This window comes from Biomphalaria glabrata, chromosome 6, assembly GCF_947242115.1.
Source record: "Biomphalaria glabrata chromosome 6, xgBioGlab47.1, whole genome shotgun sequence".
NCBI lineage: Eukaryota > Metazoa > Mollusca > Gastropoda > Planorbidae > Biomphalaria > Biomphalaria glabrata.
The window spans coordinates 21,976,890-22,265,247 of NC_074716.1; the positions used below are offsets into that span (position 1 = coordinate 21,976,890).

General features: G+C 33.9%; 9 protein-coding genes and 2 long non-coding RNA genes across 36 annotated transcripts in view; 5 read left to right on the top strand and 6 right to left on the bottom strand.

Moving 5' to 3' along the window:
- Positions 1 to 1,631: 1,631 nt before the first annotated feature.
- LOC106078795 (eukaryotic translation initiation factor 1A, X-chromosomal-like) lies at positions 1,632 to 6,720 on the top strand. Its single transcript, XM_013239811.2, has 5 exons — positions 1,632 to 1,791; positions 3,626 to 3,813; positions 5,135 to 5,267; positions 5,382 to 5,476; positions 6,077 to 6,720. The coding sequence occupies exons 1-5, from the start codon at positions 1,776 to 1,778 to the stop codon at positions 6,080 to 6,082; spliced, it is 438 nt and encodes a 145-aa protein (XP_013095265.1). The 5' UTR covers positions 1,632 to 1,775; the 3' UTR covers positions 6,083 to 6,720.
- Positions 6,094 to 25,531, bottom strand: LOC106078793 (guanine nucleotide exchange protein SMCR8-like). Of its 7 annotated transcripts, none has more exons than XM_056033626.1 (27): positions 25,360 to 25,531; positions 22,559 to 22,631; positions 22,200 to 22,411; positions 21,963 to 22,051; positions 21,748 to 21,814; positions 21,563 to 21,645; positions 21,302 to 21,347; positions 20,887 to 20,971; positions 20,559 to 20,728; positions 19,690 to 19,831; positions 19,521 to 19,582; positions 19,277 to 19,393; positions 19,071 to 19,128; positions 18,881 to 18,947; positions 18,636 to 18,717; positions 18,477 to 18,544; positions 16,954 to 18,071; positions 16,811 to 16,844; positions 16,120 to 16,184; positions 15,345 to 15,507; positions 14,847 to 14,976; positions 13,901 to 13,957; positions 12,936 to 13,012; positions 10,789 to 10,866; positions 10,527 to 10,635; positions 9,728 to 9,791; positions 6,094 to 9,243 (listed from the first exon to the last, which is right to left on the bottom strand). In XM_056033626.1, exons 3-27 carry the CDS (start codon positions 22,404 to 22,406, stop codon positions 9,185 to 9,187), a joined length of 3,297 nt encoding a protein of 1,098 aa, XP_055889601.1. In that variant the 5' UTR covers positions 22,407 to 22,411; positions 22,559 to 22,631; positions 25,360 to 25,531; the 3' UTR covers positions 6,094 to 9,184. The 7 variants fall into 7 exon arrangements, with proteins under 7 accessions (XP_055889601.1, XP_055889600.1, XP_055889603.1 ...); XM_056033625.1 differs by lacking the exon at positions 25,360 to 25,531 and adding an exon at positions 24,839 to 24,979; XM_056033628.1 differs by lacking the exon at positions 22,559 to 22,631 and having other exon boundaries at positions 16,954 to 17,486.
- On the top strand, positions 24,999 to 40,225 carry LOC106078800 (uncharacterized). 5 transcript variants are annotated; one of them, XM_056033635.1, is made up of 13 exons: positions 24,999 to 25,131; positions 28,888 to 28,944; positions 31,273 to 31,392; positions 32,564 to 32,632; positions 32,832 to 32,931; positions 34,293 to 34,409; positions 35,423 to 35,517; positions 35,797 to 35,921; positions 37,212 to 37,435; positions 37,662 to 37,769; positions 39,256 to 39,312; positions 39,741 to 39,853; positions 40,035 to 40,225. In XM_056033635.1, exons 3-13 carry the CDS (start codon positions 31,330 to 31,332, stop codon positions 40,185 to 40,187), a joined length of 1,224 nt encoding a protein of 407 aa, XP_055889610.1. In that variant the 5' UTR covers positions 24,999 to 25,131; positions 28,888 to 28,944; positions 31,273 to 31,329; the 3' UTR covers positions 40,188 to 40,225. The 5 variants fall into 5 exon arrangements, with proteins under 5 accessions (XP_055889610.1, XP_055889612.1, XP_055889611.1 ...); XM_056033636.1 differs by lacking the exon at positions 24,999 to 25,131 and adding an exon at positions 28,127 to 28,170; XM_056033637.1 differs by lacking the exon at positions 28,888 to 28,944 and having other exon boundaries at positions 25,000 to 25,131.
- Positions 40,226 to 41,634: 1,409 nt separating this feature from the next.
- On the bottom strand, positions 41,635 to 61,611 carry LOC106078801 (armadillo repeat-containing protein 2-like). 5 transcript variants are annotated; one of them, XM_056033629.1, is made up of 21 exons: positions 61,570 to 61,611; positions 58,159 to 58,394; positions 55,597 to 55,810; positions 54,979 to 55,051; positions 53,666 to 53,834; positions 53,056 to 53,208; positions 52,794 to 52,877; positions 52,388 to 52,563; positions 51,548 to 51,650; positions 50,371 to 50,543; positions 49,684 to 49,734; positions 49,426 to 49,571; positions 49,081 to 49,180; positions 48,778 to 48,918; positions 48,523 to 48,618; positions 48,257 to 48,353; positions 47,892 to 48,014; positions 46,862 to 46,975; positions 46,590 to 46,722; positions 46,263 to 46,423; positions 43,749 to 46,041 (listed from the first exon to the last, which is right to left on the bottom strand). In XM_056033629.1, the coding sequence occupies exons 3-21, from the start codon at positions 55,794 to 55,796 to the stop codon at positions 45,875 to 45,877; spliced, it is 2,460 nt and encodes an 819-aa protein (XP_055889604.1). In that variant the 5' UTR covers positions 55,797 to 55,810; positions 58,159 to 58,394; positions 61,570 to 61,611; the 3' UTR covers positions 43,749 to 45,874. The 5 variants fall into 5 exon arrangements, with proteins under 5 accessions (XP_013095284.2, XP_055889606.1, XP_055889604.1 ...); XM_056033630.1 differs by lacking the exon at positions 61,570 to 61,611 and adding an exon at positions 59,646 to 59,668; XM_013239828.2 differs by lacking the exon at positions 61,570 to 61,611 and adding an exon at positions 59,646 to 59,661 and having other exon boundaries at positions 58,159 to 58,405.
- Positions 61,612 to 78,777: 17,166 nt separating this feature from the next.
- On the top strand, positions 78,778 to 85,752 carry LOC106078799 (5-methylcytosine rRNA methyltransferase NSUN4-like). The gene is made up of 7 exons (XM_013239826.2): positions 78,778 to 78,988; positions 80,280 to 80,859; positions 82,050 to 82,187; positions 83,411 to 83,559; positions 84,028 to 84,152; positions 85,241 to 85,361; positions 85,500 to 85,752. Exons 1-7 carry the CDS (start codon positions 78,848 to 78,850, stop codon positions 85,653 to 85,655), a joined length of 1,410 nt encoding a protein of 469 aa, XP_013095280.2. The 5' UTR covers positions 78,778 to 78,847; the 3' UTR covers positions 85,656 to 85,752.
- Positions 85,753 to 89,088: 3,336 nt separating this feature from the next.
- On the bottom strand, positions 89,089 to 118,569 carry LOC106064400 (protein RRP5 homolog). The gene is made up of 28 exons (XM_056033300.1): positions 118,549 to 118,569; positions 118,273 to 118,396; positions 115,365 to 115,492; positions 114,972 to 115,037; positions 114,710 to 114,811; positions 114,078 to 114,284; positions 113,605 to 113,732; positions 113,128 to 113,188; positions 112,891 to 113,037; positions 111,918 to 112,094; positions 110,835 to 110,969; positions 110,437 to 110,502; positions 109,238 to 109,426; positions 108,162 to 108,236; positions 107,473 to 107,568; positions 106,893 to 107,112; positions 106,473 to 106,607; positions 105,927 to 106,063; positions 105,596 to 105,709; positions 105,347 to 105,411; positions 104,086 to 104,205; positions 97,010 to 97,142; positions 96,648 to 96,761; positions 95,050 to 95,112; positions 94,531 to 94,715; positions 94,099 to 94,267; positions 91,558 to 91,711; positions 89,089 to 90,835 (listed from the first exon to the last, which is right to left on the bottom strand). Exons 1-28 carry the CDS (start codon positions 118,567 to 118,569, stop codon positions 90,666 to 90,668), a joined length of 3,501 nt encoding a protein of 1,166 aa, XP_055889275.1. The 3' UTR covers positions 89,089 to 90,665.
- Positions 118,570 to 119,993: 1,424 nt separating this feature from the next.
- LOC129926801 (uncharacterized) lies at positions 119,994 to 122,094 on the bottom strand. Its single transcript, XR_008778541.1, has 4 exons — positions 121,474 to 122,094; positions 121,216 to 121,349; positions 120,325 to 120,495; positions 119,994 to 120,045 (listed from the first exon to the last, which is right to left on the bottom strand). It is a non-coding gene; the product is annotated as an uncharacterized LOC129926801 (long non-coding RNA).
- A 15,464-nt stretch (positions 122,095 to 137,558) lies between these two features.
- On the top strand, positions 137,559 to 228,716 carry LOC106060634 (dynein axonemal heavy chain 1-like). 7 transcript variants are annotated; one of them, XM_056032385.1, is made up of 81 exons: positions 137,559 to 137,640; positions 138,700 to 138,878; positions 141,207 to 141,285; positions 141,912 to 142,000; positions 142,101 to 142,133; positions 142,328 to 142,416; positions 142,597 to 142,883; positions 143,358 to 143,775; positions 144,136 to 144,293; positions 144,696 to 144,913; positions 145,521 to 145,688; positions 145,866 to 145,996; positions 146,446 to 146,593; positions 148,118 to 148,311; positions 152,240 to 152,465; positions 152,558 to 152,677; positions 152,808 to 152,890; positions 153,515 to 153,656; positions 153,932 to 154,087; positions 154,385 to 154,583; positions 155,282 to 155,394; positions 155,584 to 155,724; positions 157,103 to 157,315; positions 157,953 to 158,117; positions 158,830 to 159,057; positions 159,871 to 160,050; positions 160,429 to 160,607; positions 160,977 to 161,099; positions 162,323 to 162,439; positions 166,410 to 166,500; positions 166,704 to 166,801; positions 167,254 to 167,359; positions 167,791 to 167,904; positions 171,263 to 171,412; positions 171,571 to 171,657; positions 172,087 to 172,193; positions 172,787 to 172,866; positions 173,440 to 173,531; positions 178,769 to 178,923; positions 179,034 to 179,211; positions 179,298 to 179,492; positions 180,041 to 180,157; positions 181,017 to 181,031; positions 183,966 to 184,121; positions 185,992 to 186,093; positions 186,691 to 186,834; positions 188,348 to 188,508; positions 188,861 to 189,018; positions 189,649 to 189,822; positions 192,108 to 192,286; positions 192,848 to 193,081; positions 193,604 to 193,800; positions 193,982 to 194,117; positions 197,174 to 197,382; positions 199,194 to 199,365; positions 199,459 to 199,650; positions 201,159 to 201,278; positions 201,531 to 201,656; positions 202,151 to 202,300; positions 205,117 to 205,290; positions 206,709 to 206,987; positions 207,183 to 207,314; positions 208,672 to 208,917; positions 210,030 to 210,179; positions 210,706 to 210,866; positions 211,050 to 211,275; positions 211,959 to 212,154; positions 214,662 to 214,813; positions 215,389 to 215,588; positions 216,896 to 217,196; positions 218,645 to 218,776; positions 219,207 to 219,380; positions 220,479 to 220,658; positions 220,920 to 221,096; positions 222,085 to 222,255; positions 223,958 to 224,088; positions 224,360 to 224,504; positions 224,786 to 224,881; positions 225,201 to 225,311; positions 226,306 to 226,534; positions 227,758 to 228,716. In XM_056032385.1, the coding sequence occupies exons 2-81, from the start codon at positions 138,717 to 138,719 to the stop codon at positions 227,877 to 227,879; spliced, it is 12,639 nt and encodes a 4,212-aa protein (XP_055888360.1). In that variant the 5' UTR covers positions 137,559 to 137,640; positions 138,700 to 138,716; the 3' UTR covers positions 227,880 to 228,716. The 7 variants fall into 7 exon arrangements, with proteins under 7 accessions (XP_055888360.1, XP_055888361.1, XP_055888365.1 ...); XM_056032386.1 differs by having other exon boundaries at positions 137,583 to 137,618; XM_056032384.1 differs by lacking the exon at positions 137,559 to 137,640 and adding an exon at positions 138,104 to 138,146.
- A 9,165-nt stretch (positions 228,717 to 237,881) lies between these two features.
- On the top strand, positions 237,882 to 277,989 carry LOC106065751 (cyclic AMP-responsive element-binding protein 3-like protein 2). Its single transcript, XM_056031431.1, has 10 exons — positions 237,882 to 238,125; positions 253,219 to 253,399; positions 259,084 to 259,371; positions 259,572 to 259,750; positions 267,591 to 267,734; positions 267,849 to 267,907; positions 268,385 to 268,453; positions 269,016 to 269,112; positions 271,060 to 271,249; positions 273,677 to 277,989. The coding sequence occupies exons 1-10, from the start codon at positions 238,027 to 238,029 to the stop codon at positions 274,018 to 274,020; spliced, it is 1,650 nt and encodes a 549-aa protein (XP_055887406.1). The 5' UTR covers positions 237,882 to 238,026; the 3' UTR covers positions 274,021 to 277,989.
- Positions 277,990 to 278,632: 643 nt separating this feature from the next.
- LOC129926575 (uncharacterized) lies at positions 278,633 to 281,428 on the bottom strand. Its single transcript, XR_008778270.1, has 2 exons — positions 280,619 to 281,428; positions 278,633 to 280,564 (listed from the first exon to the last, which is right to left on the bottom strand). It is a non-coding gene; the product is annotated as an uncharacterized LOC129926575 (long non-coding RNA).
- A 2,757-nt stretch (positions 281,429 to 284,185) lies between these two features.
- LOC106053533 (snake venom 5'-nucleotidase-like) overlaps positions 284,186 to 288,358 on the bottom strand; it is a 42,047-nt gene continuing 37,874 nt past the window's right edge. For all 6 annotated transcript variants that reach the window (XM_056033662.1, XM_056033665.1, XM_056033660.1 and 3 more), the window contains 2 exons: positions 287,749 to 287,952; positions 284,186 to 284,671 (listed from right to left, as the gene is read on the bottom strand). In XM_056033662.1, coding sequence (XP_055889637.1) covers positions 284,424 to 284,671; positions 287,749 to 287,952 — 452 coding nt within the window. In that variant the 3' untranslated portion in view covers positions 284,186 to 284,423. The remainder of the gene's footprint in view (positions 284,672 to 287,748; positions 287,953 to 288,358) is intronic.

Sequence of the window (288,358 nt, forward strand, 5' to 3'; positions counted from 1 at the left end):
AAAATATTTCTTTGCAAACAAGAACAAGTTTTAAAGAACCATTAGACCTAATTAAACATTTGCGCACCATCTTACTGTAGATTGATTTATTATAGAACTATGAAAGAAAAGTAATGAAATTAAATGTGCCGATGTATGATTAGTTATTGTGTTTTAAGTGCTTAATAAATTGTTTACTCTTTAATTGCGTAGAGTGGTGTAGATACCTTTTACATTGTTGTTTATTTTGCTGGTGACCTCCAGCTGTCTCGTCCTAAAGCCGCATGCAACCAGGTGCTCTCTTCTATGTCAGCTAAGGCAAGTTGGCGCCTAAACTGGTCTTTTAAGCGTTACGGTGTTACGTCGACCACTTTTTAGCTCACCAAAAAAGACTGCCTTTGGCATGCGTTCGTCTGAGATTCGTCTCCCATACAGGATACTGCTCTGTCCAGCGTAACTGTCGGACTTAAAGAATTCCATCTATACAAAGGACGCGGATACACATTTGAGACCAAAATAAAATCTGCTGCCGAGGACAGACGCAGACGCTAAAAGAAAGTCTTAATCGATCAACGCGGACAATGGTTATGCTTGCCCTGTATGTGGCAAAATATGTAGGTCACAGCTGCAATCCTCATTAATTTTCGGACTCGAAGACAAGCCTTATTATTATTATTATTTTGCTGGTGAATTATTACCATGTGTTCATGCTTCGGTGTCTACTGTCCTGTACCAAAACAAAGGAAATGGTCATAACACAGCTTCTCTGCGCCTTACTTGCGAACTTCTTATAGTCCCACAGTCAGGCTGGGCAGGGCACGTATCCCGTATGGGGGACGAACATATTTTTCGGCGTAACAGAGGTGCCCCACGGAAACGTTTCTTTAGAAAACTAATGCAATGATTTAAGCCTATTAAGAAAAAATTTGCCATTTTACTTTGTCACAAAGTGCCTATTTTACCCTATAACGTAGAGATTTGCGCCACTTGATGTTTCGTACTAAAGCCATAATGAATGTATACTAATTCCATAATTAAATGTCTGAACGTAACCATCTGAGAAGTAACACTGCAAAGACTTTCTTCCAAGCCAATAATAGTAGGCCTACAATAGTTTTACGCAAAAGATGGATTGTAAAACTATAAGACGGATGTGAGATGTGGTTGGTCTAGACTATAGGAGGACTTAAGAGACTTTATATTTAATCGCCATGTGCAATTACATTTAGAACTAACAGAACACTAAAGCAACTCTTCAGATTAGTAGTCTTTATCTGATCGTTCATTTTCGTAATTACAACAATAGCCCAATAGTTTTACGCGAAAGAAGCAACGTAAAACGTTAAGACGTGAGCTGTGGTTTTCTATAGGCCTACTGTTGGGGGGACTTTCTATTCAAATCGCCATGTACTATTACATTGAGAACTGACAGAACGAAAAAGCTACTCTTCGGATTGAGTCTTTACCCATCGTTCATTTTCGTAATTACAACAATATTCCCAAAATGACTTCGGGTATATATCCTTCCTTCACAAATTATTCATCCGAGCGAGGCTCGGTCACCTGATATTCTAATTTAATTTGTGTTTAGAAAATAATTTTCAATTAATAAAACAACTATATTGGCAAATGCATTATCTGCCCTTGTTTTTTGACTTATGGGAAGGGAATTTTATGCAACTTCCGTTTAACTTAATAACAGCCTGTAACTTACTCCTGTTTATTCACATGTTTTTTGGCGAAATAGATTATAGATCTAGATCTACTTCTATTTGAATATCTTTCTATCGTAAGAAATGCCTAAAAATAAAGGTTTGAAAAGAAACAACGTTTACTCTTTTTTAGATCTAGAATAGATAATCTAGATAAGATTAGTTAGTCTAGGATTTTTCTACATGCGAAGTTCACACAAGACACAGGAGACGAGTGACTTGTGTGTCTGTGTGACTTAGGAGTCTAGATCTAGTACTTAGTCTAGTTACACTTAGTGACGTTAGTCAGAAGTATATGATTTGTTTGGTATATTACTACTAGATCTATATATATAATATTTACTTTTATGCCGCAACGCAATTCCACCGTCAATTTGTGATTTTATTTTTTGTTTATAAAAATGTTACTCATTAATATTAATTAGTCTAGACTTGAAATTTAAAAATAAGATAAACTAGATCTATAAACATTTCTAGAATTTAGATCTAGACTCTAGACATCACATTCACATTCTCACATTGGCTTTTTAGGGGTAGATTTATAATTTAATAAATTTAAGTTTAACTAATTTAAGATTGTCACTACTACTTGAAACAGTACTACACTACAGTCACTAGTCGGGACTAGTCTGTGACACTGACTAGTCTCTAATACTTAATACACTATCATTTTATTATAGAATCTTATACCTGAACACCAACTTTCAGGAACTAGATCTAGGTCAAATTTGTATTTTTTTTTTTTGGGAATTTGGTGAAGGTTTAATTTACAAAAAAACTGAAAGCAGACTCTTCTTCTTCTACTAATAGTAATAGACAATAAAAATAGTCATTTAAGCTTTTAGTTTTGCCCCTAATTATGAAATACAATATTTTTTTGAGAGTTAATAATAAATATTTTTATTTATTACATAAATAGTCGTAAACACAAGTGGTGTTGTATCGACGCGCTAGCGTGTAAATGTACATATTATTATTATAATACCATGCCAATATGTTCTTTAATTATTGAAATCTATTTATCTGAATAAAAAACAAATTATACAAAGATTAAAGTCAAATCAGTTACATAGATATGGTATGTGTGGTCCAGAGGTGTTAGAAGAAGTAGTGTGTAGTGGCGGCTCTACATTTAATGTGGTTGGTCCTCTTGGATTCTCTAGATCTTGTGGTTGTTCGTAGATGTCATTAGGAAAGTCATAATTATTATCCAATCTATTTATTTTCTCTGTAGGCTTTCCTGTTTCTTCTGTAGACCTTATTTCCACTTTTGATATTATAGGATCTTTGTTTAGAATGTTTAAGAACTACTGTTCCTGGTTCCAACTTGAATTAAGTTGCATTCTGACTGTCAATCCATCTTGGTGGAATAAATAGCTGTGCCTGCCTATAAAAATCAATGTGTACCAAGCAGTGGTTCTCTCAACCCTTCTATGTGGATCTGAGACATGGGTATTAGACAGAAAGCAATTAAGACTACTTGAACACTTTCACTGAAGATGCTTGCGTTCCATCATGGACATACAGTGGCAAGACTGCACTAGAAAAAAGCAAAGTCCTTGTGAACACCGGTATGGACAGTATAGAGGGACTTCTTATGGTCCGCGAGTTACGCTGGGCAGGGCATGTATCCTGTAAACCAAAAGCAGTCTTTTTTTTTTTTTTTTGGTGAGCTAAAAGGTGGTTGGTGTAACAGAGATACCCCTAGGAAATGCTTTAAAGAATTGTCTTAGTTGACATAAAAGAGAGCACCTGGGCCGCAGGATACACATTTGAGATCAAAAGAAAATATGCTGTAATTATAAGTTACAATTTATCAAAATCACATGCATTTATGTTAACAGCTATTTTCATTAACTCAAATTTAAAAAATAAAGAATACAAAATATAATATGCATATAATGATATCCATTTTTTGTTTTCAATTAATGCAGGTAAGGGAGGTAAAAACAGAAGAAGAGGTAAGAACGAAAATGAAAATGAAAAAAGAGAATTGATCTTCAAGGAAGAAGGTCAAGAATATGCCCAAGTCACAAAGATGTTGGGTAATGGTAGGTTAGAGGCCATGTGTTTTGATGGAGTCAAAAGATTATGTCACATTAGAGGAAAGCTAAGAAAAAAGGTATTTCTACAATTTGCTGGGTTGATGCAAATTATTATATTTTTGTTATATCACTTTCTTTCAACCTGTTTATCATGACATTAATTTGATTCTAAAATTTTAAAGACACATCTCTTTCTTATCCTCAATTTACCTTATATAGTGATGGGAATTTCTAAAAAATGTTCAGAAGTTTTGCATGTAGATGTGGTATACAGCTCCTGGCAGATATTTTATTTTACTATCTGGCTCCAGCCATATATCAGAAGTTTTATTTGGTGCACCCCTAGAATAGACACACACAAAAAATAACAAAACTATGCAGGCAAACTTATCTAAAATTTGAAAAAGTAGGTTTTAATGTAGTGAAACATGGTTTATCTGCACTCATTGGGGAGCAAGTTTTAAACCTTTGACACATATACTAAGAAGGCCATAAGTTTTGAGGGGAAAGTGCAGCACAACTAGAAGAGATGAGTCCATGGATTGTAGGGCTCTCCAGGGTACATATGGAGTTCCTATAGGTACAAGGGTATTTCATCATTGTTGAGGCACAAGGAGAATACATTTCACATTCTTATTGGTCAGTGTTAGTATTTCAACATTCAAAATTCTTGTTTAATCTGAAAGGAAATTAAACTACATTTGACTCTTGATAGCCTGATAGCTATGTGATAAGGAGGTGGAAGTGTTGGATTACCAAAGCTTAGCTGTAGATCAAAGAATTTAATCATAGTTTTCAAGAAAATTGTACTCATGATGTAATAAGAAACTAGTATTTTTTTTTTTTTTTAGATTTTTAAGGGTATAAAATAAACAATGGACAAAAAAAATATTGATTTAAAAAAAAAAAAAGACATACTATAGCTACATTCTAAAAATATTCATACTTCTACAATATACATTAATTACAGTCTGTTGTGTTATGGAGTCTCAGACACTGAAGAGTCAACTGTAATGTTTATAGCTTTTAATTAATGGGAAGTTATCATTTACTTTGGCCTTTTGGGTTTTGACATGTATATTTCTTAAAAGATTAGAAAATGACTAAAAAACCACAGTGACCATCATTTGTGACAAACATATATGCTTTTTGACCTTAAGACATTTGCCAGTTGGACTATGTTTTGATCCTTTCATCTTCACTGCAAATATTTCACTTACACTGTGAGAATGCATATTTACAACCACTAGCTCATACGTGAAAGTCAATAAGATTCTGAAGATCTTAAATTAATGATCTAAGGCTGCAATTTAGAGTTTAATTTTTTTTATAAATTTTTTTTTACAGCTGCCCTATCAATAACTAAATACTCATTTTCATTCTGTTTCTCCGCTCTAGGTTTGGATCAATGGTGGTGACATCATTTTACTTGGTCTCAGGGACTATCAAGACACAAAAGCTGATGTGATCTTAAAGTACACAGCAGATGAAGCTCGTAACTTGAAAGCTTATGGAGAGCTTCCAGATTCTGGTAATAGATTCAGTATTCAGCTTTATCTCTATTCATTTTATGATCTATATAGATATTTTAACTAAAAACTTATATTGCAATCTAGTGATCATTTTTGTGTTTTTATTTCTACAGCTAAAATCAATGAAAACAACTATGATGATGAGATTGATGAAAACATTACCTTTGATGGTTTTGATGATGATGATGATGAAGATGACATTGATGAAGTATGTATAAATCTATTGTTACATTTTTGTTTGTTGGAATGTTCATGTCTCTTGTTTCTATGACCAACTTGTTTGTGTCTTTGTTAAATTATGCCCTTAAAATACAACAAATACTTGTGATAAGACTGTCATTAGACTAAGATCTATACCATACTAGATCAAATCACAAAGATTTATTATTGTTAGTCTAGATCTGTTCTAGATCTGTTACAAATTTAATTAAATGACTGATCCAAATTAATAGATACACTTAATATAAGCTTTGTTGTTTTTTTTTTTTTTGCTTATTGTCCCAACCAATCAGTTACACTGAATTTACTAATTTGAAAAGAAAAAAATAAATATGACACGAAGTCAATGTCAAATAATACAAATCTAGTTTAAAATTGATAATTTAAATGCTGGTTCTTATATTTATTAGTAAATGTATGCATAATTTGTATTTATCTGCTCCTTGCTCCTGAAATCAAATATTTTCTCCTGAAAAACTAGTCTCAGAATGGTGGGGGAACCCAAGAGAATTATGAAAAATCATTTAGTGTTAATTAAATTATTCAAATGATGAAAATGGTTAATCTTGTGCTTTGTTTTTCATTTCAGATCTAGCAGAAGTGAGGTTTCTTGTAGTATTCTTTTTTTTTTTTTTTCAATCATACAAGCATAAAAAGAAATCACAAACAATTTTGACATCATTTATGCTGTACTTGTTTTGTGTGTGTATGATTTTTTAAAAATATATTTTGTTCTCATAGTTGGTTAAAGCACTTTATTATTATTATTTTTTTTTTTACTACTGCTAGGTTGTTGTTTTTTTTTAATCAGCTTGAAAAATCTTTTACAGTTAAAGTCTTGTTGAACTTGTAGAAATGATGTCAACATTCTTCTCATTGCACATTAAAAACAACTTTTCTGATCAGAATTTTACAAGCTATTTTTACCTCTACTTTGAATCTATTTCTCCATTACTGTCTTTTTAAAACTTTTTCAATAACTAGCAAGTTTATACAATTGAACATGGTGAAAACATCTTGCAATCAACTGCATTTCATTTCTAACTGTAAATAAGTATCAGCTGGAAACTTTAAAGGATGTTATTTGTTCTCATTGTTGGGAGATGGGTAATACTGCATACTAATTGGTTAAAAGGAAACCTAATAAGAAATGTGATTTGTAATTTGCTAGTTACACAATTGGGACTGAACATTGAACACATGTACATACAAATAAAAGTCATTCAACTTGAAGTGTCTACAGAATTTTTGTGTGTGTTTATTCTCCATATTAACTTGTAGTTCTGAAGATTACAGTAATTGCTCTGTACAACTCCAGAGCAGGTGTTGCACAAAAGTTTGATAAATGTTATGTATCTTATTACATCTTTAAAAAAAAACAACACTATAAGATAAGACCTCTAAAATATATTGTTATGACTCTACATTGCGCACTGTCATTGCGCGATATTGTGGACCATGGGACACGATGGAGAAACAGAAGTGATGAAAACAGGGACGCTTGAGATGTGATTAGTTTGGCTCTAGATCTAGTTTCTAATTGATGATTAAACGTTCCATTTTGTAATCCTTTCATTGAGGTTATTTGGCTAAGTTACAACAAGATGTATGCAACAAAATCCAATCTCAGTGATGAATTCAAGCTTGAGTGCTCAATGGGATGATGGGAGTTGTACTATTTTGATTGAAGCTGTTTTGGTATATGGTATCTTTTATTTTTTCTATACAGGTTTGTGTACTGTAGCATAATCATACACACAAAATGTACTCTCTGGCACTTATGAAAGACCAGGATTTGTTTTCAAATAATGACTTGTAAATATGTATCCAGTGTAATACAACAAATGGTATTGAAACACAATGTGTATAAAATGCAAGACTTCTATCACAGACTTGATGTAGAAAACATAGAATACCATCTGTTAGTTGTTTTATATCATAGTGTTCTATTCAAATTGAGAATATCTGAATAAAGTAATGAATACTTGGAACAGCCACAATACTCTACTCAATTCCATATAACAAAGGCTGTCCTGTACTAGGGCTGGTAGAGTACAACTAAATCAGTCAAAACTAGTTTAACATGGCTTAATGGACACCTACAATTATTAGTTTTAAAGATGTACACTTAATTATGAATTATAATTAAGAATGCTTCAAATGTATGTACCTGTATGTTTTTTTTTTTTAAAGAATACAGGTATGTATACTAGTAATTTAAATAGTATACCTATATAAATAAACAGTCCAATTTGGGCTAGCATAATTCTCAAAAAACATCCCATTTGAACCTAAAATAAAAGAAAAAGTCTACTAAAGATATTAATTGATTGAGAAATTACCATTTATATTTGTAAGAAATATTCAAAATAGTTATTCATACCAATTTTGCCACAATACCGGTACAAGTATTTTTTTTTATTTTAAGAACATTGATGCAGCACTATGTCCTAATGGCAGCTTTATTTGTATGATGGCTGATATCAAAATAACAAAGTACATCATTTCATTTTTGTTTTGTAATTTAATAAATACATAAGAGAAGTCAAGAGCTAGATAACTGAAAGGATAACATTGGGGATCTCATTTAGAGAGAGAAAAAAAGCATAAATGAAAAAAGTATTCACACCAATTGCAAACAATATCAATCTCTAACATGTGTGTGAGATAAAAAACAAAATTGTTAGCTACTATCTTGATTATCTGTTCATTACCATTAATGTTGTGCACTAGATAAAACAATACATATTAAGTATACCAGTATTGACAACTGCATGGTTAGAAAAGTACCATGACCTTGGTGGTTATAAAATGAGGCAATGTTTTAAGGTATACCACTAAGGTGTTTATAAAATTTATAAAAAAATTGTGAATGCATTTTTTTCTCCTATTTTGCTAATTAAGCTAGAAAATTGTAAAGCCCTTTTCTTGTGTTTGGCATACAGGGTATTAAAAGCATCTGATATTTCTTTGTTATGAACAAGATATTTTATCACATTTATTTCCTGGAAAAGTCTACAATCATATAAAAACATTTAAATAAAAATAGCATAGAACAATCAATAAAGAATCACATGTTATCAACAACAGACACCTCTGGATTCTTTTCTGTGAGAGCATCTCATAAGGCAAGAAAAAAAAACTATGATACCATCCAAAAAAATTAACTACACTATTCGAACTAGTCCTACATTTTAAAATAATTGCAAAAAGTGGTGATAGAATAAAATAACATTACAATAAGCGTATTTTAACGTCTGCAAAGAATGACTTTAATGCCCAAACCTGTTGCTGAGGGTGATGGCAAGAGGGAGACAACCCCTTACCATAGAGTCTACAATTCAAGTGCACCAGACATACCATAAACAAACAGATCAATCATTTGTCTTTCTTCCTAATGTAAAAGAGGATCTCTCTAAAACCATTCTGTTTCTTCTTAAATCCTTTGATTTTTCAATTTTTTAAAGTCTCATTTTATATTACTGTATTAGTCTCTTCTCTGTCTTTCCTTGCGTCTTATGGGCCCCATTTTTATTGTGGGCAGTTTTTCTTGGAGTGTCATGATTCCAATTCCTCTTTCTTTCCCAAAGATGTAGCTCTAAATTTCTCTGTCCACACATTGCTCAATTTCGATGTTTTCTAATTAAATCTGTTTTGAATGGTTCAAATCTTATCAGAACATGGACATGGTGACATTTTAGCAGCGATATGTTTGACACACCTTGTGTTGAATGTTAAATGGATAAACAATGCTTCCTAAAAAGAAAACACAATTTTTCTTTACTTAGAATTCTAGATGTTAACAATAAATCAACTTTAAAAAGCAAATTTTAAAATGATTTCATGGCATAACAAGAAACAAACAAAAATATAATACTTTTTTTTTTTAAAGAAAATAACTCTTTTATATAACTTATAGAGCAAATATTCCTGAAAATTAATTTATTTAACTCTTGAATGCATATATATTTGTTCAATATAAAGATTTTTCTAGTTCTCTAGCCAAATTTAAATAATTTTCTTTTTATACCTTACTTATAAAAATTATAATGGTTAAACTAGTTTTCCCAGTGTGGCCGAGGAGCTAATAATTATTTTCCCAACAATATAAATCACCTCTCAAATTTCTAGGAAAATTGTTACAGATGTTTTTGATGCGTTCACCCACTCTTTGCCCAGGTTTCACCTAGAAAGTGTGACTTGAATAGAGCTATTGTAAAAAATAAAATTGAAAACATACCTGAATCTGTACCATGGCAAATTTTAGATTCGATTTTTGACAGTTTCACTAATTCTGAAAAATGCTGAAAAAAAAAATTCAGCTGAAGAAGTTAGAAATGTGATTAACTTTAAGTTGATAGGTGTCTTGTTGCAAAGGTATGACAAACATCATTTAAACCTACAACTAGCTTAGACCAAAAAAATGAGTGCCCCCCCCTCCCCACCAAAAAAAAAAGGAAAACCTTTAGGTCTTGTGCTCCTATTTAACCTTAGACAGTGACAGTTCTAGATTTCCCATACTTCCTTTTCTAATGAAAGGAATGATAATTTACCTACCCTCCATCCTTTAATGTTTTTTTAGCTCTCTAATTTTTCAAAGCTATAAGCTCTAATTATGCATTTTGTATTTGGCATGTGATTGAAGTGAGGCTGAGAAGCAGAGTGCAGCCATCCCACTCTTCTTGTAAATCACTTTCAAAATTTATTAGGAAAATATCATTTTACATTTCTGTACCAATTTTAGGAAGACAACCTAACCCATTATAGTAGAGAATAATATTAACAAATTTCTTTTATTGTCAGTAACAAACACCAGCACTGCACTGTATACCAGCACTGCACAGAAAAACACAACTGTTAAAGGCTGAACAAAACTTGTACAAAAACAGTTCATGAATACATAAATAAAGCCACCCTTTTTTAACATAAAAATAAATCAGGACATATAAAGGTGGTCTGTTGCTACATTGTAATGAATGGAAATTTAATAAAACAAAAGTAAATTGTTAGTAACTTAGAACATCAACAGATGGCTGTACCTGTATGATTTCACAATCACAGTCTCTGATGCCAAGTTTTGTCATAATAGTTGATTCTGTTTTTTCTGTTGTAGAGTATGGGTCATGTTGGTCCCTAGGACTCAGAGAGCTACAGAAGATTTTTTTTTTATATCAAAAACTCCAAACTTTTCTAAAGAATACATTATGTTTTCTAAGCAAATTTACATTAAGCCTTTTAAAAAGAAATGACCTAATAAAAATTCTGCTAGATGTTTGGCATAAATTCAAATACAAAACTTACTATAATATGCTGCCAGTAGAACTTAAACAAAATGAATGAAAAAAGAGAAAAGCTTTTGCAGCAAGTTCCATAAGCCACCTGACCGAAAGAAATAAAGAAATTTCAAGGCATTACTCTACCATCAATAAAAAAAGATAATAATGTTTAAAATCACAGTAGTGTTTAAAGTAATCTTTCATAGGAAAAAAAAGGTAGCATATTTAAAATACACAGGTGCACAATTTATAATATACATTGTGAATCTCAAGAGAGCCCATAAAAAGTTCATACTTTTGCATCCTTATTTGCATTATTTCAACAAATCATAATAACTTACATTATATTATGTAATATATTATTATTATTATATAATTATAATTATTATATTATGTAAATCAATTTTTTTTGTTTGAGTGTTCCTAATTAAAATGACTTAGGTGACCAGACATCCTGACTCTGACTTAGGCAAGAAAGACCCACTTTGAGTCGTCTGTCATGCTTTTCATAAAATGTCCATGTGGGACAACCAATGTCCCGCTTTCATTTTTTTAAAAAGTCGATCGATTTCACGCTTTTATATTAAAATCTTTCTTATCTTTTGACTTATTACCAGCTTGTACCAGCTTGCGGCATTTTCTTCGTAATCTTTATTTTATGTTCATTGCTTAGTAGGCTCCTGTGTTAGAGGCATGAGTAGTGCTTTTATTTTGCAGCATCCTGCCTTCTATTCAGCACGTTTTCTGTCAATTCTTAGAGTGTTGTTCTGCATGTTTCTTGCTGATTCGTTAATTCCAGCTATATAGTATTTCTTAAAGGCTTGACTTTTCCCTTTGCTTAAGTCAATGTCAGGGTTAAGAAAGTTCTTAGACAAAACGAACATTGAAGTTCATAGGGACCTACAGACAAAGTTATCGGTTATATAGAGAGCAAGAAAAATCAACAACTACAATGGAGTGTGATGCTAAAAATGTCGATCACAGTTTTTCTGTCACATATGGATAAAACCAAACATTGGAATGCAGATCATAATTTTGTATTGGAAGCTTCTAGTAAGCCTCCATTAAGGTACTTCTACAACATTTAAGTACCGGTACTTCTTTTGTAGATAATTTGCAGAAGCTAAATGTACTAATGTACTTTTGCCTATCATACAGTTTTCCAAAACAACAGTTTTCAATTAATGGACTACACTTTGAAATGACTTCAAAATGAATGACCCAAAATACACATGTGCAGGAACCAAATGTGAAGCAATGGTTACTATTTAATGAACAAAGTAAAGAAGCATGTTAGTGATGCCTAGTTTTTTTTATTGCGTTTACAGATGCTTTGAGCATGAAAACTTGAAAAGGTTCCTCCTCCATGCGACTTTGGATGATGTGAGTTGGTTAGAAAAAGTGATTTAGCACTGACATTCCAGAGAGAGAAGAGGCCTATTCAACAAGTTAACGCCTTCAGATGGATCACACAGAAAGATCTATCTTCGAAAATGTTACTGAAAGCCTGAAATTGTTAAAATTATTGTGTGTGTAGGTCTATATTGTGTGTATGCAAATTTTGTATAGTAGTAAATAATATTGCTAAAAAAATCTAGGCCTGTTCCTTTTAGGTCCCATTATCAACATGATCCCACTTTTTCTCCCCAAATATCTGGTCACCTTAAAAAAAGACTAACTTATAGATCTACTAACCACTTGTCAACTTTAAAATATATACATCATTCAGCAAAGGTGAAACTCCCTATTTCAGAGCTATAGTTTTGTGAAATAGTTATTTTATTGTAATGTTTTACTAAGTTTCATTGTCCAAGTATGAGTTTAGCCTTTCCAAATCTAGAGTTAAGTAGTAAATGTTTGTTTGTAAAAATGTTTTACATGTTTCGGATGTTCCTTCAGAGTTGAAGATAGTTTACTTCCTAATCCAAACATCCCGCAAGACGACGGGGGATGGGAGTGGGCAGCGTTTGAACCCGGGACCATCGATGAATTCAAACAACAGTCAAGCGTGCAAACCACATGACCAGGCAGCCATCCATAATTAATTGATGGAAATTTATTTATAAAAAAATAATAGAGATAAAAATTTAAAGTAAGTTCTAGGCAATCGATATTAATTGATGCCAAATAAAAGCAAAAGAAAAAACACTTATAAAAAAATGAAGTTCTCACCAATGAATGTAAGATAAATATTGCACATCAGTTTTAAACAATTTTCTTTTAGACATCATAGCAGAGATATAAAAGCCCTATAAAATACAAAAAAAAGTTAAGTTCTAAATATAAAAATGTATTTCTTTGTAGGATTAAATACAGATGAAAAGAAGGAAAATGAACAAGAACCTCACTAATTATAACTAAAACTGGAAAAACAAGGCTGTTCCAATTGTTGTGATTTAAATAGGGTAAAAAATATGTTTTTCTTGGAACTTAATTAAATAAGAAGATTAAAGTACACAAATGTTGTCTTTATAAATAAAGAAAATAATGAAAAAGGAAATTTCAGATTACAGGAAATTCTGGGTTTAAACTAAACTTAGGTTATAATTCCAACCAGGTTATTTCAGCATTACACAAGTCAAGTATAATAGATATGTAATGATATACATTTTTTTTTTACAATTGAATAATTTAAGTGTTTCCTTTCAAACCATCCTGATGATTTGCATTGTATGTATGTAATAAACATATTGTTTTTTTTGTCCTCTACTTTAAATTGTAACTCAGAGAACACTTTTAACTCACTTACATACACATCTATAAAAAAGCTAACAAGATCCTCGAAATAAAGAATCACCCTTTGTGTCAGGATTTTGTGATTTTACCATCACAAAAGAGATACAAGACACCGATAGCAAAGACAAACAGACACAAACACTCTTTTGTTCCCCTGGCAATCAAATCATTAAATAAGAACAATCTGGTATAAACTTTGTCACATGTAAATTATGAGTGAGTCTGGTGTGAAAGTACACTTTGGTTTCTTATAGTTATAATGTTTTTTGTTTGGTGTAATGCACAAATTGTAAGACAAATTTCCATACGGACAATAAAGATTATTATTATTATTATTAAAATATGCATTAGCCGGAGTCTATGTTAAAACACAAACAAACAAGAAGTTATTAAGAACTTACCTGATAAGGAGATGCTATAATAACTCTTTTTTCAAGATCAACTATACAGCATGTTTTCTAAAATAAAAATACAATATTATCAGTTGGATATTATCAATAAAAATGAATGAATACAAAATGGAACTAGACCCTATTTCAGCTCAGAGGACATGGACATTCCCATCATGCATGTCATGAGCCATTTTACTGCAAAAAAAACCCGTAAATTATATACTATGTGGAGGATTTTTGAAAGGCCAGATAGTGCTGCATCACTGGAATCATTGCTGTATAAATATTAAACCAGATGTCTAGTTATAGTTTAAAACCAAGTACCTGTAGATAGTCAAGAAAAACAAAATTGAGCTATAAAAACTCTGTTATGAATTTATGGACAACTACTTTTGAAGTCAAACAGAAAGGTCTATCAAATATAGACCAAAGGTTGCCCAAGTTTGCACTAATGTTTGTCGAAACTAGTGTTAATAACTAACTCACTGCAGGTATCCACCACCATCCAAACAATCAAATGTTAACTTTCCTTTAGTTCTGGCCGAAATCTTGATGATCATTAAAGAAGGGAATATAACAGCTTGCGTATATCTTTTAAAGAATAACCAAAACTCTTTGGTCCATTGGCTGGCATAAAATGGATGTTGTGTGGTAGAAAAACATATATGCACCCCTCCCCTTTTTTTTTTTTTACTTCACCAGGGTGTGAGCAAGTTACCTGGACTGACAATCCAAGTGCTGATTTGTTTTTTACTTCACCAGGGTGTGAGCAAGTTACCTGGACTGACAATCCAAGTGCTGATTTGTTTTTTAACTCTTCTGTATTATAGAATTTTAGTAATGTCTTTTATTTGTATTCATATTTAAATATAAAATATGAATGTAAACAAAAAAATGCATACACACACACAAAACGTTAGTTAGATGGTTAAAAAGTGATAAAAACTGTTGTCACCTTAACAGCACAAGGTATAAATGAATCTAGAGATCTTTTATCAGGTCTACAGATGCCAACAAGCTTTAGTTTAGCTAGGTCTACAATACTAAGTGGTTTAGACGTCCATTCTAAAACATTCTGACGTTTCCTAATTATTAGATGAAGACAAAATAATTTTTTTTATTAAAAAGAACATTTATAATCATTTATACATGGTTTTTTTTCTAACTACATGTAAAATATCTAGGCTTTCAACAGTATTAACTGAAGAATATATATGCTTATAACAATCAAACTCAATTCTTAAGCATAAGAAAAATGTAATATTTGTCCAGGGACCAAGTCTTGGTCATATATTTTCTCAGGTTTTGATATTTCCCCTACTGTTATGTCTCCACCTATCACTAATTAATCCTTGTCTTATTCAGAAAATGGAAATTATAGACTTATTAAAAAGTGTAATTTTAATTAAATCCTGTTTTAATTAAATCCTGTTTCTTTTAGAAAAAATTTTACCTTTTTGTCATAGGCACAAATATTGTCAAAGCTCTAACTAGTTTGATGACTTCTTGTTCTAGCCTGACACTTGCAGCGATCAGCACTGGACGTCCGCTAAGCAGACTATAGATGATGTGGTGTAAGTTTTGATAAGATGAAAGTACCTCCAAAATACAACTGCCTATGAAAGACAAATTTTCAATGTCCACAATCTCTCTAAACAGTATAAGCATTATCAATCAATATTTTTGATCAGCATCAATGATTTAAAAATGATTACATCTTCATAATATGGAGTATCTTATCCTTCATACTGATGTCCTCTTTGTTAAATGTGTCAAGTTTTAATATTATAGACCAATGTAATATGATCTGATTAGTTGGTATAGAAATAAATAGACCACTGTAACATGATCCAATTGGTTCCTCTAGAAGTGAATAGGACTTGACCAGGTAATTTCATGCTTCTAAAAATGTAGTTGTGACAACAAAGTAGTTGACAAAGTTTAGTTAAATACTACAGCATTTGTTGACATGACTTGAAGTAGGAGAGTCAAGCCCAACAAGAGTTGTACAAGCAATCACTTAAGTACTGAAACATTTTGCAGTTTGTCAAGATTTATTGAAGATTATTTAAGACACTGTTGCATTCAAAAGGAGAAACTTAAAATGTATAAACTATTCCTTCAAAAGAAAAATTGGTTTGTAAGAAAGTTTGATTAGATGTTTATTGATATTAAATCATCTTCAAAAGACAACAAAAAAAGGAAACAAATTTTATATCTCTGCTAACCTGGTTTCCCTATGCTTGAATTACTTATCCACTCTCCAAGTGTATAGAGTCTACATCGAGGTTTCCTGGACAAACAGAACACAAATAATTTTTTGTATGTTGTTTACAATAGAATTTAAACCCAATAAAAACAATATTCATTTTGGGTTATGCATCAAGAATAAAAATAACTTATCCTTCAAAAGTTACACAGCAAATCAATCAGGGTTTACTTTTCCATTTTGTATACTTCCAACTTGTATGTTCTTGAAATCATTAACAATACAACATTTTCATTGCATTTTAAATTTGTTCAACTGCTTTGTATTTTTTTTTTTATGTTGCTGTGTAACAGAACATGGGAAATTTGATTTGAACATTAGGAAAAGCTGTTCTTAGAGATGATTGATTGATGTTTGTTTTTTTTTCTTTTTAGCATTGAGGTCATTTTATTGGTTTTCCTCATTTTCCAACTGAACTCAATCCAAATGATCTTTTAGAACAAAGTTGATCTTCCAACAAGCACATTGAACATTATTCACTGTAGTCTTCAGATATATAGTGTATAGAGTAGAGAGGTGTTTACAATCTGTGTGGTCATTGAATAGTACAAAATAGACAAATGGCAATGGTCTATCCATTTCTAAATGACAGGGTCATCTACTCAGTACAAGTTAGGAGTAGACCTAAAAATGATCTAAAAATGACTCACCAAACGCTAGCACAAGGAACAGGACTGTCTACATCTGAAACAAAAAAAAACAAAAAAAACAGAACAGCACACACAAAAAATCAATATGACAATTATAGCTACTTATAACTTTCACCTTAATAGCATAACTTTCACAAACTTACCTTCATAAAATTGTTTCCCTTTGCTGATGCCATCAGATATATCTTTTCCAGTCTGTAGCTGATGATTTTTATTGTGATCAGAAGCATTGTCACGATAAGAAAAAAGGTCTCGAAGAGAAATTTCTGTAAAAGCAGATGAGGTATCTGACTCAGCTCTGTATCGGGCAGTGTCATCCTCTTCTACATAGAACTTAGAAACATAATCATTCCTCAATCCATTTAATTCCTGTGCTAACTGGGACATGTTTGCTGGAATACCATTGGGTAACTTTAAGAATGAACACCCATAATCTGAAGGAGTTTGGTAACTATCACTTGATGGAGTAAGTGATACTGATGAGATCTCTTCTACTGATGCTATACTGAATGGGCCAAACTGGAGGCCAGGTTTGACATAATGTTTTGAATTATCCTCTTCATCTAGCAGGGTTGACAATTTACTTTTACCATCTCCCTTGATCTCAGGCACTTCTGACTTACACAAATTTTCTCTGAAAGTGACTAGTTCCTCTGTAAACTGCTTATCACTATAACTTGGAGAAAGAGCAGATTGTGTATTGTTAGACTCCAGTGAGTTCATCTCATTTACAGAAATATCACTAGGTATACTTGAACTGTCATCAATATCTAAAGGTATGGATATACATTTAATATGATTTGTCTTATCTGACATGATGTTTTTAAATGTGATGACTTGATGAGAGTTCACATTAGGGAGACTGTCCAAATGAGTAGAAACATCAGACGTCTCCCTAATGCTAGAGATATCAATGTTTGAACATTGTGAAGCCTTTGGAAATGTGTGGCTTGATAAACTGGCAGTGGAACTCTCCACTTTGGTATTCACCTCAACTAGATTTTTCTCAGAAAATAAATATTCTGAATCATCCTCCACAATTGTCTGACTGTCAGTAAAATCAAGGTCAGATGTCTTACAAATGCTTAACATAGATAAATTACTCTTCAAGCTACTTTTCCCTGACACACGAGGTGATCCTGAAGTGTCTGGCCCATTTTTGTCCACGTTGATGTCATTGAAATTTTCAACATCTGGATAGTATTCTGTTTCTGCTAAAAGGCTAATATCCAAAGCAAGAAATGAATGAATAGATTCAGCACTGGAAGGTACAAATTGGACAATTATATTCATTACACTAAACATTACATTACAAGAATTTTACACAACAGAAATTTAAGGGAGATTCAAAAGATTATAATGTAGAAAAAAGAAATCTATGGAAAATAGGTTATGATTTAGAGAAAAGGAAAAACTATTTTTTTAATTTAATCAGCTGGTAATTTTTATGATAAATTTATAAAAAAATTATTTTATGTATTGTTTCAGTAAATATATAAACATGTTGCGTAAGTAAAACCAAAAACATTCAAAATTTTTAGAACCTAAAAAAAAAGAGTGCAACATTACAAAACAAAGTAAGAAAAGATAAAACACAATAACTCTTTGTTAAAGTCAAAGTAGCGAAAACCACTAATTCAAAAATTGAATTAATACTTTGTCTAACCTGTTGAAAGTATTTAAAGATAAAAGAGATCCATCATCAGCTGATTTAAAACTATCCAAGGATTCCAACTGAAACAAATTATTTTTAATGAAAAATACAAACCATTTTAAACTACATTTAGAATAGAAAAAAAATGTGAATCTAAACACTGGAACATACAGAGGCTGAACTTCCCCATTGGTGTCCAGAATACATTGACCAGCCCTCAAACTCATTAGTAACACAGTTAGGAACATTCTTCCTGTCAAAAAAAATGGATAGAATTTGATCCTCTGTTTTCGAAGAACCTTGCAATCAAAATCTTTATTACTACTTTAAATATTTCTTCATCTTTCCAACTTTAAACATCAACATTTTTGTATCCATACATACACAACTGTAAAACAAATGTGTGAAACACTTACATATAAACATCTGAGAGAAAGTTTCCTGTGACACAATGACCATGGGATAGTGAAGTGCATCTAGGGCCTGACAAGTCAAAAAAAAAAAATTCAAACTTTAAACACCTGATAGATTAGAGAGATATTGTTGCAAGTTCAGTTTTATGGAAAGACTGGATGAAGTTTTTGTTGCCTATTCTTAGCTACTTACGCAACATTCTAGATTCATTTCTTTCTAAATCAAGAACCATTGCTTCCTTCTTAAAATGCTGAAATCAAATCAAACACAGCCCATACTTTATGGGAATTTCTCAGTTACATTCATAGAACCTATCAATAATTATATCTTCGAGTTTATTTTTATATACTGGTATTTTTTTTAATGATGACAAAATATAAAAACCAAATCCTACTTACATCATGTATATTTCTGAATTTTTTTAGACCCTCTTTGGCTCCCCAAGAACACAATTCATGAAGACCTCTCAATGGTGCATTGAATCGTTTAGCTTTCTTGGTTTCAACAAGCAAGGGCTTCCATGGGAACAAAATTCACTTTTTAAGAAAATGTATTTTTAATAATACAATTAAGTGATAAAGTTGATTTTTAATATTTTTCCTTAAGCTGATCAGAATCATATAACAAAAAAAAAAAAATTACTTTGTAATCTCTTGGTTTGAAGAGTGTCAAAGGAGAGACTTTTGATTCATTTAAAGACCCACCTAAAATTGATCAAAAATTAAAAGAAGATAAGATTAATGCAAATAAATTTAAACAATGTAATGCACAAACACTATATCTATATTTGAAAGAAAATAAAAGAACTGACTTCTTAAATCACATTCTTCAATGGATGATAAATCATTGAACCAGTTGTCCTGCAAACTAAGTTTATCTTCTCCTGCCTGTGTAGTTTGTTGAAATGCTTTGTCTTCAAGTTCCCTAAACTTAGCCTCTAATCTTCTATCATTCTAAACATTCAAATAAATACACAAAAAATAATTATTGTATGGCATAAGATAACTAGAAAAACATAAAAAATACTTTTAAAAAAAAAAAGCTAATAATTATACTAAATGTAATTGAATCAATTAGTTTGGTTCAGTCATATAATTAAATTTGTAATAGATCTAGACTAACAATAATAAATTTTTGCGATTAGAAATATTTTTACCAATTGTTTTTGTTAGCCCAATTTCATGCTTTAAGTTTTCTCAATGCCCTATGATCCTATCACTTGACTGGACTAGTTGGGAAAGGGGGTTAGGAGAAGGGGTTATCTGGGTGAATGTTAACATGATCGCTTTAAAAAAAAAAAGTTGTATGACTTAAATTCAAACTCATTGCTCAAGCCTCCTCAAGGGGACTAATTGAGCTTATACCACCAGATCTGTCAGATACTATTTCTTTCCCTTATTAGTTAATTAACTGATTAGTTTTAATTTTTTTTATTCTTATTTTGTCAGGTACCAGTACAAGAAATAATTGTGCGAATTTTCAACTTGATCCGAGATTGAATGTGGGAAAAATAACGTGTACAAACATTTTACCAGACAGACAGAATTGACATAAACGTTGTCAAAATGGATGCAACAATCAATTCTATTGTGAGTATATTTTGATAAAAAATGTTATATATAAAGCAAACAGATAAAAAAATAATTTTAGAGACAAGAACTGAAAAAAGATAGTACAAACCAATAATGGTTTCAAAATGGAAATAATTTCTTTAATTTCAGTACTGGATTGTCTTATTGTCTGTAGAGTTCGGTACATTTCATTCTCAGCATTTTTTCTAGCCTCATTTACTTGGTTCTCATTCAAATCATCTTTCAGTCTCATCTTTGAGACTTGATTTAATAAGTATCCTAAAATCAGAATACAATAACACAAAATCAAAATACAATCAAAGAACTAGCGTAAATGATTTTTGTTCAAGACATTATTAATTGAATGAAGTCAAAATTGACAGAAAACAACTTGTTACATTCATTACAGTTCTACAGTCTAAACACTAAATGAATACCTTTTGTGTGCTCTAAATCTTTCAAATGTCTCTCTAAATCTCCAACAAACACAATTTTGTTGCCATATTTCAAATATCTTGCTGCCTTAAAATATAAAGCATCAAAGTCACACACCAAAAAAAAATCTGTTAGATTACTTAAAATAAGCTTGCAGATTCTATGCTAAAATCACTTGCAAAAGTTTAGCTAGATCAGAGATTTTTGAAAATACAGGAATATATAAAAACCTACTCAGATTACTATACTATGCGTAAATAGGAAATGGATATGAATTGACATAATCTATCATAATAAAATAGTAACAAAAAATAAAAATAAACAATGATCAAATAATCTCAAGACTGATAAACACTAAAAATGGAAAAATAATATTATGATAAATATACATATTTTATTATAAAAAAAAAGTAATACCTTTTTAAACTGTAAGGAAATGTCTTCATAAAAATGTAACAGCTTTCTGTATTACAACCAAAAATACATAAGTGAAAGTAGTAAATACATATTGACTAAATCATAAATACAGCAATAAAAAATTAACTTTTTTTTAATGCTACTTCAACCGCAAAATTGAACTGCATGGTTAATGTTAATTTAGTTAGACTGTTTATTGATTACTTTATCAAAACATGCTATTTCTTTATCTATGTACACTTTGATTGCATGATACATTACCTTTGTTCTGTAGTTATGTAAGTAATACAGTAAGGTCTTACAAATCCTCGGGCTGTGTTATCATATAAAATTAAATGATGTACCTGTTAACAAAAGTTTTTTAAAATAATATATGGAATTCACAAAATGAAAATTAACAGATGCAAAATGATATCCTTTCACAATTAAACAAAGTACTTTCTTACAAATGCATGGATGCCTAGTTCTGTATCTGAAATTAAAACCTGGGCATCCTCTGTTATAGAAAAACCTCTGAAAGTACAAAATGACCTATATTATTTTAGATATATTTCAAAAGAATTCATATATCAGTACTATGGATTAAGTTTTAGACAATTTAAAAAACAACAACCAAAAAACAACTTCTAATCTATAATTTTAATAAAAAAAATTTACATACTCAGATGAGGTCTGAAAATCTACTGCTAATATTTTTACTGCAAATGCATTCTGGTCAATATGAGCTCCGCCTTCTTTAGGAATGGTCATCTGAAGTTAAAAATATAAGACAAATTCATATTTTTATATAGGGGATATATCATTGAGCCTCTAAAGTCATTAAGGCCATGTACCAAACTGAGTTGCTTAACATTTTATGTAATATCACATTCTTGATTAAGTATGCACTTATATTTACCACAGGTTTGGGACCTTCCAATTCAGAAAATTCTGCAATCAATATAAAATCTTCAAAATTATTTTTCTTTTCTCGTCCAATGTTATACAGTTGAGGTGGGCTGTAAGTAGGACACAAATATGGCGGCAAGCATTCTTGAGCTGTTTGTGGAGCACCATCACGAGTTTGTTGTAAGTAAGTTGCAATTTGAGCATATTCTCCAAACATTGTGGCTAGAAAAAAAAAATTTAGCTCACAATAATTTTTACTCTATCATTTCTTAACCTTTATCCTTTTTAAAAAAAAAAAAAAAAAAAAAAAAAAAACAATACTTTAATTTTGTCTTTCAGAAAATACTACATTTTATATTTGATTTTTACCAAAATTTTATCAAATCACTCTTTCTGTCTGGTCTCGGATCAAACTGAAATTTGGCTAAATTATTTTTTTTACCTGACAAAACAAGAATAAAAAAAATTAAACAATTAGTTAATTAACTATGAATAATTAATTATTTTGTTTGGTATCTTAAACAAAGGAAAGAAATAATACTTCAATGAAGTGGTGGTATAATCTGAATTAGTCCCCTTTATAGGTCGTTGTCTGAGGCTTAGTGAACACAAACATGAAATAGAAACAATAGATAAGTATACAATCTTCCATGTTCATAGACATTAACGAACACCCCACAATTTTTGTTAAAATGAGCCTCTATTTTGATAGCCATAATGAAAGTAGTCTATTGTTTTTATTTATACTCCATTTCTTTATAGTTCAGACACATTTAATTTCGTTTACTCTGAAAAACAAGGGTTTTACACAGGTTCAAAGAGCGCTGGTAGGACGATGCCATTTTTTTCTTCTAGGACAGAAGGAGGGTAGGTCTGGGGTGAAGGAGATTTTTTTTAGAAAATTTAGCTAAACAAGACCTATCTAAAATTCTTCTAAATAGGCCCTAAAACACATACAACCTTTTAGTAAATAGGGGGTGTTCACTAATATTCGTTTATTATTATCAATGACACTAACGAACGCTAGATCTACACTTTTTTTTTTGCATTATTTTATTACTATTTAGCCACTCATCACTAATGCTCTACAAATGTAAAAAAAAACAACATAGAGGGAGGGACAATTATTGATTGATCAGGTACCAAATTAGGCCATAGTCAATGAGCAGAGTGAGCGGGCTAGACAAGTTTTGTTTTTATTTGGGTCAACTAGACCTAGGTAGGCTACAGTACACAGTATAGGTAAAACTAGTGTCTAATGACCTTGTTGTGGTATCCGTTATAAACAGAGAAGGAAGCAATCGAGAGTGGGAAAAGTAACACTGACCTGTCTGACTTTGGTTAATGTAAAAAGAAATAGATATAAAAAATGAAAATTAAAGATAATAACATTTCTAAATTACAATAACTTATATAAATGAGGTGTTCATTAGCACACCGAGAGTGTTCACTAAGTTACAAAACGGGGGAAGGTGTTCGTTAATGTCAGAACCAAACCTCATTGACCTGACCCTCTTTGACATAATATTTTATTCTAAATATGCATAGAGTAACAAAATACCATATTTATTTTTATAGACAAATGGATGACGAGTTTATAGATGCTAACAATTTTTTGCTAGGGCTAACCATTACAGAGCTATAAAACTTCAAACGTAAAAATTGCAGCGCAGGGCTTAGCGTGTTTGTTATATGGAAATGACTATAAGAAATTAGAAATAGATTAAAATTACTACTAGTACTATAGTCAGTAGTAGATTCTAATTAACTGAATTACTTAGATCTAGATAATTAGTACTAGATAGTACTTTTTAACTAGATTCTAGATCTACATCATCTACTATCTAAAATTCTAATTTAGGTCTAGATCTAGGTCTAGTGACGTCTAGTCCTGAACTCCTAGTTACTAAGTTAGGCTAGTTACCTAGTAACCTAGATTCTAGATCTAGTAATCTAGTTGAGTAGTTCAGTAGTTGAGTATCAGTATCAGACATTATCAGTATGATCTTACTTATTTTAGTTGTAACTTACTTTACAGTACTTTACTACTTACTACTTAGACTAGACTAGACTAGAGTAGACCAGTAGACGATAGTCCGGATAGTAGAGTTAGAATAGTTAGATCTAGAATCTAGAGTTCTAGACTATAGACAGTATAGACTTAAATATTTTATATTAGAGTCTAACTAGTAGGCCTAATTCCCTAAATTTAGTAATTATAGTAGATCTAGAGATCTAGTCTAGATTCTAGATTGACTAGATAATAGATTATAGTCTATAATAGTATAATATAGATAGAGACAGAGTCTATCTAACTCTAGTCTAAGTACTTTAAACTTACTACTTAAACTTAAAGCTACTTTAGTCTAGATCTAGTACTTATCTTATACTTATATAAAATATAACTTATATTGAATTGTAACTTATCAAGTTAGACTGTTACTACTGTTAGACTAACTTAGACTATTCTATGATTATCCACTTGTGACTTAACTGACTTAATTAATCCACTATTGTGACTATAGACACTATAGTGACTATACTTATACTATTAACTATACTATTGCCACTATAGTGACTATTGGCACTATCCAGGCTAGAAGTTAGAAGTCTAGAGCTAGATAATAATATACTCTAATTAGATCTTACAAAAATAATAGATATAGAATTATAGATCTATCTAGATCTCGATTAGTTTAGGTCTAGGTTCATCGACATATGATTAGGTTAAAGTTGGGTGTGATAAAGTTATTGTTCCTGCTGGACTATTTAAGAATCATACTTTTTACTATTTACGAATCCTACTTTTTGATTAATCTTAAAAACAGTAAACAATGTCCATTTTTTTCCACAACAAACTTTTTAATCTTATCTTTCTGTCGTCAGCTGTACCAATTTCAATTTTGATTCATCTTGCATCTCTCTTGAAGTCTCTTATCTAGGTTATAGATTAGATCTAGACACTAAGACTAGACTATAATGATAATCTATATAATTAAAACAAACTTATAAGTTATATATATAATATATTAAATTTAAATCGCTAAATTAGGTTTCTGTTATATTTTCAGAATATGCAGAAAAAAATGCAGATTACAAATATGTAATTTGATTTCCTCGGAGATAAATATTTTTTAAAATATATATTTTTAAGTTTTATTTCTTATTACCATATATTGTCATTGGAAATACGCCATTTTGGTTTTAAGGCTTAGTACTAGACTATCTCCCTTGAATTACTTGCCAACTTTTTTCTGTTGCTGCTTTGTCTTTCTTTCTAGCAGCTATTAGATCTAATATTAAAATTCATTTAAAATGCAAACAATCTTTTGTACTTTGAAAAATAACTAAAAATTGAAATTAAAATCATGTAGTTAAAGTAATAACAACAGACAAAAAAATTAATAGAAAAATAAAAAAATAACTCTAAGCCTAACAAAATATCTTTTATTGGCAAAATAAAAGTAATTAAATAAATAGATACCGGTACCCTGACTTTAAATACATGAAAATAATAGACATTAAATGTTATTTAAGATATTAAAAGCATGCAAGAAAAAAATCAAATAGCCAAATAGATCTAATCTGAATAGATTGTAAGATGAAATATTAATCAACACTTAAAAATTTAGGCTAAAGCATCATACTCCAAGCAGTGGATTTGGCAAAAAACAGTTACATGTGGCCTCTTGTGGTACAACCACATCAAAGTGATTACCATTTGTATGCAATAGTGTTATGTTGCACTATATATGGTTGTCTGTGTGAGATAGTATGTATGTGTTTGCATCATGAAATAAAGGTTTTAATAATAGCCATGAGTATTTTGTTTTGTTGTGGTTTGGTGAGAATGTATAGATGTCTCTTTGCAGTAGTGTAGCAGCTGCAAGCATTTCTGCAGTTGTGGCCCATGGTGTATCTTTTTTCATCAGCTCCATATGCTGCTGTTAAAAAAAAAATATGGTAGCTTTAAGTACAAGTTCTTTATCCTTCTCTTATTATGTACGGTAACTTATAATCATATTGAATGAAAAACAATGCACAATATAAGAACAAGCAATATCTACAACAAGGTAGAGAAAGTAATGATAGGACTGAAGAGTGGAAGGGAACTCCTTTTATAACAGATTCGGGAAATGTTACAATGGCATCACAGTTAGTAACCTTGTGATGGCTCCAAATAGGGATGGGGCGATGAAAATCTCTTTAATAAGATGAAAGAGCTTCAAGATAAAAATACTATGTCACTACTTCTGTGGACCAAATAGGGGAGGGGGACTAGACTCTATGACAATCAGAGTGTATTTGTCATACGTAACTACTTCTTGATTTAACTACTTATAGACTGCCGGCCAACACGATATGATCCAACCACGGGAGTTTTTGTCGTACATAACTATCTGTAGAAGCTGGCTGACATTATAGGATACAACCAAGAGAGTTTTGATCGTGACATCGTTATGTTGCGTCACGTTTCAGTCTTAGTCTCATCCGACTAGACCTCAGTTGAACTGCATGTCGGTGAAACGAACCGACAAAGAAAGCGAAGAAGGATAAATTTTGACCAAGTAAAACACCGTACCATGCCCTTCTCCCTTTATGAGCATACCAGCGATCCTAGCAGTAGATGACCTAATATGACCACGGCGCCGGCGAAGCTCCGAGCAGGGGAAGGTGATTACATCACACCTAGTTCTGCCGTAAAAACAAAGATCGCGTGTGTCGGCCGGCGCAGCGAAGCTCCGAGCAGGGGAAGGTGATTACATCACACCTAGTTCTGCCGTAAAGACAAAGATCGCGTGTGACGGCCGGCGCAGCGAGGGTTTAAAGGTACGTAAGAATAAACGGAGACAATCGCCACCTGTACGGTACGGCGGGAGAGAAAAACTTGCTTTGGACTCCGTAACGGAATGTAATACATGGGCGCTAGTTGATCCATGTGAAGAGAAGGGTTGGTAGGTGGAGTCGCTACCCCCCCCCCCCCAACTACACATCTTAAACAAATTTAGTGTAATAGGTGAGGAGTTTTTTTTTTTTAATGAACTCCGAAAGTAAAGATGCATAAATTATCTAAATAGTAGGCATATGCTTCTTATCTGTTTCTTTATACATTGGCTTTTGTTCCCCACTCTACGCAAAGTAAATTTCAGATTGTGAAACATGATAGTTTAACATGTGCTACGTAACGTTTAACAAAGACGTTCGTGATCTAGTTACACTCGACCTATCCTCCCTCCAAGAAAGGTGGAGCCAGAGGTAGTGGTAAGAGTTATAAACACAGACATTAGTCCTATCTGATCATAAAACACGCCAAACAATCTCTGGAAGACAGTAGACTCCACTCAGAAGACCTCACGGCGAAAGGAAAGGGACACTGATCTGTGTCAGCTTCATAAAATTCTTTCTCTTCGTGGTGTGATTTTACGAAAATAGAGAGCGCTCAAAATTCGTTAGAAATGTATAGATCTAACTGTAGTCTTAATCATCAACAGATAAACAAAAAAGTATTATTTCTTATAGTAATAAGTTTCCCGTACTAGATCTATATCATTTATTGTCATTGCTCTAAAAAGATCACTAAGTCATAATGCATAATTTTGTTCAAAAAAAAAAATTAAACATAACATGTATATATAGATGCGCGTTTCATTTCATTTAATTCATGCATATTTGTTTTTTTTTATTTTATCATTATTTCGCTTTGCTTGGTGAGTTAATATATTAATTATAGATCTAATTGTTAACATATATTTTTAATTAATAATTTCATAAGTAGAAAAAAAAGAAGAAACAACAAATTCATCAATTTATTAATAACATTTTATTTAGACCTTCATTTCAGTAAATACACTTAAAAAAGCATAAGTTGACAGCATAAGAACAAAAACTCTCTTTAAAAAAAGTTATTGAAAGTTCAATATAGGTAAGGGAGATAAATATGCTTGAAAGACGCCAAAGACACTTTTAGACAGTTACTGACAGTAGACTTAGAGAATAGTGAATAGATCTAGTATTAAATAATAGTATTAATTAGATCTATGATTGTCTAGTCAGTCTAGTAGAAAAGAAGCGTATCTATCTAGACTAATGACTAATCTAGAGTAGACTCTAGAAGTGTAGAAGTCTATCTAGTTACTAGTATAATAATAATACTATAATTAATAATTGTATAATATACTCATACTCAGATACTGTCTTATCTGTGATTATCATGATTATCATTATATAATATAGACTAGTCACTATATTGTCACTATAGTCTAGCTCCTTCTTCGAATTTATACTTAGTTAATTTAGACTTAGTAGTCTAGTAGACAAGACATTAGTCACACGACAGTAGTCAGAAGAGTTATTAGAGTAGTCTATATAGGTATAGGCCATTATAGGCTAGTATAGCCAGTAGTATAGTATAGGTCTAGTCAGTCTAGTCTATACCACATTTTTAGCTGAGACTTAGTTAACTTAGACTTAGTTACTTAGTAGTCTAGTAGACAAGACAGTAGTCAGAAGAGTTATTAGAGTAGTCTATAGGCCATTATAGGCTAGTATAGCCAGTAGTATAGTATAGGTCTAGTCAGTCTAGTCTATACCACATTTTTAGCTGAGATGAGTAGAATCTATATAGATCTAATGATTATAATCTCATTTTGGTAAAACTTCAAACTTTGTTTAAAAACAAAATGAATATTCAACCCAAGAGAGACTTTGGCTCATTTCATGCATCCAACGTGGAAGAGCTACTATCTATTGATGAGGTAATGAGACAATTAGCTCTATAAAATATCTATTTTCAATTTCACAAAAAAAAAAATGTAAAAAAAAAGTCTTTGACTGCCATACCTCTTTAAGATTATAGAAATTAATTTGAGGCTTCTTTAAAAGGATAGAAATCATTTTTATGTCTTTAAAAATTTTAGAAATCAATCCAAGGCCTTGATGCTTTTTAACACTTATCTTATAAAATGCAGACATTACTTTAAAAAAGAAGATGATTATTTTTATGCATGTCCCTAGGTCAATCTAGTCATGCATGTTAACTTATCTTAAAAAATACAGAACACTCAGGTGATTAACATTATCATTTCAAGTCTTCTTATTTGCTTTTCAATTTATGCTACATTTAGAGGTGCAGCATTTTCAGCTGTTTTAACAATTTTGGTAGATAAGTCCCAGCAAGTGAACTTGGTTGCATTTCACCCTCATCTTTTTTAACATTCCAGTGATGGTCACCTTAAGAAAGGAACTAATGACAAATAACCCAAACCCATCAAAGGCCTGTAGTTTTTCAGGTCAAATATTTGGCAGCTGTCTATCCACATGTATGATGACGTACTGATGTGACCTTAACTGTGACCTCCAGAGTTTTCATGTCATCAGAATAACTAGAACTAGATTTATAATGACCTTTTACATGATACTACCGACACCGCTACGCCAGTAGTAACATTGTGACCTGATGACCTTAGCAATAGACAGCGCGGCACTACCATTGTGCAACATTCTTCAAAAGGGGCCTTCGATAGGAATTTTTACTGGTGTTTTTTCGAAAATTTCCTTTATCCTTCAATTATAAACATTGTTCTGTCTTTGTTGAAACATAACTAAGGAAAACCCACTCAAACCAAAAATTACTGCAGACTAGCTGAGTTAGGGATCTTTACACTCTTTATTGTCATGTAGTTATGGTAATATCTCCAATATTTTAGTGGAAAAGGAGGAAGAAAAACTGATACTATAAATCAATCATACTGTACACATTCAAATACTTAGTAAAAATTATTTATGTGTACATGTGATTTTATGAAATATTTAATCAGATATATGGATCATAGGTCCTAGAACTAAGAAATTATTTCCATCAGATGTGTAAAGAAATACAAATAAATCTTTACAAATAAAGAAATAATGCTCCATTTGTGTTTGTTTTCAGGAATGCAGACTTTTAATATTAGAAAAATTAATAAGTCTTATAATAATAATAATAATAATCTTTATTATCCGTAAGGAAATTTGTCTTACAATTTGTGCATTACACCAAACAAAAAACATTATAACTATAAGAAACCAAAGTGTACATTCACACCAGACTCACTCATAATTTACATGTGACAAAGTTTATACCAGATTGTTCTCATTTAATGATTTGAATGTCAGGGGAACAAAAGTGTGTTTGTGTCTGTTAGTCTTTGCTATTGGTGTCTTGTATCTCTTTTGTGATGGTAAAATCACAAAATCCTGACACAAAGGGTGATTCTTTATTTGGAGGATCTTGTTAGCTTTTTTATAGATGTTTGTCTCAAACAACTGCCCAAATGGGGTTTTGTTTTTTTCCAATGATTTTGCCAACAGCATTTAGAATTCTATAAAGTTTATTTTTATTTTTAATGCTCAGATTGCCATACCAGGCAGTGATATTGAAACTTAAAATATTGCAGATGTGAGCGTGATAAAACATAGCCAAGGCCTTTTCGCTAACATTAAACGAGGACAGTTTTCTTAGTAATCGTAATCTTAGCTGCATTTTTTTTGCTGATATAATCAGTATTTGCAGTAAAATTTAGTTTATTGTCTAGGATAGTACCAAGGTATTTAAGGTTTGCTCAATTTCAATAGTCTCTCCAGCTACAGAAACAATATCATTTTCCTTCTTGTCCCTATGAAAATCGATTATCATTTCTTTGTTTTTTTTTTACATTTAATAATAAAAAAATTATCTTTACAGTATTTTTCAATGTGTTCTATTTCTTTGAAATACTCATTTATGTCTGAGCTCTCTGAGAGCAGGGCAAGAAGAGCTGCATCATCAGCGAATTTTGTGAAGGAGCAACAAGAACTATCGGATTGAAAATCATTGGTGTACAAAATGAACCACAATGGCGATGTCACAGCCCCCTGGGGCGCCCCTGTGTTAACTATGCGTTCATTATTGTTAATTAAAAAAAAAAAAGAACAAAAGTGAAACTTTATTAGTCTAATTTTGACTATTTCATTTTAAAAAAAAATGTAATAGCATAACCATTTAAGTTTTGATTCATTGATATATTATTATCTTATTATAATGTACATTTCTTTCACTTTATCAGGAATCTTATAGTCCACCTGAACTGCCATTTAGGCTGCCAACATTTACTAAGTATAAAATGAAAGAAACTGGTCAGATTGCTTTTGGAAAACTTATGAAGCAAACTTTTTTTTTGCTTGAGGTATAATAAGGTGATTTACTGTTCACAAGCTATAGTTACTGAAATATAGGTAATGCATAATGCCTTAAGTATAAGCTGTTTTGATAGATGTAGCATTGGTTCTTTTTGTATAGACCTTATATAGCATTTAAAAATGTTGGATTTGGTATAAAATACATACAAATGTACTGGTTCTTTTTTGTATAATAAATTTGACTTGTAGCCTACATATAATAAATAAAAAACTGTCATGGAATCCCCATATTGATGAAACTATAAAAAAATCAAACAAAGCATTAGGGTTTATTAAAAGAAATTTTTATAAATCAAATAAAAACAAAACTAAAATGTTATTTATATTTAACCTTGGTTAGGCCAATAATAGAATATGCATCCTCTGTTTGGGACCCCTCAACTCAAGAAAACATTAAGAAACAGGAACAGACACAAAATAGAGCAGTGAGATCCATAACAAACAAATAGACTAGACTAGACTAACACCTTTAGTAAAATTAATAAATTTAGAAAGCCTTCAGGATAGAGGATTCAAAAGTAAAGTAGCAATTATACATAAAACACTGAACCATAATTTTCAAATACAAAAACAAAATTTAATAAAATACTCAGAAAGACACAAAGATAAAGGCACATTCCTTGTTCCATATACTAGGACAAATTTGTACAAATGCTCATTCTTACCTAGTGCTATTACAGCATGGAATGGGTTGCCTGAGCTGGCCAGGAAAACCTGTGACTTGGCAGAATTTAAGTCATTGGTTAATATGCATGACTGATTGCATGGCGCATAGGTCGTAATTATCTTCTTTTTTTAAGTAATGTCTGTATTATATAAGATAAGAAGATATAATGCATCTATTTAAAAATCCCACCTAATGAGGATCTTAAAAAAAAAAGATTTTTTTTTGTAAAAAAATTATTAATTATCTCATAAATTACAGATGTTTCTTCAAAGAAGAAGATAATTACATCCTATGCTTATTTATGCATCATGCAACTTAATAAGAGACTTAAGCTTTACTAATTCAATGGATTTCTTGCTGACTGAGGCCCCACCCGTTTCCTACTCTAGTAGTTTTGGTGTATGCCAATAGTGTATTTCTATGGAAAATATTGTTTTAATTTACTATATTTTATTTCTAGGAGAATACTGTATTTATTCCCTTTTTACTAGGAAAATTGTTGTTTTTTAAATCATGGTGCATTCGGAAGTGTTCTGAAACAAGCTCTTGAAGTGTCACAGGTGAGCCATTCATTCAATTATGGTACAATAAATCATATTCAACTTAGTCTTTGACTCTTTTAAGCATTTCATGATAATAAAGCTTATTAATATTTTTTATTATTATCATTAATATTTCCTTGCTTTACATTGCTTTCTTATTCTGGAATTTTAATTATTTTACATATAAAGTTTTTAAAAAATATTTTTTTTTAAAAAGCAATGGCAAAACTATTCAGAAAGTCAACCTTTAAGGTTTTATGATCGGCAACTTCTTCCTTACTTAGTTCATGTGTCTCGGCGGTTAGCATCTTATATTGGTAAGCACTCCATCTTTATTAATGCAGCAAAGCTTTAATATTAATCATTAATCAATAACAGTGAAAAAGACTAATATCAAAATAGATTAATATTGTTATAAACCTGGTGGTGGCACAGATGGGGGTAGTGGTATGTGTGTGTAGTCAGCTGATGCAAATCGCCTCAGGCCAGCGCTAGACGAGCGGTCAACCGTGACGAGTTACGACGATCGGCCGAGACGAGTGTCAACATGATGGTTCGGGAAGGATCGATGTTGTGAACAGAGCTCAGGAGTGTCATGAGGGATGTAGTCATCTGACCACCCAGAATGGTCGAGCAACGTTCTGTCCAGTTCTAGAAGGCCAGCAGGGACCCTATATAAAGAGCGAAGGTATCAGAGACCAGTCAGTCACAACTTCCCAATCTACAGTTCGTTACAACGGCTCAGTACAAGTCCGAGACGAGACAGAGAGACCAGTGCAAGAGTTGATACGGCGGAGAGATATTTGTACAGTCTTGTGTTACGTGCTGCCAATTGTACAGTATTGGCTGTTATTTATTGACATTAAACTATTACGTTATTTTCAAGCCCAGAGTTGTCAAGTTCTTTAAGTTGGTGGTGTCGTTTGGTGCAATTTGCAGAGAGCCTGGATAGGGAGATTCGTAACAATATTGTAACCAGTTTTATTAAAAGATATATAAAATATATATAATTTACTAAAGGATATATATATTAAAAATAAAATATATTTTTAACCCTAAAAGTTTTCTTTCGAACCATTGTAGAATATTTATTGAAATGAAGAAGAAGGAAATGATCTATCCCCCCCCCCCCCCCCCCCCAAACAAATGTCCATTGTTAAGGCAGAGATTTCTACTTTTGTATCCCTAAACTATAGAGTAGGTTTACACAAGCAGACTAAGTTTTTTTTTTTCTTTTGAATAAACTTGTTCATGTTATGAGCTTGTTGTTCAAGTTATGATGTCATCTTCTACTCCAATTGACATTGCCTGTATTGTATTCCTACCAACTGTAAACAAGGGACCCAAACATGAAATGAAGACATAGTGCAAGTTGTCAGATAATGTTAAATAGTTATTAATATTAAGTAATTAACATTTAATATGTTTCACTAAATCTAATCAAAGCTGACTGACATGCTAGAAAGTACTAATTGATATGTCAAACAAATATCAAAAGAAAACTTCAAAGACAAAAACATGAATACATGAATATGGAGGAAAAATTAGTTTTCAGACCTACCATTTGTTGCATTAACAAGTCATATTCTTTGAACACTCTTCAGTTTTTGTCATTTTAATAGTATGAATATATTATATGAATATATGAATATTAATCTTAAAAAATATAATTACATAGGTTGTGCTCCTCAAGATTTGGTTCTTGTCAACAACGCAACATTTGCCACCAATTCTGTTTTAAGCAGTTTTCCACTTGTTGCTGAAGATGTGATTCTCACATTCAATATTACCTATGGTTGGTCATTCTTATTTTGTGAGCAATTTTTTAAATTTAAACAAAGTTTTTAATAAGGAAACTTTTGGATGCTTGCAAACAGTATAAACAAATAGCACTTAGTCTAATGCAGTGTTGCCTTTTTTCTTTGTTGGTCTCCCTAAATATTGACAACCCCCCCCCCCCCCAATTTTTTTTTTAACTACAAGTATTTCATAACATTAGTGAATGTCAAGGCTTATCATAGACAAATGAGAGATGGAGCAAGGGTTAAGGTTAGGAAACACTGAATAACTTCATTCAAAATTAGAAATAAATGTAAGAACTAATTAAGTCAAGTTAACTATGCATCCTGGATTTTCAAATTCTTTTGATTGACATCTTTTTCAAACAAAAATAGTCTCTTTTTATTCATTTCATAAGCAGCTTTCCATTGCTCATCTCCCTGACTACTGTCTGTTATAGTAATGGTCAGATCCAATCTCTTGGCAAATAAAACAAAAATAGTCTTTTTTTATTCATTTCATAAGCAGCTTTCCACTGCTCATCTCCCTGACTACTGTCTGTTATAGTAATGGTCAGATCCAATCTCTTGGCAAATAAAACAAAAATAGTCTCTTTTTATTCATTTCATAAGCAGCTTTCCACTGCTCATCTGCCTGACTACTGTCTGTTATATAGTAATGGTCAGATCGAATCTTTTGGCAAATAAAACAAAAATCCTCAGGGAAAAGACCTTGAAGTCTCTAAAACCCATTTGGTCTCTGCAAAGAAGGTTAGCCTCCAAGGTTGGGAACCCATTTTTAAGATAATTTTCATTGGAAATAGTTATTGTTAAAAAGAAATGGTCTAGAAAGTTGAACTATCACAGTATAAGTGTCCATATTTTGCAATTTGTAGTTTTTGCAACCTTGTATTTGTGAGAGTTATTATTGGCTTTTAAAGAGGTTATTCACCAATCATTGATAAAAATACTATTGCTTTGTTTGCATGATCCAGATTGACACTCATTTTATTTTGAAAACTATTTCAAGGAGCAGTTAAAAAGCATGTGCAATACATATGTTCCAAATCTGGTGCAATCAACAGGGAAGCTGTGATACCTTTCCCACTTGATAGTAAAGAAAAGGTATACTTATATTTACTTGCAAGAATGTAAATACTGTAATACCTATCTGATGTATTGATATTGATATGCCATACTCATTTAAATATCTATATCTATTTATAATTATCTTTTTTTTTTATTATTATAGCTTTTATATAGCGCTACTTTCATGCTTATAGCATGCTCAGAGCACTTTTGGTAGTATTTGCTAACCTTATGACCCTGGTTTGTTTTCAATGTATTTATAAATAGTACTTATTGTAGTTTTTACTTATTTAATACTATACCTTTGCTTTGTAGATTTTAGATATTCTTAGTGATGAATTGTCAAAAGGAGATGTCAAACTGGTTATCCTTGATCACATTCCAAGCAATACACCAATCATAATGCCTGTAGTAGAAATGATCCAACTATGCAGAAGAGTGTATGTGTTGTTTTTTTTCTTTTAAATAACATTTATATTCTAATAGGCTTTTTATAATGTGTAGTTGAGTTGGTGGGAAAGTAGTGGTCAGAAAGTTAATGAACCTTTTGGCATGTCTAATGATAGCAAATCAGGTAACTCTTTCTCTCCAAAGCGATTCTTCCAGAGTTAATTGGACTTGGCTCTTTTGCACAGTATCATCATTGATTTAATATTTAATTTTCCTTTTTTTCTCCTGTATGTTTTTAATTGTTTTGAACTTTATGTTGAATAGTTTCCCTTTGATAAACCTCCAGAATTTCCTTCTTTTAACATCAAGAAGGATGATTTGAAATAGTTGTGACTTCTGTTTTCTGTAAATTGATGTTCTAGCTGGTAGTGATATGGAGTTCAAGACAATCAGTTTGTGTGTTTTATATAAAGTTTTGTACAAATATGAATAAATATTATAAAATAATCATTTGTATTAATTTTGATCACAATACATTTCCTAGATGTAGTCTAGAGGGTATGACATTGGCCTAAATGGTCAGTTGGTCAGTTTTCATTTTTCCAGTGGTATAGACATGGATTATCAGCTCCCTTTTATGTGTTATATATATTCTAATAGAAGGCAGGAGCACTGCTGGTTGCCCACTTTTAAGTTATACTGATTAATGTATGCAAACGTGACATGAAGCTCTTCGATATCAACACTAACAGTGGCACTGGATTGATCCACATGGAGAGCAAGCATAAAGGAAGATGGCATACACAAAGAAGTAGAAAAAAAGGATGAAAGTGCAACAGTGCCTAGTGATTACAGAGTGAAGTTGTGTATCAATTATTGGCTTCTTTAGTCGCATGAGAAGTTGCAAAGGGAAAATATCGTCTCACAGAGTTGTCTTATATGGATAAATGTGCTAAATATAAAATTAAATTTAGATCATAAAATTTAGATTTAACCTAGATCAAGATCAGAGACTTTTCTGCAGTCTGTAAGTTTTAATTTTTAATTCTCATTAATAAATATTAAATTAATATGATGTGATAATGTTTGGTACATTCATTTTCTTTTATAAAACGGACATGCATTCTCCTTTAATTCTGTAATGAATATAGCATTTTCTGATAACAAACAAAAAAGTTTATTTTAATTAAAGCATGGTTTCACACACAAAAAGGGCGAAAAAATTAATTCCATTCAAATTTTGGAAAAAATACAGAGGAGGAAGAGTTAATATTAGTTTCAAAACATTTATAATGTAGGATACAAAATACTTATTGCTTTATCCTTTCACTTTAAAAAAGGAATGCAAGAGTACTGATAGATGGTGCTCATGCTCTGGGTGCTTTGAATCTAAATATAGCGGACATTGACCCAGACTACTATGTTTCAAATTGTCATAAATGGCTGTGCAGTCCTAAAGGTGTTGCTTTCCTGTATGTCAAACAAGAACTTCAAAATGAAGTTAAACCTGCAGTTATTTCTCATGGTTTTGGAAGTGGATTCTGTTCAGAATTCTTTTGGTCAGGTTTGTCCACACAATTAACACAACTTTCATAATGTTTATAGATGTTTTCACTGCTGAATTTAAAAGTTATATTTTTTGGTAATTTTATTGTTATATCTACTTAAAAATTTTTTTTTTTCATCTAGAATTGGGATTTCCACAAAACATTTATATTTGAAGTAAACAAAACACTATTGCTATATAAAAATCTTGTTATGTTCTGACCAAGTAATTTTGTTATTTATAGGTTTACATGATTACAGCCCAATGCTGTCATTACACACTGTCCTTGACTTTTGGCTAGAACTAGGTGAAAGTGCTAGGAACTATATGCACCAGTGTGCTAAAGAAGGAGGTAGAATAGTTCCTTTTTAATTATCCTAACTGTAAATAAAAGTGTATTTCAAAATAAACATGAAATCAAAAAGGTTGATTTCTTTAGACTTTGTGTTGTGAAATTCATTCCATAACTTAAACAAATGCTTTATATAAATGTATCATTTTGTTTGTGGGATAAACTTATTTGTATGTTTGACTAATGCTTTATATAAATATATCATTATGTGTGTGTATTAAGCTTGTTTCATGGACTGTTGCTTCATGTCAAGATTTGAGTCCCTCTGGTATTCACTGTTTACAAACATTAATTTTCCATCTTTTTCTAACTTCCTTCAAGCCACACATCTCTTGTTCATTTCTCTGTTCTCCTTCAAGTCACACATCTTTCTTCATTTCTCTGTTCTCCTTCAAGTCACACATCTTTCTTCATTTCTCTGTTCTCCTTCAAGTCACACATCTTTCTTCATTTCTCTGTTCTCCTTCAAGTCACATCTTTCTTCATTTCTCTGTTCTCCTTTAAGTCACACATCTTTCTTCATTTCTCTGTTCTCCTTTAAGTCACACATCTTTCTTCATTTCTCTGTTCTCCTTTAAGTTACACATCTTTCTTCATTTCTCTGTTCTCCTTTAAGTCACACATCTTTCTTCATTTCTCTGTTCTAGGTGTAATCTTCTCAAACTTTCATGTTCTAGTCCTCCAGGTTTTTCCACCTTTTTTTGAACTGTTTAAATTGTTTTCAAATCTTGGGGTAACTTTTGTGTGGTTGTACTTTGTCATCTTTAGTTCTGTAGACTAGTTGATCATTGACACATTTCTGGACTGAGACTATTTTAAATGGTACAGTTATTATTATTATAGCTTTTATATAGCACTATTTTCATGCTCAGAGAGCTATGGTCCAATCTCATTTGTGGACCAATGGGGGGAAAGGGGTATCTGGGATATGTTTTCCATGCTGCCTTTAGGCGCTCAGTAAACACAACTTTGCTCGAGTCTGGTGTTGAACCTCAAGCCTCTTTCATAGGTAGCCAAACCAAGCCAAGTTCAAGCGTACTTAACCTCTAGACATGCATCCCAGTTGCAGTTTATAAATGAATTACATTTATTTTATATTCTTTGACTTCATTTAAATCAAGATTTATTGTTAAGTTCTGGAATTTTTTTGATTTTACTAATTTATAAATTCTTGTTCCCAAAGGCAGTATATTACTTATTCAGTGATTTATTAAGTAATACTGCTAAAACATTATAAGATTTAGTGTAGTTTGTAGATTAAACTGTTTTTGACTGCAATGTTGCTATTCTGATAGATTTTAGATTCCATTTTGGTAGTTTCCATAGCTTGAAACATATTTTAATAAACAGATTTTTTTCCACCCTGAAAATATTTCCTATATGGGCAATAGTTTTTGTTTAGTGCATTGACAACCTCAAGAATATATTTTAACTATTATTTTTCTATAATGTTTAATAAAAAATTGCTATTTTCTTTGTTCATCAGCTCAAATTTTAACCAAATGCTGGTCTTCAAAGTTGGCAGCACCCATTGAAATGTTTGGTAAGAATAGTAATGAGAATAACAAGTTGAATACATTTCTTTATTTAGCTGTACTAGTGCAACATCCACAAACATGTCATCACTTCACATTATTGAGGAATTCCTCTTTTTTGTAGTTTGGAAAACTCATTTTTTTTTCTTTTCCTGGCAGACAACAATCTTTTCTTTATTTACAAAGGCCCAAATTATTATTTAAGCCTAAGCATTAAAGCATCCCACTTTGGCAGTCATGTAAAAGTATATAAATGACATGATAAGAGTAGGCCTACACATTGTATTTTTAAGTTTCTGTTGCTCCTCCTAATTCTCCATAGTTATGATGGAAGAGACTAAGCTGAGATGATTTTTGTACTTATAGGAATGTACATGTCAGCTTTCTATTATATTTTTGAAAGTCTTAAAGAATCTTTTGTGTTCACATTGGCCAGGTTCTATGGTACTTGTTGGCTTACCTGAAATATTCAACTCAAAATTTGAGACCATCAAATACGATGCTGCTGAAAAAATACAAAATATTGTGTTTCATGAATATAACATTGAGGTAAGTTTAATAAATGGAAGGTACCAACTTGTAAGTTGATTTATCAAACTGATAGCATTTATCAAAACCTTTTAAATTAAAGCAATTTACAAACTTAAATACTGATTGTTAAATTTACAAACACGCCCAAACAATCCTGCATTAGGATTTATTTTTCTAAAACTAAAATCTTTCCCTGTAGGTTCCCTTCAAGAGTGTTCAAGGGCATTTATATGTCCGTATCTCGGCCCACATTTACAATGAACCAAGTGATTACCTGAGACTTGCGGATGCAGTGCTTGAAATATCACAGCGACCAAAAAGTTTTTTTGTTGATTGTTGCAGTAATTCCTAATCTCTGTGGTGATTTCATTAATAAAGTTATTAAACACAGCATTTGTTTTCTTTATAAACATACACCAAAATATACATTGTTTTAATATGAATTTTAATTTGCTAATTGTGATTTTTTTTTTACTTAACTGTAACAAACAAAATTTAAAAATTACATTATTTAACTAATTGGTTAATTTTTTTGACAAAAAAAAAAAGCTTTTTTTTTTTAAATTTCACATATAAATATATTTAAATAAAATAATTATTTATAATAAAAGAATGGGCCTGCCTCTCTCTTTATATCCTGCTAAGAAGGGCTGCTTTTTGGGAAAAGTGAGAGATTTGGTTACATGAACTGTCAAGGGACAGAAGAGAAAATAATGACTGTGAAAATTCAATTTCAATGATGTCCTAAGATTCTGAAAAAATTATTTTCTAAAAAACAAAATCCCTGACTTCTGATTATTCAGCAGTTGTTACTTGTTAGGAAGTGAAGTTTTGGCCTAGTACCAGTATTGGGTTTGGGTGAGAGAAAAAAACTTAATGTATGTTTGTTTGAATTAGTCAATACAAAAAGAATATAAATATCTCTGCTTCAGTTCAGTAAATTAGATTGGTATTTTAACACTTATAGGCTTGGTGGTTGAGTGATAAGAGCTGGAGTTCTAAACTGAGTTTTTGGTTTCAAATCTTGTGTGAATACTGGGATTTTTAGGATGTCCCGAGTCCACCCAACTCTAATAGATACCTGACATTAGTTGGGCTGTTGGTCGTTGAGCAGGCCAAGACACCTTCCTTAACCATCATCTACCCGCAAGGTCTGAAAGTGTAGCCTATTTAACTTTTTTTTACAAAGCTTATATCAACTCACTCTGTCAACAAAAAATTTGTACATGTCATTTCTCCCACACCCACTCTCAGCTAAGTTGAAACTTTACAGTTCTTATACCTAAGAAACCATGAATCAATAAAAAATTGTAACCAATTAGTAAATTTATTTGGTACCAGTATCTAAAATGGAGAATAAATGTGTCTGGAGTTATTTCCCTTATGTTTTGTACAGGGGGAGACAAACATCCTTGTCTTCCACTTCTCATTCTCAGATCAAATAGAAATTTTGATTTTATTATTCATTGTCTAATACAATATATGAATCAATCAAAAAAATAACCAATAAGTTAATCAATTGGTGGTAATTATTTTTGTTTTATATAGAAAAAGCAAGCTTATTCCTGCAGTATTGAGATATGAGGCAGTGAGTTTGTGGGTCTTCCATCAGATAACATATTTTAAAAATATTTTGTTGTTTTACATTTTTGTTGTTTTACATTTATTCCAACACTTTAAAAGAAATTTAACTATTTTACGCTAATAAAATTTTTCATGATCAGTTTCCATAAACTGATGTAATTGGTAAATCAAAATGAAATCAAGCTTCACACTAAACATTAAAATCAAGAAAAAAAAATGTTTGCAAACATTTTATTTTAACAATAAAATGAAGGTAAATGAAAAAAAAAAGGCTATATACTATAAAAGGAACAAGTCAATTCTAACATCAAATAAGAGAACATAGGAATGTATTCAGTTTGATTATTTGTAACATCAAGTGATAGGGACAAGAAGAGATGAATGTTTTAGATTTATTTCATTACCATTAGAGCACACACACACACATTTATAAAATCACAGCTTTATATTGTTGATACATTAAACAACTGGTTTTAATATACAAGTACATTAGATATTAGGACTTAATAAAAAGGAATGAAATGATTCTTGTTGACATTGATAACATTTGAGACTTCTAACTAAATGCTTTCTCCTGTTCTGGCCTAAAAATGCTCTGAACTGTTAAATGTATATAGAAATCAATGAAGTTTGTTTCTATTAGCCTGCCTCATTGTTATGACACTACTTTGACAGAAAAAGGACATAGGTAAATGCTGCCATGCAAAAAAAAAAAAAGGACTTAATTTATCTTGTCTGAAAAGTAATGTGTAAACTTTTGTCCTATGAAAAACTTCATTAAGCCTGTTCTTAAACTGAAGCTTGACTTTTTGGTTATTATTAATCCATATTAATGTTTCTACACTCTGTTTATCATAGTTTATATCAAGCTATTGGTTTTTAAGATACACTATTGAAATACAGCATTTCACTAAGAAGTTACAATTAGCTACTATTTTTTTTAGCATAAGTCAGCCCTGTACCCCTCCCCATTGAGAGGATATGGAAAACCCTGAAAGAATATATTGGGCTATGGATCATTTAAAATAAGGTCCTAGTTACAAAAATAAAAATGCTCAAGATAGAATGTTTCAATAAATAGATATAATTGTGTGCCTTGCATCAATGAAATTATGTTATAACAGGGACGGAAGAAGTAAGTGTATTTATATCACAATGTCAATGATATTCGAAAACATCCAGCCACAAAAATCTGATTTGTTGCAAATGTAAGTGAATTATAAACATTATATACATGTGCATTGCAATAGAAACATGAAGATAAAACGGTTTCAAATAGAGCAGCACAGATCAAATACTTCAGCTCAAAATGCTGCAAACTTTGTATAGTGACCACAACAAAACAGTAATGACCAGAGACCTAGTATAAAAAAAACAAATAAAAACTATAAATCATCATTAAGTCAATATTCTCTGCCATCAAAATAAATGTTTAAAACTATAAATGGACGGAGAGATTGCACAATATGGACCAATATAACACAGCCTCAGATCTATGTTATTGGCAATAAATTAAGTCATCACCACTTTTTTTCCTCTAAATAAAAATGTAAATAGAAAACTAGCTTTGTTTGGGCTCACACAAAACAGAAGAATGTGTTCATGGATAAAATTATATAAACTAGAAACACATTTAGAAAACAATTCAAAGCAGCCCAAGTTCACAATTAATTCAAATTGATATTCAATGGGACTTAATACTTAGTTGCAAGAAATACAAATAATTTAGGATTTCTCAACCAAATTTGTGTACATTAAATTTAAGATGTTTAGTGCAACAGAAGTGTTTAATGGATTCCAATGTAATGAACTATTTAGTTTGTTTCTGATTAATTATAGTTTGCCTCAAGCAAGGCCATGGTAGAAGCACTAAATGAGTATACAATGTTGAGTTAGTCACTGCTGCTACTCAAAGATTTTGTTATGCACTAAGCATCTGATGAGTGACACTTGGATGTCCCAGGTTCAGAATATTTCAAAAATATACCTCAAAAAAAAAACACATAATAATTATATTACAGATCCACCATGCAGTAGAAATTACATATGTAGCTACATAGATCAGATCTCAGAGAAAATGACAAAGTTACAATATTTTTACTTTTGTTTCTTTGTTTCCATGTAGAGCTACATTCAAAGAAATGTACTTCCTAGTAAAATAACATCATAGAAATAAAAGTAAAATGATTTTCTACACAAATATTTGTCCTGAATATTCAATAATATAAAGAGCATAAAAAAAATACAAAATGGTTATGACTGTTAATCACTTAAAGTTATAATTAGCATTCCACACAACAGGAACATAATGTCAAAGAATTAACAATGATACACTTATAAAAATTACAATTAAAAATAAAAAGATGAAAGGCTGGAAGATTATAAAAAGTCTTTTTCTTCACATATATCAAGTAATTACAAGTTGACTTGCATTGAGAAATAATATATATATATTGTCAATACATCTTTTTTTTTTTTTTTAAACAAAAGATATTTAGCAGAAAACACAAAATACTGATATGGTGAAATAAGTTTTCCAATAGTGTTATTACCTGGGTTTTCTCATGAAACATTTTCATTTTTTTAATAGGTGTGATTTAGTAGCTGTGATTTGATACTTAGGTGCTAATAATTGAAGTTATGCTAAGAGATCAAGACATGTTTCATATTAGGGTTAGTCATAGGGAACTAGAGTTTTATGGGTAGCATTGAAGATGATTGAAGGTATAAGTGTTAGTAGTAGAGTTAGTTTTCATCTCTAAATTTCCCAATAGTTTTGCTTTCAAATCAATATTGGGATTCGTTACATGAAATTTAGTGTAGTCAGACTTAGGTTAAAAGCTAAGCTTAAGTGTTAGGGTCAACAGTAAATTATAAACAAAGCACCTAAATAACTTTTTTGTTTTGTTTTTTGTATTTGTAGGTCTTTTAAAAGTAAGGGAGGGGGGGAAGAGACTGGGAAGGACAACTCATTGAAAGTAAACATCAAAAATACTTTAGAAAAAAAAAGACAAAACTCATATTAAGTGTAATTGTATCAATTAGTTTGGATCAGTCATGTGATTAAATTTGTAATAGATCTAAACTAACGATAATAAATCTGTGCTTTTAGCTTTTTCATTACACTATGATCCTATCACTTGACTGGACCAGTTGGGAAAGAGGAGGGGGGATCTGTGTGAATTTTACAGAGATCACTTTTTGAATGCATTAAAGAAAACTAACTTCTTCACTCAGGGCTATAGGCTTCAAAGAGACTAATTCCACTTATACCACCACATCTGTCATGTACGATTTCTTTCCCTTGTTAGATACCAAACAAAATAATTAATTACCAATAGTTATTGAAATTAATTGATTATTTTTAAATTGATTCTCCTTTTGTCAGGTATAAGAAATAATTGTGTGAAATTGATGAGATTGGGTGTGGGAGAAATAACATACACAACTTTTTTACCAGACAGAGAGTTGATATAAGCTTTGTAAAACTATGTCAATAGTTTCAATTTCATTAGAAGATAACCAATAGTGACATAAGATTTATAAAATTAAACAGTCTACAAGATCACAAAAATAACATTGATACAAAAGGTGAACTCATGACACATTTATAAACTGAATGACCTAATTAAAAAATAATAATGATGCAAAGATAATCAACCAGCCCTGAATGGATACTCGAGATTAAGCTCTATAGGAGAAGAAAAGATACTAAATCTACATGAACAGTGCTCCTACCATACCTGGCTACAGACCTGCAACAGACTAATCTCACCAAGTCAAAGAAGTAAAGTCAATTAGTTAATAAATAGAAAAACAGTTTCATTTCTCATATAGGTTTGAATTCCGAGGCTTTAGATAGAATATTATTTCAAAAGACTGCATTAGGAACTAAAAATGATGACATTTGATAGCTAAATAGCACTGTTGTCAAAAATGTCAATTAAAGAGCATTACATTTTATTAATCAAATGTACATGTCATGTTATTAATATCAGAATTAAAAGAATGAAATAACCAATCTAAAGGTATCTAGACTTTTTAAAGCATCTCAAAACTAAAGATCAATAGAAACTTTAGGCAGGAGTTTTCCATTAACAGTTTTTGAGACCTTTCTCAATTTATAGATCATACATTGATAAAACTCATTATTTTGTTTCTATAAATGATGATGTATAATTTTTTTTATATTTATATTTTTTATATTAATGTAAATGTAAAAAAAATGTTTGATATAGCTATGAAGATTTTTGTTCTAATATTATCTTTGGCTGATTATCAAAGTTTTGGCTATTAAATAAATAAATGGATGATTGTAAAGAGCTTTTTGAAACTCCTATTGCTACTACGGCTCTAGACTTAATTACAAAATGGTCTTTATAGTAATTAAAGAATCTTGCATGTTGAAATGAACAGGCAGCGTTTAAAACAGGCTTTGTTCAGCAGTAAGGAAGGTCAAGATGGTGCCTCCAAGGGTTCCAGGGGAGACAAATGGGACACAATCCTCTTGAGAAGTTGTGAGCCAATTGAATAAAACTCTTCATGCCAAACATCTTCAATGTATTCCTTCATCTCATCATCATCAACATTGGCCAGAGATTCACCCAAGGCCATGTCTTTATCTAAAACAAGTGAACAAAAAAAGGTCAAAGTAAACTTGTTACAGATTAGATCAAACTACATTAAATACTAAATAACATTGTTTGAAATAAAGATTACGTTCCCAAGTTAATGCTTTTTTTTTTTTATCCCTTTTAATGTATGCCCCATTATTCAATGATGTCTGCATGTACAACCTCAAGCATAAACCCAGTTATTGTAATGCAAATGTAGATCTCCCTACCAATATACTCTGTAAGCAGCTCAGAAAGTTCAATAGCTTCTTCTTGCCCAAAGCTATTTGTACTGGAATGAATCCTACAACTGTAATTGACCAACACTTTACATACACAGGCACTCAGCTGCCAATCTTCTTTGCCAAAGTCTCTCAGTACTTCTAGTAATCTGAAACACAAGTTTGATATCAGAATCTACATGCTAACAAATACAACTAAGCAAACTAAATAAGATGTCATCTATTCACTATTGATCAGTGTTAAGTGTTTGTGAGATGTTCCAATGATATTAAATTTGTGCTGTTCAAACCCTACCACATGAACCCTAAACTTACTTCTTTATGCCACCCTCTTTCTTTAAAATAGGACGTTTTTCTTCATCCAGCATAAAGTTGATGAGAACCCCGCAGGCTATGTAAACTAGTTCTCTGTTATTTGAGTCCAATAAGGTCACCATTATGGCATCCACTGAAATTCAATCATTAACACATTCAGCAGAATCAATAGAGAGTTTATTGTTGTTTGTTTATTTTTAAGAAGATGATAACATAAAGAGATCAATTCAAACAAACAGAAATGCATGTTGATCTTCACAAGAGCTAGATACCTTTATTCTGTGATAAATAATCTCTAACTTGTTTATGTCTTGTCAGATTACCAAACACTCGGGCAGCTTCCAAGATACCTTCCATATTGTTGATCATTAACAGTTTTAAAAGTGCTAGAAAAAAGTAGATGTCATTTAGATTCTAAAACAGACAAAACAGTACAAATCTACAGGTGAGAACATTACTAAAAAACTATACCCATGTCTTAACACTACCAGTGGACTGCTTTTTGGGTAATTTCCGAAAAGGTCGCTATGTTGGTGGACCTTGCCTATTTGATAAACAGAAATGAGTCAGAATCTAAAAATAACCAACCAATCATAATTAATTACATGTTTAGCTTTGCAAATGGCAATGCCCATGTGTTTATGTTGAATAGGTGTGGTTTTACATGAAAATTAGTAATAAACAAGAATCAAGCACATAATAGGTAGGTCTAGGCTTTTAATAACTCTTAAGGAGTCAGAATTTTGTTAGGAATAATGTTTTTACCTCCATTGAAAGATACTGTGAGAGTGATTCATTCAAAAAATTTTGATTTTCATTAGATCTAGAGCTTGAAAGATGACAAAAAAAAAACGGGCGTGGCCCACAGGACATAGGGTAGTCTGTTTCAGGGCTTAAGGGCTGGTGGGGTTAATCTTCTGACTTTCTTAAATCGAATGTAATTAATAACAGGATGGCTGCCTGGTCAAGTGACATGCACTTCCCACTGTTGTCATGATGGTCCCCAGTTTGAACCCCACCCGCTGTTATACTCTATCATCCTGATGGACGTTTGGGCTAGTACCTAATCATTTTCCTTTCTGAAGGGATGCCCAAAGTATATAAGTCAAGTCAAATCTGGTGACTTAACAGTATTAGCTACTTCATAATTAATTACAATGGATTTAATTTTACACACAAAAACATGGTCTTAATAAGATAGGTTTTAATAATACTTTTTTTTTCAGCTTAAAAAGTCTGTATATTCCTATTAACACCCCAAAAAAAATGTGTACGTAAGTGCCCATTCTACATACAACTTACACTGAGCTATATTTAGCTGCAGTCCAATCTGGCTCTGATTGTTAATGATGTAGTAGGATAAATTGTTGATGGCAACCACAGCATTAATAATGACTTCTTCATGGTGAATAATGTCTTTTTCATCTGAGAGTTACACAAAATATATTGGTGAATAGCATGCATTCTAGGTTTCAAGTGAAAATTTTTTAAAATAAAATACAAAATACATGTTAATCAAACCTATTTCTTCCTAAGATAATAATTACAGTGACATAGTGAGTGTTGAATAATCCTTAAATCAAGTTTTAAAAAAACACAAATAAATTGGTTCTCTGGCATCCAATACAAAATTAGACTTGTGTTATCCTTACAAAAGAATAGCTTACCAATTATTTTCAGCAACAGTTTCATGAATTCACTATTTTTACTAATGGCAGTGCCAACTTCTTCATTTATTGTCAGATTGGCGATCACTCTCATTACCTAGGATGTAATATTATGTAATAATCATTACAATTCTATCTAAATATAAAAACATGTTACAAACATCAAATATTGTGACTACTTCTGGCTAAAATGACATTATTTTTAAATTAAAATATTAACAAAAATAAAATATGAAGTATTGCAAATGAAACAAATAAAAAAAAACCTTAATTAGAACATCTTCCACTTTGCTGACTTGAGTTTCTCCTTTGTCCACACTACCACTTAAATCTTCCTCTGGACCATATGCTCTAGTCCTTCCCTGATGGTAGAGTTACTTAATTAATACTTACAATAATTTAAAAAAAAAATACTTCTTTAAAGGCAAGAAATGCCAAAATATGTTTGTTATTCATTAAGAATAGAACAGAAGCAACAAATAATATCTTCAGACAAACAGCAGAAGACAGTCTTCACTTACTTGTTGGTCCAACTCTAAGTATGTCTTGAGAATCAGCAGTAATGTTTCAATAGAATTACTTTCATGAAACAGTTTGAGCCTGGCTGCATCATTCTTGATGGTAAGGTTACCAATAACAAAACAAAGCCTGACAACTAAATCCTGAGAACATTTCAATAAGCAGTTTATCACCTATAAAGAAATACTAATAACCAATATTACAATTGAATAAGAAGTTACTCTAACAAATACAAAGAAAAGCTGTGAACAATTTTTTACAATTAATTAAGTTCATAACATTTTTTAACATGACATTCAACTTACATCTTTCATTAAATGCCTTTTTAATAAACTGACAAAAGCCTTATAAAACTGAGGCAAGTTTGCTAATACTGAACAGCAGTCTGTATGAAGAGTACTTTTACTGCAAAACAGAAAGTACATTAACAGTTACAACAGTGAAAAGAAATGAGTACAGTACTAATCAAACAAGACTGCTAGATTACATTGAAAAAAAAACTGAGCATTTATCATGTTTTCTCATTTGAAGATTTGATAATTAGTGTTGAACATTTTCAGATAAAACTACAGAATCCCCCTTTTCACAACATGCAAACTTTTTGTAAGAGTAAACTTGTTGTACACATACGATACCAATGAATAGATCACCTTAGTATTCTTGAGATGTACATCATTAGATCACTATCACCAGAGTAAGTTTCCATGACCAGAACAAGTCCATCAATCACATTGTGTGTAAGAAATCTATCTCTCCCAGAGCTGGTGTCTGCTAGATTTCTCAGTGCTGCTGTCAACTATCAAGAAGTGAAATAATGAAGTATAAGAAATAAAAAAGTTGTGGATGTTCATTTGGCTAAGCCTTTCTTTAAATGTGAAAGAATGAGAACAATACAATAATCCTCTTACTTGAACAAGTATGTGTCCAAAGTGTTCTCCAGGTTTCTCACTGTTACCATTCTAGAAAAAGAAAACATTTTTTTTTGTTGTTGATCAATACAAAATATATTGACAGTCCAAAACAAAACTTAAATGTTGGTCTTGAAAGGATTGAAAAGATGTGTGTATCACTATCTTCTGTGAATGTGAAGACTGATAGCTCTTTTCTGTTATCTACTTTGGACAGGATGATTCTTGTAGTAACTTCTTTTTGTGGACCCACTCTTAGGATCATTGTACATCCAGTCTCTGGATACAGCATTATGAACCAACATGGGGTACTCAGCATTAGGATCCCCCAAGTATGTAATGGCATCCAGGAAAAGCTTAAATGGGAAACTAAGTATATATGATATTCTGATGTTTATTCCAATAAAAAAATTACTGCAGCTTACAGTAATTGGCTAACAATATTGTATTAACTTAACACATGGTTTTATGTGTATTACATCATATCTTGTATTGTAGTCAACTGCAATTAATTATCCTTTTGCTATTAACTCACTACTTAACTCAATATTCCAGAGTGCTAAAATCTTTTTTAAAACAGCGTAAATAATGAACATTAAATGTATTTAAAGTAATATAAAATATGATCCTTTTCAGATTAGGAGTTACTGCAATACATAAAATAAGCTTTAAATAACCTATACTTACTACTTTATTTATGGAATGCATTAGTAGAGCCAATGTTTTTATGCAATCCAATTTGGCAAGTCTTTTTAAAATATCTGCGTTTCCAGTAAGAAACTTGACAGCTCCAACCAAATATATCAAAGCTTCCCAGGAATGTGTCACATCTGTAGCTCGAATAGTTTCTAAGAGTAAGTCTACAAAATAGAATTTTACAGTAAATTAGAAAACAAAATTTGAAACACAAGCCATAAAAAAATGTTCAGATTGGTGCATTGATCTATAAAAATGTTGTCTAATTTAATATTAACCTAGTAAATTCTATTATGCTTGAAAAGTATGTGCAACATTTGTGTATACAAATCACTATATGGTAACATAGTAATAAAAAAAAAAAGTAAAGTACCCTAAAGTTCCCCTTTCAGACCTTGCAATCTCTATAGGGCAGATGATGTTAAGGTCATCTATTTCTTTGGCCAACAGTTAATGAGTAGGGTGTCATGCGTCAGCACAACAACCTACTACCTTTACTTCCCCCCCCCCCCCCCCCCCCCAAAAAAAAAAAGTTGGATGTCCTCAGGGGCAACCTAAAAAAAAAACAAAATTTAAAATCCCAGTCTTCACCAAGATTTTAGCCCAGGACCCCAGGTTCGGAAGTCAAGCTCTTAACCACTCAGCCACTGCGTCTGCTATAAATGATTGTGCTGCATCTTTAAACTAAGAAAAACGTGCTTATCTGAGAATCTTAACAAGTCAGATATTGAGTTTGAAATAAAACTTTAATTATGAAAATCAAAGCAGAAGCATAAATCTACATGTAGTTGTGAGCACACATGATTTGACAATTGTTTTGAGCCAAGAGCAAGAGGATTTTGAAAATCGTTGGCAGAGAACATTATAGACTTACACAATAAATGGGATATGGCATTGATTTAAACAAAATAACAAAAAACAATGGGGGAATGTAATATAACAATCATTTCTGGTTACATCACAGATTAAAGTAGTTATCTTTATGGAAAGACTTGGCAGGGAAATGAGAGGGTAAAATTTCTAAGTGAGTTAAAAAAATGTTTAACACTCAACACTCCTATCTATCCACTTAGCATTTCTAGCATAAAAAAATAATAATTTATTAATAAAGAAATTAATAGTGAGGACAGATGCATCAAATTAGAAATATAAAAACATGATTACTTACTTAGTAAATTATCTTCCAAAAAATAAATATCATTTTTATCGCTGCGACCAATTTTAAAAATTAATTTGCAGACATTCAATAAATTGTTCCCAGCCACTTTAAACTGATGAAGAAGAAAATAAAAGTGAAACAAATTGAGGTGAAATCTGTTGCAAAGTAGAGTGCACATAAAAAAGACAAAAACAAAATCTACTCATACAATATTTTCAGTCGTTGTCCACTAAGACTTGAGATAAAAAGGTGTACTTGACCAATACATTTATAGGGCATGCAAGCCAATAGCTCATCACCTAGTACCAAGAATCCCTATTAAACAGAAATAACTAGTAAGTCCTCAGTGCTGAATAAAAAACCTGTTGGACAGTATGATTTCAGCTCTTTAAAATTTGAATAGGTGGATGCTTACTCAACCACTCTAAAACAGCACTATGTCACTCATTGAGTTTCAAATAATGAAAAAAAAAATGTTAAATGAATCCTTGCAATCAACACTGCAAAGAAGATCAACATGTGAAACACATCTTGATCAAGTTTAAGATACAACAATGTTTACGCAAGGGATATGACAAAAAGGGAGTTTATTTCTTCCACTGTTTGATTCTTTTCATGTTTTCTAAACAAATAATATATGTTTCATGTAGTGACTTAAGATTTAGATAAAAAAGGATTTCATGTTCTGTTTATATGAAGAGTTTACAATGAGACCTAACCAGCTTTAATTTTCCTAAAACATGTTGGGTATCCAATGTGCACATCATCTATTCCCAGTATTTCAAATTTGAACAGCCTAGTACTTCACAAGTCCAACGTGAAAATGGCAAGTGATAAAAATATACCTACTGCCAATATAAGTCTCACTAATTTCAACACAACTCGTGGCTCTTCCACATCCAGCAGTTTAAAAATAGTTTTCAGGAGATTAGCTCGATGTTCAAACTGCTTGGTTAGACAGTTATGCTTATCAAGCGCATCATATAACAGTCCTGCCAGTTCATAGATTCGGTTGCAATCTTTCTCTGTCAAAGAAAATGGTATTACTCAGTGAGAGATGTCATTTATTACACATTTTAAAAATGTATACAAATTTAAATTAGTATTCTTCTAACAGTATAAATTATTTTTTGATTATTGAAAATTTTTATTTTGGATAGTATTCACTTAATGATTCTAAGATTTAAAATCTAAAAAAATGTCAATATTTATAAATTTTTTGTAAAGTTAGAATCATTTTAAATAATGATTTTACTCTTGAGTGATGATAGCTCCACAACCAATGGCTCTACATCTCTAGTATACACATCTTCTGGTTCTGATGGAACATCCACATTGCCTAGACATTACCAATCAATATTTAAGAATTAGAAATACAAATTAATATACTAGATAATAAAAGTTTATGAATAATTATTATACTCAATAATTTAAGTATATGAAGATTAAAAGGAATCAAGAAGATAATATATTATACTAAACAATAATTATGATTAAAAAAAAAAATATTTCTATACCATCACAGTGAGATCTCTGGCTCCCAGCACTGCTTTCTCTGCTATCACCAGCATTGCCTGAAGGTAAGGATGTTTTGGCATCAAAAGAATCTTCAGAGAGATCACTGCTGCCAATAGTAGCTTTTTCTCCAGAAGATTCTGAATAAGTTAATTCTTGAATTTTGAAAAAAAAAAAGAAAAGTAAAAATTGAATTACAAGTTTATAGAAACACATTTTAAAACTATTTTATGAAACATCAGGGGATATTTGCATTTCTGTCGGCATTAATGTACAGTATAGACATATTTTGTGAATCCTAATGCTAATGATAAGCCAACAATGTCAAAATTTTAATTGTTAGTTCACATGTTAGAAGTAATAATATATAATATAATAATTTTTTTTCAAAAACATTTTTAAAAAATCAGCCTTAAAATAGACATGCATAGATAATAAATGTAGATATTTTTAATGACAAAATAATGTATAAATGTCTAATCCTTTTTATTTGACCAGTAGTAAGAGAAAGTAAATGCTTGAATTTAAAGTAACTTTTAAAAACATTTTTCTTTTTTTAAACAAATTGTACTATTTGTTTTGCTTTTTTTAGATAAAGGCATACAAACTCACCATCTCCTTGACCAGAGCGAATTAAAGAGCTCTCTGAACCTTCTCCGCTTGAAGGTAACTTTGAACGATTACCAGACCCTCTTCGAGCAGGTGCTTTGGAAAGGTCTATTGGTGGTGGACGTGGTACAAGAATATTCTCACAATCTAAAGGACTAATAGGTTTTGGGTGCTACAGAAAAAAAAAAATCTGTATGTTAAAAAAAAAAAACATGAATCAATCAGTGATCAATCTTTCTATAGATATTCAATATATATAAAGAAAATTTGATTTAGTAAACAATCTGCTTTGGCCAGTGCCCTTAAATTTAGCTTTATGTCTATTGAGTTTTAAAACTAAAAAAAAAAAATAATTTAAAACTAGATTAATAATGTAACCTCATCCACTGCAAAATTTGTAATTCCCTGACACGGCATTAAAATATAATTCATATTAGAAATACCCAAAAGCATTGGTATTAAATTTCAAGTGATTGAATGGAGAATCTGAAAGTCTAAAAAAAAAATATTGTGACATAAAAATAATTGAAACAGGATGCTATATTTCATGCCTAGATCTTTAACTATGCTAATGCATATATCAACATCATCAAAGAATGTTGAAAAATCAATCAAGAACAGATGATAAATGATTAGGTTACTATTTATCTTGGGCTCATTGTAGACTAAATGGAAAGTTATTGCATGTTGCTTCCTTTACAGTAGCCTTTCTTTTTCTCTATTCTTTATTACTATCAGTATATTTTTTATTCCAAAATGCCACAATATTATCTGCAGTGGTTCAGAAATCTTTACAGATTCACAATCCAGTCTTCAAGCATTGACTAGCAAAATATATCATCTAGCTAAATAAGATAATCCATACAATGTCAAAATTTACTATCACAGTCACATTACAATGGATCTCTGGGCACTTGAAGGGAAATGAAAAGGCTAATACTAATATAGACTATCAAAGGCAGGATCCTCCAAGGCAGAAGTAGACAGACCAGTTCACACCCAAGTCAATGCTAGTCAGTAAGAAGAGAGGCTCAACCAATGGGCATTAGGATTCACAGGCAGAGTTATGTTATACAAGTTTTTGAAAAGCTCATGTTTGAATCGCAAGTCAACAATGATACAAGAGCAGTTTATACAGAAAAAAAAAAGGAAAATTAGAATTAGCTTCCTGTTTAACCTAGACAACTTTATAAAAAAAAAAAACTAGTTTAAAATGCCTGAAAGATGCTCCAAGCTCTTGGGAACTGCTAACTGTCTTTTGGATAGACTTTCTGCAGTGGATGAGTTACAAGAGACTAAAAATGTGTGTGACTAACATAATCAAGGGGTGACAGTCGTGTACCAGAGACAGGCCGAGAATCAGGTCCTTCAAAATGACGAGATGTCAAACTGAAAATAAAACAGTAGTTGTATAAAAACTAATATACCACTGCTACATCTTTGCAAGATTGAAATTCTCTAGTGTCATGAATGACTATTAATTAGTTAGTTAAATTTATCTTCCTCAAAGCTTTCCTTCTACTGTTGATAATGAAAACCTTTGAAAATTGTACACTGGCACTTTTGAAATATAAACGTAGAATACTAAAGTATAGGAAAAGTTTTTAAGACACTTTTTGTGCGTCATCTAAAGGCCCTGACTCACTTCAGAGTGAAACGAAAATAGATCTAATGAAAATGTAAAATTAATACAGTATTTTATTTTCTTTATAAGTTTTTAAATTAAAGTTTCAAAACAGAAATTCTGATGTAGCCTAGGAAAAATTTTTCCTAAGAATTATTTTAAATAAAAAACTATAATATTTAAAAATTGGGTTTATTTTATGTGATTACATTAAATCTACTTTTGACTACATTAAAAATATAAATCACTTAAAAAGTTTAAGTTTAAGAGAATTTTGGGACTAAGGTCAAGGATATAATATTTCATTTACCTAAAGGCACTAGGTGGCCTTGTTTCTGGTGCTCGATTTGTTGAAGTGGGAAAAAGGTGTCTCTGTTCTTCCCGAGGTGTGTTGGGACGTTTTGTATCAAATGTTCTAAGAGAAGATCTAGCAGCATTAACAATTTGAGCACTTGTGGGAATATTTTCCGGGAGAGCGTAAAATGGCTTCTTAGGTTTTTTATTATCCATTTCAATAAGATCTACTACCAGAAAAAAGACACATCAATTAAGTTATGATTCACACAGTTGTAACATATATAAATTTAAGTCAAGCAGACGAAGCTATTGTCATTTTTTCCATGTCTGCACCTTTCTTTGTTAAACTTTAGAAGAATATAATCCTAGACCATGGAACATGTATATGAAAGCCTTGAATACAATCGTGACCTCCGTGACGAAGGCGCCGATACAATACTACTGACGAAGAAATGTGCAGACTGGAATAAAGGTCTTTAACTGCTTCAAATGTGGCTAAAGTGTGACAAAATATGTAGGTCACAGCTGGGTCTTCATTGTCATGTGAAATAGTGCACTCCTCTCTAATATCTCAAAACAGTGCTTTTTTAAATACCAAATGCCTTTCTTATATAATGAATGACAGATCTTGAGTACTCTAATATCTATATTATATTCCTTACCACTGAGTGATTGATGACTGACTGACTGATTGATCAAGAGATCTTAAACTAGCAAATGGATCCACATGAAATTTTGTTACAGGTTCCTTGTACTAGTTAATTATGTGCTTGCTAAGACACAAATTTGACAGATTCGAAACATGAACGCTGCTATTTACGAAAAAGCGCAACCTGTCTATTTTGCATTTTATTTTTGGTATTTCCCCAAAAGATCGCATTCTATATATAAAATATAAATAGAAAAAGCACAAAATTAGGACATTCTGTACTTTCTTTTTCTCCAACTTTTAAAAAATTTGAAATGTCACTTCCCTGTCTAAATAAAAGAGTTTTTAAAAATCAGAATAGCTTTGAAAAGATCTAGATCTAGAGTCTATTTCTTTTTTTAATAGAGAGAAAGAGAGAGCAAGGAATGATATTTTGTAGCTTTGTTGTTTCTCAACATTTACAAGGGATCAAATAAATGATACAGTGAATAAAACCAAACTGATATTTCCTTTTATTTAGAGGACATAATACCACATTAAATGTAGTGTGGGAAACGGCAATGTGGCATTCAAATGGGGCCTTTGGAGAATCCTTTTATTCTCTAGGCCTGAAACTGATGGTCTAAAGAAATGTTTGCAGTGTTCTATGAAATATAAAACAAAGTTTTGAATACCAACTACAGTTAACGAACAGTTTCATAGACTTTAAATAATGAGGAGAGCAATGAATCAGACTGCCTTTTGTATTCCATGGCGTGAACAAAACCGAAAGACAGACTTGGACTTAGCAGATGACGTTGCACTACTCAGGTCTACAAATAAACGCATACAAGAAATGACAGAGAGCTTTGATAGAGAGGCACCCAAAATTGGCCTCTGCATAAACTTGGATAAGACTAAAATTGTGCGAGTTGGATACAAAGCAAAGGATTTAGTGAGTCAGAGCTTGAAGAGTTGAACAAGTTCACATACCTTGGCAGCATCATAACAAACAATGATGTAGGGTGCTGAATAGGAAAGGCAGGGAGCATTTTTTAAAGGCTGCAACCTAATTGGACAAGTCAAGCCATTGGACTTGAAACAAAAATACACCTACTTGACACAATTGTCATCCCAACAGCAACATATATGCATACGAGACATGGAAGTCATCTACCAAAAAAAGTGAAAAGACTAAAAGTGACTCAACAAAGATGTTTAAGATGGATTTTAGAAGTCAGTAATAGAGATCGGCTCTCGAACAAGGAAATCCTTGCATTGCATGAGATTTACAGGACATGTTCTCCAACTAAATGAATTATGCATACCAAGAGTTTCGATAACATGGAGCCCAATACAAGGAAAGCGCAAACAAGGACGTCCTCGTATAACTGGGTGTCACACTTTTATGGAGGATCTCAGAGCAGTGAGGAGGCGCGATGAATTAGTGGTAAAGCACTTGGCTACCAAACCGAGGGTCCCGGTTTTGAATCCTGGTAAAGACTAACTAGGATTTTGAATTTCAGGATCTTTGGGCGCCTCTGAATCCACCCAGCTCAAATGGGTACCTGACTAAAGTTGGGGAAAGTAAAGGCGGTTCGTCTTTGTGTTGGCCACATAACACCCTTGTTAACCATGGGCCACAGAAACAGATGACATTTACATCATCTGCCCCATTGATCGCAAGGTCTGAAAGAAGAACTTCACTTTTTTTTTCAGAGCAGTGAACACCAGGTGGAAAGAGGCTTCAGACTTTGCCACCCAAAGATTGATCTAGAATAATTTAAATATGATATAGACTTAACTAGTACTAGAACTAAGAAATAATATATATATACAACTCTAGAAGACATATAATGTGTTAAATTGAAATATTGCTTGATTTTGTAACTGATTATCATTATATTTATTGATAATTATCTATGTCTAGATCTAAATTTAACTTACTATTATGTTAGGATAACTGTGACTGTCCAATTAAGATCAGAAGAATAAAGAGTTGAGACTCAAACTACTCAAAGAAACAGTCACCTCAATGTTGATTTACACTCAATGAATGATTTCCATAGGCCAATGAATGATACACATCATACTCATTGCTTAAATTATTCTTGCTTGGACTCCTAGACCTAGGTAGTCTTAGTCACTTAGTGTAGACTAGTCAAGACTAGTCATAATCAGATCTATAATAAAACTATTTAGTAATAAAAGTCAAGATCTATACAATTCTAATACATAGTCTAGAAATTGATATAGTCAATCAATTCTAGTCATTCTTATCTCTCTACTTCTAGATTTAAGAGTTAGATTATCTACAAGAATTATGACTAGATTTTGTACTCTAGACTAGATCTATAATAATATAATTATGAATTATAAATGTAGAAGATCATTATTACATACTTTACATACTAAATGTAGATCTATTTAAATTAAGTTAAAACTCATACTATCACTGAGGAGAGTATCTGATCTGTCACCATTCTGAATGAATGACATTCATGATTCACTATATGTCTAACACTACTAATACTCAGTCTGATTCTCTATTAGAATCTAAATTTCTAGTACAAGTTATGATATGTATGAGATAATGGGCAATGGGTGACTATACTATAATGATGTCACTATGTTACTCTATATAATTTCTCTAGTAACTCTAGTATTTGTAACTTGAATACAATACTACAAGAAAGAGTCTAGAATGTTTGTTATATTGTTATGAATTTACTTTTTATCTAGATCTAGTATTAGATTCTATATTGATCTATATATATATATATTCTATATCTAGATTATTTATTATTAAAATAATCTAGATTTTGACAATTTTGCAGATTGATTGAGATTCTAAATCTACTCTTATTAAACTTATTAATTATTATTAATAATAATGTCTTATTTATTTATAATTCACAAATAATTGGTCTTATAAATATATATTATATAGATCTACTATAATTAGTATAATATAGTCTTATATCTAGACTAGTTTATGCTAGTTAGTATTTGACTATTAGTATTAAGAATCAATAGAAGTTGACTAGCACTACCAGATCTAGCAGTTAGACTAGAGTAGAGTTAGAGTAAGAGTGTCACTAGAGAAGTAGAGTACAACTACACAGAGTCTCAGACTACTGTCTCTCCCTGAGTGAATAGATCTATTTAGATCTAGATATATATTATCTAGACCTAGTAAATTCTAGTACTCAAGTACTGAACTTGAGTAACTAAATCTAGTAACTAGACTAGAGTTTCAGTGACTCACTGACTGTCACATACTTCACATAGTGACAGTCACAATGACATACCATTTCACTGTGATTTTCATTTTTTGGCATTATCATTCATTATGTTTTTTTTATAGTTATACCATGCATGATTATCATTTATGGTTATCTAAAGTAAATACTAAATTTCATACTAAAGATTACCTAGAAAGTAGATCTACCAATCTACCGTCTCTAGAGTAGGTACTTCGATAAACTGACCTAGATCCATTTTTTTTTTCTCCCAAAAAATGGCTGAAAAGTGTGTCAGCACATTTTACCCTTTTTTTAGGGGTGGTCATTTCCATCAAAGTTTTAGCATATTGTATTTGATTTGAGGACTAATTATGATTACTTTTTGTAAACATAAGATATCAGAGATCATTTTTATTTGCTTTTGAAGCCAATCTGTTAAATTTTTCTTAACAAAAGTTTATGTGAAAGTTGACATTTTTTCCTATAAAAGTTACAACAATGCTGTTTGCTACAATAATTTATCATATTATGAAATGTGTATATTTCAAATTTCATTAAATTCTCTTGGCGCACTTTAAAGATATTTGATATTAAAATTAACAAAGACAAAGAAGGGTAAAATTTTCTTTTTTAAATAAAATAAAAGTGTTTATGGTTACAACAATCTCACTAATTCTATTGAATTTAGCATGTTAATATATATATGTGTGCTAAGTTTGAACTTTGTAGCTTGGCGCACTCTTTAGATATTAATTTTCAAAGTTGATGGTTAAAATCTATTTTTAGTAACAACCAACACTGTGATTTACTGGAAATGGTCAATTTCTGTCTATCACGAGCTATTTTTAGAAGCACACATAGGAATTTTTCATTTAAATTAACTTTTATAGTGTTTGAATGCTAGATTATGGAGAGGGAATGTGTCTTTATTATAATGACTTTGTAATCTGCAAATTTTAAAGTAAAAGTTTAATTACTTTAAAAAATAATATTAACTATTACAATTTTTTTTTTTCATATTTTTAGCTCAGCGAACTAATAATTATTATTTTTTTCTGTGTGTTGTTTTTTTCTATTAATATACATGTAAATTAATAGTTAATAAATGAGTACATTATATTTTTAAAATGATGAGCTATTATTGCACAAAAATTCAAGTAAAAAATCTTTTAATAACTTCTATAAAATTGCAAGGTTTCTTTTTTATTTTATTGTCCGAAGCAAGAAATTTTTCATTTACAATCTAATTTTTAAAGCATTTAAATTAAGGCATTTTAAAATGATTAATTGCCAGTGCTCTACAAAAAGGTTAAAACTGTTTTTTTATGAAGTTTATGAAACTTATAGTCATTAAATTTTAGGAAATATTTTTCTGCGCAGTGCTATTTTCATTTATAATTTATAAGAATTATCTATCTGATGCATATAAATAGCTATTTAAATACAGTAGAATTATAATTAAACAAAATAAAACACAATACAGATCTCTGATTATTTTTATTTGTGATTTTTGGGCTCATATGATGACAAAATCACATATATTTTTATTTTTTGTCGAAGGCTTTTTTATATATTAATTAACTGTTTTTCAAAGATTTTATTGCTTGGTCTTATTTTTTAAATTTATTTTAACAGAATACTGGTTAATGTAAAAGAGTGTGAAGTTTCAACCCCATATCTTTAAGACTTTTTATAATACAGTTAATTTAAGTTCAACTGTCAGTTGTTTCGGTCACAGATTTTTTTTTTATTTACAAAGGCTAAAGAAGGCTAATTTTTGGCCACTAAAAATTTAATAACTTCCCTCACAATTAACTCAGCAATATAAAATTGGTATCATTGGAAAGCATTTCTCAAGCTCTATCTAACTACATAGGTTTCGTTGCATTGTGATCATTTTGAAATTTTTATCGAAGTACCTATCTAGAGTCTATATATAAAATATATTCTATATACTATATCGTATTACGTATATCTAAATGTTAATAATAGGGAACGTGTGGAGTAGATTTAATGCTCTTTTTTTTATTTACATCCATCGATAAAGGGGAATTTCGATCTAGAGTCTAGATCTATTTCAAATAATGTAGATTAGGTCTTAATGTAAACACACAAACTAAAGAAAAAAATAATTATCTAGGACGAAATGCCAGATAGATGTAGATACAAGCGGATGTTTACTTAGCGCATGCGTAGACTTATTTTCCTATTTATTTATTTTTTTATGCGGGCTAGTTCGTGACCTCCGTGACCCCTATGTCGAAGGTGCCGGCTAGTTACCCTGTAGGCCGTACTTTGCAACGATCTTAGTAAACTCCATCCCTCACGCGGTCAATCATAGTTTTAGATAGGTCTAGATGTAAATTCGAGTCTTTATAATAACAAACTGACATGGTAGCTGGATCTGTATAGATCTACATTATATAGATTAAGATGTAAATCTAAATAAGAAAGATTCATTTGGTAAGAAGTCGGGGACGCATATTTTTTTTCTGTTTTATATAGTGCTTTTTTTTTGTAAAAAAAAAAAAAAAAAGTGCCGGTACTCATTGACGGAATGCCTAACTTTAAGCTACAGATAAATTAATAATAACGTTAAAATACAAGAAAAGTAATAATTTATTTCCCCAAATTGAAAAAGGTGCCGGTACGCCGTACCGGAGCGTATATTGAAAATGTAGGCCTACTAAGCTACTGGAGATAGCATTAATTGCAACAATAAGTTGAATAAGATGTGGCAGCAATTGAACTGTGCTCTCCCCCAAAAAGTGAATGTCAACATGCAAGATATATAGCAGACGCAGGGCCGCCCTTATTTGGGTAATTGGAGACCCTATTTAAAGGTGGTTACCTATTATAGTTTTCCTATGCCTATTATATAGCCTAAGGCCGGTCTTGGCAGACGAGGTCCCAATCGGCGCCTTCGACATAGAGGTCACGTTCCAATCCTATGGGATATTGAGAGTAGGCTAATTTACGAAACTGTGTACAGTTAGGATTCATCGTAATTAATATCTGTTCTTTGTGCTCTTCTAGGAACATAGAGCATCAGTATAAAAAAAAATGGCACTACCCTGAGTCTCTTGCTAGTCTTTTAATGGCTTCCCAGATAATCTTGTCCTCTCAGCTTCATTTGGTATTCTAGTAGGCTACACAGCTGTGTCGCGTGGTCTTTTTTCTTGAAGTTATGAGTTGAGTTGAGGTATTTTAAGTAAATATACTTTATTGTCACATTTTTTTCACGAATTTTCAAGATCTTCCATTGTTGCTTTAAAGTGCCAAACAATAGATTAATTTAATGCATAGCCTAAGAGTGACGTTGCAACAATAGAAATGTAATTTCCCACATCATATGCTTGCCTTCCACAGTTCTGCAAACATAAATTCCGATGTTTTTCAAGAATGCTTCCGCGAGACCTAAACCAGGTTTATTATTATTTCATGGTGTCAGAGTAAAACTTAAAATGCTGTCCAGATAAAGGTTTTTCGTTAATCTAATTATGACTTCTTTTTATTTTGAGCAACCAATCTTGAATTTGGAATGCAAAGATCGATCTATATCAAGAGTTTTTAAGATTTCAACAGCAGGTGAGCTTTTGTTTCAAAGGACCGTTAGCTGGTGCATATAGTAAACAAAATGCCGGATGACTGGGAATGCGGATAGGTCAACAGGGGCCGTGAAGTTTACAAAACTATAAATATTAATGATAGTGAAGAGGGAGATCCGCAATTGCTATTAAAGAAAATAGAAGACTACATAACTTAATAAGGCCAAGACAAAATAAAAGAGTGTCTAGATTTAGAGCACATCAGAGAAAGCAGGAAGAAGGAGAAAGTTTTGATAATTTTGTTAAAGACCTAATTTTAAAGCTTCTCATTATGGACTGTGAGTATGAGAAACCAAGTGATAGGCCTATGTTTATTGATTTGATCATTAGCGGAGTCATAAACGAAAATTTATATTAAGGTACAAGTGAGACTACTTGATCAGAGACAGAAGTTGACCCTTAGTAAAGCTATAGAAATTGGACAACAATAAGAGATGTCGCAAAGCCAAGTGAAAATGTTTAGTCTTAAGGGACACAAACATTTCTAGCAATCAAGAGACAGGTCACACAATAGCAGAAGCCTAATGTTAAAGACAACTCAGATAAATTATGTAGTAAATACGGCAGTACCACTAAAAGGAAAAATTTCCAGCAATAGGAACCATATGTAATTTCTGCAAAAAGAGGAAACACTGGTTTTAAATATGCTGAAAAAGACACAACGTCAATCTGGTGGAAGATGACAGCCTTAGTGACGAAAATATTGTACCCATTAGTACTGCAAATAGCCAGTATAAAAAGGGTTAAAATGAGAACGTCAATGTCATTGAAGACAAGTGGAATGTAAAACTAGTCGTGCATGGTAAGGCATTAAATTTCCGCATTGACACTGGTTATAGACTTTAGTCAAGAGAACATTTTGAGTGGTGATACAGCAAAATGCTTAGGACTTCTACAACGGACAAACAGCATAGAATGTTTAGAATCCAAGGCAGAAAACGAGTTACTAAGAGAATTTCCTGAAATGCTGAAAATAACTGGAACACTGCCAGGAGAGTACAAGATTCAGTTAGAGTAAAATGCTAAAGGAGTTATCCATCCATGCATACCAGAAAGTTGAACAAAAAACTTAAAGAAATGCAAGCTGATGGATTTATTACTCCAGTACACGAACCTACTGAATGGGTTAGCTCCATGGTCGTCTCGTTCAGGAATGACAAAGTGAGAATATGTATTGATCCAAAAGATCTCAATAAAGCAATCAGACGGGAACACCACCCGATAAAAACTATTGAAGAACACTAACATTCCAGGTTCGAAAATATTCTCAGTAGGCCTACACGATGCCAAGTCAAGGTTCATACAGATAAAGCTTGTAAGAAGATCCTCTTTTCTCACAACATTAAAAACACCTCTAGGACGATATAGATTGTTACGTTTACCTTTTGGAATAAAATCAGCGCCAGAGATTCACAAGAGTATTATGAATGAAATGCTGCAAGGTATTGATGGAGCATGTCATCATAGACGACATTCTGGTAGAGATATTGAGCATCTTGACCACATTTTGAAACAAGTCATGCAAAGAGCAGCGGAATACACCCTAAAGCTGAATTATGACAAGTGCAAAACAGAGTACCTTATATGGGTCTTAATCTTGTCAGAGAAATGTTTTGAACCAGATCCAGCAAAGATAAATGCAAGACAAAGATGGAATCAGAAGATTTCTAGGTTTAATTCAGTACCTAAGTCAAGCAGATGCTCCAATACGAAAGCTTCTAAAAGATGAAGAAGAATTTCTATGGAATCGTGAACAAAATAAGAGTTGCGAAGAATTGAAAAAACTTTGTACAAACCCTCCAGTTTTGGCATATTATGATGCCCACAAGACCATAGATGTAACATAATAGTATTATATGTACATTTGCACACTAGCGCGTCAGTGCAACACCGCTTGTGTTTACGTAATAAATGGAGTTCCTAATATGTCTTCCCTCTTAAACACTAGTTTGTTATTTGTGTAATACAAATATTCTACATGGTGTCAGAATAAAACTTGAAAAGCTGTCCAGACAAAGGTTTTTATTAATCTAATAATGGCTTCTTTTTATTTTGAGCAACCAATCTTGAATTGGAATGCTAAAGATCTGTATCAAGAGTTTTTAAGGTTTCAACAGCAGGTGAGCTTTTGTTTCAAAGGACCGTTAGCTGGTGCCGATAGTAAACAAAAAGCCGGATGGCTGGGAATGTGGATAGGTCAACAAGGCCGTGAAGTTTACAAAACTCTAAATATTACTGATAGTGAAGAGGGAGATCCGCAATTGCTATTAAAGAAAATAGAAGACTACATAAGGCCAAGACAAAATAAAAGAGTGTCTAGATTTAGAGCACATCAGAGAAAGCAGGTAGAAGGAGAAAGTTTTGATAACTTTGTTAAAGACCTAAAGCTTCTCATTATGGACTGTGAGTATGACAACCCAGATGATATGCTTATTGATTTGATCATTAGTGGAGTCATACACGAAAAGGTACAGTTAAGACTACTTGATCAGGGACAGAAGTTGACCCTTAGCAAGGCTATAGAAATTGGACAACAATATGAGATGTCGCAAAGCCAAGTGAAAATGTTTAGGGGCCAAGAAGTTCTAGCAATTAAGAGACAGTTACACAGTGTACTCAATCAGAAGTCTAAAGACAACTCAGATAAATTATGTAGTAAATGCGGCAAGAACCACGAAAAGGGAAAATGTCCAGCAATAGGAACCACATGCAATTTCTGCAAGAAGAAAAACCACTGGTTTCAAATGTGCAGAAAAAGACGCAACGTCAATCTAGTAGATGACAGTCACAGTGATGAAAATATTATACCTGTTAGCACTGCAAGTAGCCAGTATAGAAAGGGTAATATTGAGAACATCAATGTCGCCGAAGACAAGTGGACTGTAAAACTAGTCGTGCATGGCAAGACATTAATTTTTCGTATCGACACTGGTGCAAGATGTAACATTCTTGTCAAGTCAGAGTTTGAAAAGCTCAAAGACAAAGTAAAACTTGCTTATTCAGCAAAGTCGCTCAAGTCTTACTCTAATCATGTTATTAAGACTGTAGGAGCAGTGGTGCTACCTTTGAGAAATAATATCCAAGAGGTGAAAGCAAGGTTTGAGGTAGTAGACATTAGCCAAGAGAACATTTTGAGTGGTGACACAGCAGAATGTTTAGGACTACTACAACGGATAGACAGCATAGAATCCAAGGCAGAAGACGAGTTACAAAGAGAATTTCCTGAAATGCTGAAAACAACTGGAACACTGCCAGGAGAATACAAGATTCAGTTACAGGAAAATGCTAAAGGAGTTATTCATCCACCACGTCGCTTAGCAGCATCTCTACGCAATAAAGTTGAAGAAAAACTTAAAGAAATGCAAGCTGATGGATTTATTACTGCTGTACATGAACCTACTGAATGGGTTAGCTCCATGGTTGTTTCGTTCAGGAATGACAAAGTTAGAATATGTATTGATCCAAAAGATCTCAATAAAGCAATCAGAAGGGAACATCACCCGATGAAAACTATTGAAGATGTGATCACTAATATTCCAGATTCGAAGATATTCTCAGTTCTCGATGCCAAGTCAGGGTTTATGCAAATAAAGCTTGAAAGAGAATCTTCATTTCTCACAACTTTCAACACACCTCTGGGAAGATATAGATGGTTACGATTACCTTTTGGAATCAAATCAGCGCCAGAAATTTACCAAAGAATTATGGATGAAATGCTTCAAGGTATTGAAGGAGCATATGTCATCATAGACGACATTCTAGTAGCTGGTAGAGATGTTGAGCATCATGATCACATTTTGAAACAAGTCATGCAAAGAGCAACGGAGTACAATCTAAAGCTGAACTATGATAAGTGCAAGATAAGGCAAAACAGAGTACCTTATATGGGCCATATCTTGTCAGAGAAAGGTTTAGAACCAGATCCAGCAAAGATAAAGGCAATTATTGACATGCCAGCTCCTCAAGACAAAGATGGAATCAGAAGATTTCTAGGTTTAATTCAGTACCTAGCAAAATTTATTCCTAATCTAAGTCAAGCAGATGCTCCAATACGAAAGCTTCTAAAAGATGACATAGAATTTCAATGGAATCATGAACAAAACAAGAGTTTTGAAGAATTGAAACGTCTTTGTACAAACCCTCCAGTTTTGGCATATTATGATGTCAACAAGAACGTGGAGATAGAATGTGATGCAAGTAAAGATGGACTGGGAGCAGTATTACTCCAGGAAGGTCGTATAATTGCATACGCATCAAGAGCTCTCACCGATACAGAAACAAGATATGCTCAAATTGAGAAGGAAATGCTCTCAATAGTGTATAGTACAAGCAAATTTCACTGCTACATATTTGGTAAAGAAGTAACAGTTTATAATGATCACAAACCTCTGGAGCAAATCTTCAAGAAACCTCTATTGTCAGCACCAATGAGAATACAGAAGATGTTAATAAGACTACAGTGGTATGATCTGAAAGTCTGTTACAGAAAAGGCAAGGAAATGTTTATCTCCGATACACTTTCTCGTGCACATCTACCAAATACTGATACACAGACATGTGAATTTACAGATGATTCAGTGCATATGATCTCTGTAAGTGATTCGAAATACAGTGAAATTAAAGACTGTACAAGCAAGGAACTTTCAATGCTTCTGGAAGTAATTATGACTGGTTGGCCAGACACAAGAAGCGAGACTCCAATTGAAGTCAGGCCATATTGGGATTCAAGAGACCAGTTATCAACTTCGGATGGTATTATATACAAAGGTCTGAGAATAGTCATGCCACCAAGCTTACGTAAATACATGCTAAATCTGATTCACAAATCTCATTTAGGAATAGTCAAGTGTAAGCAGAGAGCCAGAGAAGTCATGTATTGGCCAGGCATGAATGCAGAAATTGAAGTGACAGTTAGGGATTGTAGCAGGTGTGCTGAACATCAGAATCAAAATGTGTCAGAACCGCTAATACCTACCAAGACACCAGATCTCAAGTTGGTGAAGAAACACGTTCACTCCGAGAAACAGTCTCAGAAACATTATTATGACAAGAGGAAAGGAGTTAAGAGTCATAATCCACTACAAGACGAAACGGCAGTCAGAATGCAACTTAATTCTAAGTGGAAACCAGGAACAGTAGTTTCGAAGCATTCTAAGCCTAGATCATATAATGTCAAAAGTGGAAATAAGGTCTACAGAAGAAACAGAAAACACATCAGAAAGTCTTCTGAGAAAGCAAACAGATTTGACAATGATTATGACTTTCCAGATGACATCTCAGAACAACCAGAACCACTAGATCTAGAGAGTCCAAGATTACAAACTACACTAGATTTTGAGCCGCCACTACACACTGCTTCTTCTAACACCTCTAGACCACATGAACCTTATGTAACACGCTCCGGCAGAATAGTTAACAAACCCAAGAGACTTGATTTGTGATGAACTGATTTGACTTTTTAGTTGACTAGTTTGTTAGTTATTCTGATAAATAGATTTTCTAAATTAAAGAAGAGAGATGTAACATAATAGTATTATATGTACATTTGCACACTAGCGCGTCAGTGCAACACCGCTTGTGTTTACGTAATAAATGGAGTTCCTAATATGTCTTCCCTCTTAAACACTAGTTTGTTATTTGTGTAATACAAATATTCTACAATAGAGATAGAATATGATGCAATTAAATAAAGATGGACTGGGAGCAGTATTACTCCTGCATGGTAATGTAATTGCATACACATCAAGAGCTCTCACAGATACAGAAACAAGATATGCTCAAATTGAGAAGGAAGGAAATGCTCTCAATTGTGTATAGTACAAGCAAATTTCACTGCTACATATTTGGTAAAGAAGTGTTACGGTCGTAGCGCAGCACGGTGTGCATGAATAATGGTGCGAATTTGTGTAATGAATGGAAGTGATGTTAAAAAGGGGAAGCCGGGAGAAATGGACAGGAAGAGAAATGAAATGTTCGTATTGACATAACTTGTTATAATATTAAAGTATTTATAGAGTAATAACCTGAGAGTCTATTATTATTTCAAAGAGTCTTGTGTCGTAACAAGTGGCGCCCAACGGAAAAGGCAAGACCTGCGTTATAACGGTATCTAATTCCTGTCTACTGAGGTATTACTAGTACTACAAAGTGAAACAAAATCTCTAGATCTCTAGATCTATTAAGATTGAGAAAGTTAGCGTCATCTAAATCTCTAAAGCTATGTACTAGACTCACTGGTAAACATAAACCTTTAGTTGAAACTTAACTAAAAACATTATTGCTGAATTAATCAATTGGATTTACATTTAAATCTAGATTTATATCATTATAATTATTATGACGGCCCATTCTCTACATTCACCAATGTGAAAACGTACATCTTCATTGGTCTGGCGGGTCATAGTTCTCAACAATAACCTTTAACATTCAATATTAATGGAAATTTGTACGATTATTAGCACTGCCGTGGGCAACACTAGTGAATTTTGACTACGGTGGAGAACAGTGCCCATTTAGGACCAACGGATATACACTGACCACGGCATATAAACAAACAACGAAAGATTCATATCACCGGCGGAGAATATACACTAGCAGTGGCAGTTATACCAGCAGGAAGAAGAGTATTCCGGGAAGTAGATACATATTTGTATTCGAATAACATTAAACGTTTGGTTCATTACATTACATTTAGATATGAACATTGTTGGGTCCAGGCATTAAGTATATGAGAATCAAATATGTTTAATGGATATGGTCAGATAACTCGATAAAGAAAAATTAAAAATGGCGGATAAAGCTGAAATAGTTGCTTTGAAAGAAGAAGGGAGACTATTGGAATTAGAAGGAGCAGAGCTGAGAAAATATGTACAAGAAAGATTAATAGAAAGAGAGAAACTAGTCAAGGAAAAGGAAATAGAGAAAGAGAAGTTAGCCATGGAAAAGGAAATAGTGAAAGAGAAGTTAGTCATGGAAAAGGAAATAGAGAAAGAGAAGTTGACTATCAGTAAAGAGAAATTAGTTACGGATAAAGAAATTGAGAAAGAGAAGCTAGCTATGGAGAAAGAAAGGTTAGCCATAGAGAAAGAAAAGTTGGAAATAAAAAAAAGAAAAGCTAAAGATGAAGGTACTGGAAAGAAAAATGACGTGTCTGGAAATAAATTGGCAAAATATAAAGGTACAATGTTTGATGAGAATAAAATAGACATAGATATTTTCTTAAAGAAGTTTGAAATTGAAATGAAAGAATTGGCTTTTCCTGAAGATAAATGGACATTTTTGTTATCGAAGTCATTTGCAGCGGAGGTACCGTCAAAGATCTGCATGAATCAGAATAATTACCAAATAGTAAAGGAGCAATTACTACGAACATTTGGAAAAACTGAGGCGTTTTATCGTCAACAATATGTTAATTGCACCATTGAAACCAACGAGGATCCCCAAACATTTTTAGACAAGATGAATAGTTACTTTGACAATTGGACAGAGTCATCAAAAATAGAGAAGACGTTTGATGGACTAAAGGTATTTCTTATGCTGGATAAAGTCATTTATGAGAGTCAGGACGAACTAAAAATATTCCTGCTGGAGAGAAAGCCAAAATCTGTAGATGAGATTGTAAAATTAATAAGGGCTTACAAAGTGGCACATCCTGAAAAAAAGTTAAACAGAGGTAGCGATATTGAAGAAATAGTAGCATTTAATAGAGCTAGAGAAACACAAGACAGTTATAGCAATAATAGAAGATTTAGATATGAAGGACAGAATAGGTTTAGAGGACAAGGAAGGAGCCAAATAGATAGTAGACAAGGCCAGTATAATAGCTACAGATATCAAGGAAGATATCAAGGAAACAGACAGGGAAGATATGACGGCAGAAGAAATGGAAGAGATCAAAGTTTGTCGTTATTGTCGAGTTCGGGAAGTCTAGATTGTTTTCAAACATTTGTAGGAAATAAGGCTGCAAGAACGATAAGGGACACTGGGAGCACTATTGTTGGAATAAACCGAAAATTGGTTGAAGATCATGAATATACTGGAAAAAACAAAGCATGTATTATGTTTGATGGTAAAACAGTTCGATTACCCGTGGCCCGAGTGAACATTAAAACACCGTATTATACCGGGATCGTAGAGGCATGTGTTATAGACCATGATCAAATTGATTTGATTATTGGCAATATACCAAACATAAAGAAGTGCACGGAAAATGAGATAGCAGTTTGGAAAAATTGTTGTGGAATGGCCACTACTCGATCCTGTAGTAAAGATGTGGAGGAATTAGATTTGGCAAAGTTATTCGAGTTATCAACTAAGGAAAAAGAGCAAGATGAAGAACAACATGAAAACACAGAAACAATTGAAATCAAAGACATAGGATTTAACAAAGAAAAATTTATCACAAAACAAAAAAATGATCCAGAGTTACGCCAACTAGCAAAGAAAGGAGGTAGAGGAGGAAGATTCTATGTAGAAAGAGGAACTCTTGTTAGAGAGATTGAATGGCATGGAAAAAAAGTAATCCAGTTTGTGGTACCCAGAGAATTCAGGCAACTTGTAATGGAAAATGGACACGATATAGCACACACAGGACATCTGGGACTACACAAAACGAAACAAAGAATATTTCAGAATTTTTATTGGCCATCAATTAGTAAGGACATAAAAAGTTATGTGACTTCGTGCCAATTATGTTCTAGAAAAGGAGCAAGAAACATAAAAGCACCATTAAAAAGGGTGGATGTACCAGATAGACCATTTAGTAAAATAGCGATTGATTTAATCGGTCCAATGCCAGTGGTATCAAATAGGGGTCACCGTTATATCCTAACTGTGATAGACGTGTGCTCCAGATGGCCGGAAGCTATCCCACTCAAACAAATTGAAGCCAGAGATATAGTACAAGCATTATATACGTTGTTTACAAGATTTGGATTTCCTAGAGAAATATTGTCGGATAGGGGGACTCAATTCAACTGTCAATTGGCTACAACATTCTTGAACGTGTTTGGGATCCAGCAAAGGTTTACAACCTCGTATTATCCACAGAGCACTTGTGAACGTTTTAATGTCAATCTAAAGAAATCATTATATAAAGTAATGGATGATAAACCCAAAGAGTGGGATATGGCAATACCGTCAATACTATTTGCATACAGGGAGAGTCGTAATGAAATAACAGGGTTTTCACCATTTCAAATGATTTATGGAGGAAATCCACGAGGTCCAATGACAATATTGAAAGATTTGATAATCCCACATGGTCATGTAGTAACTAATGACAGTTATGATATTGTGACAGAAACTAGAAATCAGATTATAAAGGCATGTGAAGAAGCGGATAGACAGATGCTAGAGAGAAATGAATTAACACATTCCAGAGTGAATGAACATAGAATAATGACGGAATTAGAGGTAGGACAAGATGTTTTGGTCTTACATAAGGATAACAATAATGCTTCGGGCACAAATTGGCTGGGACCATACAAAGTAGCAAGGAAAATTAGCGATATGGATTATGAAATAGACATTGATTCGATGTTAAAAATATTTCATGTGGATTTGTTAAAAGAATTTACACCAAGACAAAGAAGTGAAGAAAGGAGTAAAGATGAGTCAATGACAATGAGTGCCTGTGTGACGGAAGAAATGGAGACAGAGGAAAGGTTTAGACCAATAGAGACAGTGGCAACAGAAAGTAGGCAAACATGGAAGGATGTCATGGTGGATGGAGTTTCTCTTGATAGAGCTAAAGAAATCAAGGCACTAATTGAGGATTATAAGAATATTTTTACGGATTTACCTGGAAAAACAAGTATTATAGAACATGATATCAAGTTAACCGGCAAAGTACCGAATAAACTACCACAATATACGATCCCATTACACCATAGAGAAACATTACAGAAGGAAATTGATGAGCTACTAACACTTGGAGTGATAGAACCATCTAGTTCACCATGGGCTGCACCAGTCGTGCTTGTTAAAAAAAAGTGTGGCAACCTAAGATTGTGTGTGGATTATCGACAGTTGAATAAAGTCACAGAATTTGACCCATTTCCAATGCCACAAGCAGAAGAAATGTTTACTAAGCTAAAAAATGCAAAGATTTTTAGCACGTTGGATCTGTCAAGAGGATACTGGAAAGTACCTCTAAAACAAGAAGCTAAACCATTATCGGCATTTAAGACACCTTCGGGCATATATCAATGGAATGTGATGAGCTTTGGCTTGGTAAATGCTCCAGCCACGTTTAACAGAATGATGGCCAAATTATTCAGCCATAGAAGAGACACAATTTGTTATTTAGATGATATATGCATTTTTAGTGAGCAATGGGATGAGCATATACAAAGCCTTGGAGAGGTTTTTAAAATTATCAAAGAAAACAATTTAACATTGAAACCAACAAAAATAAAAATTGGCCTAAGTGAAATTTCATTTTTGGGGTATAAGATTAAAAATGAGTACATTACACCATTGGAAGAAACTGTATCAAAAATATTGGACATTAAGGTACCAAAGACAAAGAAGCAAATTAGAAGCCTTTTGGGTCTATGCAACTTTTATAGAAAATTTATTTCAAATTTTTCAGAAATAATTGAACCACTAACAAATCTAACAAAGAAAGGAAAACCTAACAATATAGTGTGGACGGAGGAATGTCAAGAAGCACTGGACATAATTAAAACTTTCTTTTCTGGGGCACCGATTTTGAAATTACCTGACAATACTAAGGAATTTATTTTGGCTACAGATGCATCAGCCATTGCAATAGGAGGCTGTCTAATGCAAAAATGGAATGGTGTCCCACATCCTGTTTTATATGTGAGTAGAAAACTGACAGCATCTGAGTTGAAATATGCCACCATTGAAAAGGAAGGACTAGCCATTGTATGGTGTATAACAAAATTAGGGTTCTATCTAATGGGAGCTAAATTTGAACTATGGACGGATCACGCTCCCTTGGCCTTCATTAATACAAATAAACTAGGGAACAACAGAATAGCCAGGTGGGCATTGCAACTTATGGATTATAGCTTTGAGGTCAGGACAATACCAGGGAAAGACAATGTGATAGCTGACACATTATCACGGTGTACCTAAGGAGGAAAAGAAAGGGAAGTAAGGAAAGAAGCTAGGCCACGTCAATTTTGTTTCTATTGGTTGGTTAAAAGAATAATGTCAGTAAAATCATTTTGGTGAGAACACAATGAATAGCAGTGTAATGAATAGACATCTTTAACAGATTGGAACATTTTGCAAATATACACATATTACATGTATATGTAATCGAAGACTGTATGGACTGACGAAGCTTTGTTACATGTGTGAGGTGTCGAGATATTAATATATGGTGTTATATTGAGAATTTGATGAAACCATTGTTAGAAATGTAAAGTATAGTATTACAGTTACATATTTACTTATAGTTTATAATTGTGAATTATGAGATTTATTCTGATTGGTTCGTTGGGGAAGTCTGGACATTATACATTGGGATGGATGTAAGTAATTTTGAACCTAAAATAATAATGTAAAGAATGGTGATATTTAATATTGCTGTTGGAGGTTGTTTTTTTTTTGTTGTTGTTGGCTTTTACCTGGTTTAAAAGAATGAGAATTAATGAAGATAATATAAGTATATTGAACAGTGATTTATAATTTTATTTGATATTTAAAAGACGTTCGATGTACATCGAACTTGGCAAACAAGGGGGGTGTTACGGTCGTAGCGCAGCACGGTGTGCATGAATAATGGTGCGAATTTGTGTAATGAATGGAAGTGATGTTAAAAAGGGGAAGCCGGGAGAAATGGACAGGAAGAGAAATGAAATGTTCGTATTGACATAACTTGTTGTAATATTAAAGTATTTATAGAGTAATAACCTGAGAGTCTATTATTATTTCAAAGAGTCTTGTGTCGTAACAAGAAGTAACAGTTTATAATGATCACAGACCTCTGGAGCAAATCTTCAAGAAACCTTTATTGTCGCACCAATGAGAATACAGAAGATGCTAATGAGAGTATAATGGCATAATCTGAAAGTCTGTTACAGAAAGGGTAAGGAAATGTCTATCTCCCATACACTTTTTCTCGTGCACATCTACCAGATACTGATATGCAGAAATGTGAATTTACGGATGATTCAGTCAATCAGTGCATATTAATATGTGATTCGAAATACTACTAAATCAAGACTATACAAGCAAAGAGCTTTCAATGCTTGGGGAAGTGATTATGACTGGTTGGCCAGACACAAGAAGCGAGACTCCAATTCAAGTCAGACCATATTGGGACTCAACTTCGCATGGAACTATATAAAAAGGTCTGAGAATAGTCATGCCGCCAAGCTTTCTTTCATACATGCTAAATTTGATACACAAGTCTCACTTAGGAATAGTCAAGTGTAAGCAGAGAGCCAGAGAAGTCATGTTTTGGCCAGGCATGAATGATGACATTGAAGTGACAGGGATTGTAGCAGGTGTGCTGAATATCAGAATCAAAATGTGCCAGAACTACTAATACCTACCTAGACGCCAGACCTTCGACATACAGCATGGTTGGGTGTGATCTGTTTAACTTTGAGGGGGAAAAGTATATGCTTCTAGTTGACTACTTTTCAAAGTTTATTGATGTCAAAGAGTTGTCACAGGAAACAACATAAGATATCACAGAAGCAATATGGAGTATAGTATTCGCATGCCATGGAATACCTAGAAGATTAAGGTCAGATAATTGGTCACAGTTCACTTTAAGAGAATTCCTGAATTTCTGTAAATCTTATGGAATATCCTGTAGTCTGTGAGGTAATGAGGCTATGTTGTCTGCGAATTCCAGGTCCTCCTGCTTTTGTGTAAAAGTCTATTGAATTCCTTTGCCTGATCTAGCGTAAGCTTCTCTTGTGACTCAATCCATTACTAGAAGGAACAAATGTAAGTGTTGAAAGAAGAGATTCTTGTTGAATCCTGATGTGACTGGGACTGACGATTATTTTTCATCCTATTAGAAAAGGCAGGTCAAAAAATAAAGTTAGTTGTGGGCACGAGCCGATATATTGAAGTGTAAGAGACAATCGAGGTACATGTAACGTAAGTATGTCTTTATATGGCATATTCATCGTAAGATAATCATTTTGTTAAAGCGAAACCACTTGCAGTCGGACTGTTTTGGTCAGCAGAACAATGATTCGACGGTGTATGGAAATTCGACCAAGTACATTTTAAATAAATCTGTGCTATTAGAAATATTTTTACCAATTATTTGTCTGTGAATGTTTTGTCGTTTTCCTTTTCCGAAACAGTCGTTCTTTAAATTAATAAATTAATACCTGAAAATATCAATTTTAGAACCTGTTGAACTACATAAAAACTGTCGTCATATTTGACTAGCCTATTTTAAAAGCAGGAGCGGTCTGGCTAGTTGGGTAACTGGGCAAATGCCCGGATGGGCTGCCAAATGGGCCATATTAAATGTCAGTAAGTCCCGTTAACTTGATTGTTCTCGCCTTACCTTTCATTAACTTTCATAAAGATCTTTACATACTTACTGTGTATTAAAGCCACATAATCCGAGATAATGGGTTCGCTTATAGCAGTTTACCATGCTTTTGTAATAATCTTCTTTACACACTAAGAGATTAAAAAACAACATAAGACCTGTGTTTTTTTATAGTCCAATATTAGAAGTCGAATTAGTGTGAACATACTTAAGTGAATCTAAAACGGGACCCTGAACTTAAAATTAGAAAGTATTCCTTCATGTTAAAGCAGTCTGTAGACCCACTGTTAGTAAAATTGACTCAGTGATGCGCATTATTTAAATAAGATCCCAGGATTTCATAGCTACTAAGTCATTGATAAATCACAATTATTATTTAAACAGAGAATTATATTTATAAGCAAATATAAATTGAAAGTAAAAGTAAAGAAAAAAATTGAGAGATAAAAAAGCAAAAAATTGCTAAAATCTTCTACTAAGAGATGCAGTCAAATAACTAATTTCCTCTCCAGTTTGGCACAAACAATTCAGGAACGTTGTTGAATCTCATGATAACTTTCATGAAGCAACATTCACTACTCCATTTACTCCTGAAGATCATGCTCCTAGCAACACTCATATCCACAAAGTTGCAGACTTAAACGCTCTAATTCATAGATATACATATGCGCCCTTCAGATGTTTTTTAATAATGTTGTGTCTCTAAATGCGATCCCCAAACAGTGGCGTAGTGTCTTGAAACAATAATGTTGTTTGACGTTGACTGAACCGAGAAGCATTAGGCTACTAATTAAGGTAACGAATTGATGGCTAGAAATATGACACTTGGAATTTAAGAACGATGTCTATTGTGGAGATGGCTGAGGGTACAATTATTTTGAAATCGTCAACTAGTTTTAATGCTGTAATATAGGCAAGTGACTTGTGAAATAAGTTTTCTACCTTATCTGCATGTCAAGAAAATAGGCTTAAAAGCAGAATTTCATGCTAAAGACATTTCTCTGTTGCAAGAACTTGACTTCTGTTTCAAATTTTGGGTTGTTTTATTTGGACATGATTCAGTTGTTACTTCAAAATAGCCTCTAAACATCACACAGGACAGGGGGAAAGGTGGAGGGGAGAGGAGTGGGCGGCAGGCACAGTTCGAACCTGAGACCATCGAGACGATACTCCAGAGCGTGTAACACGCGAACAGCCACGAACCTTGTACTGCTAAATATTATATTAAACCGGCTCAAACCGATAGAAGATATCAGAGGAACAAGCGGGTTTTAGACAAGATCGCAGCACAACAAATCCTAAACCTCAGAATACTCTGTGAAAAATATCTCCAACACCAAGAGAATCTTTTCCATGTCTTTATTGATTTCAAGAAAGCTTTCGATCGAGTATGGCACGGGCTATGCGTTGGGAAGGTCACCTGGAAAGAATATGTCAGATAACAGAGGAACGAAAATCGTATATAGGCAAAAACCAAAAGGCAGGCGACCCAAAGGCAGACCCCGAATGCGATGGATTGATGACGTGGAAGCAGATCTACAACAGCTTGGGGTAAGGGCTTGGAGACATTACAAGATCTACGGGGCTCGCAAAGACCTTCCTTCATGGAACAGTACCGGGAAAAAAGAAGAAGAGGCAGACAAAGAAAGCGATTAGAGGACAACATAACAGAATGCAATGGACGGGTCTACCATTGAAAGAGGTATTAAACAAGGCAAAAGACAGGGAGGAATGGAGAAAGACGGTCGACAGGTCTTGCTTGGTGCCCCAACGGTCCAACAGACTAAGGGATAGGTAAAGGTTAAAAAAAAATAGCCCCTAAGTCTATTTACATACAGCAAGCTAGAAACCCACATTTGCATACATGCGTTCCGTTTTTTTGCATATCTTATGCAATCAAATTTTGGACCGAATCAGTCCTTTTCCTTCCCCTTCCATTTCCAACAGCTGACTAGTTAGACAACTAAATTTATATAGACCAGTGCTATGGGGAAAAAAATAGGTACTACTCTCATTATTGAGTCAGTATCACTTATTCACTAGTCACTAGATTCTATATTCAGTATACTATAGACTATAGTCAGTATAATATAGTCACTATAGAGTATTAGTCCTCTACATCTTTAGAATCTACATAACAAGATCTACTATTGATCTAGATCGACATCTAGATTCTAGTAGTGTTCTAGTCTAGATATATTCTTGAATTTCTTCTAGTCTAGTTTATTTAGTCTAGATCTATTTGAACATATCTAGTCTAGAATCGTAGTAGAAATAGTAAAATGTCAATTCGAAACTTATCATTTAGCAAATATATTAGATTTAGATCTATTCTTGATCTAGATCTAAGCATAGCTTATTCAAGTGATTGTACTTCGTATTATTGGTGTATTCCACGCAGATATAGGTACAAACCTAAATGGGTAATAAATCTTGATAATATTAAAATGTGATATCATAAATATAAAGATAGATCTATCTAATAATCTAATATTTATTTTACTGTTTCTCTAGTCAGTATAGGATTCTATTTCCAGATCTACATTATTTATAATTTCCAGATCTACATCTACATTATTTATTTTTGTTATAATAATAATTAATTAATTATTATTATAAATATAACTAATAATATCATTAGAGTCTAATGACACCAACTTAAAGAACTTGGCAACTCAGGGATCCCAAGTAACATAACATTTTAATGTCCAATAAATCTCAGCCAATGCTGTACAATCGGCAACATGTAACACAGACTGTACAAATATTTTTCTGTTAAGCACCATACTGCCATATCAACTCTTGCACTGGCCTCTCTGCCTCGTCCCGGACTTGCATTGGGTTCAACTGTTCAGGACTGACTTCACATACTCGGCTCGATTTGTCAGACTCAATTGCAGATCAGGATGTTGTCTCGTACTTGTGAGGTGTCGTGACAGTACTACAGTACTCCACACTGAACCGTCTTAATGTACTATACTGAACCACACTGAATCAAGTCATCTGTAGTGAACCGTTTTGACTGTGACATCTCTGCTCTTTATATAAGGTCCCAGCTGGCCATCCAGAAACAGATGGAATGACCATTCTGGTTGATCACATGACCACATCCAACGTGGCTGGCCTTAATAGTATTCACTTTAGATGTTTCTTGAAACTTCGCCAGTCATCGCGGTGACAGTTGCCATCGTCACAATGATTGCTCATCTAGCACTGGCCTGGGGCGATTTGCATCAGCACCACTACCCCTATCACACCACCACCAGAGTTATAACATTGCCGACTCCTTAAATCTGACTGTTTCTGACGAAATCCACCTGGTGACTTGGGCTGTGAAGTTCATTGCTGAAGGTTGGGCTTGATTGGTATTAAAAATAATGATTTTCTAAAGTGTTTGAATCTCAATTAAAACTTTGTCTTGACTTGTTTCTCTCTTGGTCTGATAGTGATATGTTACTATTTTTGTTCATATTTTATTATTGTTCTAGAGATTCATGTGAAATAAACAGAATTAAGTGAACATTTCTTCAACTGCTGTATGTAGCTTTCATTTAAAAGACAATAGGATTATTATTATATTTTTTTACAATTTAGGTTTTTTAAATATAAGTAATTTGTTTTAAACATTTAAATGTCTTTCTTAGCATTTACTACAGACATTGTAAAATATTGTGCATTCTTTCTGCTAAGAATAGTATTTCTTTTAATTCACAGGCTTTCCATCAGAAAAAAGACACAAATCAACAGTTGGCACTGGGAAATTTTGATGCCTTTTATAAGCCACACTATGGTAACGACTGGCCATCAATAAGAATTTCTCTTCTCTCACTTCCTAAATACTGTGCAGTAATAAATAAATATGGCAAAGAATCACAAACTAAGCTTCTTAAAAAATTCAGTTTAATCAATTTTACTGAAAATGCCAGATTATTGAATGAAATGAAAACTCAAGAAATGCCAGACTCTAAATATGCCAGAAACTTAGCACCAGAACCACTAACTAATTCTGAACCTGTTACTGAGAACTTGACTTTAGAGTCTGAAGTTGTTGATTATGATGAATCAGTCCATAAAGACAATCTAAATATTTTTGTGCCAACACAGCAAGTGTACACAGAAAAAGAGCAAATGCTCAAAGAAGAAATGAAATTAAATAGTTTTCAAGCCTCTGATATTGGTATCAAAGTGCTAGCTCCTGAAGCTGTCAATATATCAGCAGATATTGAGGCCTTAATTTTCCCTTCTGGAAACATATCACTGTTTCCTCACCCAAAATCAAAGTTTGGCATGTATGGTAGGTATTGTGTTTTAAAATTGTTTTCTTATCATTTAAGCTAATTGTGTGTTTACTTAAATTTTACTTTTTCAAAAAAGGTTCCAAGACAAATTGTTCAGACAATGCACTCATGACTATTTGTTCATTGACAACTGGTTTCCTGACAACTGGTTCACAGACAAATGGCTTATATGACAAATCGTTCACTGCCCAATTTTTCACTGGATAGTAATGTATTGTTAATATTTATTTCGCATGTTTAATTGGTTTACATTAAAATTACATACAGGGGATTGATACATTATAACTTTTGTTGCTATCATTTCCAAAATTTTTATTTATTTTTTGAGAAACATAAGTTTTTTTGTTAATTTTTTTAAAGCATGAGGACAAAATACCTAGGTGTTATAATAAATGAAAAACTGTCATGGAATCCCCATATTGATGAAACTATCAAAAAATCAAACAAAGCATTAGGGTTTATTAGAAGAAATTTCCATAAATCAAATAAGAACATAAAACTAAAATGTTATTTAACCTTGTTTAGGCCAATAATAGAATATGCATCCTCCGTTTGGGACCCCTCAACTCAAGAAAACATTAAGAAACTGGAACAGACACAAAATAGAGCAGTGATGAGATTCATAATAAATGAATATTCACACTTGACTAGAGTAACACCTTTAGCTAAATCACTAAATTTAGAAAGCCTTCAGGATAGAAGACTTAAAAGTAAAGTAGCAATTGTACATAAAACATTGAACCATAATCTTCAAATACAAAAACAAAATTTAATAAAATACTCAGATAGACACAAAGATAAAGGCACATTCCTCGTTCCATATGCTAGGACAAATTGGTACAAAAGCTCCTTCTTCCCTAGCGCTATTAGAGCAAGGAATGGGTTGCCTGAGCTAGCCAGGAAAACCAGTGACTTGGCGAGTTTAGGTCATTGGTTAATATGCATGACTAAATGTATGACGTGTAGGACATAATCATCTTCTTTTTTGAAGTAACGTCTTTAACATATAAGAAAGATAAGAATATGTGATTACAAAAATTAGACTTTAAACTTAATATCTTAAAAAAAATGACTTATAAAAAGCTAGCTGAACAATTTAAATGGACCCTAACTTATTTATAGGCAGCCTTTTTATTTTCAATATGAACCTTAACAATCATGTAGTCTTGTTTGTTTTTTAATGTAGGTTTCTATCTAATGGATGCAGCCTCTGTGTTACCAGTAGTTGCATTAGATATACAACCTACGGATCATGTTTTAGATCTGTGTGCTGCACCAGGTGGAAAGACATTTGTAATGCTCCAATCATTGGATCTCTTTCATGGTATTTAAGTTTATGGATGATAGATACATTAAAAAATAAATGGAAATTAATAGATTTTTTTTAGTAAAAAGAAAAAAAAAGACTAAACAAGTTTTTTTTCCTAAATTCTCCAGAAAATATTAAATACTTATTACTTATTTCATGTCTTCTCATCCCATGTCCAATCCCCCTTTGTCATATCCCATCTTTCATATCAAAACCTGATGTTATGTTAAGTTTGTAGAATAGTCATATAAGATGCCTTTCAAATTTATTACATCACCTTTTTTTTTTTAGACATTTCAGAATATTGATTATTATTTGAAAAATGTTTTAAAATCAATATTGTAAGAAGTAAGCATATTTGTTATCCATACCTGTGGCGATACTTTTTTTGTGAATAGTTGGGTTATCAAGGGCTTTGGATGTCTCTATGTCTCTGACCCGTTGAATTAATAATAATAATAATAATAATTTTATTTATATATAGTTCGATGATGACCACTTTGTCAACGAGGGGGCTGCGGGCTTTGCACTGGGGTTTTATGCCTCCTCATGTGGCTGGTGAGACCTATGTGAGCCCGGAATGTTCGGCCGCACACTGGGCAGGTTATTCCAGCTGGAGCTAGTGTAGTTTGTCTTGCTTTTCTTTTCTGGCGTTTTTCTTCTGCCAGCGTTGTTCTTTTTTCCTCAGCAACCTGTGCGCCAGTTTTCACAGCGTGACGCCATGATGCTCTGTCATGTGCCTCTGTCTCTTAGGTGCCTGGGTCTATGCTGAACGCCTTCAGAGAAGCTTTGAGGGTGTCCCTGAAGCGCTTTCTTTACCCACCTTGCGAGCGCTTTCCTTCGCTTAGTTGGCCATACAAGAGTCGTTTAGGGATGCGGTGGTATTCCATTTTATTTATAAAGCGCTGTTAACAAACAAAATGTAGGCTCAAGGCGCTGTAATTACATTACAAACACGACAGCTAAAATGACAGTTAATCTAAAAAAGTTTTAAACAGATAGGTCTTAATGTTCTTCTTAAATGTGGTGTAGCATGTTGTCTGTCTGAGATCAATGGGGAGTGAGTTCCAAACCTTTGGTCCGTGAACTGAAAAAGCCCGCAGTCCGTAGCTTTTGAATTCTTAGTATTTAGCTGCTATTTCACATGATAATTTGGAACAAAAAAAAACAAAATGTATATATTCTTCTTATATATTAACTTGTTTAATAAAACTAAAAAACATGCTTTTTATAAACAGGAGGGAAATTATTGTGTAATGATTCCTCTCAGAGCCGCATCAATCGTTTGAAAGATGTTCTGCGTTCACATTTCCCACCAGATATTGTTGACCAGGTGACAGTGACTAACTTTGATGGACTTCAAACATTTACACCAGTGTATAATAAAGTGAGCCTCTTTATCTGTTAATCTTTTCTGTTAGGAATGTTAGGAATGTATGTTTGTTCTTCTTACAAAAGCAGAGAATGTGCATCAAGGTTGCCAGAGAATTGTAATAGAGGAATTTTTTACACATTGGCTTCTGGCAGCCTCAAGCTTCTACCTAAAATAGTAAATAAATGATGTTAATGAGATTTTTTCATTTCCAGTACTAGAAGATTCAGAAATATTTGATTGTAATACAACAGTAATTTAGCACAAGTGAATTTATTGTTTATATCTTTAGCATTAGGTTGGGGCAGCTCCCACCACCTCCAGTCAGAAATCCTGACCACAAGTATCTACCTAAAATTGGGTGGAAAAGTTAGCTTTAAAATTTGTCTATATTCTATTCTATTGGTACAAACAAACAAAAATATATATGTCAAATGGAGAAAATGTTATAATTCAAATACATTTTATTGTATTGTTTTGCAGGTATTAGTTGATGTACCATGCAATGGAGATCGCTATGTTCTGACTGAAGAAGATAACAATTTGTTTCAAATTTCCAGAACACATGAAAGACTGAAATTAATGAAAACACAAAAGCAGTTGCTAATGTAAGATATAAATTGAAATTGTTTTGATGTTTCATTTATTATTTGTGTTCATGATCAATGTAACGAAATTTAGAAAAACTGTATATTAGTTTTCTTTAAACTGTGCTATACTAAATATCTATTTAGTATAGCACATAACTATAAATAACTAGCTATTTAGTATAGCACATAACTGTAAATCACTAGCTATTTAGTCTAGCACATAACTATAAATCACTAGCTATTTAGTCTAGCACATAACTATAAATCACTAGCTATTTAGTCTAGCACATAACTATAAATCACTAGCTATTTAGTCTAGCACATAACTATAAATCACTAGCTATTTAGTCTAGCACATAACTATAAATCACTAGCTACTAGCTATTTTGTCTATTTGTTGTGTAGAATGTAGGAAGTATTGATTATCTGTGTAATTTAAAAAGTAAATTGACAATTATTTATGATAAATTTTGTGAACTTTTTAGCACTGTAAAATAACTTGAATCTCTCAGGTCCTCAAACATATAGAGTTTGAAGAAGATGATGATGGTCAATGATAAGCTCTTTCCCTTATAGCCCAAACTAATGTTTATTATTTGTCTGGCAATAGTGATCTTTAAGTATAACATCTGTGATATTATTAGTCTGGCAATAGTGATCTTTAAATATAACATCTGTGATATTGTTTGTCTGGCAATAGTGATCTTTAAGTATAACATCCGTGATATTATTTGTCTGGCAATAGTGATCTTTAAGTATAACATCTGTGATATTGTTTGTGATAGGAAATTGATCATAAAATCCCCAATGTTATTTCAAAATTAAAGTTTGTTATTTTTTCAATGTAATCTTTAATAGTAATAGGTATCAGATATATCGTTATGATTAAAACAATCGTTATTCTCTGTTATTATTCATTATATCCACATTTTTACTTTTAAGACTAAGACTGCTTTATTGATCCTTACGGAAATTTGTTGTGATTACTTTTAAAAAGCTTCTGAAATTTTGCATGTTATTAGGTAATTATGTAAACAGGTTCATTGCTCTCATACTGATGCTTTTTATTGTTGCTGAAGAGACAATGTTAACCCTTTCTCTATCAGCTCTGCTATTAAGTCTTGTGCTGTTGGTGGGAATATAGTCTACTCAACTTGCACTTTGTCACCTGCACAGAATGATGGTGTTATACAGGCAGTCATGGAGGAACTTTGGCAGATGTCTCATGTTAGTGGCATCATTTTCTCTTTTTGATCTTAAATGAGTTTTTTAATGATCAGCTTTGACAATGGTTTAAATTACATTTTTATAAGAAGAGGAATAAGTTTTCATATTTCTATGTTATTTTGATTGGTTTGGTTTCAGATTGAAGTAGCTGTGGTTGACCTGACACCTATGACAGAACTCTTCCAGGAAACATTCAAGTTTCATGACAAAACCAGATATGGAAAACAAGTCTTGCCAAATCTTTTAAATAACTTTGGGCCTACATATTTTGCCAAATTGAAACGCATTAAATAACATTTTAATTCACACACAAATAATTGTAGAGCACAGAAAAAAACTGCAATGTAATGGAGCACACAAACAGATAATAAAATTCTATTGTGCAGATAAATTTATTATTAGTAATATATATATATATATATACTAGTCGACCCGCGGTGTAGCATGCTGCTATTTGAAGTATTCATGTAGGCAGCCTAGTGTCGAGCAGAGTGTATGACTGTAAGAACGACGGACAGGGCGTTGCCATAGTTATCCCAATGTTCGCGAACAAAGCTTACAGCCATCTTGAGAAGCTCTAGAACAACAGTTTCATCGCTGACATTTTTCCAGAAATATGCGACTGAGAAAAAAATAGTTACATGATGCAGGAATTTCGACTACATTGAAAGACCTGTTGACTCCAGGAAATATATGTGAAGCGGAGGCCATATTAGGAAACGAAGGGGCAAAATAAAAACTACAGAAAAAACATGCAATTATTTTATTGACACCAAATGTTGACGTGTGTACAAAATACTTAAATGTAATCAAATATATAGAAAGCATACCCCCCCCCCTTTTTTTTTCTGAGCCTCGCTCTCTGTCAACGCAAAAGTTACGTGGGGTAACTAGGCCGACTCGAATAAAAGAGTTATCCCGCATGGTTGGACGATGAAGAGCATTATATATACATCGATAGATAGATAGATTTTGCACTGCCGGCCTTAATCTCCGGAAATTATTTTAATCTTTTGAAAGCTCATAAAAATGTCCTGAAATATATAGACAAATATTCAATATGGAAAACGCCAATCCTACGCGCAATAAAAAAAAAATTTGGGTAATTCTTGCTATTGAGCTTTAACTTTGTAGGAAACAGAATTTTTATGATATAGGCCTACTGTATGACTTCGCTACACGCAAGGCTCGTTAAGCAATTCTGTACGTAGCAAAGAATGAATAAAATGCAAAGACAAAAAAAATTATTTTATAATACATACTCTTAATTTTTCACTTATCCGTATCCCTACCCAAACTGGGCCCTGCAAAATCCGTTTCGCATATGGCACCACAATGGTTAAGTCCGGCCCTGGATCGGGGCACTGTCCACTGTGCATAGTTTGCCCGGTTTCAGTCAAACTTTAACAGTGTAGAGGTCCTTCTAATAACTGCAGTGGGTAGGCACCTGAACAAATTTGTCCCAGCATATGGAACAAGGAATGTAGGCCTTTGTTTTTTTTTCTCTGCGTATTTTATTTTTATATTTGGAGATTATGGTTAAGTGTTTTATGTAGGCCTATTGAGTCTTCTCTCCTGAAGGCTTTCTATATTTAGTGATTTTATTAAAGGTGTTACTCTAATCAAATGTGAATATTCGTTTGTTATAAATCACAGTGGCGTCACTAAGGCCGCGGTGTCACCCGGTGCATTAGCTCAGGGTGTCACCCCCTCCCCCACCATCAACTTTATCCAAAGTTTTGCAAATAGAAACTATCGTTAGGCTAATTGTTTTTGTTGAACCATAGAACTATACTAATGGAACAGCAGCTTCGAGTTTTTTACAAAGCCAAAGAGAGTAGAAGTGCCGTCGCGCATCTTTTTTCGCGCATGGTGCAATGTGGAGAAATCCATGATGATGCCAAAGAAGAAATTAACTCCGTCAGTCACTAGGATCGACCTGCATTGAGTGTAAAACTTTCGCACGCTCTATTTGACAAGATGTGTAAAAACTTCATCCATTTTCTGACTATCTGATATAATAGATAAAATTTTCCCGAGTAAGAGATCGTCACAAAAGTTATTTTTTTCGCTCATCATATAAAATGCCACTTTTTTTCCAAAAAAGTAGAATCTAAATTCCAAAAATAGAATCTTTCAGTGTTTCTGTGTTTGGTTTATTTACACTAAATCTGGATGAAGACCTGTCTACCGTTCCGCTAAATGCGTATTTGTTACGATATACTAAAATGCGTTAATCATTTATTAGATCTATTAAAGCATGTCTATATAAAAGATATTATTATTTAAAAAATATATTATTATATAAAAGATATAGTTATGAATATTTACTAAAAAAAATTAAACAAATGAATTTTTTACTTTTGCCAATTAACGCTCTGGCTGGCAAAAAGGAGGACTCCTCATTACTATGAAAGGACGATAACTGCATGAGTTGGTTTGGAATTGTATTTTGTAAACTTTCAAAAAATATCCTTAAAGAGAGAGAACGAAAAAAGGGTTGTCCGAAGAAAAGCTGGCTGGACTACGGCGTGACTACACAAATAATGGACCAGCCCCTCTCTCTTGATATCTTGTTAAGAACATGTGAAGAACTTTCTTATATAACTGGTGGACTTGTTTTATGTTTATTCTGCTCTTTATCGAGCGCTAACACCGACCGCAACTCCGCAAATACATTTACATACAGATAACCACACTCTTCAATCTTGTTCAAAGAACCTTTCACATACCGGTATATCAGATCGAAAGACAGCTGTATTATATTCTAGGCCTTTACTAAATATAATGATAACTATTAATTAGGTGCTAATGAAAACAAATTGCCATGACTAACGTGCTATAGAATAATGAATTTTTGATAAAGCGAGCATGGCCGGACATGATTAGCGTTTTTTAGTTTATTACAACAATAGCTTATCCGTATTAATTTTTTTTAATTGGAAGCACTACATGCCAAGTGGCTTCCTGGCAGAAGTTGATTTGAAGGTGTAAATACTGGCTAAAATTTGGCTTCACAGAATTCAGAGTACACTATATGCTAAGCCTAGGCTAGTCTACTACAGCTGTATTTCTGTCACCAGTGCCTGATAAGCCTAGGCTAGTCTACTACAGCTGTACCTCAGCCATCAGTGGAAGCACTACTGGTTCAGTTGCTACTTAGATTTTAATTGATCTGATGGTGCAAAAAAAAAAAGGCTAGAATTAGGCTACTCAGAGTCCATAAGGCTACTCCTGGTATTTCTATTTTCTTAAGATTTTATGTATGACCATAGATTTTTATTGTTATCCTCAGATATTACTTTGTTTATGTATTCAATCTGCAGCTCTTTTGGGTTAGGTAGTCTATAATTTTATGCTAAAGGGGAATCAATTTTTTTTTTTTAGGGCAAGCTTTAACTACTTAAAGTAAAAGCATCTGAGGGACAACCCTTCCTGCTTTACAGCTTGCCTGGCACAGAGTATATATAAATCATTGCAGCACAAAATTAAGGCTTCCCAAAGAAACAGTGGAGAAAAATATTTAGCTACATAAAATACTGCACTCTGGTGATGAGGAGATTAATTATAGCCACTTGAGCACTATTGATAGACTGTAGTTTAGCTTACTATTGACTACATTGTATAAGAGTCCATGTGCTTCTCTAACAAAAATGTTTTGCATCTTGTGCACATTAAAATTAGCGCTTGATAAAGAGTTGTTTGTATTGGGTTTTAAAAATGCAAGAGTACTCACTAAAACCAATTAAAAAAACAAAACATAAAATACCGGTAAGCAATACATTAAGAAAATATTTTTTTTTATTCAATAACAAACTAATTCAATACACTAGATGCCAATTCTTTGACTTTTTCCACCTGTTCCTCTGTGCCATGGGTTTCTTCAAATCTCTTAAATTTTTGTAGCAGAAAAGAGAGTTTCTTAGCATTAAACTTCTGTTTAACAGCTCTCTCTAACAAATGGCAGTAGACAAACACAAATAGATTTGTTAAAACTGCAATGAAATTTATAAGACTTTAAATCACATCAGGTTAAAAACTTAATGATTAATTCAGACCATATTTATAAAAGTATAGTCAATTAAAAGAATTAGTTTTTCTTTTAATAATGATAACAATAGTGGGAGAATATCTATTTCCCCTAAAGGAGACAGTGAGATGCTGAAAGATTTGATAAGGAAATAATACTTTTAGAGCTCATACAAATTTTTTGTTCTATTACAAAAAAAAAAATACAAAAAAAATGAAATTGTAATTCTGTGAGAATTTTGACTGTCACATTCTTATCTTCTTGTCATTTTACTTAAATAATACTAATAATTTAATGTATGGAGCTCTCTTAACAAACCTAATGTATGCTCAAGGTAACATTACAAACATAAACATGAGAGCTAAAAAGACTATAATCTAATACATTTTTGAACAGATAGGTCTAAATGTTCTTCTTGAATGTAGTGTAGCATGTTGTCTGAGATCAATGGGGAGTCATGTCAAATTCAGTGTACTGAAAAAGCCCACAAACTTTTGAGAGAGAAACATGGCATAACTAGAAGTATTGAGTCCATGGAGTGCAGAGTTCTCTGAGGGACATATGGAGTGATCAGTTCTCTAAGGGCATTTCTTTATTGTAGATACACTGATGACAAAGTGTGGCCACCTTGTATCATACTTTCAGAAGAAGACAAATGAGTTTGTACTGTTAGACGTAAACAATCTGGCTGGCAAAAATGAGGAACTCCTCAATACTGTGAAAAGGCAAAAGCTGAGCTGGTTATATTGTAAGACAAGACTGTCTAGAGTCGTCCTTCAAAGAAAGGGTCATCGGAAGAAAAGGTGGCTGGACAATGTAAAAGCCTATTACATGGAGTCTTTCCAGAAAACATGCACAATTAATTTCTTCCTTTATGTCAAGCTAATTTCTACACAAGTCAATACACAAAATGCACATGAACATCCATTTATTTGAACTCTTTACTGAATACAAAGAAAGCTTGGGAGTACAAACCCTAAATTAATTTTCAAATTATAACTGACAAATGTTTTCAATGTGTGGCCTAGAAGGAAAATCATTAGAGCTGTTTTCCAAATCTATGTCCAGATTTTGCCCATGAATAGTTTGCAAACTAACAAGAGGAATTGTATAAATCTATATATATATATAATACATCTATCCATATACTACAAGCTTTTTGAAGTCCTTTTTTTCACCACTTCATCAGAAATCCCTTGGAGATTGTGTTTTGGCATGTGCCACACATCATTCAAATTCACCAAGAACATAGTTAACAGCACTAAAATGTCAACTCACCGAGCACCAGCTATATCTCCACTCTTGACCATCATATCTACATACACTGACCATAGGTCAGTTCGACCTAAGTAGCTGGCTATTAAATTTTCAAAGATTGTGCAGCCTCTTTCAATATCACCATGAGAAAATTCAAGAGTTGCAAATTTGATGATCACTTCGACATCTGTGGGGAAAATATGTTTAGTAACAGACTAAGAGGGTTTAGTGCAAAAAAAGTTGAATTTAAACTAACTTACAAAAATTTTTTTTTCAATTTAATACAAAACAAACTCATTCACAACAACAAGGGAAATTTATCTCCAGTAGATAGTTTTCTAAGAATTAAAGTCTGAACAAAAATAAAAGAATCATTATAAAAACCTCAAATGATTTTAAAAGATTCAAATATTTTTTTCCATCACATTTATTTTCTATCACATTTTAGCGCTACCAGACCAGTGTACTGCTTTTTCTGTACTTGCCTATTTCATGAAAATAAAAAAAAATTTTAAACCACATGTTTAGCTTTGCAAAAGGCTGTCCCCATGTGTTTACATTGAACTAGTGTGGTCTTACACCCCTAATTTCTGAAATATTGGAATAAACATAAAACAGGCAGGTAGATCCAGGCTTGTAATCCATATTTTAGCTATTTAAAATTTTATTATAAAGAGTACTTTTTTAATTCAATTGAAAGAGACAGCGAAAGATCAATCAATAAGAAAAAATTTTCATTTTTGATAGATCTAGAGCTAAAAACATAGTAATAAAAGTTGGGCATGGCCCTCGGGAGCTCTGCCATAGGGCATGATAGGGGACAGTTTTTTCAGGGGCTAAAGGCTGGTAGCGGTTAGAATAACTAAAACTATGCAAGTTATCAAAATAATATGGAAAAGTGAAACTTACGATCACGTTTATCTAAATCAAGAAGTGCATGATGCAACACACTTCTTGCAATGTCCACTTGTCCAGACTTAAAAAGAAAGTGAGCATAAGATTTCCATACTAACTTTTCATGTTTTAAGTCATGACATAAAAATGTAAACAACTCCTCAACTTCCTGTAAAATTCAAATAGACATTTTATTTCTATGAACAACCCTTAGATCAAAAGTTGCAAAATTCAAACAAAAACAATTCAATTTCAATAAAATTAAGTAATACAATTCAAACTTGATTACAATATGTAGAATGTGTCAATCAACTGTTTGTCATTAAATAATCTTTTCTATTTGTATTTTGGGTTTTTGGCACAATTTAGGCCATGTCGTGTCCGTAATCCCTCAAGGATTATTCTCCCTTCATATCACGAGCTAAATTTTATACAGTGAAGTCAAAAAACAAGGTCTATTCACAGTTAAGATAGTAAAAATGTATTAATTTAATAAAAATCTGTTGTAATTATTACGGTATATGTTCACAATTTCTTTGCCCTATCACAAATCAAACCTTTGCAGACAACCCCACCTCCCAGACAAAGGCCAGAACCTTCCTAGGGTCCACATTATCGAACAGTGTTTTTAAGTTGTGTGCTCTAAAATATTTCTCCCTAATATCCCAGTATCTTGGGCAATCAATGAGGATATGTTCCATGGTGAGACAAGAGTCACAGTACTCACAAAGTGGGGGTTCCTCTCTCTTTAGCACAAAGGAGTGCGTGATGTAGGTGTGGCCAATCCTAAATCTTGACATGGTCGTGCTTCCATGCCTTGTCAGACCCTTAGATGTTGGTCGCCACCTAACATCCGCCACAATCTGTCTGAGTTTGTTGTGGGTCTCAGCCTCCCACCGATCCTGCCACTCTTGATAGGTGGCAGAGGCAATACTCAGAGCAGGGAATTTGGGTTCCTGACACCGCTTCATTAGGGCTCTCTCTGCCATTTCGTATCCCTCTACGCTCACATAGGAGGGGATCCAGATGAAGGTGACATCCCTATGGTCAGCTGGTCTAAAATCCTTAGGCTTTTATATACCGATAGAATGTCAGTCTTCATCTGCCCCAAAGCTTGCAATGTAGATTTGGAGTCGGAGCAGATGATACATTTTCTTCAGTGTGATGTTTTTAAGGCCACGAGTGCAAGTGAGATTGCATGTAATTTGGCCGTAAAGATGGAGCATTTATCTGGGAGTCTACGGGAGATTGTTTTGTTCTGAAAAGAGCAGGCACACATGACCATTCCATCCATTTTGGATCCGTCAGTGTAAATGGTGCCACAATCTCCGTAGCTCTCCTGAAGTTCCTTAAAGTGGATTTGTAGTGTGCTTGGGTCTGTATTTTCATTTTTAAAATTAAGATTTCTATTTATGAAATTTGGTCAATGGGTGGGGTTAAATTTTGGATAGATTCTCTCATTCGAAGGCCCAATTGCTTTATGATGTTAGGCCTTCGATTGTATAGTTCTACATCTGTAGAGTTAAATATGGAGTTGATAGCAGAGTTGGATTTTAGCTTGACTGTATACTGCATTGCAAGCTTTTTTATTCTTATGTCCAAGGGGAGTTCTCCAGCCTCCATATGGAGACTTGGGATTGGTTTGTACAAAATACGCCAAGACAGAGACGCAGGCAGTACTTTGTATGATCTCCAGTATTTTTAGGTATGATGTCCTAGCTGCTCATATATTATGGATCCATAGTCTAATTTGGATCGGATCAGACTCGGATATAGCAGCAGCAAGGTATCTCTGTCAGCTCCCCAGTCCGTAGCGCTAAATACTCTGAGTATGTTTGATGACTTTTGGCATTTCTTCTTAAGTTCATTAAAATGGGGATCTTCTTTTTGTGTAATAAAGATTCAGAGTCTGGGTGGATTCCCTTTAAATTACAAAAATGCATGCTAACAGTTATAATAGAGTCCAAAATTTTAAAACCATTATCGTTTGCCCAACTTTGAATTTTATTTAAACATAATTGTAATTTTCTTTTCAAAGTATTCATGTTTTTACCATGTGTAAAAATGAAAAAATCATCAATATACAGAGAGCACTCTGTGCCAGGAGACATAGCCTTTATAATGCTGTTTATCTTAATATTTAACAGAGTTACTGAGAGAATGCTGTCCTGGGGTACACCCATTTCCTGGTCATAAGTGTCAGAAGCGGAGTTGCCCACTGGAACCTGAAATTTCCGATCCTTTAGGAATTCCCTCACAAAGCAGGGAAGGTGTCCCTTCAGCCCCAGGTCATGTAGAATGCCATGTTTCCAGGTTGTATCATTGGCCTTTTCTATATCGAAATAATCTTTTGTTGTATAAGTATGTATTATTTTAACAATTCAACATGTTACCAAAAAAAATGGCACTATCAAATATTTTCATAAAAATATTTTGCATTCAACTCACAGAAACAATGGCACTATCAAATATTTTCATAAAAATATTTTGCATTCAACTCACAGAAACAATGGCACTATCAAATATTTTCATAAAAATATTTTGCATTCAACTCACAAACGTTTTCCCATTTGCAACATAGATGTTGCACATCTTCAAATTTATATCCAAAGGATTATTGCATGACACTGCTCGATGTAATAATTTCTTCACATCTGTTGGGTCACCATATATTGTCTCCATGTTCAAATAAGCCATCCAAACATTTATTTTTTCTTGTTCTTCTCTAAACAAAAATTTTGGAATTAAAAAATACATCTAGTATTACATTTGTATAAAAATTTTATCATGATGCTTCTTATTTCATAAATTTGTTATGAAAGTTTCTAAAAGAACTAAAAAAAATTTTGAATGTATGTTTCTATTTATGTATAATCAAATTAAAACAAGTTAAATTAAAACAAGTTAATCAATAAAAAATTTTCAAGAATTGAATTATAAAAAAAAAAGAGTGATTAAGATGTAATAGTTTTGGTTCCAATGACCAACCTAAATGAAATAGTGTTGATAGCTCTCTCTGCTACAAGTCTTGCCTTCTCTAGCTCTCCCAACTCAACGTGGTAAGTCATATAAGCAATCCAAACTACAGAACTATTAGGGGACTGAAGAACTAGCTTTTCAAAGTCTGAAGAACTTTGGACATGAGTAATGTCTTTGAGTTGATCTAATTCATGCTGAGAACAAAATATTCAGATAATGACAAGTAGCAAAAATATGTTTTTGTTTTTTACTTAATGTTAGCTTACTTAACTAAAAAATATCTTTTTTATTTTATTTTGCTGTTTTTTTTCCTCCCATGAAGATGTACAAGTTAAAATGCATAACAAAGACCAATGAAAATGAAGAGTTTTGTGTCAGGACACAAAGGCAGTTGCTTAGATTATGGATGTATGATACTTACATTTCAAAGACTAAAATGACATAGGTAAAAAAAAAAGATGTTTCTGAGAGACTAAGTCAATATTATTGTAGTTGTCACTATTTCTAGCACTGTGCCCTACAACTTACTTCTTGTAGTTTGAGCTCCTCTGCATGCTTTCTGTTTTTCATTTCAAGAGATTCACTTTTTGTCTGGATTCAAGAAATAAAAGGTTCAACCAAAAAAAGATTGTTAAATATTAAAGAAAAAAATTGTTTTCAAGCAAAAACAAAATGAATGGAAACAAAGAATACACATATCAAACTGGCACTAAGAGAAGTATGGGACTCGAAGCCAGGTAAGAGTAGAGCACTTTCAAACAGTCACTGAGAAGCCAGGTAAGAGTAGAGCACTTTCAAACAGTCACTGAGAAGCCTGGTAAGAGTAGAGCACTTTCAAACAGTCACTGAGAAGCCAGGTAAGAGTAGAGCACTTTCAAACAGTCACTGAGAAGCCAGGTAAGAGTAGAGCACTTTCAAACAGTCACTGAGAAGCCAGGTAAGAGTAGAGCACTTTCAAACAGTCACTGAGAAGACAGGTAAGAGTAGAGCACCTTCAAACAGTCACTAAGAAGCCAGGTAAAATAAGAGCACTTTCAAACAATCACTGACAAGCCAGGTAAAATTAGAGCACTTTCAAACAGTCACTGAGAAGCCAGGTAAAATTAGAGCACTTTCAAACAGTCACTGAGAAGCCAGGTAAAATTAGAGCACTTTCAAACAGTCACTAAGAAGCCAGGTAAAATAAGAGCACTTTCAAACAGTCACTGAGAAGCCAGGTAAAATTAGAGCACTTTCAAACAGTCACTAAGAAGCCAGGTAAAATAAGAGCACTTTCAAACAGTCACTGAGAAGCCAGGTAAAATTAGAGCACTTTCAAACAGTCACTGAGAAGCCAGGTAAAATAAGAGCACTTTCAAACAGTCACTGAGAAGCCAGGTAAAATTAGAGCACTTTCAAACAGTCACTAAGAAGCCAGGTAAAATAAGAGCACTTTCAAACAGTCACTGAGAAGCCAGGTAAAATTAGAGCACTTTCAAACAGTCACTAAGAAGCCAGGTAAAATTAGAGCACTTTCAAACAGTCACTGAGAAGCCAGGTAAAATTAGAGCACTTTCAAACAGTCACTAAGAAGCCAGGTAAAATAAGAGCACTTTCAAACAGTCACTGAGAAGCCAGGTAAAATTAGAGCACTTTCAAACAGTCACTAAGAAGCCAGGTAAGAGTAGAGCACTTTGAAACAGTTGCTGAGAAATGAAAAAAAAGAATGAGAGCAGAGATGTCCAAAGTTTGAGCTCAGATGCTATTTATTATGTTTTTTGTGTCATGCTTTTATTTAGATACCAAAACTGAAATGCTGTGTAGTTGGATTGTCCCCCCCCCCCCACTGGTTATTTCCTGTTAAAGTAAATTGTTTATGTCTTAGCAAGAGCTGAGGTGCATAGATATAAAATGTTTTGATATCTGGTCCTTTAATGTCAATATTGGTAAACAGACTGAAATCAAGAAGCTATAAATGTCTTTTATTTTATATAATTTTTTAAAAACTCCGCCAAGTTATGTTTTTTTGCTTCTCCTTGTTTACAAATGCCATGGTATTTGGAATTTTTTAAAGGATTTATTTATCAAGCATTCAGATTCTCTGATTTAATTTACATCAGTAAGTGAAGTACAAATAACTTAATTACTGTTTCCATTTCATCATCACTCTCCTGTCTGTGAGGATATTTTTGATGGGGTATTACTTCCCCTTTCCATGAAAAGACTTCAATTGTCAATCGGGGTACATTACCTTGCAATGACTGTAAAAGAATACAAATGATGTTCACTAAGGTTTTACATGCCTAACTGCTTAAGTACTAACAGATGTGAGTCACTTTGTTTTTAGAGATTAAAATAGTTCAAAATAATCATTCTTTTAAATTCAATTAAACATAATTAATTAGACTAATGTGACATTACTTAGGAGAATACTGACTATTCAAGAATAGTGAATATGCACTAAGTAATTTATGCAACCTCAGAACTTAAGGGTATAAATACAACTCACCTTTAAGCATTCATTGTCTGAAACATTCTCATTGTTTTCAATGGTGTGAATGTTTTCACTTTTTTTTAAAACCTTTTTTGGTTTCTTGACTTCTGTAGTTGTTCTTTTTCTCACTTTTCTTGGTGGCATGACACTAAATATTTGAAAGCAAATTTGTAGGGACCAAATTAATGGTTGAATATCTCACAGACATAAGTTGACATTAACTAATTTCATTTTTCACATGATGCAGATGTACTGAATACTGCCACTAGCCACTTTCTACCTAGGCAGGGCTACCATGTTAGAGTTCGTAAGACTGCTGCTGACAATTAGGATTGTCCTCTCACTTATTGGTCAGTTGATAACACTCTTAGTATTGGTCAGTTTTAGGCACATGCAAATATTATTCTTCATATATTGGTAACACTTTTTTATTTAGAGGTTGTAATAAATGTTGACATAAGCAGTCTTCAATAAGTCTTGATGTATATGGCAGCTTAATGAGAGTAAAACTTATTGCTTCAAACTATAACGAAGAAGTGATTGCTGTCTTCAAAAGCATCAAGTTGGGCCAATGGAAAAACAACAGAAATGAAATTCCACAAGAGATAAGAAATTATTATGGATTTAAAGTAGAGCTTAGTGAAAGCAATGGTAGGCCTATACTTTTAAAATGAGAAAGAATAATAGTACCATAAGATATGCTGCAGAGACTTCAAGGTCACCTTCTGCTGGGACTTCTGGTGTTTATTGCATACTGCACAGCTAGATACCATGCCGATATTTTGTTTTGACATTTCAGGCCAGTTTTAATATTTGAGCTATGAATAGACCTTATTTTTAATAACTTAGCTGTAGAACATTTAGCTCTTGAGCTATAACGGGGAAGTAACCCTTGAGGGATTATGAGATCGACATGGCCTATGTTTAGTTTGCTAGGTGCTAGAGTCATGTTGTGTATATCTAGACAAACTTAAAGAAATATTTAGTGAAAAACTAGAGTTAACTACCCCTGACATTAGCCAAAACTTTATCCTGTACACAGACGCATGTGATACAGGGCATGTGATACAGGGATAGGCGCTTGTCTTTTTCTACAAGTAAACTCATTACTCAAACCTATCACTTACATTAGCAGATCCTTAACTGAAGCAGAAATCAAATAGTCAGTCAAATAGAAAGAATGCCTTGCCATAGTGTGGGCAGTTGTAAGGTTAAAGAGATATCTACTGAGCAAATATTTTATAATCAAAACAGATCACAAACCATTAATAGCTACTAGGTCATAAAGGTCATTTAAATAAAAAAATATATATTAAATATTGCTGATTTCATGATTTTTACAATTACTATTTGTTAGATAAAATGATCAGATGATGAAAATAACAGGGAATGAAATGACCAGGGGATGAAATGACAGAGAGATGAAATGACCAGGGCTGAAATGACCTGGGGATGAAATGACTTGTCACCAATAAACAGATGGATGTTAACTTTGTTAGACTACAAATTCAATATAGAAAGTATAGCAGGACATGAAAATGCAATAGCTGATTATTATTATCTTTGCACACACAAGCACTGTAAAGGATTGTTCAGCCAATCTATTAATATAATTTTCTTCATGGCTCAAGAGTTTGGACGAGAAGAAGTAAAGGAAAGATCACTCTTTTATTTCTGCGGATAGTTACCCGTCACTACGGATGGCTGCCTGGTCGAGCGGTTTGTGTGCTGGACTGTCGTTTGGATTTATCGATAGTCCCGGGTTCAAACCCTGCCCGCTGTCGTGCGCGCGTGAAGTTTTCTTTGCATTTAATATTGGTGTTTTAGCGTATAGGAAGTAGTTTCTTTTAAGTGCGTTTTGTTGTCTAGAATATTGTGTGTGTGAGTGTGTTTACGTCATCCTTAGTTCCTGCAAGAGAGAGAGAGAGAGAGCTTCTTTTGTGAGCTGGGTAGCTGGTTTTGTTGGTTCCCCGTTGTAAGGGTACGTAAGTACATAGTTGTATAAGGTAGGCTGATCGTTCGGGACAGGTGTCGCTATTGAAAAGTCTTTGGTGTAGCGGCATCGCTAGATCTAGGTTTTCTTTCCGTTTCAGGGTGTTAGGCTTGGGCTATGGGAAAGATTGTCCCCTTTCCGCCTGTTATGAACCTAAAGATAAGAGAGTCGAGAACCATGTCTGTATAGAATGGCTTTAATACACTGAATGGCTACACAACACACATTTCGTGAACACATTCTCACGGACGAGTTACAAGCACATGTAAACATAAGAACGATAACCGATACAGAATACAATTTTCATAACATTCACCCCCGGTTCAAATTATGCTAACTAGTATTATAAACAATGAAAGAATTAATTAAGTACAGAGTAATAATAGAGATTCAAGTAAACAAACAATGTAGAATAGCATGACATAATGTAACATGTTGATATAACATGGTAAATAAAATAGCTTATTAAAATATATCATGATAGATCAAATATCACATTAAAGTCAAGTCAACAAAACCAAATGAAAGTAGTAAAATAAACAAATGTCATTTTGGAGACAAAACTGAATGTCAAAGTAAGAGCTCTAGTAAGCTGATGAGCTTTTACACTTTGTAGTTGGGCCTAGTTCTCCTTTCTCTAAGATTGTATGTATGTGTAGTTTCATCTGCTTGAGTTTCGGACGGTCTGGCTACGTCTTCGGTGGTGCTGGTGGTTTCTTCAGGCATGATAGAATCAGTAGGTTGATTCCTGGGAGGTGAGCTTTGGACGGGGCAGCCAATATCAAGCTCTGTTCTACTCTTATTTTCATTTTCTATAACTTTTTGTTCCTCCCTAGGGGCTAACATTCGTAATGAGACAGTTTCCTCTCGACCGTTTGGTGTTCGGATTATAGCGTACTGAGGGTTGCATGTTACCAAATCAACTTCCTCTGTTATGGGATCATATTTAGATGATCTAACGTTCTTCTTCAGCAGGACGGGACCAGGACTGGTCAACCATGTTGGCAAGGATGTCCCGGAACCACTTCTTCGGTTGAACCCAAGAAGTCGTTCATGTGGTGTCCTGTTAGTTGCAGTGCATAGTAATGACCGGATGGATTGCTGAGCATCATTTAGTACTAGTTCCCATTTAGCTACGTCCAATTCCATAGAATGTAGAGCCAAGGTGATGGCTTTCCATAAAGTCCCGTTAAGTTTCTCTATTTGTTCTGCACAAGCTTGACATTGTTCTATTACAGTTCTGACGTCATCACAGGAAAATGGAAGATTTTTAGTCCTTACGTAGTGCAATAGCCTAGTCGAGTAACGCCCGGGTGGCAAAGACTAGTGTGCAGCAATTTAAGGTCATTGCGAGTGATGGCAGATAGATATTTTCTGGTAAATGTATCAGCTACAGTGTTCTGCTTGCCAGGGCGATAGATGACGTCATAGTGGAAACACGAGAGTTCAAGTTTCCACCTTTGGATTTTTTCATTTTTAATTTTTCCTTTGTTTGACCTGTTATAGGCCTACATGAAAGAGACAGATCGCTGATCCTTAACAAGTGTGAACGCTTTACCAACTAAGAAATGTTTCCATTTCCTCAGCGACTCAACAATGGCATATCCTTCTTTCTCAACTGAAGAATGTTTTCTTTCACTTTTTGTTGATGAGCGAGAGAAGAAAGCAACGGGTCGGCCATCTTGGTTGAGGGTAGCTGCAATGGCTATATCAGAAGCATCCGTCTCAACGGTTAAAGGGCGATTCGGATCAATGGTATATACGGCGGCTTTATCAAGCTCATTTTTCAAACTTTCAAATGTTCTTTTGACTTCTTCGGAGACAGGAAATTGTTGATTTCTTGTTAACAGGTTTATTTTTGTTGAGAAGTTAGGTATCCACTGTGAGTAGTAAGCCAGAAGACCCACTACTCGTTTCTGTTCACGTATGTTCACTGGCACGGGTAATTCCCTTAGAGCGCGAAATCTCTCAGGATCCGGCTTAAGTTGTCCTTTGGAAATCTCGTATCCTAACAGTCTCACTTTAGCAGTGCTAATTTCACTTTTTGTTTCATTAAGAGTGATTCCATACTTTTGAGCACTATCAAAAAATCGCTGTAGGTTTCGGTCGTGTGATTCAGAGTCCATACCGCAGATGGTCACATTGTCCACATAAGCAAAAGTGTCAGTGAGTCGTTCGTCTTCGATGATTTTGTCAATCGTACGCTGAAAACAGGCGACTCCATTCGTAACGCCAAACGGAATCCGACGGAATTGATACAGTTTCCCACATGCTTCGAAGGCTGTGAACGGCCTTTCCTCTTCTTTTATAGGAATCTGATGGTATGCACTTTTCAGGTCTAAAGTGCTATATACAGAGTATTGCGAAATCTTCTCTGCCAGTTCGTCAATTCTGGGCATAGGGTAGGCATCTAGTAGAGTGAACCGGTTTATGGTTTGGCTGTAGTCCACAACCATTCTTTTCTTATGTCTGTCATTTGTTGTGACTAGGACTTGTGCACGCCAGGGAGATTTAGATGGTTCAATAATTTCATCCTTTAGTAGTTGTTGAATTTCCTTCTCTATGAACTTTCTATCTGGAATTGAGTATCTGCGAGACCTTGTAGCCACTGGGGTACAGTTTGGTGACAGATTACTAAATAGGCTAGGAGCCTCTACCTTCGCTGGCTGGAGAGTACTCAGGCATAATGATGGTTTCTGACCATCGAAAGGAATAAACAAGTTTTGGTGCAAACTTATAAAGTCAAGTCCAAGAATTACGTCAGAGCATAAATTGTCTAGTAGAGAAAGTCTAACTCCCTCGTATCGTTCATTTTTGAGACGTATGTTAGCGTAGATATGTCCTTGAGTGTATTAAATTGTTATGAACCTAAAGATAAGAGAGTCGAGAACCATGTCTGTATAGAATGGCTTTAATACACTGAATGACTACACAACACACATTTCGTGAACACATTCTCACGGACGAGTTACAAGCACATGTAAACATAAGAACGATAACCGATACATAATACAATTTTCATAACACCGCCCTTGGAGCCGATCTTAGATATCGTTGATGAGATGGAGGAAGTTGTTGGTCTGTAGGGCGTTGCGAACCCTGTTTGACTGGGGCACCGTATTTTAACGTGTGCTGTAGCTATTGTAAATAGTTTTATTATGTGTACTTACTGTTGTAACTACCATTAAGACTTCATCATTTTATCATAATATGTTACCTGTTCATTAAATTGTTAACTTTCTGCTTGGGTTGTTAACTAGTGTAAGTTCACTTATCGATAACATTAACAGTGTTCTTGTTGAACAATTGCCTTTTAGTTACTACCTTTGAGTTGATTAACATTTATTTGGAGCTTGTAGTCCTGTATGGTATTACCTGTTGGTGCTTGTATTACACTGTTCAGGGTGGGGTTCCGGGACAGTGATATCATACCCTATCTAAGCGACTAAACCCACCTGACACCCGCTCCCATCCCCCTTCGTCCTGCGGGAGGTTTGGACTAGGAAGTAAACTATCTTCAACTCTGAAGGAACATTCGAAACATGTAAAACATTTTACGAACACTAAATAGCAGGGCCGGACTTAACCATTGTGGGGCCCTATGCAAAATGGATTTTGTGGGGCCAAGTTTGGGTAAGGAAGCGGATAATAAGTGAAATTTAAGAGTTTGTATTAGAAAATAAATTCGTCTATGCATTTTATTCATTCTTTACTACGTACAGAATTACTTTACGAGCCTTGCATGTAGCAAAGTCATACAATATAAACTAATAATTCTGTTTCCTACACAGATCACACTCAAAAGCAAGAATTACCAAAGGTTTCAATCTATTTTTGAGAATTGTTGACCTCAACTAATTCTTCATTAGTTTGAGGTGCAAAAAGCTTCTTTCACCAGATTACACAATTACGGCTAATGCATAATGCTGTTTTTATTTATTGCACGTAGGATTGGCATTTTCCATATTGAATGACACCCCAAAATGACAATTTTTGTCTCTATATTTCCATATATTTTAAGGACTTTTTCATATATTTTTTTTATTTATTGTACGTAGGATGTGCGTTTTCCATATTGAATGACTCCCAAAAATGACAATTTTTGTCTATATATTTCCGTATATTTTAAGGAATTTTTCGCATATTTTGCAATTTAGGGAGATTTCTAGGAGCTCCTGGTAAATCGACAGGAGGGCGCGGGAAATCTGTTTTTTTAAGCTATAAAATGGTATAATTTAATAATTTATACACCTTGAATTAGCGCGGATCCTATGAAAGTGCGTGGCCCACTGCCCACATAGGTTGCAGTGGCCTAAGGCCGGCCCTGCAAAATAGCAGCGTATGCTACGCCACCGGTCGACTAGTACAAATATAATCTACTCATATAAACTGATTAGAATCTATTGATGTCATACTCTATGCATAACTTTGATTGTATTAAAACACATGACAAGTCATGTGTTCATTTTTTTGCATTTAGTCATATAGGAACTTGAGTTAATGAACTTGAACTTGAGCACATTATTTTATTGACATGAATTTTTCATTTTTTAAATGCAAATAAACTCTGTAAATTGTATAATATTATTTTGATATATTGATATTGATCTTCATTGATGATTTTTTTTTCTCATATATCATTTGTGAAAACTATTAGAGCTTTTATTATGGCTTGAAACAATATATTTGATGATATGTAATGTTAACACTTATTTGTTTTTGAAAAGATTGTATCTTATACATGTATTTAAGCAACTTGAGCTCACATTAAGACATATGAGTAAAAAAAGACTCATAGATGATTATGATTGTGATGATTTATGATTAATAGATTCCTTGACTTTTATGGTTTTACTTGTAAGTGGCTTTGTCAAAATATTGTCTTTACAAAATTTTTTTTCATGCACTAAGTTAGTATGTAACCCATTGAGACAACCTTAATATTTATGATTGATATATTTTACTTCCATCGATTTATTTGTCAATATTTTTCATTTCACTATGTAACCTGTTAGGATAAATTGTGAACATACTATAGAAGTATTCTGTTGATAAATTCAGCACACACTATATATCTATATACAACTGTATATCTTACTTGGCTTCCTCAACAATGTCCATTAGATTGCTTTGATTGGTCTCAGCTTGGTGATATTTGTCTGGAGTTACTTTCAAGTCATGCATTTTAAAAACTGCCAACTGCAATCCTTCAATGTAGCTTAAAAAATGGTAAAATAATTTTTAAATACAGGTAATTTTTTTTAGTGGAGGATAGTATGAAAAGTCATTAATTATTTTCTTGTTGTATAATGTACTCCTTACACAAACATTAGATGTGTCAAAAGTCAAGGACCCTAAGATATGGAATTAACTAGCTCAGAGAGGATCAGTGAAGTCTTCCATAAATGAATACAGTCATCTTACTGACAAGTCTCTTATTAAAGTCAACATAGAATAATGTTAGGTTGACTTATTTGTGATGGTGTGATGTTGCTGGAATATTGTCATATAAAACACCAAGAAGGTAGGCTGCCAGACTTTGGCTATTCCGTAAGTGAAAGATATGTTTAGGATTCAGTGTTGGAACCATGACTGCCATCCTGCAACATAACGTTAAACTGCATTCCTCTTTGCTTAGCACTTTTGGACCTCAAAAGTGCCCTACTTCTTTTCCCTCATGTGTCCACCTCCTCTTTTCCTCAATCTGCCTTCATTACCAATCACTCTGTCTGGCTGCACAGCCCAGATCAAATGCCCAAACTGTCATGCTGGCCTTTCAAGACTGCACTGTGATGAAACAGGAGGTTGTTGTGCAGGAGTACAAGGCAAGAAATGAATGTATCTTCAGCCAGGCGAAGTCATCTGTATTGGCCCTACCCAAAGACCTACGCTCAGGTTGTGGTTAAGATAGGAAAGTCCATAGCCACACAGACCCCCATCACCCCCCCCCCCTTCCATCTCAGAAGAAAACACTGCCATGAAGCACACCTACAAAGCGAAATGAAAGCTCTGTTGTGAAAGTTGTGTCTACCAGGCAGTGGTTATTACCATACTTTTGTATGTTTCTTAGACTTGGCTTTCTAAAAAAGGCATCTAAGGCTTATGGAACGCTTCTATTAAAGGTGCTTGCTTTATAAAGGAATACGCTGGCAGGACTACATTACAAATAACCATTTTCTGCTGGAGAGGCATTATATAGCAGATGATTGGATAACACTCATGAAGGCAGCGGGACAAACATTGAGGCCCAGAGGAAAGCCCTTGTAGAGGACAGGCGCAAAGAAAAAATAGACCCCTCCCCATTATAAGTCCATATAAACATCAGTTAAATTAGTAAATCTCACCACAATAATACTCACTCTTTAATAACAACCTCAGTATAAGATCCTATCTTGAAAGGTTTCAAGTTGACATCATTCAGATTCTGAAAAGAAAAACACACACAATTTTATTTTTTTTGACTGTTAACAGATTATTAGAAAATTATAACATTAATACATTTATTAGAAATTAGTTGTAATTCATAAGCTGCACATAACAGAACATTATTGCTACAATTATTTCTTTAAACTGTGACTAGAACAAGCCTTGACGTATGAAGCACTCACTTGTTTGACTGGTACATAGACAAACTTTCCACTACCATGACCTTTTAATCCCATCAACATGAACTCTGGCTTCATCAACAAAATGTTAGCCTTCAAGATTTGATTGGTCTTCAGCTGAAAAACAACCATGGCTAAAAGAGAACATTTCTAAACCAAGGACTTTTCAATTCATTTTAGGACATTTGTCCTTTTTAACAGATGTGTTCACAAATGGATTATTAAAGATTCATGCTACAATGGCTTATAACAGATATTATATTTCAAATGTATATGATATATAAAGACCAAAGATTAAACATATTTTTATATCATCAATCTAACCATTTTATACCTTGGTTTTATCAGTTTCTTTGAATGATTTGACAGCTTGAACAACTTTGGAGTCTAAAGTTACTTCGATGCAAGGTGTAAGGAGGTCAATAAAGAGAATAACTCCTTGGTAACATTTGCCCACTTTAGGTTGTAAATCTAGGTTTGAAATAAATATTTTTTACTCTTTCTCCTCACAAATTTGCACATAGAATAAATCTATAAATATATTTTTTTCTTACAATGAAATCTTTTAATAGCAGAGACTTTAGACCAGAATATATATATTTATTCAAGATCATCTTAAAAGAAAAAAGTGAACTAGTAAATGAAAAAAATGAGAGAGTATAATGAAGGCCTCATCTTTGATTCGATATTTAATTTATTATCTTAAAATATGGGTAAGAAAAATTTTTTTAAAAGTGACATAATATGCAAAATATTTCATTCATAAAACATTTAAAAAAAACAATTGAACCTAACTTTTTTTTATTAAACCAACGTATAAACGGATTTTAAAATGAAATAATTTGTGCAATCTATGCAGACCAGCAAATTTAAAAATTACCTCCAAAATGATCTTTTGTAACAAGTCCTTTAGCCCCAGTTATTGTGTCACAAAGAATACCTTTTTTAAGCACGGAATTAACCACCACTTCAACAAAGTCACCAACTTTCAGATCATTATATACAGCTAGTTCATCTTTAAAAAAAAGTTACGTTTGTTGTACAATAAATTAATAATAAAGCAGTACATACAATTTTTCATTAATGTTAATAAGATGATAAGAGTGAACAATTAGTTGGCGTTTATAATGTAAAGAATGAATAATTTGTTGGTGTTTATAAGATAGTGTACAATTTGTTGGTGTTTATAATGTAAACAGTGAACAATTTGTTGAACTTTTATAAGATGTAGAGTGTACAACTTGTATTTTTATAAAGAGTGTACAAAATTGGTTGGTGTTTATAAGAATGAGAGACAAACCCTGTTCATTAAACAGCTGAAGGTGAGCCTTTGTCCTAGAGAGAAGATAACTCCTGAGTGTACTTAGAGATGAATCAACTCCACTTTCACAGCACTCCTTAATATTTACACTGCCTAGGAATGTCTGTTTTTCAGTATCAATCTTAACAAGTCTTGTCATCACAGATTGACCAGGTTTGAAAAGTTCTTGTAAGTTTGATGGCTGAATGTAGCTAAGAGTCTGAAACAAATAGAAGCAGATATCAGATTTTAGATAAAATAAAATTGTACAAATGATTCTATGCACAATTGAAAATGGTGAGTTTCAATGAGCTCAACAAAGTTTTCAAAAAATTGAGTCAAACCAAAAATAAAATAGCAGACCAAATATGCCTACAGATAATAATTACACACACAATTTGTCAAGTAACTCTAATTGCATAGAAAGAGCTCAAAGTTTTCCATATAAATACATACTACAATAATCACAGCATTACAATTTTAAAAATTTAAATATAACAAAAATCCTCATTAAAGATTCATTTTTAAAAATGATGTGAATGTGCTCAAATCTATTAGATCTAAACTTGCACAGAATTACCTTAAATGGACATAGCCCAGTGTAGCCATTGACTATTTCCAAAAACATTCCATAATCTTGATGGTTTTTAATGACAGCTGGCAGGAACATTCCATTCTAGTAACAAATTGGACATTAATTAATTAATTAAGCCACACATAAAGCAGAATAAATTCAGCACAGAAATTTTGAATTTAGAAAGATACAAGTATTAAAAGAATATTTTTTGCAATCTAGACTCTCAGATAAATACAAAAAAGTACTAAAAATAGTATTACAAAAGAAAACTGATCTATATAAATAATAATGGTATTTGCAGTTAAATTAAATATAGTTCCATCCATATGAATAATAATAATAAATCCATGAGGAAATGTGTCTTACAATTTGTGCATTAAGCCTAAAAGGTAAATGAAACCAAACTTAGCTCTACAGTGCCCAATTCTAAATCTCAAGCATTCTTAAAACAATGAAATAGATCACTTGCTACCATGGTTTGAATTATTTTTTTATTAACACATTTACTTTGAAAACTCTTAATTAAAGGCATGTTATGTTGAGACCAAGACACCATTTCAACCACTTGATCGATTTAAAAGTTGTTTATTTATTTATTGAATGCTATTGAAAAAGTAAGACACCAATCTACAGTCACTAAGAAACAAGTTGTTCATCTCCCCATCCCCAAGAAAGAATATGACAAACAACACCTTCAAGTCTTCAAATGTTTCTAACAAATTATTGGTGTCAGCTGCTGAGACAAAAGATTCCTTCATTGTCAATATCTGTAGAGAATGTTAAGGAAGGCCTATGCAAAAGAATTAGTAACATGTTCAAGTTAACAAACTAGTCCGCATTGTAAGACACAAAACATTTGGTTTCAGACAAAAATAATACATACAACGCATTTATTTATTATTTGAAATGTGCAGACATGCTAACATAATGATCTATTAATTTGAAGTTTTAAAAGATAATTAAAAAATGTGATACATTGTGTTTTATGAAGACTTAAGAAAACTTTTAAATATATTAATTTTTAAGCAACATGAATACAAGTGACTATTTTCTGGTTCAGCTACATCCTCAGCTGAATAGATAAATACAAGTGACTATTTTCTAGTTCAGCTACATCCTCAGCTGAATAGATAAATACAAGTGACTATTTTCTGGTTCAGCTACATCCTCAGCTGAATAGATAAATACAAGTGACTATTTTCTGGTTCAGCTACATCCTCAGCTGAATAGATAAATAGCTGTAAGACACATCATGACTGGATGACTTTAAGAAGTACATACTAAGTACTTGAAGGTCTACCTTCAAATCTAAATTCTTCATAATAAATATCTAGTAATTTAAATTAAAATTTTGATTAAACATGCATTATTTTGGGGTTTTGGCACATCTGCACTACTAAGGCCATGTCATGCCCATAATCCCTCTATGGTTATTCTCCCTTTATATCCCAAGAGTTAAATTTTACAGTCACTAAAAACAAGGTCTAGTCACAATTAAGATAGTAAAAATAGAAAAAAAAATAGGACAGAGATATTGTGAATATCTATTATCTACAATTCAATAAAAATCTTTTGTAAATAATAGATATTCACCATCTCTTTGTCCTATCACTAATCAAATCATGGCATTATTTTGTTAAGACTCAATAATGTAAAAAAAATAAAAATGGATGCAGTATGGTATGAACTATATAGAGACAGAAAGTAAATGCATCCAGTTATCTAAAGCTACTCATCGCAAAACCTTTTTTTCTTTCTAAAAGGATACAAGTTTCTCTTTCTGTTTGAAGAATGTCAGTCCCTGAAGTTTGTGACCAGGCTTAAATGACATTTTTCTGAGTTCTTGTACTTCATGGAAATCAGACAAGTGATAGAATGGTAGGAATGCTTTTCTCTTGTTTTGAATACCAAGAGTATAACCAATACTATCTACAGATAAAATGACAGCTTCATTGATCTGAAAAGAAAATGTCTCTGTTGTTTTGTGGCAAACTAATTACTTTTTAGAAAATAATTATTAGAAAAGAAAAGTAATTTTTAAAGAATTAACTTTAAAAAAAAATATTTTAAAGTTCTGTGTAATTTTGTCAATATGGAGAGATTTTTACAAATCTATATACAATTGTAGGATTATGTGGTCATCTGTCTGTTACAGCATATGCTTAGCACAGACTACGATTTTTTTTTTCAACTAGTAGCTCTTGAAACAATATCTTATCTTATATAATACAGACGTTACTTCAAAAAAGAATATGATTACGTCCTACGCGTCATGCATTTAGTCATGCATATTAACCAATGACTTAAATTCAGCCAAGTCACTGGTTTTCCTGGCTAGCTCAGGCAACCCATTCCATGCTCTAATAGCACTAGGGAAGAAGGAGTGTTTGTACAAATTTGTCCTAGCATATGGGTCAAGGAATGTGCCTTTATCTTTGTGTCTTTCAGAGTATTTTATTAAATTCTGTTTTTGTATTTGAAGATTATGGTTCAGTGTTTTATGTATGATTGCTACTTTTTTTGAGCCTTCTGTCCTGAAGGCTTTCTAAATTTAGTGATTTTACTAAAGGTGTTACTCTAGTCAAATGTGAATATTCGTTTGTTATGAATCTCACTGCTCTATTTTGTGTCTGTTCCAGTTTCTTAATGTTTTCTTGAGTTGAGGGGTCCCAAACGTAGGTCAAGAAAATAAATATATCTGAGACTACACTAGAAAATTAGGGTAAAAAACTTGTCTAGATGTAAACAAATCAAACTGACCAGAATGAAAAATGTTATAAGGAAAATGTGAAAGTCACCCTGTCTATTTAAGGGCTATAAAAGGAAAAGGGATTATGGTCAGTCAATCAGTTTGATTCTGCCAGTCGCTTAAGTGTAACAACATTTTACTAATTTAATGCTCATTCAGTTCAGAATGTAGTGTGACTATTTCAAGGAGTTTCTATTTTGTATAGACTAAGTAATTACCTTTCTGATAGAAATATCCAAAGGTTCTAAACATTTTCTAGGACTAGTCACAGGTTCATCCCCAAACTGAAATAGATCAATGATGTAAACTTTGAAAGCAATTTGGTTTTCATTGTTTTCATGAACATTAAACCTTTACAGTTCTAAGCTGAATAAAAAAGAACTAGAAATATGCTACAGAAAAATTGAATTGTTCTAACAAAAGAAGTTTATTCTACATTACCTTTGATTTGTTACAAGTAATTCTTTCAGAAAAACTACTTTGATATTGGAATTGAACAATGCATAACTTTAAATAATATTAACACTGAGAAGGAAATACTAAGAGCAGCATTGTACTAAAGATGTCTACAATATATTTCTTTGTAGAAAGTAACAAATAACAAGAAAGGACTTGCATTAAAAGAGAGTTTCAACTTCTTTTCTACAGCATTGAAGAAGACAACACGACATCTAATGACTTGTCCAACATAAAAGAGACTGTCAGGACTCTCCACCTTCTCTTTGCTCATATCCTTTAAAGTAACATAACCCTAGGAAGGAGAAAGAACATATAATTTTTAATGAATGCTCCCTACAAATATTTTCAATATTACTGAGAATGAAACTAAATCTACTTAAGATACACTCAGTTACACTAAAGAAATATCCAAAAAGAGAAAGTGAAAAGTTTTGATACAGATTTTTAAAAAATAAATAATTAGCAATCAAAATATCATGTTCTATTTAACAATAGTATTAACAAGAGTTAATTTTGTACTATAAATGCTATTGATTTGCAGTTTGTTATTCATTTTTTTAATAATCAGACAAACAATATTTGATATCATTAGCATTGTGTAAATGACTTTTTTGCTTTGTAGACGTGGTGGCTGAGCAGTAAAGTGCTTGGCTTCCAAGCCAGAGGTCCCGGGTTCAAATCCTGGTGAAGATTGGGATTTTTAATTTTGGAATCTTTGGGCGCCTCTGAATTCACCCAGCTCTTATGGGTACCTGACGTTAGTTGGGGAAAAGTAAAGGTGGTTTGTTGTGCTGGCCACATGACACCCTTATAAACCATAGGCCACAGAAACAGATGACCTTTACATCATCTGCCCTATAGACCACAAGATCTGAAATGGGAACTTTACTTTTTTTTATATAGGTTTTTTTAGTTTTTTTCTGCTTTTCAAACAATTAACTCAGTCAAAACCAGAATAAGTTAAGTGACAAGATGGTACTGGCTGGCAAAAAGCTGGGACTAACTGCATTATGGGAATAACTGCTTGATATGGTGCAATTAGCTGTTTTTCTGTTCTCCATTGTCCTAAGAGCTCTCCTATTGCTATCCTGTTAGCCTACATAAACACTGCATTAACCCTTAAAACGCGTGTGGTAGTTTAGCCTCTAAATATCAGAATTGTAATTCCATTTTGTATACGCTCAGTGAAAATCAGCTCAGCACTTTAAGGGTTAATACTAAAGACAGAAATTTGGCTTACTTTAACATTATTAAAGAATGTCACAATTAATACTCTTTCTTTAATAGCACTGATATAACCTTCCAATTCCATCTGAGGTCTCAACTGGCTATACTCTGTAACAGGGTCCTTCAACTTCACTAAGGACTGTTTGTGAGTTAAAAATACTTTATTCTTTTCAACATCAACACCAAGGACCTGTACACAAATCATATTACATTCATATATTGCATTACATTTATCCAATTATTTCATTTTAACTAATGTTCAATTTGAGAAAATATTTTTAAAAATAATAAACCCTGAAAATTTTAAGACTCAAATTAAATTAAATACAATGCTACATTTTAGACATCCATTCTATACAATGAAAGACTTTCCCTCTCAATTAGGAAAAAAAAAATTAAAAAATAATTTAATTCCAACCAGTCAATAAGCCTGTTCTTTCAAGTGACAGAAAAAGTTTTGTAAATGTTTCCTATCTGCATTCAGTTTTATCCTAATGTAACAATGTTACAAAATCAGAATTTAATTCTAGAAAGCAGAAATGTCTTTTAAAATGTCCATAACTTGCTTTTGTAATATACTTTTTTTTACATTTTATTCTTGTCATATTGGATACACTATTGCAGAGTCCCTTACCACCAGGATGGTATCTCACCATCACAGCTGATTAGTAGTTTTAATCAATAACTGGAAAAGTGGTTAGAGTGCTGAGACTAATCCTAAAAGTCACAGTCTTGAAGCAAATGAGTCACCACAATGCTTTAATAATCCAGGGACCACATTGAGGGTAAAATTGTCACAGTTGCATTACTTGATATGAAATGGCATTATCTTTTAGTTCAATCTTTAAATAAATTTTACCAAAGAAAATATACTAAAAATACTTCCACAAAATGTGGAATTTAAAATCACAGATTTAGCATAATTATAAAACAAGCTAGTTTGTAAACAAAACAATATTTCTCTCCTTCCCAATGTTTTGACTTACTCTACATTTTAATTTCATTCCTGGGGTAAATTTCTTTTCAGGTTTTTTTATGGGCACATCAGCCAAATGTAGACAAGTGATGAAAGAGAAGATAGACTTGGCCAGTTTGACAAGGATTCCATTAGCAGTCACATCTTTCACAATGACCTGTGGGACACATGCATAGGTGTGAGTGTATGCAAATGTTAAAAAAATAAATTAAGAATAGAAAATATAAAAGCTGAAAAATTAACTCACTTCTAATAGTTCACCAACAGAAATTTCATTTATTTGAATAAATTTCATCTGTAGAATACGTCTGAATAAAACAATCAGTGGTAAATGTTAAAACTTTGTAAGACATGTTTTACTAAATTTGTCAATAAAATTACATTTTTACTAATTAAATTTGAAAACTATGAAAGTTACTGTTCTTACTGATAGGATGGAAGGTGAAAGTTATAATGACATGATTCTGTCAAAAAGTAAATAAACATCTCAAACCATTTAACCACTCTATACCAACTAGAATATTAAAACAGAGCTCATATGAATATTTTTTTTACACAAACACACACAAAGCTATAAAAAAAAATCTTTCTTTCATCACAAAAAAATTTTGAAAATTTTATTTGCCTTAAGAACTTTTCAAATGTTTAGTAGGGAGTTAATTCATCGAACTACTTAACACAATTAAAACTACTGTCTAAATAAAGACCAGATGAAAAAAATTACTTTTTCAGAGTGATAAGAGCCAGTCCATCCATGAAATTAAATCCAAGAATTCGACACTTGTGTGTTGAGTTAGGAGTATATTTCTGAAGCTTAGCAGACTCTTTATTGACATCACTCAACTGGCTCATCTATAAGCAAAAGAAAGTGTGTCATAACAGGAACTGTTTTTAAATGCACATTCAGGTATTACATCAATTCAATTCAATGTCAGATGTGTCAGTTTGAAATTCATCAAATGTGTCGATTCAAAATTCATCAAATGTGTCAGTTTAAAATTCCTTGAGTATGTCAATTCAAAATGTGCATAATTTACATAATAGTTACATACATACAGCAGATTAGAAGTTAAACACAAGACCAAAACAAAGTAGCAGAGTAACATTATCCAAAGTAGTTTATAGAGTTTATAAAACTAAATCATTTTTAGGAGCAATTTGTATCATGCTAGATTTCTTTCTTCAGCTAATACTTACAGCAGCAAAGCCTGTAATGTTGTTAGGTAAATGAAACATAACACCTTTTTTTTTCTGAGTCCAAGCAACTTTAGCTTCACAGATAGTACTGATTTGCAAATCTCCAAAAACCTTAACAGGTCTACCATCAAACTGAACATGTTTAGGGAGTGCTGTCAAATGTAGTGTTTTAGTGTTTACATCTATGTACAAAAGCTTCAGGCTGACCTGGAAAAGATTTGGTTCAAGGGAAACACACCAAATTGAAACTTTGTGCAACAGTGAATCTTTGAGGCCACATAACACAATGATTTAGGACAAAGAATGAGCTTGATTTTAAAAGACATCATCATAATTGACAAAAATATTTTGCGCTTTTTTAAAATAAAGATTTATTTATCAACAGATTTTTAAAAAAAAATTCATTTTATCATGGAGAGAGCAAAGTATTTTTCTATTGAATAGAAAATGAGTTTGATATTTTGTCATTTAATTTGTTATCATTTCAATTTACTATTTAGATGCTAAATACAAAAGGTAAAGTCATTTAGACTGCTTTGATGAACAAAGAAAACTTTTAAACAAATGATTTAGATTACAATCAAAGGATTTCTTTCCATGTTAATTTAATATGATATATTGTTTAATTTTACCTGCTGGCCAACAGAGAAAAGTTTTGGATGTTTCCACAAATGAGTGATATGAACATGGCCTGGAAATGTTAAAACATTCACAACCAGCCCTCCATCAAAAACCTAACGAAATACAGACATAAAATTAATTGTATCATAAACTCAGTTCACTTCATTGTTTCTTATAATACAAAAAGAAAAGGACTTTTTTTTTATATGGGAACATAATAATGATCACTAAATATAGATCATTTAGCTGCAAATATTAGCATTGAAAACATACACTTTGGATTAATCCTTTGAAATTCATTCCAGGCAAAAAACAGTTCAAATTACTGGTATCTGTCAGCTAAAAAAAAAGTCAAATTGAAAAATATAATATGGAAGCATCAATTATTTCCTAATTATTGAGAAGTTTGCTTTGATGTAAACAGAATCTGAGCTACAAGCATGTTCCACTATTTGTAATGCTCATATTCTAGGCTCTTATCGTTATTAACATTTAATCCTCTCATTAAAAAAAAGTAATTTTCTGTTTAACACTTACTCAGTTTAAAATAAATTAAAATGTCACTATGTCAGTGCTATAGCAACACATCTTGACAATGGTATAGATCAAATTTATGTATTAAACACTATGCAGCTGATGACTAATTGAATATCTGGTTATACTTACTGCTGAAGATTGTACTGCTAACGGATCTATGGTTACAGTCAGAACATGATTTTCTCCTTCTGTACATTTGAATTTATCTTTAAATTGCGTTACACACCACAATGGCTGACCAACACTCAAAGGAGATCCTATACCAATCATGTTAAAAACAATAATAATAAAAAAAAATGTATGCAAGAAAAGTTCTCTTTGAGACTAAAAAATTCATAGGGCAAGTTCACCTGTTCTTAAGTTAACAAAAACAAGCAAAATACAAAAAAAAAACACACAAAAAAAGACACAATATATTCAGTGTATCAACTTGTTTGGATTATTCATGTAATTAAATTTGTAATAAGCCTCAGACAACAATGTTTAAGGGGGACTAATTCAGCACCACTTCAGCCAAGAACAATTTCTTTCCCTTCCCAAACAAAGTAATTTATTACCAATAGTTAATTAATTAATTAATTATTTTTAAATTGATTCTTGTGTTGTCAGGTAAAAGAAATAATTGTACAAAATTTCAGCTTGATCCAACATTGAGTGTCCGAGAAATAATGTGTACAAACTTTTGGCCAGACAGACAGAGATAGTTGATATAAACTTGTAAAAAAAAAAAAAAGTATCACTATCAGTATAGCAACCAGTTGCTTTTACTCCATCCAATAAATACCAAGTATCACTTTTCCATGACAAAATTTTAGGAGTTTTTTGATGAAATGTATGTATATGTATATATGTGTGTGTGTGTGTCCCATCCATTTGTGTGATGCATTGTAAAAAAAAATACACAAAACTCTGCATTTATCAAATCAATTATTGTTTCTACATTTTGGAAATAAATATCTTGCCCAACATCCCACCCAGAACAGAAACAACGTCATTAGCTGTGTTATGTCCACAGAAAATGTAATGAAAGTTATCTTTTAATCAAGTAACAACTGTCATACCAAAAGCTCAAACAACCATTTTTTTCTACAAAGATTTATTAAGGAACATTACACATGGTTGCTATTTCATTTTTTTTTATAAACATTCTTAGAGATGCCTTCATTAGGTATATTCTCTGTGTTAGTTCCTATGTGTATGTTATGAAAATCGTATTCTGTATCTGTTATCGTTCTTTTTTTTACATGTGCTTGTAACTCGTCCGTGAGAATGTGTTCACGAAACGTGTGTTGTGTAGCCATTCAGTGTATTAAAGCCATACTATACAGACATGGTTTTTGACTCTCTTATCTTTATGTTCATAACAATATAATATACTAAATCCAAAACTGTGAAGTTGTTAGAATTTCGAAATGGATAGGATATTTCGGCCAGAGAAATTTGACATCGAGCCCACAGCACCTCAAGCAGCAGAGCATTGGCAGCACTGGTATGAAACTTTATATCAGCAGTATCAGTAGATAATCTTGATTACTAAGAAACTACTGATAAACTATATCTCTCCTGCTGTATATCAAATGATACTTGATAAAGAGACATTTGATGAAGCAATCCAGACTCTAAATGATATCTACATTCAACCAAAGAATGAGGTGTTTGCTAGGCACAGGCTAGCTACTTGCAAACAAGAGCAAAGTCAAACTATAGACGCCTACATGCAGAAATTAAGAATTCTATCCAAAGATTGCAACTTCAAAGCGGTGACTGCTGAACAACACTGAGAAGAGGCTAGTAGAGATTCGTTTATCAATGAACTAGTGTCCAAAAGCATTCGAAAACATCTACTTGAAAAGACTGTTTTAAGTTTAAAGGACGCCTTCGAGGAGGCTCGCTTACTAGAACATGCTTATCAGCACTCATTACAGTATGAATCATCACAGCCGGAAACGAATTGCGCGGCAACTACTCCCACCAATTCTTCGGCCTCACCGTTGCCAAATGTAACGATTCCTCAAAATGCATTAGCTAGCAAGTGCTACTTTTGCGGCAGGGTTAAACATCCCCGATCTCAATGCCCTGCAAGGGAAGCCACATGCAACCAGTGCTCCAAAAAGGGCCATTTTCAGAAAGTTTGCAAATATATGGCTTCAACAGTTTCGGCTATCGCTACTGTACAGCCTATGAATCTAAACAAATCTACAATACCTATTTGCATCAACAATGTGCTATTGAAGGCCCTAGTAGACACTGGGAGCTGTGAAAGCTATATTTCGAAGTACATCGCTAAGAAGCACAAATGGACATATCTACGCTAACATACGTCTCAAAAATGAACGATACGAGGGAGTTAGACTTTCTCTACTAGACAATTTATGCTCTGACGTAATTCTTGGACTTGACTTTATAAGTTTGCACCAAAACTTGTTTATTCCTTTCGATGGTCAGAAACCATCATTATGCCTGAGTACTCTCCAGCCAGCGAAGGTAGAGGCTCCTAGCCTATTTAGTAATCTGTCACCAAACTGTACCCCAGTGGCTTCAAGGTCTCGCAGATACTCAATTCCAGATAGAAAGTTTATAGAGAAGGAAATTCAACAACTAATAAAGGATGAAATTATTGAACCATCTAAATCTCCCTGGCGTGCACAAGTCCTAGTCACAACAAATGAAGTCTTAAATCTTTTTCTCCTAACAGATGATTCCAACAGAATGTGGTAAATAATTACGGAGAGAAAGAGTTAAGCAAGCTGCGATGTTTACGTCTTATATTTAGGCATTTTAATACAAACTGTCAAACTAAATTATAGGGCCTAATATATAAATCTAGTATTTAGTATTTGTATTATATAGTATTTGTTAGATCCAATAATCTAACAATCAAGTTTTACTAGGAAATAAAATTTAATTACTTTAATTAGTAAAATGTAATTAATTACATCAACCAAAATGTGTCTTTCAGTATGTTCAACTATTTTCCTAGCTATGTTACTTTCATGTATATACTATTCTATCTTGCATGAATTTGAAAAGTACTTACCACAATTACAAGTCTTTATAAAAGCTTCAGCATTTTTACTTGGAAGAAATGCCTTTAATCCCTTGATTCCCAACTCTACACTGTAGCCATGATCTTCAACACTAGAGACACTACCAAACAGCAACTAGAACATAAATGTTGAACAACAATTATATGCTTTACAGGATGTGGTTCCTGATATCAAGATGTATATATTGAATTGGGAGCAAAAGAAGCCCTATATCTCTTATAAGGTAGCTTGGAACAAAAGAAGTGGATGACATACAATTAATGTGCAATTAAAGAAATAGCTGACATACAATCAGAATGAAGTGAAAAAAGTTGCCAACTTGTGCTCTGATCCTGTGCACCTTTCCTAGATTTACTTTGATAGCATGGGCGTAGCCAGGGGGGGGGGGTTGGGGTTCAAACCCCCCCCCCCCGAAATGAACCCCCCCCCCCGCGGAATTAAGTGACTGATTTTTTATTCATTTTGTCTATTTTAGGTGAGATTTTAATACTAAATCATCACTTACCACAGCACAGCCGAGGGGGTTTTGAGTTAAAAACCCTCTACCAGGGGGTATTGAGATTTAAAAAAACCCTATCAGGGGGTTTTGGGATACAAATCCCTCTACCAGGGGGTTTTGAGTTTAAAACCCCCTACCAGGGGGTTTTGAGATTTAAAAAACCCCTATCAGGGGGTTTTGAGATACAAATCCCTCTACCAGGGGGTTTTGAATTTAAATCCCCCTCTATTAAACCCCCTACCACAGGTTTTGCAGTTAAATCCCCCTCTTCTATAAAACAAAACAAAAAAATGCAAACAACAATCCCCAAATTCCATCAGCACAGTTAAGGAAGATTTTGATTTTAAAACCCCCTCCAAAATTTACGATAAACCCCCTCTCCAATATAAAAAAAGCAAATTACACACTCAAAATTCCCCCCCCCCTCTCCAGTTGGGGTTTGAAGCTAAAAAGTACATATTCAATATAAAAAAAAGCAAATTACACACTATAAAATCTATGAGCGTAGCCAAAGGGGTTTTGAGTTTAAAACCCCCTGCCTGCGGGGTTTCAAGCTGAAAACTACCTCTTCAATATTAAAAAAAAAGCAAATTACGCACTCAAAATGCTATGAGGGTGGTTTTGAGTTTAAATCCGCCTCCTCTAGATGGCTTTTTCTTTAAAGTTTAAAACCCCTCCAGATGGTTTTGAGTTTAAAATTTCCCTACAGAGCGTTTAGAGTTGAAAACCTCTCTCTTAAATATTATTTTAAAGCAAACTACAGTCACCATATTCTATGATCGTAGCTAAATGGGGTTTTGAATTTAAAAAAAAACAACTCCAGAGATTTTTTAGTTTAAAACCCCTCAGATGAAACAGATGATTTTGACGAAAAAACTTTCCTTTTCGATATAAAATCTAAAGCGAAATACAGGCATGTAATTCCAAGAGCGTAGTCAAGAAAGGTTACAAATTTCTACCAGTGGCTTGGGCTCCATTAATAAAGTGTGAATAGTGTTCTGCCAAAATTGAAAAAAACACTAAATGTGACTCAACAAAGATGGCTAAGACATATTTTAGGAGTCAGTTATAGAGATCGGGTCTAAATCAAAGAAATCATATGCCGAACTGTGAGTCGAACCCTTAGTAAGGTTGTGATAGAGCGTCGCATGAGGTTATGCGGGACATGTTCTCCAAAAAAATGAATAACGCAAAATAAGAGTTGCGGAAACAGCACAGGAACCAACATGCCTGGTTTAAAAAGTTCATCAGGTGATCTGATGTCCTAAAAAATTTCAAATGTAAATGTAATAAAAGTACTGGTAAAAATAGACAAAATAATATGTAACAAAAAAAAACAAACAACAACTTTAAAGTAAAATATAAATAAGAATTTAATAAAAAAAAATAAAAAGAGCATAATGCTTCAATGAATGCATAACAAGCTAGTTCTATTTTGTTTTTTCAATTCTAAAGACTAAATCAAGCCATGATTTCATCCTACCACTCTAAAAAAGCCATTGAAAGTATTAAAAATGTACAGCACTAAATGATGGTTTCCTACCTCTGATAGATACTTCTCCTCACAGTCAACAAGTTTATTCAGATGTGTGTAACATTCAGACAGTTCTGTAATGGGCAAAGTGCCCACAACATTGCCAGGTAATGACACATATATTGAATGATCAAAGACTTGCCTAACACAGCCCATAACACGAAGGCCTGTACTAATATCCTATAGATGATAAAAAAAAATGTTACGTCACAATATTTTAATATTTATTGACAACTTAGAATATATGGCTCCTTTTTGTCTCGGAAGGCAATGGATGTGCCCAGATGAGTCACTGGTTTTGGAGATTAGCCACTTTGCAGCAGCACCAGAGTTTCCTCTCCGGGGCGCAATCCTGGGCCTTAGATAAAGGGGTCATGGGTAGCCCATGCGTCATGGTCCCTCTCTCAACCTTGCAGATGAGATCCAAAGGAACACTTTGCATTACATTTGGCACCAGCTCAGTTGCAGAAGCTGCCGAAGGGAATGTCATAGTTGCTATTCCCAACACCTATGGGGCTTCACTCCTGATTTTTCCTCCAGGTTGTCTCTTGAATCCTCATTACCACAAGGCAGCAGGGGATTGAAGTCAGAGCACCCCTCTCCTAGATGAATTGCCTTACTAGGCTGATGAGCTCCATCTGCCCGAAGCTCCCAGTTTTGTGGCGCATGTATCCGCCTTCACTCGTTTGTAAGAGCAGTTTTGCCTGGCTTAATATCTTAACCAAACGAGCAGGCCAGGTGCTGGACTTAGTTGTCAGGGGCTATTTGAGATGCATGCCATTAAGAGTATTTTACAGACAATGGGAGCTTATCCCAATTGACACCCCTGGCCATGACAACATTTGAAGCCACTTAGAATATATCCATATATGTAATTGAATTGTAAAATTAGTTACTTACATCCTGTAAAGGTGTTTTGAACACTTTTTGGTTTCCACTTATTCTGCGTTTTTTTTTGTTGGTTGAGTTGAAATATGTAAACTCTTTCTCTTTTGTGACTTTTTAATTTCACCAACTGATTCCTTGGGAGATTTCTGACAAAAAAACAACAGAAAACTAACGAACTGACAAAACTGAGACTTTGACTTCTATACTAAATTTGTGAGAAAAGTACTACATTAATTTCTGTGCTATGTGCAAAAAGTATTATTGAAGTACCTCAAACTTTGGCTCTTTAGACTTAGATTCAATTAATCCTTGAACATTTTTCTTGATTGGAGTCTTGCCACGGGGAAAATCTTCAGTTTTCCACATTTTCCTCCTTGAAATGAAAAGACTGATGTACATTTTTTATCATGATTGCTTAAGGAAGCATAAAATTAGCTAATTAGAACAACCAGACTTTCACTACATTTTTGGACATTTAAAAAATTAATATTACCATTACTATTTGCAGTGGTTGAAAATCTTTTTTAAGTTCTTTTCGACAATCTAGGTTTTATTAGAATCACTTTAAAGTTTCATCAAATTGCCTAACTAATGCATTGTTGTTGGCGGAGCAGTGGCTGAGCAGTAAAGCGCTACGCTTCTGAACTGGAGGTCCTAGTCTAATCCTGGGATTTTTAATTTTGAGATCTTTGGGCACCTCTGAGTCAGCCAGCTATAATGGATATCTGATATTAGTTGGGAAAACCTAAAGGTGGTTGGTCATCGTGCTGGCCACATGACACCCTCATTAACTGTGGGCAAAAGAGACAGATGACCTTTACATCATCTGCCCTACAGATCGCAAGGTCTTAGCTATAAAGAGTAGCCTGGTCTATAGCCTTATAGATAATAAAGAAGTAATAAATGTAAATATCATATATATATATATATATATATATATATATATATATATATATAATCAAAATTATAAATCATCTTGTCTAGCTGGTTGCATGATATGTGTTCAGGAATGTCGTCTTGATGATCTTAGATTGAAACTCTGCCCACTGCCATCCCCATTAACTCACAAGAGCTTTAGGCAAGGATGTATATAATTAATTTGATAAATGCATAGTTTTTTTGTATGTTTTACAATGCATCATTCAAAAAGACAGCAAAAAAATCACCCACACCCGCCTTACCAAAAAAAAAAAAAAAAACATAAATAGACTTTGTGTTCGACTGATTGTAACAACCTGGTCAGATAGACGTAGTGACCCAACACATGTAGTCATAGTGTAGTGTGTATAGATGATTGTGTTGACCTTCACGCGTTTTTTCCCCTTGGGCATAAGCAATAGTGTTTAGTGTGCAGGTAAAAAAAAACACATTGGCATGGTCAATCAAGCATATAGATAAATTATATCTGTACCTTGGTTACAAAGGTCAAATGTTTCTTAACATTCCAGCATATTTTTTCTTTGTTTGCTAGATCTAATTGTGGTGCTTTCGATCAATTTATTTTCTGCGATGTTAAATTCTACTGTACGGTTTTCCTTTATATATTAAGTCAATAGATTAAAACAATGAAATTAGTTTTCTTTCTAAAGGGGAAAAAATACATAAACGCACACATGCACATATTTGTTTTATTTTATTGTGCAACGAACGTGTGTTCAGCGCTCTAAATGACATTTTTCTCCAAGTAAACAAACTTAGTGTCATCATCTAGTGACCTCTAGACACTGTCAATATTTCTAAACAATCTGCGTTAATCCATTCTGGCTTAAGAATGGTCAATGTCTATCAATACATTGTCATGGATTAAACAAATAAGAAGTTGGGGGTGTTGAGTCTCTTGAGCCCTCCCTTTAAAGATACCCCTGGTCAGTGTCTGTTTGGCTTGTAGTCCAGCCTCCTAATTGAGACTTAAAGTAAACAAACTTATTGTCCCGGCCAATAGTATAAAAGGTGTGGCGTGTGGTCCAGACCCTTGATTGACAACGTATCTCATAATAAACAAACTCATACCAGATTAACCTTATAGAGATTTAGCTTGTTGTACCGCCCCTAATAAAAATTCTTCTCCAAGTAAACAAACTCAGTTCCCTCATAAGATGTGACCTCTAGACAGTGTCAACACGTAAACATCTGGCTTAATGTGGTCAGCTGCCTATCTGTGAACTCGATGTTATGGACTAAATTAATAAACAAAAGGAGGTGGGGGTTGCTCATCTCTACCTCTGGAGAATAACTCGCACATCTAGACAGATTATCAGCGTGACGTAGTTAATGAATATTACATGTTTACTAGACCACTCAAAGATCAAGACAAGCTTTTAAAATGTGCCAGACATCGCTGCTACGTATGTAATGCGAATTTATAATGTAAAGTCTTATTGCTATTTAGATTAACACACCTTGTCTTTGTACTAAAAAATATTAATGTATTTCAGAACTGACATTATTGAATCATGTCCATTTTATGAGTATTGGTATATTTTTATTAACATGGAGATTTAGTTTAAACTTCTTGTTGGACATCGTTTATCAGCGTCGACTACCTTTATATTGTTTGCCTTTCGCCTATATTGTTTCGATATTTAAGTGTTACCTCCGTTTGGCGTATCTAGAAAAGACTTAGCGCGGAGGCGCATAACAATATTAATAGAAATACATGTGTAGCTTTTACTATCCAAAAGAAAAATCTTACTCTGGAATAAATGTAACCCAACACAACTACACCAAGCTGTATTAAACTTTCAACAAACATTCTTATTAGAAAAAGACATTAACCAACCAGTCGATGACCTCTGGATGTCATTAAAAACCATCTTAAAAGAATTATAGAAAATCATATACCAACTAAATACATATCAAACAAAATAAATAAATGCTGGTTTAATAATAGACCAAAGAAGCTTTGTAAACAGTAGGAAAACCTATATAGAAAATTTAAAGAAACTAAGGCAGAAAGAGTTTACAAAAAGTATATAAAAATTAAAACTTAACCCAAAAAGTAAGCAGACAGCTGCAGAGTTAATACATAAACAATGTAATATCTAAAGATAACAACAAAAACCTATGGTCATACATTAAGTTTAAGAAAATGGAAACAACAGGCATAGCGCCATTAAAAGATGAACATAACTTAATACATAATGATAATGAAACTAAAGCAAACATCCTAAACAAATACTTTGCATCAGCATTCTCAGCCCCAGGAGACAAAGACATATTACTTAATTAGAACTAAGTAGACAACATAGAAGATATAGAAGTACAAGAAAATGGAATTCAAAAACTATTAGCCAACACCAAACCAAATAAAGCGTCTGGACCTGATGGTATTCCAGCTAGATTACTCAAAGAACTAAGCAATGAGCTAGCCCCAGTGTTCAAAATACTCTTTCAGGCATCGCTTAACCAGGGCAGAGTACCAAAGGACTGGAAAGGAGCTAATGTCACCCCCCTATTTAAAAAAGGAGAAAAATCTGACACAGGAATCTACAGACCAGTATCACTTACCAGCATCACATGTAAAATCCTAGAACACATAATATGTAGCAACATCATAAACCACTTAGACAAACATAATGTCCTCACCCCATACCAACATGGCTTTAGGAAATATAGATCATGTGAAACACAACTAATAGGACTAATTGATGATTTTTCAAAAGGTTTAGATAATAGTGAACAAATAGATGCTATCTTACTAGATTTTCCAAGGCTTTTGACAAAGTTCACCACCATAGTTTGCTTAAAAAATTAAAATATTTCGGCATTAATGGTCCACTGCATCAGTGGATTAAAGATTTTCTGATAGGGAGAGAACAAACTGTAATAATAAATTGCTCTAAATCATCACCGATAACAGTAAACTCAGGTGTACCTCAAGGAACAGTCTTGGGTCCACTACTATTTTTAATTTACAAAAATGATTTACCAAATTGCATTACTTCAGGAACAAAAGTCAGATTATTTGCAGACGATTGCATAATATATAGAACAATAAAAACAACACAAGACACAGATATTTTACAAAGAGAATTAGATGAATTACAGAAATGGGAATCAAATTGGAGCATGTCTTTCCACCCAGAAAAATGTCAGTTGTTAAGAGTAACAAAAAAACTAAAACAAATTAATTCCACTTATCTTATTCATGGCAAACCAGTAACACAGACTAAAAACGCAAAATACCTAGGTGTTATAATAAATGAAAAACTGTCATGGAATCCACATATTGATGAAACTATAAAAAAAAATCAAACAAAGCATTAGGGTTTATTAAAAGAAATTTCTACAAATCAAATATGAACATAAAACTAAAATGTTATTTAACCTTGGTTAGGCCAATAGTAGAATATGCATCCTCCGTTTGGGACCCCTCAACTCAAGAAAACATTAAGAAACTGGAACAAACACAAAATAGAGCAGTGCGATTCATAACAAACGAATATTCACATTTGACTAGAGTAACACCTTTAGTAAAATCACTAAATTTAGAAAGCCTTCAGGACAGAAGACTCAAAAGTAAAGTAGCAATTATACATAAAACACTGAAGCATAATCTTCAAATACAAAAACAAAATTTAATAAAATACTCTGAAAGACACAAAGATAAAGGCACATTTCTCGTCCCATATGCTAGGACAAATTTGTACAAATACTCCTTCTTCCTTGGTGCTATTAGAGCATGGAATGGGTTGCCTGAGCTAGCCAGGAAAACCAGTGACTTGGCAGCATTTAAGTCATTGGTTAAATATGCATGACTAAATGCATGACGCGTATGACGTAATCATCTCCTTTTTTGAAGTAACGTCTGTATTATATAAGATCCGGTAGTGATATCCGACCGGAGCCGGATAGTGTCAGACAGTGAAAAAGTGCCGAATATTCAGCAGAAGCCGGAGCCGGAGGGACTATCCGGTGCACCCGCAAGCTCACACACACACATATATATATATATATATATATATATATATATATATGTGTGTGTGAGCTTGCGCTCCCAGAGCTATATTTTTATATATTTTATTTTTATAGGCTAGTGCCAAACTTATTATTTGTACTTCCGCTTTTTGTGTATAAAAAGTGATGCCACGCTGTTTAAAAACAGTTCAGTGTACAGTTGACCAGTGGTCAGTACCATATCTGTCTGTGTGACTGAATATCTTTGTGGTCCTAGTCTAATTATATTTTTATTCCTGTACCTGGGACGGCCTGCTATTATAACTGCTGCTTTTAACTGCTGCTTTTAGCTGCTGCTGTTGAATATTACTGCTAATAGCTGCTGTTTATAACTGCTGTTGTTAGATCTAGGGAATCTAGAATCTAGTGTTATTTTGTTTCTGCTATTGATAGTTTTGTTATTGTTTCTGTAGATCTATTCTAGATCTAGATCTAATTCTAGGGAAGCTAGTGTTACTTTGTTTCTGCTATTGATAGTTTTGTTATTGTTTCTGTAGATCTATTCTAGATCTAATTCTAGGGAAGCCTAAGCTAGGCTAGTGTTATTTTGTTTCTTTATTATCGCCTTAGTAAACTTAGTTATATTTATAGTCTGTTTCTCAGTTCTGTTCTTAGTGAATAGTAAGGTACTGAGCCTAAGGATAAGATATTCTTGTTTTAGTGTTAGTGTTATGAGTGTAACAGTAGGATATTATAGATCTAGACTAGTTTATTGTAGTTTGTTTATTGTAGATCTAGGTCTAGGGTAGTAGTTGTAGTGATTTAGTTAGATAGTAACATAGTTGGTTTGGTTAGTTTGTTAGTGTTTGTAGTGGTGTAGATTTAGAGGGTTTTAGTTAGTTGCTGAGTTCAGTTGTGGATTGTAGTGTTAGTGTATATATTATTTTTTATTATTGATTTATTTTTGTATGTAAATAAAGTTTCTTTTTGTTTTATTTATCGTAAACTAAAGTTTGTTATCTTGTTTTCATTTAGTTGAGTTAGTATAGTTAGTTGTCTGGTTACTTAGGCTACTCTAGCCCCTTGGTCACCATACCGAGGTGCACAGATTGAGCCCACCCAGTAGCGCAAACATCTGCCTACTGTTGGTAAATTTTAATGTTGAGCAGCAGAGAATAGGTCATCTCTATCCACTCGCGCCTGCCTGACCTGCTCACATATATATATATATATATATATATACACATATACATACGTACATAATAATAAGTCCGAAGATCAGTGAGGAATGCAGTATTTCCCGTGGCTGCGCAGTCCCAGCTGTGACCTACATATTTTGCCACATCCAGGGCAAGCATAACCATTGTCCGCAGGCGGTCGATTTAGATTTTCTTTTTGTCGTCTGCGATTGTCCTCGGTAGCAGATTTTCTTTTGGTCTCAAATGTGTATCCCGCGGCCTTCGTGAGTGATCTCCAGCTGTGTTACGTCGACCACCTTTTAGATCACCAAAAAAAAGACCATACGGGATACGTGCCCTTCCCAGCGCAACTGTCGGACCGAAAGAAGTCTCTCTATACTGTCCATACCGGCGTTCGCAAGGACATTCGCTGTTTGTAGTGCGGTCTTGCCATCGTATGTCCATACATACGTACATAGGCTACATACATACATATATACATACATATATATATATATCATTTCATCCTTAAAAACCTTCTAAAATCTCCTAAAATTTTGTCATGGGAAAGTGCTACTAACCCTGAATTACACATATACTCAGATAACCAATATCAAAGTCAATATTAAAAATATAAACATGTAAGCAATGTAATAATTGATACTTGATTTTGGCAATAATAAATATCTTGCCAACTTACCACAGAAATGTATGTCCACAGAAAATGTAATGAAAGTTATCTTTTAATCAAGTACTTGACTGTCATCACAAAACCTCAAACAACCATTTTTTTTAAAGATTTAGTAAAGAACATTACAAATGGTTGCTTTTCCATTTTTTTTTTTAATAAGAAACATTCTTAGAGATGCCTTCATAATGAATAGCTTAATTTTGTCTACATGTAACTAATGTTTAACAAAAAGAAATGTAGATTATACAGCGTTGATTTTTTAAAGTTGGGCTTCATTCCTTCCTTGTCAAACGAGCGGTTGTTTAAGAGCCTTTTTTATGACCATATGAAACCAATTACGCTGTAGGATCATTTGAGACGATGCCACCCTGAGATAAAAAGATGAAGGTTGGAAAAACTTTCGATCACTCATAAATAAAGTTTAGAATAGACCCACTAAATCGGCCTTCAACATCATATAGAGAAAATGTTGGTTTATGATAGTCTTACAAGATCTCTTATAGCCAAATATGGAAACCATTATAGAGACCAGCCGCTGAAGTAGTTTAAGCAATAATACAGTTCAAGGGTTGTATGCCATAAGTTATAACATTTAAAGAGTCTTAAGTAATTCTTTGCAAACGATATATACAGTTTAGGATCAGCTGCGTTGCAGGGTCTAACAGGGTGTAGCGCTGTGTGCTGCAGGCTCCTTATTTTTCCTTAGGGTTGACGCTCGAAGCCTTTCCCATGTTTGGGTTTAGCTGCAAGGCAACAGAGGTTTGAATTCAGTTTTCCTTCTGCTAGGTGGGTAGCAAGCCAAGATTAATGAGTCCCTGCTTGACAAAGTTTACTGGATTAGTTGCCAGTTACTCACCTTCGCCCCTTCTGTTAGTGAAAACAGTTTCCCCTGACCCAATATTTGAGCTACACGTGAAAAGAAATACACGTGAGACTGCTCTTTGTGAAAACGTTTACAATGAATCTTAAGGTAAATTAATGCATTAATTATTATTTTATGTTTGAAGGACAACTTCATGTAATATCAAATTTCTATATGAAACATAGTATCCGTAGCAACGGATGAAAAAAAAAATTCTAGTCTGTTTGGTGATTTCAGTAATACATATTAATTGATTTTGTAATTGGTTTAAATTTAATAAATAAAAAAGATAAATCTCTCTAAATTGAAATGAAGCTTTAAATTACTTTTTCACCCTTCGATTCATTACAGTTAGAAATTACTTTTTTTTTAAAAAGTAGTTGATGAATTAGCAAAAAAAAAAAAAGAAATATAGGTTAGGCAGGGGGTCTACCGAAAATAACAAAACAAGGCAAGGGGTCTACGGGACAAAAAAGTTTGGGAACCACTATCTAGACCCTAACGCTAATTCCCTAAAATTCGCAGACTTAAAACACTTGTCACTAAATTTCGAGGACTTTTCAAGGCTCTGTGCGAATTTATTCACTGAATCTACCGTAAATCTAGACTCTAGATCTAAGCCCTTAAAATTCGCGGACTTCACGGCTATGTGAGAATTATCTTCACTAGATTCTAGTGATTTAGCGTAAATCTAGAGTCCAGATCTAATTTAAGTATCTAAATTCGCAGACTTTTCTTGTCTGTGTGCGAATTAACTTGACTGAATGTACAGTAGATCTAGACTCTAACGCAAATTGACGAAAATTCGCGGACTGAGAATTATCTTCAATGAATCTATCGTAGATCTCTAGACTCTATAGTGACTATAGATTCTAACTCTCTCTAAGTCACTAAAATTTGCGGACTTTTCACGACTGTTGTCAAAATATTTTCGTTAAATCTACCATAAATCTAGAGTCTAGATCTAATTAAATTCACTAAAATTCGCAGACTTTTCACGGCTGTGTGCGAATTATCTTCACTAGATTCTATTACTAGCTAGATGATTTTCGGACTTTCCACTTTCCACGCAAAGTCACTCTTATTGTTACAAGAAGAGTTTTAGGTGACGGATGGCCCGGAGGAGTGTAGCCAGAGGCGGCCTTAGCAGTGCGCGGAGCCCTGGGCGAGTGTCATATGCGGGGCCCTATATAGGCCTATATCGTACCGCAATACTCTAACAGGCTCCTGCGCCTCGAAAGCTGTTGGCGATTAAGTTGAGTAGTCTTTCCTCTCTTAATCGAATTGTTTTTTATTTCTTGCGTCTGCAAGAAAACGCTTTTAGCGTTGGGGCTTCGCCCCGAACCTCACTGATGAATAGTGAGCTGTAGATGTCAGGAGAAGGCGTTTCTGCAGTGAAAAATGCAGGAAAACGCTTTTGGCATCGGGGAAAAGCCCCGAACTCCCATGATGAATAATAAGCTGTAGATGTCAAGAGAATGCGTTTCTGCAGAGAAGAATGCAAGAAAACGCTTTTGGCGTCGGGGCTTCCACTCGGAAGGCTTATATATACAGCGCTCCCCCAAACTTGCAAGAAAAAGGCCTCAACATGACTGTTTTTTTGTTTGTTTTTTCCCCGAAGGTTGAGAAACACTGCTTTTTTTTTATTCTCATATATATACATATATATATTGTATAACTTAAGGGAGGCAACTCAACGAGACAAAGACGTTTATTTACAAGAGGACATGACAAACACAAAGGGGCATCTGCCTTGAGTACAGCATCTCCATCTTGGCTGTCTCGACTTGGGCGGAAATCGTTAGTCCTAATGTCAACATCCGACTTGTTTAGTCACAGATAGTGCGCACCTTCTTTCTGCACTATCTTGGATGGCGGTGCGCATGGCAAAGTCATAACATTGCCCCCGTCTTAGCACTTTTCGTCCCGAAAAGAAACAGTGCAGCTGAGGCTTGACAGTTCAGGTGGAGGTCGATCAGTGGGAGCCACAGGCGGCAGGGAGCGTGTTCCCCACGAAGCCATCCGCATTGTTTTCCTCCAGTGCCGCTTTCTCTTTCTCCAGTTGACCAGGCTGTTGTTGCGACGATGACGTGGCCGTTTGACACACAAAGAGATAGTGTCGAGCACTGTTTTCTTCAGCACAGCCGTTGATCGGACACGCTGTCTCAGCAGACCTTCCCGACAGACGCCTCTCAAGGGAGCTGCAGGATCACATGCAGCCACGTTGCAAACAAAGTCCAATGCACCGCAGTCATCCTCAGACAACAGTTTCACGTCCAGAATACAGGTCTCTTCAGTTTCAAGTGGAAAATGTCTTCCTCTTGACGGCTCAGATTTAGAGTAGTCCGATTGACATTCGTCTATGCCAATGTCGATGATGATGGTAGAAGTACATATGCCCTGTTGGTGGTTTTCTTGGCATCTTAATTCTATGTGTGATGCGCCGCACGTACAATTCATGCTAAAATTCTGGATGCAGTTGTCGAGCTTCGAATTTCCTTCGTAGGCACCGGAAGATAGGCAGAGGTCTTTAAAGTTCACAGCAACAGGCTCGAACACAGACCCAACGTTGTCTTGATCTGTCCGGCTCATTGAGGTACTGGTAACAGGTACAACAGGAACAAACGCTTCAGGCACATAACAGACTTCAGTTAAGGTACTGGTAACAGGTACAACAGGAACAAACGCTTCAGGCACATAACAGACTTCAGTTAAGGTACTGGTAACAGGTACAACAGGAACAAACGCTTCAGGCACGTAACAGTCTCCAGTTTCTTCATTTGTCTCTTTCCGTTCGACTCGGTACATCCCGTTAAGATCATCACAGCAATCGCCATCACGTTTCTCGTCTTGAAAGTCACAACCACAAGACTTGCCCACAACACAAACACAGACGGCGCTCAAATCCCCAGCGTCTCCGTCACCACTGTTTGTGCAACCACAGTCTTGACCACGCAACTTCTTTACCAACGAGTCTACAGGCAACTGCTCCTTTACCAACGAGTCTACTTGAGACACCATTTTATCTACCTTTTTCCCCATACTGTTAATTTGTTCACACATTTCATCAATACCTTCATTTATCTTGCCAATAAGCTCATAAATCTCCGATTCAATTTCAAATAGGTAGGTCTCCGGATCTTCGTCTTCATCAACCAAGGCTTGCCGGAGACGAGCTGTAAGCACCTCCTTGGTACCACCAATTATCTCATATCGGTTACGAAGTTCCTTCCTAAGCTCTCTAACCGAGAGTTGGTCTAATTGTTTCAAAGCTGCCATTGTAAATCCTACCTCCTCTCGTTGAGTTGCCTATAATCCCACTTCTGACACCAATTGTAATAACTTAAGGGAGGCAACTCAACGAGACAAAGACGTTTATTTACAAGAGGACATGACAAACACAAAGGGGCATCTGCCTTGAGTACAGCATCTCCATCTTGGCTGTCTCGACTTGGGCGGAAATCGTTAGTCCTAATGTCAACATCCGACTTGTTTAGTCACAGATAGTGCGCACCTTCTTTCTGCACTATCTTGGATGGCGGTGCGCATGGCAAAGTCATAACAATATATATATATATATATATATATATAATAATCTTTATTATCCGTAAGGAAATTTGTCTTACAATTTGTGCATTACACCAAACAAAAAACATTATAACTATAAGAAACCAAAGTGTACATTCACACCAGACTCACTCATAATTTACATGTGACAAAGTTTATACCAGATTGTTCTTATTTAATGATTTGATTGTCAGGGGAACAAAAGAGTGTTTGTGTCTGTTTGTCTTTGCTATCGGTGTCTTGTATCTCTTTTGTGATGGTAAAATCACGAAATCCTGACACAAGGGGTGATTCTTTATATAGGCTTCCTATTTTATTTATAATTATATAGAATCTACCTTAGGTCTCGATACGTCTAGGTGTTCCTGGTTCAGTTCTAGTTAACGAAATAAAACAATTAAACCACTAGATCGAACACATAAACTTTCATCATCTTTACTGCATATCACACACGCTGGTCTCTCTCTAACAAACAACACACTTCCGGTCATTCGCGCAGATTGTAAAAATAGATTATATATACATACACACCATGGGCGTAGCCGGGGGGGGGGGTTGGGGTTCAAACCCCCCCCCCCCGAAATGAAATCCCCCCCCTTGGGGGGGGGGGATCGGAATTTAGTGAATGATTTTTTGCTTTGATTTTGTTTATTTTAGGTGAGATTTTAATACTAAACCATCAATTGCCCCAGCACAACCAATGGGGTTTTGAATTTAAAACCCCGTACCATGGGGGGTTCGAGTTTAAAAACCCCTACCAGGGGTTTTGAGTTTAAGACCCCCTACTAGGGGTTTTGAGTTTTAAACCCCCTACTTGGGGGTTTTGCAGTTAACCCCCCCCCCTCTTCTATAAAACAAAACAAATAAAAATGCAAACGAAAATCCCCTAATTCCAAGAGCACAATTAAGGGAGATTTTGATTTTAAACCCCCCTCCAAAATTTACGATAACCCCCCTCTTCAATATAAAAAAAAAGTTAATTACGCACTCAAAATGTTATGAGCGTAGCTAAATGGGTTTTGACTTAGTTTTTAGTTTAAACCCCACTTCAGCGGGGTTTGAAGGTAAAAAATACCTCTTTAATAATAAAAACAAAGCAAATTATACACTCAAAATGTTTTGTGTGTAGTCAAAGAGGTTTTGAGATTAAACTCCCCTCCAGTGGAGTTCGAAGCTAAAAAGTACCTCTTCAATATAAATAAAAGCAAATTACTCACACTAAAATCTATGAACGCAGCCAAAGGGGTTTTGAGTTTAAACCCCCCGCCAGGGGAGTTTGAGGCTAAAAAATACATCTTCAGTGTATGAAAAAAAGCAAATTACGCACTCAAAATGCTATGAGCGTTGCCAAAAGGGGTTTTGAGTTTAAACCCCCATTCAGAGGGGTTTAATGCTAAAAATACCTCTTCAAAATAAAAAAAAAGCAAATTACACACTAAAATTATTTGAGCGTAGCCAATCCAATCGGGGGTTTTGAGTTTAAACCCCTCTTCTACAGATGGCGTTTGTTTAAAGTTTAAAACCCCTGCAGATGGTTTTGAGTTTAAGATCCCCCTACAGAGCATTTTGAGGTGGAAAACCCCCAACAGATGATTTTGACGATAAAACTTCTCTTTTGGATATAAAATCTAAAGCAAACTACAGTCACTTAATTCCAAGAGCGTATTCAAGAGTGGTTACACATTTTTATCAGTGGCAGGGCTCCCTTAATAAACTGCAGTGAATAGTCATCTGCCGAAATTGAATAATACTAAATGTACAGTGGCTCAACAAAGATGGCTAAGACAGATTTTAGAAGTCCGTTATAGAGATCGGGTTTAAATCAAGGAAATCCTATGCCGAACTGGGAGTCAACCCTTTAGTAAGATTGTGAGAGAGCGACGCATGAGGTTTGCGGGACATGTTCTCCGACAAAATGGATTACGCATAAGAAGATTTGCAATGATATCCTAGTACAACTTGACTCCACTCATTCATTGAGGTCCTCATGGCAGGTGGGAAGAGGCTTCAGACATTACCAGTGACAGATTTTTATGGAAACAGCTTGACGTCAAATGCTCCGAACGGCGCGGTAGGGTCTAAGTCAGTAAGAATAGCACATTAGGTTTTTGAAATAAAACTTTTTAATAGCAGGAAAATGCACTGTAGATACCTCAGAATATGCATTTTGTTGGCTTTCATTACCAGAAATAGTGCTTGGCGGCGGGGCTTCGCCCCGCGCTTGCGCTCCCCAGACCCCATTGCTAGTAATGGCAGGGAATCTACAATTTTATGGAAACAGCTTGACAGCAAATGCGCCAAACGGCGCGGGAGGGTCTAAGTCAGTAAGAATAGCACATTAGGTTTTTGAAATAAAACTTTTTAATAGCAGGAAAATGCACTGTAGATACCTCAGAATATGCATTTTGTTGGCTTTCAAATTCAGAAATAGTGCTTGGCGGCGGGGCTTCGCCCCGCGCTGGGGGAGCTCCTAGCACTCCCCCAGACCCCCTTATTAGTATTTGCGGGGAATCTACAATTTTTCCACTAACTCATGGAAGAACCTATTCTAGGACACAATAAACGTCCTCCGAAAGAATGAAGAGTCAGAATGCAATAAAGATTATGTACACACACACACACACATAAATACATATAAAAAGAAAATTTCGCGCTGGGGGAGGGGTCGCGGGGGGGGGGGTGGAGAAGAAATCCCCCCCCCCCAAAACCCCCTCGAAAAAAAATCCTGGCTACGCCCATGATACACACATTCATCCATGACAAAATTCAAGCGTCGATAATCATAAACAACTCAAGCCTATTACGCACAAGGAAAAACACATGGCAGTCTTTTCATCTTTTTTAACAACTAGTCGTCATATCGACTACACACTAGACTAGGTCTAGAGCTATCTGACCGATTCAATACACACTGGTCTGCTGTCCAAATGTTAGTGTTGTTAGGCCTACTCAAGTTCAAGCTTGTTTACTTTTGGGCAGGGAGGAAGGGGGGATGAAAGTGTTACTTTTTCTTTTCTAGGATTGGTTACCCGAATGCTATGAACTGAGTGTATGTATAGTATAGTCATTGTAGATCAAGAAATCTAGATATCAGTATGAGTATGGCAGATTATAGGCCAAAGCTTATCAAGATCAAAGGTTTAACTATTTATTTTAGTTGCAACTATTAAAAAATGTATCCTAGATTCGCCTGTTATTAACAAATTATAGTTTAGCGCTAATGACTAAATTGAAACCACTAAATATTGACTTAAATGCGTCAGATTCGCACTATAAACTAACTGAAACTTATTAGTATTTGCGGGGAATCTACAATTTTTCCACTAACTCATGGAAGAACCTATTCTAGGACACAATAAACGTCCTCCGAAAGAATGAAGAGTCAGAATGCAATAAAGATTATGTACACACACACACAAACATAAATACATATAAAAAGAAAATTTCGCGCTGGGGGAGGGGTCGCGGGGGGGGGGGAGAAGAAATCCCCCCCCCCCAAAACCCTCCCCCGAAAAAAAATCCTGGCTACGCCCATGATGACCCATCACCTGCATAATACATCTAATTTTCGGATTATAAATGGATGTGGAAAAAACGTAATTTCATAGGAATCTATGAAGAATTCAATTTAAAAACAATTGGGAGGTGTAAACCCAGTTTTTACCTTTTAAAGATAGTCACAATTGTGGAACACTATAGATGTTATTTATTTGACCTGCGCATTTAGCTTAGTATTTACATTGTGATTTAGATTATCGGAATTTAAATGTGAGTTTGCATTATTATACATAAATTTAAAAACATTTAGAGAATAATATTACATATAATATAGAAATTATGATTACCTGACGTCCAGAAAAAAAGTAGACAAATCATATCAAATATATATATAGGCCTAATACGAATATAACAAAAAGAATTCAAGAATAGTGGAAAATAAAACCTTGTAAGGAAAATCAGGGTAGTTTGACGTCAATTACTATTAAAGAAGATGCAAAGAATCCAAAAGTGATAATGTGTGTATTTAGCTTTAATAAAAAAAAATCTTGTAAAGAATAAGGAGATTAAGTATTATATAAGACTTTATATAGGCTTTGTTACACCATTCCTCTGGTCCGCTACCTATATGGATCCAAGTTTTTCTAATAATTTGCCAGACAGTAATGTATTCAGCCTTCGGCGCCTACTGTCCCACACTAAAACAAAGGAGATTGTCACAGAGCTTCTCTATGCCGATGATTGCGCCCTGCTAGCCTTGCTCACACCGAACATGAGCTTCAGCTCGTTGTTAAAGAATTTGCGTACGCTGCGCTTAGTTTAGTTTAACAATAAACCCTGGAAAAACATGTCTTGAAAGCTTTCAACAAAGATATCTGGGCTCCATCATCGGCTTATGATGACAAGACCGCATTACAAAAAAACGATGTTCTTGCGAATGGCTGGATAGACAGTGTAGATGTGTAAATTCTATTTCGACAGCTACGATGGGCAGGGCACACATTTCGTGAAAGGAACGACCGTAGGCCAAAGGCAATCCTTTTTGGTGAGCTGAAAGGTGGTCGGCGTAAAAGAGGTGACCCCTGAAAACGCTTTATAAAACAACTTAGGCGCCAACTTGCTTTAACAGACACAGAAGAGAGCCTATGGCAGCAAGCGGCTTCCAAACGATACAGGTGGAGATTTCTTACACAGGTCGCGGGATACACGTTTGAGACCAAACGGACATCTACTGTCGATGATAGACGGCGGAAAGAGAACATAAATCTACCACTGGCAGAAAACGTTTATGTCTGCACTGGATGTGGCCAAATATGTAGATCACAGCTAGAACTGCGTAGCCACGTGAAATGTTGCACTGCTTCTTAATCTTCGGACTCGAAGACAAGCCTTATATAAATCATTAAATTTTCTAAATCAACATTTATAATTAAACCATGAAATCATAAATATCTTCAAAACTACTAATTTCACTTTACAAAACGATTACACTATCATTGGATTGTAAACTCTTCTGTTCCTAAACACAACTGCAGTGTTAGTTTACAAATGGCCTACAAAAATATCGCACATACAATAATAACGTATAATGAACAGTTCAATTAATCATTTTTTTTTCGCAAACAGATTACGATTTTTAACATTTGTTACCATTGACGTCAAACGTTGCTACAACAATGAACACAATGTTCAAATCTTATAAATGTAATCTTGCCAATTTCGTGTACGATTTTGTTATATAAAAGGTTGGTTAGAAGGCTTTCATTGTCACGGTTTAGCCTACATCTATGCAACCAGAAAAGGACCATTGAAAATGTATATATAAGGCATAGTCTTCGATAGCTAAGATTAAGGATGAGTGCAGTATATGAGTATTTCACGTGAGCACGCAAATCCAGTTTCGAAATGTTTAGTTTTTCACACTTTATGCAGATAAAGCCGTAGTCCGACTAGGGTCTATTTAAATTTTCTTTTCGTCCTGTGCACCTGTCTTCGGCAAGGGCTTTTCTTAAGTTTTAAATGTGTGTCCCGCAATCATCGAGAGAGATCTTCCACTCTCTTTCGTAGGCCAACAGCTTTCCTCTATAATAGTAAGGGGAAAATAGCGTCTGATTTGATCTTTATAGCGCATCCGCGTGGGGTAGGGGGGTCAACGGTGATACGCCATCCTTCTTTAAGCTTGCCAAAAAAAAAAAAAAACTTTAAAAATCGCTTAATTAAGTAATCTCCAATGCAGGATAGCTGTCGAATGGTAAGTAGTGTTTCTATACTGTTCACAGTTCACACCGACCTCCAGCAGAAAATGGTTATTCCTAACCTTGTCAGCGTACGCCCATAAGGCACCAAGCACAAATAAAATCCTCCAAAAGCCATAGTGACTAATCGCCTCAAAGGCTTTGGTAAGATCGATGAAAATGGCGTACAAGTAGAGTCTACAGGTTCTCTTCCCTGCATTTTTTGCATAACAACAATCCGTAGAAAGACTGACCGCCTAAGGATATCATATCGGTAAAGACACAAGGTCAAGTAGCAGAAATCAACACCAGTCACTCAGGAACTGTAGGCCTACACAAGGCCAAATAGATTAGGCATATACTATGTGTATTGTTGATATGATAAGCCGTCTTGAAAATTCCCCCTCCCGATGTTAGATTTACGTAGATCTATATCATTTATCTTATGTCCGCTAAAAAAAAAGTTTCTGACATTTTAAAGCATGAGGTTATGGGAGTTCAGATAGAAGAGTCTAGAACATGGATGCACACAAAATGGAAAGGGCATGATTATCTTGTTCTTTCGTTTAGAAATCATACAACAGAAAATGGCCTTTACAAGTGGAAGAGCTCGCCTTTTTGCCGCGGAAAAGAAAAGAGCACCTTTAGTAAACAAGCTGAAGTATTCCGACTCCAAGTATCCTCAAGTTAAAGCCAGAGGTTACTACTCAGATTTAATAACACAAGAAGCAGATTTAGGAGAAATAACCGTGAGTGATTATTTCATATAATATAACAATATAAGTATAAGATTTAGAATTAGATTCTAGATCTAATCTATATTCTATATATATTATATATAGATTATAATTATATAGATCTTGTAGGCCTATCTAGTCTAATATTTAATATAATAATCATTGATATTTCCCGTAATTTTTACCTTTACCGAGAGGCTAGACTAGATTAGTAGATACTAGATCAGATATATCTAGTTAATGATTAATCTAGATTCCATTCTAGTACTTCTACTAAGTTGTTTGTTCTACTAATTCTAGATATCTTTTAGACTATATTACATATTTATATTATTAATGTATTATTATATATTACGATTTATTGATTATCATAGTAGTAGTAGTAGTAGTAGATCCAGAGACTATTCTGAATATCCCACTTAGTAGACTCTTACTCTAGTCTTAGTCTCTAGATCAAGATCTAGTCAATCTAGTCTCTAGACTCTAGTACTTACTAAAACTCTTCAAACTAAACTCTAGTGAAGTGACACTAGTGTCTCTAGTCTAGGGATTACCGCATATTACCTGCGGGTTATAAACTACAAGTTTTCATTACACACGAATGGCAGCTGTGCAGAAAGGAATCCAATGGACTTTTAAACAAAAGCTGGAAGTGAGAAGATCTGGAATTTGCTGATGACATTTATAACCTTATAATCTCACAGACCACAGGATATGCAAGAAAAGGTCACAGCTTTAAGTGAAATAGGAAAAAAGTAGGCCTCAAAATAAACCACCAAAAAACAAAAGTACTTAAAGTTAACAACAAACAAATCGGAGACATAGAACTGGATTCTCAGACCATAGACTATAGTTCCATGCATAGACCAAGTAGTTAAAAGTGTAGTCAGTGTATCAAATGGAACAGATGAAGACATTAAACATTGTGTAAATCTAGCGCATCAGACATTAACACAGCTAAAACCAACCTGGAAATCTCCTCACATCTCAAACAAGACTAATATAAGAATCTTTAAATCTAATGTCAAGGCGGTCCTACTGTATGATTCTGAAACATGGAGAACAACTGAAGCAACAACAAAAAAAGTACAGACCTTCATCAACACATGTCTGAATACACTGGTATGACAAAATAGAAAACACCAAATTGTGGGAGATGAGTTGGCAGAAAATATAGAGGTGCAGATCTTAGAGAGGAAGTGGAGATGGATTGGTCACACCCTTAGAAAAGATACCAACAACAGAGCTAGACAGGCCTTAGAGTGGAAACCCCGGGAACCAGACGTAGAGGAAGACCAAAAAGAACATGGCGACGCAGTGTACTAGATGAAGCAGAGAGGACAGGAAAGAGCTGGAAAGCCATTAAAAAACTTAACAAGACACCATGGAGCGTGGATGTTTTTACTGAGGGCATGTTTTTACTGAGGCCCTATGTTCCATGAGGAGCGTAAAGGAAAAATGCCTTGCCTTTAGCTTAGCTGCCTTATTATTGCAGCACATTATGATAAGTGTGACAGATGACATCATGGAAGAACCTGAGTGTTGCCACTGATTCATAACTGTATTAGCCCCTGTCATTCCTATGGACACATCAGCTGCATGGAAAAAAAAAAGGGGGGGGGGAGACTGCTGTGTGGGCCATATCGTTCTGACCATAGATAATACCAGGCTTACATCTCATTTCTATGAGGTGGTTATCCATAGTCGCTTTGTGACTGAATAAAGCTATAGTGGTCTAGTGTTATATAATGTCTCTATATCATAATCAAATAAATATGATTTGCAGTGTGCAGCTTAAGCTTAGTATGTCTATTATTAACACAGAAACTATCTCACAGATACCGCATATACTTTCCCCAACTACTGTCAGGTACCCATCACAGTTGGGTGGTAAAAATCCTGAAATTCAAAATCCCAGTCTACTCAGAGATTTGAACTGGAGCATCATAGTTTTGGTAGCCAGGCACTTTATTACTTAGCACCACGACCCTTGTTGATATATTTTGTGTTATATATATATATTTTAGCTCTCTATTTGGTTCAGATTTTCCCCCTTTTTTTTTCTTAAAAAGCAACATCTTTATTTTAAGTGAAAAATACTGAAAATCAATTGTACCGTATGTCTTTTTAACTTTTTCTTTTAAAATCATAGCTATCTTATCTCATTAAAAGAATATCTGCTTTTGAAAAAAATAATTAATACATATTTAAGGATTTACCTGTGTGAATGAGGTTTACATTGAATAATATCCCCATTAACTTTTCGTTATAATTATGCCATCTAGTTTGTAATGGTGTTGTATTTTCTCAAGCATAATTGTATTAAATTCTTTATTCTAGGATATAACACTTTCTGGTGCCAAGACATATAGCAGTGACACATTATGGAGAATAAACACAGAGAAGCATACTCCTCTTGGTGTGTACTTGTGAGACTATTAGTCTCATATAAAGAATCAATAGAAATTTTTTTTTTTTTCATTTTGAAATAGTAGAGAAAAAAAAAGTAAGATTTAACTACTTATTTTTAGTTTAGGTTTTGTGGTATTGTAATTTGCCATAGGTTATAGAGAGATGGTGCTACGCGGCAGAAACACATTACGACATTTCTATGCCTGTATTTACCACAGTCTGATGTGATTTGCAGTTAATTTTAATTCTCGACAAATCATCAGAGCTAAACTTGGATGAGACATTGGATTGGGAAAAAAAAGCTCCTACTCTCAGAAAAAGAAAGACTGTATTATGAACAGCTTAAATTTTCCTTGTAGAGTTGTCTGAAATATATCCCGCTAGTAAGGTGAAGTGTGGATGAATGCTGAATTATAGAAGTACATTAATGGAAACAATACACTGCACAGCAATGAACATTCTTGGACCATTAAAAACTGATGTATTGATATATGTGTTCATATCAAAACAACAGTTGGATGAAAAACACAGGCTTAAGTTGTATTTAATAATCATAATTATGTTTGGCTTGTCAATAATTTGAGATACAAATTTGGGAATATTGTAAATACTTAATGCTAATTTTTTTTCCAGCTACAAATTTCGAAGTTACTAAAGAGCAAGTAGACAAAGATTTAGAGCGCCAAGTTTTTGGACCACACACTGGAATATTTACTAAAAAGGTCTCTTTGGGCTTTTATTTAAAAAATTTAAAAAAAAAAATATTTCAAATTTGTTAACAGTTCATAGCAAGCTTAGCTAAATTTTTTTTTTTTTTTTCAGGCTAAACCTGGAGAGAGTTGTGCTAGTGGATGTGTAAGTAGTTTTCAATGTTTTTGATCAGTAGATGATGATCCGTTTAGTACTAATACTATTTTCTCAGCAAATTGTTTTTTGACTTACAATGTTTAACTTAAAATGATGTTGACAAATGTAAAAAAAATTTTTTTTTTAATAAAAAAAAATCCTAATGATCAAATAACTTATGATGTAATGAATGTTTGTTACAGGATTTTAATGCCTTAGCTTTTGAGCCTAAAGTTCAGTTACCAGTTCTTCATGTTCCAGGTGAAAAACCAAGAAAAGTTGAAGTAGAAAGGTAAGCTTATCTTTCACTATATGTTGTTATAGCATAGTAATAAAATTATAATACAGTTGAACACAGGTTAAAAAATGTCTTCTGACCTATTTGTTTGTTATCTCAGAACTCACATTGTTTTATGTAAAGAAATAAATTGTCTTCATGTGCTGCCATACATCCATCTAATATTATTTTCAGACTTCGTCGTCTCTATGCAAGGCTAGATTTACCGACATTATTGAAAGAGCGAGGAGTTGTCACAAAGCTTTTGATGCCCAAACAGCATACTAATTTGAATATAATACTCATGATGAATCCCAATGATCCTGCACCATTTCCACCCTATTTACCATTGGGCTACTTTGATAATACTGAGTTTGATAACCGCACTCCAAAAGAATGGATGAAACTTGGAATAATGACCATGGGTCAGGCTCCAATACCCAGTGTTTGTCTCTTGCCCACAAAAGATGAAGACGGAGACAGTAAGATTTTGTTTTAAAACATTTTTGGCATTTTTTTTTTTACAAGATTATAACTTTAAAAAACTCAATGATTATTTAATTAGAACTTGTTTCAAGCGATTAAAAAATATTAATATTGGCTGATGACATATACACAGTATATATGTGAAAGAGAGTAAATAAAAATTCCTAAAATATGCACTGGAAATAAAAAAAAAATGATTTCGTGGTGATTCTTTATATCTAGTAGAAAGAGCATTTTTCAACATTCCTTAGGCTGGTAATGAAAGTTTCTAAAAGTATTCACTAGAACAGAAGAGATTTAAATTTTATTTTATTTCTAAACTATTCTTAAAGGTTGAAACAAATAATTGGGCATATTTTTGGCATGTTTAAAAAAAAATTGTAGATTTAGTAATTTTGCTAAAGACACTTTTATGTTGAACTAACTTTAAGATATTTTTAAAATTAAAGTATCCTATTCTTGTTGAGCAGAAGACCCAACAGACCCAAGTATTGAATATGACTGGTTTGATGCAGGCGTTTTAGACTATGACCCCGAAACAAAAATGTACTTTGTTCAGAGAGTGGATGAAAACTGTAGAATTGTTGATCCTAATGGAGACATGGTGATCAATGGTTCCATTGATCCTGTCACGGGGAAGAGAAATATTTATCCTAACCAGTTCTGGATAGAACGCTGGCGGCTAATGTTTAGAGCAGAAGATCCCAGGATATTTGCGGACAGAGTGGCTTTTGCTTACCAGGCCCGTAAACAATGCGAAGCAGAGCTACGCTACACATTGTATGTTGATTGCATGCCTATGGATGGACTCGGCAATTTGACTCCAAAGAACTTTGAAGAGATTGAGAAGAGAGCCCATTCTACACCAGGACTCAGTAAATTTAAAATGTAAATATGTCTGAGAATGAAAGATGTTCTTTGTTCTTTTAGCTCGATAAATAAATAAGTAACTTAAATTAACCCTATTCTTCTAGTTTGATAAATAAATAACTTAAATTAACCCTATTCTTCTTCTTCCATTTCTCTAATGTAAAATTAAGCAATGTGATTGCTACTAATTCTAAATAGGTGTCATTGTCACTAGTTAATAAACAAATTGTTTTTCAACTTGATGGAGATGTAAAAGATAGTCCACAGTCCACTGAAAAAAATATATTGAATAAAATTCCATTATAAACTTTAGTGAACATAAACTTACTTTGAAACACTAAAAAATTTTTTTTTTTTTTTTTTTTTTTCTGTTCAAAGGCTGAAAGAAGCTACTGCTAAATTAGAGCATGAGATTACGCTGGATTATTGCAGAGTAATGAATCAGTTTATCCTGGAAAAGGCTGTCAGGGATGACCCTTCAACCTTTGCTTTTGTTACTCTGCCATTACGCTATGAAAAGCCGGCTCCCATGTATTGTGAGTGTTTTATTTATCAAAGATTATTTTATTTTATTCTAGGGTTATTACAGAGCTTTTTGTTGGTTTGTTTTGGGGGGTGTCCTTGATAGAGAAAGCAGTTAAAAAATAATGAGGATTCATAATTTTTTTTTTCTTAAGTGTATTATAAAACTCATTTTTCAATATAAGCTGAAAAAAAAAGAATTTGTATTCAAATTTTATTTGAGCATGGAAGGGTTAGTTGAATAAACCAATGATTTACTTGGATAGTGAAGGTTGCATTAATCTTCTATAATTTAGAATATACCTTCACTAATCTGTTGAGCACTCTTAAGAAGTATGCATACAATACCATATCATGTTTCATTGAAAATATATATAAAAAGTAACTTGACAATTGGAATCAATTTTTTTTGATAGCCAAGTGCCCAGATGTTCCTCCTTATCCTTATGCTAAGCAAAGTGACAGTTTTGCTTATAGCTCTATCTACACCATCACAGAGAGTATTGAAGCCATGTGTCTGGTCAGAGCTGAATGTAATAATTTGCTGAACAATATGAGCTTCTTCAACTTTAAAATAACAAAGCTGTTCAAATTACATGAATTTGAAAGTTTGCAAGACCAGGCAACAACTATTGTAAGTAATACTTCACATTTGTTCTTTTTTTTTATGGCTTCACAAAAATACCAATTATAAACATTACTTACATTATATTAGGGCCTACATTCTTTTTAGCTGTGAGTTCAAGAACCATTTATAGCCATTCTTAGCTTTTTTTATTACTGTTATTACTATTATTATTAATATTAATATTGCTTTCATGCTACAATGGCTTGCTCAGTTCCCTATTGATCAAACTCTTAAATGGATTTGGGGGGGGGGGGGGGGTTCTGCCTAAAGCTTTGAGGTGCCTAACAAACACAACTCTTCTGGAGTCAAATCCCAAGTTAAAAATTCCAAGTCATCACAAATTTAGGGGCCAATTTGCATTATTTATTAATTCTTTGCTATCATACAATCCACTTACAAAATATAGATTTAAAAAACAAAATTTAAGTGGTACTACTTTATAAGTTTTTTTCTCTAAATTTTGATCTAAATACTTTACGTGTAGAATAGTTTGGTTGATCAGATAAGTATTTGTAGCTACTGTTTTAATCTTCATTTTTATAATATGAATTTTTTTTTACCACAATAGTTAAGCAATATTGATCACCAACATTCTTTTTATTTCTTTTCTTAGATGAGCAATTACTTAAAAGAACAATGGCTAACTTTACTGAGAACACATATTCGTAAATCCTTTATGAGTGTCAGAAAAGGATGGTTCAACATTTATGAAGACAACTGGGCCATTTATCAAATTTCTAAGATGAAAAAATTTAATGAAACTGTAAAATTCATAATGCAGGTAAGGATTTAAAACAAAGACTGTTGGAAATAGAATTTGACAGATTGCTTACATAGAAAAATGTAATTCTTCTTAAGAAAAAATGAAGAAAGTAATACATAATTTAGCTTAAGCTTCTTGCAATTTAAAAATTGATTTTAATCTTGAATTATAATTTCAGTATGATTCTCATTTTAGGACTCAGTTAGAACACTTTTAACAGATTCTATTAAGAATTTCACCAGCATGATATTAGATGCATGCTACACTACAATGGATGTAAGACCTTTCTTTCGATGGGGAAATAACTTATTACATAGTCCTTTCCCGTAAGTAGGAAGGAAATCAGCTAAGAATCAGCCAATATCTCATTGCTAAATTTTGATAAATCAAACTGAATTACGCAGTATTGTATATAATTTGAAATACACTGTAGTTGTTAAGTTTTGAACTTGTAGGAATGTATTCTACAGCAGGTATAAAGCTTTTAGCATGTAAAAACTAACAATTTTAATTAAGGCATAGATATTTTGATTAACCAAAACATGACAGGTGAAGATGATTCAAAGTATACAATGGCTAGCATAATTTCAGATCAGCTTTTAGAAAGCAAATTTAATAAGAGTCTGGGTGCAATTAGGTCAGATTGGTGCATTGTTTATGTTTGTACAAAATTATCTTAATATTTAAAAAAAAAAAAAAAAAAAGATTATTTGATTTTTTTAATTCGAATAATAATCTGAAATATCTTGATGCTTATTATTTTCAATGCATTCAGACCCAGAAAATCTCCAATTTTCCAACTCGACCTTATTCTGGATGATAAAGTTCACTTCAGTGCTGACCCTGAATCCTTCGCAGACATTATGGAGAATCTTTTTAACAATGCTGTGTATGGAACATGGAATATCCCAGTGCTGGAAAAAGTGAGTACCATATTTGTTAAATTTTATAGTAAAATTAAAGTATTAGACCTACACATACTAAAGTTAATAAATGTAAAAACATATGTAGCCAAAAATATGATGGCCCCACAAGACGATATTAATGTTAAAAAAAATAAAATTGGAACATGCAAATTCAGATAATTCTAACTAAGCATTAATAAAAGTTGTGCTAAATTCATATTCGTTTCAATATTTTTTATTCTTTGTCCTTACTGAAAAAAAATGGTTGTTACGGAAGGTTCGGATATTACATAACGACTAAGAGGGATGGAGGGGGGGGGTAAAATTTGTTTCAAGGGATGGCCAAGATTTGTTACATAACAAAACAAATATTCAAATGAAATAACAGTTGACTTTCGTGGGTCTGACTTTAACAGGTTTAAAAATAAAATGAAAAAAAATACCCCACATTATTTTTAACATCAAGGGTGTCAAATGGGTTTTCCGGTGGCTGCTCAATATATATGTTCAGTTCAACTGAATATGTTCTGGAAGCACTAAAACAAGTCATTTTCTTGTTATGTTACTCTTTGGGAGGGGTAAATTAGTTTTGTTACAAGGGTGGGGGGTTTAAAAAAGGTGATTTTAGCATTGCGTAATAACCAAAGTTCCCTTTTTTGAAGTCAGGTATGCCCTTTTCCTGATTATTGGAATAAAACATTGCAACTTTTCCTTGTGTGTTCTTTTCACCCACTCATAACAAGTCAGCAGTTGATTCTTCATCATGCAGTTATTGATTGATTTCTAGCATCATATGATATGTGTCTGAAGCACTTCTTTTTTGTGATTCAACTTGTACACTGAACAACTGAACAGACTTAATCAGATCACTAAAGGCACTCCTCTGTTTAGTTTGGGACAGTGCCTAATCTAACCATGACTTAATCACTATTTTCTTAAGTTCTAAATAGAATGACATCATCAAGCTCTTAATTCCAAATGCTTTGAAAAGAACAAAATCTCTTAACATAAAATACATTCCCTTGTGAAGACTGCACTATGAATAGAGGTAACTTTGTAGCATATCCATATTGTTCAGTTATTTCCCTTGTAAAATTGTAAAACAAACACTTAAATTAAGAATCCCTGTCTGCTCCTTTCCACTCCAAATTTAGCAGTTTCCACAGTGATCCTTTAGTTGTGCTCTTCAAACTTAGTTTTTGTAGACTTGATCAAAACTTCAAGATGTTTGATATAGTCTTATTTAGGAAATCCTTGCTATTGTGCAAAAACATTTCAGAAAACAAAAAGCTTCAGACCTACTGCTGCAGATGTTTCAGGACAAGCTACTTTTATTACTTATATCCTACTAAAAAACTCACAAAATAAAACACATTTTTTACTTTTTCTATATGTAGTTGAAGAATAATTCACCTGGCCAAATGTACCACAGCAAAGCAAACTCACAGTAACAACACTATTATATTTAAAGCAGGCTTTTGCCTCTGTTAAGTTGGAACCTAGTTAAGGTAAAATGGTTGAAAGATTATATTTCTTGTTCAGTTTATCATGCAAGACATCTCCTGGTCAGAGACACCTCTATTAGAAGCAGTAGACAAAAATGAGACAGAGATCAAAGAGCTGAGATCAACGCTCCGCGATGCTATCATTTCATCAATGATTCCCTTGCAAGCATACGCTAAGAAGTTTGAACAGTTTATACCCATAGTTCTCATGGATATCAAACAATTTATTATGTAAGTATCTGTCTGGTTATAACCTGTTATTATGATACATTTTATGTTAAGCTAGGCCATTTTTTTTTTGTGAGTTACTTAATGACAATTTTTATGTTATAAACTTTTGTTTGTCCTTGAATGTTTTTACTTAATTACTTAGAGAATATACCTGGTCAATTGTAACCTTTAATTTGATTACAATGATTTATGTATATGTTGTTAATTGTACACTATTGTACACTGATGGTAGGTGACATTAGATACTATAATAGTGAAAGAAATAAAAAATAGTTTTCAGTATGCACCATGAAACAGAAAGCCATTCAATGTGACACCTGCGATGAATGGTACCATGCATCATGTCTCCATATGAATACACCTGTGTATTATGCCTTAGGCAACAAAGATGCATCATGGCACTGTGTACCGTGTGGGTTACCTCAGTTTACATCAGGACTGTTTGATTCCTTTGATGCAGACACTTCTAACCCATACAACATCCTAAACACCATCCCAAACCAAACTCACCAACCACTAGCCAGATCCACTCCTGTTAAACCTAAATCTACTAAAATTAATACAACAGCCTCACTAAACAAACCTACTAAAGAAGTAACACCAAAATACCTTAAAACCTTAGTAATAAATTTTCAAAGCATTAGGAACAAAACAGCAGACTTAGAAATTTTATTAGAATGTGAGAAACCAGACATAATTGCAGGCACAGAAACTTGGCTACATCCTGAAATTTATAATGCAGAAATTTTCAATAGTAATTATGAAATTTTTAGAAAAGATAGGGCTGATAATCATGGAGGAGTTCTTTTAGCAATAAAAAACACTCTTATAGCAGAAGAAATTACCTTACCTAACTCAAAAAATATAGAATCAACATTTTGTAAAATTAATACCACCTCAACATCCCTAATAATAGGCAGCATTTACAGACCACCAAATTCTAGTTTAGAATACATGCAGGAACTATGTAATCAGATTACGACACTTAAAGAGACAAATAAAAATGCAGTTTTTTGGATTATGGGTGATTTCAACCTACCTGATATAAATTGGAAAACACTAACCATAGATAAACACCAAAACCTTAAGGACATAAATGAGCTTTTCATAGAAACTTTACACAACCTAAGTTTAGATCAAATCATTAAAAAGCCAACTAGATTAAACAACACATTAGATCTCTTCTTAACCAACAGACCTGGATTAGTAGTTGATTATGATATTATCCCTGGTCTATCAGACCATGAGATCATAAAAATACACAGTCAGATAAAAGCAGTAGCCAATACAAAACCCAAAAGAAAAATCTTACTCTGGAATAAATGTAACCTAACACAACTACACCAAGCTGCATTAAACTTTCAACAAACATTCTTATTAGAAAAAGACATTAACCAACCAGTCGATGACCTCTGGAATTTCATTAAAAACCATCTTAAAAGCATTATAGAAAATCAAATACCAACTAAATACACATCAAACAAAATAAATAAATGCTGGTTTAATAATAGACTAAAGAAGCTTTGTAAACAGAAGGAAAACCTATATAGAAAATTTAAAGAAACTAATGCAGAAAGAGTTTACAAAAAGTATATAAAAATTAAACACTTAACCCAAAAAGTAAGCAGACAGCTGCAGAGTGAATACATAAACAATGTAATATCTAAAGACAACAACAAAAACCTATGGTCATACATTAAGTCTAAGAAAATGGAAACAACAGGCGTAGCACCATTAAAAGATGAACATAACATAATACATAATGATAATGAAACTAAAGCAAACATTCTAAACAAATACTTTGCATCAGCATTCTCAGCCCCAGGAAACAAAGACATATTACTGAATTTGAACCAAGTAGACAACATAGAAGATATAGTAGTACAAGAAAATGGAATTCAAAAACTATTAGCCAACACCAAACCAAATAAAGCTTCTGGACCTGATGGTATTCCAGCTAGATTACTCAAAGAACTAAGTAATGAGCTAGCCCCAGTGTTCAAAATACTCTTTCAGGCTTCACTTAACCAGGGCAGAGTACCAAAGGACTGGAAAGAAGCTAATGTCACCCCCCTATTTAAAAAAGGAGAAAAATCTGACCCAGGAAACTACAGACCAGTATCACTTACCAGCATCACATGTAAAATCCTAGAACACATAATATGTAGCAACATCATAAACCACTTAGACAAACATAATGTCCTCACACCATACCAACATGGCTTTAGGAAATATAGATCATGTGAAACACAACTAATAGGACTAATTGATGATTTTTCAAAAGGTTTAGATAATAGTGAACAAATAGATGCTATCTTACTAGATTTTTCTAAGGCTTTTGACAAAGTTCACCACCATAGTTTGCTTAAAAAATTAAAATATTTCGGCATTAATGGTCCACTGCATCAGTGGATTAAAGACTTTCTGATAGGGAGAGAACAAACTGTAATAATAAATGGCTCTAAATCAACACCGATAACAGTAAACTCAGGTGTACCTCAAGGAACAGTCTTGGGTCCACTACTATTTTTAATTTATATAAATGATTTACCAAATTGCATTAGTTCAGGAACAAAAGTCAGATTATTTGCAGACGATTGCATAATATATAGAACAATAAAAACAACACAAGACACAGATATTTTACAAAGAGAATTAGATGAATTACAGAAATGGGAATCAAATTGGAGCATGTCTTTCCACCCAGAAAAATGTCAGTTGTTAAGAGTAACAAAAAAACTAAAACAAATTAATTCCACTTATCTTATTCATGGCAAACCAGTAACACAGACTAAAAACGCAAAATACCTAGGTGTTATAATAAATGAAAAACTGTCATGGAATCCACATATTGATGAAACTACAAAAAAATCAAACAAAGCATTAGGATTTATTAAAAGAAATTTCTATAAATCAAATAAGAACATAAAACTAAAATGTTATTTAACCTTGGTTAGGCCAATAATAGAATATGCATCCTCTGTTTGGGACCCCTCAACTCAAGAAAACATTAAGAAACTAGAACAGACACAAAATAGAGCAGTGCGATTCATAACAAACGAATATTCACATTTGACTAGAGTAACACCTTTAGTAAAATCACTAAATTTAGAAAGCCTTCAGGACAGAAGGCTCAAAAGTAAAGTAGCAATCATACATAAAACACTGAACCATAATCTTCAAATACAAAAACAAAATTTAATAAAATACTCTGAAAGACACAAAGATAAAGGCACATTCCTCGTCCCATATGCTAGGACAAATTTGTACAAATACTCCTTCTTCCCTAGTGCTATTAGAGCATGGAATGGGTTGCCTGAGCTAGCCAGGAAAACCAGTGACTTGGCAGAATTTAAGTCATTGGTTAATATGCATGACTAAATGCATGACGCGTAGGACGTAATCATCTTCTTTTTTGAAGTAACGTCTGTATTATATAAGAAGAAGATAGTTTTAAAAGAGTAATGTAAACAATTGCTTTCATCACTTTGTGTTCTTTTAACTTTTTAGCATGAATAAAAAAATGAACACGCCGTGAACACTTTTGAGTCACTTTCATTTTAAAACTATCCTGTTCTACATATCCAAGATCAGTGATCAAAAACTGTTGTTTTAAACAAACACCAAAAAGAGACCACAATAACATTTATGCTATGATTCAGTTGCTTATATACCAAAAAAAAATCAAGTGACATTGAATTTGCTTTAACCCACACTAATCATGCTATTCACATTTGTTATTAGGCTTTAACATTAAGGCTATAAATTATATGTGTTAAATGTACAATATTTACGTTTAATATCTCATTTATAGGCTTGGCCCACACTTTGTTCCTGTTTTATTTCATTTTGTTCATTTGTATGGATGGTTTTTGCTGACTTGTAACTGGGTGATTCATCAATCAACATTTTCTGATATTATTTTCAGAGCATATGAGGAAGAAAATCATACAAATAAAGAAATGGATAAAGAAGCCCAGAAGCATCTGAGGGAAAAAGAAACAATATTGAGAATTTTACCCTACAATATTGTCATAGGACCTTATCTTCTGAATGTAGAAGGTGTCAGAGACCTACTGAGTTCTAAAAGATTAGAATTGGCCTCCTCCATACTGGCCATCATTGCCAAAAGATTAAGAAAAATGGCAGATGATGTAAGTAATGTATAGGATGTAAATATCATCATACTTCATTCAATCTCTGCAGGTTACTTTTTGAAAAAAAAAGGTACCATATCTGTTTTCAGCTAATCACAGAGTTTAAGGACATGTTGTCTAGGATTACAGATGTCCCTGCATGCATTGAAGACCTGTTTAGTCTCCGTGAATGGATCAGTGAAGTGCCTGCCAAGCTTGACAAGCTTCGTGTAAGATAAATCAGTGTCTTTTAATGTCTTTATTCTTTTTGTCTGCATCATAATGTGTCCTTTTTATTATTAGGCCAACATAACAATTCAACTGCTGTTGTGAACATCTTTTTATATTTGTTTTGGGCAGGAAAATATGTCCATTGTAATGTCCCAGTATGAGATCCTTGATGACTACAATTATAACCCAACTGATGAAGATTTCCAAACAAAGTATGTAACTATGTTTGTTGTAAACTGATCCTCAAAAGTTGCTCAAATACTTCTAATGATGATTTCATACTTGATTATTTTAAATTGCTCTTTTTAAAATCAGGTTTGGGAGTTCAGCAACATATGTTGTAATAATTGAGCTAAATGAAGATGTAAGCAACATATACTGTTAAAGAGGATGCAACAAAAAAGTAAAGTACTTCTTATAGATGTTGCCACCTATGAGCAGATGATGTTTCTTTGGTCTTTGGTTAATGATGATGTCATTTGGCCAGCACAATGACAAATTGCCCTTTTTTCTCCCCAACTAATGTCAGGTACCCATTAGATTTGGGTGGACTCTGAGCTTAAAAATCTGGTTATTCAGAATCCCAGTTTTCAGTGTTATTCAAACCTGAGAAACCTTATTAGGAAGCCAAGTGCTTTACCAGTTGTAAATAATTTTTATACGTACAACATATAATTATTAGTATAATAAATCATCTTGTTTTATAATATCTACTAAACAAACAAATCTTAATAGTCCATAAAGATATATAGATTTGTGATAGGTCACAGTATTGGGAAAAACATTGAAATAGCATATAATATTATATACATCTTTACTCATCTTCAAATCTCTAGAATATTAATGATTGGCTGGCCACTAAGAATTGAGCAGATGTGTGAAAAAAAGATGGAAGCACTAGAAGAAGATGAAGATAAATATTTCAGACAGTTAGAATCGGATACTATTACACTCAATGAGCGTTTAGATACAAACCAGGTTAGCACACTTTGGGCAGAAGTTTCTTCTTTACAAATTTAATAAATATTTTGCTGTAGTAGCCACATAATGAAATGAAAACAACTTAAATTATGTTAAACATTATCTAGCATTTTCTAACCTCATGAGTTACGTAACAGATCAGTTATGATTAAATAAATCAAATGTTGGTCTTTCTTGTACAATATATCTTCAAATATGAACAATGTGTAAATCCTACTAGCTATAGTCATTTCAGAAATGGGACATTTGTCATAGTTATTATTTTCAAACAGATCATTGTGGCAGCTATGGCTGAGCACTCTGAGATCGACAAAGCTCATGAGTATGCTAATGAGATGAGAAGAATGTACAAGAACCTAAGAGATTGTCAGGACCTGGCCCAGCTTTATAACAGTAGAGAGAAACTGTTTAAACTCAAACCAACGAATGTAAATAGCTCTTGTATCTTTGGCAAACTTTTACTTTAGAGCTGTCAGCTTAAGAATGATTCATGTTTTGTAAACTTCTAAAAAACTTTTTTTTCCCAGCTGTATTATGAACACATTATAATCTGTATGGTACATAAAGATCAAACATATCTTAATAGTTAGACAAAAACTAAATATAAGCATAACGTTACATTTGCTTTCCTTAAATTTAATCTGTTCTAAAATGCTACATTTATCTTCATTAAACTAATCTGTTGAATTGTTAGTTGAAGTAAAAATAGTTTCTTTTACTTCCAGTACAGCCGGATAGGTAAAATAATGAAAGAGTTTGAACCGTTTAGAAAACTCTGGATCACAACATCTGAATGGGTTCGATGGCATGAGAGTTGGCTAACTGATCCCATGAGCTCTATCAATGCTGAAGAACTGGAAAGAACAGTAACTGAGTCATGGAAAACCATGCAGAAGTCTGTCAGATATTTCAGCAACATTCCAGGCTAGTAGAGTAGCAACAATACAATCTAGTTCAAGTCAATTTGACTTAAAAGTTCAATAATCTTATTCTAAAGCTGTAGCTTTTATTAACCATTCAGATTTGTCATTGTTTTCTTGATCAAAAAGGCTCAAAAGCTAAAAAATTCACAATTTTATGACTGCTGGGTCATTTACAATATACACATCAATAAACTATTGGAAGCTTTAAAATATGTAATTTATTATTATTAGACCTATGAGAAATGCCTTAAGTATTACAATAGGATCACTTATAGGCCTACATTATGTAGATTTAGCTAACATGATAGGATCTTTGCTGTATTTTAAGTAGTTTGATCAGACCAGAGATAGTTAATTTACCCAGCATGATAGGATTTAATTTTATGGCACATCTGCACAATTTAGGCCATGTTGTACTACTGATATGTAATTTATGTAACATGGTAGGACTTTAGATTATCTTTTGTCATAAAATGGGGAATCTTTATTTAAAATATTTATTTTTTCATGGTTTCATTTTAATTTACTTCCATGGACCAACCAATTAATATAATAAATTTCTCATGGAGATATCAAAAGAATAAAGAAATATTTTTAAACATTATATTGGTTGACAGATAATTTTGTTAAATGCAGGGAAAGTACAAAAAAACAAACAAAAAAAAACATTTGACTGAAAAAAAAAAATTTTTTTTTTAGCTGTCCAAGAAGTGGCCAACAATATCAAAAGTAACATTGAAGATTTCAAGCCCTATGTGCCTCTGATTCAAGGGTTGACAAATCCTGGACTTAGACAGCGACATTGGGACATAGTAAGATATACACTGTAATTGTAGACTGTTGACTTTTCACTAAGTCATGTTTTCAACTATTTTGCAACGCTAATGCAATCATTCGACACAATTTAAATCTTTAGAATTTTTTTTTTTCATTTTATAATTTACATTTTAGCATGTGTTGTCAAATATTTCAATGGTGCACTTTTTTTCTGTTGTATCCAGCTCTCGGAAGAAATCGGTATGAAACTAAAACCAAGTCCGAACTTGACTTTTACTAAAGTCCTTGACCTGAAACTAGATGATCACATTGATGTCATCTCCAGAGTTTCTGAAATAGCTGCCAAAGAATATGGCATTGAACTGGTAAGATACAGACATTTTAACAAGTACAAACTGGGAGTAATGTTACATATAAATAATCTATAAAGCTTTATAAATTACTTTCTTAACATAAGCGGTCAGTCTTGCTGGAATGATTAAGTATTCTAATAATTAAGGTGATTAAAAAGAGAATCTGCCAAAACCATTGTGCTAAAAGGGAAAAAAAATTGATACCTAGCTGGACACAAGTGTTGCATATAAATTTTTATTGCATGGTTTACAAGTGCTCAAAAATACCACTGGCGGCATGAACAATATCAAATATGAAAAATCTCCCAAACACACTTCAGGATGTCCTCGTCCACTGTGTTGATAGCAGCTGTTATTCGATCTTTCATGTCTATAATATTTACTGGCAACGGTGGAACAAAACATTTGTCATTAACATACCTTCACAGTGAGGTCGATTTTCCTACAAAGTCAAAATTGAAATGGAACGTTATAATTGACACCCAGTTAAACAAGGATAATTCCTATATGAAATGACCACTAATACAGTCCATTGCAATGCTTTTGAAATGAATAAATGCGTGATAATTTTGGCACATTCCTTTTTAATTACTCTGTATATATGTGACATCAACTCAGTTGCTGTTTGGTGGAATTTTATTTTATGTTATTCTAACACTCTGTAAAATGTTTGTTTGTTTGTAAAATGTTTTACAAGTTTCGGATGTTCCTTCAGAGTTGAAGATAGTTTACTTCCTAGTCCAAACCTCCCGCAGGACGACGGGGGATGGGAGCGGGCAGGATTTGAACCCTCAACCATCGATAAATCCGAACGACAGTCCAGCGCGCAAACCTCACGACCAGGCAGCCATCCAAGGATCTTTTCTGATTATTCCTCATATTTTACTTTTGAAGCATTAGCACCTTAAAGCTTATCCATCAAGTAAGTTGTATACAATAATACAAAACAGTGGTGCCATTTTCTAATAATATTTGACATACTATACAGCCTAGAGATCCAGATTAAATGTATTCATGCCTAAAAGGAGATATGAGCCATTTACTAAGCTAAGGTGATTGATAAAGTCATTGATAAGGTGATTGATAAAGTCATTGAGACATAGGAAGTGTATTTTACTCTCATCCTTTATTTAGTCACAATCTCTCTGATGGCATTACAGCAATTAGCAGTCATCTTTCCATCTGGGTGAGTCTCTCCAACTGTCCCCATGTCTTCCCCATCTGCATGGCAGCTGCTTCCAAGTCACGTTGCCATAACAGTGCTTCACTTCTATTACTTTTGCACTACAGAAAACTGACAAGTGAATACTTATATCAAAATAAATCCATGGAGAAAGGTTCTTTACAAATCAAGCTGTAGTAATACTGCTGTCACTGAATCTCTACACAGGCATTAAATAAAATGGAAGCTGACTGGGAGAATGTTGAGTTTGATGTCCAGCCCTATAAAAACAGTGGGACATTCATGCTCAAGGCATCAGATGAGATATCTCAGCAGTTGGATGACCACATTGTCATGACTCAGGCAATGGCTTTCTCACCCTACAAGAAGGAGTTTGAGGAGCGTATAAACTTGTGGGAACAAAAACTGAAGCTTACTCAGGTCTGTCCACCATTAGAATATTTATTAGAAGCTTACTCAGGTCTGTCCACCATTAGCATATTTATTAGAAGCTTACTTAGATCTGTCCACCATTAGAATATTTATTAGAAGCTTACTCAGGTCTGTCCACCATTGGAGTATTAATTAGAAATTTACTTAGGTCTGTCCACCATTAGCATATTTATTAGAAGCTTACTCAGGTCTGTCCACCATTAGAATATTTATTAGAAGCTTACTCAGGTCTGTCCACCATTAGCATATTTATTAGAAGCTTACTTAGATCTGTCCACCATTAGAATATTTATTAGAAGCTTACTCAGGTCTGTCCACCATTGGAGTATTAATTATAAATTTACTTACATCTGTCCAGCCTTTATTCTTTCTCTTAAAGCTTAACTTGTTGCTTGGTGAAATGTCTGTATACTTCTTGCTTCAGCTGTGATCTCTGCTTGAGATGTTTAAAATGCTTAGCTGTTTGTAGTTGTAGTTTGTTTCGGTACGGTCATTGTACTAGATGTCATAGATAGATGTAGTGCTATCTCTATCTTTTATCTATGATGTCATAGATAGTTGTAGTGCTATCTCTATCTCTTGCCTGGTATTTCTTGATGCTTAGTTACGTCTTGTCTTTATTTAGGATGTTCTTGATGCCTGGATGAATGTTCAGAGATCTTGGCTTTACCTGGAGCCAATTTTCAGTTCTGATGACATTACTAAGCAACTGCCAACTGAAAGCAAAAGATACAACACAATGGAAAGAGTCTGGAGAAAACTGATGCGTATGGTGAAAGCTGAATCTCACGTGAGATGTCTTATTAATACTTTTTCTTCATCTCATAAATAATTCATGTTAATCATTATTAAAATAATGTTTTACATGGCAATATGTTCAATATTCTAATATGACCACCTTAAATTGCCAAGCCAATATGGATCAGCTCGTAGAAATGAGATGAAAGCCTGGGCATCAGTTATTGTTACCCACAGTAGTTTTCCTCTCCCCACACAGCTGGTGTGTCCAAAGGAATGGCAGGTGCTGATACAGTTCTGGCAGATTATGCCAGGATGTAGTACTGTAATATGCCTATGAGTCACTGGTTCCTGATATTTTTTTTGTGCCCTTTCTCAGGTTTGGGTTTAGCTCCAATGCAGCAGAGGTCTTGATTCAGAGTTCACCATTTCTTAGGTGGGTAGCCAGCTGAGGCTAAAGAGCCCTTCGTGCATGAAGCTTACTGGTTTAAGTACCGGTTGTTTGTCTTTGCCCTCTCTCCTGTCAATGATAACAGTTCTGCCAGACCCAATATCTGAGCTACTTCTAAAGGCTAGGAGTTGGACTGGTTGTCTGAAGCCATTTAAGATCCATGCCATTGAAAGCTTCAATACACTTAAGGTCTGTCCTGATGAAAATATGCATGATAATTCATGCACACTTAGCAATATGTACTCATTCATGTTCTTCAGGTTATTATAATCTGTCCAGATGATAGCAATACTTACTCATTCATTTTCTTCAGGTTATTATAATCTGTCCAGATGAAAATATGCTGACAGATCTTAAGAAATGCAGTGAACTCCTAGATCATGTTTCTAAAGGCTTGAGTGATTACCTGGAAACTAAAAGAGGTCATTTCCCACGCTTTTATTTCTTGTCTGATGATGAACTTTTGGAGATTTTGTCTCAGACCAAAGATCCTAGAGCAGTTCAGCCTCATTTGCGTAAATGCTTTGAGAATATAGCCTCTGTAAGTACGTAATTAACTCTAAAAAACAACAATGACTCAAACAACTAAAAAAGTTTGCATTGAAATCTTTCTAAAAAATTTAAATGTGAATAAAAAAGAAAAATTTTGGTTAATCAAAATAATATTAATTTATTTTATTGTCAATTATGTTGCAACTTTTGTGTTTTAATTTAGGAATGTTAACATTTGGGGACAGAATATTTAAAAAAGGAAAATAATTGTAATGCCTAGTTCAGTGTTTTTAACGATCCAAACTTCAGTTAGGTTCTATAGGAATAGATTTCAGTTAGGTTCTATAGGAATATATTTCAGTTAGGTGTGACTATATGAATATATATAATATAGAATAATATAGAAAAAAACATGTAACTATGGAATGGATAGTTTAAGGTAACTAAGTGATACATGATTTATCTAATAGTCCCAAATAACTTGGTTCTAAACCTTTTTTTTATTAAATCTCAGTATCTATGGGAATTTTCTGATTCTGACATAACAGAATGGCAGATTGAGTTCAGAGGAATTACTATTTAATAAAGCTATGTAATAAGGTCAATTCTCATAACACTTAAGCTATTTCATCTCCTCACCAAAACATTTATACAAAGTCACTCTCTCAGTATTCACAAGTTTACTTCAAACTGGTTCTTATATTATATCTTCTACAAACATTAAATTCAACATGTTTCTACTAACAGTTACATTAGCATATTGGCAATAAAATAATGTATTATATGTATGTGTTTTAGTACTGTAAGTGGAGCCAACTATAAAGGGACTTTGTTGTTTTTATTGTTGTTTTGCTGCTGACAGCTCAAGTTTGAAGAAGATATGAAGATCTCCAAGATGTTCTCTGGGGAAGGAGAATGTGTGGAGCTTTGTGAAGAACTTTACCCCATCGGCAATGTGGAGGACTGGATGGTGGAGATAGAGAGAATCATGAAGGCAACTGTCAGACAAGTCATCAGAAATGCTATTCCAGATTATCAAGAAGTGAGTCACATTCAACAAAAAATAATTTTGTATTGTTTATTTTTAGTCTTACTCAAAATACTGAAGCAGTGAATGAGCTCTGGATGTAAGGGGAGGCTGTTTTAGTTTTTGATCTCTACAATAGATCAACATGGTTTGCATAGTTCTGAGAAAGACACAAGACAAACACAATTTTATTTCAGTGATTAATTGTTTTTGTTTCCTTTTCTATTTGTAGCACTTTGGTCATACTCCTTTACTAATGTATACTATAAAGGTTGTACTACCCTCAAGAGTGTGTGTTATGCTGGTAATCAGTCACCTTATTATAACCAAATTTCTACATTTGATGTTGTATTCCATGTTTCATGTTTCTTTCAATATTTTGATTGTCCTTAGACACAAAGAACAAAGTTTGTTTTACAATGGCCAGGCCAGGTAGTTATAGCTATTTGCCAGACCTATTGGAGTTCAGAAGTACAGAAGTATCTAGAAGAGAAAGCTTTGGCTTCATATTATCAGCAAATGTTGCAGCAACTTGAAGGTTTGAGAAAACTAGTTCGCATGGATATATCTAAGTGAGGTTTTGGTACATTGAGTCAAATTATCTTTATGTTGTTTTTATGTGCTTTAAATGCAATCATCATAAACTTTTAAAACATATACAAATTGAAAAGGTGGTTTTAAATAGCTAAATCTTATAAACATGTGCTCTCCCTCCATTTTTTAAAAATTCTATCCTCAAGAAGCTAATTGGTCTGTGTTTTCTAAATCTCAATGAATTTGTGCACTCCATATTGTTCTAAAAGCACTTGCAAAATCTACTAAAAATCTTCAATTATTTGAAACTTTAAGTTGAATAATTATATTCAAATTTTTTTTCTTTAGTATAAGAAAACCTTGTAAAATGTACATGTATTTGTAGAATAAAATTTTTTATTTGCCAGTATTGGTCGTATGACTCTCTCTGCTTTGATCGTCATTGAAGTTCATTCTCGTGATGTCATAGACAAGATGGTTCAGGAAAATGTTAATGATCCAAATGCCTTTGAATGGATTAGTCAATTAAGGTGAACACTTGGCTGAAAGCTAACATTTTATCTACTGTTGAGCAAAAGTTTAGCTTATTAACCCAACAGCTCCCATTTTTAGGTTTAAAAATCCTTGAGCAATGAAGAACTCTGAATAAAAAAATTCTTAAAAAAATAAAAATTTTGAAAATTTAAGATCTAATACTAATTAATGAATAAACAACTTTAAGAAATAGAAAGATACATCTAGTTTAAAAAAATATATACTTTTAATACCTATAAAATATTAAAAACCCTAAAAAATACAAATTTTCCCGGTTGGGGGTTATCCACTGGTGCTATGGGCCTGTTTGTTTGAAAAATAAAAAAAACTATAATAAAGTGATACACATTTAGTTTTCATTAAAAAATAATTAATAATAATAATAAATAAAAATAGATAATACCCCCCCAGTATGCTAAGTCGTTAAAATGTATGACTCCCTAAATTTTTAAAATTTAGTTTACACTTTTATTAAGTTATTAATAAGAAACACTCAAGTCTAATTGAAGTTTGTTGATATCCTGATATTGTCATATTCAATTACTTTTTATTCATGACAGAATTAAGTTTGTAAGTTAGCATTAGGTGCTTGCATCCTTTGAGCTCAGCCTTTTAGGTAATAACTTGTTGTTGCTGGTAGGGATATTGGATTACCTTTTAGTGAAGTCATGAATTAGGTTGAGAGAGTTAGGGATAAATATATGGAAGTCTTCACATCTACAACTGATAGGACTAAGGCATGGAGGTTGACAGTTCAAATCTTTATGCCTAAACAATCCCTTTTCACTATATTATAAAAAAGAAAATGAAGTCATAGTGAATATCAGTGCTCTATAAACATTTTTTTCTGGAGTATTTTCTGCTATTCAGCTAGCTCTCTGAAAAGAACTGATGGACTTAATTTAGGGATAGCATAAGCCTTGGGTATCTTCAGTAAAATTTCACATTTACCATACTGCACTCCGTAGTTTGTAAAACCTATGTGTCAGTTTGGACAGAGTAAGGTAGACCTGTTTAGAATAGTACAATGTAAATCTCTAGCAAAGGTACATGTGGAAAGATGTTATCCATTAGTTCGCTTTTATGAAAAGTAATTGAGAGAGGATTATTCTAACACTTGATAGAACATCTGCTTACATTTGATACTTCCATTGTGATAGAACATCTGCTTACATTGGATAATTACATTGTGATTGAACATCTGCTTACATTGCACTAGATACTACTGGATGGAAGATGAGAACTTGTATCAGAGAGCAGTCAATGCCCAGTTTCCTTATGGTTATGAATATTTGGGTAACACTCCACGACTTGTCATCACTCCACTGACAGACAGGTAAGATGTGCACCTCATAAATACAGTTTTGTAGGCCTATAGAGGAATTAGGGTTAGGGTCATTTTGATCTCAAATGGTTTCTCTATTCATTTTCATGTCTAACAAAACTGTTTCTTTTTGTTGTTCTTCTTTATTTGTCTGCCTAAGTTTCAATCTGTTTCTGTTTTCTTTCTTTTTGGTGTAACTTTCTTATTGGTGTGACTTTCTTTCTTATTGGTGTGACTTTCTTATTGGTGTAACTTTCTTATTGGTGTGACTTTCTTTCTTATTGGTGTGACTTTCTTATTGGTGTAACTTTCTTATTGGTGTGACTTTCTTTCTTATTGGTGTGACTTTCTTATTGGTGTGACTTTCTTTCTTATTGGTGTGACTTTCTTATTGGTGTAACTTTCTTATTGGTGTGACTTTCTTTCTTATTGGTGTGACTTTCTTATTGGTGTAACTTTCTTATTGGTGTGACTTTCTTTCTTATTGGTGTGACTTTCTTATTGGTGTAACTTTCTTATTGGTGTGACTTTCTTATTGGTGTAACTTTCTTATTGGTGTGACTTTCTTATTGGTGTGACTTTCTTTCTTATTGGTGTGACTTGCTTTCTTATTGGTGTGACTTTCTTATTGGTGTGACTTTCTTTCTTATTGGTGTGACTTTCTTATTGGTGTGACTTTCTTATTGGTGTGACTTTCTTTCTTATTGGTGTGACTTTCTTTCTTATTGGTGTGACTTTCTTTCTTATTGGTGTGACTTTCTTTCTTATTGGTGTGACTTTCTTTCTTATTGGTGTGACTTTCTTATTGGTGTGACTTTCTTATTGGTGTGACTTTCTTTCTTATTGGTGTGAATTTCTTTCTTATTGGTGTGACTTTCTTTCTTATTGGTGTGACTTTCTTTCTTATTGGTGTGACTTTCTTATTGGTGTGACTTTCTTTCTTATTGGTGTGACTTTCTTATTGGTGTAACTTTCTTATTGGTGTGACTTTCTTATTGGTGTAACTTTCTTATTTCTTTCTTATTGGTGTGACTTTCTTATTGGTGTGACTTTCTTTCTTATTGGTGTGACTTTCTTATTGGTGTAACTTTCTTATTGGTGTGACTTTCTTATTGGTGTAACTTTCTTATTGGTGTGACTTTCTTATTGGTGTGACTTTCTTTCTTATTGGTGTGACTTTCTTATTGGTGTAACTTTCTTATTGGTGTGACTTTCTTATTGGTGTGACTTTCTTTCTTATTGGTGTGACTTTCTTATTGGTGTAACTTTCTTATTGGTGTGACTTTCTTATTGGTGTAACTTTCTTATTGGTGTGACTTTCTTTCTTATTGGTGTGACTTTCTTATTGGTATGACTTTCTTATTGGTGTAACTTTCTTATTGGTGTGACTTTCTTATTGGTGTAACTTTCTTATTGGTGTAACTTTCTTTCTTATTGGTGTGACTTTCTTTCTTATTGGTGTGACTTTCTTATTGGTGTAACTTTCTTATTGGTGTAACTTTCTTATTGGTGTAACTTTCTTATTGGTGTGACTTTCTTTCTTATTTGTGTGGCTTTTTTTCTTATTGGTGTGACTTTCTTTCTTATTGGTGTGACTTTCTTTCTTATTGGTGTAACTTTCTTTCTTATTGGTGTGACTTTCTTTCTTATTGGTGTGGCTTTCTTTCTTATTGGTGTGGCTTTCTTTCTTATTGGTGTGATTTTCTTTCTTATTGGTGTGACTTTCTTTCTTATTGGTGTGACTTTCTTATTGGTGTGACTTTCTTATTGTTGTGACTTTCTTTCTTATTGGTGTGACTTTCTTTCTTATTGGTGTGACTTTCTTTCTTATTGGTGTAACTTTCTTTCTTATTGGTGTAACTTTCTTTCTTATTGGTGTGACTTTCTTTCTTATTGGTGTGACTTTCTTTCTTATTGGTGTGACTTTTTTTCTTATTGGTGTGACTTTCTTATTGGTGTGACTTTCTTATTGGTGTGACTTTCTTATTGGTGTAACTTTCTTTCTTATTGGTGTGAATTTCTTATTGGTGTGAATTTCTTATTGGTGTAACTTTCTTATTGGTGTGACTTTCTTTCTTATTGGTGTGGCTTTCTTTCTTATTGGTGTGACTTTCTCTCTTATTGGTGTGACTTTCTTTCTTATTGGTGTGACTTTCTCTCTTATTGGTGTAACTTTCTTTCTTATTGGTGTGATTTTCTTTCTTATTGGTATGGCTTTCTTTCTTATTGGTGTGACTTTCTTTCTTATTGGTGTGACTTTCTTTCATTTTGTGTGACTTTCTTTCTTATTGGTGTGACTTTCTTATTGGTGTAACTTTCTTTCTTATTGGTGCGGCTTTCTTTCTTATTGGTGTAACTTTCTTTCTTATTGGTCTGACTTTCTTATTGGTCTGACTTTCTTTCTTATTGGTTTGACTTTCTTTCTTATTGGTGTGACTTTCTTTCTCATTGGTGTGACTTTCTTTCTTATTGGTGTGACTTTCTTTCTTATTGGTGTGACTTTCTTTCTTATTGGTGTAACTTTCTTTCTTATTGGTGTGAATTTCTTATTGGTGTAACTTTCTTTCTTATTGGGGTAACTTTCTTTCTTAATGGTGTGACTTTCTTATTGGTGTAACTTTCTTTCTAATTGGTGTGAATTTCTTATTGGTGTAACTTTCTTTCTTATTGGGGTAACTTTCTTTCTTAATGGTGTGACTTTTTTCTTATTGGTGTGACTTTCTTTCTTAATGGTGTGACTTTCTTATTGGTGTGACTTTCTTTCTTATTGGTGTGACTTTCTTATTGGGGTAACTTTCTTTCTTAATGGTGTGACTTTCTTATTGGTGTAACTTTCTTATTGGTGTAACTTTCTTAGTGGTGTAACTTTCTTTCTTATTGGTGTGACTTTCTTATTGGTGTGACTTTCTTTCTTATTGGTGTGACTTTCTTATTGGTGTAACTTTCTTATTGGTGTGACTTTCTTATTGGTGTAACTTTCTTATTGGTGTGACTTTCTTTCTTATTGGTGTGACTTTCTTTCGTTTTGTGTGACTTTCTTTCTTATTGGTGTAACTTTCTTATTGGTGTGACTTTCTTTCTTATTGGTGTGACTTTCTTATTGGTGTAACTTTCTTATTGGTGTGACTTTCTTTCGTTTTGTGTGACTTTCTTTCTTATTGGTGTGACTTTCTTTCTTATTGGTGTAACTTTCTTTCTTATTGGTGTGACTTTCTTATTGGTGTAACTATCTCATTGTTATTGGTGTAACTTTCTTTCTTATTGGTGTGACTTTCTTTCTTATTGGTGTGACTTTTTTTTTCTTATTGGTGTGACTTTCTTTCTTATTGGTGTGACTTTCTTTCTTATTGGTGTGACTTTCTTTCTTATTGGTGTGACTTTCTTATTGGTGTGACTTTCTTTCTTATTGGTGTAACTTTCTTTCTTATTGGTGTGACTTTCTTTCTTATTGGTGTGACTTTCTTTCTTATTGGTGTGACTTTCTTATTGGTGTGACTTTCTTTCTTATTGGTGTAACTTTCTTTCTTAATGGTGTGACTTTCTTTCTTATTGGTGTAACTTTCTTAATGGTGTGACTTTCTTTCTTATTGGTGTGACTTTCTTAATGGTGTGACTTTCTTTCTTATTGGTGTGACTTTCTTATTGGGGTAACTTTCTTTCTTAATGGTGTGACTTTCTTATTGGTGTAACTTTCTTATAGGTGTAACTTTCTTAATGGTGTGACTTTCTTTCTTATTGGTGTGACTTTCTTTCTTATTGGTGTAACTTTCTTAATGGTGTGACTTTCTTAATGGTGTGACTTTCTTTCTTATTGGTGTGACTTTCTTTCTTATTGGTGTGACTTTCTTTCTTATTGGTGTGACTTTCTTTCTTATTGGTGTGACTTTCTTTCTTATTGGTTTGACTTTCTTTCTTATTGGTGTGACATGGCCATCTAGTGCTGAAGGGCTAAAACTAAACCTGAATATTTTTTTTTATGCAGATGCTATCTGACATTAACTGGAGCCCTTCATTTAAATTTTGGAGGTGCCCCTGCAGGCCCTGCTGGAACTGGCAAAACTGAAACTACAAAGGTAATTCACACAGATTATTAGTTTGAAGGTGAAATTCTTATAAACATGAAAAATTAGTGTTTTTTTTTCCAACTCCCAAGGAATGTATCAGATAAAATAAATCGTCATGTTTTCCATGCTCTTTGGTTCTATTTTTTTTTTTCTGTTTCCAATTCCTTTCAATTTTTTTTTACTATTGAATATTTTTGTTTATTCTTCTTTAGGATTTAGGTAAAGCCTTTGCAATCCAATGTGTTGTATTCAACTGCTCAGATCAGCTAGACTATTTGGCCATGGGGAAATTTTTTAAAGGTTTAGCAAGGTATTTGATAAATCTAATTTATTTTCAAATTATTGTAATGAATTATTACAAATCTTATTACAAAAGCATGTCAATTTTATGACTTTGAATAAAGGCAACCACACCTGATACCATAGTCTTTTGGAGAAATCAGCAGAAGGGTAGTAAATATAGTTTTCTGTTCCCCCTTTCAGAATTTGTGATCTATGGGGCGGATGATGTAAATTTCATCTGATCTGTGGCTCATGGTTAATGAGGGTGTCATATGGCCAGCTGGCCTTTACTTTTCCCAAACTAATGTAAGGTGCCCATTAGAGTTGGGTGGACTCAGAGGCGCCTTAAAATTCCCAAAAGTAAAAATCCCAGTCATCAGCAGAATTAGAAGCTAGGACCCTCCATTTATGAAGCTAAGCGCTTTACCATTCAGCCACCGCACCTTTGGTAAATATAGTACAAGCAACTTTTTGTTTCAGCTGTGGAGCCTGGGCTTGTTTTGATGAGTTTAATCGTATTGATATTGAAGTGTTGTCTGTAGTTGCCCAACAAATACAAACTATCCAGACTGCTCAGAAATTGAGGGTAATCTCTTGATTTTAATTTATAACTATTTCTGACATGCTTCAATTTTTTAAACATCTGTTGCATAAACTGTCAATCTTGTTACATATTTATTTAAGAGAGTTTGGAAATCTTTTTATTATTTTTTGATATGTCAAAATGTCTCTGGTATTGAACTCCAAACTTGTTCATTCTTTCATGCTTTTCTTTTTTTTACATTTTTTATTCTTACATTTTTTTTTGTTCTTTTGGTGTTTTTTTTTCTTTTTTTTTTATTGGAGGACATTATTAAATATTAAAATGCCCTTTTTAATACCTACTCTATTTTGATTTTAATCTAATTCATATGTCTGCATGGATTACTTTTGTTATATTAAATTATCATTGCTTAGAATGATAGAAAGAGTGGTAACAGATTTGTTCTTCAAACATCTCACTTTGTGCTGTTACAGCTGGATACATTTTTATTTGAGGGTGTTGAGCTGGTGTTGAAAATGTCCTGTGCTGTTTTTATAACTATGAATCCAGGCTATGCTGGTCGAACAGAGCTCCCAGATAACTTAAAGGTATTACAGCCATCTTCCATTTGTTCTAGTACTTAACCTTTTCCTTCACCTTCAACAAACACAGGTTTGTTAGTTGTTAAGTCTAGAAGGCTTGTGTAGTCTGTATTCTGCTTTATGACCAATGACAGTGAAAGTTGGTCATCCACCAATAGCATATATTGAATGGCTTTCGTATGTGTAGTCTGCTTGTCATTGTGGGTTTTTCATGGAAAGTTTCAAAGGAAGACGTTTTTGGAGCCAATCTACTTAGTTGGTACACACTACTAGCACACAGAAATCTATGGCTTTAGACCTGAGAGATGAACTCCAATTGGTGACAAGGCAGGGAGACCTAGGTCTCCCGTAGTGCCCTGGTAAGGAACTCTGCTGTTTGGCGTAGTGCCTCATAGCTTCCATACAAACATAGTGAACCACTGGATACGTCTTCCCGCAGCTCGCGGAGCTGCGGACACTCTTGCAAGACGTGCGCCACCGTCTCTTCTGATTCCCCACAGTGTCGGCAACGGGCATCAAAATTTGGCCGGAACAGGGCGAAGTACGCACCTATGGGGCAGTGTCCCGTACGCCACTGCGCTATTGTTGTTTGTTCCGACCTTTTTAGACTCTACCCAGGTCCGATTCGCAAACTCAAGGAGCTTGTCTTTCGCAATACCCCCAAGGTGTTTTACCATCTCAGGAGTAACCTTGTCTGGCCCCGGAGCCTTTCTGTTTTTGAACTTAGCTATCGCTCTGTCCAGCTCAGCACGGCAGAAGGGCGCGTTGAAAGTGTCCAGGTCTTCCGACCCATCCGACTCCCTCTCGAGTCTTTTACGCTCCTTGTTGAGGGCTATAGACGTGGCTGACTTATTTTCGGACTTGCTTATCGAAGTGAAATAGTTATTAAGCAAGTCGGCCATTTTTTAATCTTTTGCCACTCGATCCCCACTGGGTGACAATAATGGGGTTGCTGTACTCGCCGAATCTTTGGCCTTAAGATTACGAAGAAGACGCCAGGCCGGCACAGGCATCCCTCCAGTGGTCTGCTCGTACACGTTGGGCCACCTTGCTGGCCTTCCGACATAATGCGTTGAACTCCCTGCGGCATTCAGGAGTCCCCTTTTTTTGTGCTCTGCGCCTCGCCCGTTTCCTGGCCCTGACTATTCGATCTAATTCTCGGGACCAGGCGGGTCTATGCCGCGTGCCGGGATAGGTCCGCGGGATATGCTTCCTAGCTGCACCCAAAATCGCTTCAGTGATTTCGCCGTATTTTGTGTCGACTGTCCCTTATCGCGATACTCGACAGGGCGGAGTCAACAGCTGGCCAGTCAGCCTTAGTGTAGCTCCATTTCTTGGGCTGTTTAGTGGCTACACCCCTGGCCTCTGAGAGGGCAATAGTGATTTCTTTGGGTCTATGATCGCTTCCAACATCCTCAAGCACTTTAATTGTGGTTTTCCCCTCTAGATCGGCGGAGATCAGAGTTAAATCGTCTCTCGAGACCCGTTGCCAGTGTGTAGGAGGGTTGGTGGGCTGTGTTTATTCTGCATGCAGAACAGGTTCGTAGTGTTGAAAATTTCTTGGACTTTTTGGCCCGAGGAGTTGGTTGCGTCATAGCCCCATGCAGGAGACTTGGCATTTAGGTCCCCAGCTAATAGAGTTTTAGTGAGAATATTCTTATCACCGAGGTTCATGGCAATTTCGTGTTTTGGCGGGTTGTAACAGTTAATGACGTAAGTTTTCTACCAGCTTTGAATATATCAAGCGAGATGGCGTCGGTTCGCCCGCTTTGAGGGCCAAGATTTTGAGAAACTGTCATGCCTTTTCTTACATATGTGATAACTCCACGGCACTCATCGCATTTACATTTATAAGCCGTATAGCCGCTGATGTGGCTACTTCGTTTCTTGCCTACCAGAGTCTCCTGCAATAGCGCAATGTCTATTGCCCTCTCATGGAGGAGTTTTGTGAGCTCTAATATCTTGGGTATTAGGCCACAGATATTGAGCTGAAGTACTTTTATCTGGCTAAGTTTGTCGCTCCCTAAGGGTTTTGGACTGGTAGTGACAAACCGTTGTAATGGTTGGTGATTTGGAAGACCGATGGTCCTCGCTTCGTTGGTCGTAGTTGGTTGGGCCTTTTTGGTGGTAATGGTTGGTTGGGCCTGGTGCGGGACATGATCACCAGGTTGGTGTGGTTGGCTAGCCACACCTTGGCTACCGTTCTTCCAAGGGAAGAACGAATGCAGTGTAGCCTGGGAAGAGGGCTTCGTCCTGGGAAGGGGAACCTTCGCTGATTTTTCATGGTTCGACAGGTTCTGCCGGATCGGAACCACAGGGCGAGTAGTAGAGGATTTTGCGTTGTCGGGCCTGCCGCCCGCTACCCTCGCGATGGAGCTTGTTTGGGTCTGCTCGTACCCGGGTTTTCTGGTTTGATGTGTATTATTCATGTTTGCATAGAAGTCGAAGGCTGTTGGCGGCCTTAGTTATTGCCGATTAGAAAGTAGTGTACACAGGACCTGCAAGAGGGTCCGGGATCTTAGGGCGCGGGAACTCCGCACCACTGGTCACGAGGAGTGGTTGTGTAAGGATTGTTCGATATCCCCAGTATCGAAACTGCTTATTGGGAAGCGCGTTCCTCTACTACCTCACAGGGGACGGGCTAGTTAGAGCCTAGCTCGTAGACGCCGACCGGTCCGCCTGACGCAGCTCGCGAAGGCCACGCCAGTCAGTCCAGTCTTTGCCCAAAGGGAGACCTGCGAATCTGCCGAGTCCCAGGAGAACCCGACCAACCCTCGAGTTGGTTCCAGCGCTATCCGCTTTTCGGAGAACCCGTAAGTCTCTTACTAACCGTTGCCCCGGGGCCCCACAGGGGGGGGGGCTGGACATAACCCCTTTGAGTTCCTTTTACACTTGCCGGCTGCTCATTCATCAGTGGCAAGCAACCAGTACCCTTGGCCACTCCCAGAGAGCAGAGTGTTCACCCGCGACCACGATGAGGTGGTACTGGAACGCCGAGATGGCTTTAGACAGTTTTGTTTTATACCATATTAAAGAAAATAAAAAAAAACATTCTCCTAATAGAGTTTGCTAATGGAATCAGAACAAGGGATGTTACAGACTTGCCTATAAAGGGAACCTTAGATCAAAAGATATCCATTAAATTACCAGATTTTAGGGAGCATGCAAACAGATTGTACATACTGGCATGACCATTGCAGAGAGCAAAGGCCTGATGCTGCTTTTGACAGGCCCATTCATTCTTTCGGTTAATGTAATAAAAGAATTTTATCATAAAGTCAGTTTTTAAATAGAATTAAAAAAAAAGCAAAATATTCATAAAAAGGATTTGAAATATTGAAAACCTTTTATATTTTCATTTTAGGCCCTTTTCAGACCAGTTGCCATGATGGTGCCAGATTATGCTTTGATTGCAGAAATAAGTCTTTTTTCTTTTGGCTTTAGTGAGGCCAAAAATCTGTCACAAAAAATTGTGTCTACTTTCAAATTGTCTTCAGAGCAACTTAGTTCACAGGTAATACTATAAATATAGAATTGAAAACTTATTACAATGACAAAGATAATTGGGTGATTAAGAAGAATTTTGTTTCATGTAATAGACAATGCCAAAGAAAAACACTGTTTGGTTTTTATAATAATCACCTCAGTACTTGATCCTCAATCTGTTTTCAGGATCATTATGACTTTGGGATGAGAGCTGTCAAAAGTGTTATATCTGCTGCTGGAAATTTAAAAAGAATGTATCCTGATATGGATGAGGTAACACTTGTTTTTCAAAATGGCCATGAATGGAAAGTTAGATTTTCAAAATGGCCATGAATGGAATTTAGATATTCAACTGTGAAATTATATTTATAAAAGAATGCATTATTTTTGCATAGCATCAATCTCAATATTCAATGACAATGTTACATTTATAATTATACTTATCTGTTGAAAAATACATTTTTTTAAACACTATCAATCTAATGGGTTTTAATCAAACTTAATCAATTTAAATACCCAAACAATCAGCCTATTTTCATTGGTTTTCCCTCCATTAAATTTTTCAGGTTTCTGTATTTAATGAGTTAAAGTAATTCCTACAATATTTTAAATTAGAAAAATGCTTGCAACTAGTGATATTATTTATTTCTTTCTTACATTCTCAGGTTTTTATATTATGTGCAAACATTTTTTTTTCTTCAGCAACTTATCTGTTTGCGAGCCATCCAAGATGTCAATGTTCCCAAATTTCTTATTGATGATCTGAAGTTATTCAATGGAATTTTATCTGATTTATTTCCTAATGTTAAGTAAGTAAAGAGCCGAAGGTAGTTAATATTTCTGTAATGAAACCAAATAAAGATGACTCAGTTTCAGAAAGGAAGATTATTACAACTTAGTTCTAACACCTGCAGCACGGCGGGGTGTAAAAGCAGTGCAAATTCAGGAACGTCTTGGTGACAGTCCGAAGTGTATACCACATGGCCAGGCAGTCATGCTACAGTGCTGTTTAATAGTTAGGAGATTTGCAACAGGAATGGTTCTATTGCACGCTAGTTATGTAAAATAAACATTTGTGTTTAAAATAAATTTTGGCTGTTAGAACATTTATTTGCTCAGCCAAATGGCCCAAGCTCAAGTCCTATTGGATTTTTACTGGAGTATCAAATTTTGAAAGAGAGTAATAATGGTTGATCATTTAGTTGGCAAATAACTTTTTAAGGGTAATCTGTTCATCACTGATACTGGTGTCACCTTTTTTGTATGCCTTTAGGACAAGAAAAATCTTTTTATTTCAAAGCGTGATGATAATAATAACTATGACTTTATCTATTACTGTTGATTAGTTGCTTAGTTATTATGATCTTTCTTTTTGGTGAGTCTATTAAATTTTTGTTGGCAGAGAGCAACCAATTGACTATGGTATTCTTAATGCTTCACTGAGGTCCAACTGTGTAAAGTTAGGCCTAAAAGATGTTGATGGTAACTTAGTGACTTATTTACTGAGATATTTATTAGACTTTTAGAAAGTCATTGTTACATAATTTTCTTATTTATAATGATTATTTTTAATTAGAAATAGTTTCTTTTGAAGGTATAGAGTTCATCTGTTTCTTTGGTCAACATTTTACAAGGTTATCTTATGGTCAGCGTAATGACTAAATGTTTTAACTCTCCCCAATTGATGATATGTAGAGCTGACTTGGAGCTGATTGGAACAAATATTTAAAAAAAGAACCATTTTAACAGTCACAGTATGGAAACTAAAAATCTTCACTTCTGCAGCCAAGAAACCAATATAGATATTTATGACAGTACTTTTTAAAAGGAAAATTAATTAAGAACTGGAAAAAAAATTCAAAGAAAGTAAAGTAAAGATCTCAGGAAAAAAAAATGTTTTGGAAAACAGTTAATCAATTCCAAATGAATATTTATTATCTAATACTGTGCTAGTGCTACCTATCTATGCTCAACTTTTAGATTTATTATTTGATACGATACAACTTTTAAGATATTACTTGAGCATGTCTATTTGTATGTATGTACATTCCTTAGAATTCATTCTCAAATGTATTCAACTCTATGAAACCACTGTAGTCAGACATGGGCTTATGTTAGTTGGACCTGCTGGAAGTGGAAAAACTGAGGTATTTATTTTTAAACATTTAAAGCCACACTAATTGTTCTGTTGCAGGCCTATAATATAACTGCTATAAATAACTCTTGTACCAGATATTCCACTTTTCATTTCTGAAGTAAGCCAATAGCCTACATATAGACTTATATAATGTCAGGAAAAAAAATAATGCCACAGTTCAAACCATTTTTAGCGGCCCCCGAAAGGGGAAAAGACGCTATTAGTTTTGTGTGAAATGTCTGTCTGTCCGTCCCGTTTAGATCTCGTAAACTAGAAAATATATTGAAAATCCGACATCACAATATTTTAGACCATTCAAAGTTCTGATGCAACGGTTACTTTTTTTTTCCTGAAAGCTAAAAATCTAATTTTTAAAATCAGTTATGCAAGCAGTTTTTTAAAGAGAAAAGGCTAATTAGTATGCATTGTAAGTTAGACCTAACTTAAAACAAATAGTAATCTTATAAACTTTATTTTCCTGAACATTTTTTTTTTATTTTGGAATTTTTAAATTTTTTTTTGAGGATTCGAATAAGAGATTGAGCCTTTTCAAAACAATTAAATTATTTATAAGACTTCGAGAGGCGCGTTAGTTGAGTGGTAAAGCACTTGTCTTCAGAACCGAGGGTCCCGGGTTCGAATCCTGGTGAAGACAGGGATATTCAACTTCGGAATCCTTGGGCGCCTCTGAGTCTACCCAGCTCTAATGGTTACCTGACATTAGTTGGGGAAAAGTAAAGGCGGTTGGTCGTTGTGCTGGCTACATGACACCCTCGTTAACCGTAGGCCACAAAAACAGATGAACTTTACATCATCTGCCCTATAGACCACAAGGTCTGAAAGGGGAACTAGTTAGGCCAGGTTCACATTTAACATTGCATTCACTTGCACCTATCCTTTGATCTGCTGCACCGTTGGGGCACTACACAAGATCTGTCAACCTTCTTTCTCCATTCTTATCTGTCATTTGTCTTTGATATAATTTCATTTGGATGTTCTTTCTGAAAATATTGAAGCCTGCCTGGGAGGACCACTTAGGGGGCCGATTTTAAGTTTGTGTTTCCACACAAACTGTCTTTGTAACCTTGTTTATTTTATTTCTGTTGTGGGAATGAAATAAATTAAGCAATTCAGTTTCTGATTAAAAAAATGTTATTTTGATTAATATACATTTTTTTATTTCATGACAGTGGGATTATTTTAGAACTGCATAGAAAATGCAACTCTATAAAATATCCTATACTCTTAAGCGAGCAATTCTTGTATGTATGTATATATATTTATATATATATAAATTTTATTTCGAAAACGGCTCTAACGATTTTCTTTAAAATTTCACGGTATGTGCATAATAGTGAGAAAAAAAATCTCAACTCATTGGTCACATCGGGAAAACTCGAGGTCGACCGTTATATCGGTTTGAAAATGGCTCATTATCGAAAAATTAATTTTGGCTAGAATGTTTTATGAATGAAATTTTCTATATGACGTCAATGGAAAAAAAACTTGACATCGCTTATGTCACTAGGCTCACAGCAGTACACTAAGACATTTCTTCGCAAACAAGAAAAAGTTTTAATGATTCAATTGGCCTAATTAAACATTTGCACACCATCATATTGTACATTGATCCATTATGAAACTATGGAAGAAAAATAATGAAATTAAATATCTTAATGTATAATTAGTTATTGTGTTTTAAAGGCTTTATAAATTGTTTACACTTTAATTGCGTACACCTGTAGGTAGCTTTTACTTTATTATTTTGCTGGTGAATTATTGCAATGTGTTTAAGCCTCGAAGTCTTCTGTCCCATACCAAAACATAGGAAATTGTCATAACACAGCTTATCTATGCCTTACTTGCACAACCAGGGCCGGCCCTAACATTTGCGGGGCCCTATGTGAAATGGATTGCGCGCAGACTAGTAAAGGTGGGATAAGGATAATAAGTGAAAATAAAATTTTGTATTAGAAAATAAATTTGTATTTGGATTACCTTTTTATTAAATGAAAGCTGACGATGCCGTTTTTTTATATCACGCGTAGGACTGGCGTTTACCATATTGATTGACACCCCAAAATGACAATTTTGTCTTTTTAAGGACATTTTTATAAATTTCAGGAGATTTCTAGGAGCTCCTTGAAAACAAGGAGGCCACGGGAACCCTATTATAAATTATAATGGTTTAATTTAATAATTTACACCTAGAATTAGCACGGGGCTTTTGAACCTTCGGGGTCCACTGTGGCAGCATAGGCCTAAGGCTTGCCCTGATGATATCCAGCTCGCGGCCAACGAATTTTCATCACGCTGCTGCTTTTTTTTGGTTAACCTATAAACCTCGGTAAAACAGAAGTCATGTTCCAGAAGTCACCCAATAAAACCTACTCAGCCCAAAGATCACCGCGCATAATCCCTTAAAGTGGTAGATAACTTCACATTATCTGGGAAGCATAGTATCAAATGACGCATTGCTTTAACGAGAGGTTGATATGTGATCAGGGATATGCATGCTTTTGGACGCCTCGAAGCGAGAGTAACACGAAATAAATCGCTCTGCCTGTCTACAAAAATCAGTGTCAACCAGTGATTCTCTCAACCCTTCTATGTGGATCTAAGACATGAGTACTGTATAGAAAGCAACTAAGACTTCTTGAACGACTTCACCAAAGACTGCAATACAAACAGCGATATTCCTGCAAAATGGTATGAACTTCTTATAATCCGACAGTCACGCTTTGCAGGGCACTTATTCCGTATTGGGGACGAACATATTTTTGGCAATCTTTTTTTTTAGTAAGCTGAAAGGTTGTCGGAGTAACAGAGATGCCTCACAATAACGCTTCTTTAGAATACATAGGCGATGTTTTTAAGTCTCTTAGGTGCACGTTTTACACTATAACGTAGAGATTTTGCATCACATGATGATTCTTACTAAAGCCATAATAATAAGGCTTGTCTTCGAGTCCGAAGATTAGTGAGGAATGCAGTATTTCCCATGGCTGCGCAGCCCCAGCTGTGACCTACATATTTTGCCACATCCAGGGCAAGCATAACCTTTGTCCGCAGGTGGTCGATTTAGATTTTCTTTTCGCCATCTGCGCTTGTCCTCGGCAGCAGATTTTCTTTTGGTCTCAAATGTGTATCCCGCTGCTTTTGTGAGTGACCTCCAGCTGTCTCGTTCTGAGGCCGCATACAACCAGGTGCTCTCTTCTATGTCAGCCACGGAAAGTTGACGCCAAAGCTGTTCTTTGAAGTGTTTCCGTGGGGCGCCTCTGTTACGTCGACCACCATTTAGCTCACAAAAAAAAAAACTGCCTTTGGCATACGTTCGTCTCCCATACGGGATAATTGCCCTACCCAGTGCAACTGTCAGACCATAAGAAGTCCCTCTATACTGTCCATACCGGCGTTGGCAAGGACATCGCTGTTTGTAGTGCGGTCCTGCTACTATATGTCCATGATGGAGCGCAAGCATCTTTGGTGAAAGCACTCAAGAAGTCTTAGTTGTTTTCTGTATAGTGTTAGAGCCATAATGAATTTATTAATTACAATATTAAATGTCAGACTTTCTTCCAAGCATATAATAGCACAATAGTTTTACGCGAAAGAACCAATGTAAAACGTTAATACGTGAGCTGTGGTTTTCTATAGGCCTACTGTTGGGGGGTCTTTCTATTCTAATCGCCATGTACAATTACATTGAGAACTGACAGAACAAAAAAGCAACTCTTCAGATTGATAGTCTTTACCCGATCTTTCATTTTCGTATTTACAACAATATTCCCAAAATGACTTCGGGTATATATCCTTCCTTAACAAATTATTCATCCGAGCGAGGCTCGGTCACCTGGTACTCATGAATTAAATAAGCAAACTTCACTTTCATCTTTCTTGTTTATTTAACAATTGAGTTCTGTTATTAGATTATTATGTTATATTATATTACACTAGGCTAGCAGGGAAAAAATCTGTTTTTGGAATTATGTCTGGATGTGTTTGAAAATTGCTTGGCTCTCCATAGGCTTATTATTTACAGTGATTTAACTTTTAGCTAATTAAATTTTTTAGTATTTGAGTTGTGAGTGACCTTTTTACAAAGCTTCTATCAATTCACTTTGGTAAAACATTTGTACATATTATTTTTCCAACACCCAATCTTGGATCAAGCTGAAATTTTGCACAATTATTTCTTTTACCTGACAACACAAGAATAAAATTTAAAAAATTAACCAATTAGTTAATTAACTATTAGTAATTATTAATTTTGTTTGGTATCTGGAAAAAGGGAAAAAAATTGTACTTGGCTGAAGTGGCGGTATGGAGGCGCGGTGGCTGAGCGGAAAAGCGCTTGGCTTCCAAACTGGGGTACGGGATTCGAATCCTGGTGAAGACTGTGATGTTTAATTTCGGGATCTTCGGGCGCCTCTGAGTCCACCCAGCTCTAATGGGTACCTGACATTAGTTGGGGAAAAGTAAAGGCAGTTGGTTGTTGTGCTGGCCACATGACACCCTAGTTAACCATAGGCCACAGAATCAGATGACCTTTACATCATCTGCCCTATAGACCACAAAGTCTGAAAGGGGACCTTTTTTTTTTATTTAAGTGGTGGTATAAGCTGAATTAGTCTCCTTTATAAGTCGCAGCTCTAAATTGAAACAAACAATTTATAACTATACAATATTCTCTAGTCATAAGTACCTCATCAGCAAAGTGGTTATCACATCTGCCTGAGGAGGCGTAAGCCACGGTTTGAATTCTTTTCTTTTTGTAAATACTTTTGAAAACCTATTACGGTAAAATCCACCCAGATATTCCTTTCTTCCCTTCTGCCCCCTTTTCTGCATTTTTTCAACTGGTCCAGACAAGTGATAGGATCATAGTGTAATGAGAAAGCTAAAAGCATGAAATAGTGCCTAACAGAAATAGTTGGTAAAAATATTATTAATCGCACAGATTAATTGTTGTTGGTCTAGATCTATTAAACATTTAATTACATCACTGATCCAAACTAATTGATGCAATTACATTTCGTATAAGCTTTGTTTTTTTTTTAAAGTATGTTCTTTAACTAGTCTTTTGATTGAGTTTACCTATATAGGGGAAGTGATCCTGAAGGGATTATGGGCACAACATGGCCTAGGATATGCCAAATATCAAACAAACAAACATGAAATTTTGTTAAGAATTCATTTATTTTCAATTCTCTTCTTTACTGAACTCTTCTGCTTATCACTTTTTAGTGTTACAAGGTACTGCAGGTGGCTCAAACAGAACTTCATGGTCAACCAAACCCTTCCCTCTCATTCTTCTGTACCACACATACTTATGTGTTGAATCCAAAGTCAATCACTATGGGTCAGTTATATGGAGAATTCGATTTATTTACACATGAATGGTGAGAGATTTCAACAATTTTTTTTTACCATTTATATATTTGATCTAAATTGAGTCTACAACAATATTGCCTGTTGTCTGCTAATGACTTTTGGATTCTATAATCCTCAGGACTGATGGCATCTTGTCCACACTAATACGAATTGGCACCACAGCAGCCACCACTGATAAGAGGTGGTACATCTTTGATGGGCCAGTGGATGCAGTGTGGATAGAGAACATGAACACAGTACTTGATGACAACAAGAAACTTTGTCTGAGTAGTGGAGAGATTATCAAATTAACTGATGTATGCAAGTCACATTTTGATAGAACAAGTTTTGTACACATAACTAATAAAACTAACATAATTATAAACAAGTTTTCTTTTTGCAGCACATGACTATGATGTTTGAAGTAGCAGATTTGGCTGTTGCTTCACCTGCCACTGTCAGTCGATGTGGGATGGTTTACCTTGGAACATCAGTGTTGGGCATCTGGCCACTGATCGAGTGTTGGATTAAGACATTACCTCCTCTGATTAAAGTTTACAGTGAGCAGTTGGAAAAATTATTCAAAAACTTCTTTCTAGTAAGATTTTTTAAAATGATTATTTCTTTGTTAGGACTGATTAGTAGAGTGAATGACTACAGAGCTTAATGCCCAGGGCTCAATTCTTAGTTGGAACTTGTTCTAAACTTTTTACTTGCCTCACATTGGTTTCAAAGTAGAGGCGCTTGAATTGGCCAAATGTATCAGGTAACACTTTGTCAAATGAAATAATATAGCATTACTACAACTTTACAATTTGATTAAAAATAAAAATAAAAAAAAGCCCTACCCACTATGCTTACCTTGTCATTAAAGCCCAAAACCAAATGTTGGCCTAATTGCAAGTTTAAAGAGGTTTTGATTGCCCTTAGTTTTTCAGAAACTATTTGATTCCTGTGATGTGAAGCCAAGTAATTCTACACATAGAAAAATGTGTTTGTGTGGATTTACTTAGTTTCTATTCTTCTGTTTGGTTTGATCTGTTTGTGCCCTACTTGATGTTAGTTATTACTTCTGCCTTTCTTTCTAGTAGAAAAGAAAAAAAAAGTTTCATTTATATACATTGTATCTGATGGTTTATGTTTCAGCCTGGACTCGACTTCATTAGAAGTAATGTCATTGAGATTGTTGGTACTCTGGATAGTGCTTTAACATTCAGCCATTTTAGAATATTTGACTGTTTTGTAAGCCCATTGAAATTAAAGGTAGGAATCCAAGAGATCAGTATTTTTTAAGTTGCTTTAGTTGTTATCAGTACACAGATCTAGGTTTTTTATTTGTACTCAAGATCTCTAAAACTGAAACCTTATGTGATGCTCTTATTTGATGAAAGAATATAAAACGGAATGTCATATTGTTGAACTAATTCCTTAGAGAGAAGAGGAGTTCAGTTCTTGTTTCTTTTATCAAGTTTTTTTAACTGCTTAGTCTGACTAGAAACAGCAGTTATTTGCTTGAGTTTGCTATTCCTGACACCTCATATGTCCGAAGCAAGTAGCATAGTTCCATCGTCATGTGACATTTTGTTCTCATTCACTGCCATGTTCTTGCTTTGTGATTTCAATAAGAGATAAAGAAAAAAAAGTTAGTTCCTATTGAGAGTAACACTTAGGACGTAATATCTTCTTTTTTGAAGTAAGGTCTGTATTATATAAGATAAGATAAATGTTGATCTGAATTTTTCCATCTCTCGGTTAGTGAAAGTAAACACAACAGCTAAATACTTTATTTTATATTGAAACTTGATGATAAGAATCAGAGATTTGATTGAAAATGTTATCATGTTCTAGTTGCTTAGCCTGGTTGAATTACATTTCTGTGATAAATGAGATGAAAGAAGTGTGTCTTGCAAATAGTTGGGGGATAGAATGGAAGCAAATAATTAGGAGATTGCTTTTCTAATGGCTCTTGTATTTGTATGTAACTGTTTGTTATTAAAGTGTATTGACTTGATATGGCAAAGTTGTGTTCATGAGTTGTCAACCACATTTTTATTTAGCCTTTGTCATAAAATTGATTATAAATGGAGTTTAATTTTTTAAAACTCTTTTTTTTTAATTTTAGATGGGACAAAAACTTGTAAGTTTTATATAATTTTATATCTATCTATTTCTCTTTCTATTAGACATACCATATCTTAATTGCTTCAGTCTTTGTAGCTTGATTTGATTTTTTGTTCCATTTTGAAAATGATTTAAAAAAAAACAAAAAAAACAATAGCATGAAAATTACTTTTTATTAGTTTTTTTTTTTTTATTAATGGCATTGTCTATTAAAAATAAAAGAATGAAACAAGTGCTTTTAAGGATTTAAAAGTTTTAATTTTCCAAAGTTAAACCTTTAGCTCTTGAAAACTGTAATTGAAAATATTTTATTTTGAATTTTTATTTAATTGACAAGAAATAGGATTTGTAGCATTGTTAAAGTGAAGATTGTATTTTAATGTTCATAAGTTTTTAAAATGTTTATTGTCTTAAATTGATGAACATTTTTTTTTTATGTTACTTAATCCCCTGGCAATCCCCAGACATTTCATCCCCTTGCCTATACAACTTATAAAATCAGCAAGAATTCAATTAAAATTTTCATAGTATGATGACAATAAATGTGACACTTCTAATAAATCAGTAAATACTTTTATATTGAAATCAAATATAGAAAAAAAAAAGTCACATAAGGACTTTTAAATTGCTTTTAAGTGTTGGTGAGATAATTGCTATGAATCAGGAGAACAGGTGAAGCAAGTAATCGTAGATAAAGAAGATGATCCATTGACATAATGATTGGATCAAAACTGATGGAGAAAACTAAGCTATTGACAAAAAGGATCATCAGGGCATGAGTCTTATCCTTGTCTTACCTTTTGTTATTATGCGGATTTCAAATTCATAAGTATGTGCTGCTCCCTCACTATTGTATATTTACTAAAGACTCCTATATTTCTTAAGCTGTTGTAGACCTGCTTCCTCACTATTGTATATTTACTAAAGACTTCTGTATTTCTTAAGCTGTTGTAGACCTGCTTCCTCACTATTGTATATTTACTAAAGACTTCTATATTTCTTAAGCTGTTTGTCATGTACGCTTTGTCTATATTTAGTCCAAGGTTTGCCTGCAAAATTTCAGCTAGCTCGGGGAATCCCAAGCATGCAGCAACCTTCTGTTTTGGAATAAATGTGATTGATTAGAAATATTAATTATTGTACATTAATCTATATTTTATTGGTCAATTGATTAACCAAGCGACAAAGAGATATTAGTCACATGGTAAAGGCCCAAAGGTCTGAAAGATTCTAGATATTACCGCCAGTCTCGTGTTGGAATTCAAAGGAAGATGACATAATTATTATATTGTGTAGATCATTTAATTTAGTAGAAATATACATATTCTGTTTTATTCAAGTACATTTAACCATTGTAATTATTGTGAAGAGCTTTTCCAAGTTTTGAATTAAAGTATTTGTATTTGACGAGGAGAAGTTTCTTCATTGATTATAATAATAATATACTTAGATTGTCTTATCGACTAGCAACTTCTAGATGATCATCTTATCAACTAGCAACTTCTAAATGATCATCTTATCAACTGACGATTTCTAGATCCTCTGCAATCACGATCATTGATTGTGCAGTTTAGATCAAGTTAATTATCAACGTGACATCTAGCATCATTGATGATCGTGACACTGTTGTAGACCTGCTCCCTCACTATTTTATATTTACTAAAGACTCCTATATTTCTTAAGCTGTTGTAGACCTGCTCCATGATTCAATTTAGATATTGAAGACAAGACAAAATACATTTCAAATACCAATAAATCTGGATTATTGACCCATTATTTACACACATTGTAGAATTTTTCTGCACATGTACATCCAATATCACCATCATGCCATCCATTGTTAGAAATTAATATTTTCATTAGTTAAAATCATTATCATCCATTTATGATTTTTAGCAGCCCCCGAAAGTGGAAAAGACGCTTTTAGTTTTGTGTGGAATGTCTGTCCGTCTGTCTGTCTGTCCATCCCATTTAGATCTTGTAAACTAGAAAAGATAGTGAAAATCCGACATCATGATATTTTAGACCTTTCAAAGTTCTGATGCAAAGGCTACTTTTTTCTTTTCTGAAAGGGAAAAATCAAATTTTTAAAATCACTTATGCAAGCAGTTTTTTCATAAAAATACACCACTTTTACAACTATTCACTATTAATAGTAACAAACAAGGGAGGCTCCTTAGTAGGGGAGATGACTATTTACCATATTTTTAACACATTTATGCAAAGGGTTTCAGATTTTTAGTCAAAAAATTATTTTATGTTTACATTTGTATTGTTAAGTTATGTAAGTTCTGTTACACTAAGTACTATATTTACAAAAAAATTTGTTTACTATTTTTTAAAGAGAAAAAATCTATTTAGTATGCATATAAGTTGGACATAATTTAAAACAACTATTAATTAGTAGTTTTTCATGTTATAGTGTGAATTGTAGTGCAGCATCAATACCATAGAACATTTAACCAAAGGAAATTTTTTTTTTCTTTTTTTTTTTTACGGAAATGTTTTTTTCTTGAGAAATAAGAGATTGACTACAAAACAATTAGATCTATTAGATGTTCATTATAAGTCATCAGTTTGGCCAGGTTCACATCTAATTTCACATTCTCTTTCACCTATCCTTTCTCCATTCTTCTCTGTCATTTTTCTTTGATAGAATTTCATTCTGATAATATTGAAACCTGCCTTTTTACCTGCCTGGGTAGACCACTTCGGGGGCCGATTTTCAGTTTGTTTTTCCACACAAACTGACTTTAACCTTGTTTAATTATTGGATATGTGGTCTTTAAGTGAACATATTCACATTTTAAATTATGGACATTCATTGCTTACTTATGACAATTTTAATTACTAATGACACTTTTAATTTTCCAGTCACTTTGATTGTAGACATTGTTTCTAGAAAGTACTGAATCAGTGTGATGACCTCTAGAACTATTTCTTTCCCCAGCATGATATCGTTAGTGAAGAAAATCAGGCTAGACTAGTAGAACTTATTGAGCCTTGGTTCATATTCTCCTTGATATGGTCGCTTGGTGCATCCTGTGACAATGATGGAAGAGATAAGTTTGACTTGTGGATCAGACAGAAGATTGATGAGCACAATGTAAGTGAAACTTTTCATAACATAACAATGATATAACAATAACACAACAGCACAGTAGCCAAACTTTTAAACATTTCCACAATATTTAAGTATCTTAACTCTTTGGCTCCAGAATTACTTCGGAATTATTTTCCACTTTTGGACGGAATTAATTTTTCCGCCATTTCAGAGTGCGCTACTTTGCTTCGATATAACTTGTATAACTTTTTTATTTATTATTGGAAAATAATAAATTTGATATAGAATTAAAGAGAAATGCTCTTTCCATTTCTTATGTTTTCTAGTTTGCAAATCATGTTGTTTTTGTAATTTTGGGTTTTGAATATAAAAATGAAAAACTCACCAACTGACATTGAAAATATCCATCCAAGTGCATGTTACAAGAAATTTATTGTTCAAATTGAATTCAAAGAAGTTTTTTTCTCATTTTTATCCATTTGTTTACAGAACACCATAGAAGAAACAGCAATAGATGCAAAAAATAATAAACTGGAACTAATAATCCAATGTCACTACTTTAATGAAAACGGCCATAAAAAAAGCAACACTCTTGGAACAAAAAACTTTTACCCTAAAACTAGTCCAACTGTACAGCATATATATATAATTATAATATTTTCTTCTTAAGTTCTTCATGTACTTAGTACATAAATATTCCTTCTAGTTGCGATATTCATGGAAGCAGTCAATATGAAGTGTGGGTTCGACTCCCATCCAATGCAAACATAAACCGTTCTCCCTGACCTACAGTGTTTACATACTCTGTCTTTCTTTATAGTTATAGGTCTCCATTCTCTGAAAATGGATCTTATTCTAGCAGGGGTGTTAAATTTAATCCTATGGTCAGCATAGCTATTTATTTTGCTGACAAGACTATCAACAATGTGATTGTCAATGAAAAAAAACAACATTCCATCTCAATAGATGCAGTGCTGACTAAGTCTAGGTTGACAACCCAATTTCTTGATGGAACAAATCTGAAATTGATCTGTTTCAGTGCCTAGATGATAGATCTAGAGATCTACCTCTATCTGATTAGATTTAGATCTAGATGATGTAGAGACAGCTAAACTAGTTCTAGATCTACATTGAACATTAGCTGGGGGTGGAGCTGCTTCATCAGCTGATAAACTTCATCATTCCTAGCCCTAGGTCTAGATTCTAGATCTATAAATTAATTTACTAGATCTAGACTATATAATTAGATTTATCAATATCACCATCAGATGAAACAAAATCACTGTCATCTGAATTATTAGGCCCTATACTTCTTCATCAAAGAAATATTTAGATCTACAAAGTTTATATGGCTTTGGTTGAAGCTCCATGTTAAAAAAACACGCACACAGAAAAAAATAAATGTAATCTCTTTACAAACTTCGTACAAAATAAAAACACGTTAAATGAAGGAAATTCCAGATGTTTAGCAAAGGGAAACTATTCTAGTTAAAAAATTAAGCAATAAAAAACATTGGAGAAATAGAAACGAAAAAATAAATTTTAAATAGCCGATGCCCCCAGCGTTGGTCCGACTTTTTTCCCCTTTTTTAAAATCAACGTCCTGTGCGTTGTTGCGGAGCCAAATAGTTAAACAAGGAATGGAATTCCACAAAACTGGTTACTGGCCATGAGATTTTCTACTCAAAGATAAACAGTTGTACTTATGTATCCAGTTTTTTTTGTGTCTTGTTATAAACTTTATTTATTTTATTTATTTATTTTTATTTTACTCTTTGTCTCTCCTAATCTTGACTTATTTTTAATTACAAGTACATTTTAAAGGTGAATTCTCTGAAAACAATTTCTTGTTATAAATGAGTTTCTTCATGGGACTAAACAATGAACATACACTAACTTGATATATTTTTAGTTGGCAGTAAAATTTCCTGATACTGGCCTGGTGTATGACTACAAGTTAGATGACGCTGGTATTCTGACCCAAGCTGAAGAGGAAGAGGAAGGAAGTGAAAGAGTGAGTTGTGTGAATATCTGTAGTCTTTAAGATAGAAATGTTGAATAGAAGGCTAAATGGAGCCATAATGTACAATGGTGGTGTGGTGACAGAAAGCTAATTAGCAGAGTTTTCTTAAAGAAGATAACATCTAGCTTTGTGTTAGATAAGTCTTTTAAGTGCTTTTTGTTGGAAAAGTTGTTTTAGCATTTATTAGTAGTGATGTAGGCTAACAGAATGCTAGGAACATCAAGTAACCAATTTTATTTTTATGTTCAAAAATTTTCCTAAATTTCCATTCAATTATCTTTGATTTGGTGAAAACAAATGTCTTTAAAAGTTGTGTACAAATTTTGAAACATTTTAAGAGTTTAGATCATGGCAGATATTTTCCATAAAAAAAAAAGATACCAGGTTGGAATTTCTTTTAGACTGAATATCAGCATCCAAACCAATTTCTAAATTTAAATTAAAAAAAAAAAACAGTAACAACATAAATCTTCTCTATTTACTTTTGAACAATGTCTTTCTTGTGTCAAGAAATGAAAGTTTGCCAAGCTCAATCATTTTAAGAGCTATCATCCTACATTGTTAAAGCGCTCTTTTGTTCTCTCCTAGGTAATCCGTTGGCTGAACTGGCAGCATGGTCACCAGCCATACCAAGTGCCTTCAGAGATCAAATACTCTGATATCATGGTGCCAACTATTGATACCTGTAGATCCTCTTTTTTAGTTAATATGTTTGTTTTGAACAGAAAAAAGGTAAGTAATTTCGAGGCATTAATATTCATTGTGATAATGATTTTAATTGCTTGTATAATCATGTTTATAGTCAAGAAGCTCTCTGAAAAGTTTTGGGTTCAAATATAGTGTCTAGATATAGCTTGTTCATATTAGTGAGAGGAGTGTGTATTAGGAGTCAAAAGGGAGGAAGGCTCAGTTTGGAATTGGATCAAATGGTTTTGAGAAAGAAAATGCTTATGCATAACGGAATAATAAATGAATAAGAACATGGATATATATCTGTCGGCAGGTAGATTTGAAAGAAGTAGAAAAGAAATACAACATGGTCATGAAATTGTTTTGTCAATGTTAAACATCAAACATATTGGAAAATATAAAATGTTCTCAATCGTCAGCAACATTGTGTGTGTGTGTTATGCTTCAGTGCAGGTATTGTGTGTGTGGTATGCTTCAGTGCAGGTATTGTGTGTGTGGTATGCTTCAGTACAGGTATTGTGTGTGTGGTATGCTTCAGTACAGGTGTTGTGTGTGTGTGGTATGCTTCAGTGCAGGTATTGTTTTGTCAATGTTAAACATCAAACATATTGGAAAATAAAAAAAAATATCCTCAATTGTCAGCAACATTGTGTGTGTGTTTGTAATGCTTCAGTTCAGGTATTGTGTGTGTATGGGGTATACTTCAGTAGATGTATTGTGTGTGTATGGTATACTTCAGTGCAGGTATTGTGTGTGTGATATGCTTCAGTGCAGGTATTGTGTGTGTGGTATGCTTCAGTGCAGATATTGTGTGTGTGGTTTGCTTCAGTGCAGGTATTGTGTGTGTGTGTGGTATGCTTCTGTGCAGGTATTGTGTGTGTGGTATGCTTCAGTGCAGGTATTGTGTGTGTGGTTTGCTTCTGTGCAGGTATTGTGTGTGTGGTATGCTTCAGTGCAGGTATTGTGTGTGTGGTATGCTTCAGTAGATGTATTGTGTGTGTGTGTTATGCTTCAGTGCAGGTATTGTGTGTGTGTTATGCTTCAGTGCAGATATTGTGTGTGTGGTTTGCTTCAGTGCAGGTATTGTGTGTGTGTGGTATGCTTCAGTACAGGTATTGTGTGTGTGTGGTATGCTTCAGTGCAGGTATTGTTTTGTCAATGTTAAACATCAAACATATTGGAAAAAAAAATATCCTCAATTGTCAGCAACATCATGTGTGTGTTTGTAATGTTTCAGTTCAGGTATTGTGTGTGTGGTATACTTGAGTAGATGTATTGTGTGTGTATGGTATACTTCAGTGCAGGTATTGTGTGTGTGATATGCTTCAGTTCAGGTATTGTGTGTGTGGTATGCTTCAGTGCAGGTATTGTGTGTGTGGTATGCTTCAGTGGAGGTATTGTGTGTGTGGTATGCTTCAGTGCAGGGTAGGAAGGAGGAAGAAATGAAGATATTGTGACTTTTTTTGTTTACTTTTCTACTTTTTATAAATATTGTTTCAATGGTGTTGCCAGGTTGCTTTCTTTATTTATGAGTCTGTGTGTGCTTATATTTCAGTTACTTGCGATTGGACCAACTGGTACAGGCAAAACTTTGACCATGCTTGATAAATTGACACGTGGATTGACTGAAGAATATTTACCAGAATTCATTAATTTCTCTGCCAAGACCTCTGCAAATCAAACTCAAGATTTGATTGACAGCAAGCTAGATAAAAGGTCAGGATAAAATTTGTTTACCTTTATGAATACATTCTCTCACATGCTCAAATTATAAGCAACGAAAAAAAAATCAGATAAAAAAATGTTATTAATGTATAAGATGCAGCTTAAAATTCACTTTGAAACAATCGTGCTATGTGAAGTGTTTACTCTGATATGATTAGACAAATTAAAAATGAGTCTATTTTATATTAAAACTATTCCAGTTTAATCATTTTTCTAGAAATATGAGTCCTTAAAATTAAAATGAAGTTGTTCTATGAATTGTAAACTTTATGGGAACAAGTTTAAAATTATGACTTAATGCAACTAAATGATTTTAAACTTTCTTTGATTTATATTTCTCAAGGCGAAAGGGTATCTATGGTCCACCTGTCGGGAAGTATTGTGTCATTTTTATTGATGATCTGAATATGCCTTCCTTGGAGACTTATGGAGCGCAGCCACCCATTGAACTTATTAGACAATTTATGGACTTTAATGGATGGTATGATCGTAAAGCTATAGGTAAGGGATGTTTTGATAAAAGGAATAACATTAGAGAAATATATCCTTTGAAAATGGTGTGTATTAATATATTTTTAAGCACATTATTTTTTAAAAATATAAATAATATAGCTACTATCCAGTGCAAACCTAATATATTAGGGTTATATATAGGTATATTAAAGGTATATTTTATTTATAGGCTGATAGTTAATAGAGGTCAAGACAACCAACTTCTTTTATTAACACAGACAGATGTTAGTAGCTGTAAGGAGTAAGGTAGACTTATGGATGTCCTAAAATTAGAAGATACTTTTCTTCCTACTTTGGTTTGAAATCAAGTCCTCCTGTTTTACTTCTTAGATAGCACTTAGAAACTTTCAACAAAATATTGACATGTTGGATTTGTAGTTCAGTTTTTAATAGTGACTTTTTAAAATAAGACTATGAAAAAATGTACATACATACTTGTTTCTATGACAGAACTAAACTTACTATAGACCTAATTTATAGATAAAGATTACACAAGTTATAACATTCACCCATGTACCCCTTTAAAAGAAATGAAAAACATTGAAATTTCTTTATTGGTTGATTGTACATTTTTTATTTAGAATTATATTGAATTAAATTTTTCTACTTCTTTGTTAGGTGAGTTTCGAAGTTTGGCAGATGTGAACATCCTAGCTGCCATGGGGCCTCCAGGTGGAGGAAGGAATCCTGTTACTGCAAGACTTTTACGCCATTTTAATTTCCTGGCTTTTACTGCAATGTCAGACGCCAGTCTTTTCAAGATTTTTGGGACAATCTTGTTGTCTTGGATTGGTAAGTAGATCTACAAATAAACAGTTGGATTGGTAAGTAGATCTACAAATAAACAGTTGGATTGGTAAGTAGATCTACAAATAAACAGTTGGATTGGTAAGTAGATCTACAAATAAACAGTTGGATTGGTAAGTAGATCTACGACTACATATAAACAGTTTGCTTTGAATTTCTTGTATCCTAATGGGGATTTTCACAATAAATTCATGCAAAGAGGCAGATTTGAGCTTTAGAGTGTTTCCAACTAAAGAAATAAAAACTAAGTCACAGAGCTTAGAAAAATGTTAGACAATCAAAATCTAAGCAATGTATAGTTTGAATAAAAATGACTACAATGTCATATGAACTCAATGTAATTGTTATTAATAACATTGACCTTAATTTGAGACATTTATCTCTCTAAACCTTCCATTACTAAAGGATATATCAAACTATAAAAGAAACACTGTCTATAAAAGTACCTGCCAATATTTAAAACTTTGCCCTATTTTCATTCTAAGCTGCAAAGTGTACAGCAGTGACATGCTGCAATGATTACAAGTTTAGATAAGAAAAGACTTTCTTTGACATCAAGATGGGTGTGCAACAGAGTGTATTTTATAGTCCTCCTAGCTATGGACCATGTCATAAGCTAAAGTGCCTTTGGTTTTCCATGGTTTGAACTGAATTAGTTGATAGACTGAATTAGTTGATAGACTGAATTAGTTGATAGACTGAATTATCTTTTGGCTAAACATGGATGGGACCAAAGCCATGTAAGTATGTGGATTACTTGGGAAAGGAAAGTCTTAGGACATTCTTCAATCATATTGTCTATTTGGGTCATCAATTGATTAACTTAAACACAAAGATCTGCCTCATATCATCATGGAAAACATCCGCCAAGATTGAAAATTGAAAAAATTTCAAACTGCAAAGGCTGAGACAGATCCTGAGAGTCACACATAGAGACAATGTTACCATCTGGAATAAAGCTGATACTGTCACTATTTACTGATCTCAATGGAGACTATGCCAAAAACGCCCAGGACCTAAGATTAAGTAAATTCAAAATTTCAATAGAAAAATATTTACTTACTTGAGAAGTAGAACATTTTAAAGATTTACAGATGAGATCATCAAAAAAATCAATGTTGATGTTAGTAGTCACCAAATGAATAGTTGGTAACAAATTGGCTTCAGTTGTTTTATAAAGTGTACAGAAATGTAATACATATTTGATTGACAAAAAAAACCAACACAGTCACTCCACATTCAACACTTTCAATACTTGGTGTAAGTGTTGTTTAAAAAGTTTGTAAATAGAGGCCAGGGAGGCAAGAAGAAAACGTTTCTGAAGAGGGAAGGGAGACAAGAAGAAAAGTTTCTGAAGAGAGAAGGTAGACAAGAAGAAAAGTTTCTGAAGAGAGAAGGTAGACAAGAAGAAAAGTTTCTGAAGAGAGAAGGTAGACAAGAAGAAAACGTTTCTGAAGAGGGAAGGGAGACAAGAAGAAAAGTTTCTGAAGAGAGAAGGTAGACAAGAAGAAAAGTTTCTGAAGAGAGAAGGTAGACAAGAAGAAAACGTTTCTGAAGAGGGAAGGGAGACAAGAAGAAAAGTTTCTGAAGAGAGAAGGTAGACAAGAAGAAAAGTTTCTGAAGAGAGAAGGTAGACAAGAAGAAAACGTTTCTGAAGAGGGAAGGGAGACAAGAAGAAAAGTTTCTGAAGAGGGAAGGGAGGCAAGAAGAAAAGTTTCTGAAGAGGGAAGGGAGGCAAGAAGAAAACGTTTCTGAAGAGAGAAGGGAGGCAAGAAGAAAAAGTTTCTGAAGAGGGAAGGGAGGCAAGAAGAAAACGTTTCTGAAGAGAGAAGGGAGGCAAGAAGAAAAGTTTCTGAAGAGGGAAGGGAGGCAAGAAGAAAACGTTTCTGAAGAGAGAAGGGAGGCAAGAAGAAAACGTTTCTGAAGAGAGAAGGGAGACAAGAAGAAAACGTTTCTGAAGAGGGAAGGGAGACAAGAAGAAAAGTTTCTGAAGAGGGAAGGGAGGCAAGAAGAAAAGTTTCTGAAGAGGGAAGGGAGGCAAGAAGAAAAGTTTCTGAAGAGGGAAGGGAGGCAAGAAGAAAAAGTTTCTGAAGAGGGAAGGTAGACAAGAAGAAAAGTTTCTCAAGAGAGAAGGGAGACAAGAAGAAAAGTTTCTGAAGAGAGAAGGGAGGCAAGAAGAAAACGTTTCATTTAAAAAAAACATTAAGAAACAAAGGTAGTGTGGAGCTTTCAAGGAAACCTCTGATCCTGATAATACAATTTTGTTTCAGCCAACTGTCCCCACATTGTAAAGTACTGTGACAAGCTTGTGACGGCCAGTATCAACATGTATAATTCAGTCCAGGCCAACATGTTGCCTACACCCTCCAAGTCTCACTACACATTCAACTTGAGAGATTTGTCCAAAGTGTTTCAAGGAATTCTCATGGGCCAATATGAAGAGAACAAGGTGTGTCTGCTTTCTTACTTTTGTTCAGCTCACAAGTATTAAGCTACAGTTCATAATACTTAGTAGAAGATAAAAGTATTCTACAGCACTTGAGTTTTATTATGCCTAGATTTACCTAACTTATTCAAAAAAGAATAATTATGAAGGAACATCTGTAATCAACTAACTAGATTACCCTACAACGTTACATTAAACACATTCAAATTCAGGTCGATTTGTAAGGTTTGCACTTGTCAAAATTGGTTAGCTGATAGTTCTAAAGATTTTTATATAATAGATAGCATTAGAAGATATCTTAGCTGAAATCACCCTCTCAGAAAGTAAAAGATATTAATTGAATCCATCCACGCTGTAATTATTTGATTTTTGCTCTGAGATACTGAACAAGATTTAAAGCCCTAACAAATTGTTATGCAAAGGATTCTAAAAAAAAAAGTTATTGGATAAAAATATTTTTTCAGGTTTTAACAAATATTTGAATTTCTATTCATCTTGATGTATTTTTTGTTCATTTATTTGTGAACTTTTATTTAAAACATGAAATTTTCTTCTCTCTGAAAGTCAGTCGGTGCTGTTCTGAGACTCTGGTATCATGAATGTTGCAGAGTCTTTCAGGATCGTTTAGTGGATGATGCAGACAGACAGTCCTTTGAAGATATCCTAAAGAACACAGTCATGAAAGATTTTGATGTGGACTTCAATCACATCATAGCCCACAAGCCAATCATTTATGCTGATTTCTTAAACAATGATCAAGATCCTCGCCCCTACACTCTTGTGAAAGATCATGCACTAGTAAGTTGTGTATTTGATACTTACACAACCTTGTTGGTTACATTAAAAGTGGAAGATATAACAGCTAAAAAAAACTTCGTAAAAGTGTGATAAGACTTCGCTTGACTTTGCATGAGGTTGAAAGCTAATATTTGTTTAATTCAGCATTTTTTTCCTTGTCATTTCTACATATTGCTTGAACATAACATATTTCCTCTTCTTTTACATGTTTCTCTTCACCTCACTCCTGACACCGATTAATGGGCTTTGTAGTTTCATTCCTGACACTGAATAATGGGCTTTGTAGTCTCACTCCTGACACCGAATCATGTGCTTTGTAGTCTCACTCCTGGCACCGAATCATGTGCTTTGTAGTCTCACTCCTGACACCGAATAATGGGCTTTGTAGTCTCACTCCTGACATGAATCATGTGCCTTTGTAGTTTCACTCCTGACACTGAATCATGGGCTTTGTAGTCTCACTCCTGACACTGAATAATGTTTGTACATTTCTTAACTGATTTTTTCATGGGAACTTTTCAGGCTCAAAAAACCGTTGAAGAATATTTATCAGAGTTTAACCAGGCAACAAATAAAAAGATGGAGCTTGTGCTATTCATGGATGCCATTTGCCATGTCAGTCGCATAGCCCGTATACTAAGACAGCCACTCGGTAATGCTTTATTGCTTGGTATGGGTGGCAGTGGACGGCAGAGTTTAACTAAATTAGCATCACACATGTAAGTTACCATGACTGGCGTATTAAATGTTTTGATATATTCACCATGAGCATAAATACAGGACTTAGCTCTAGAAAATGTTTGTGTGACATTTTTTTTTTATTTAGTTTAAATTATTTGAAGTTTGGGTAGCATCACCTGAGGTTTCTTACTGAAATTTGTTTGTCTCTCTTCCCTCCAGGTCTGAGTATGACTGTTTCCAGGTCGAGCTGTCTAAAAACTATAATGTACATGATTGGCATGAAGACTTAAAGAAAGTCATGATGAAGGCAGGGCTGCGAGAAGAGCCTGTTGTTTTCTTGTTCAGTGACACACAGGTACATCAACATCAGTAACAGGGTAGTAATGCTATTGAAAGTTTCATTTCAAATTTAAAAGTAAAACAAGCAAAATATAAAAAAATACTTTAAAAAAAAAACAACAACAACAAAGCCTATATTAAGTGTATCAATTAATTTGGATCAGTCATGTCAATCAATTTGTAATTGATCTAGACTAACAATAATAAATCTGTGCGATTAGAAATATTTTTAACAATTGTTTTTGTTTAACCCTATTTCATGCTTTTAGCTTTCTCAATTCACTATGATCCTACCACTTGTCTGGACTAGATGGAGAGGGGTGGAGGAGAAAGAACGGGGTATCTGGGTGATTGTTTTTTAAATGTATTTTTAAAAACAAATGTTTACGACCTGAATTCGAACTCGTGAGCTAACGCCTTCTTAGGCTTCTCAGATCAACCACTCAGCTAGTGAAGGGAATATTGTATAGTTATCTATTGTTTCTATTTCATGTTTGTTTTCACTAAGCCTCAGACAATGATTTGTTTGGTGTTATGCACAAATTGTAAGACAAATTTCCATACGGACAATAAAGATTATTATTATTATTATTATTATTATTATGTTTGTTTTCACTAAGCCTCAGACAACAACCTATAAATGGGACTATTTCATCTTATACCACCACTTCAGTCAAGTACAATTTCTTTCCCTTGTTTGAGATACCAAACAAAGTAATTAAATACCATTAGTTAATTAACTAATTGGTTAATTCTTTTTATTGATTCTTGTGTGGTCAGGTAAAAGAGATAATGTGCTAAATTTCAGCTTGATAGCTTGATTTAAGGTTAAGTTTCGGAGAAATAATGTGTACAAACTTTTTACCAGAGACAGTGAGTTGTTATAAGCTTTGTAAAAACAGTAACCTTGCTGTACTTTGAAATAAAATTTCTGTCTTCCACTGTATGATGCTACAGATGACAGTTTGTTGTTAAAAGTGCACACGAATTCTCAGATAACTTTAAAAAAAACAAACTTTTCCACACTTCCCTTTTTGTGCACCAAAACACTAGCTAGTTATAATTTTTTTCTGTCATTTAGGAAAATCCCCAATAAGTTCATTTTAAGGTAATTACCAGTACATGACTGTTCATTAATTACACTATTGAATTATTGGACTTCTCTGGCAAACTGTATTTTAATGAGTTTATTATCTAAATATCTGCATAACACATTTTGTCTAGGATCAAAAAAATTTATATAACCTGATCATGTCTAGCATTAAAAAATGTGTATAACCAGATCTTGTCTAAAAAAAATCAAAAAATGTGTATAACCAGATCTTGTCTAAAAAAATTAAAAAATGTGTATAACCAGATCTTGTCTAAAAAAAATTTAAAAATGTGTATAACCAGATCATGTCTAGCATACAAAAACTGTATATAACTAGATCATGTCAAGCATACAAAAACTGTATATAACTAGATTGATGTATAGATTGAGTTTGTATTCTAGTGGGATGTGCTGCTGAGCTGCATAAACCATGGGCCACTTTATTGAAGAGACTCTAGTATGAACCCTGATATATACTAGTTATTTCTAATTTGTTATTTGACTCAAGCTGTTTTGTGTTTGATGAATGGCAGCCTACTTCTCCCAGATATCCCTTTCTCCCAGATACCCCTTTCTCCCAGATATCTCCTCCTGTCCATAAAAGAGCTTGAATTGCAGCAAAAATGCTCTATGAGAATGGAAGACATGCTATACAAAACCTACAATAAAGTAAAAACAATTTTAGTTTATATAGCCAGATCATATCTTCTGTGTCATCTACAATACAAAATTCTTGGTCCTGACCACTCATTCATTCATTCACTAAGATAATAATCACTAATTCTTCCATTTGTTGTGGACGATCAAATGAAAAATTTAACCTATTTTTTCTTGCCTAAGACAACTAAGCCATTTTCAGATTGAAATCTCAATGGTTAAGTTTACCATAAATGATTTTTCATTTGTAATTTCTACCAACTATGTATCTGAAAGCTGACAAAAGTGCAAAACAATAATTCCTTCCCCTTAAGCACTTATGAACACTTTTTTGGTTCATTTCTTTCTTTCCATTTTTTTTTTTCATAGATCTAGATCTTAAATGTAATTCTTCTCTAGGGGTTAGATAAGTGGCAGAGTGAATGTCAGGATTATCATTATTATTATCTAATGTGTTTTTACATCTTTATGAAAGTGTGTGTTTATGGAGAAAATTACCACTATTTGAAATTTAAAGACTAGTTCGTGTGTGTGTGTAGAATGATTTTAAAACGACTAGACCTAAACCTACAAGTAAGCCTGTATTCTAAAGTTAAGACTCCTAAACATTGTCTCAGTGAATATAATAAAAGTGTGTGTGTGCATGTTGTTTTTTTTGGGTGGAGTGTGTTTAATACTGTTTGTGAAGATGGGTTATTCTAAATAAGAGGCCTCTCTGGATCTAGATCTGTGACTGACAAAAAAATATGTAATTTGTGGGCTAATTTATGAATAGTAATGTTGCACCTCTGCGGAAAAGGGTTTTTCATTTGAAAATATTGGGTGTATATGTGGGGGGCATTATAGTACAGGGAGATGGAAGGCTACAACCAATGAGCCTAAGAAGTGTTTGTACATACTCTAGAATAGGGGCCCTTCGTTTGTAGGATGAAAGAGACAAAAAAAAAGGACAAAGAATTTTAGGGCTAAAAAATGTGTTGGGAGTGAGTGAGGTGAGTGTTGTAATGCTGGCCATTTTAATGGATGGTGTCTAAGAGTGTGCCAGGCAAAATAAACATATATACCGCTACTAGCTGTTTCACCCATAGCATAACATAGTGAATTATATAACTAAATCATATCTAGTATGTAACAATTTTTATATTCTTCATTCTTTTATTTGAGCAATTAATTGTAAACAGCTTTTATTTCAAACAGTTTACAAAGCTCAAAGAACTGAGACACTTAGTGATCTAATTTAACTCATTCATGTTAAAACAACACTTTTTCTATTCAATAAAGTTTCAAAATTTTATATTCGTAATTTTGTAATTTTTGCTCAGATTAAAAATGAGTCCTTCCTTGAAGACTTGAACAACATATTGAACACTGGTGATGTGCCAAATATCTATGGGTTGGATGAATTAGAGAATATCTTTAAAGAGATGAAGCCTTCTGTTGTAGAAGCTGGATTGCAACCCACTAAAACTATTATGTTCTCTACTTACACCAAGAGAGTCCGCAGTAACCTACACACAGTCATAACTATGAGGTCAGTTGGTTAGTGTTGTGTAGAAGTCAGGTTTGCTAAAAAAAAGTGTGCACTGTCTATAGGGTCAGAACATATGTCTTGATAAATAGTAATTTTAATTGTTAGTTATAATGGCAATGTCTTTGATTCTGAGAATTTAAGATGAGTGCAGTCTTTCACATGACTACACAAACCCAGTTGCGACCTGCATTTTTTTCCACATCTGATGTAGATAAAGCCACCATCTGCATATACATCTTCTGCGTCTGTCTTCTACCAGGGCTTTAATAGGGCTTCAAATGTTGTTTCCTGGCCTTTGTGAGAGCTCTCCAACTGTTTCTTTCATAGCAATAAGCCAGGTTCATAAATCAATTCTATTAACACATTATCTATAGTTCATCCATCGTGTTCGATGATGACCACTTTTGTCATCCAGGGAGCTGAGAGCTTTGCACTGGGGTTTTGTGCCTCCTTATGTGGCTGGTGAGACCTATGTAAGCCAGGAATGTTCGGCTGCTCACTGGGCAGGTTATTCCAGCTAGAGCTAGTATCATTGGCCTTGCTTTTCTTCTGTCTTTTTTCTTTTGCCAGCATTGTTCTCTTTTCCTCAGCAACCTGTGCACTAGTTTTCACAGCGCGACGCCATGATGCATGTCATGAGTCTCTGTCTCCCAGGTGGTTGGGCCTATGTTGAACCCCTTCAGAGAAGCTTTTAGGGTGTCCCTTAAGTGTTTTCTTTGACCACCTTGCGAGCACTTTCATTTGCTTAGTTGGCCATATAAGAGTCGCTTAGGAATGCATCAGTCTTCCATTCTGCAGACTTGTCCTGCCCATTGCAGCTGGGACTGCATCAGGATTGTGTGGATGCTTTGCAGACTTGCTCTTTGAAGGACTTCAATATCTGGTATTTTTTCTTGCCATTTGATATTCAATATTTTTCTTAACTCATGTAACACATGTTACAATACTCCCTTGCCAACGGGAATAATTCTAAATGGTGACAGTATGTCATCAGTCAGGGTTATATTAGAATTTGTGTTCCATGATCGTCATGAGTCGTGTGCTGAAGATTTTAGATCATATGAAATATGTTAGCTGATTTGTTTCATAATGAATTTAAGTCTTGATGATGAAAGGATTTTTACTTCAAATTTGAAGATGTTTCTCAGTTTCATTATCTATTAATGGTCAACTGTTTGAGAGAGTAAATGCTATTGTTCTATTACCTGGGGAACTCTCCAACCATAAAGATGTTTTGGACTTTAATGTTGTTAGAAACTTAGTTAGTATAGAGACACACCATATTTGATAAACTTCAAACACAACATTTAGTGATGTCACAGATTAGTGGGTTTCAGTTTACTTTTGTTATTATTAGTGTTAGGAATTCAAGGTAAAACTTAGTATAGAGACACACCATATTTGATAAACTTCAAACAAAACATTTAGTGATGTCACAGATTAGTGGGTTTCAGTTTACTTTTGTTATTATTAGTGTTAGGAATTCAAGGTGACAACATCTTATTACAGACATTAAGCATTCAACTTGATTCAAGTCTCTAATGGTCTGGACTTGGTCCTTACATCTTATTACTGTGTAGGTCTTGGTCATAAGTAGTTTAAAGTGCATCTAATACACCTGTACAAGAAACTCAAACATCTTCTGAGTAATCAGCAGAAGTCAGACAGCCATCATACAACTACAAGGTCAAGGCCTATCACACTGTAATGTTTGTAATACAAAGTTGAAATGTCAGGGTAAGCATATTAAGCCTGAATTGCTACTTTTTGTTTGTTGCAATGACATTTTTTTTATTCTTGGTTTATTTCAGCCCACTAGGAGAAATTTTTCGTTCTCGACTGCGACAGTTCCCAGCACTAGTTAACTGCTGCACTATTGACTGGTTCTGTCCTTGGCCACCTGATGCTTTAAGATCTGTTGCATATAAGCTCTTAGGAGACTTTGGTGATACAGAGCAAATGAAAGAAGTTCTCAATGGACTGGTAAGGTTTTGTGATTTTTCTTAGAATATTCCTGTAAACTTATTCATAGAAATGTGTCTATATTAAGCTGTTAACCTTCCCTCCCTTCTGTAGGTGGCCATGTGTCAGGTGATACAAGATTCAGTCACACGATACTCTGTACGATTCCTGGAAGAAATGTCCAGACACAACTATGTCACCCCCACGTCTTACTTGGAACTGCTTAGTCTATTCACTCAATTGGTCAATAGCAAAAAAGGGGAGCTTACTCTGGCTAGTGCTAGACTCAAGACTGGTTTAGATAAAGTATGAGTTGTCTATTTTTAGAAGTCTTCATATATCTCATAATAATAATCTTTATTATCCGTAAGGAAATTTGTCTTACAATTTGTGCATTACACCAAACAAAAAACATTATAACTATAAGAAACCAAAATGTACATTCACACCAGACTCACTCATAATTTACATGTGACAAAGTTTATACCAGATTGTTCTTATTTAATGATTTGATTGCCAGGGGAACAAAAGAGTGTTTGTGTCTATTTGTCTTTGCTATCGGTGTCTTGTATCTCTTTTGTGATGGTAAAATCACAAAATCCTGACACAAAGGGTGATTCTTTATTTCGAGGATCTTGTTAGCTTTTTTATAGATGTTTGTCTCAAACAACTGCCCAAATGGGTTTGTTTTTTGCCAATGATTTTGCCAGCAGCATTTAGGATTCTATGAAGTTTATTTTTATTTTTAATGCTCAGATTGCCATACCAGGCAGTGATATTGAAACTTAAAATATTGCAGATGTGAGCGTGATAAAACATAGCCAAGGCCTTTTCGCTAACATTAAACGAGGACAGTTTTCTTAGTAATCGTAATCTTTGCTGCCCTTTTTGGTTGATATAATCAGTATTTGCAGTAAAATTTAGTTTATTGTCTAGGATAGTACCAAGGTATTTAAAGGTTTGCACAATTTCAATAGTCTCTCCAGCTACTGAAACAATATCATTTTCCTTCTTGTCCCTACGAAAATCGATTATCATTTCTTTGTTTTTTTTTACATTTAATAATAAAAAATTATCTTTACAATATTTTTCAATTTGTTCTATTTCTTTGAAATACTCATTTACGTCTGAGCTCTCTGAGAGCAGGGCAAGAAGAGCTGCATCATCAGCGAATTTTGTGAAGGAGCAACAAAAACTATCGGATTGAAAATCATTGGTGTACAAAATGAACCACAATGGCGATGTCACAGCCCCCTGGGGCGCCCCTGTGTTAACTATGCGTTCATTAGATATAACATTGTTTACCCTAACCCTCTGAGCTCTCTGGGTCAAAAATTCATTAGCCCATAGTATTATGTATGGACTAATTTGCAACGATTTCATCTTTTCAATGAGTAAATGAAGTTGTATAGTGTTAAAAGCTGATGAGAAATCAATAAAGAACAATCTTACATAAGTGTTCGGTAAGTCCAGATGTTTGAAGACACAGTTTAAGATATTTAGGATGATGTCATTTATAGTTTGTTTCATACTATTAAGACATTGCAGCAGAAATTTATAATCCCATGCTGACCTGAAGCAGTTTTGGGTAACAATTTCAGCTCAGCACTGTCTCCCTCAGTAATGTTTGAAATTATAAACCACAGTCCAGCACTGTCTCCCTCAGTAATGTTTGAACCTACGAACCACAGTCCAGCACTGTCTCCCTCAGTAATGATTGAACCTATGAACCACAGCCCAGCAGTCTAAATGAATAGAAGTAAAATAATGTTTTGTTTAAATGAGTGTCAAATTTGTGAAGTCTCTCTGTTCAGATTTTGGTTACAACTGTAGAAGTGGCCAAATTACAGGAGGAGTTGGCCATCATGAGTCCTGAATTGGAAGTGGCTGTAAAAGATGCAGTCATAACAATGGAGCATATAGCTAAGGATACTGTAAGCTTATAATGTTATTAAATAATTTTTTTTTCACAGTTGAAGTAATGTGCTTTCTGCTGCTTTTTTGTTTTTAGTTACCTAAGAATAAGTTCTATCCATTGCACTAGTTTAGAGCTTAAGTAGTAATACCAATTTTTAAAAAAATGTGTAAATAGATTTTGATGTAACCCTGTTTAATGTAAGGAGGTTTGATTGTGCTAACAAAAATGGAATTAACTGAAGGGATTAATTGATTGTGATTGTGTACAGGCTGTGGCTGAAGAAACCAAGCAACATGTTCAGGCTGAAGAGAAGGCTGCATCTATCAAGGCATCAGAAACTGAAGCCATTGCTGCTGATGCCCAGAAGGATTTGGCTGAAGCACTGCCTGCACTTGTAATATAGCTACATAATTCATGCATTTCTTTAGAATCATCCTTGTTGAATTAATATGTTCCTTATTGTCTTGTTTTGATTCAGAAACAGACAAACTAGGATAAAAGTACAATTAGAAAAGATTAATATAACACTTTAAGACACAGACAGATGAATGTCAGAAAATGAATAAATAATGAAATAAAACAGGCTTATAAGTTTTGAAATTAAATCTGTATGCATGCCTTGATAGGTTGGTAACCTTTGTTAAATCTTAGTGAGCATGGAAAGCAAAGCTTTAGGTTTCCTAATTTGTTGTAGTCATTATTTGTGTGTCAACCATTGTCAGTATTCAAGAAATACATAAAAATATTTAGGGAACACCAATAATATATTTTAACAGTACTGGTGATAATTTGTGGATGGATCATAGTTTGTTATGCAAACCATGCTTCAGTCTCTACCGAATGTTAAACCTAAAATACATTATTTCCTTTCTTTCTTTTTTTTCTCAGGAAAGTGCCCTTACCAGCCTTAAGAATATCAACAAAAGTGATATCACAGAAGTGAGAGCCCTACAACGGCCACCTCCTGGAGTCAAACTTGTGATGGAAGCTGTATGCATCATGAAACAGATTGCTCCCAAGAAAATAGCTGGGGAAAAAGTATTAGAGTTGAATAGATTTAGTTTTCCATTTGATCCTGCACTAGATATTAGCCTTCATTTGAACAAATCTATATTATAAAGTAGAATGTGTGGTGTATGTATGGATGTATGTTACTTATAGACATCAAAACCGCTTGACCAATCTTGATAAAACTAGGCAGGAATGTTCCTTGGGTACCAACTTAGACCGTAGTGTATGTATTGTAGCCCTAAAACAAACTTAAGACCCTCAAAAAAAATATAGTCCGACTCTATTACAGCTATAGTATTTTATGGATCTAGGCCATGTCTACAATGTTGACATTAGAAAAGATAGAAAGGATTTAGACCTAGATCTAATTTAAGAAATACACTTTGCGCAGATATTTTTTTTACTTTGACACATAAAATACAAAAGAAGATCCATTGATTTCATTATATAATTAAATTAACCTTCAATTTTGTGTTTCAAAAGCATTTTTTACATAAATTAGTTCCTTATATCTGTGACTACAGATTTCCTGACGAACATTCTTTCATTAGACAATACCGTAATGAATCGCATACTAAAAATTAATTCGTTTAATTGTTTACTTTATAATCCCATCCCTAGATCTAAAACTCTAAGATGATAAAACTTCTCTTCGCACAGATAGTTTTATACTTTAACACATAAACATATTAATTAAAGTCCATTCATTTCATATTTTGATCAAATAAACATTCAAATTTGGTTTTCTAAAGCTACATTCGTTTACGAAAGCTGCGAAGCCGAGTTGAGATGGGCCTAGATCTATATTCATTCATGAATCGCGTACTAAAAATTATTTCGTTTAAATGTTCACTTTATAATCCCATTCATTTAACAAAGCTATCGCTCTTTTCGTTTTTAATAGATAAGAATGTATCGACTTCGGGTAAGCCCATTTTCGCAAAACTAATTTTATTTTCGTAGCGAAAGAGAAATAACGTGAAAGGATCATTAGCTAGGTTTAACATACATCTAAATCCAATCCACTAGATTATTCAAAAGCATTTTTTACATAAATTAGTTCATGATATCTGTGACTACAGATTTCCTGGCGAACATTCTTTCATTAGACATTACCAAATAGTTACACATTAACAGTGATTAACACATCTCTCTACTGAGTCTATTCCTAGGCCTAGGTCTAAAACTCTTATTGAACTCTAAGATGATAAAACTTCTTTTCGCAAAGATAGTTTTATGCTTTAACACATAAACATACTAATTATTGTCCATTCATTTCATATTTTAAATTAGCATTCAAATTTGTTTTTCTAAAGCATTTTTAATACATTCGTTCGCTGTTCGCTAAATAAAGCTGCGTAGCCGTGTTGAGATAGGCCTATATTCATTCATGAAAAAAGGTCACGCATGCGCAACACAGAATGAACTCTATACAAGCCTCTAATTAGTGTAGATTTAGATCTATGTCTACCTAAAGATCTACTTTATACTGTAACACATGAACATACAAAATTAAGTCTATTCGTCTCAAATTTTAATCAAATATATGTAGGCCTACAAGCAAATGTTTTAATTTGAACAAATGGATTTAAGCCTATTAGCTATTCTGATTTGATCGCTTCATTCACACTATTTTTACATTGACACATTCGCTTTACTTATTACATTATTATTTCGTTTAATTGTTTACAAAACACTCTCAATGACTATATCGACAGTAATGCGCAAATAAATACCCGCGGGTCGCGGGTAACATATGTCTAGTATGAAATAAAAGAATTTTCTTTAACTGTCATACATTGTGCATTTGATAGATATCAATATAAAAATGAATAGAAATGTTTAAATTAGATATTTGCAGAATTTATCACTATTATGTAAAATAAAAGTAAACAATTCAAAGTATAACATAAGTTTAGCTCCCAGCCTTTTCAAAGTCTTGGCTATTTTTCTTGTAGAAACAACCAGCAAGTCTTCACAAGGAAACAACCAGCTACCCCATGTCTTCTTAGACATTAAAAAAAAATCCTACTTATTGTTTATTTTTTCATTAAGACTTGTATAATAGGCATCCTAAAAGGTGGGGATGGTTGCTGGACTGCCGTCTCAGTGGCCCTGGGTTCATACCCTGCCTGCTGCTATCTCTTGTCCTGTGGGAGGTTGGGACTAGAAAGTAGTCTATCTTCAACTCTGAAGGAACATCCGAAACATGAAAAACATTTTACAAATCAACATTTTATCTAACTTTGAAATCCCATCACACAAAAAATGACAATTTCAAATAGGTCCCCAAAGGACTAGTCTTTCAACATCTTATTTGACAATCAGCACATCAGCTTTTAATTCTTTTCTTCACCCCCCTCTTTTGATATGCATGTATATATACTATATATAAAAGCTTTAGCAACAAAAATTTTATGAATGAAAATGGTGAATTAAATATAGTAATAGAATGGACTCACCAATTTGACAACTCTGGCTATTTGTGTGTTGTCTCGGTTAAGATTGCTATTGAAGGGGGTTATTGTAAAGTGAAGTGGGACTTAGTGGGTCATGTGACGGTTGTTGGCAAAGTGGGGCACTGGTGAAACACTATTAATCAAAAAGATTGTTTTTGGGGAATCTAGATGGTCAAGTGGTTTGTTCTAGTACTGATTTGCTGCTAGGTGAAGTTGTTGAATCAGTGTCCAAGGTTTGTGCCCTGGTCAGTACTTTCATTATTTTACTAAAGTTTATGATAATCAGTATCAGTACTATGCCATGACCTACTTGATGCAAGAGAATGATAAACTTGAAAAGATGAGATTTTATATAGCAGCTATTTATATGAAACACCTTTTTAGCCTGGTACCAAAGTAGATGACTACTGGGAGGTTGGTAAAGCTCAGCTTCAAGAGCCAGCCAAGTTCATGGACAGTTTATTCCAGTATGACAAAGATAACATCCCTAATGAAGTCATCAAAAAAATTACTCCTTACATCAATGACCCAAACTTCACGCCAAATGCAATTCTAAAGGTAAGTACTTACTTTCCTGAGGTTTTGCAGCAAGCTCTACAATAGGAAAAAAATTGTTTGTTTCAGATGCAGATGTAACATAGTTACCAACTTGTAGAGCTTGAAATTATTTTTTTTTAAACATTTATTTCTAAGTTTAAAAATCAATCTTTTATGGTCACTATCTGAATGAGAGGCTCACATCATAATATTAATGTTGTTTAAAAATAAATTTGTTTTGAAATAATAGACACAAATGATTTAATTGACTATTTTAAACAATACTTTTTATTAATGTTTTCATCTATTATGATGTTTAAAATATAACATATTTTTTTATGATAATTGATAAGAATTAAACTCCATTATTCTTTGATTTTCAGCCCATAACTTTTAACATTGTGATCAACCAATAATCTTTGCTTTTAAAAAGAATGCTTATGTTGCTTTTATTAATGTTTGATTATAAATGTAAAAAATAACCCTTTCAGACCATGCGATCTTTAGAGCAGATGATATAAAGGTCATTTTTTTCTATGAATGACTGTAAAAGAATGTTAAATGGTGTAATGTTGAAGAATGCGAATGTCGTGGAATGCTGGGTTCGTGCTTCCTGGAGTACTCTTGACACGTGACAAACATATGTACCATAAATTGACTTAAGCCGTTTCAGCGGACAAATATAAAGTTTATTTTACAACATAATAATACTGCACTCCTTGTTAGTGCTACAAGTAAAGAAATAATAAACAATCCTATCCGCATAACAGCGGTATCAAATGTATCCAATACGTTAAACTCTTCAGAGTATATTACAAATCACGTCCGCATCTCGGCGGGTAACACTGTACAGAATAATCCATAATAATAATAATACATATCTCAAAAAGAACACTGGCATCAACTGCCCAAAAGATACTTCTTAACTTCAAAGTTACAACTCGACTAACAGAGTAATAATGCATAACTGCCTCGTACAGAGGATAACACTTGACTTGACCACCCGGTCCAAAGTATACCACTTGACTGACTTGACTGAACTCAAAGTCAACTTTATTCATCCTACTTCCAGTTTTCTACATCAGGAATTCCACGTGTCTTTTAACTCTTAACATGACATGAACTTTAAATCATGCAATGTCAACTGAGACTGTGACAATGACAGCTAACTTTCCCCAACTAATGTCTGGTACCCATTAGAGTTGGGTGGACTCAGGGTCACCCTTAAAATTCCAAAATTAAAAATCCCAGTCTTCACAAAGATTTTGAAGCCAGGATCTCTCCCTTGTCTAGGAAGTCATGCGTTTTACCACTTGGCCACCATGTCACCTGCTATGTATTATAATTATACATTTTAAATTTTGTATGTATTACACATGTTTACATATCTTGTCGTATTGGCAAAAATGTTTAAGAAGTGTTATGTTAACAATATCTAGGTTTCAAGAGCTTGTATGGCTATATGTCAGTGGGTCCATGCCATGTTCAAATATCACTTTGTGGCAATCACTGTGGCCCCAAAGAGAGAGAAGCTGAAGAAAGCAATGGAGGAGTTGGCAACTACTGAAAAAATACTTGCTGAAGCCAAGAAGAAATTGCATGAAGTGGAAGCAGGTGTAGCTAAGTTGCAGAAACAGTACAATGAAAGTATGCACAAGAAGAAAATACTGGAAGATAAATGTAAACTGTGTGAGGCCAGGTTGGATAGAGCTGACAAGGTTCATATTTATTTTCAGTTTAAAGTTTTTTATTCTTCAGTTTAGTTTTATATTTAAAAAAATTAGACTTTATGTGAAAGAAATGTATGTACTAAATTTCTAAACGTATTACTGGATGGATGCTTTCATTTGTTAAATTTCTTTGTTGTTAATGTTGAAATAGGTTATTAACTGAACTAGTGTCTGTCATTTCAGCTCATCAACAGTTTAGCTGAGGAAAAAGATCGTTGGGGGGACACTATAACAAATTATGAGAAACTACTCCACAATGTTTATGGGGATGTGCTTTTGTCTGCTGGATTTGTGGCTTACTTGGGACCATTTACCGTAAGTACCCAAAATGTGTTGTTGTTGTGTAGTGATAGTCGTACACTTTATTATCTTAATTATCATACATTTTATTCTGGTAGTCACATATTCTCTTTCTGTCCAGGTAAACTTACATTGCATTCATTTCTTGTAATGGTAATCAAAATGTTATTTCTGTCAACCAAATGTTATTTCTGTGGCTAAAAACAGTTGCTGTAACATGTACTTAAAAAAAAAAATTATCTCCTAATAATAAAATGTTATTTCTGTGGCTAAAGATATAATTGGTGTAGCATTCCTTCCATTTTTTTTATTCTCTTTACATTTCCCTTGTTATAGACTTCAACTCCTAGTTTTAAACTCACAAATTGCTGCACCAAAATCTAGTTAGTGCTGATTCATTTAGTATATTGTATATATAAAGTAGAAAGTAAGTTGTATGTATGTATGTCTCTCGTAGAAATCAAAACCGTTTGACCAATCTTGATAAAACTTGGCATAAATGTTCCTTGGGTACTAACTGGGACTGTAATATATGTATTGTAGCCCTAAAACAAACTTAAGACCCTCAAAAAAAAAAAAAGTTGCCCAACTCTATTAAAGTACTACTATTTTATAGATCTAGGCTATGTTTACCATGTGTATGTATTGTGGCCATAAAACTAACTTAAGACCCTCAAAAAAAAAGTTTACTAATGTTTACATGAAAAGATCAAAAGGATCTAGATTTAATTTTAAGAACTACACTTTGCGCATAAAATACAAAATATAGTCTATTGATTTCATTATTTAATAAAATTAAGCTTCAAATTTGTGTTTCAAAAGCATTTTTACATAAATTCCTTCCTTATATCTGGGAATTTAGAAGTCCTGATGTGCATTCTTTCATTAGACATTACCGGAAAGGTTACACATCTCTCTATTCCTAGGTCTAAAACACTCATTCAACTCTAAGATGATAGAACTTCTCTTCGCAAAGATAGTTTTATTCTTTGACAAACGAACATACTAATTATAGTCCATTCAAATAAATATTTTAATCAAATTAACATTCAAATTTGTTTTTCTAAAGCATTTTTACATGAGTGCAACTCTATTCTTAATATCACATGAATTCAGGTCGATTAGCTATTTTTAGCTCCATTCATAATATTTTTTTATTCATGAATTCATGCATTTGCTTTACTTATAACATCATTAGTTTCTTTAATCGTTTCTAATGCACTATATCAGTGATTACATCACCAATACGCAAGTTAAGACCCGTGGGCAGTGGGTAATATCTGTCTAGTATATATATATATAAAGTTCATTCATTTAATCATTTGCTGTCAATCTTTGCCTTTGTCTTTTAAAACTTGCATTGTCTCAACAGGCGGATTACAGACATGTCATGGTCAAAGAATGGAGTGAGTCTTTACATGAAAATAAAGTACCTTCCTCCCCTAATCCCAACTTTCTTTCCACCATGGGAAACCCAGTCATGATTAGAAACTGGCAGATTCATGGTTTGCCTGGAGACAATTATTCTATTGAAAATGGTGTCATCGTCAGCTTGACACAGCGCTGGCCATTGTTTATTGATCCTCAAGGTCAGGCCAATAAGTGGATCAAGAATATGGTGAGCTGTTGTTTTGAAACTTTTAAAAATAACATTTGTCAAAATATTTTTCATTCACTGTAGAAAAAAAATCTGAATTTGAACAGATGAAATTTACTCACTTTAACATGCATACAAGTTGTATATATATGGCCTCCTTCAGTTGCGATGCGACTATGGAAAGGCTGTTTGACTATTAGATGTTGCTTTTCATATACTATGTCATATTAATGGTTTGATATTCACTTCCACCTCCATAGAGAGCAAACAACAAATTTCTATCACCTCCCCCTCTGCTAACACTGCTTTCCTTATTTACAAAACTGTCTAATAAATTCTTTTTGATATCCCAAATAATTCCATCTCTCATGGATCCTATTACATCTCAGTATAACCAACACTATGTGTAGCAGTGCTTCCTGTTAGCTCAACATCTCAGTATAACCAACACCCTATATAGCAGTGCTGATAATAGTAGACATCTTTGAGACCAACTGCTAAAGTCAGCTCAAGCAAAAATCTGGCTAGAAAAAGAAATTATGACAATCGTTTAAGAGTTCTGACCAGGTTACAGCCATGTTCTGCTGTCCTGCAGAACATTTAGTCTCAATTTTTTTTTTCATTTTTGATTAAATATTTAAAGGAACTGTATGTGACACAAACAGAAGGTAATGGCACAGGAAAAGTTGATTGGCTATATAGGTCATGTTATAGAATCTTCATTCAATATCAGAATTAGTAGCTTAATTAGCTTCTCTGACCAGGGGAAGAATCCAAAGTTTTTTTAAACTGTAATTTATTGTTTCTATATCTAATTTACTTGGAGATCTGACTTGGTTTGAATACAATTGAAGTGTCTATTAAGCTATCTGTATCTTTGATTAAATCCAAACTAGATCTATACTGCAGCTCTCCATATGCAGGTATTTACAATCAGCAGTAAAACAGGCTATTAACACTTTCAACTGTGTTAATTGAATGGCTTTAAAGAAGAGAAAATATTGACACAGCACAGTACACATTGCTTATGTAGTTACTGTGGTTTCCCATCAAAGCCAGAATAAACTACTACATTGCAAGTCTTTGTCATCAGTCACCCTAACACTGTACTATATTAATGTAATTGTACCCAGGAAAGTCACAATGAAATGGAAGTTGTGAAACTCTCCAGCAAAGATTTCATACGAACTTTAGAGAATGCAATTAGATTTGGAAAGCCTTGCCTTATGGAGAATGTTGGTTCAGAATTGGACCCATCCTTAGAACCAGTACTACTCAAGCAGGTCATTTAATTTTTACTTAAGCAGGTCATTTAGTTTTTACTTAAGCAGGTCATTTAGTTTTTACTTAAGCAGGTCATTTAGTTTTTACTTAAGCAGGTCATTTAGTTTTTTTGTATTTTTACACAATTCTTCTTTCAATAAATCATTTTTCATTTAGAATTTTCCAGTTTTATTTCAAAATAACAAATTTTAGACATTCTAAAAGCATTGAGGAAACAAAATGACTTAGCATTTGGGGCTTCTGCTCACTGGAAAATAAACACACAAACTGTTGCTTTTAGCTTTTTATATTACTAATATATTACTTACTATGAGAAACATTTTTTTTTTTTGCTCTCCATATCAACTTTGCAAAATAGAATCAAATATATAGAGTGGTACAATGATGTATTTTAAACTAGAAACATTCTTAATGAACTTGCCCTACAGTTTCACAATGTCTTTGTGGTTATATTGTGCACTCTAATTGAATCAATAATCTTAAGACTTCACTCTGGATGTTTATGGAATGTACATTTTTGTTTAGGTATTTAAACAACAAGGAACTTTAGTCATCAAAATTGGAGACACATTAGTGCCCTACCATAAAGACTTCAAGTTCTACATAACCAGCAAACTACCAAATCCTCATTACACACCAGAGGTATCTACCAAGGTGACCATCATCAACTTTACTCTTTCTCCCAGGTGATTGAATAGGCAATGAGCAAGTGTATGCTGATCAATTATATTCACGCTACACAATTTGTTTTGGTATTTCTATTTCAATCTTTTGAACTGTTTCTTGCTAATAGCTTATTTTTTCCCTCTGCCACTCACTATCCATCATTAATAATTATCAAATACAATTTCTGTAATTTCCTGTTCCAGTGGTTTACAAGACCAGCTTTTGGGCATTGTGGTAGCAGAGGAACGTCCAGATCTGGAGGACTCCAAAAACCAGCTTATAATCAGTAATGCCAAGATGAAGTCAGAGCTGAAAGATATTGAAGATAAAATACTTTACCTTTTGAGTGCCTCCCAGGGAAGTCCTGTAGATGACATTGAACTGATTGAGACTCTGGATGCCTCCAAGATAACCTCCTCAGAGATCCAGGTGAATGAAAAGATAACATTCTTGAATCTTGTGAAATTGTGAACATATAATATTTACAAAAGATTTTTACTAAATTATTAAATTTTTACTACCTTTACTATTTTAACTGTGAATAGACCTTGCTTTTAATAATTTAACTGTATGGAATTTAGCCCTTGTGATATAAAGTAAGAGCATAATCCTTGAAGGATTACGGGCACAACATGGCCTAAATTATGCTGATGTACCAAAAACTCAAACTCCTCAGAAATTCAGATAATGTTTTCCAGACCTTACCATCTGTAAGGCAGGGGATATAAAAGTCATGATTAAGGAGGGTGCCATTGTCAGGAAACCAGTAGAGTTGGATGGAGTTGGATGGAGGATTTTTAATCCCAGTCTTTACTACTCAGCCACAACACTCCCATGAACAGATCATGGGTGACATTATTAAGTTTTGTTGTTTTGTGTAACTGGTAAAAATCTGCTGCCTTAAATCAGTTATAAAAGTAAGCTGTAACTCAAAATTAAAGAAATTTTAAGACCACTTCTTCTAATAGTTACATAGCATTTCTTCTGTAAAGTAAGTGTAGTTTGTCAATGAGCTATGATATAAGATCTATAATAATAATAGTATTATCTAGAACTTTTAACAAAAGATAACATGACTTGAAATGACAAATTAAATTGTGTTTATATTTCAGACTAAAGTGAAAATAGCAGAGACAACTGAAAAAATAATTGATGAGACTCGATCTCAGTACATTCCTGTAGCCATCAATGCACAGATTTTATTTTTCTGTGTAGCTGACATGGGCAAGATAGACCCTATGTATCAGTATTCCTTGGAGTGGTTTATTAGAATCTTCATGAACTCTATTGCTCAAGCTGAAAGAGCAGGTCAGTTGAAGGCTCTTAGTAATTAGTGTCTCATTCTTTACTGTAGTCATTGTTATTTTTGTTTTAGAATGTTTGATATATATATATATATAGAGAGAGAGAGAGAGATTCTTTTTAAATATTGTAAGTTACTAACATGTGAAATATATGGTTGAATAGCCAGTGATGTCACTAGGGTGGGTGTCACCTGGTGAGGTAAGTTCAGTGTGTCCCCCCCCCCCCCAACTTTTTTCCTCAAATTTTCCCAGTATTTTTGTTGCGCCATAGTACAGTGAGCTATTTATCTACATTTCTTGATAGTTATTACTGAACGTTAAAAAGGGTGTGGATTCTATTTAAACATTTAGTTGTTTTTGACACTTTATCATTAGTTATTGCATAGTTAAAAATTTAACATTTTAAATTAGAAAAAATATTTAACATCAACTAAACATGCTTTCCTTAGTAGACTTTAAAGAGCTCCTAACAGAAACAGTTAAACATTATATTGATAGTTTTGTACTGACAAAGAATTAATTACGGTACAAAATAATAATAATAAGTATTATTATAATTAAGCTTAACATTTAAAATCGTATAAGAACTTTTCAAGATTTCAAACATGAAAACTTATAAATAACTTAAAAGTCAATATGTTATGCGATTTTGTTTTCAAATGTTCTCAATTAAACATACTTAATTAACTTTCAAAAGACACCACGTTGACATGCATTTGGCAAGAAGCTGTTGAAGGCTTAATTAAAAGGCTTATAAAAGTTACATCGTTATTCCATTTTGATTGTAAAATGTAAGTGCATGAAAGTTTAAGACTCTTCAAAATTAACCTTTGCTGTCAGAAGATGTATTCTAGTTTTGTTATTTCTGTTAAAATATCTTGTTGTCTGACTTAGCATTAAAGGGATCACTGCACTCCAGCATAAACCCCTTGTTCTCTACTTGAATAGTGAGTCCAGAATCTTGAGACTACTCTCCTGACATTTTTATATTGTTTAAACTTATTTTTCTGTTGCTATAACATGCTAGTTTGATTTGACAAGAGTTATCTTAACATTTTTAGATAATGTCAATGGTCTTTGAGCTGCACCTCTAGTAGTGTCATATTTTCAGAGTGGTGCTAAAGAGCTTCAATTGCTGTCACACTTTCATCAAATGGTTCTTTCACTGTTTCTAACATTAGTAGATCACTCCAGCGAGTTGTTTATAGACATTTTAATGATACTCCAGTGTAACTCCATTGTGATTAATTAAAATACCCCATCGAATGGTAAAAGCGTGATGAAAGAAATTTTTTTAAAGACTAACTAAAATGTCATGCAGGAAGTATTTTCTGAATTTTGATTATAGCTAAAATGAACAATGTACTCATCCATTCAAATTGCGTTTCTGTTGTTTTTTTTAATATTGCCTGCACTTCTTCATGAATTCCAGATATTGTAGCTGCTTTATCATACCCTTGAGCGCAACACATCAATAAGTTAGGCCCATCTCTTTCTAGGCATTTTAAGATATCAGAACTGGCACCATCAGCTTTGGTTATCTTTGAATAAAAATATCCTAAAACATTTCTGACATTTTAAGTCACCATTTCTAATGTTAAAATATCTTACAACTTCTGACATTTATTTTAGGTGTGCTATGATACAAGATACCACAGTATTTTCTATCATTTGTCTCTTTATGAGTTCTGTTATAACATTATAAGCTCTGTAAATTTTGATACAAGACTGGAAAGTAACATTTTAGTGCCCATCATTGCCTGCGATTTATGCAAGAAACATTTTGATATCAAGCAGTCTGTGCAAGATGTTCTTCTTTGTTTCCTTCTTGACCTTGAGCATAGCAATGACTTCCTTGGTCTTTTTTTTTTTTTTGTATTCTAATTCCGAGTGCCAAAGATTTCCAAATCTTAAAGCCTGATAAAGATTTTTTAAGTTGTCTGTTTTTTTTATTATTATTATTTCTTTTTCTTTTTTGAAAAAGTGCATGTCAACCACCTGTGTGTCACCCCCTAATGAGTGTCACCACTGCGAATAGCATAAACTATTGGTAACCTAGCTTAGGGAATAGGAGGTTCAAGTTTAAATTATGAGGTTGACTAGAAATTTTAAATCAAAATTTAACTTAGGCTGCATTATGTTTTGATATGGACTGCATTATGTTTTGATATGGACTGCATTATGTTTTGATATGGACTGAATTATGTTTTGATATGGACTGAATTATGTTTTGATATGGACTGCATTATGTTTTGATATGGACTGAATTATGTTTTGATATGGACTGCATTATGTTTTGATATGGACTGCATTATGTTTTGATACCCCCCCCCAAACACGTCCAAATAAATGATAAGACCAGAGATGAGATCTTAAAACTAAGTGTGTACACAATAAGCAGATTGTTGTTATTAATATATATTTTGAAAATCCCCAGCGTATACTTTTACTTTTTTTGTTTAGAAAATTGAACTGAGGTCTCTTTGATAGTTGAAATTTTTTTTCCCCCAGAGACACTAGCTGAAAGGGTAGTCCATATCAATGAAACCTTCACCTACAATTTATATATTAACGTCTGCCGCAGTCTTTTTGAAAAACACAAACTCTTATTTGGTCTTCTAATGACTGTACGTCGAGAGATGGAGAAAGGAAACATTGACTTAGTATGTATGTTTTTTTTTTTATTCTTGTATGCCCTAGAAGTGTCAACAAAAATTGTGTATGTTTCTTCAGAAATGAAGATTATTACTAGTTTAAACCTTATATGATAGCAGGCAGGGTTTGAACTTGAATCATCTTGTTGACATTCTGAAGCTCATACAATACCACAAGACCAGACAGTCATGCCAAGTTCTATGTCAGAAACAGGTCCAGTTGTATTTCATAGAAATCTACTTTTTTGAAAAAAGTTTAGTTTAAATATATAAAATTATGCTTCCTATACATTTCCAATAAAATATCTTATTTTTTTATTTTTCTGTTCTATAGTTAGATGGATCAATACCTCACAAGTGACTATTTCACTCTATTTTTGTTTGTTATCCTTCACAATGTGACATGCTTTCATGTCTAGGCTTTCATGTCGAGGCTTTCATTTCTTGATGATCTGTTCCCACATTTCTGTTCCCTTCCTTCTGCCACTGCACACAATTGGAATGTCTTTGGAATGAGCTGTTTATGTAGAGACATAATAAAAACAAAAACTAGCTCATTTTATTCTTAATATTTTTCCCCCCAGAGTGACTGGCGTTGGTTAATAGCTGGCGGTACAGTGGTTCCAGAACAGTTACCTAACCCAGACCCTTCATGGATCTCTGTTCGTTCCTGGAATGAAATTTTGACTCTCCCGACTTTACCATCGTTTAAAAATTTTGCTTCTCATTTTAAAAAGTACATACATGAATTTAAATACATATTTGATAGCAGTGAACCCCAAGAGTAAGTTTGTGTTATTTTTTTTTTATGTTAACATGTACTTGCTTAGGGTGAGGAAAGCTGAGGCAATGTGTGACTCATGTTTTAAAAATACTAACATAAACTCTAGCAGCTGTTAATTAGTGGAACAAAATGAAAGGACTATTTATTGATGGATTTTTTCCATTTGTACTCTCATTTTATTTTTCTGTGCTACCCTTTTCTGTATTACCTTGTGCTACTTCTGATAATTAATTAATTAATTCACTTACAAAGAGAAAGCAAAATGTATTATCTTGATAAAATAGCATACTGGGAAGGAAGAGAACCACAGAGTTATGTAGCTCCATGTCTTGGGAAAGTTTTTACTTTATACATTGAGTTTATTTTTTCAGTAAGAAGTTTTGTACATTTTTTCATTGTTTTCTATAATAATAAGTTTTGCTAATTTTAAGCGTATAAGATAGTTCCCATATCATATTATATACTTCATATCAAATCCTATAATTCTCATCATAGAATTCATATCCTGTTATGTACTTAACATATAGACTTCATAACATAACATAGACGTCATAACATAACACAGACTTCATAATATAACACTTCATAACATAGACCACATATCAGATTGTCCTAACTGTAGTGACCATGAGGAGAGAAGTTCAGTACAATTTGAGTACAACGATTATAGTTAGATGTCTTGCAGTTTTTGAGCAAGTTGTTTCATGTTAAAAGCAGTGTTTGCAAAGAGCCTGGATATTGAGGATCATAACAATTTCACACAGACTTCATATCATATAAGAAAATTTATTTGACACGACTAAAAAAAAATGCTGTTTTTCACAAAACTTTTTTTAATGTTGATTAAAATGAAGGTTATAGCTGAATTATTAGTTTGCCAAAAAATGGCTTTAAAAAGATAAGGATAACAAACACTTGGCCCTTATCATTGTTTACAAATATTGCATTGAAACGCAGGCATGTATTTAAAAAAAAATTGTTATTGAAATCTGACTACTATGATAACTCTTTTTAAAAAAATTATTTTAGTGCAGTTTAAACATATGAACATTTTTTTTTTACATTTCCCTCTTGGCACTGTGCTGTCAGTTTGTGAGCATGAAGATCAACATAATAAATTGAATGTAAAATTTAATAAAAAGTAATTCTAAATAAAACTAATTAACTTCATGTTCTTCTTCACTTTTAAGAAGGTAAGGCTGATTGTCAATAATCAAAGAGGCTAGTTGAAAAGTTAAGATTGTCATTTTTTTCTTTGTTTCTTTATTATTTGAAGTTTTAATAAAATTGTCATGTTTTGTTGACAGTATCAAACTCCCTGGTGAATGGGCTGCATTAGATGACTTCCAGTGCACGCTGGTCCTGAAAGCCTTGAGACCAGACAAAGTCACCAATGCCATGCAAAACTTAGTGGCTCAGGTTTTGGGCCAGAAGTTCATAGAGCCACAGACAACAGACCTTTCAGATGTGTTTAAGGAGTCATCCACAACCACACCTTTGGTCTTTGTGCTGTCAACAGGAACAGACCCTGCTGGATCTCTTTACAGTTTCGCGGAAACTTTAAAATTTTCTAAGAAATTAAGTGCAATCTCTCTAGGACAAGGGCAGGTAATTGTTGTATTATCTCGTTCTACTTGACATAAGATTGCATGCTAAGTACTGGAAGAAATTAAATACTGATATTTGGACCAGTTGTGGATCAAAAGGAAATAAATATCAATACAGATAATCATGGTGGCTGAGTGGTAAAGCACTTGGATCCAAACAGAGCGAGTCACAGGTTCAAATCCTTATGAATCCAGAATTTTTTTTATTTCCAAATCTTTAGGGCACATCTGAGTCCACCCAGCTCTAATGAGTACCTAACATTAGTTGGGGAAATGTAAGGCGGTTGGTTGTTATTCTGGCCACATGATAGCTTGTTAACCACATGAACAGATGACCTTTATATCATCTGCCCCATAGATTGCAAGGTCTGAAAGGGAACTTTTTTTACTTCTAGATATAATCATTCTTAAGAACAAAAAAATTGTTTTGTGCATCCAAGTATAAGAAAAGGAAAGTAATGACAGACATGTGAATAAGAAATTTACTTCAACGTTGAAAAAAAGGCAGAGAACATAATGTTCTACTTCAACATCAACATGACTTGAAAAATAGGAAAGAAATAAATAAAAAGATGGCTTTTACAAATAGTAGAAAACATTTTTGTATCAAATACAATTCAAAGTTTCTGTTGTTTTTTTTTTTACTTTAAAGTTCCTGACAATAGCTATGATAGTGAATATGATTTACATTCTATTATATTTTAATTAGATAAATAAAAAAATTTCATATTTGCAATATTTAGAATTTTTCTTTTATATCTTTTATGTATACTCGGCTGTATAAATTTTCAAAAACCTTTTTTTAAAACAAGCTGCAAATAGATTACATGATAATGGATCTCAATCACCAAAATGAACGATCACATGATAATATTGATAAAACAATAAAAAAAACTGTTTCAGAATAACCATTGTTGATTAAAATTAGATTGTAATTTGTATAGAAGAGATAGGGAAACATGTGGCTCAATGTTGTTTATTTACTACTGGTGAATGAGGTCCATTCAGACATAACTAGATATTTAAAAATTGTGATTCTAATGTAATTACAGTAAGCTGAGTAAGGAACATGTTCAATGTTGACATTTCTAACTAGAACAAAAGTAGCCACTTATTTATTCCTTTACTAGTTGAACTATTTATACTTCAGCTTTCTGTCAAACGTTTATATTAAAAATAACTTAACTGTGCTTCATAGCAGTTGAAACTGATGTTTTTAGTTGGCATCTAGCTAGATTTATATTCAAGCTTTAGTTATATACAACAAATTGAATTGAGTCCAACAATACTTTACTTGCTTTTTTTTCATCATTTCTAGTTCAAATAAGAATTTATTTTAGAAGAAAACTGAACTTTCGCCATAAATGGTTCTAAACCAAAACCAAAAATGATATCAAAACATTTTTAATCTATTTCTATTGTATAAACACCACAAAACTCTTTCTCCAGGGACCAAGAGCAGAAATGTTAATGAAATTGGCAATGGACAAAGGTGGCTGGTGTTTCTTTCAGAACTGTCATTTGGCACCAAGCTGGATGCCAACCTTGGAGAGATTGGTGGAGACTATTGATTCAGATTTTGTGAGTTGAAATAAAAACAAAAATTGCTTTAAGAAAGTCAAAAACATTTCCATATAATGAAACATTTACTTAAAATTGTTTTGATCAATGGGAAATATTTCTGTGTTTTAATTAATTTTAATTATTCAAAATGTTCACACTTATTTTTTTATTTAATAAACTTATAAAAAGGAAAAATATTGCATGTCCTTGAATAAATTCTTTTAAACTCAGCTATTTTAAGTGACACCAAATTTATCCTAACACTGATAATATATATAATAATAGTTCTTTAATCGAATCATGTCTTGGCATGAGTGGAAATACAATACCCCACATAGGTGCATACTAGCCCCTTTGCTATAATGTTAATCAAGTCCACCCAGCTCATAATAATCTTGAGATTGTTTGTATGATTTGTAGTAATTTATTTTAAAATGTTTTGTTTTAGGTTCATAAAGATTTTCGTCTGTGGTTGACTAGTATGCCTAGCCCCAACTTTCCAGTATATATACTTCAAAACAGTTCCAAAATGACTGTGGAACCTCCAAAAGGAATCAAGGCCAATATGCTGAGATCTTATCTCAGCTTCAATGATAAATTTTTCAAGCAGTGTCCAGGGAAGGTAATTTATCTGTAGACTGGTTGCTTCATGGGAGTTTATCTGTAGACTGGTTTTATGACATGGGAGATTCGCAAGTTGACTGATGATTGATGTAGATAATATAAAACCCAGAGTTTTAAACCACAAAAATCATTGTAAGGAATAAATGAAGCAGAAATCAAAACAATCAAATTACATTAAAGCCACAGAATTGATGAAAAACTTATAATTCTAGTTTACAATCAAAGGGCATTGTCAAAGAGTCTTCACCAGGATTTGAACCAGGGACCCGGTTTGGAAGCCAAGGGTTTACCGCTCAGCCACCTTGCCTCCATTTGATTATGGTAACCTAAGTAAAGTAAAGTTCCCCTTTCAGACGTTGGGATCTATAGGGCAGAAGTTTTAAAGACCATCCGTTTCTGTGGCCCACAGTTAACGAGGTTGTCATGTGACCAGCAAAACGACCAACCACCTTTACTTTTCCTTAACTCATGTCAGGTACCCATCAGAGCTGGGTGAACTCAGAGGTGACCTAAGATCCTGAAATTAAAAATTCCAGTCTTCAACAGGATTTGAACCTAGGACCCCCAGTTTGGAAGGCAAGGGTTTACTGTTCAGCCACCTCACCTCCATTTGGTTATGGTAACCTAGCATATTATATTGACTCCTACCTAGATGCAAAAATATCTATCTGAGCAAATTTATAACTTTGAACACAGCACATTATGAAATATCACCATAATTTTACTTTTAAATCTTAAAAAACGTAATTGTTTTCTCATGCTGCCGGAATTATTTTTTTTCACACAATTTTTATCATATATGCCTATCTAGAGATGTCCTACTGTTTTTTCTGTTTGTTAAAACATAGACTTGTATAGTCACCAACCACCATTTGCTCTGAGTCAGGACTAAGTAGCTAAATGGACTCCAAAATCAGTATAGTCACTGAAGACATTGATTAGATAATGATGCAGACTGAAATGCAACAATGTCTACTGATGTTCATGTTTAGAAATGTCCATGTTTTGAATTGGTTTTGATTAATTGATTATTATACAATGGTTGTTCATGCATTCAGTTTTCTCTCTTCCAAATTTTGTGCTCCACTATTTACAGAATAGAATCTTCAAGCACCTCTTGTTTTCAATCTGTCTCTTCCATGCTGTGCTTCTTGAACGTAGAAAATTTGGAGCTCTAGGGTTCAACATACCTTATGAGTTTACAGATGGAGATCTTCGTATTTGTATTGATCAACTGAACATGTTCTTGCAAGAATACAATGAAATTCCTTTCAAGGTGAATTATTACATTCAAATAACAAGTAAGGTTAACATTCACTAATAGTGCCCCAGTGATAGTCTGATAAGGCTAAGTACAATTATGTTATTCTAATTTATTTATTTCTGCTCCTAATTAATTCTGTATTGTTGTTTTTTTTTAATTAGCGTATGGAAGTAAAATTTTCTGAGTAATTTTTATTAATTTCACAATATAATACTTTCAGTTATTGATGAATTTGAAATTAAAAACAAAATGAGTTCTATGACATTATCTTAGGTACTGGTGTACACTGCTGGTCACATCAACTATGGAGGTCGTGTCACAGATGACTGGGATCGAAGATGTATGATGAATATCCTAGGAGACTTTTATTGTGCTGAAGTCATTAGCAGTAGTTTCATGTACTCTGAGTCTGGGGTTTACAGACAGCTACCAGCAGAGACAGAACTAGCAGTAAGCTAGCTTTTTATCTTTGATTAGCTTTAACCTGTATATCTGTAACTCTTTTTATTTGAATCAATATGGGGGAAAAAGTTCAAAACTTTGTATAATAGAATGGGCTGTTGTTGGACATTAGATTTCTAACTATAATAGAATGGGCTGCTTTTGGGCAGTAGATTCTTAAGTATAATAGAATGTGCAGTTGTTAGGCATTAGATTCCTAAGTTTAATAGAATGGGCATTGGATTCCTAAGTATAATAGAACAGGCATTTGTTGGACATTTGATTGTTTATTTGATAATATATAGAAAGTATCCTTTTTTAAAATTATTTTCTTGCTTTTAACATTTATTTTTTAATATACCGGTACAAGATTTTTTTTTAGATCAGAGCATTAATTTAGACCAGTGTCATGAATCTCCTGTCTGTTCCTTGCCATCTTTTTATTTAGTAAAAGATGTATACATTCTTTGATTTATCTTCCTAACAGAGTTTAAACCAGGGATCATCTAAATGACTGACTAGAGCACATACCAATTTTCCAGGCAGCCATTTTAATTCATAATACTTTGATCAAAATCCTGTTTTATCTCTAAATGAAGTTAAAATTAATTGGTGTTTTGTCCAGCTTTACACATAGAATGATTCAGGTGGTTGATTTTAATTTGTCTAATGTATAGATAATAGCTAAAGTAGTTACTTTTTAAAGACTATATCTGGTTTCAGTTGTCCTTCAGAAAGGGAGATTATTTCATCCTTGTGATTACCTCAGGGTGGCAGGGGAATTCAAAGGGTGAGATTCAAACTAGGGACCATTATTATGACATGGTTAGGCAGCCTTAATTGATAAAATGGCTGCTTTTATTTTGTTTAATATAAATGTAATAGCTTAAAAAAAGCTAGATCTTCTTTGAGGACCAATCTGTTATACAAAAATACTGGATAAGGACATCTAATTTTTCAAATCTATATATATATATGTTTATTGTCCTTTCTTCAGGGCTATTTGGATTACATCAAAAATTTGCCCATCAATGACAAACCTGAAATCTTTGGTCTTCATGACAATGCTAATATCACATTTGCACAGAATGAAACTACAGCTCTTTTAGGTTATTTGTTAGAACTGCAGCCAAAATCAGTGTCCGGTAAAGGAATGAGTCGTGAGGAGGTAAACAAGCCCTGTAATCTGAAATAGATTATTTTAAAGCTATTTTAATCTGAAATAGATCATTTTAAAGCTATTGTATTCTGAAATAGATTGTTTAAAAGTTACTGTTATCTGCAAAAGATCATATTAAAGTTTTTGAAATCTGAAATACAACATTCTAAAGCTATTGTCACTTGAAATAGATCTCTATAACTTTTGTAAATTGAAAGGATACTTAGTCTCCAACCAAATTATCCCCAGACTCTTAGTATTTGAACATTTTAAAGAAAACATTTTTTTTCAACTGTCAACTAAACATGTAAAATACAAATATCTGAAATAGTAAGTAGTCAAGTTACATTAATAAACGTCTCTACAATTAGTACAACATACGGTTGGACAAATACATTATTTCTAAGTCTGTTTGAAACATGAAGTGTTGTGAATTGCTGAGAAAACTAATGACCTAGCTAGACTGAAACATGAAGTGTTGTGAATTGCTGAGAAAATTAATGACCTAGCTAGACTGATACATAAAGTGTTGTTGTCCATAGCTGAGAAAACTAATGACCTAGCTAGACTGAAACATGAAGTGTTGTCCATAGCTGAGAAAACTAATGACCTAGCTAGACTGAAACATGAAGTGTTGTTGTCCATTGCTGTGAAAACTAATGACCTAGCTAGACTGAAACATAAAGTGTTGTTGTCCATAGCTGAGAAAACTAATGACCTAGCTAGACTGAAACATGAAGTGTTGTCCATAGCTGAGAAAACTAATGACCTAGCTAGACTGATACATAAAGTGTTGTTGTCCATAGCTGAGAAAACTAATGACCTAGCTAGACTGAAACATGAAGTGTTGTTGTCCATCGCTGAGAAAACTAATGACCTAGCTAGACTGAAACATGAAGTGTTGTCCATAGCTGAGAAAACTAATGACCTAGCTAGACTGAAACATGAAGTGTTGTTGTCTATAGCTGAGAAAACTAATGCCCTAACTAGACTGAAACATGAAGTGTTGTCCATAGCTGAGAAAACTAATGACCTAGCTAGACTGAAACATGAAGTGTTGTCCATAGCTGAGAAAACTAATGACCTAGCTAGACTGAAACATGAAGTGTTGTTGTCCATAGCTGAGAAAACTAATGACCTAGCTAGACTGAAACATGAAGTGTTGTTGTCCATAGCCGAGAAAACTAATGACCTAGCTAGACTGAAACATGAATTGTTGTTGTGCATAGCTGAGAAAACTAATGCCCTAGATAGACTGAAACATGAAGTGTTGTCCATAGCTGAGAAAACTAATGACCTAGCTAGACTGAAACATGAAGTGTTGTCCATAGCTGAGAAAACTAATGACCTAGCTAGACTGAAACATGAAGTGTTGTTGTCAATAGCTGAGAAAACTAATGACCTAGCTAGACTGAAACATGAAGTGTTGTTGTCCATAGCCGAGAAAACTAATGACCTAACTAGACTGAAACATGAATTGTTGTTGTGCATAGCTGAGAAAACTAATGCCCTAGATAGACTTAAATGATGTAACAGTTTTCAGGTTGATTCCTGTGATGAAAAAAATATTTTTATTTCTAAAGAAACATCCATACTTTGTTAGATTGAACTATTAAATATCTAAATGGTATTTGTAAAATATCTTGAATCTGTTGTTTCTCCTTTTTCTTTTTGCTATAGAAATTAGCTTTTGTTCATATCTGAATTGTAGGTAATGGAAGCCACTGCCAAAACCATACTTGAGAAATGCCCTAAAACTATTGACTTGAAGATGGTTTGTCAGAAGTATCCAGTTCTCTATGAGCAATCAATGAACTCAGTCCTGGCTCAAGAAGTCATCAGGTATTGGGAGAGATCCACTAAGTCTTGGTTGTATTCAATATCGGAAAGTGAAAGGAACTTTGTTGAATGGTTTGAATTTTGATGTAGATTATTTTAAGATGTGTCTTCGCCACAATGTTGATTCACTGCATTTACATGTATTTGAACTGAATCATGTTAGATCTACTTTCATTGTGTATGAAAAATTCATTATTGCATGAATGAAAAATATCTTTAAATTAGCCAATAAAATGTCCTCACAGGTTAATATAACTGTTGTTTACTCCTAAAGGTACAATCGTCTGCTTATGGTCATACATCAGTCATTAAAAGATTTACTGAAAGCTCTTAAAGGTCTTGTGGTGATGTCACAGAAATTGGAAGAAATGGCCAACAGTCTTTTCATCAACTTAGTACCTGTAATGTGGTCAGGAAAGGTTTGCTGTTTGCTTGATTTTAGTTTGATGTCCTCTACCACCCTCCTCTCTACACAGACACATTACTGGGCAAACAATATGATTTAATTGTCAGAAACACATTTCAAATTTATCAATGTCACATCAATTTGTGAACATTTATTTAGCAATGCATTGGTTACAGCTTAATAGACGGTGACTGGTCATTTCATCCCTGGGGATGAAATGACCAGGAACCTAAAAGACAAATTGGTAACTTTGGGGTAGTATATAAATTGACCTTTTTTTTTTCTCTCTTTTAGGCTTATCCATCATTGAAACCTCTTTCAGCATGGGTGGCTGACCTAATTCAAAGAATGGCTTTCATCAACAAGTGGGTAGATAATGGAATTCCTTCTGTAAGTATAGCACAAGATCACACAATTCCTATACTAAGCTATGGTATTATATAGAACTTAAAAGTATGATGTGGCAGATAAAGAACCTGGAAGTAGATGTGGCAGTCTTTTGAAACATTCAACAGTGATTAAAAGAGCTTTTATTTTGTTTCTGGAATTGATTGTTAAAACAGAAAAATAACAGTAAAAATAGTTTTTATCTTGCTCAACCGTGTGTGCATTGATATAGTAGTATCCATATGTGATGAATATCTGCATTAATACATAAAGTTTGCCAATATATGCCTTGAAATTTGATAGATTTTTATTTTTCTGGCAGGTATTTTGGATATCTGGATTTTTCTTTCCACAAGCATTTCTGACTGGGACTCTTCAGAATTATGCCAGACAGGTTGCAATCTCTATAGACACAATAAGTTTTGATTTTAAGGTGCTTAAATCATTTAGCATGTTATGTAGCCATCTTTTTAGTTTTTGTAATTTACATTGTCATAAAAAGTTATTTCCCTTAATTCACAAGTACATTCAACTTATAGTTACAAATAGCCTACAAAAACATTTTTTTAATTTTAACTTTAGAAACAAACATTAAAACATTTTTCTGTTTCTGTCATATTAAAAAGGCTGTTTATATATATATATATATATATATATGTATATATGTATATATATATATTTATATTTCTTAAACTATAATGATGTGCTTTAGTAATTTTTTTTTTTCAATCTGATATTTGATTAATTAAGACAAAGGAATATGAATATTGATAACAAGATCATGGCAAGATTTTAAAAGTCATGATACAATTTCTAACAATATTGTAATAAACATAAAGACACTCAATAAGTCTACTGTTGAAATTCCAAAGATTCAAGTCTTCATCAGGACGATTTTTATGATCCACTGAACAGACAAGATCCTCAAATGAGGAACTGTGGCAAAGAACAAAGGAGCAGCCCATTGAAGTAGATATCCTTCAGAGGACCTGGGGATGGAAAGGCCACGTTCTTTATAAGCCTGCATCCATCATTATAAGGCAAGCCCTTACCTGGAACCCCCAAGGAATGAGGAAGAGGGGACAGATCAGGAATACATGGATGGGCAAGATTTGGGGACAGTTGGTAAGACTCTCCAAGAACCAAGACGCCTGGAGGAAGATGGTTGGTGGTCTATGCCCCAGAGGGTACCGCAGGCAGAGATGAGATGAGAATTAGTCTATTGCAATTAGATTGGTTGTATCATGCAATTATGGATGTCACAAGTGGTTCAAACTACAATTATACTATTACATAAAATCATGTGTATCATCAAGTAATGGAATGTACGTTTGGTTCAAAGCAACTCTAGTAGTAATGTAATAGTTCTAAATTTTGCTCCTATTGTAAACATTATATCTAAAAGGTTGTTTTTTTTTCACCTTTAGATAACTACTGCTGATCAAGCACAAATTCCACCAAAAGTTGGCTGTTATATTGAAGGACTTTTTCTTGAAGGAGCTCGCTTTAATGCTATAACTCAGTTTCTTTGGGAGTCTGTCCCCAAAGAATTATACTTCAGCATGCCTCCTATTTGGCTGATTCCTACATCAAATAGAGTGGAACCTCTAAAAGGGATTTACCATTGTCCTGTGTACAAAACTTTAACTAGGGCAGGTGAGCAACTCCTTACTTCCAACTATTTACTATATAGTATCTTTCAAAAAAAGTTTTTATATTTGTGAGTTTCAAGGTTGTTTTTAGCATTTAAAATGCATATATTTGAAATGGCTTCAGGAGTTAACCTTGAGGAGAAATCATAATTGTAGCACCTTAATGGAGTGTTAAGACAATAAACTGGGGTACAGATCCTGCAACTCAGTTAATTAATGCCATATGTAATAAACTGTATTCTATAGGATCAAATCTGCAAGGTCAAGAGAGATGCATGGGCAACCCCTGAACTTTTTATCTAAGGCCCTAAATTTTGCCTTAGAGTATCTGGGTGCATCCTTGCCTCTAGAAACAAAGATGCCAGCCAAAAATAATTTTTTATGGGACATGAAAAGTGTCACATATGTGTATCGGCCACACTTTAAAACAGTAGCTGACCAGTGGTATGTTAACTGGCTGTATAAATCCCATTGCGTGTGCTTGTGAAAAAAAGTTGATCCTTCTAGATAACCTCGATTTGAATAAACTAGATGTAGAGTCAAGGTGGAATTGTGGGAAACTTGGAGAATTTACTATCAGTGGCAAAAACAATCCAGAAAAATCTTTGTGCATGAATGTAAATAAAAGAAACAGCTATTGGGGTCATAGTTCACTGTCATAGATTATTAGTCTTTGTGCTTATTCTTTGCTTGATTATGAGTGATTTCCCTTCTCTTCACTGTGTATGTCAGTCAAGTTTGTTTATGATTGTGGAGACAATACAAAGCTCTCCAAAAGCCATTATGACTGAAAGACATCTTTGTCTAATGCAGAATTTCAAAACCACTTTAAGTAATCAGTGTATATAAAACATTGTTTTTAAAAGGAATAAAATTGGACTGTATAATGTTAGTATTTTTTTTTTATGTATTGAAAGTTTAAAATAGAAGTTCAGAATTATTTCCTATCTGGTTTGAAAACCTTTTGAAATGAGTACTGTTGAAAATATTATTAATTTTTAGCTGTATTGTATTGTGACTGATTGTACATTTAGACATTCTATAATAGTTATATTTAAAAAGGTTTTATGACTATAAGTTGTTTTTTTCAGTAATGACACGCTAATGTATGATTAATTAAATGAATTATGGCAATGGAAAATGAAATGACTAAATGTTTTATTGAGAGCCAAAGAAAATGTTTGGACTGACATTGCAATTGTAAGGCCTCAATACTTTTCTCTGCAGGAACTCTATCCACAACAGGCCATTCAACAAATTTTGTGTTCACTGTGGAGCTGCCATCATCCAAACCAGAAAGATACTGGATTAAACGAGGTGTTGCTCTGATGTGTGCGCTGGATTTTTAGCAAAACACATTGCAGTCTTAAGAACCTCTCAGTCTGTACTTTGTAGTCTGTCTCATCATGATGTCATTTGTCTTGTAGTCTGTCTCATCATGATGTCATTTGTCTTGTAGTCTGTCTCAACATGATGTCATTTGTCTTGTAGTCTGTCTCATCATGATGTCATTTGTCTTGTAGTCTGTCTCATCATGATGTCATTTGTCTTGTAGTCTGTCTCATCATGATGTCATTTGTCTTGTAGTCTGTCTCATCATGATGTCATTTGTCATGTAGTCTGTCTTAACATGATGTCATTTGTCTTGTAGTGTCTCATCATGATGTCATTTGTCTTGTAGTCTGTCTCATCATGATGTCATTTGTCTTGTAGTCTGTCTCAACATGATGTCATTTGTCTTGTAGTCTGTCTCATCATGATGTCATTTGTCTTGTAGTCTGTCTCAACATGATCTCATTAGTTTATACATTATAATTTTAACATGATGTCATTGGCCTGTACATTCTAGTCTGACTAAATATGTTGTCAATAATATTTACATTTTAGACTAAATAGGATGTTATTGGTCTGTATATAAAAGTCTAATCACTATGTTGTTAGTATTATAGTGCTGATCGAAAAAAAAAATGTAAATAAATAGGTGCCAACTCTAAGCACTATCTATAAAATATGTTTACTTAGTAGTATACATTTACTTCCTAGTCATATGTAGGAATATTATTAATGAACTATTCTATAAGGAAAGGTTTAGTTGTTAGATTGATTTATTTCGTGAATAATTGTAGAGTAAGAAACTACAATGACTTTTGTCTTGTGTTGAAATTAATAAAGAATGAATATTTTCATGGATTTGTTTTCTGAATCTCTAACTATAATCAGTTAGAAATGTTTGTGAGCAAATTATTATGCTGTGCAAGATAAGTGTTCATTATTTTTAACTCTTGCAGCTATGACATTCTTTCTAAATTGACAACAAATATATTGTTTTGGACTACATCTGATTGCCTACGTGGACACACATATATAGAGAGATACCATTTTAAAAAGTCACCCAGGAGGCAATAAGACCTACAAAATTGTTTTCTGTCTAAATGTTGAAACTGCCTCCTTATTTCTGTTCAAAGTAATGTATCTAAAAAAAAACTGATGTATTTAAGGTTTCACAAAATAAGAGAAGTGTGTTTTCTTTCCTGTGGAAACCAAGTTATTTGATATCATGTCAAATTCTTTTGACATCATTGCACTTTTTGAGGCTATTGGACCTTTTAAAAAAATATCTTTGAACTTTTTGAGATGATAACACTTTTTGAAATGATGTGTAGGCATACTGGAGGGACCCAGCTATCACACTAGTTTCTGTTGGAACCTATCTATTTCTTTTACATAATAAAAAATAATAGGAAACTCAAGTTTTTAGATTGACTACATTGAAGCCATCTAAAAGATGTGCACTGATGACTATGACATAGATCTTATAGAGGTTTTACTTTGATTGTACAATTTGTGTCACTAGTCAATGTTGTAAGTGTTCCAAAAGTTTATAAGAGTATTGATCCTCTGTTGATTGTCTATTTGTAGTGGAGGGCTGAGGGACTATCAATCAAGGAGATTCTGTCACAAACTCCATTTTATTGTTTTACATTGCTGCTCATCTTTTTACTCACTCTGTTTTATAGTTATCTATTGTTTCAAACTTTTCTCTCTACAAAGTATAAAAGGGACTAATTCAACTTATACCACCACATCAGTCAAGTACAATTTCTCTCCCTTGTTCTAGATAACAAACAAAATAATTAATTACCAATAGTTGATTCTTTTTGTTGATTCTTGTTTTGTTAGGTAAAAGAAATAATTGTGCAAAATTTCAGCTTGATCTGAAATTGGGTGTGCGAGAAATAACCTGTACAAACTTTACCAGACAGTGAGTTGATAGAAGCTTTGTAAAAATAACATAGTTTAGTTTTAAAACGAAGTCGTAGCTCTTATTAAAAATAAAAGGAGGAGGGGAGGAGATAGTTGGGATCGAGTTTTTGTTTCTTTTGCCACAGCTGGGTAGTTTTTTTTTTAAATATCGTCCGTTGGGCTAATGTGTCCACTAGGTTAGATCTGATGGATGTCAAATGCAGGCCTTACATCGTGAAAACGCCAGTTAAAACACGTAGACTTCGTGATCGTGTAACCAAGCATGACGTAGGTCTACTAGTCTTTACTTGACAGTCCTTTTTGGAACAAGAAAAAGTATGAAATTAACACTTGCATATTGATTGGAGGCCACCATGCGTATCAGTAGAGGGAGTGGAGGGGTCACCAAAGGAAAAAAAATAAGTCAGTCAAAGCATTAAACTAACTGAACTCTCTTCAGAATACGTGGAGCACATAGTCTAGTAGGCCTACCCTCAAGTGATGCAGTTTGGTCTGCTGGTTTCATCAGTTGATTTCATCAGACCGACTGAAACGAACGGGTTTGAGTTGACCAAATGGCTTCTTGTAGTTTGTTTTGTTGCCTGTGCAGATATCTACAATGTAACAGATGGTTTTTTTTAATCCGGATTTTTAGTTTCACACACACACACACATACAATCACTTTTTAAAAAGAAATTGCAGTTAGGCCTAAAAATAATATAAAAAATCTGAGTCCATGGCTCTTCAAAATGTCGATACATTCAACAGAAGTTATGAAGAAATCAATTGGACTTATTTCTGTGGGGCTGGTTGGACTGAACTCGAGGAAACAGATGGCTAATGTTGGCCTACTCTTGTACATTTACTGAATTGATCTACAATGAGTTTTAAACTTTTAGTTTGGAAAGTTTAGGGAAGGGAGTAGCGAAATAGTCTTGATCTGTGTCAAATATGGCCGTCGTAAAGCTAGTGCCTACACAATTGTAAGGGCGGTAATCATCACTATTTTGATTGCGTCTAATAAGGAAATGACATTAAGTTGGAAATGAGAATTATGTTGCTCTAGGTTGTAGCTATTGTTAACCTTATACAATGGTCATTAATCTACTCCACTTGCTTTCTCCCAATAGCATGCAGTGCTTTTAGATTTCACCTTTTTTCTAGATACCGAAGAAATTTCATTCTCTTAAGGGGCGGTGGGGGTAGGGCCATTGAAGACGTGTGAATAGAGTTAAAACAATTCAATTCGGGTTTAATTATGTGCTCACGCCAATATTGAATTTCTGATACGGCCTAAGTACAACCCTACAAATGGTTTCCCCCTCCCTTTGTACAAAGCTTCTATCAACTCTCTCTGTCTGGTCAAAAAGGTTTGCACATGTTATTTCTCCCACACCCAATCTCGGATCAAGCTGAAATTTTGCACAATTATTTCTTTTACCTGACAACACAAAAATCAATTTTTAAAAAATTTAACCAATTAGTTAATGAACTATTGTAATTAATTATTTTGTTTGGTATCTCGAACAAGAGAAAGAAGTTGTACTTGACTAAGGTGGTGATGTAAGCTGAATTAGTCTCCTTTATAGATCACGGCTTTTCAAGTAACTTTCAATTAAACAATAGATAACTATACACTCTTATTTTCATACACACCTTACTAGCAGAGTGGTTAAACAAACAAACAAATGTATATTTTTTTTAAATGTTTTTCTTTTTCTCTGTTTGAAAACAACAACTTGAGCAATGAAAGAGATAACGAAGATACAACTTTGATGAAAACAACTTGAGCAATGAAAGAGATAACGAAGATACAACTTTGATGAAAACAACAACTTGAGCAATGAAAGAGATAACGAAGATACAACTTTGATGAAAACAACTTGAGCAATGAAAGAGATAACGAAGATACAACTTTGATGAAAACAACTTGAGCAATGAAAGAGATAACGAAGATACAACTTTGATGAAAACAACAACTTGAGCAATGAAAGAGATAACGAAGATACAACTTTGATGAAAATAACAACTTGAGCAATGAAAGAGATAACGAAGATACAACTTTGATGAAAACAACAACTTGAGCAATGAAAGAGATAACGAAGATACAACTTTGATGAAAACAACTTGAGCAATGAAAGAGATAACGAAGATACAACTTTGATGAAAACAACAACTTGAGCAATGAAAGAGATAACGAAGATACAACTTTGATGAAAACAACAACTTGAGCAATGAAAGAGATAACGAAGATACAACTTTGATGAAAATAACAACTTGAGCAATGAAAGAGATAACGAAGATACAACTTTGATGAAAACAACAACTTGAGCAATGAAAGAGATAACGAAGATACAACTTTGATGAAAACAACAACTTGAGCAATGAAAGAGATAACGAAGATACAACTTTGATGAAAACAACTTGAGCAATGAAAGAGATAACGAAGATACAACTTTGATGAAAACAACAACTTGAGCAATGAAAGAGATAACGAAGATACAACTTTGATGAAAACAACAACTTGAGCAATGAAAGAGATAACGAAGATACAACTTTGATGAAAATAACAACTTGAGCAATGAAAGAGATAACGAAGATACAACTTTGATGAAAACAACAACTTGAGCAATGAAAGAGATAACGAAGATACAACTTTGATGAAAACAACAACTTGAGCAATGAAAGAGATAACGAAGATACAACTTTGATGAAAACAACTTGAGCAATGAAAGAGATAACGAAGATACAACTTTGATGAAAACAACAACTTGAGCAATGAAAGAGATAACGAAGATACAACTTTGATGAAAACAACTTGAGCAATGAAAGAGATAACGAAGATACAACTTTGATAATCCGGATCTCGTGGCTCTCACAACCTACAAGGCCTAATATAGTTGCAAGACAATAGGCCTATAGAGGTGACATGACATCAGGTTCGAATCTCTAAATGATCGTTTTTGGACATCTTCGATTTTTTTTTAGTGTATAAACAGGGATGAAAGTACTGGTTCTAGAAATGAGGGGGGGGACGTGTCTGAGAGGTCACTCGACTTGTCTGGTAGATATGAGGCACAACGCCGAACGGCCCAGTTTCTTGCCAGAGCACTACGGGAGGATTAAATCCTGTTTTTTCAATAGTTCATCTCAGGTTCTAGAAATGAAATATTACTGTAAATTTCATAGACGGAATATGTAACATAAGATTTGTTTTAAAACCAAGGTTTCAAAGACAGTTTGTGTGGAAACACAAACTCAAAATCGACCCCCAAAGTGGTCCGCTTTGGCAGGTAAAAAGGCAGGTTTTAATATTTTCAGCAAGACTATCAGAAACTATGACCAAACCCTATCTCCGTCGTTACAAATAGAAGAGCCATGCGCGTGTCCAAAGTGTTGCCGATACTGTTGTCTAGTTAGTTCGACTAACGACTTGATAGGACAGGATACGGAGATTTATTAATGTTATTATTACATTGTTAATATTCATATGTAGTCTATGAACTGATAGTTATGAAGTTATGGTTCAATGTGAAACTCGCCTGATGTTATTGAATGAGTATAATATCTAATTGATTTGTTTTGTAAAGGGCCAATCTTTCATTGAATGCCTCAAGAAAGAAACTTTTCACTTTGGTTAAAGTAGAACTCTCGTGTTGCATAGAGTACGTCACGTGTACAATATGAAACACTGCTTATTAATTTTTGTTTTAAATTATATCCGACTTACTAAATAGATTCTTTCTTTCAAAAGTTATCATTTTGTCACCACATGATGGCTAGTATGACGAGAAATAGCCTACTTACTATAGTAATACATTTTTTTAACATTAAAAAAAGCTTTTGCATAAATGTGTTAGAAATATGCTGAAGGTTCCTGTGTTTCTCTGTACATAGTTCTTTTTTTAATGCAAAGATCACTCTTTTATTTCTGCAAATCGGACGGACTAGAGTTACCCCACGTAATTTTAGAGGCGAAAAAAAAAAGGGGGGGGGGGAGAATATGTAGTACTCACCTGTCACTAAATGCAGGGCCGGATTTAACCATTGTGGGGCTCATTGCAAAACGGATTTCGCGGGTCCCAGTTTGGGTAGGGATACGGATAATAAGTGAAATTTTTAAGAGTTTGTATTAGAAAATATATTCGTCTTTGCATTTTATTCATTCTTTACTACACACAGAATTACTACACGAGCCTTGCGTGTAGCGAAGTCATACAGTCATATCATAAGAATTATTTTTCCTACATAGATCACGCCCAATAGCAAGAATTACCAAATGTTTCAATCTATCTACGAGAATTGTTGACCTCAAGTAATTCTTCATTAGTTTGAGGCGCGAGAAGCTTCTTTCACTAGATTCCACAATTACGGGTATTGCATAATGCCGTTTTTTTTTTAATCGTATCGCGTAGGATTGGCGTTTTCCATATTGAATGACATCCCAAAATGACAGTTTTGTCTATATTTTTCAGGAGATTTGTATGAGTTTTCAAAAGATTTTAATAATTTCCGGGTATTTCCAGGACTTTTCGTATATTTTGTATTTTCAGGAGGTTTCCAGAAGCTCCTTGTAAATCGACAGGAGGCCGTGGGAAATATGTTATAAGTTATTAAATGGTTTAATTTTAATAACTTATACACCTAGAATTAGAGCGGGTCCTATGAAAGTGCGGGGCCCTCTGCGGTCGCATAGGTCGAAGTGGCCTAAGGCCGGCCCTGCATAATAGCGGCGTATGCTACGCCGTCGGTCGACTAGTCTAGTTAAACTTCAATTATTTAACAGTAACTATAGATCTAACATTTATTTCCTAAAGTTGTATTCATCTAGCCTTTCTAAGAAGCAAAGTCAGAAACCAGTGCTTTTCGCTCAAAGGAAAGAACGGCAAGTGAAGTAGCATGATTTGTGTCATAGAACTTCTGAAATCATTTCTGATCAATCGCAACTTCAGAGAAAGACCGCTCTGCTGAGCTAGTATATATATATATATACACATAGACATACAGTGCTTTTTTTTTTTGTTGGTAAAGTAGGTGCCGGTACTCAGTGATGGATTGCCTAACTTTTAACTGCTAAAAATTCATAATAAACGTTAAAATACAAGAAAAGTAATAATTTTGTCCCCACATTAAAAAAGGTGCTGGTACGCCGTACCGGTGCGTACCGTCACACAAAAAAAAAAAAATAGGCCTATATATATACAGAGCAAAGTGCCTGGACGAAAAGAAAGAGGAATACAGATGAGGGATACCCGACCCTTTTGAACTTAATCTTTTAGATTAGGCCAATATAGGCCTAGACATAGGCCTACTTCATAAGAGAAGATAATAATTATGTCCTACGCATTTCATATGCCAATCTAAAAGGCATGATGCATGTTAATCATTGACTCGTACTCTGCTAAGTCGTTGATTTTCCTGGTTTATTCAGGCAACCCATTCCATTCTCTAATGGCACTCAACGGAAGAAGAAGCTAGCACTTGTACGACTTTGTCCAAGAATACGGACTAAGAAAAGTGCCTCCATCTTTGTGTCTCTGAGTATTTTATTAGGTTTTGTTTTCTATACTATTTTGAAATTATGGTCCAGTTTTTTATGTATTATTTCTTCTTTACTTTTTATTCCTCTGTCCTGGAAGTGTCTCTAAATTTTGTGACTAATGGTGTTACTCTTAAAAAGATGTGAATAATCGTTTTGTTTTTAGTTTTTTTCTTTCTGCCTTAAGCTGCCTTTTTTTGGGGTGGGGGTGGAAAGACATGCTCCAATATGATTCTCATTACTGTAATTCTTCTAATTCACTTTGTAAAATGTCTGTTTCTTGTGTTGTTTTTATATAGTTCTATACATTATGCAATCATCCACAAATAATCTGACTTTAGGTCCTGAACTATTGCAATTTCTGCAGTAGTGGGCCAAAATAAGATTGTTCCTTGAGTAGCTATAATTTAGTATAAAAGAAATAGGTCTACACCAGTGGTTCCCAAACTTTTTTGTCTCGTAGACCCCTTGCTATGCTTTCTTATTTTCGGTAGACCCCCTGCTTAACTTGCACACATTATTGCAAATTCATCTTTTTTTTTAAACAAATTTCTAACTGTAGTGAGTTTAAGACTGAAAAAATTAATTTAAAACTACACATTACATTATAGAGACCTGTCGTTTTTATTGATAACATTTAAATTTAAACCAATTAAAGGTTTATCATCCGTTGCTAAGGATATTATGTTTCATATAGAAATTTGTTCTATGAAGTAGTCTTTCAAACATTAAATACTAATTAATTAATTAGCCTTAAGTATCATTGTAAAGGGTTTTGCAAAGAGCAGTTTCTCGTGCATTTCTTGATCTTTCATGTGTGGATCAAATATTGAGTCTGCAGAACTGTTTTCATTAACAGAAGAAGGGGCGAAGGCGAGTAACTGGCGCCTTAACCAGTAAGCTTTGAGCTGGAATGGCCTTGGCTTGCTAATCACCTAGCAGAAGGAAAACTGAATTCAAAACTCTGCTGCCAAAATGGGAAAGGTTTCGTGGGTCAACCCTGAGGAAAAACCATTAGGCCGTTTGTAGCACACAGCGCTACACCTTGTCAGACCGGTGATGCCGTTGATCCCAAACTGTATAGATGTCGTTTGCAAAGAATTACATAAGAAGCCTTTAGTTTTATAACTCATGCCACTGATGTGCCTTGAACTGTATTTAAGAAATTCTTTTAATAATAACAGATGTAGGTTTGTGTAAAACGGCTGGTTTAATCAATGTTTGACTTTTGCTGTTTTCTGTATTTTGTTATAAGTAAAGAGATATTGTAAGACTCTCAGAAACCATCATCCTCTCTCTATGATGTGGAAGAGAGATTTTGTGGTTCTATTCTGAACTTTATCTTTGAGTGTTCGAATGTTTTTCAAATCGTTATCTATTTTGTCATGGTGGCATTGTCTCAAATGATCCTCCAGCGTAATTGGTTTCATAGCGTCTTCAAAAAGGTACTTAGGCAACGGCTTGTTTGACAAGGAAAGAATAAATCCAAATTTTAAATAATCAACGCTGTAAAGTCTGCTACCTTGCTTTTTTTAAAACATTAATTACATGTAGAAAAAAATTAAGCTATTAAAAAAAGTATTGACATTGAATAGAACAATTTTTCCTTTGAATATCAGAATAAATATTTATAGGATTGACTAAGATACAAATCATATAATGGTGTATGAAATAATTACATAAATGGAATGTGAAAAATAAAGTCACGACCTCATTAAATAAAATCTATTATCGTAGACCCCCACTTTATTTTTTCACTTTCGTAGACCCCTTGGAAGTCTTCGTAGACCCCTGTGGGTCTATATATAGACCACTTTGGGAATCACTGGTCTACACCTTAGTAATTACTATTATTGGTCTTGATTTGGATTCGAGCCATTTATTATTATTACAATATGTTTATTTTATTATTCTTGTTTTTAAATTATTTCCATTACTTTTTTATTAATGAAGAAAAATGTATTAATGCCTATATATCATTAGGCCTAAATATTAATAGCCTACCATTCTTGTAATGTGTCACAATTAATAATGAAAAAATTGTTAGTAATTTAGCTACATCGGATATTTGATGAATATTTCTGAAATTAGATCTAAGATTTCCAATATCTAATTAAATTTATTTTTTTAGTAAAAGCTTTTAGATCTAGTTTTAAATAACTTATAGCGGCACTTTGATTCAAGCGATTGCGGGTAAAAAAAAAAAATTAGCGGAGAGGCCTCCAGTCTATTTTGAAATGTTCATTTAAGTGGGCGGGCGTAGGCTAAAAATAGCACACATTAAAAAAAAAAGAGTATAACTGGAATCCCCACATTTGATTGGCTGGTTCCGACTAGACGTGTCAAGCGTGTTAAAAATATAAATATATATCTATTTGACAAACAACTGTTCAAAGTATACGGAAAATAATGTTTGATGTTTAAGTAATTCGAAATTATTATATTAAATTACATAATATGTTTGCGGAAATAGTACAAATATTTATAGACAAATTTTAATGCATCGGGAAACTTATTGGCGTAAGTTTTTTTCAGTGCGTTGTTGGGCTGCAATATATTCTAGCGCTGCTGGCTTGAGAATAGCAAGCACAACAAAGTACACTGCAAGAGAAAATAGAGTCCCGTGCGGATCCTCCTCCTCCTTCTCCCATCGGTTAACGGCTATCCCTTGAGGTATTTTGGTCTTCTACCAAACCTCAGGGACACTACGAAAATGGACATCCTTTATGGACACGATAGAAAACTTGAATATCTGGAAGAGCCAGATGATGTGGATTTCTTTGATGCAAGCGACATATTTCACTCGCATGTGGTAAGTTTTTGTGGATGATTGAAGTAAAATAGAAACCGGTAGTGAATGGGGTCCTTCGTGGTGATTTATAGAAAAATTCAGTGACATATGTTACTTTTTAATGTTATTATTTTGCTTTCAGTTTAAGAAATAAATAGTCACAATATGTACATTAGTTTTGTTTTATCTATACTCAACGTCTGAAGCAGATCTTGTTGAAATTTATTTTCTTGATCTCTATCTTTGAAGTTGTATTTACGTCTATTGCGAATGCAGGTCATGCATGTATTATTATTATGGGTGACGCCCATCTTTAGTGGCTTATTTAGATTTAGAAATCTACGAGCTTTGTATGGCTTATTTTTGGTCAGGATTTTGTGATTTTACCATCACTATCACAAAAGAGATACAAGACACCGATAGCAAAGACAAACAGACACAAACTCTCTTTTGTTCCCCTGGCAATCAAATCATTAAATTTTAAATAAGAACAATCTGGTATAAACTTTCACTTTGTCACATGTAAATTATGAGTGAGTCTGGTGTGAATGTACACTTTGGCTTTGGTTTCTTATAGTTATAATGTTTTTTGTTTGGTGTAAATAGTAATGCACAAATTGTAAGACAACTTTCCTTACGGATAATAAAGATTATTATTATTATTATTATCTGTTTAGTAGTAGATCTATACACAATCCCTTAGTCCAGTCTGTTATATTGTAATGTTGAAGTCTAGAATAAAGATCTGGTATATATTTTATCATAGTAGAGTCTAGTGTAATATAGGCATATTATTAATTTTAAATCTTGATACTAATGATTATGACATTATGATTATGATCCTGATAGTGTTATTAAATAGATCTATAACTTTTTTTTTTTGATTTTGTTTTGTCACATCGAATATTTAATAATAATAATAATCTTTATTGTCCATATGGAAATTTTTCTTACAATTTGTGCATTACACCAAACAAAAAACATAACTATAACACTATAAGAAATCAAAGTGTACATTCACACCAGACTCACTCATAATTTACACATGACAAAGTTTATATCAGATTGTTCTTATTTAATGATTTGATTGCCAAGGGAACAAAAGAGTGTTTGTGTCTGTTTGATTTTGATGAATATTTCTATTTCTATATAATCTAGACTAGACATACATATATCTGTAATCTAGTCTAGAATAGCTCTAGCCATCTAGATTTAGATCTACTTAGACTTAATTTGATATAAATCATAGCAGTACTTTTATAACAAGAAATCTGTAAACTCTTCATCATTGTCATCAAGATCTAATTTTAATGCAAGCCTTTCCTTAGACGCCTTAGTCTTAAAGGTGACAAAAAGTTAAGAAGAGGGAGTAACCTTAAGGGCTTTGGTTCATAGAGGACAAAAATAAGGTTACTGGAAATCTATAATTTTAAATTAAAGAAAACAAAATTATTTACTTTTATTGATATTTTAGTCAGCTTTGGTTAAAACGTCTTTAAGGAAATTATTCTGTCATATTGAATGAGATCTATAGGTCTAAAATAAATGAATCTTGTGTTTTTCTCATGGACATCTTCCATAAAGTTAGTTTGCTTGAAGCACTAGGTTTATGTGTTATGTTAAAAAGAATGGTATTAATTAATTAATTAAATTTATTTATTTAATGATACATTTTTTTCTTCGATTTTTGTTTAAAGTACTGAAAAACAACAACAAAAAATGAAACAAGACTTGCTGAGCCAAATAGATTTATTTAAAAGCAACAACAGCAACAAAAAATAAAACTGACATGCTGAGCCAAATAGATTTATTTTAAAAAATAACATGATAAGAGAGGAAAGTTCATTTTAATTTTTTGTTTTATTTTCTAGTTTTTTTTAAAATCTGAACAGATCTATAATATTTGTAAAAACCACCCTTAGGAAAAAAATAAGGGTCAGTTTTAGAAATGAAAAATTTATAACAAGAACAAAGAAACTTTGTTAATTTATGAAAAAATTTAAGCTGGTTTCATTTTTTTACGCAGTACTTTACCATTACATTTTCAGTATGCATGGTGTTTGTATGGTTTATTGTCTAGTGTGTTCTGTTTATTTCAGATATTATCATATAATGTGTTTCTTTTATTTGCCTAATATGTTATGTATATATTTAGTTTATCTCTATCTTGTTTGACATATTGTGTATGTGTTTTGTCTATTTTGAGATATTTCTTTAGATTTTGCTAACAATTCAAACAAAATCTCTGATTTTGAAATTCTTATGTATTTTAATTTTTTTAAAAATAATATAGTTTAAAAAAAATTAATTAAAAATAGAGATGTTTGTGACCTTGCCCTTGGTTTACTAACTTCCACTTTCAGATGTTTTCTCACCAGTATTAGTTTTCAGGATGGAGCATCCTGTTCTTTTTTTTTTACTTTTGTCAGGCTATGCACATTGCACCCCTCTTTCCCCCCTCCCCACTTTAAAGCCACCGTCTAACAACAGAGTAGCATTCCACTGGCTATCAGCTTCTTAGGAAAACCGTTTATCTCTACATAACAAAAAATAAAAACAATTTTTTTTTTGGGGGGGGGGGGGAAGGCATGTATGGCTCAGTACTACAGGAATATAAGTTAACAGAGTAATTCAATAGCTGCATAAGCACTAAATGTATGGTACTGTCTGTCTTACTTTACCTTACCTTCACCTATCTGTTGTACATTGGGGCACCAAGCAAGACTTGTTTACCGTCGTTCTCCATTCCTCCCTTTCTTTTGCCTTGTTTAAAACCTCTATCAATAGAAGCCTGTCCATTCTTTTATGTTGTCCTCCCATCGCTTTCTCTGTCTGCCTCTTCTTCTTTTTCCTGGTACTGTTCCCTGAAGGAGGGTCTTTGCGAGCACAGTGGATCTTGTAATATGGCCATATATTTTGAGCTTGCGTTTCTTTACAATAGTTAGCAGGTCATCATGTAACCCTGTCTGTCTAGAAGAGTAAAAACACAACTTCATTTTTTTAATTATTAGTTGAGAACTATCAAAGCCATTGATTTTCTTGTTCTGTTGTTAGGCTAGAATGATTTGTTTGCTTATTTCCTAGGTCTATACAACAAGTCAATGTCCTATCTAGCAGATGCTTTCGTTTGTATTGTTGTTGTTTTGAAACCCTGGTCACTTATTTGAATAGACCCTAACTCTAGAGACTAGATGTATAGTTAATCTTCCTGTAGTTCAGTGACAACATCTGGTATGAAATTCGGAATGATTCTTATCACTGATTGCGAGGAAATAGTTTCATCATTTTTCTCTTTCTGTCAGGATGGAACTTTTTTTCTGCTGACATTTCTGCCAGTCAGCAGTTAAAAGGGAAATCTCTAATGTAAGCTCCTGAGTCATGTATTTATTTTTTTTTTGTTTAAGTTCTCTGCAAGTAATCCAAAGAAAGGCAAGAAATCTGTTTATGTCTGCAGTTTTAAAACTAGTTCCTCGTTCTCTTCATCAAGACAATTTAATTATAAAGTAAAAGTTCTTTGGAAATGAAAACATTGTTGTTGTTGTTGTTTTCTATCATTTACTTAAATGCACAAACATTTTATTTGGGTTTCAACTGCTAGCGCCTGGTGACCTACTTAACGCGCAGCCTTCTGGTTTGTGTGAGTTCATGACCTGGCTATGTGCAGACTTGAACCACTTTGCTTCTACATCTTAGCTGGAGATGACTGTAGATGTGAACTCGGTGCCTGTATAAACAAACATGATTATAGGACAGGGCTGGGGGGGGGGGGCACTTTTTGTTTTTGACTTGGTGACTAGCTAACATAAAATGTTTACAGACTAGCATAGAACATGGCCTGTTTTGAATGGGTTTAAAAGCAACAGGCGACCTTTTTTTTTTGTTGTTGTTGTTTTTTTTTTCAAATATTACAGATCAATGGCTGTATCACATCAGAGATGGAAATGGTTGATTTGACCAATTGCCATGCATTTCGAATCTACTTGTACATATTGCTCTAGGTTTCAAGTGACAATACTTCAGGAACCTTTCGTGCCATTGGTTTTTCAGTAATCTTTGCCGAAAAAAAAAAAAGCCATAAACCTATACAAATAGCCATATAAACCTATACAAATAGCCATATAAACCTATACAAATAGCCATATAAACCTATACAAATAGCCATATAAACCTATACAAATAGCCCAATAAACCTATACAAATAGCCCAATAAACCTATACAAATAGCCATATAAACCTATACAAATAGCCATATAAACCTATACAAATAGCCATATAAACCTATACAAATAGCCATATAAACCTATACAAATAGCCATATAAACCTATACAAATAGCCATATAAACCTATACAAATAGCCCAATAAACCTATACAAATAGCCCAATAAACCTATACAAATAGCCATATAAACCTATACAAATAGCCATATAAACCTATACAAATAGCCCAATAAACCTATACAAATAGCCATATAAACCTATACAAATAGCCCAATAAACCTATACAAATAGCCATATAAACCTATACAAATAGCCATATAAACCTATACAAATAGCCCAATAAACCTATACAAATAGCCAAATAAACCTATACAAATAGCCATATAAACCTATACAAATAGCCATATAAACCTATACAAATAGCCATATAAACCTATACAAATAGCCATATAAACCTATACAAATAGCCCAATAAACCTATACAAATAGCCATATAAACCTATACAAATAGCCATATAAACCTATACAACTAGCCATATAAACCTATACAAATAGCCAAATAAACCTATACAACTAGCTATCTAAGCCTATTTCTTGGTCACTTGGGATAGCTCTCACGTGTGTATTGCTGGAAAGATTTGTTTCTCGGCTCCTAAAAGGAAGCCATTCTTTGTGCATTCCCTCGCGTTGAGATCATGCTAAAAGCGCTATTACAAATCCGATTTCCCATCATTTGTTTATTGTAAGTAGGACTGACTCGCAGCGTAACACAAACCCACTGTAGTGTCTTTGAGCACGTGTTCCTTAGTATGTACAGTTAGTTTAGATTACAGCTTATCAATACATTTTGAAAGGAGCCATTTCTGCTAGCATACAAGGGAAACAATAACCAGGATTTGTTATCCCCAGCACTAGCGCAAACATTTCCTTCTTGGAATTCAATAAACATTGGCTGTATTTTTAACGTTTTTTTTACGCCCTGGCTACAACTGAGGTCTTTTTTTTTTTTTCACGCTCTGTCTACTTTATACCAGAGGTCTTTCACGCTCTGTCTACTTAATAGATCTGGGGTTCTCTATATAAGATCTAATACACACACTTGAATACATCCTTTTTCTCCACCGCCACCCCCCCCCCACCCCCAACAGTACGTGTACCCTGCTCTATGAATGGCTACTGTTTCAAATAATTAATCCAACACTAACGTCTCGGTTTCCTTGTTGTAGATGAGGTTCATCTGCTCTAGTACATATACATGCACAGAGGCAATGTGTTACACGGGCCAACAGCTGTGTCCACTTGCCTCAATAAGCCTTTAGGGTTAAATTGATCTCGTTGCTTGTACATTATCATTGAGAGACTGGGGACCACGTGACCCATCGTTTGTTTGTTTTCTATCATGCTGTGCCTGCACATTATATCAGCGTCTAGGTAATACATGCTGATTATCTATATATCTGTCTATCAATCTATCCGTCCATCCAGCCTCGTTGTTGTTGTCTCGTGACTACTGTGAGATGGCTGTAGATAAAGAGATAGAAATATAGCTATGTCTAAATGTAGCAGGCGTGAAAGTCCAGGAAGATTTACATACTCTAACATGCAAACCATGTCACCAATTTCTAGACAACTCTAACCTACCAGTTTATATAACAACTTCATCCCATTCATTTCTTGACACTCTAAGTTATCCGACAAACACAGCTCATCCCATTCATTTCTTGACACTCTAAGTTATCCGACAAACACAGCTCATTTCATTCATTTCTTGACACTCTAAGTTATCCGACAAACACAGCTCATCCCATTCATTTCTTGACACTCTAAGTTATCCGACAAACACAGCTCATCCCATTCATTTCTTGACACTCTAAGTTATCCGACAAACACAGCTCATCCCATTCATTTCTTGACACTCTAAGTTATCCGACAAACGCAGCTCATCCCATTCATTTCTTGACACTCTAAGTTATCCGACAAACACAGCTCATCCCATTCATTTCTTGACACTCTAAGTTATCCGACAAACACAGCTCATCCCATTCATTTCTTGACACTCTAAGTTATCCGACAAACACAGCTCATCCCATTCATTTCTTGACACTCTAAGTTATCCGACAAACACAGCTCATCCCATTCATTTCTTGACTCTCTAAGTTATCCGACAAACGCAGCTCATCCCATTCATTTCTTGACTCTCTAAGTTATCCGACAAACACAGCTCATCCCATTCATTTCTTGACTCTCTAAGTTATCCGACAAACACAGCTCATCCCATTCATTTCTTGACTCTCTAAGTTATCCGACAAACACAGCTCATCCCATTCATTTCTTGACACTCTAAGTTATCCGACAAACACAGCTCATCCCATTCATTTCTTGACTCTCTAAGTTATCCGACAAACACAGCTCATCCCATTCATTTCTTGACACTCTAAGTTATCCGACAAACACAGCTCATCCCATTCATTTCTTGACACTCTAAGTTATCCGACAAACGCAGCTCATCCCATTCATTTCTTGACACTCTAAGTTATCCGACAAACACAGCTCATCCCATTCATTTCTTGACACTCTAAGTTATCCGACAAACGCAGCTCATCCCATTCATTTCTTGACACTCTAAGTTATCCGACAAACACAGCTCATCCCATTCATTTCTTGACACTCTAAGTTATCCGACAAACACAGCTCATCCCATTCATTTCTTGACTCTCTAAGTTATCCGACAAACACAGCTCATCCCATTCATTTCTTGACACTCTAAGTTATCCGACAAACACAGCTCATCCCATTCATTTCTTGACTCTCTAAGTTATCCGACAAACGCAGCTCATCCCATTCATTTCTTGACACTCTAAGTTATCCGACAAACACAGCTCATCCCATTCATTTCTTGACACTCTAAGTTATCCGACAAACACAGCTCATCCCATTCATTTCTTGACACTCTAAGTTATCCGACAAACACAGCTCATCCCATTCATTTCTTGACACTCTAAGTTATCCGACAAACACAGCTCATCCCATTCATTTCTTGACACTCTAAGTTATCCGACAAACACAGCTCATCCCATTCATTTCTTGACACTCTAAGTTATCCGACAAACACAGCTCATCCCATTCATTTCTTGACACTCTAAGTTATCCGACAAACACAGCTCATCCCATTCATTTCTTGACTCTCTAAGTTATCCGACAAACACAGCTCATCCCATTCATTTCTTGACTCTCTAAGTTATCCGACAAACGCAGCTCATCCCATTCATTTCTTGACACTCTAAGTTATCCGACAAACACAGCTCATCCCATTCATTTCTTGACACTCTAAGTTATCCGACAAACACAGCTCATCCCATTCATTTCTTGACACTCTAAGTTATCCGACAAACACAGCTCATCCCATTCATTTCTTGACTCTCTAAGTTATCCGACAAACACAGCTCATCCCATTCATTTCTTGACACTCTAAGTTATCCGACAAACACAGCTCATCCCATTCATTTCTTGACTCTCTAAGTTATCCGACAAACACAGCTCATCCCATTCATTTCTTGACACTCTAAGTTATCCGACAAACACAGCTCATCCCATTCATTTCTTGACACTCTAAGTTATCCGACAAACACAGCTCATCCCATTCATTTCTTGACTCTCTAAGTTATCCGACAAACACAGCTCATCCCATTCATTTCTTGACACTCTAAGTTATCCGACAACAACAGCTCATCCCCCCAAAAAACAAAACACGAGCCTCACTGTCTTTCCTCAAACCTTTTCAGTTGATTTCTCTAAACTGTTTCAACACAATGTACTTGTGTACATCTAGCTGACTTTTCTATGCACTGATTAGAGAGATATAAAAACCACTAGGTAGATCTTATTGATACCAGTTTCTTTTAAAGAACTTCTTGTTTGTGCGGATATTAAAGGTTTGATTTGAAGGGGAAGCTATCCGGACGTCTGTCTAATATACCTTCAAATGTATGTAGTCTGTTTTCAAGATGATTGATATCTTCGTTGACACACACATTGACTATTTGAACATGGCTGTCGCTAGTGTGTATACACTGAGAGAGTACAGCAGATAACCATTAGGTGCTGGTGTCTGTAATGTAAAAGACAGTAGATAACACTGTGTCATTGTAGTCTGTGTTGTGTACATACTGTGTATAGAAGGCTACATTTCCCGTTGAATATAGGAGGAATAAAGGAGTTCAAAATTCATAAGATAATGGAAATGTACCCCCCCCCCCCCTTTTTAAAAAAGAAAAGGACTGCACTACTCTATATATCTCTCTGTACTTGTCGAGTTTATAACAATAGCGTTTCAAACTCGACATTGTTAAGCCACCCGTGTTTCTGACTGGAGAAGACGATTGCATTATTCTTTTCGAATAGACTTTTAAAAATTTATTTTTTTTATATCTGGATCTATATTGTTTAATGCACAGAATATGTTTGTAAGAAATTTGTGTGACAAAAAGGTGGGGGGGGGGGGGTAGTTGGAAATGTGTCAGTCTGTAGATAAACTTTCCACTTATCTGTTCAGTGTCAGATGACCACGTTAATTAGTCTTGTGGTTGCTGACCACGTCAGTCTGTCTTGTGGTTGATGACCACGTCAGTCTGTCTTGTGGTAGATGATTAGGCCTACTTTAGTTTAGTCTCTGGTCAAATGGTATGAACTACCCTCATACATGACCAAACATTCTTTTTGTGTAACGTAAGAAAGCACTTCATGCATGTTTGCGCCGGCGATCTAACATTTTGTAGTAGCTACCACCGCCCCGAGATTTCCACACTCCTTTCTTCCGGAGTTACTGGTTTGTTATGTCAGCCATGCAAACAATACATCCTGTTGCCTTGTAGCGTAAGCCTTTAATAGGTTGGCAAGTTTTTGAGGCCATGTTTTAGTCTGTCGAGGCGGAGTAAAGGTCACCGGTTTCTTTGGTCAACGGGTGGAAAGAATATTGCCAACTATTACTATCATACTTTCTATAGCTCATTGTATCCCTGGATACGTCATTATTTAGTATTATATACTAGTACGTAACTGACGTGACCTAGCTTGTCCGAGTCTTAGATATACTGCTGCCGAGTAGACATGCTCAGGGTACTGGGAAGGAACAGCCAAAGTAATAGGCCTACATCTTATATGCTCTTAGTGTCCCACATGCTCAGGGTACTGGGAAGGAATAGCCAAAGTAATAGGCCTACATCTTATATACTCTTAGTGTCCCACATGCTCAGGGTACTGGGAAGGAATAGCCTAAGTAATAGGCCTACATCTTATATGCTCTTAGTGTCCCACATGCTCAGGGTACTGGGAAGGAATAGCCAAAGTAATAGGCCTACATCTTATATACTCTTAGTGTCCCACATGCTCAGGGTACTGGGAAGGAATAGCCTAAGTAATAGGCCTACATCTTATATGCTCTTAGTGTCCCACATGCTCAGGGTACTGGGAAGGAATAGCCTAAGTAATAGGCCTACATCTTATATGCTCTTAGTGTCCCACATGCTCAGGGTACTGGGAAGGAATAGCCAAAGTAATAGGCCTACATCTTATATACTCTTAGTGTCCCACATGCTCAGGGTACTGGGAAGGAACAGCCAAAGTAATAGGCCTACATCTTATATGCTCTTAGTGTCCCACATGCTCAGGGTACTGGGAAGGAACAGCCAAAGTAATAGGCCTACATCTTATATACTCTTAGTGTCCCACATGCTCAGGGTACTGGGAAGGAATAGCCAAAGTAATAGGCCTACATCTTATATACTCTTAGTGTCCCACATGCTCAGGGTACTGGGAAGGAATAGCCTAAGTAATAGGCCTACATCTTATATACTCTTAGTGTCCCACATGCTCAGGGTACTGGGAAGGAATAGCCTAAGTAATAGGCCTACATCTTATATACTCTTAGTGTCCCACATGCTCAGGGTACTGGGAAGCAATAGCCAAAGTAATAGGCCTACATCTTATATACTCTTAGTGTCCGACAATCTTTAGTAGGCTGACCATCACGTGTGACACACCCACCTATCTAGATAGTTAGCCACTGTGTCACTGGAGTTCGTTGTAAGTGTAGGACGGAGATGGTGCTCAAACACAGAGCGCTCTTAGACCTTTATATCAAATCCAAAAGATACCTTGTGTCTTACTCAATGGATGCGCGTCTGTATCTCGTGTCCCTTTCTGACTAAAGCTGTTTAGCGAGATAAAGCCTTTGTTTGATAGACTTGGAAATCACTGATCTAGTCTATACCGTGGCTGTAGATGTGTCAGCTGATGTGTTTTGTTTCCCTGCTCTATGTTGTCCTATTGTCTGCGCGATGTTTTAGCTGTGATAATCTCAAGGGAAGAAATGCCGTTAGTGAACTAGGTAAATACGCCACTACGGGATGTCAACATAGTTTACATGTGACCGCCTTAAGTCCAGGAAGAAGTAACAATGTAGACACACACACACACACCTTTGTTTGACGAGCCTGTTCCTGTGTTGATCTTCTGTCTGTCTACCTGACGCTCTTGGCTGTACGTTTCAGGTCAAAGGACATCATTAGGGATAATTGTATGCTACTTGATGCACTAGGAAATAGTTAGGGGAAGGGGAGTGGAGGGAGAGCACACTTGTAGTTAATGATCACTTCAACAGTTAGATGTGTAGCACACCCATAGGTCTACACATGCATGTGTTCTCTTCTTCTTCTTTAGTAGTGCTACTCACAATTCACATGGTGACAGAAAAAAAAAAAGATAAATGTTGGTGCACATAAAGGTGAAATGTTAACAGATCATTATGCCAAGTGTCCTAGAATATCCTACCAGTAGATACCAGCTAGGCTCTGGCTCGTTGACTGTTTCTATTGAATAAAATATGATTCTTTACATATCTTGTTGTGTTTTTTTTGTCTGAATGTTTTTTTTTAAATATTCTACACGTTAGACTGGCGGTAGGTGGCTGAGCGCTTGGCTTCCGAACCGAGATCCTGGTGAAGATTGTTTTTTTTTTTTTTAATTTAGTGATAGTTGGGCGCCTTCGAGCCCACGCAGCTGTAATGGGTAGGTGACATTAGTTGTTGAAAGTAAAGGCGGTTGGTCATTGTGCTGGCCACATGACACCCTCGTTAATTGTGGCCACAGAAATAGAACCCCTTTACATCATCTGCCCTATTGATCGCAAGGACTGAAAGAACTTTTTTTTTACTTTACTGTTATACATAACACAAATAGTAAGCTAATATTTCAAACATTAAAAAAATACATGGAAATGGAAATACTATAACCCACACATGGTTGAACGTGTGTGTGTGAGATAGACTCGTGTATGACTTCAGTGGACTGGAGATAAATGTCTCTATGTAAACTCCATTAACCTGTTGGAACAGCAATGGACTTGCTCAGCTGGAACTAATCAATAGGTTAAAATTGATAGACATTTATTAGGTTCAATCCATGACCCATAAAGGTTTTGTTTAATAAAATAGTCCTCTATTTAGAGAATGTCTTGTGATAAAGAAATAAATATATACACACAACTCCAGATGGGTTGAAACATGTATCCAATGCTGGTAAAATGTGCTTTAAAAAAACGGAATAAAATAATTCCGCTTGTAGAATGTCAAATATATAATTCTCTTCATGGTTCAATAGTTTGGACAAGAAGTAAAGGAAAGATCACTCTTATTTCTGCAAGTCAGACTAGAGTTACCCTACGAAAAAAAAAGAGGGCGGGGAGAACAAGTTGTATTCACCCGTTACAAAATAGCAGGGCCGGACTTAACCGTTGTGACCAAGAAGTCATGGAAAGATTACTCTTTGTTATTTCTACCCCACGTAGTTTTAGCGGCGAAAAAAAAAAGAGAGTGGGGAGGAGAGCAAGTAATATACTCTGTATTCACCTGTCACTAAATAGCAGAGCCGGACTCAACCGTTGTAGGGCCCTATGCGAAACGAATTTCGCGGGGCCCACTTTAGGTAGGGATACTGATAACAAGTGAAATTTAAGAGTTTGTATTAGAAAATAAATTTGTCTTTGCATTTTATTCATTCTTTACTACACACATAATTACTACACGAGCCTTGTGTGTAGCGAAGTCATACAGTATATCGTAAGAATTCTGTTTCCTACATAAGTCACGCTCAATAGCAAGAATTACCAAATGTTTCAATCTTATCTACGAGAATTGTTGACCTCAAGTAATTCTTCATTAGTTTGAGGCGCGAGAAGCTTCTTTCACCAGATTCCAAAATTACGGTATAATGCCGTTTTTTTTTATCGCGAGTAGGATTGTCGTTTTCCATTTTGAATGACACCCCAAAATGAAAATTTTTGTCTATATATTTCAGGAGATTTGTTTGAGTTTTTTAAGATTTTAATAATTACCGGATATTTCCAGAACTTTTTCGTATATTTTTGCAATTTCAGGAGATTTCCAGGAGCTCCTGGTAAATCGACAGGAGGCCGCGGGAAATCTGTTATAAGTTTTAAAATGGTTTAATTTAATAATTTATACACCTAGAATTAGCGCGGGTCCTACGAAAGTGCGGGGCCCACTGCGGTCGCATAGGTTGCAGCTGCCTAAGGCCGGCCCTGCAAAATAGCGGCGTATGCTACTCCGCCGGTCGACTAGTGTCAAATATTTCTGTTTCTAGACTTCGTGTGAAAGTTTTTTTTTTTTATTATTTTACTGATGCCTGCCTTAGACTCCAGTAGAGCAGTCATGTCTGGGTGGATGTTTGCACACAACTGAAGTGTGACTAGAGTGAAGGGCGTGTTCTGTGAACACATGAGGTTTTCATTGAGAACTGGCTAGGGTCTAAACTGAATAGTCTTTTGAATAGTTGCTAGCTATAGATAGTTGAATCCAAAATTGTAAAACTTATTTGTGTATAATTGCTGCTAACCAATAGTTAGATGAAGTAATGGAGAATATAGCCTGAGTTCTAGCCTGAGACTGTTCTTTCTATTATAAGAAGCTTTGTTGTTGTTGTTGTTTTGTTTGTTCTAAGTTGTCAAGTAAGAAGGAAAAAACAAAAGACAGGCAATACTTAGGAACAAAACAAAAGACAGGCAATACTTAGGAACAAAACAAAAGACAGGCAATACTTAGGAACAAAACAAAAGACAGGCAATACTTAGGAACACAACAAAAAAAGACCTGACAATGATCTAGACTAGACCATAGGATCCAATGGAAACAAGATAATGTATATGCAATACTTGACTTGACTTGTTGGTAAATGTTTCTATCTGGAATGTTCTCCAGGTCAAGCTGAGGTCAGCTGTGTCTAGCAGCAGACCATGACAATGAAACACTGGCCTTTCCTCTCCCCCTCTCCTCTTAAATGAATTGAAACAAAAACTACAGGGAGACTACTTATGCCACTGTTGGAATTAAAGGAGCTGGATCATTGCAGTATGAGCAGTTGTCCCTCCCCTTCACATTTTGACAACAAAAAGTGGCCACAAATAACATGATAGTCTGTCTCTCTGTTCTATTCACTGATATGATTTCTTTGCAAAACTGAAAGGACTTTGTGATTTGTTTCACTGTGTGATTTGTTTCACTTTGTGATTTGTTTCACTTTGTGATTTGTTTCACTGTGTGATTTGTTTCACTTTGTGATTTGTTTCACTTTGTGATTTGTTTCACTGTGTGATTTGTTTCACTTTGTGATTTGTTTCACTTTGTGATTTCTTCTTCAACATTGATCTCTTTCATTGTCTGAATGAACAACACGAGAACATAAATCTATCCATACAAACTATTTCAATTGACTCTTAATGTTAGTGCCTGTCTTAAAGCTAAATATAATATTTACTTTAATATACCATTACATTGTTGATTTGAAAAATACAGTCACCTGCAGTATAATAAATGCAGTCTGCTTGGTATTATTGTATATTTATGATTGTGTTGCCAGGATACTTATGTCCATAGCTCTCTGACAAAACGTAGTGTCCACACACACACACACACAAGGTAACACATTTAGATCCAGTACACATGTTAATGAGAAAAACAAGATCTGCTATAGACACACAGACAACTAAGACCTGTAAAGTACACACACACACACATACATACATATATAGAGATTAGTAGTATTCTTCAGACCAGAGAATACACCAGCATAAAAGACTAAAGACTTGCCTGTCAGAGGAGCATTAAGGCTAAGGGGTGAAGGTTGGGTCAGTCAACGCACATGATTAAGAGAATCTTTTGCAACTATCAGCCCATCATACAAATATTTGTGGTCTTGATATGACACTCACCCCAGTGCCCCTGCCTCTGTGCCCAGGTGATACATAATACACAGTAATTTGCAGAAACTTTGCAACAAGTCTGACTTTTCAATGCCTTTGGTTTTCCGTCTTAGAACCAGTATGTCTGAGATGTGAATGATAAAATACACATGTGTGTCCCACTGTTAGCTACTGACATCACTGTTATATAGCTTGCTAATAGAATGTCATAAGAAAACACACACAAGAAATCATCATTCTCAGTATGAGCAAAAATTTTCTCATAGTAAAAAAAAAGAGCTACTGTAATGATCCAATATAACCTCTGTAAAAAATATCTTACTACATAAAGTGAACTAATGTCACCAAGTTTACTATACACAATATTTGACACAATCAGTATTTGTGTTGTTTTTTTTATATGGGTATTACTATTGGTATAGACAATTCAACAATTTTTTTGCAAAGAAACTATTACATATAAATTTGGATCAATGTGTACTATATACCTTTTTTTTGGTATTTTATTGATAGTTACTGTTACTTGTTTATATTCATACTATACTATAGGCTGAAGATATTTACTCAGCATTGTACAGTGAATTGAATAATGTTTGTGACAATGATTTTGTGTGTGTTCCAGACAGGTTTCCCCAGCCCTGACAATGTTGGTTATGAAAGTGACTGGTTGAACAGCTTCTTAGATGACCCTGTGCTGAATGACAAGATGATGAGTGATGCAATGAATCCACCATGTATCAAATCAGAACACAGCTACAGTATAAACGACAATGAACCTGGATCACCCAACACCCAACATGAAGGTAGAACATTAGGCACAAAATCTCTGACTTCTATCATTTATGCTTAACTTGTAAAACTTATCTGTCTCATAGTTTGTTCATCATTGTTGATGACAATCTTGACCTTGGCTAAACGTCTAGTTACTCAAACAATATACTGAGACCCCTTCTATTGTGAATAAGCTATTTTCTATTTTGGGATGGTTTTCAAGGAAAATCTTTTTATATTAGAATGTATCTTTAACCCTCCCCCCTCCCTCATGACCACAAATCCTCTCAATCCCATGTTTCCTTTTTTTTTCCAACTGAAATTTATGTTAAATGGTAGCATGATTCAATGTTATATTTACCAAACTTGATACAGAAGAAAGACTGCTGAAGAGTTTGAACTCCAGACACTCATTTGGACACAAACCACTAGCCAATTTTAATTGAGACTTCATGAACATCTGTGTTTAGAATTTGGTTGTTTTTCTTGTGGTCTCCTGATGTTTCATCAAGTCCTATTTATAGAACTCTATTACAGTATAGCTGTGTGAGAATTGATTTTTATCCACTGAGTATTGTTTGACACATCCCCAAAGCCCATGAACACCTGCTGACTGCATCCTTGCACCATAGATTTCTATCTTGCAGAAACCAAAATTATTCCAGCTTTCTTAAGTTTCTTGTCTCACAAAATTTTCCGATTTTCTTCAATGTATTAATCACTTAAAAAATAATAATTAAACTGTCTTTACAAAAATTATAGATCTAGTGATTTAATTTTTTATAGTTCTTACTTTAAGTATAGCCCACCTTTGTAGAATGAAAAATCAAATATCTTAAATAATGATTACCAGTGTTTTCAATGTTTATGATAGTTTCCTTACAGATCAGGAAGAATAAGAATGGTGTGTTGTTTGTTTGAATCTGACTTTTTATCTCCTGTGTTCCCCGGGTGCGCTGTTCTGCCTCAACGTGGCACCCGGGTGGAAACAGTTACTTGAGGGGGTAACTAGGCTAAATGAATGGCGAAACATAACTCCCGTGGGGATGCCCACGGGTAGACGAGAGTCCACCCATTGCACAGGCAGAGTTGCAAAAGAGTCCCCATAAACCTGTCACACATCCATGCACTGTTCCTCAAGGGACCGTTACAAAAATGGCGAGTCCCCCACAGTTAGCTTGGTATAACGAAGGAAAATGGCGAAGGCTCCCGGTGTCCTCGGCCTTCGGCCATGTACAGCCAAGCATGCGTCGGGGGCAAAAGGCATTGGAAACAGCAATGCTTTACATAGACATTGACTCGGGTCTCTCTCAAACAGAACTGTGTTCCCACAGGTTTTTTTTTTTTACTGTTTGGTGTCCAAACAGGTTGTTTTTTTTTCAAACTTAGAGCTCGAAGAGCCTTCGGCTCAGCTCTTAAGACGATCAAATGGATCTCCTGTGTTCAGTTTTAACATTACATAGGCCTATACATTTTTTTTTTTTGCTATTTCCTGTGCATTTTTAAAAATATCTCCTATTAGCTTTCTATGATATTGATCAAATTTAAAAAGTGGAAATTTTTTATTTAGGAGACAGACATTCAAATTGAAATTTATTGTAGATCTATGTATTTTATGGCTGTAGATTTCATCTGTCAATTTATTGTTAATTGTTGTCATCCCACTCCTTGGTTGTAAATAGACTCATACAATATAAATAATTTATTTTTGAAGAACTGGCAAGAACCTACTGGTCTTGCATCTTATTTATAGCTGAGTCAATTAATATGTAGCTAAAAATGGTTGACTGTAGCTGTGTTGAAGTGGTAAATAGGTACATGTTGGTCAAAATTGCACTTAAGTTTGAAGTATTTCAACAGCCAACTGAATAGACCAGTGATGCCCAAACTACGGCCCGAGGGCCAGATCTGGCCCGCGACGTGGTTCTGACAGGCCCACCAAAACATCAGCACAAAATGTAGAAAATATAAAAAAGGTTAAAAAATGTATTTTCTCTTTGTTAGGACTCTCACATTTTCTTTGATGTATTTCATACTAATCTATGTCTTGTTAGTTATTCGTGTAATTTTTTTTCTATAAGAACACAAGTTAGTTTTTTTTTGGTGACAAGAATTGACAGTTATTTTAGAGTCTTGGACAATGCAGCGACTGTCTTGAGCTAGCTGTGTCCTTGACATCTCATGTGTGTATCTCAGCGCATCTTTTCTGCATCTTATTGGTTCGGGTACTTCTGACATCAACATGATAGGTAACATGTAAAATTTGTACGTTAATGTCAAAGAAAAGATAACTGGATGTTGAAACTTCCAGGACAAGTGGACAGATCTTTATTAAATCTATGTTACCAAGCCAACATGTTTGATTTGTACAGAAAGTGTGGCTGTTTTAAAGAACGTAACATAAAAAGGCATTCTATAAGAAACCATTACAAAAATATGGAGGCACTGTCGGCTTGAGCCGCTAAGAAAAGAGTCGCTAAGTTACGTCTAGAGTTGAGCGAGTGACAAAAATATTTACCAAGAAGTCAAGAAAATGAGTCGCGACTTTAATGGAGGCTACAGAGTTGCTCACATTTTAAGAAGAGAAATGAAGCATTAAAATGTGCTTGCTAGCAGTGATGGAATAAAATCGGCCTGAAAAAAAAATGCATTTGAAGCTGTCAGCATTTCTGGCATGACAACTGCAAAAAGAGTGGCGGATGTGTGTTAAAATCTTCATTCAAAACTAAATGACAGAGCAGCAGATTGTGAAATCATTACTATTGGAACTGATTGACTTGACTTACAAAGCCAGACTTCCCTGCTTGAGAAATTTCGAGCAATACAGACAATAGATTTCTATGCCCTGTTGTCTACATTAACCTTGCACATTTCCGAAAACAATGTTTACAAGCACTTGATTAAGTAATTGACTTATGGGTGTAAGTAGATCTACTGCATCCACGGTATTGTGATAAAACTATTTAAAATGGTATAGTCTCTATTTCATTTTTCTGTATCTTTTCATTAATGAGGCCCTCGACACTAGTGTCGGAAATTAAAATGGCCCGCAGGCTGTATAAGGTTGGGTATCACTGGAATAGACCATGAACTGTTGATGACAGAGTCACTATCTCTTACTGGGTTTTTAGTTACCTTGGTATGTAACATGAACCATTTTTTAGTGATAGATACTGCTGTTCTATTATTTGGTTTGTGTGGTCATCTAGTACCGTCGTTGTGGTCTCTGGCTAGTCCTTGACTGTAGACTGGGCAATGATATCTTCCTTGTTATCACCCAAAAGATAAAGTCATCCTGTTCTAGTCATGAACTCTCTCTTGCATAATAATGTTGGATCCAATGAACAAATATTTTGTAGTTTTTTAAAGTTTTTCTGACAGTTGAATGTTATTAATTAATCTTACCAAAAGTAATGTGTATTTATGCTGTATGATGATAGCTGAGTGGCTGAACTATGTTTACTCCTTCTCGAGGTTAGCACTAGTATGCAATAAACTGAAGGAATGTCTGAACACTTACTAGTCTAGTCAATGAAAATATTTTGTCTTTTCAGTCAGAATAAATAACCATTGTATGTTTCAGTCAGAATAAATAACCATTGTATGTTTCAGTCAGAATAAATAACCATTGTATGTTTCAGTCAGAATAAATAACCATTGTATGTTTCAGTCAGAATAAATAACCATTGTATGTTTCAGTCAGAATAAATAACCATTGTATGTTTCAGTCAGAATAAATAACCATTGTATGTTTCAGTCAGAATAAATAACCATTGTATGTTTCAGTCAGAATAAATAACCATTGTATGTTTCAGTCAGAATAAATAACCATTGTATGTTTCAGTCAGAATAAATAACCATTGTATGTTTCAATCAGAATAAATAACCTTTGTATGTTTCAGTCAGAATAAATAACCATTGTATGTTTCAGTCAGAATAAATAACCATTGTATGTTTCAGTAGTTTTTGTTCATTGGTAAAGCCAGGCTTATGTTGGCTTGAACAGTTAGTCTTGAAAGTGCTAAGATAGCTTAAAAAATGGACTTTCTTTTTAGTTTGTATATCTTGTTGAACAGTTAGTCTTGAAAGTGCTAAGATAGCTTAAAAAATGGACTTTCTTTTTAGTTTGTATATCTTGTTGAACAGTTAGTCTTGAAAGTGCTAAGATAGCTTAAAAAATGGACTTTCTTTTTAGTTTGTATATCTTGTTGAACAGTTAGTCTTGAAAGTGCTAAGATAGCTTAAAAAATGGACTTTCTTTTTAGTTTGTATATCTTGTTGAACAGTTAGTCTTGAAAGTTTTAAGATAGCTTAAAAAATGGACTTTCTTTTTAGTTTGTATATCTTGTTTATCACAATGGACTCCTGTTAGTCAACTTTCATCTCTATAGTTTAGTTAAATGTCTTAGGTCAGCTTCACTCTGTCTGTGCTGTTGAGTTCAGCAACACATTTAGAAGAAGTAACTTGTCAAATAGCTGTTGAATCCTCACAATACATTTCAGTTCAGCTGTCCATGTGCATCCTTCAATTGAATTTCTGGATGACTTTCAAGTATTTTAAAGGACACATGTCAGCATCTTGTTCTGTCCCTTGATATTTGTAGGTCTTCAACTTCACTCGTATAATGAGTCAATAGCACTAGTCAGAAGAAACTTGTTTTGATTTTATCTATTGATAAAAAAACCCCCACAAGACTGGGTTTTTCAAGAAGCTTATTTATTATATTGTTCTTATTTTTTTCATTTTTTTTAAATTAATTTGTTTAGAACAAGAAAGTTATTGACTCCTGGTTAAAAGATCTAAATGCTTAAAAGAAAAGTAAAATAAAACCTAGCCACACTGATTAATTGCCAAAAACCATTTTGTGGTTCAAAAGTAAAACTAATGCAGGTTTAGGTAACTCATTAGCTTCAGTTTGTGTTGTCTTCAAATTAAATTTGTGAATAAATCCTATGATGGTTGTTATTGGACTTAAGCTTTGTGTGTTTAGTTTCATAGGATATCCTTTTAGTAGTAGAGTTTATTTCTTGACCTATCTATATCTATTAAAATAATTATCCCTGTAGTGTATGAAATCCTTTACATTCACTCTGGACAAAAAACAACTAAAAGCAAACTATCTATTGCTTATCAATACAAGCTCATTGACATTGCATACTGTACAAGACAATTTTTGTGTGTGTTTCCAAGATGGGAGAAAGTGAACTTGTCCTTGGTTCTGAGCAAATTAAATGTTCTGACACCAGGGAAGATTTGCAACAAAAAGTGTTGCTTATGTAGAGAACTATCTGTTTTATTCTAGATTATATTCTTTGACACTTTAGTTCTGTGACATTGGTTACATTTTTTATTCTAGACATTGATATAGACATATTCTCTGTCACTACCAATTTTAGTTCTGTGACATTTGTTGAATCTTTTATTCTGGACATTGAAGTAGACATATTCTCTGTCACTACCAATTTTAGTTCTGTGACATTTGTTGAATCTTTTACTCTAGACATTGATAAAGACATATTCTCTGTCACTACCAATTCAGTTCTGTGACATTTGTTGAATCTTTTATTCTGGACATTGAAGTAGACATATTCTCTGTCACTACCAATTTTAGTTCTGTGACATTTGTTGAATCTTTTACTCTAGACATTGATAAAGACATATTCTCTGACACTACCAATTTAGTTCTGTGACATTTGTTGAATTTTTAAATTTCAGACATTGACACAGACATTTTCTCCAATACTGCCGCATTAGATCTGACCATGAAACCAGCTCCAGTGATGAATACTGAAACCAACATCTCAGACAGCTTCTTGGCTGTTACCACATCATCATCCACCTCAACCACATTCAACATTTCATCCAGACAGCCAACTATTATCGTCACAACCACGTCCTCAGCATCATCATCAACCTCTTTTCTAAATGAGCCCATCACCTTTCCTAATATCCAAATCAAAGAGGAACAACCAGATTGCTTAGACCAAGGAAGTGAACCATCTGGTAAGTCTATCCTTGTTTTATTTACACCAGTTTATTTCAAGACAGTATTGTTTATATTTGATTGTATTCAAGTTATGGTCTTGAAAATATTTCAAGTCATGAAGTTAACTTTTACTCTTTAAAGTAACAAAAGTCTTTTAAAAATTAATTTTAAGATTGAGGATTTTATTATTATTATTTTGATTTCACTATTTCTACAGTCAACTTAGAAACAATATTACTACCACCAACTCCTCCGGGCAGTTCTGGCAGTGACAGTGATGGCAGTCAGAGTCCCCAGAGGTCAGCACCCTCAAGTCCAATAAGACAGACCTACAGACACTCATCCAGTTCACCACTGTCTGGAAAACCTTATTCACAGCCATTCTTTGTCAATCCTGTAAGTTTGAGGTGTCCTCAATGTGGTGCTGTACACTTGTTTAGTTTTGTGGGCATGTTTCTTTCAGAATTTGTAGATAATTACAGGCTCATAAGTAAACAGCTTTTGTAGATTTGACCTTTTCCTTGTAACCTTTACCAAAATGCAAAGTGAACAAGGTTACAAAAGACAGTTTGTGTGGAAACACAAACTCAAAATCGGCCCCCGAAGTAAAATGTTTTACATATTTCGGATAATCCTTCAGAGTTGAAGATAGTTTACTTCCTAGTCCAAACCTCCCGCAGGACGACGGGGGATGGGAGCAGGCAGGGTTTGAACCTTCGATCGTCAATAAATCCAAACGACAGTCCAGCGCGCAAACCGCACGACCAGTGGTCCACCCAGGTAGTCTTCAATATTTTCAGAAAGAACATCCGAATGAAATTATATCAAAGACAAATGAGAGATAAGAATGGAGAAAGAAGGTTAACAGATCTTGTGTAGTGCCCCAACCGTCCCGCAGATCAAAGGATACGTGAAAGTGAATGTAAAGTTAGATGTGAACCTGGCCTAACTAGTTTGTGGTCTATAGGGCAGATGATGTAAAGTTCATCTGTCGTTGTGGCCTACGCTTAACGAGGGTGTCATGTAGCCAGCACAACGACCAACCGCCTTTGCTTTTCCCCAACTAATGTCAGGTACCCATTAAAAAATTCCACTATATAGAAAAATGTTCACAAAAATGATGTTTATAAGATTACTATTCGTCTTAAATTAGGTATAACATATAATGCATACTAATTAGCTTTTTCTTATAAAAAACTGCTTGCATAATTGATTTTTAAAAATTAGAATTTTCGCTTTCAGGGAAAAAAAAAGTAGCCGTTGCATCAGAACTTTGAATGGTCTAAAATATTGTGAAGTCGGATTTTCAATATCTCTTCTAGTTTACGAGATCTAAATGGAACAGACGGACAGACATTTCGCACAAAACTAATAGCGTCTTTTCCCCTTTCGGGGGCCGCTAAAAAAGGCTTGTAGATATTTGAAATAAAACAAGTTTATCTGAAACTTGTGCTCTCATTTTAAAATGACCCCCAAGCTGTGTGTATATTGAATCTGCTATCAGCAGAGAAATCAACCAATTATAACCTTCAGATATATCTAGCAGGCGACACACAACTACATAGACTTAGAATAAAGGTCATTGTAATAGTGAGCCCAATAAGTGATAGGATCTTATCTGTCAAATTGGTGGCCTGTGGGAAGTAATGACAGGTGAGACAGGTTAAAATCATATGGTTCAAACTACATCCTTACTAATCTATTGTGTCAGACCAGATATGGGTCAACATTCACCATTACACACACACACACACACTAGTTTGTAGAATACACATGTTGGTCTCTCGTAATTAGAACCATTGCATATAGATTTTCTTACTTAGTAGCAAAGTGAAAACTCCATAATAAATGGACAGAAACATTGTTTTAAACATCTCCTTGGGGCTTTCTATTTATGTCTTATTTATTGATTATGTATGTTCTAATTGCCACAAATATTTTGTCCATAGTTTAGTTTATAGTGAATAAAGTTTGAGAAAAACTAACAACTAAATGATGAATAATAGTCATGAAGTTTGCATAAAGAAGTATTTTCAAATTCTTTCTTTGCTTAGACAAAACATGTCAATGTACATTTAAAAACAGTTTAATAATTTAGATTCAACCCTTTCTTTTGTAGTAATAATCACATCAAGTTCTTGTGTTATAGTAATAAGTAAATAAAGTTCCCCTTTCAGAGCTTGAAATCTATAGGGCAGATGATGTAAAGGTGAACTGTGCTCTGCTCCAGTAATATATACCTTTAGAAATAGTGCAGTCTTTGAGGCGACAATGTTTGTATGAAGTACATAGATCAAAGTAATATGAAAGCTTATAGGATTGAACAGACATAATTATGTGGGCTAGTTGAGACTTAGACTCAACATATTTAACAATATCAGTTCTTACTTTTGATGAGATAGTCACAAACTTTGGACTCCTTGTTAATTATAGATGAGCATTAGATTACACTCATTACCTGCTAGGGTTGTTGTAATCAATTATTTGAAAAGAATACATGTGTATGTTAGAACTAAAGACAGTAGATATTGAGTAGATGGAATACATACATACAATTGGTAGAATTTGTCAGCCTTTTTGTTCATAGATATCTATTGTTAGACACCTTATTTATATAGGTTAGTTATTTAGCGACGCACCATAGAAGACGCATATTGAACGGGACTAGTGATGTTTGGGATATGTTGGGTTAGAGACCGGAAAATCAGTTAGCGATAGAACACTCCAGGGTAACGACGTGTTTAGTGACAGAGACTTCTACTGTGGCCTTTTATCAGAATAAATCCATGTAAACTTGTTCATCAGAGTTGACTACATCTCTTCACTTGTTAAAAACAGATGTACTTGTTTTGTCTGACTTGTTGGTCAACTACACGTAATACACCCGAACAATTACATCCAAACGCTTGCTGAGTAATTGGTTGACTTCAAGACAGCCTGAATAAGCAACATCACAGTGGCGACCCCCGACGCCCGAACATCGAACCGGACCTCGAAGCAGAACGTTTACTCAGGTGAGGGTCGTGCACTCGAAGATATAAGATTTCATCGGAGTACGGCTGAACACAGCATCATCGCAGAGTGACTTTGTTCTAGATCTACAAGCAGTCGTCACCTGTTTGATCGCACGTTCAACGAGCCGTTAACTCAGGGTGACCTTCGTCAGGACCGTAATCATCGCAACGTCTGGTCTACTTAACCAGTATATTATCAAAGCCTGATCTTCATATGCTGAATCGACCTACAACCAGAGAAACCGTTCATTCATAACGGGTGAGAGATTGTTAGTGAACCTGTTGGACATATTTTTTCTTCGTCATAGGAGCCACATCGAGTATCAAGTTTTACCTCGTCAGTTTCGAGAAGGACAGTTTGCCCGCTGTCAGAATATATCTTTTGTATGTTAGAACTAAAGACAGTAGAGATTGAGTAGATGGAATACATACTACGTACAATTGGTAGAACTTGTCAGCCTTTTTGTTCATTGATATCTTTTATAGATATCTTTTTTTACATGTTGAAGGGGATTATTTCATTTTTTTTTTACAAAGCTTGTATCAACTCTTTCTGTCTGTCTGGTCAAAAGTTTGTGCACGTTATTCCTCGAACACCCAATATCGGATCAAGCTGAAATTTTAGACAATTATTTCTTTTACCTGACAACACAAGAATCCATAAAAAAAAAATTAACCAATTAGTTTATCAACTATTGGTAAGAAATTATTTTGTTTGGTGGTATAAGCTGAATTAGTCCCCTTAATAGATTGTCGTCTGAGACTTAGTGAACACAAACATGAAATAGAAACAATAGATAACTATACAATCTTCCATGTTCATAAACTCTTTGCTAGCAAAGTGGTTACTGCGTTGACTTGAGAAGGCTTTAACCCACAAGTTCAAATTCAGGTCATTGCCTTTTTAACTCTTTGGCTCCGGAATTAATTCGGAATTATTTGCCACTTTTGGACGGAATTAATTTTTCCGCCATTTCAGAGTGCGCTACTTTGCTTCGATATAACTTGTATAACTTTTTTATTTATTATTGGAAAATAATAAACTTGATATAGAATTAAAGAGAAATGGATGCTCTTTCCATTTCTTATGTTTTCTAATTTGCAAATTATGTTGTTTTTGTAATTTTGGGTTTTGAATATAAAAATTAAAAATGAAAAACTCACCAACTGACATTGAAAATATCCATCCAAGTGCATGTTTAAAGAAATTTATTGTTCAAATTGAATTGAAATAGCTTTTTTTCTCATTTTTATCCATTTGTTTACAGAACACCACAGAAGAAACAGCAATAGGTGCAAAAAATAATAAACTGGAACTAATAATCCAATGTCACTACTTTAACGAAAAAGCCCATAAAAAAGCAACACTCTTGGAACAAAACACTTTTACCCTAAAACTAGTCCAACTGTACAGCATATATATATTTATAGTATTTTCTTCTAAAGTTCTTCATGTACTTAGTATATAAATATTCCTTCTAGTTGTGATATTCATGGAAGCAGTCAATATGAATGTGTGGGTTCGACTCCCATCCAGCGCAAACATAAACCGTTCTCCCTGACCCAAAGTGTTTACATACTCTATCTTTCTTTATAGTTATAGGTCTCCATTCTCTGAAAATGGATCTTATTCTAGCAGGGGTGTTTCATTTAATCCTATGGTCAGCATAGCTATTTATTTTGCTAACAAGACTATCAACAATGTGATTGTCAATGAAAAAAACATTCCATCTCAATAGATGCAGTGCTGACTAAGTCTAGGTTGACAACCCAATTTCTTGGTGGAACAAATCTGAAATTGTTCTGTTTCAGTGCCTAGATGATAGATCTAGAGATCTACATCTATCTGATTAGATTTAGATCTAGATAATGTAGAGACAGCTAAACTAGTTCTAGATCTACATTGAACATTAGCTGGGTATGGCCTTGGTTGAAGCTCCATGTTAAAAAAAACACGCACACAGAAAAAATAAATGTCATCTCTTTACAAACTTCGTACAAAATAAAAACACGTTAAATGAAGGAAATTCCGGATGTTTAGCAAAGGGAAACTATTCTAGATAAAAAATTAAGCAATAAAAAACATGAATCGGAGAAATTGAAACGAAAAAATAAATTTTAAATAGCCGATGCCATCAGCGTTGGTCCGACCTTTTTCCCCTTTTTTAAAGTCAACGTCCTGTGTGTTGGTCCGGAGCCAAAGAGTTAAAAAAGAAAAAAACATTTAAAAAGTAATCACACATATTCTCCCCCACTCATTTCCAACTGGTCCAGACACATGATAGGATCATAGCGCATTGAGAAAGTGACAGGATCATAGCGCAGTGAGAAAGTGATAGGATCATAGCGCATTGAGAAAGCTAAAAACATGAATAACAAAAACAATTGGTAAAAAAATATTTCTAATCACACAGATTTATTATTGTTAGTCAAGATGTATTACAAATTCAATGACATGACTGATCCAAACTAATTGATACACTTAATATAAGCTTTTTTTTTTTTTTTAAAGTATTTTTTTTGTATTTTGCATGTTTAAAGAATGTTCCTTACTCTTATTTCTCATGGCAATTTTCATAACTAGACATCATATCATGACTTATTCATTAGCTGTCTTTTGGAAATTAAAAAAAAAAGTAGTGTTCATTTTTGTCATATTTAGAAGGCTTAACTTTATACTCTTCAATAATCTGTCCATTGCATAGCTAAAAAAACAACAAAAAACAACCGTTCTATAATGTTCCATTATGCCACAATCTTCAACATATTGTTTGAAATAAAGCATCACTAATTTGATATGGATATTTTTCACAAATAGCAAACTTGTATTTCTATGTCCATTTCTTGCTGGGCTAGTTACTAAACATATTGATTCAGTGTTATTATTCAGTTCCTACATATACCCACGTGGACATAATTTTGGTGGTGACAGAGCTTAGGGAATTGTGGGTGGATTCAATTACAAGCATGGAAGAACTTGCGGCTGTTGTCTTGTAAATTGAGATTGATGGCAACTCTTTCTTTTAATGCTCTGGAGGCTGGATGCACATCACATTGGTCTGTTGTATGCACACATTGGCATATTGGACATAGAGGTGTCACTCCACTGCCTTGTATTAGTAGACATAGAGGTGTCAGTCCACTGCCTTGTATATGTAGTACTGTAGAAAGTAAAACTTTAATAAAAATCTTAAATTCACTTCACTCTAATAGATATATAAACAAATATATTGAATGCATGCAAACTAGAGTCTGATTGCATCAGAGCGTAAAGACAAAAACCTTAGAGTTGAACTATATTGTGTAACAGAAGCTATGATGGGTGAGGCAGCAGATGGTGTGATTGGTAAGGGTTAAACACTGGACACCAGAGTATATGAGTGCTTACTTGCTAGTGAATCTATTTAGGTGTTGGATTGAGTCTGTGTATTGTGTTAGATTACTTGTCCCAGTGTACCTAGGCACATGGGTGTCAAGTGTTATTGGTTGTAATTATAATATTAGGATGCCCTCATAAGCAGTAATAATAAAGAAAGGTTTTAGCTATAAGTTACAGGATGCTTTTTGATACAAAAAAATATTTGATTGGAAACATGAGCTGACACAGTAAATCAACATGTAGTAATAAGGTGGATAGCTAGACACTCTATCTTTTAGTTTTCTAAATTAAAAATGGATTTTCTATATCGCATTTCCTGTTACAAACCTGTAATCTATCATGCCATTATTTTTGTCCTACAACTTGGACCATAGATATAAGAACATACTATTGTAATGGTTGCATTTGTTTCTCAAAATGAATGAGGCTTTACATTTAGGTTCAGTGCTTGAAATGTACATATCAGCTAATGTTCTTGAATACATTAACAACAACTATAATACAACTCTAATGATAGGAAAGAAGTGTTGAAATAGTAGTTTTTCTTTGGTGTCTTTGAGCCTGTGTTGACTTGTATAATGTCTTATTGATCCAAAGCTGACCTCCCTGTTCACTATATTGACTACTGAACAAACATGTGTACTGGAGTTGTTCAGTTGAACAATCCTATTAGTCTATTATGTCTTTGTTGTGTTTGAAAAAAATTACCTTCAATAGATGGTGTAGTAGAAGTACTTAACATTGCACAATAGCTGTTAACATTGGGTATTTTTTTTAGCAGCTTATAGTACAAAATAGTATGAGCAATTCTATATTGCTGCTGACTACTGCACATTACATTGACCATACAACTGTTAACATATTAAAGTGTCTTTATAATGGAATTTTGTTTTTATCTTGAAATTCACTGTAAGTGAGCTCTGAAACTAGTGAACTGTCTCTCTATAGTTTAAATGTGAAAAAATCTTGGCCAACAGGGGGCAGCACATAGCAGCTGGAAGTTATTGATTGTCATATTTGACTAGGCTTACTACAGTGTTGTTTCAAATCTATAGGGAAACAGCTGATGCAGGGCTTATCCTTAGCTTAGGCCTCCAATCTACTTTTCCAGTACATACCTGAAGATAGTTTTTGAACATATTCATATATTTTGATGTAAAGTAACTTTTACCTCCACATACAAATATTGAGGAGTTATAGTATCTTTGCTCCATGATTGAGATGTTATGGATTAAAATGAACAAAAATGTATAAAGATTCTACCAGTTGTAACAGAATTGGAAATGGTTGGGTACAGACAAAATTATTAAGAAAATAAAGCACATGAAGATTAATGGGGGGAAACCTTTCTCAGCTCTGTGCAATATGATCACACATTAATGGAAAGTTACTGAAGCATTTATTTCTTAAAAGTTTTGAAAACAAAAGAAAAGCTTTCAGCATTCCCTTTTCCATGTCATCTGTTTATGTTCTTGTATAAATTATTTTCAACATGCATTAATCTCTGAAACTTAATATGTGGAAATATAAAACCTTTAAAATTTCGAGTAAAATTTTCATCATTTTAGAACTTTATTATTTATTATGTTCAGTTAGAGAAAAAAAATTATAAGTTTCAAATTCAGCTGGGATCCCATAGTATATTTTAAAGTCAAAATTAAAACTAGGCTTGGATAACTCTTCTTTATTTTCTTTGGATACATTTGCATAGTTTGATTAATGTCATAATATTATAATTAGTTAGATTTCTAAATTGTTTCAGTTTATTAGATTGTTTTTAATTGTATTCGAAACACTAACAAAACTAAATTCAAATAACCATGTTTGGTTCATCATTGTCCAGATCTCCCAATCAGGTGTATTAATTTTATCAGAAGAAGAGAAGCGAACTCTGATTTCAGAAGGTTATCCTATTCCAACCAAACTACCACTTACTAAACAGGAGGAAAAGAATCTAAAGAAAATAAGAAGAAAGATAAAAAACAAAGTAAGTGCTTACAAATGTCGTAGGGTTCATTCTTGAATCTTGATTTTCTTGCGTTTGAATGCCTTATATTTTCTTGGTTTTTATACCATTCATACTTTTGTTTTTCTTACATAGATTTCTGCCCAAGAAAGTAGACGAAAGAAGAAAGAATACTTAGAAGCTTTAGAAAAAAGGTAATTTTTTTTTTCTCACATTGAAGTAGAAATCAAAACGTGTTTGAAAGATTTTTCCAGTTTCTTGATGGACGTCTTGTGTAAACATATGATATGTTGATGGCTAGAATTAAACATAATATTCAGTCTTTAAGCTGATGATACATTTCTAAACTTGTATTATTATTGGGTAAAGATTTATGTTGTGAGATGATAGAAATACTTGTAGCCTGACTCTAGGAAACAGCATTGAGCTCTTACAATAGGAACTTTGTTTTCACTCATTTCAAAACAAACTCATTAGCTGAGTAAACAAGGAATATTGAAAAATTATTTTAATACAGAATCAACAATTTTTTTATTTAAGTATGATCAGAATTCTTTTTTTTACCTGTTTTAGTCAATTTTGCTCTAGTGTTGTCTGTTTTTGTTTTTTATGATCCTATATATCCCTGGTGTATGTCATGAGTAAAAAAGGTTTGTGTTTTTGTTTGACAGAGTGGAAGCATATAATCATGAAAATAATGATTTGAAAAAAAAAGTGGAGAATTTGGAGAACAACAACAGGTAAGAAAAAACATGGATTCCTACATTTAATCACTTGCTTTGTTACACCTTTTAGGTAGGTGGCAGCCCCTGTAGTGAAAACCTGCTAAAATTTTGTGCTGTTTTTATGTCTGTCCATAAATCTGTCCATCACATTTTGATCTCAAAAACTAAAACACTATGAAAATCCAATGTTACCACTTCCTGTATCATGTTCAAAAAGGTCAAACAGCCACTTTTGATCTTCTGAAAGGAAGAGGCCCTTTTGTCATTGAAAAAAAATAAATTTGCAAACAATATATCCAGACCTTTGTGACATCTATCTCACTCTCTCTCTTTCTTTTTCTTTCTCTCTCTCTTTCTCTATCTATCTTTCTATCTATCTATCGATCTAAATATCTAAATATATATATATATATATATATATATATATATATATATCATAACAAAATTATGACTTTTTAATATTTAAATAAACAAATCATTAATTCTAGACCTGTGGCTTTAATAATGAGTTAAAGATTTACTAATAGGTGCAACATCTTGCTGGATAATCTGATAATCTGATGTTCCAATGTTTCAGGTCATTATTAGGTCAGCTCCAGAAACTTCAATCCTTAGTTAGCAAAATGCCCAAAGCTGCAGCTGCCTCAGCCACACAGTCAGGCACGGCTTTAATGGTCAGTGACATCTCTTTTGTTGTATGGCTTGCATTGGAACCATTTTAGAGTGTGGGCAAACATCTACCTTCTCCATTGGTTTGGGTTTTGTTCTAGGGATTTTATTTATTTCATACCATCTAACTTATGCCTGTGGCTTGGGTTTATTGACATAGCAGTTTTTGTTTTGCTTGTCTGTCTTGGTTTTTATCTTTTGTATATCAACTGGTGATAAGAGAGAACAGAAGTAGTTCCTGCACACATCTGTCACCAAGTACTGATTTAGAACATTACAATTTTCATTTCTAATGGGACATAGTTTTCTAAGAATGACAACTCAAGTAATTAAAAGCTTTGACTAAGTTTTACCCACTTTGTAAAATGTGTTTCTGTTGTAATAAAGAAAATAAAAAGATGATTGCCAAGCAGGCATTCCAAGTTAGATGATTGCCAAGCAGGCATTCCAAGCTTGTTAAGTATGTGTTGAGCTTACAAAAATGGCCTATGTAATTATTATGTTATAGAGTTAGACTTGTCCCAGTTTTGTGTGTGTGTAGGTGTCCTTATTGGTCAGGAACTGACATTGTTAATATACTTCACTTATGATCTTTGGCCTAGTTTCATGACAGGTTGTAATTTTAAGATAGGTAACTCCACCCTGATGATATAGTCTTGTCTATTTATTCAGAGTGCTAAACTAAATACATCCATTTATTTGCTCCTGTTCTGATTCTTTAGCCCCACTTTTCTCTCTTAGTTCCTCTTTAGTGAATTGAGCATACGTTTTTAGAGTTTGACAAGTTCTCTGTTAGGTTGCAATCTAGAGAGAGAAAGTATTCAAATCTGATCATTTCACCAACATTTTAAATCTTTGATAAATTGATTTGTTTCTAAACTTTCTGTAACTTTCTGCTGATCATTTATTTTTCATATTTCATTAATCTTGAACTTTTGATTGAAAAGTGTTTTACAAAAGCTTAGATGTCATCTAAAATTAATGTAGTATTCACATTCAATACTTAAATTTTATATCTATGGACTGTTTGATTTATTAGAAAAAATTTTCTATTTGCATCATTTATTTGAAATCCATGAAATAAGAACAAAAGTACAAACAACTGTATTGAGATATTTAGGTAATTAGACAAATAGTCTTTCTTCTCAATACTAGTATTTGGACTGGGGCTTAGCTTGGTGAAGGCTGTGTGGTAGTGATATATTCATGTTACTTCAGTAGAACAGGATTAAATTTGCAGCTGAATTTAAGACATGTAATAATGGCAATAATTGTTTTTAAATATAAAATTTAAACTTTTTATTTTTTTTTGGATTAATTCAAAATGTGTTCCCCTATTGTCTTTGACATTAAGATGTTATGTTCTCACAACTCCCAATAAAATCTAAGATGTTATGTTCTCACAACTCCCAATAAAATCTAAGATGTTATGTTCTCACAACTCCCAATAAAATCTAACTCTAAATATATATATGCCAAGAAAGTGAATAAATCAGCATGTATTCCCTGTTTCAATATAAAACCTGAAAATACATGCATACAAAATACCTACATAAATGCTCATTAAAAAAAAAAGTTATTGAAGGTAAGTTATGTCAATACATAATTATATAATTTGTAGAAATTCATAATGCCTTAAGAAAAGATTTCTAACCATACTTCAATTAAAATAGAACAAAAAAAACAAAGTTAAGAAAATCAATTTCAACCCCAACAGAAGCGTTTCTGTAACTTATTAGCATATATATGTCAAATGTATAAAAGATAATGGTTTGGATATATCTATAGAAATATAAAGGATTTAAAAAAAAATATCTAAAGAAAAAAACTTTAATCCACCAGTCTGTGTGGACATGTTCATGAGTCATTTTCAGAACAATGTATCACAACCACTAGCCTGACCTATGTATCAAATTATTTGCTAACTGGGGCTTCATCAACTACTACTGCAGGTTCTTGTGTTTTGTTTTGCTGTCTTTCTTGGGAGCATGTCACCTGCCAATCTTAATGTTGGCTACTCCAGTAAACCTGCCATGCTGGGCTTTGTCCAACAGCCAGCCAGTGTGGTGTCTCCACAGCATGACATAGGACCTAGGATGATGACGGCTCAGGACACTAGTAACCAGTATAATACGCCAAACTGTAAGTCTCATCTTTTTGAGTAGCCAAGTGATTTCATTATCAATCTGTAGCTTCAGGATTGAATTACTTGATCAGTTTTTTTTTCCTATTTTGTGTTCTTTCCTATTTCTTTTTACATGTACCTTGTTATTTGCTTGACATGTGACAAACATTTAGATTGGATGAGAAAAACTGATTGTCAACTTTGTCCAATACATGCTTAATGTTAAAGGTATTTCGTACATGGAAAATAATGGAAAATGTAATAAAATTAGAAAAAAAAAGAGGTGATGAATTCTTTTAACAAACTAAAAGTAGAATTTAAAAAAAAGAAGTAATGAAAACGAATTGTTGTATTCCTTTCAGACTAGTCATTTGTAACATCTTAGACATTGTACCTAAAGTAAGTTCCTTTGATGGGACCATTACAATCACTCTTTGTCTTTTCTTAGCTTTATGACACAAAATTGAGTTAATTAACAGTTCTTAAGGCTAGTTGAAGATGAGCATTACTTTCTCTATCATAACTTTTCAAAGTTCAAACAAAAGTCCACATTTATCTTGACTACATAAAATATTTTCACTTTTAATTAGTGTGTTAACAATATTGGCCACCAATTACCCTTAACAATCCCACAATATGAGGGAAGTCTTTTCTTCACATCTTCTCTATGTATATTGTTGTAAAACTGGTGGTGAAACAGATGGGGGTAGTGCTGTGTGTTTTTAGACTACTCAAACCACCCCCGACCAGCGCTAGACAGTCAACCATGACAAGTGACAGTACACACCAGTTCAGCCAAAGACCCGTGTTGTAAATATTACGCACACAAATCACAGAGAATGTCACCAACCAGTGGTCAAGCGATGTTCCACCCGATTCTAGAAGGCCTGTATGGACCCTATTTAAGAGTGAGTGTGTTAGTCAAGACACTTCACGTTGCTTCGCATTGTGACCAGTACAAGGCGAAGTCAGAACCAGCACGGTGTATGAAGTCAGTCCGGAGCAGAGGCTAGGTTTTTGGATAGTCAGTGTAATGTTGTTGCCAAATTTACAGTATTTGTGATGTGTTTGAAATTAAACTGTTACTGTTACTTGGAAGCCCTGAGTTGTGAGGTTCTTTAGGTTCGTTGTGACATGTGGTGCAGTTGGCAGAGAGCCTGGATAGTAGGAGAGACGTTACAATATGTATACCCATCAATCAAATAACATCCAAATATTGGCTTTGAAACTTGTATTACTTTGGTCAATACATCTGTGTTCTATAAAGAATTGATAACCTAAAGAGTTTCAGGAAGTTTAAGCTGTACTAATTGACATCTATAACTTTATCTAATCTATCTACCTATGTAAATATATGTATTCTTTGTTTAGAATGTGCCAGTGAACTTTTGACCTTTTTTATTTTGAGAAACTTTTTTTTTTTTATTGCTATCCAGTTTTGTTTTTGTTGACTATTGAGTTATATATATATATATATGTATATATTATCTATTATATTGCGTATTATTTTTATAGAAAAAATGGAGTTTTCCTGGATGAACACAAATTTGCAGGGGGGGGGGAAGGGTAGTGTTAATAGGACTATCCTAACTTTTTTTAAATTTTAAGCTATAACTTAACATATTTGATTTTATTTTAAATGAAAATGAATTTGCTACAAAAGTTTAATAAATAAAATAAATTATTTAAGAAAATATTTCTTTTAATAAGTTTAAACTGAGTACTGAAAAACAAAATATATTTTTTTAAATTTAACCTTATAATTCTACATTTGATCCATAAATAAAAAAAAAATCACAAACCTTAACACTATTTGTCACTTAAAATTTAAAAGATTAAAGAGAAATAAAAATATAATGATAGGGAAACAAATATTGTATCCCAAATTACTCGCTGAGTGTAACAACGAACTCACCAGGGCTAGCGAAGTACGTAGCTGAGAGTAAGGCAGCACTGAAAGAGTTAACCCAATAGAGCTATTTTCCAGTTTGGAAAATACTCTTTATTCCCTAAACAAGGAGAGACAACTCTGCATAATAAATATTTTAAAAAATAAATGAATAAATAACTTTAAAAAAATAAAAAAATTTAGTTTTAAAAAATTTACTTTTAATACCTTTAGAATAAAAACAAGCTTCCAAAATACTTAATTTCCAGAGAAGGCTTTATACACTGCAGTATCAGGACTTGTGTAAAAAAAATTAAAAAATACCTAGTAAGCAAAAAAAACTATACATATCTGATTTGTGAAGCTCTTGTTCTCGTTCTGAATGAAACACAAACTACTCTTGTATGAAAGTTTTACAAAAAAACTGCTGCTAGTGCCCTAATCCATTGTGCGACATTAGGCTAAAATGGTAAATACCATATCCTAGCACAATAAGAGTTATTGTGTTAAAAATGGTGAAGTAAACTATTGAACTATTTTCATTTTGTATTGGCAGTAAAATCCAGGATGTTAATGTCAGTGGACCAAGATGACTATTGTGACGACTATAGAGCCATGCCTTGGGACAACTCACTGCTATGCCCTATGCCAGAACAGACCTCTGAGAAAAATGAGAACCTTCCCAAGCCTGGAGTAGACCTTTTGGGAGGAGCAGAGATACCTGCAGGTGGTAAGAGTTCCCCAGACACAACAGTGGTGATGGTGGTGGCTGCCAACATGGAGAACACTAGCGACACCTACCACCAGAGCACTGTCATCCCTGATATCAAGATAACTCACAAGGAAATGTTGAAACACACCAACATTCACAACATGTCAACAGAGATGGAAACAGCTTAATTTTAGATTTTGTTTTGTTTCTTGAACTTTGTGGGGAAACTTTTTGCAATTTCGATTTTCTCTAAATTAATTCTACATGCCTATATACAATATTGTTTCTGATGTAAACAAAACACATAAGAAAATCAATTGTTAAAAAAATGTAATCTTAAGCATTCTTCTTATGTAAAGTGTCAACTTAATTGTAAAGTGTCAAATTACTGACATGTTTTTGCTAGTATTCATTATTTACTTTGTTTCTTGATGTCATCCAAAAACTTGTCATTTCAATGTTACTATTATAGTTTTGTGATCCAATATATACTTTATATATACATATAGAATGTCAAAAAATACACATCAGAATGTGTCCAAATTGAATGTGTTGTATATCAGCCAAATATTTTACTGGAATTTTATTTTCTTGACTGCTGCATGTTGCTTTACATAAATATGCAGCAAACATTGACTTAGAAAGTCATGTAATGTGAGCTAACATAACAGCTTTGTATTGAGGCAGGCTTTAGATACAAGCAGCCTATGCCGGCTCTTGATTCAGGGCTTTCTGTGTAAGCTGTGTGATTCAAAGCATCGTTGGCAGGCCTATTGAAACAGGTCATGACTGGCATACCAATCTATACACAGCATCCTGGGCAGGCCAGTTGTCTTGATTCTTGTTGTTAATATTGGTGTTACTCTTAATTGTATGCTAAAAATATCTACAATGTTTTATCATGGTCAAATTTTTAACACTAACTAAATGTTCATGATGGAACGGACCAAATTAAATAACATTGGTGTGTCTTTGAACTTGTTCATCCATCTTAGTAGCTCTACTGCTAGCTAGATGGTGAAACTTGATTGTTAAACAAATGTGATTCATTAATATTTTTTTTTAATTCATGAGTTTCTTTTTATCTCGCACTATGTTCACTGCCTAGAACTCATGAGAAATCTTAAGCTTTCTTTTGTGCTGAATCTGATTGGAACATTTTTGTTAGCATTATGTTAGTATCATACAGAAAAAAGGTGTTTTTCATTTCATTCATAATCTAGTTTGCTAGTCTAAATGCTTCCAGAGTCAATGTTCTGAATGATTCATGCATTGCCATATTTTAACATCCACATTTCAAAGTTACCCAAGTATTTTTTTTTTTTTACATTTATTTTTATATAAAAAAATTAATGAAATAAAAAAAAAAAAAGAATATTATGTTTAGCATGTGTTAGTGAACTTTGACCTTTTTTTTTTGGAGAAACTTTTTTTTTTTTGCCGTCCAGTTCTTTTTTTTGCGTTAACTCCAAGAATGAATTGATTCTTTTTCTCTCCTTCACAAACACACAGGGAATACAAATATGTCCAAAGTTAAAACATATGTCCAGAAGTTATCTTGGTTGATTTCTCTTGCTGCAGTAGCATGACCTTTCTCTGGCGTATTGTAGATGAAACTTAAACAAATTGACTAGATGTTTTTATTTTTAAAGTTCATTCAAACCATGCCTAGCAATATTCTTTTATTTCGTCGTTGGATTAGTTTTGCTTTGAAGTGCTGTAGAATTTCCTTTGGCAAAGACAACTTTTAAAAAAGCAGTTGTAAGATGTGTATGTTAGTCAGTTTAATTTTTTTTCTTACCTAAAATGTCAGTGTGACCTACTGACTCTGAATTCCTATGTCTAGGTCAAAGGCAGAACTTTTAACTTTTTATTTTCTTCAATGTATAAAGTGGTTGATTGTTTTATTTATTTTAACATAGTAAATTTTACTTTTTTTTCTCTTGCCTTCATTGAATTTGAAATGAACTACTTGCAATGACAAATTATTATTGGAGTGATTTTGTGAGGATTCAAATGTTGCAACACACTGTGCATTGATGTATTTAGTAACATTTTGTTACTTGGATTGATTGGGAACATTGCTGAGCTTTTGGTTTCTTGTTACTTTATGCATTTTTTTGTTTTCACACTGTAATGATGCAGAGGTTAACATAGTGCAGGGGGCCAGCAAATAATTCAAAGTGAGATTATGGGGAAAAGATTTTAGAATAGGGAATTTCCCATAGACTATTTTAGTATTTGTTTTTATTGAAGCAGAGCTGATCAAATGTTGTTTTTTTTTTACATATTTTGCTCCAAAATATAATTGCTGACTTCTTGGTGAATGAAACATTTTTTTTTTTTTTTTTAAACAGTGAAGCTATATTTCTGCTAGTATTTAAGAGAATTAGACTTGATGTTACATGAGTTTTGTCCTAAGCTTTGTTGTCTTAAATTAAATGGATTCTATAAATATTTAGTGTAATAATGATTACATTTGAGGCAAAACACCACATCTTATGACTAAAAGCACAATTTATTCTGTTAACTGTGATTTCTGACTGCTGGCAACTCATTAGTTGTGATCCTCAAGGCATTAACTTGTTTCATTTGTGCCAGTGATAATTATTTCATTCATTAGTTATTTTTTGTTCTGCTGTCTTTGATGCCAAACTAGAAGATTTTATTTTGCAAATGAAAAGTATCATGTGCAGACATTGTTAATAGAAAGTAAGTTTACTGTAGTATTTATTTCTTGATGTGCAATGATTAATGAAGTTTGAAAAGACACTCATCTTGACAGTAGATTTTGAAGCAATATTGTGACAGTTTTGTTCTAAATTTGTGAAGGATTTTTTTTTCTTCTTTACATTTAAGTTAAAAGCCAATTTGTTCTTGGCAGTAAATTTCTATAAAACTAAAATAGATTTAGCTAAATCTGCTTTTGTCTTTCTCAAGACTTTGAAACTTTATTTTATGTTGATTATTGTACATATGATTTTATTTATATTCCGAATGCAGTGCATACAAAGTCATTTTATAGAATGAATATATTGTAAGTATTTCCTAGGTGTAATTTTAAACTAGATGATGCAAATTGGCTAAAATTATATTCTAAAATCTATTTTTATGGAGCTCTATTTATTTATGGTGCATTACTTTTAAAAATAAATGATTTATCTCAAGCTACTTCTGAACTAGTTTGATCTAAAAGGACATTTATTATTTAGCCAGATGTTTAAGATAATATTTCTATTGACCAGTGGTGCCTTGTTCACTGTCAGTTGATTGAGGCTTTAGCTCAACCATTTCTTATGCTGTGATTGATTGGATGACAGTTGAATGGAAAATGCTAGTCATATATTTGTGTTATTGTTTGCTTTGACTGATACTGTTGGTGACAGTGATTCATAGACTTATTACTCTATCAAGCCATGATGAATGTCATTCCTTTGTATTGATCTTACTATGTATGTATGTCTCATTGTGTTTTAGACAGGACTTTTACCTTGTCTGATGATCAAGTGGAACCAAGTGGAAATTCATATACATTATTTTATGAAGGTAGATTTTTAGATAGAAACAATTTTATGTGAAACAGAAACATGCTTTTGTTCAGAGCTTTTCTAAGAATTTTATGATAATGTTACAGTTTTCTAAATATACACCATTTTTAAAGGACATTTTGTCAAGATATTTATTTCTGATCACTACTGCACTACACAGCTGTAGTAGCAATCTAGTTTTGAAAAGCTTTTGTATCTGTACATCAGGTTGAAACTTTCAGTAAGTTCAGTTCAATCATGCCTGGACTATAAAATAACTTGTCTATTTTCAAGATTGATTCAAACTTAAATCTAGTTGTTGCTATTGAAATAGAGACATGCATTTATACAGTTTGTACATAAGATGATGTTTATTCTCTTGATGCTTGTATCTTTGGTTTTGTTTTTTTTCAACTCTATGACCATTTGTGTTGGTTGAGGGAAGTCTTGTTGACCCACTGGGTGACTCTTGTTGACCCACTGGGTGACTCTTGTTGACCCACTGGGTGACTCTTGTTGACCCACTGGGTGACTCTTGTTTTGTTTACTTCCTGTTCTGTTCAGTTGGAAACACAGGAAATGAACAATTGTAAATAGAACTTGACAAAATAAAAATATGATTTATTTCTACTTCTTGTTTTTCTTTCTGAAGTCATTTGTTTGTTATTTTAGTATGCAGTTCCATACATCTGCAGTATTCCCGCATGTATTCATTCAAGAGAAATAAATTAACATTAAGATGCGTACAAATGTATGCATCATTTTGAAGTCTGGATCTATAGTTTATCATCAAACGAACATTCAATACCATATATCTAAAACAAGATCAAGTATTCTAGTGTAGACTACTTTGCTTTTAATGTTGTCATGACAGTATCTATATCACCAAACTAGGATATTATATACTCTTGAGTAAATGTATACATGTATTTAACCAGGAGAGGGGGGAGAGAATAGGGGCGGGTTAAAAAATGTTTCAATTAAGAGCAAAGTAATTGCTCTTAAAAAAAAGTTATCAGCTTCCTAAAGGAGGAATTGTCTTTAAAAGAACTTTGTTTTGTTACTTGCTTGTTGACCTTCTCTATTTTCGGTTGATTCATTTTAGTCAGCGTATACTAATCATATTTGTTGAGTTTATTTATTCCAGTAAGGCCAGGCCAAGCTACAAGCATAGTTCCTGCATTTACTGCCCGCAAGATACAACCTGTCTGTTTGCAAATCAACAATAGATTGACTTTTTAAGAACATATAATGAAGTCAAAATAATAATGTAGGTTGTTACCATCATGTCATTATTTAATCAACAGCAATACTTATCTTATCTGGCATTGGTGGCAACTCATGTTGCGTGACAATATTATGTATTTAAGTTTCATGGGTCATCAATTCATAAATAATTGAATTTAATACAAATTAAAATTGTGTGTACAAATCTACTGGTATTATTCCCGTAACTAAATCCATTTCAATATAATGTGCAAGACATACTCCCTTACATTCTTGTACATTTTGTTTTAAACCGAGCCCTGAAGACCCTCAGTTTCATCTTCACCTACCCCTTAGTCTGTTGGACCAATGGGGAAGGGGGGGGGGGATACCACACATAATCTTGGACCATTGGGATACCACACACAATCTTGGACCATTGGGATACCACACACAATCTTGGACCATTGGGATACCACACACAATCTTGGACCAATGGGATACCACACACAATCTTGGATCATTGGGATACCACACACAATCTTGGACCATTGGGATACCACACACAATCTTGGACCATTGGGATACCACACACAATCTTGGACCATCTGTTTCCACATCTCTTTTGCCTTGGATAGAATCTCTTTCAATGGCATGCCCGTACATTCTTTAATGATGTCTTCCCATCGTGTTCTGTCTGCCTCTTCCTTTTCCTGAACAAAACCTGAAGGAAGGTTTTTGCCAGCCCTCAGGACCTTGTGATATGATCCTAGAGTTTTATTATGAGTTTTTTTGACAGTAGTTAATATGGGGTTCGATCGCTGAACTAAGCCTGTCTCTAATATCTTCATTTGTGATGCGGCCTTTGTGTGTGAGACCTAATATCTTTTTAAAGCATCTCCATTTCATTGCTAGTACCCTACTCCCTAGGTCTGCAGTCAGCGTCCAAGACTCACAAGCGTATAAGATTGTGGCCCTGACCAGGGAGCGCATCAGTCTGATTTTGGTGTCGAATGCTAAGCCTTTGTCTTTCCATATTGTTTTGAGTTTTGAAAGTGCTGCTGTGGACTGTGCAATTCTGGCTCTCAGATTCATACATTCCAAAAAATAGTAATTATATATAAAATAAATAGAAAGCTTAATGATAATAAGAAAGAGATAATAATCGCAATGCAAGAATAAAGAATCTCTTTCTGATTTGACGCTGAGGTCAATGTGTTATGATATTTATCTGAATTTATCATATATCCATAGTAATTACATTCTTTACAAAATTCTGAAAAATGTTTAGTTCATTATACTATTTTAATATAATATGCTGCTGGCAAAATCATTGGCAAAAAACAAACCCCATTTGGGCAGTTGTTTGAGACAAACATCTATAAAAAAGCTAACAAGATCCTCGAAATAAAGAATCACCCTTTGTGTCAGGATTTTGTGATTTTACCATCACAAAAGAGATACAAGACACCGATAGCAAAGACAAACAGACACAAACACTCTTTTGTTCCCCTGGCAATCAAATCATTAAATAAGAACAATCTGGTATAAACTTTGTCACCTGTAAATTATGAGTGAGTCTGGTGTGAATGTACACTTTGTTTTTTTATAGTTATAATGTTTTTTGTTTGGTGTTATGCACAAATTGTAAGACAAATTTCCTTACGGATAATAAAGATTATTATTATTATTATTATTATTATTATTATTATTAATACAAAGTACGAATTGATTTAAAAGAGAAAATTACTATTTTTGTAACGCAACGTCCACAATGGGAAGAACCTTTCTGACTACTGAAACTCGAGATTTCACGTCAGCGGAAAGCGTTTTGAAAACTTTTCTTTAAAAACCTTTTCAGTCGATGTTGTTTTAAAAGGTAGAAGATGAAACACGGTCTCTTACTTCCAGTATTTGTAGTTTTGAAACATTGGTATGAAAGCCATTTTACTTGGTTAATATTTAAACGTGAAAAATAAATTGACCGGCTTCGCTCCACCTCCCTTAGGGACATCGCGCCCCTTGTCAGGACAATTGACCGGCTTCGCTCCACCTCCCTTAGGGACATCGCGCCCCTTGTCAGGACATTGCGACCTCCAGTGGGTCACGCCCCACAGGTTAAGTAACGATGATATACCTTATTTGCATAATAACTGTTACCAGTAAACAAAATGTACACATAGGCCTAATTTAAACAAAATTAATTATTTCGACTCTCTCTACTTAGCATATCAAAGTCAGATCTTTCTCTCCAAATCAGACAGACAAATCCTCTTGTGATGGAGTGTGTGTGTGTGTGTTTCCAAGGTGATGATATAGAAAGGGAGTATTTTTTTTTTTAGTTATAGAGAGAGAACATTAATGTCAGTCTTGTAGAATGATGCAAGATAGGCGTCATTGTCTTAAGCTGTGCTAAGTACCCCAGACAACTCGAGTGTAAAGACGTGTTCTTATAGTCAGTTAGATTTGTTTAAAATACAAAATTACCCAACAGCGGCTTGTTTATCTACCAGCACTTTGGTGCCATATAATAGGCCAACAGCGGCTTGTTTATCTACCAGCACTTTGGTGCTATATAATAGGCCAACAGCGGTTTGTTTATCTACCAGCACTTTGGTGCTATATAATAGGCCAACAGCGGCTTGTTTATCTACCAGCACTTTGGTGCTATATAATAGGCCAACAGCGGCTTGTTTATCTACCAGCACTTTGGTGCTATATAATAGGCCAACAGCGGCTTGTTTATCTACCAGCACTTTGGTGCTATATAATAGGCCAACAGCGGCTTGTTTATCTACCAGCACTTTGGTGCTATATAATAGGCCAACAGCGGCTTGTTTATCTACCAGCACTTTGGTGTTATATAATAGGCCAACAGCGGCTTGTTTATCTACCAGCACTTTGGTGCTATATAATAGGCCAACAGCGGCTTGTTTATCTACCAGCACATTGGTGCTATATAATAGGCCAACAGCGGCTTGTTTATCTACCAGCACTTTGGTGCTATATAATAGGCCAACAGCGGCTTGTTTATCTACCAGCACTTTGGTGCTATATAATAGGACAACAGCGGCTTGTTTATCTACCAGCACACAGCACATTGGTGCTATATAATAGGCCAACAGCGGCTTGTTTATCTATCAGCACTTTGGTGCTATATAATAAGCCTAAAGCGGCTTGTTTATCTACCAGCACTTTGGTGCTATATAATAGGCCATCAGCGGCTTGTTTATCTACCAGCACTTTGGTGCTATATAATAGGCCAACAGCACCAGTACTTTGGTGCTATATAATAAGCCAAAAGCGGCTTGTTTATCTACCAGCACTTTGGTGCTATATAATAGGCGAACAGCGGCTTGTTTATCTACCAGCACTTTGGTGCTATATAATAGGCCAACAGCGGTTTGTTTATCAGCACTTTGGTGCTATATAATAAGCCAACAGCGGCTTGTTTATCTACCAGCACTTTGGTGCTATATAATAGGCCAACAGCGGCTTGTTTATCTACCAGCACTTTGGTGCTATATAATAGGCCAACAGCGGCTTGTTTATCTACCAGCACTTTGGTGCTATATAATAAGCCAAAATCTGCTTGTTTATCTATCAGCACTTTGGTGCTATATAATAAGCCAAAAGCGGCCTTTTTATCTACCAGCACTTTGGTGCTATATAATAGGCCAACAGCGGCTTGTTTATCTACCAGCACTTTGGTGCTATATAATAGGCCAACAGCGGTTTGTTTATCAGCACTTTGGTGCTATATAATAGGCCAACAGCGGCTTGTTTATCTACCAGCACTTTGGTGCTATATAATAGGCCAACAGCGGCTTGTTTATCTACCAGCACTTTGGTGCTATATAATAGGCCAACAGCGGCTTGTTTATCTACCAGCACTTTGGTGCTATATAATAAGCCAAAAGCGGCTTGTTTATCTATCAGCACTTTGGTGCTATATAATAAGCCAAAAGCGGCCTTTTTATCTACCAGCACTTTGGTGCTATATAATAGGCCATCAGCGGCTTGTTTATCTACCAGCACTTTGGTGCTATATAATAGGCCAACAGCGGTTTGTTTATCTATCAGCACTTTGGTGCTATATAATAGGCCAACTGCGGCTTGTTGATCTACCAGCACTTTGGTGCTATATAATAGGCCAACAGCAGCTTGTTTATCTATCAGCACTTTGGTGCTATATAATAAGCCAAAAGCGGCCTTTTTATCTACCAGCACTTTGGTGCTATATAATAGGCCAACAGCGGCTTGTTTATCTACCAGCACTTTGGTGCTATATAATAAGCCAAAAGCGGCTTGTTTATCTACCAGCACTTTGGTGCTATATAATAGGCCAACAGCGGCTTGTTTATCTACCAGCACATTGGTGCTATATAATAAGCCAAAAGCGGCTTGTTTATCTACCAGCACATTGGTGCTATATAATAGGCCAACAGCGGCTTGTTTATCTACCAGCACTTTGGTGCTATATAATAGGCCAACAGCGGCTTGTTTATCTACCAGCACTTTGGTGCTATATAATAGGCCAACAGCGGTTTGTTTATCTACCAGCACTTTGGTGCTATATAATAGGACAACAGCGGCTTGTTTATCTACCAGCACATTGGTGCTATATAATAGGCCAACAGCGGCTTGTTTATCTATCAGCACTTTGGTGCTATATAATAAGCCAAAAGCGGCTTGTTTATCTACCAGCACTTTGGTGCTATATAATAGGCCATCAGCGGCTTGTTTATCTACCAGCACTTTGGTGCTATATAATAGGCCAACAGCAGCTTGTTTATCTATCAGCACTTTGGTGCTATATAATAAGCCAAAAGCGGCCTTTTTATCTACCAGCACTTTGGTGCTATATAATAGGCCAACAGCGGCTTGTTTATCTACCAGCACTTTGGTGCTATATAATAGGCCAACAGCGGTTTGTTTATCTACCAGCACTTTGGTGCTATATAATAGGACAACAGCGGCTTGTTTATCTACCAGCACATTGGTGCTATATAATAGGCCAACAGCGGCTTGTTTATCTATCAGCACTTTGGTGCTATATAATAAGCCAAAAGCGGCTTGTTTATCTACCAGCACTTTGGTGCTATATAATAGGCCATCAGCGGCTTGTTTATCTACCAGCACTTTGGTGCTATATAATAGGCCAACAGCACCAGCACTTTGGTGCTATATAATAGGCCAACAGCGGCTTGTTTATCTACCAGCACTTTGGTGCTATATAATAGGCCAACAGCGGCTTGTTTATCTACCAGCACATTGGTGCTATATAATAAGCCAAAAGCGGCTTGTTTATCTACCAGCACTTTGGTGCTATATAATAGGCCATCAGCGGCTTGTTTATCTACCAGCACTTTGGTGCTATATAATAGGCCAACAGCACCAGCACTTTGGTGCTATAAGTCAACGACCTTCAACAACAAGATACTGTCAGAAGAGAGAGTCAATTATCAACACGTCAACTTGAATGTGAACAAATACAACATACGGTGCTACAGTGCTAGAGTAAAAGTGAAGCAGATAAATAGGTAGCCTAGCTGTCTACCAGCACTTTGGTGCTATAAGTCATCAACACTGCACAAATAAAGTTTTAAAACGGTTTAAATGAGTTACATATTTTATGTAGTCTTTTGACAGGCCTACTCTTTGTGACTCCTCCAAAATTGCAGAGCCAATGGCGGCTTCCCTCTCTTTGTTAAGACTACGCCACTGCTTCCAGTATAATTATTTCAACATGTTGGTTCCCGTAATCCTTTACATAGGCACAAGTGTATTTGACATTTGAATGAATCATATAAACACTTTTTCTCTGAATTTTATTATAGATCTATTCTAATGTGCATTTATCTATGATCTATAGATGCCCATGAAACGAAATGAAAATAAAATCCTATTATACACAACGTGGGTAGCGTTATTAAAAACAAAGATGGCTGCCAAATCACTGCTAGACCTCGTGCAGGTCTCTGTTCACATGGAGTTAGATCTTTATCGTCTAGATCTTGCACGTGACGTATTCTGCCTTGTAGTCCAGTTGTAATTGGTGAATGGGATTTCACGTAATCTATGAAAACATCAGTGTCAATTTTTCCTGAAACGAAATATTTTAGATACAAAATTAATATTAATATTGTTATTCCTTTTTTAAATGTTTGCTTATATAAGTGAAAGAAACCCAAACACTACAGAATAACGAAGTGTACCCACAGTTCTTACGTCAGAACAATCACATGTATTACCTTTCGTCTTTTCCGCAAACAAAACAAGACCGCCAGATGGCGTCTAAGCAGAACAAGAGGTGATCTTAGACGATCATGCTCATTCATTACATTCCTAGGTAAGGTCTACATGCTCTATTGCCTCGAGTTTCACTATCACATTTTGGTCTGTCAAAACCCTTTTGAATTATTTTTGTTTAGCTACCACTCGTTTAATTAGGAACAAAACAGTGTTGCAGACTCAAAGAGAATGAAGTTCTGAAGCTCAAACGGCAGGAAAAAGTTTTGCATCCCGGACCCCTCTGAGAATGCTCGTAGCGTCCCTCCTAGGCCCTAACTGGCTAATTTTGATAAAATCTTTTTTTTTTCTTTTGTTTTGTATTATTTGGTTTAGCGAAGTGTGAGTATAGTCAAAGTTTGTGATACGTTCGTCTAGTTTTTTTTTTTTTAGCTTAGAAGAAGGTATGTGAGGATGTGTGTAAATTCAGGATCATTATGCGTACTTCTCCCGGTCAGAAGCCACCCGCAGTAGCAAACATGATGGCCTATTCCCGAATGCTGTTCAAACATATTCACTTCTAACCACCTTATCATAGTGATCAGGGCCGGTCCTGGCAATTGCGGGGCCCTATGCGAAACGGATTGCGCGGGGCCTATTCTGGATAGGGATAAGGATAATAAGTGAAAATTAAGATTTTGTATTAAAAAATAAATTCGTCTTTGCATTTTATACATTCTTAACTAATTACGAAATCACGATCAAATTAACTTTACTTTACGAGCCTTGTGTGTAGCGAAGAAGATCATCAAAATTCTGTTTCCTACATAGATCACACTTAATAGCAAGAAGTGCCACATTGTTCAATCTCTCTTCGTGAATTGTTGACCTTAAGTAATTCTTGATTAGTTTAAGACGCGAGAAACTTCTTTCACAAGATGCCACAGTTACAGTTCAAATCTCAGCTGCAAGGAGTAAATTGCAGTGTTCACAATTCTGTTGAAGCATTTTATCCTGTAGCCATCTTCAGCTTTTCGATGTGTGAAGTAGTCCACAGATTTATCATACTGCCTTTTCCTTTGACTTTTGGCTGGAAAGATTGCAACAACATCCATGTTTCCAGGCAACTTCTTTTCGCTGTCACAAGAAGAAACAACGGGAAGAAACTTAAAACGTTCATACACAACCACAAGCTCTTTCACATTAACCCTTATCTGAGTGATACCGATAACATCTGCTCGTTGTGACTTATGCCTGGAGTACAATCCAATATCACTGCATTCTTGATGTCTCGAAGGATAGAATTCACAACAGCATCAGCTACTACAGTAATAAGTTCGTTTTGAATCTTCTTTCCCAGGTAACGATCGTGAATTTCTGCATTGATACACGTCGAAGTTGTTCCCCCATTACTGGATCAAAATTTGCGAGTAATTCTACTAGACCAAGAAATTCCCATTACTTGGCTCTTTAAGTCTTTCAATGGTCCCTCTGAAAGCTAAATTGCGCTTCGCTGGAAATCGTACAAATGTCCAACGTTTAGTTTCAGAAAAAAGCATCTCCTGGTGAACTTTGTCAATGCCTGTTTTTTTTTTTTTACTTAGTCTTGCTCCAGCTTCACAGCAGCTGGTCATGGCGTCTAAATGCCTTTGCGATTTTTCATGCTCTGCTAGCCATTTGGTACAGCTTTGCCACTGGTCAAATCCTTCATTTAAAAAGGAACTTTTTTGTTTTTCTAGTAGACGGCAGTAGAAACAATAGATCTTGTCTGCTGACACAGAATATATCAGCCAAGGACGCAAAATACTTTCACCATTACTCAGGTTTGGTTTGCAATGCACTTAAGAGAAATGTCTACCATTCTTATTTTTCGGAAAATTCTCCAAAGTAATCCCAGGTGGACCTTTTTGTAATAAATAGTCAATACAAGATCTTTCCATTTTGTCTAGACACATGGCAGGATAATCCAGATTTTTCAATGAATCGACTACATTTAGCTCATTATCTATAACTACATGTTGATCAGTTATTACATTATTGCCTTCAGTTCTTACGACATGTTGATCAGTTGTTAGTGTTACATCATTTGCTTCTTCTCTTACGACATTCACCACTGCAGTTTTTGCATTCTTCATAGAATCTGTTTCAGCTGTCTCACTAGAAGTGATTATGTTCTCATTTTCGGGTTTTGATCGTTTTAAAAACGAATTCTAGTTCTATTGGAACTTTCGTTTCGGTTAAAATTCGCACTATTATTATATTTTTATTTAAATATGAAAGTTGACAATGCTTTTTTTTTATTCGCGTAAGATTTTTTTTTTTCATATAACAATTTTGTCTAATTTTCAGGAGATTTTAATAATAATTTCCACGACATTTTCGTATATTTTGCATCATTATGCAATTACAGATATACTTAGAGCGGGGCCTATGAAAGCGCGGGGCCCATTGCGGCCGCATAGGTTGCAGTGGCTTAAGACCGGCCCTGATAGTGATCTATTTTAGGAAACTTTTGTTGGATAGTCCTGGCCAAGCACTCATGAAAAGGCGCAAACATTGACCTAGCCTATTTCGACTATTTTGCCTACCTATGATCTGTTTTTTGAGAATGCTGGCTGATCTAGCCTATTTCGACTATTTTGCCTACCTATGATCTGTTTCTTGAGAATGTTGGCTGATCTAGCCTATTTCGACTATTTTGCCTACCTATGATCTGTTTCTTGAGAATGCTGACTGATCTATCCTATTTTGCCTATGATCTGTTTCTTGAGAATGCTAACTGATCTAGCCTATTTTGCCTACCTATGATCTGTTACTTGAGAATGCTGACTGATCTAGCCTGTTTTGCCTACCTATGATCTGTTTCTTGAGAATGCTAACTGATCTAGCCTATTTTGCCTACCTATGATCTGTTACTTGAGAATGCTGACTGATCTAGCCTGTTTTGCCTACCTATGATCTGTTTCTTGAGAACGCTGGCTGGAAACATTTGGAACCCATCGCCGCCATTGTAGATGTAGGAGCTACAAATCAGTTTGTATTCCTTTTTGAGGTTTAATAATTCCAGTTTGGGAACTGAACATTTTGTGCAGGTCACTTTGATTTGAACAACTCTAGAACCTTTGGGCCTGGTCATATCGTAGAGGATCTGAAGGCCTAGTGAGTGTAATGAAAGCAATAATGTCAGGTTTACAGACATTCATTAGTTGTTATCTTATTTATTTTTCATTAGCTAACACGCCCAGACATGTGTAAAGAATAACATTTTAGTGTGTTGTTTAGATAGTTTACAGTTTGTAAAGGGAAGTAACAGTGCTGTTTGTGGTAACAGTGTGGTGTTTTAAAAGGGAAGTAATAGCTGATAAAAGGGCATACATGTATGTCGATTAGATCAAGTACATCTGAATGAGATAATGCATCGGAAAAAATCTTGTAACATCTTAAAGGTTACATTTGTAGTTTGTATATGACTACATTGATATAGTTTGTATGTGACTACATTGATATAGTTTGTATATGACTACATTGATATTGAAAAATTTGTGTAAATAAAAATTGTGTC

Excerpts from the sequence above, each read along its gene's own strand:
- LOC106078801 (XM_013239830.2), bottom strand. The coding sequence starts at position 55,796 with ATGGATAATAAAAAACCTAAGAAGCCATTTTACGCTCTCCCGGAAAAT. Across the intron at positions 48,919-49,080 it reads AAAGGCATTTAATGAAAGAT|GATTTAGTTGTCAGGCTTTG; the intron begins GTAAGTTGAATG and ends AAATGTTCTCAG. Across the intron at positions 46,976-47,891 it reads GCAGCTAAATATAGCTCAGT|CACTTTTAAAACTGTTAATG; the intron begins GTAAGTTGTATG and ends ACTTTTTTCTAG.
- LOC106078799 (XM_013239826.2), top strand. The coding sequence starts at position 78,848 with ATGTCAATTCGAAACTTATCATTTAGCAAATATATTAGATTTAGATCT. Across the intron at positions 82,188-83,410 it reads ATCATTGGATCTCTTTCATG|GAGGGAAATTATTGTGTAAT; the intron begins GTATTTAAGTTT and ends TTTTATAAACAG. Across the intron at positions 83,560-84,027 it reads TTACACCAGTGTATAATAAA|GTATTAGTTGATGTACCATG; the intron begins GTGAGCCTCTTT and ends ATTGTTTTGCAG.
- LOC106078795 (XM_013239811.2), top strand. Across the intron at positions 3,814-5,134 it reads GAGGAAAGCTAAGAAAAAAG|GTTTGGATCAATGGTGGTGA; the intron begins GTATTTCTACAA and ends TCTCCGCTCTAG. Across the intron at positions 5,268-5,381 it reads TGGAGAGCTTCCAGATTCTG|CTAAAATCAATGAAAACAAC; the intron begins GTAATAGATTCA and ends TTATTTCTACAG.
- LOC106065751 (XM_056031431.1), top strand. The coding sequence starts at position 238,027 with ATGGACATCCTTTATGGACACGATAGAAAACTTGAATATCTGGAAGAG. Across the intron at positions 267,908-268,384 it reads TTAGAAGCTTTAGAAAAAAG|AGTGGAAGCATATAATCATG; the intron begins GTAATTTTTTTT and ends TTTGTTTGACAG. Across the intron at positions 268,454-269,015 it reads AATTTGGAGAACAACAACAG|GTCATTATTAGGTCAGCTCC; the intron begins GTAAGAAAAAAC and ends CCAATGTTTCAG.
- LOC106078800 (XM_056033632.1), top strand. The coding sequence starts at position 28,870 with ATGAATATTCAACCCAAGAGAGACTTTGGCTCATTTCATGCATCCAAC. Across the intron at positions 32,633-32,831 it reads AAGCTCTTGAAGTGTCACAG|CAATGGCAAAACTATTCAGA; the intron begins GTGAGCCATTCA and ends TTTTTTAAAAAG. Across the intron at positions 37,770-39,255 it reads CCAGTGTGCTAAAGAAGGAG|CTCAAATTTTAACCAAATGC; the intron begins GTAGAATAGTTC and ends TTTGTTCATCAG.
- LOC106064400 (XM_056033300.1), bottom strand. The coding sequence starts at position 118,569 with ATGTCAGCTATTTCTTTAATT. Across the intron at positions 115,038-115,364 it reads TAGCAGTACAATCTTCAGCA|CTGACAGATACCAGTAATTT; the intron begins GTAAGTATAACC and ends CTTTTTTTTTAG. Across the intron at positions 94,716-95,049 it reads AGGAGCTCAAACTACAAGAA|CATGAATTAGATCAACTCAA; the intron begins GTAAGTTGTAGG and ends TTTTGTTCTCAG.
- LOC106078793 (XM_056033622.1), bottom strand. Across the intron at positions 22,052-22,199 it reads TGGAAGGTCCCAAACCTGTG|ATGACCATTCCTAAAGAAGG; the intron begins GTAAATATAAGT and ends TTTTAACTTCAG. Across the intron at positions 9,792-10,526 it reads GTGATTGTGAAATCATACAG|CATTTTTCAGAATTAGTGAA; the intron begins GTACAGCCATCT and ends TTTTTTTTTCAG.
- LOC106060634 (XM_056032385.1), top strand. The coding sequence starts at position 138,717 with ATGGCCTTTACAAGTGGAAGAGCTCGCCTTTTTGCCGCGGAAAAGAAA. Across the intron at positions 152,466-152,557 it reads TAAGAAAAATGGCAGATGAT|CTAATCACAGAGTTTAAGGA; the intron begins GTAAGTAATGTA and ends ATCTGTTTTCAG. Across the intron at positions 212,155-214,661 it reads TGCTCAAGCTGAAAGAGCAG|AGACACTAGCTGAAAGGGTA; the intron begins GTCAGTTGAAGG and ends TTTTTCCCCCAG.